Below are 288,358 nucleotides of genomic sequence, written 5' to 3'. Positions count from 1 at the left end.
GTTGGCCTCCATTCCTCCACCTCCCTCAGCTCACAGTTGTCAAATTTTGCCATTTCTATCTTTACAACATCTCTTGCCCAGACTTCTTCTCTCTAGTCACATAGCTACTCCCTGAGTTCCTCAGGCCTTCTTTACCTCTCCCCTAGAGTACTGCAACAGCTGCCTAATTATTTCCCTGCCTCAAGTCTCTCATCACTGCAGTTCATTCTCTTAAAGCTACTAAAATAATTTTTCGTAAGTGCAGGTGTGGCCATGTGATTGATTCCTCTACTCAGACGACTCCAGGGGCTTCCAATTGCTTCTAGGATAAAACACAAGCTCCTTCTGTTTAGCTTACAAAGTCCTTCATAACCTCACCCCAGTGTATTTTTCCAGCCTCGCTGTACATCATGCCCCCTCCCACCCTCTTTGGCCCAGCTCAGTTGGCCTTCTTTCTGCTCCTTGCACACACTATACCATTGCCTGCCTCAGTGCCTTTTTTCTGGCTTTCCCTCATGCCTGGAAATGTCCTTCCTTCTCCCCTCCACTCATTGATTCCCTCCTCCTTTGAGATGCAGCCCAAGTACCATCTTCTCCAGTCAAACTTTTCCTGTTCCCTCCAACTTTTAGTGCCTTGACTACTACCTTATACTTTAACTATATTGTAGTTATTCTCTTTCTATCTGTTCTGTATGTGACTATATATGAACTTGTTACTTCCCTCCAGAATGTAAGCTCCCTGAAAGTAGAAACTGTTTCAGTCATTATATTTATATGTCCAGTACTTAGTACAATACAGCCAGGCTGTGCAGCACATAGAGCGCTGGACTCATAATCAGAAAGACCTAAGTTCAAATCCAGCTTCTGACATTTTCTAGCTGAGTGATCTTGAGCAGGTCACTTAACCACTATTTGCCTCAGTTTCCTCATCTGTAAAATGGAGGTAATAATAGCATTTACCTCCCAGAGTTGTTGTGAGGATCAAATGAGATAATATTTATAAATCACTTTGCAAACTTTAAAGCTATGTAAATGCTAGCTTTATTTTTAAATACTATTTTATTTTTTTCCAATTACACATACAAATAATTCTTAACATTTTGTTTTTTTTAAGTTTTAAGTTCCAAATTTGATCCCTCCCTCACCTGTCCCTTCCTTGAGACAGTAAGCTGGGGCAGCTAGGTGCCAAAGTGGATACAGCACCAGCCCTGGAGTCAGTAGGACCCGAGTTCAAATCTGGCCTCAGACAGATAACATTTACTAGCTGTGTGACTCTGGGCAAGTCACTTAACCCAAATTGCCTTACAAAAAAAAAAAAGACAGACAATAAGCAATCTGATATTGGTTATACATGTGTAAACATGTAAAACATATTTCCATGTTAAATCATTTTGTGGAAGAAAACTTAAAAAAATAAAGAGAGAAAGAAAATGAAAAATAGTATGCTTCCAAATGTATTCAGATGCCATCAGTTCTTTCTCTAGAAGTTAAAGCATTTTTCATCATGAGTCCTTTGGGATTGTCTTGGGTCATTGTATTGCCAAGAATAGCTAAGTCATTCACAGTTATTCATCACATAGTGTTGCTGTTGCTGTGTACAGTGTTCTCCTAGTTCTGCTTACTTCACTTTGCATTAGTTCATGTAACTCTTTCCAGGTTTTTCTGATATAATCCTGCTCATCATTTCTTATAGCACAATAATATTCCATTAAAATCATATACCATAATTTGTTCATCCATTCCCCATTGATGGGTATCCCTTCAATTTCCAGTTCTTAGCTACCACAAAAAAATGCTAGCTATTATTATTGTTTACAAATACTTACCAATTTACTGTTTGAACACTGGGAAAACAATGAACACACTTAGTTGTATTTAAAAACGACCCCAAACCACATGATCACATCAATAGAAGCAGAAAAGGCCTTTGACAAAGTACAAAATTTGTTCATGCTAAAACACATATAGGTATAAATTTTTAATATGAGAAAAGTCTATATTTTGAGGATTAGAAGGTTTTCCTTCTTTTTCGTTCTTTCCATTTGTATTGTTGTAATCATTGTGTATACTGCTTTGTGAGTCCTTTGGCATTAGTTCATATAAGTCTTCACATACTTTTCTGAATGAATTCTTCATATTTTTTCTTATTTCCTTAGGTGAGGAAAATGTTTATTTTTAAATCTAAAGGCTAGCATCATTTGTAGTGGGTAAACATGCAAAAGACTTGAGTACATGCCCCCCCCCCCCTCTGTTTCATAGCTAGAGGACTAGGAGTGTCAGGCAACTGAGGTACCGGTTGGCTGATTGATGAACTGCTTCTCATTTCCCGCCCCCCCCCCACCCTTTTGAAAAAAATTCTTTGTTTCACAGCTTTCTCGGGATGGGAAAGGGGACATGTTTAGAAATCAAAGTAAATAAAAACAAAAGTTATTGCAGTGACCTCTCTAGGTTATTCTCCCAACTTGGACTTACTCTAGCTGATTGGATGCCCTACAAGGTAGCTGCTGCCTCAGGTTCTTGGGGGTACCCTAGGAGTAGCCATTCTTTGTTGCTTTTTGCTCATGGTGTTTGCCCTTTTTCTGACTAAATTTTAAAGTTGATCTCTACACAGGGGGCACTGTCCCATGCTTCTTATGCTGGGGGCTAGGGGCCTGGTTACTTTACTGGCTTTGTGTGCTGGGGCCTCAGGTGCTGGCAGCTGGAAGCTGTTGGGGTCTGGTAGCTTACCTGGTGCCAAGCTGGAGCTGGTGGTGGTGGGTGGTGTGTGCCGAGGCCAGGTGAGGTTTTTCTGCATTTCCCCAGGGTTACACTAAAGCTTGTGGGGTGGGGGCTGGGGGCTGGGGGTGGGGGTGGTTTAGCCACTGGATGTCACTTTCTCACTGGGGGCTGTGCTAGAGCATGGGTAGGTTCAGCTCTCAGTGGACACCTGTCTGCCGGTGTACATGGTGGTACTCCATGGTGGCGTCTGCTGGTTTCCCTTGCTGAGCCAAGGCGTGTGGGGATCCTGGTGTTGACGCTTGCCTGCTCCACCACACTAGGGCTCAGGATCTCCTGCTAGTTTGCTGAGGTGGGGCTTGCCACTGGCTTACTGGGACACCTCCCCTTCAGGCACAGCAAGAGGGACCTTTTCCGTTAATCCTCCTAGCCTCCCAAGATAAAAGACTGCTGCACCCCATCTTTCTACTGGCACTACTGTTTGAGGATTTTTCCTGGGGTGGTAATTTCTGGGTTTTTCAAAGTCAATAAGGGAGGGTGAAAGCAACTCACTGCTTACTTTGCCATCTTGGCTCCCAGAACATGGAGAGTATCCATTCTTTATACTACAATTCATAAGCCCCTATCAGTGTGCTTCTCCTTAACAGTCAGACAGTAAAAACAATGGGTTCTTTGTAAAGACATTTACTAAAATAGAATACTAAGTGAGCTCTCCCACAAAACCACAGAGGATCTGTGGAGAGGGAGGGCACAAACTTCAAGCACGATGGTGGGATACATATGTAGAGAACACACATAACTAAGGCAACTCTCACTTCTGGATAATCAGTGCCTCAATGTCCTGTCCATCCTCCTGGAGTCCTCACAAAGCACCTTCTTGAGTAAACTTTATCTGTTGGGTGAGTCACTCAGCTGGAGTCTCTGAGTTTGCTCCTCTCTGAAGCTCAGTTCTCAGTTATCAGAGCTGTCTCTCCCTCAGTCCATAGAGAGCTTTCTTCTTTGCTAACAGAGGTCATACTCCTTGAAACTCTCTGGCTTCAAGTGACTTCCTTAATGTATCTGCATCTTTCTGGAGAGTGTTCATCTCTGCTCTCTCTACTGTGCCTCAAACCCTCTTGAAATGACTCCCCAGCTGCTGAATGGGGTCTATCCTTTCAGATGAGTGGCTTCAATTTTAGTTGCCATGGCTGATGGGCAGTGGGGAGAGAAGAGAAACTCCCTTCCTCTCATTTCTGCCCTTTATTATAGGTACAGCAATCATACTCTAACAGCTGTTCCAAGCTCAAATTCTTGAACTGGTTTACAGTTGAATTGTCTCAGAGGCTTAATTATTTAAAACTCCCAGAGTTGTGGCCAACTCTTTTTTGTCCAATAGCCAGACTTCCTTTGATTCCATTAGAGAAAGATATTCAAATTTTGTAAAGGGATCATTGGGTGCTATCACTTTGTCACTACATTAAGACCTTATTGTCTGTGATTATATCCTGTAACTACATTAACTGAGCTTGTGGGGGGTAGGGGATAGGGGAAACCAAATCCTTCCTACCTTCCAGTTGTTATTGTTTAGTCATTTTCAGGTGTGACTCTTCATGACCCCATTTGGGGTTTTCTTGGCAAAGGTACTGGAATGATTTGCCATTTCCTTCTCTAGCTCATTTTACAGATGAGGAAACTGAGGCAAACAGGATTAAGTGACTTACCCAGGGTCACACAGCTAGTAAGTGTCTGAGGCCAGATTTGAACTCAGGAAGATTCATCTTTCTGACTCTAGTCCCAGCTCTCTATCCACTGTGCCACCTTGCTGCCCTTACAAGATCAGTTTTACATTTCTTTCTTTTTCTTTCTTTCCTTTCTTCCTGCTTTCTTTCTTTCTTTCATTTTGGATTGATAGGGTTGACCAGATTATGGAAGGCCTGGAAAGCTAGCCTGATTTAAGATATCCTGGGCTGGGCAGTGGGTACAGGGAGTGGGGGTGGCATTTTATGGGTTTTTGAGCAGTGGAATAATACTGTGACAACAGCATTTCAGAAAAATTATTCTACCTACAGTATGAATAATTGGATTATAAGGGAAACAGATCAGTGAGCCAGGACAAGAAAAATCTTGGCCTAGAGCAAGAGTTTTAAGAGGGTCCATGAACTTGGATTAGAAAAAAAGTTTTATCTTAATTTCAATACAATTGGTTTCCTTTGTAACTTTAATGTTTTTACGTCCTTAAAACCATTATTCTGAGGAGGAATCCATGTTGTTCATTGTTGTTGTTTGGTTACCTCTGACTCCAGTTGGGATTTTCTTGGCAAAGATACTGGAGTGGTTTTCTTCTCTAGTTCATTTTACAGATGAAGAAACTGAGGCAAACAGGGCTAAGTGACTTGCCCAGAGTCACACAACTGATAAGTGTCCGAGGCCAGATTTGAATTTCGGAAGGTGAGTCTTCCTGATTCCTAGACCAGTGTTCTATCTACTTGTACCATATAGCTTGCAGGAGTCAGGAGGACCCGAAGAGTCTATAAGCTTCACCAGATTGCCAAATGGATCCATGACACAAAAATGGTTATGACTACCTTGTCTAAAAAGATGAAGACCTTGACTAGATTAGTGGCAGTGGGAATAGAAAGGAAAGGACAGTGAGAGAAATATTAGGGAGAAGAAGAGTGCCCAGTAAAAGAGGGAATATGGTAATGGCGCATGGCTGCTATCTGACCTTCTGGGAGAGTGCTGGGAATGTAGTATGGTGGACACAAATCCCCACTGCAAACTTCTTGAATAAATCATTGAAAGGTTTTCTTTTCTACGTTTCCTTGGGCTCAATTGTCAGAGTTACAGTTTGGAGGATTGGGCCCAACATGTCCATGGAATAGTACATTGTACTTTCTCCCCTAACAAACACGATAATTTGAAAAAATACCCAACTTTGGGCCATCCTTTGCTTTTCTGATCTTCTGGCCCCTCAGCCATTTAGCCCTTTATTTACAATTCCTGCAGTTAGAAAACTCTCAATCATAAAAGCACCCCTTTTTTCTTACTGGACTTTTCTCCCCTCCTTCCCAGCCCTTCAAGGCCTGATTGTGAACCAGGAGTCATCTGTGCTAATGTTCAGTCTAGGGTAACCATCCCCTGAAATGGAGGCTGCCCGGCTCTCCTGCTTTCACTCACCTAAGCCTAGAAAACCAGGTGCTTCCAACATTAACTCTGCTCCCTGCTCGGCCCATGCTGGCACTTCTGACTTGTGGCTGCTGCTGTAGATTAGGAAAGGAGCCAAGAATGTTTTACGTCACTTTGATAATGAAATGCAGATTTTTCAACTAAAAGGAAAATATTTCTTTCTGCAGTCTGCATAGCGTGCTAAATAATGACACATTTAATTCATGCATTTATTCTTTTAAAAATTGTCGTTTATTTGAAACCTCATTGAACATCACAAAATTAAGCTCATTTTGTCACTATATATACTTAACTTTATTAATTTCAATGCATAAAATACTATAACATCTTGTTTTTTCATTTTATTTTATTTTTCAATAATGACTTGTCAATCCCTCCCTCTGGGCTGCTTAGTTAGTTTTAGGTTCTGCAGAACATCCAGCTTGATACTGTTCCTTGGTCTTTTGGGCTGGATAGGAATTGGCTCTGTGTTCCTTTTGCTTTTTGGTATTTGGTTCTGGGTATCAAGTGAGGATTAGGCAGCTGGTCTCTCTGGGCTCCTTGACTTTGAACTCTATTTCAGGGGCAATTTTTTGCCAGTTACAGATGGCTTTGTTCTTCCTGGTTCATTTTCAGCGACTTGGGCAAGCTTGGGCAAGAAATGGCCCCATTTTCCAGCATGACTTTGCCAATCTGGGAGCTATTTGCTTTGCTTTCTTCCTCCCTGGCAAACCAGCCCCCCACATCCCTTCTTAGAAGCTACTGCCTGCTTGACATGAAAAATGTATTTGAAAGATGAGCTTACTGGCTAATTAATTAGGAGGGGAAAAAATTCCCAGTTCCTTAGATATGAAATGATTAATTACATAGGCTTTAAGGCTGTCACACTTTCAGAACTGTATTTCTTTCATTTGAACTTTTTAGCAACTGGTTTTCTGCTTATGTTTGTGTTTTTTGCCTGTGCAAGGTTGATTTTCTAGGTGCCTGGTCCATTTCACAGCAAATGTCCCCAAACAATGTTTGCCCTATTTCATTAGTAAGGCTATGTCAATTAGGTGGCCCCAAATAAATTGCTTGTTCAGGTCTGCTCTCAACACAGCATTCATTTGTCTTTAGCTCATGCCATTGCTAGGGCCTGTTTTCCTTGAAATGAGTTTGGACACATCACCTGACTCCACAGTACCCACTATGTTGTGGCAAGTTTGTTGTGATACGACTGTTTGATGCTTTCCAAAAGCAAAGGGTGGATCCTGATGTCTGAGGTTTTTTCCTCCTGGGTTGCTGCTGGTTACGGCTTTTTAAAAGCGTGTTGTTTGGCCCAAGTCCTTAGACTTTCCCTAACTAGGTTGTTCATTTTTATATTGAAGATCTTAGAATTCCCTTTGTCCCCCACAGCATGCCCTCTCCCAGAAGACGAGTCCCACCAGCAGCCAACATGGCACCACTTAATGTACCTGCATTCAACTTGGCTGCTGCTAGAGCCCCTCTGCAGAGATTTCTCCCTCATCTCTTCTGGCTAGCTCTCTCCTCTGTGGGGAAGAAAGCACTTCTGCAGCCTAACACACTTCAGAGGATAACCCAGGTATTCTGGGCAGCCACTGTACTTTTTAATAATAATAGCTAGCATTTATATAGCTTTAAGCTTTGCAAACTGCTCTACATATATTATCTCATTTGATCCTCACAACAACTCCGGGAGGTAGCTACAATTATTATCCCCATTTACAGATGAGGAAACTGAGACAATGGTTAAGTGACCTGCCCAGTGTCACACAGCCAAATTAGTGTCTGAGGAAGGATTTGAACCCAGGCCTCCAGGGTCCAAGTCCAGCAGTCTACCCATCATAGCACCTAGCTTTTGGGGGCTGGCATTTCATCTGGAGCAGAGATTACCTACTTCCCTGGGCCAGAGCCCAGACCTCCAGTCATAGCCTTATTGCTTATCTCAAATTAAGATTACCCAAATTATTCTGGCTTTCATTGAACGGCCAATGATAGACCCAGTCCAAGCCTCTGCGGCTCATTATTTAGGTTTCCACAGCTTAGAATGAATATAAATAGCAACTGTTTTCTGTTCTGGCCCAAAACTCTGAGGGCTTCCCCTGCCAGATGGATATCTTTGGGATAATCAATTAGGCCACCCTTTGTCAGAGTTCCTACCTAGCCCTTAAGTCATTGAATGGGTGTGGCCTCAGACAAATAGATCTGGGAAAGATCTTAATTTAGAAATGCCAAGATGACCCACTGTAACCTGGGCCATAGCCAGTCATCTTGACTTTTGCCTTGCCACTGGACACAGATGACTTTGCCTCACTCAAATCCGAGTCACATGCAGTGATATCCCTGGTCTTCTTCAAGGATGAACAAGAAGATTATCTCAGATTAAGAACCAGTCCTTGGTCTAAGGGGATGGGACATTGAACCCTATCATTCTCACTGCAGTGCCCACCTATTCTGGCTTCAAGCATGTGCTCCGGACCAGGTTTAATCCTGGGACAACGTGAAGAACCCTCTTGTCTCTCTCTTTGGCTTGTTAGACATCCCCACCTAGCTGCCTCAGAGGACAGCGCTGGGCTTGGAATAAGGAAAACAAGTTCAAATCCACTTACTGGCTCTGTGTGACTCTGGGTAATTCATTTACCTTCTGTTTGCCTCAGTTTCCTCAACTGTAAAATGGAGATAATAGCACTGACTTGCCAGGATTGTTATGAGGATCAAATAAGATAATATTTGTAAGGTGTTTATTAAATGTTTGCTCCCTTCTTTAATTTGTGGTTTATTGTCTAGGGTCTCCTGGGTATGTATGCAAAATGAATCAGGCATAGAACAGTTATTTATTTCCTACATGTAAAAGGAATAGGATTCTTTTCTTAAAAAATGAGAAAAAGAGGATGTCAGGAGTCTTTATAGGTCCAACATGTAGTTAGAAATTAAAATACTTAGTAAATTCTGGAAATTTTTAAAAATAAATATAGAGGTTTGGATTTTTCTCCTGTAACAAACAGCAGTGTTAGTAAAGAAATTAGAGAGTTTTTTGGCCTCTCAGGAAGAGGACTGGATCTTCTTGCTTCTCTTTTGTTCCTCCCTTCTTCCCTGCCAAGCGCAGGGCCTTCTTTCTCCTACCCCTCTGTCTTCCTTAATTATATCCAAATTACCTCCCCAGGCTTACCTCATAACATTCCTGCCACATAGTAGGCACTAAATGCTTGTTGATGACTTATAAACATTCCCCACTGAGGTGCCATTTCCTAAATCACAACTCTGAGTTTCCTAAACTTGCTCAGTGTTCTCCTATTTCTGCAGTTTTGCTCCTGAGGGTCCCTCTTCCCCCCAGCCCCCATGCCCGGAATTGTGGGCTTTCTCTCCCCCACCCCAAGACACACTCATCTCTTCCAGTCTACTCTACCTTTAAGGCCCTGCTCAAATGTCACCTTTTTCATGTATGCTTCCCTGATCTGACAACCATAAGTATTATCTTCCTTTTGCGGACTCTCATGGCACTTTTTGGGGTATGCATCTTACTCATTCGCATACTACATGAAATCATGTACTTGTCTTATTTCTTTTACTAGATCGTAATGATCTTCAGGGCAGGGACCATATATTAATCATTGCCATATCCCTTTCAGCAGCTTGAAAGAATATGTTTATTTGTAGGATTTAATTATTTTAAGTACCTTGTTCTTAATTTTAAAAGCAGAGGAGTTATTTTATATTTTTTAAAACATTGATTTAATATGCTTTTTAAGTTTATGTAGACCTTAATAGAAAAAAGGGGTCCTTATTCCTGGTCTATGCTGAAGACAAAGCCTCTCAGTTTCAAAGGATGGTATACAAGCTTTTAGCCACCCACATTTCCATTTGGGCCCATAGCTTCAGCTTTTCCTCAGTACTGTGCTATCTGCCTTGAGGGGTTCGGTGAGTATCAAGGAGCAGACCCACAGACTGAATTGACCTCTTTTGCTGAAGCCTCCTTCATCCTAACATGACAAGGTATTGGTGTTATCTGCACCAGGTCTAACATCCAGGAGTGCAGGCAGTTACTAAGGAATCACAGCTTCTGACACCCAACAAAACATTTACTCTTCCCAGTGACATCATGTCAAAAAGAATGCTGGCTAGTTAAATTACAACTGGCTGCACATGTGGAAGTTCATGGAAAGTCATTCAATGACAACAATATTTGCACTCAGTATAAAAATAGGCCCAGCAGGTCTTTAGTCTTTCTTGTTGATCTAAAGATATACTATGTACAACATCCTTCCTTCTGCCTCATTTAGCTTGGCCTCACCCCCTGGAGTTTGTAGAATAAATGACACTTTTACAAGTCACCTGAAATCAATTGTTAGTCCTTATGAACAGAATCGCTTCTTCATTGCAAAGCTAGCAGCCACACTCCTCTAACCCATCAGCCTCTCAGCTTACTTGGCTAAGCAGCAGGCTTTCCCTCTGCAGGAAGTCCCAGGCCCGGAAGGAAATTTAGCTGGTTGTGTGACTTATGTTGCTGTTACTGGGATCAGAATACATTGCTAGCCTTCACTTTTCACAAGGTTCACACAGCACAGGAGGATTGTGAGTCCTGTAATCACTTTCAGACAAACAGGCAAGCCCCCTCCCTAGACTGGAGGCCTTAGGGTTCTTAGCCTTCCGTTGCTAGTACTGCCTGACCTATCCAAATCCTATCCTACTTCCATCGATGGGAGTTATGAGTCCCATCAGTCAGTCAACAAACATTTATTAGGCACTTAGTATTTTCCTGACACTATGCTAAGCACAGGAGATACAAAGAGAGGCAAGAATAGTCTTAGTCCTGAAGAAGTGGACAGTCTGATGGGAGAGATAATATGTAAATAAATAAGTACATACAAATTATGTGCAGAGTAGATGGAAGATAATCGCAAAGGGGGAAGCATTAGCATTTGTTTGTATGGCTGAAAAGGCTATAAAACTCTCATCTGAATGAAACTCTTACATAAATCCAATCTCGTTAATCTTCTAAAAAGGAATAATTCTCCATTGTTTCAGAAATAATTTTTCTCTAATGAGAGTAAACAGTATGGGAATTATCATTGCATGTGTTATTAGATCTGTTCGAAAGAGCAATTAAAATAAACAACAAGCAGGGTGAGTTTTAAAATCTGAGAGATTTGATGCAATCACTCTGTCTTTTTAAACACCTGATCCCTCCATTCCATTCTCTGCCTCCAGCAGTGAGCTGGGTGCCAGGAAATGCAAGGCATCACTGGGATGTACCACAGCAAATGTTGCTGAGGGCACGTGCCAGAGGATAGCATCTTGGCTAAATGAAATGAGAAAGAGGATCCTCAGGGCTGACCCACCCAGTGGACCAGCAGATCCCTAAAGGAAAAGCACTCCTCGTTCCTAAAATCAGCAGCAAGACTGACCATCGGGGCCAGTGGGAAAAGCTGGCAGGTTAGTTAGGGGTCTGACACTGCCTGGAAACCTGAGAACCCGTGGGGGCTGCAGAGGTTAAGTGGCTTCTCCCCCAGATCAGGGGTTCCTAACCTTTTTGGTGTCATAGATCCCTATGGTAGTCAGGAGAAAACCCTTCTCAGAAATGTTTTTAAATGCCTAAAACAAAATACATAGGATCACAAAAGAAACCAATTATATTGAAATACAGTTATCAAAATATTGGAAAATAATTCACAGACCCTTGGGTGAGAAAGAAATCCTGTATTAGAATTATTTTAATGTGGTGTCAGAGCCACTGAGAATTCATACTGGAAAAACACTTTTCATGTCTTGTCCAGAGCTCAATAGGTGCTGAAGGCAAAGAGAAAGTTGTTTATGGATTCTGGAAGTTTTTAGAAGGCTTTTTTCCCCCCTCAACAATACACAATCCTTAAATACAGTTGCTTCCTGCTTTAGTCACGAAGCTAAATAATTTATTTTGACTAAACAGATAATTTGGTTTGGGGTTATTTAGCTTTTAAATGTGTTCAAAAGAGTCCTGAGGTAATATGTGCCTTTTTAAAAAATGGTGGTAAAAAGTAAACATAGAAAAAAAATCATCACAAAAAAAGAAAACACGTCTAGAAATGATTACTCCATAAACAAAACATGAGCGCACACAGCAATTTCATGTTCTCTCTCCACCCACTCAGCTGCTCTTAATGATTCAAGAACAGAGCAGCTTGGGCAGATTTACAGGGTTTGAGTTACTGACATCTGTGCTGAAATAATGCTATGTATGTTCACAAAGCAGTTGCTCTTGCTTAGGGGGGAAAAATTAACCCACCTTAATTTGATTTTTGCATTTACCTTAGTTACAACAGAAACAAATGCAAAGATTCATTAATCTCAAGTATCAGATTATCAAGGCATATTTTATTTGCTAGAGTGAAAACCACTACCTATGCTGCAGTTTGGAATTACGAGAATTGCAAAGGTTACACGTACAAGTGTGAATATAGATGTAGCTTTTTTTTTTCATTCGGCAGTTGGAGAACTGAGCTTCACAAACTTGCTCTAGGTTATTTAGCTTGTCGGCTACTGAACCATTTGGGGCTCCATGGAGGGGGCAGCATTTTCCTATGTGTGGAGGTGAGGGGAGCTTTCAGAACCAACCTCTTGATCAGAGCTCTAACAAGGGCATGCAGCTGGGTGCCTCGTGGCAATGAAAGCACTCGTAATCTTCTAAGCAGTAGAAACAGCCCATTTCCCAGGTGAGGTCTAGCTCTGAATTTTGCACTTCTCCCTCCTCTCCAACTGTCACATGCTTGTGTGCTGTCAGCAACATGGTGTGTGAAGATTGTGGAGGTCACGGGTTCTTGGGGTATGGTGTCTTTGCTAGGTCCCGTGATGCTGGCCTGAGGGAACTGAGCACTGCAGATTTAGAAGGGAGGAGCTGACACTCTCACACACTCCCCCAACTATCAAACTCTCCTCCTTCTCTCCCCAGAGTACTAACATTTGCATGCCCCTGGGCACCTGTATCTCTCTTTGATAAGCTCGGGGCTCTCTGCCAAAGCAGAAAGGTACTGGTAGCAGCTGTTTGTAGCAGTATTGCCAACCCAGATGAGAAGACACCATTCCTCACCGACGCTGATTGTGTGTGATTATGCATTCACATAAATCTATCCAAGCAGGATGGAACCTCCTGAGGTTTCAGGTCTCATCCCAACTGGAATATGTGTTGAGAAGTGATGGAAGGGGAAGGTTTTCACTCATCTTAGATTGTCATTACTGCCAGAAACACAATCCTGTTCTCCCAAGGCCTCCCTGAAGAGTTCATTTAAGGGCATGTTTAGTGTTGCTTTCCCTGAGTGTAATTTGTGCTGTCCCTGGGACAAAAATTTCTAGCTATGGCTTCAGTACTGATATTCTGATTTGGATTTTTGAGTTCCTGGGCTGTATCCCTGACATTGTGCAGATTTCCTGTGTGGTTTAAATTTAAACAAATCATATGTTCTCTTTCCCTCTCTTCAAGTGAGATGAACCTTCCACTTCTTCATTTCTCAGACATGTGGGGTCCAAAATTATCCACTCTACAAGAAAAACCAGTCAGGGCAGAGCTTTGAACCATTAACCATTTATTAAAGGGACCAGACCCCTTCAATGAATGAGACCTCAGATCTCCCTCATGATCCAAGATGGCCCCTTTCCCCAGGGCCTAACTTTTATAGACCTTGATTTCCAGACACTTAGAAGAGGCAAAATAAAATGCAGAGTTCCACTGGATGGAAGACCTTGATCTTGACCCTTCCTGGAGGTCCAGAAATGATGCATCAGCATTAGTGGGCAAGGTATCAGTCATCTTGGATAAGTGGTCATAAGATGTGCTTCGTGATGGGCTTGACGCTTGTCATAGGCAAGAGATAGTGATCAGGAGGTACAAAAATAAATCAGGGGACTTTCCATATCATGTCAAGACTTACCACCCACTCTGGGTCTGGTCAGCAGCATTCCTGGGGTTAGGCAAGTGAACTTTATAACTAGTAGTTTAAAGTTTGGGACCTAATATAAGAAAGAATCTACCTAACCTTATCTACTATATTCCTATATCTAAGATAGTAAGATATGTATTAATACATGGAATTCCTATACTCATGTTAGTTAACTAGATGACTAAATGTGTATTACCAGATTAGTATATCACCAATAATTGCTAACAATCATTACTCCTATGAAATCATACAGAACTAATTAATGCTGATTAGAGGAATCTAATTAAAATCATCTTTGTCAGACTATAACCTTTTCCCCTTACTGCATCGCCTGTCTCCATACTCATCTCTTTCTGGGACTTGAATAATTATAGTTAGTCCCCATTTCTATGCTGGTGATCTCATTCCACGAAATGCTTCTCTTTTTCACATTTCAGCTTCTTGTGTGTGCCATATTTAGATAATTGATCCTGAATGCTGATTACTACTTCTGTCACACTGCCCTATTCCTATCAGTCCTGTCACGGCTCCTCATTCCTTTACATCATGGCTTTCTGGAAAATAGAGGAGGGAGGTGGTGGAGGCTCTCCCAGAAGAGAAAAAAAAAAGGCACCCACAGTGGAGGCGGAAGAGCACCAAAGGTAAATTTTCCTATTTAGCTAGCCTGGCCAGTGAGTGTCAAGATAAAATCACCTACCATAGGTTGCTGATTCCAGTTATGTACCTTTTCCCTTTTTTTCCTTTCTAAAATTTAATTTTTCAACTATTTTCACTCCCTTCTACCTACCCCTGTTGGGGGAAAACCAACTCCTTGAAACAAATATGCATAGTCAAGAAAAACAAATTCCCACATCAGCCATGGAAAATACATCCATCCATCCCCACAAGCCACATTCTGCAGTCTGAGCTCATTATCCAGCAGGAACTTGGTAGCATGCTTTATCATCTGTCTTTTGGAATCATGGTTGGACATTTCTGCACCTTTCTCAGGTGTGATATACTTATGATGAGTAAGGACACAGCAGGACATCCTGAGAGGGGAATAGGCAGAGTTGAGACATCTGGCCATTCTCACATGCCCTTAATCAGCTCTGTGAACTAATACTGACAATAAGAAATTCAGACTTAACAAACACTGAAGTGCCTATCATGTGAAATAACAAAGACAAACAAGACAATCCTTGCCCTGAAGAAGCTCCTTCTCTCTTTGGTCACCAGTCATTAACCTTTCACACTTCCAATCCCAAATCTACAAAGGGGAGGAAGTAAGTGCTGATTGTCCTTTGGTTCTAAACCTGAAATCAACCTTCTCCTATGGAGCCTCAGGGTTCTTCAGCAAAGTCCCAGACCGTGTCATCTTCCTTCCTCCTTGATCTGTCCCACTACCATTCTTTTCATTCAATGTTCCTATTCTAGACTGATCTTCGGAGACTCCATGAAGGCTTCTAGGACTAAATGGAAATGAAGACAGTTCTCTTCCTTCTCCTTATGGAATGAATACCAGGGAGGAGATTCTACACTCTGTGCCATCATTAACAAGAACTCTTGTAAGTTTGCTGGTACATCTTTTCCCAGAATGTTAGTACAACTTTGTTTAGAAATATTCATCTTTGTTCTTTATTTCACCATTCTTCATGGGCTGGGGCTCTGGGTTGGTTTCTCCAAATTTATATAGCACTTCACATAATCATGTGCAAAGAAGTCTCTAGATAGTTTGTTGTAATGAAGAGAATTCTGGATTGGGAGCTGGAGATCTGGGTTTTAATCCAGGCTTCACCAAATACAGAGTGACTCTGGGTTAGTAACAAACCTCTGAGACTTAGTCTCCTTTGTAGAGTAAACATACTTATATTACCTACTTCACAAGCCACTTCGAACAATAAAGGACTACATCAGTTTGAACTACTATGTGAACACATTCCTTTCAGAGAGTTTAGAGTAAACTCTAAATCACAGTGCTATAAACCTGTTCTAGTAGAATGCTGGGACCTAAGCAGCACTTCATGGAAGAAATTAGCTCAGCCATTAATTTGGAACAATAGACTTTTGTCACAGACATGTTTTAACATCATGCAATGGAAAATGACTTAAGGGGGACACTCTGGTGGTAGCAACACAGAGGGGTAGGGTATAATCAGAGAGGCCATGGCATGATGGGACAGGGTTGCCTTGGTGTCCCCCCTGTAGGGCTCTCATCACTCCTAACTGATGTATAAGATGAGTGAGGTCTCATCCCCATCCTCTACTAGGACAGTAAGGAAGCCAGACTCCCTCACGTTCCTCCTCTTATTCTGGAACTGCCTCAGGCAGCTCACTTCCTGGAGCAATAGTGGAGCCAATGAGGCCTGAGTTTTCATGTGCAATAATGAGTTCAATCTGGTATGTTTGATATCTCACCTCTGATGCCACAGGCATTCCCTATGTTGGAGTAGAACACCTGTGGCAGATTTACAACCTTACTCTCCACCCCAAACCCTACTCTTATATTCAGGGATTTCAATATATTATACGTGGTGATATCCTCCAGAATACTCTGGCCTCCCAGTTCATTTGTCTCTTAAACTGCTATGAACTCCATCACCATACCACCTGAGCTATATACCGGAACAGTTATTGTCTGTCATGTCCATCACCCATAAGTGTTTGACCTCTATGATCTACAACTCTGAAATCCCCTTTTATGACCATTTGCTCCCATCATTCAGGCTCTGCCTCACTGCTCCTAAACCTATTTTCATTTTCACATGATCAGACTTGAGTCCTTCTACTCCTCTATGTTCACCAGTCTATCATCCCTGTTCTGGACTCCATGTTGGTCCTGTATTTATTCAATTCAATCATACACCTTTGAATCACTTGCCAAACTCCAATCCTGGGTTACCTCCACCATCTACTTTTCCCACTCCTACTCACATGTTACTGGCCATTCCTGGGGAGAATAAAGAAACCATACTTACTAGGTTTATTGGAAATTCACGTTACTTTACTTCACTTGGGCCCTCACTCTGCATGACAATCCTTTTAAGTTTCCTGACTGACTCTGTCATATAGTCCACAGGAACTATTCCAACACTTTTCTCGTCTTCTTTACAATCTTCTCTAGCTCTCACTGTCTCTGATGAAGAGGGGTGAAGTTTCTCCTTGTCAAAGCTAACTTTTTTACTTGTCCTCTTAAACACCTTCTCCACACAGCTGCCAAAATGATATACCAAAAGCACAGATCTGATCACATCACTCTCAGGAAACTTCAGTGGCTCATTGTTGCTTCAATAATAAAATAAAAACTTCCTGTTTGGCATTTATAGTCCTTTGAAACCTTGCTCTAGATTCCCCTTTCAGGCTTATTACACATTCATCCCTTTCATATACTGTGTTCCAGGCAACTAAACTAAACTCTAACTGAAGTAAGCCTCCATCTCCTGCCTCTGACTTTCCACAGGCTGGAACATCATCTCTCATCTCCTCTTTTTATAGTTTCTAGTTTCCTTCAACACTTAGCTCAAGTGCCTACACAAAGACTTTTCCTGACCCCCTCAGCTGCTGGTATCATCCCTCACTGAAGTTACCATGTATTTTGTTTTTTTGTTGTATCAGAACGCCAGTAATTGCCCACTGGCCCATCTCATAAAATGACCCTCAATATATGAAGCATTAAATAAAACACTAAATATTAGCCTGTCTACTCCACTTAGAGCACGCTTTACAATTAACCAACTGGCCCAGGAGAACTGAGTTAAATTGTAAATACAAGCCATGAACAAAATTGCAGACTTCTTATATGTTTTGCCACGGTGTCTCTTTATGAATTGATGACCACCTGTGCAGAAACTAAAACCTTGGGTTGTGGGGAAGTTTTGCACAGTTAAGCCAAGGCCATAAGAACAAGCTGTGATCTCTGAAAATAAGCATAATAAATCTGCAATCAGACACCAGGCTAAGTCAATTTTCTTGCCCCTTTTTGCTTTCAACCAAATGATAAAGATCAAAGAGTACAGACTTAGCCATGAGATAACAGATTAACCTTTGTTTCCATGTCACTACCCAGAATCTCAGGAAGTGGGGGTGGCTGGTGATCCGCTATTGACATGCCAGAAACAGAGCATTCTTATCTTAAAAAGCTAAGTACAAGCTCTCTTTGATGCTGCTGCCCCTCAAGTGGTCTGACGCAAACTTGAAAACTTACAGCATATCGTGTCTTCTGGGCTCCTGAGGGCCTGGTCAATTGTAAAGATTATTCTTCAACAAAGCTCACAAAGATATGTAGGCTCTTTTTCCTTTCCTACTACAGGCAGTTATTTACTATACACAAATCACTTATTTAGAGAGATTTGCTGCTAATGTCAGAAGTAATATGAAAAGGAGTGGCATATCACCTCTTCTTTCCAAATTCTCCCTACAAACCTATATTGGGTCCCCATGGAACATCATTTTCATGAGTGAAAGAATAATTTCTGAGGGCAGCTAGGTGGCACAGTGGATAGAGCTCCAGCCTTGGAGTCAGGAGGACCCAAGTTCAAATCTGACCTCAGAGACTTGACACTTAGTAGCTGTGTGACCCTGGGCAAGTCATTTAACCCCAACTGCCTTAGCAAAAAAAAAAATAGTTTTTGGAATATCATTGTGCTATAAGATAGGATGAGCTGGTTGATTTTAGAAAAACAATAAAAGACTTACAAGAAATAATGAAAAGTGAAATGATCAGGACCAAGAGAGCATTGTCTACACTAACAGTAATATTGTTCTAAGAATAACTGTGAATGACTAAGTCATTTTGAATATTACACTTTTTTTTTAAGGCAATTGGGGTTAAGTGACTTGCCCAGAGTCACACAGCTAGTAAATGTCAAGTGTTTGGTCTGAGGCTGGATTTGAACTCAGGTCCTCCTGACTTCAGGGCTGGTGCTTTATCCACTGTGCCACCTAGCTGCCCCTGAATATTACACTCAAATCAGCTACAAAGAACCTATGAAGGAAAGATGCGCACGCACACACACACACATATACACATAGAATGGTTTTACATATACTCACATACATTTTAATGGTGGCCTTCTCTAGTTCAGGATGGAGAGGGAAGGAGGGAGAAAAAGTACACAGCAGAGAAAAAAGTAAACTCAGAGGAAGCACTGAAAAGCAGGGTAGCTTTGAAAATGACGTGTAGTATTTATTACAAAATTAACTGTGAAATGGAGATTCATGGTTTCATACTGAATTCTTTTTGTGCTGTTCTGTGTACATGGAAATATTTTTGGTCCTTTTGTATTTAAGTTCAAAGTGAATAAAAATTTTTTTAAAAAGTTAAATTTTTTCATTTGTATTTCCATTGCCTACCAAAGCATAGGACATGGAGGCACTTAACAAATATTGAATTGAACTGAACTCTTCTGAATCTATTCCTCCCCTTCCAATTTTGTCATGAATAGAACAATGGATTTGAAGTCCAGAAAGCTCTGGATTCAAATTCTGCTTCAGACACTATCTGCCTGACGCAGGGCAAATCACTTGACTTTTCTGTGCCTGTTTCCTCAACTGCAAATTGAGTTGGACTCAATGGCCTCTAGGTTCCCTTCCAGCTCAAGATCTATGACCCTAAGAATTAAAGCTGTGCAAAAGAAGGATGGCTCCCAGAGGTCTGTCATCATTCAAAGTTCACTCAGAGAGGCTCAGACTACATCTAAGGGACCTTGTTGCACTTATTCCAATTCAGATATGGGTCAAACGAAACAGCCTTTGAGGTCCCATTTAGCTCCAAGAAATGTGGTCTGTAAAATGGGGACACTCCTGTACTACCTATAACCTGTCACAGGATAAGTATTTTGTCAACCTTAAAACATTACATAGAAATGTGCTATCATGACTAAAAATGTCTTAAACCTGTTTTTCTCACTTTACCTAGCATATTTTGCTGATTTCTTAATTGTTGAATTATTTCTTTCAGTTTGCACATTCTGCATTGTACACACTGCATATAAAACATTTTGCAGCTTGTTCTAATTTTAATAACGTTTCTTGAATGTTAAGTGTTTTAAGTGAGTTTAAATATTTTCACAAGCCTTTTATAATCTCCAGAGTTGAAATGTGATGTACTAAAATTGAGTTAAATCCATAAGCTTTACAGATATTATTTTGTTTTACAAATTATGGAAGGCCTGGCAAAACTGAAGCTGGCTTACAAACTATGTTGACATTCAACAAAGAAAAGGTCAGAGTAAGGAGCTGATGTCAGTATGTTCATACTGTTCTACAATAAAGCTGTCTCAAGAACTGCAAACCAAGCTGATATTTTCTATCAGTGAGAAGAGCTACTCAACACCTAAAAGTGTGTTAGGAAAACATCGCTTCAATAACGGTTTAATTACTCATTTCACGTTTTAAGATAAAGCTTGGAATCTCCTATAATACAGCCTTTCTAAGTCAGCTGAGACAATTTATTTTGTAAGTGTTCTTACTCTGCTGTATGTACAAACATATATAAAAGTCCTATGTGAAACTGCCTACTAATCTAGCTGCACATATCACCATTGTGTAGATTGTATCCCCTATGGTTCAGTTTTTAGCTTCTACTTTACAGTATTTTGAGGGCAAGTTTCTTGGCTTTTTTTTAATGCCTTCAGTAGGATGATGGGAAGGGTCCACAAACGAATCAAGAAGAATGGTAATACTGCAGTATGCCTAATTCTTTTGCACCATAACCCACCTTTAGGGTAGATACCACTCCTACTGTATGTACACACACATTCTGGCCCTGTCTCCTCTGTAACTGGTTTGTTCCATTTATTTTCATCAGATCCTCTTGGAATCTTTAGTGTGAGGACTTCAGAGCAGAGAAGTAATGGTGATCCTTTCATTCCTAAGAGCAAGATCTTACTCTGGATGGTGAAAAGGGAGCTGAGGGACACCTGGGGTGACTTACAGAATGCTTTCAAAGGTTGATATGTCCACCGCTCACGTTTCTGGCTCTTAACTGAAAACACTGAACACAGCCAGTGTGTAAAAGCTCCCTCAGCGCAGTGAAGAGGACCAGGCACTGTGTGAACAGAGGCTTCTTCACCTGGGCCTGGACACGCTTGCGTTTCTATCTGTATTCCCAGTGCTCTGCACACAGTAAATGCTTAATAAACGCTTCACTCATCTTTGCCTTTTAAATTCTACAATACATGACAGAGATGAGCAGTTTTTAAAAAGTCAACAAATCAGTTGTAAAAATTGGCCTTTTTTGAAATTCTGATGAAACTATCTTTGAAAATTGTTTCTTCCTAAATTCTACACAATTTAAATTACAAAGTCATTGTTATCCAAAACTGGCACAAAGTAGCCTGAGCAAAATTGGCAGCACATGGCATTCACACAGCAGTCAGCCAGTCTGATTTGGGGTTGGAATTGCCCAGAACTGAGTGGCATCTAAAGTGGCCTGAATCCCCGAGTAACTGCCAAGTCTCTATTTTACAGTGAGTTGTCTAACTTCAAACTAGGATCTGGGAAAGAACACAAGTGATCGATACAGTAAGAAAGACTTTGTCTTTAGGGCTGAGAATGACACAGATGAGAGAGTATTTGGCCAAGCACACTATACTTTGAGAAATGAGACAAAACCTCTGCATGATCAGCTAGTCATTCCGTGTGACATCCCAACCCACTCTCTAAGCCTGACAATTGTTCCCAAGATGCGGTAACACTTGCAGCCATTCTTGTTTCTTGTCTTTTGGGACCTAAAAAGTCAGATATAAATAACTTTCAGAAAACACCTGATGCTGGTAGGCAAACTCCATAGTCCTAAGAGGTTGTAAATGACCCAACCCGGCCGTTGTCCTTTTTCTGTCCAGGACTGTGGCAGGTACTCAATATTTGCTTGTCTGACAATATTTTACAGAGAAAGAAGTCTGGGCTAAATTATTGAGAACCCTTCTGATTTAAGATTTACCAAAGATGCCACCACCTTCTGCTGTATATTTCTTCAAGTTCTCATTCCCCTTTCTTGATAACTTCATTCAGCATCTTTTTGCTTCTCTTCCAGATTGTCCTTCATGTCAGTGTAGTCCCAATCTACTAGTCTCTCTTTTGTTTATTTGGAGAGTCTTGCCTCTGGGGATTCACGTTTTTCTATTTTGCTAATTATTTCTTATATGCAGGTCATAAATAGTGCCAATTGTTTCAGTCTTACTTCTCACACAATCCTGGTTTCTCCTTTGAATTACTTTGGAACATCCTGCTGTGATTTCAGATACTCTTGGGAACCCACAGGGTTCTGTGTTTCAACAGGTAAGTCAGTCACTCTACAAGTACTTATAAGCACCTACTATGTGCCAGGCAATGTCCTAACCTCTGGAGATACAAAGAAAAGGAAAAGAGTCTCTATTCTCAAGTAGCTTACATTCAAACTGAGGAAACAACATGTAAACAACTGTACAAATATGCACAATAAACTGGAGATAATCAACAGAGGAAAAGGTATCACAATGGTTTTTTTTAGAATATTTTAAATATACGTTTCTTTTTAAATTCAGAATTCTAGATTCCCCCCCTTCTGTACCACCTCTACCCACCAAGAAGGAAAACAATATATCAATTATACACGTGAAATTATGCAAAACACATTTCCATATTAGGTTTATCAGGGGAAAAAAGTGAGAAAATTATGCTTCAGTTTAAATTCAGAATTCATCAGTTCTCTCTCTGGAGGCGGAGAGCATTTTTTTTTTATCAGGCATGCTTTGGAACTGTCTTGGATTACTGTATTGATCAAAGTAGCTAAGACTTTCACAGCTGATCATCATTACAACACCGCTGTTACTGTGCATAACAATCTCCTGGTGTTTCTCACTTCACTTTACATCAGTTCATATGGGTCTTGCCATATTTTTTAGCGAAACCATTCTCCTCATCATTTCTCATAGCACAATAACAGTCTATCACAATCATGTGTCACAATTTGTTCAGCCATTCCCCAGCTGATGAGCATCTTGGAAGGCATTGCAATTAAGGGCAATCAGAAAAGGCTTCTTGTAGAGAATGGGATTTTGGCTAGGACTTGAAGTCAGGGAAGATGGGGGGAATGAAAAGGGAGAGCATTCCAGGGATGGGGGCCAGCTGGTCAAAATGTCTGGCTGAGGAGCATCAAGAACGCCAGAGTCACAGGAGCGCAGAGTATGTGAGTAAGGAGGGGGGCAGGCTACCGAGATCCTTGAACACCAACCAGAGTGTCTGGCATCTGATTCTGGAGGTGACAGGGGACCACCAGAGTTTACTGAATTGTGACAGTGACAAGCCAATTAGATGTGGTATTTAAGAGATTACACCAACTTTGGAGAAAGCAGTTTTAGCTGAATAATGAAATTAGAAGTCTGACTGTAGCTTCCTTTCCAATGAAAAGAAACGGAGGCAAGTGGTCTTCTCAAAAAATTTAGCCACAAGACAGGAAATATGAATATTTGATATTCTTTTCCTTGTAATATTTACTTTTGCAAACGACTTGGTATTTATCTTCCCTTCTAATTTTAGCACCTTAGCTGCTTGAGCACTAGGTTTTTGACTGAATTTTCTTGCTCTTAATATCTTTGGTGGTTTTAAGCTTTTTTCCTTATATTCCCATGCCACTCACTTTCTGGTTCTTTGCCCTTTGATGGTGAGTTTACCATTGAGGCTAGATCTCTTCCTATTCTAGAATTTCCCTTTCCACTGGCTTACTGCCCTAGTAGCTTCTGAGAATGGAACAGAGCCAGCTAGGTTCTAATTCTCTTTACTTCAGGCCCTGGGAAGCCGCCACACACAGGATCCCTGCCCCAGTTCCTCCTTTTCCACCAACCCTATCCCATTCTTTGGTTCTCTAGATGGGATGAGTCATGTCTGCCATATTACACAGGTTTGGTGGAGGATGGAGTATATTCTGGGCAGGTTCCCTAAATTATGGATTACTCCTGGGCAGAAGAGAAAAACATCGTTCTATAGCTCTCTTTTCTTGTCCTATGACTAGGAAAGAGTTGAGGTCTGTAGCTTGTTGCAACAAGCTGCTGGGGGAAGGGCAGGGGTAGTACGTGCTGGCAAAGATTGTAAAAAATTCCCTAAGTAGGTCCCAAAGTACAAGCTGGTAGGAGAAGGGTGATGAGTTAGGAGTTCTAAATTAGTATTCTCTAGTGTTAATTCATAAAGCAGTTACCTTGCTGGGCTTCTTGATTTCTTGTCTTGCGCTCTACCTCTCCGAAGCTTATTTCCTTTTGGTGATTTTTTGAGTTCAGTGGGGACTGGAGAAAATGTCCAGCCCTCCAACTCAGAATAAAAATAAATTAGTAACCGAAATTTACAAAGACAGCCACTATTCACTGGGAATGTAAAGCCACCATAATGATGGTAAATTTGTAATTTTAATATGGACAGTTATCCAAAGGAAATGGAAGTCTTGAAATTTATTGTGTAAACTCCAAGAGTCAGGGACCATGTCTTTGGGGGAGATTTTTATTTTCTCCAGCACCCATACCTTGCTCTTCATCTTTTGTTGTTTAGTCCTTCCGTTTGTATCTGACTCTGTGTGACCCCTTTTCAGGGTTTTCTTGGCAGAGGTACTGGAGTAGTTTGCCATTTTCTTCTCCACCTCAATTTACAGATAAGGAAACTGAGGCAAACAGGTTTGAGAGAGTCAGTCATTCAGGGTCACACAGTTACTAAGTGTCTGAGGCCAAATTTGAACTCTGGTCTTTCTTACTTCAGGCCTAGCACTTTATCCACTGAACCACCAAGTAAGTAAGCACTAAGTGAAAGCTAGCTGAATGAACAAAACTTAAAACTTTTTATAGGCTGAACAACATCATTAAAAAAACTGGAAGGTCAGAGGGTAATATGCTTCTTATTTCTGGTTTCCTGGGCCACTCCTCTCAACAAGAGGAAGAATAGGTCAAAGGAATCTTTTTGTTTTGAGGCCCTATTTCTCATTTACTTAACATTTACTAAATATCTGTGTACAATGAACTAGTGCAGGGGGTGGGGACTCTGGCTTCAAGGCCACATGTGGCCCTCTAGGTCTTCCACTGTGTCCCTTTGAGTCCAAGTTTTATAGAACAAATCCTTTTATTAAAGGGATTTGTTTTGTGAAGTTTGGATAAGTCCGAACCCAAGGACCTAAAAGGCCACATGTGGCCTCGAGGCAGCAGGTTCCCTACCCCTGAATTAGTGTAACAGTTAATAAAAAAAGCATTTTAGTGATTATTATTGGGAAAGCATTGCTGGTCAAGAACGCACCCCAAGCTGGAGAACATTTTAGAAAAATTAAGTCATCTGGCAGGGTCAAAATAGCGCCGCCGCGCCCCCCCCCGCCCCCGGCCCCCATCCTCTATGGGTTAAATGTCATATAGGGTCGGAGCTCAGGAACAAGGAAGCCAGGAAAATAAAGCCGACTGGCTCCAGTAACAGAGAAGCACTTTCAAAGAGAGCACATGATGTCTATATGGAACACAAGGCACGTTTCAGACCTTGAAGGACTCTGGGGTCAGTATGTCCTGAGTCAAACAATAAACAAGATTGGCCTCAAGGACAAATTCAAACATTGCAATAAAGTTTTCTCCACTACGGTACTATAGCTATAATGGTCTAGTTTAAAAGTCCTTGCCCTAAAGGAGCTTACATTTTTCTAAATATTAATACTAAAGAAGCAGCGGTGAAAACAGAACAGGCAGACCAGAAAATAGATACTACCTAGACAGAACTAACAGGACTCAACCTGGCAACTGTCTGGATATGTGAGTTACAGAACACGAAGAGCCCCTTCCTCTACCTTATTTTTCTGAATTCCTCACGCTTAGCTCAGTTCTTGACACACAGTAAGCGCTCAATAAATGCTTTTCCCATTCGTTCGCTCGTTCCTATTCTCAAGGCCTTCCATGAAGGCCCCCGTAGAAGCTCGGGTGAGATGGACATGAACCTGCAGGGTCCCCTAGAAGTGGGCAGGGCTGTGAAAGGGAACGCACCCTCCTGGTCAAAGGCTTCACCGGAGGGCCAAGCCCAGCCGCAGGTATCCTGGCAGACTCAGGAGCATCCGCTGCCGCAACGCGATTCCAAAACCCAGTACCGGAGCCACAGCGCACACATGCGCAGTAACTTCCCCGACCTCCCGGGGTAGTGTGCGTCTTCACTTCCGGGTCTCTGAGCCTTCTCTTAGAGCCGTCTTAGGAACGCCTAACTCGTGTTTCCGGCTTGGCCGGGCTCTGTTCGCCTTCGGTGTTTCATTCTATTCAGGCATTCGCTGCAGGCATCCCCGCCTCTCTGCGCCGGGTCCTGAAGCGCGGGGTCCTTTGGCGAACGCCCGCCCCCTTGGGTCTTTCCATGGCTCGGTCGCTGCGGGGATACCGGCTTCAGGAGGTCGGTTTGAGGGGGGAAATGTACTACAAGTTCAGCGGCTTCACCCAGAAGCTGGCTGGGTCCTGGGCCTCGGCCGCCTACAGCCCGCAGGTACGAGAGCGAACGCGCCAGTGCGAGAAGGGGAGAGCGGGCGGCAGTCTAGGCCTGGCTGCCCTTGGCGGAGCTTCTGCCGCCTTGTGTCCTCTAGCCGGCGGCGGTTTCCTTCCTCTTTGCCGGCTCCCTCACTGCCGACCTCCCGGGTCTTAGGGCCCAAGGTGACCTCCCGGACTACTCCTAAGAGCAAAAGTGACCCCTGAGATCGTCTGGCCTTATGAACTTGACCTTGCCAAGGTTTAGGTGCTAATCCCTTTTCCTTCCCCGTCGCCCACATTAGGAAAAACCGCCTTTTCCTTCCTTGACGCCTCCCCACCATCTTCTCCCACTGCCCAGGGAATTGGCAAATAGATGTTTGTTGAATTATATCGAAGTCAGCAAGCATTTATTAAGAGCCTACTCTGTGTCAGCCGCTGATAGACGTTGGGGATACAAAAGGGCGATAGACAGCCCCTGCCCTCAAGGAGCTCACAGTCTGTTGGGAGAAACGACATGCAAACAGCTCTGCGAACCAGGGATAGTAAGGATTATGTGGGCTGCTCGTAGAGGGAAGGCTTTAAGATGAAGGGAGATCGGGAAACGCTTCCCATCACCTCCAGGATCAATTATCAAATTTTCTGTTGTTCGGAGCCTTTCGTAATCTAGGCCTCTCCTACCTTTTTAGTCTTCTTATCCTCCCTATATTTCCGTAAGTACTTTGTGATCCAGTGCCTCTGGCCTCATTTCTATTACTTGTCTAGACACAAATCTCAAGTCTTCAGGCATTTTCACTGGCTGTACCTCCATATTTGGAATTCTCTTTCTCAAGCTGTTTCCTGGCTTCTCTGGTTTTAGGTTCACATTCTAGCTGAAATTCCACCTTCTATAAGAAGTCTTTCCCAATGCTTCTTAGTTCTAGTGCCTTCCCTCTTTTAATTATTTCCTACTTATCCTGTATAAAGGATATTGTAATATTTGTTTGTTGTCTTCCCTATTAGACTGTGAACTCCTTAAACTCAAGAACCATCTTTTCTTTATATCTCCAACACTCAGCCATATCTGGCACATAGTAGGCACTTAATAAGTTATTGACTGACTGATGAAGAGGCTGAGGTGAAGGGGGAGCATTTATTAATTTACTATGTGGGAGGCACTCTGCTAAGGACCAGGCATACAAAGAAAGGTGACTCTGTCATCCGACCCCCACCCCCAAATCACAGAATGGATTCCAAGCAGAGAAACAAGAGATGTAAGAACAGCTAGCAGGTCACTTTGGTTGGAACGTAAAGTGGGTGAAAAGCGGTAACATGGAAAAAATGCCTAGAAAGTTATTTGGTCCTTGCAGAATCACAACATTTCAGAATCTGAGAGCTCCAAAGTAGCCATAAATTCTTAAAATTAATTCTTCCTATAACCTACCTGATGTGTGGTCATCTAGGCTTTTTTTGAAAACCCATAGAGATTTACTACCTTCTGAAGTCTTCTAGTTCAGAATAGTGGTGTTAGAAGGTTTTTTTCTTATGTCAAGCCTAAATTTACTCCTTTGTGACTTCTACCTATTGCTCGAAATTCTGTCTGTTGGGGGCAAAGAAAACAAGTCTGATCCCTCTTCCACATGGCAGCCCTTTGAGTCCTATCATCTTATTTCTGGAAGCAATATCTAGAGAGATAGTCTGGCCTAGTGGACAGAGAGACTTGGCTTTAGAATGGACAAGACCTGGGTGCAAATCCTTTTTCTGATGTATACTGTCTTTGTGACCCTGGAAAAATTGTTTAATCTCTAGGTATCTCTCTAATGCTCTTAACAGCTATCCAAAACTGTAAGTTATAGAGCAGATGGCAAAGGAAGTTCTCTTATATAAGTGAAATTGCAGATCCAGGCTCCTCCCAGATTCCTCTTAATGTTTACTAACATGGCTTTCTTGGTTGCCATATTGCACTGTTGACTCATATTAAGCTTGTGGTCCACCGGAACCCCCAGATTGTTTAGAGACAAACTACTCATTAGTCATGGCTCCCCCATCTTGTGCTTGGGAAGTTTATTTTTTATTTTTTTAAATTTTTTGCTTTTTGGTGAGGCAGTCGGGGTTAAGTGACTTGCCCAAGGTCACATAACTAGTGAGTGTAGTGTGTCTGAGGGCAGATTTGAACTCGGGTCTTTCTGACTGCAAAGCCGGTGCTTTATCCACTGCGCCACCTAGCTGCCCAGGAAGGTTTTTTTTAACCCAATTGTAAGACTTTATATTTGTCTTTTAAATTTTATCTTACTAGATTTAACCCAGTGACCTAGTCAAGTCTTGACCTGTCAAGTTCTTTTTGGATCCTGGCATCTGGTATGCTAGCTATCTCTCCCACTTAGATCATCTTCCGATTTATAAGCTTGCCATGTTTGTCTTTATCCAAGTCATTAATAAAAATGTTTGACAGCACAGGGCCAACCCCTGGGGCACTCCACGGGAGACTTCATTTAATCCTTTTGGTCCAGAACTTGAATTAATTTTGAATCCACTTAACTATGCAATCATCTTGCCCACGGATCTTCCCATCTTTTTCATGAGAATTATCATGTGCTTTGCTAAAATTTGATCTAACAGTTTAGTAACTGTTAAAAAAAAAAAAGAAAAGAAATCAGGTTAAACTTGCACTCCCTGTTCTTGCTGAAGGTACTGGCTCTGTGATTTCCCCTTCCCTCTCTAGGTATTGCTAACATAGTCTTGATAATCCATTCTAGAATTTTTTTATGAGTTGAAATAAAGCTTACTGGCCTATAGTTTGCAGGCTCCATTTAAGTTTTTTTGAAAATTGGGATAGCATTTGCCCTTATTTAGTGTTGCATTATCCTTCCCATCCTCCATGACCTTTCATGGATCACTCTAAAGAGCTCCAGTCACACCTCTCATTTATCTACACCAGGTTACTGGAACTCTTCCCAGGTAGCTAGCCACGTACTGTGTTACTGTCTTATTCTCTTTTGTATCCTCTCTTAGTCGTGTTTGGTCTTTCCTTTCCAGGCCAAGGTCATACTCTGACAAAACAAACAAAGTGGGAACTGAACAGCTCTGCATTCTATCATCATTTATTGTGGTCTTCTCTCCACACACTACCTGGGGAAGAGAAGATGTCTTAGATTGTACTCCTTTTCTCCATATAGCTTTAAAAAAAGAAATTTCTTTTGATTTTCGCTTTTCATCTCCATCCTCAGCTCATTTTGAGCTTTAACATCCTGGTACTATTCTAGGGGACCATAACCCATTTTTTATACATGCTTGCTTCTCTGCCCTTGCTTCCATCTTTTGTATATTCTAAAAAATCTAAATTGCTTGCTGAGTACAGTGTAAATCCACATTGGTCTTTTCCTCTATCTCTGTTTTTCCTCATTAAAATTGTTTGCTATGGTATCTAGGTTGGTGAGATATATGTATGTATATATATGGACATACACACACACACACACATATATATATATATATATATATATATATACACACACACACACACACACACACACATATGAACAGGCAGACAGACAGATTTTTATCACTTTTCCTGAATTTGGAGTCTGAAAGACCTGGGTTTAAATCCTTCCTCAAAGATTTTTTAGTTGCACAACACCACTTAATCTTTCTGAGTCTCAGTTTTCTCATCTGTAAAATGGGGATAATAGTAATGCTACTTTAGAGGGTTGTTGTGAAGCTCAAGTGATGTAATGTATATAAAAAGTACTTAGCAAATCTTAAAGCGTTATATAAATGCCGGCTTTATTATTATTGTTGTTATTTCACTTTAAAGTCTTTTTGATTAGATTTGCAAGGCAATAGACAGGTACATTCTAACCAGTTATTAGGTGTCCTTCATCCCTAGGCTGTCGTTCTTATATTTTAAGTCATGTTCCCGAAATAGAAATCTCATTCTCAGACACTGTCTTCTTAATCAGCTGTTCGCTTCCCAAATGTGCCTTTCTTTTCTGCATCTTTTGCCTTCAGTCATCAGTGATGAAAACACCACCTGTGCCCACTAGGTTCCTTCTGGCAGTATTCTTTGTGCCCACATGAATTATCAGAAATAGGGAGTGGTTATCGTTTTAGCCAGGTCTTAGATGTATTCACCAGGATGAGAACAGTCCTTTCTGTTGGCCAGGAGCTGCCTCAGTAGCCCTTAGCAGGTAGACACCAACCACCACTATTCTTTTCTCCCTTTGACTTTTAATGTGTGATTTCTCATGTGAGCTGTAAGCACCTGCTCTCTCCTCAGATCTGAATTCAGTTCCCTATTCTTTTGAAAGAGCCTAAGTTATATTTTTGGGCTCCAAGTCCTTCATTCCCTTCCTCTTGTTGACATTCTTCCAGGTCAGTTGGAACTAGATTATAGAAGACCTTTAAATGCCAATTGGAAAAGTACTTGGTGATAAAGGCAGCAGGGAGCCAGCGAAGATTCTCGAGCAGAGTTGACATGGTCAGACCTGTATTGTAAAGGTATTTGGCAGCTGTGTGGAGGATGGCTTGCAAACTAGGAGACTGATCTGGAAGCTGTTAGAATGCAGGTGAAGGACAAAGGGCGGTGGCTGTGTGAATGGAGAGATGTGGAGGTGCAATTGGCAACTATGCATGTGTTGATTGAGGGAGAGGGAGAAGTCAAGCTTCAGTTTGAGGATGGGAACCTGGGTGACTGAAAAAATGGTGAGGCCTTCATCAGAAATAGGGAAATTTATTTTTTTCCAAGTAGAGATTTAAAAATATTTTTTCCAGTTACATGTAATAACAATTTTTAACATTCATTTTAAAACCCTTTGAGTTCTAAATTCTCTCGTCCCCATCCTCTCCCCCACCTTGAGAAGGCAAACAATTTGATATGGATTCTACACGTGCAGTCATGCAAAGCATCAGAAATAGGGAACTTTAGAGGAGAATGAGTTTGCTGGGAGAATATAAAGTTCCATTTTGAACAAGTTGAGTTTGAGATGCCAGGTGACAACCAGTTGGACATATCCGGCAGGCAGTTGTCTATAGGGGAGTGCAGTTCAGGAATGATAGATTTGGGATGATAACTGGCTCCAAGAGAGCTAATTGTAGAGAGATTATAGAGAGAAAAGAAGGCCTACAGCAGAGTTGTTGTGGAATTTTATTCCGTTAAGGAGAGAAACATGGACAATGATCCAGCAAAGGAGCCTGAGGAGCGATCAGACAGGCAGAACCAGCATGGAGACATCAGGAGAGGGGAGTTGACTGTGCCGCTTGCTTCAGAGGTCAGAGAAAATGGGGCCTGAGAAAAGGCTGAAGGTTGAACAGGTAAGAGATCGTTGGTGATCTTGAAGAGCAGTTTCCATTGAGTGGAATGGGTAGAGTCAGGTTGTAAAGGGATAGAGTGATTAGGAAAAGAAGCTTTAGTGCAGGTAGCCCTTTCTAGAAGTTTGTGAAAGGAGATATAGAATGGTGACTTGTAGGAAGGCAAAACTAAGATTTTTTTTTAAGGGTAGGGGGATGTTTGTAGTTGACAGGGGTAGAGCTAATAGATAAGGAGAGATTGAAAATGAGAAAGAGAATGCTGGGGTGGGGGGAAGGAGGGAGACAGAGGCAGAGGAGACATGCTCAAAATCTCAAGCAGAGGGATTGGCCTTGGAGTTCTCTTCATCAGATACCAAAGCAGAGAAGAAAATTGGGAATGACCTAGAAAGGTTTTGAGGTGTGTAAGATGCTTTCTTTCCTCATAGGATAAGTAAACTGCTAGGAGGTGTTAGGGGATGTAGTGTTGGGAAGGTATATTATGGAGGAAGCATTTTCAGTTCATTCAGTGAACATTAGCATCTAAAACATGCTTACCTTAGGTAATATTCTCTTGGTTGATCTAAGGTCTTCTTACCATGCTTTTTAAAAGTATGTACTCTACCTCTGTTAAGTTTCACTGTGTAAGCAATAAAACTAGTTAAACAGTAGAATTAGTTACCAACACTCCATTTTTCAGTTTCCTGAATCAGTTGCCAATTTACTGGTTTTATCATTTACCCAGGTGCCTGTGCTTGAAACTTTGTTGTTATCTTTGATTCTTTCCTGTCCCTATCCCCCCATCTTACCAGGTCCTGCCCATTTTGCTGCCCAAGGTCTCCTTTTCCTACTGCTGGCTGGGGAGACCAAGGGGGTCATTGTTCCTTGTCTCTACTATTGTAGGAGTTTCATGTTTGGTTTTCCCTCTCCTTCAACTGCTTTTTGCTCTAATCCAGGGGTTTTTAAACTGGGGTTTGTGAAATTATTTTTAAAATATTTTAGTAACCGTTTCAATACTCTTGGCTTCTTTTGTAATCCTTTTGTTTTATGCATTTAAAAACATGATTCTGAGAACTCATCCAGAGACTTAATCACACTTTCGCCAAAGAGTTCATGAAACACAAAACAAACAAAAAACCACATTGCTCTAATGTATCTTTCAGATAGCTGCAAATATCTGATTGTGTGACTTCTCCCTATTCCCTACCACGTAAAATCCAAATTCAGCCTGGCATCTATGGCTTATTATTATTTTTGGAGACAAGGGCACCTTCAAAATCAAACTTTTTATGCCAGTCAGCCTGTAAATCATGAGCTCGTTACAGATTCATGCTGTCTGACCTGAACGTGGTGCTCATGGCTGTACAGAGGTCCTTTTCATCTCTTTGACTGTCCTGTTATCTACAATAGCTATTCAAAACCTCTTTCCCCAAATCCTTGACTTCACTATTACTTTCAGTAGAATTCCGTGGCTCCTGGTTTACTGAAATTGAAGTCATCTGTCCTTGTTTGTCCTCCATACCTCAAAACCTCAGTCTTCATGCATCTGCTTTTCACTCATGTCAGAAAAAAGTGTCTTTTTACCAACCATGCTCTTTCTACTTGTGTCCAAGGTCCCATTTTTTTCTTTCTCCTGGGATCCTGCTCTATTTATAACATGCTCTCTCATTTTTAGTCTCTACAGACTCTTTTCTCTGCCTGTATACATATTCAGCTTTCTTTTAGTCTTAAATAGAAATCAAAAACCTTCCCTTGACCTTGCCATCCTCTCAAACTATATCTTTCTTCCCTTTGATTGTTAAATTTCTAGAAATTGTCTGCACTTACTCACATGCTGCTCACTACTTAATCCTTTACAACTTGTCTTTTGTTCCCACCATTCTAATAAACTGCCTTCTCTAAGGCCAGTCTTAATTTGCTGAATCCAGTGGCCTTTTCTCAGTTCTCATTTTCTTGTCTTTACTAGCATTCAGAATTCTCCTTGACTTCCTAATATTTTTTCATCTCTTGACTTCTGTGATGGTCCTAGTTTTCCTCTTGCCTGTTTACCTGTTCTGATTTAGCAATCAGGCAATCAACAAGTATTTTATTAAGCCTTCTATTATTATAAGCCAGGTCCTGGGCCAGATACTGTGGAAACAAGTACAGAGATAAAATAATCTGGAGGCAAGTGGCTTGCACAAGTACAAAGTGAATAAGTAGGAATAAATACATAGTTAAGTATAAGGTAGCTTGGGAGGGGGACAACAGTAGCAACTGAGATTAAGAAAGGCTTCATAGAGAAGATTGTGCTTCAGTTGTATGTTAAAGGAAGACAGGATCTCTGAGGTGGAGATGGGGAGAGAGTTCATTCCAGGCCATGGGAGATGGGGCAGTGCAAAAGCATGGAGGCAGGAGATATAATGTGCTGTATTTGAGGACCAGAAAGAATAAAGACCTCTTTGGCTGGATTACAGAGAGGGAGGGTGTGTGTGTGTGTGTGTGTGTGTGGTGTGTGTGTGTGTGTGTGTGTGTGTGATGTCCAATGAGACTGGAAAGAGATTAGGGCCATATTGTTTAGGGCTTTCAAAGCTAAATAGAGGAATTTATATTTTATTCTAGAGGTAATAGGAGGTCACCAGAATTGGTTGAGTAGAGAAGTTAAATGATCAGATCTGCACTTAAGGAAAATTACTTTGGAAGCAGCATGTAGGCTAGACTGGAGTGGTGAGAGAATTGACGCAGAGGGACCAATTAGGTGGCTGTAGGAATAATCCAGGTGAAAGATGATGAAGGCCTGAATTTAGGTTGTAGCTATGTGAATAGACAAGAGGGATCAGAAGAGAGAGGTGTGGTGAATGTACAGCAGTATTTGGCAGCTCTTTGGATATATGGGGTGAGGGAGAATGAGGAGGCCAGGATGATGCTGAGGTCACAAACCTGGAGACTGGCAGGACGGTAGTATCTTTCACAGAAATAAGGACATTGAGGAGAGGAGAGGGTTCCAGGAGAAGATTGGGTTCTGTTTTGGACATGTTGAGTTTAAGGTGTGTCTGGGACATCCATTTTGAAATGTCTAATAGGCAATTGCTGACGGACTCAAGTTTGAGGGAGACTGGTTGGATGGATATTGATACACGCATATGTCACCTGTATAGAGATGATAGTTAAACTCATAGGATCTTGATAGGTTACTAAGAAATAGAAGGAGAAGAAAACGGGATTTAGAATTAAGAAGGATGATGACTGAGAAAAGACCTTTAGATTGGGCAATTAAGAATTCGTTGATAACTTGAGTGGTAATGTAGGAAGGCAGATTTTAAAGGTTTGAGAAATGATTGAGTGAGAGAAGAGGAAGTAGAAGCAGTAAGTGTAGACGTGATCCTTCATTGATTCATCTTTTTCCCATCCTTGAGGACCAGTATTCTCTGTGACTCTATCCAGCTTTCTCTCTGCCTTTTCTCTTTGATGTCTTAATTTGTGTTTGTACAGATGGCTCCAAATCTATAGTTTCATTTTAACCTCTGAAGTGCAGTCCCACATTTCTATATGCCTATTTGATGTCTCTATCTTAAAGTTTCGTTGTACCCTCAACTTTAATGTCCTCCCACCCCTTCTTAAAACAAAACCTTTGCCCCTTTCTGCACCTTTTCTACATATGTTGATAATACCATCCCTGTAAACACTGAGGTTTAAAGGCTCAGAACTTTGAAAAAACATTGCTCTTACTTCCAAATCCTCTTGATTTTGCCTCTCCGATATCTTTTGCATCTCTTCATTCCTTTCCTTTTCCACTCATATTGTGGTAGTTTTGGCCCTCCTTATCCCTTTCCCACTGTAGAAGCCTCCCTACTGGTTGGTCTCCCTGTCTCCTGTGTTCAGTTCATCCTTCCCATAGTTGCCAGATGAACTTTCATAAGGCCATGGTACTCCTCTGCCCTCAAACCTTCAGTGGCTCCCTGTCATTTAGAGAATAAAATAAAAACCCCTTAGCTTATCAGGTTCTAATATACCTTTCTAGTTGTTGTTCAGTTGTTTTTCTGTCATATTTGACTCTTTGTGACCCCATTTGGGATTTTCTTGGCAAAGATACTGGAGTGCTTTGCCATTTCTTTCTCCAGCTCATTATACAGATGAGGAAACTGAGGCAGGCAGGGTTTAGCGACTTGCCTAGTAAGTGTCTGAGGTCACACACTCCTCTTCCTGACTCCAGGCCCAGCACTCCATGCACTGTGGTGCCACCCAGCTGCTCAGTCTTACTGGCTAGTCTTACTCATTTTATTTATCATCCACACACTTGCTCTGCCATCCAGAATGGATTACTAGTTATCTTAGATGTTCTTTGGTTCCCTACCTCCATGCATTTTCATAGGCCGTTTGCCATTCCCAGAATGTACACCTTTCATATTTCTACCTGTTGAAATATTTTCCTTCAAAGCTTAGCTCAGGAGATATCTTATCCAATGCAACCTCAATAACTTTCCCCTTACTTCTTTCCTGAAGCTAAAAAAAGATCTGTCCTCATATTTTTTTATACTACTTAATCTAAATTTCTCCTTGGCCCTTATCACAGCCTACTTTGGATTTTAATTATTTGTATACATGTCTTAAACTTCCAAGTTTATTGGAAGCTCCCTGAAGTCAGGGTCCATATTTTTTTATTCCAGAGCCTTCTAGTGCAGTGTCTTGCCCACAGTCAACACTTAATGAATGTTTAGATTAGATTGATGTGAATTACCTCTGAAAGAAACTTGACTTAGGACTTTTCATGGGGATTTGAGCAAGGCATTCCATGCCTAAGGAACTGACAGTGAGGAAAGACACAGGATAGAATTGGAATGAATTGCATTTGACTGGAAGAGGTTAGGATAAGAGACTTGAAAAGGAATGGAAGATAAATATGGGACAAGACTGTGGGCCAATGTTTTTGAGCTGGGGAATGGTGGTCAGAGCTTAACATGAGAAAGATTAATCTGGCATTGTGCAGGATGGGTTGGAAGAGGGAGGGCAGCAGGTGGGTTAGCAGAGAGATGTAATGAGGGCCTTTGGGTATGGTCATTCAGCCATTTCTGAAGGCAAGAGTTAGACAACTCACATCTTTTAAGGATATAATGAAACTATTGAATGCTTTGCTAAAAATTCAGATATGTACTGCCTATGGTGATTATTTCAGTTCATATAACTTTGTCAAAAAAATGTCTTGAGTTTCCATCTGACATGACTTGTCCTTAATGAATTGTACTGGATCACAGTGATCACTTCTTTTTTCTAAATACTCAAAATCCATCTGTTTAATATTCTGTTCTAGAAATTTGCCTGGATTCAACATCAGCCCATCGTTAGCATGATTTACTTTCTTGAAAATCAAGACATTTAGGGGCAGCGAGGTGGCGCAGTGGATAGGGCACTGGCCCTGGAGTCAGCAGGACCTGAGTTCAAATGTGCTCTCAGACCAGACACCTGACAGTTAGTAGCTCTGTGACCCTAGGCAGTTGCACACCAATTGCCTCGCAAAAAAAAAAAATCAAGACATGTATCTATTTGCCTGAAATCCTATAGCACATTAACTTCTGATCCTCAGATTGTAGATTTAGGGCTGGAAGAGTCTTCTGAAGCCATCTGGTTCAACCCTCATTTTACAGATGAGGATACCAAGGCCCAGGGAGCCCAAGTGACTTGCCCAAGGTCACACGGGCAGTAGGAGGGAAGACTGATCAGAGCCAGGTTTTCTGACTGCAGAGCCCCAGCCCTCTTCACTCTGTCAGGCAGCCACACTGAGAGCAGGTACAGCTGCAAGCGCTTTCAGGACCTGAGATGGCCAAGCCCATTCAAGCCAACCAGTGTCTGTTTATAGCACCACTCTTATTCCTACCTACTAATTCACCATTATAAGGGTTTTAGATACATTATCTCATCTCATGTGTTCATGCTCCATTAAGTGGATGCCATATTATTCCCACTTCATGGTTGGGTAAACCTAAGCTCATGGAGATGAAGGGACCTGCCCAGGTTCACATAGTAAGTTGCAGAGCAGGGATTCAAACTGGGTTCTCCTGATTCCCAGGCAAGCGTTCATTCTTAATCTTTAGTCAGATGCCATGTTAGCTTTGGCCTCAACATTCAAAAAAGTGTTTCATTATGTCCTTAAGAGATGCGAGCTGCCTAACTCTTGCCTTCAGAAGTGACTGAATGACCTACCCAAAGGCCCTTATTACATCTCTCTGCTAACCTGCCTGCTAACCTCTCTTCCAACCCATCCTGCACAATGCCAGATTAATCTTTCTCATGTTAAGCTCTGACCACCATTCCCAGCTTAAAAACGTTGGCCTACCATGTAAGGTCCCCCACAGTCTCGTCCCATATTTGTCTCCCATTCCTTTTCAAGTCTCTTATCCTAGCTTCTCCAGGCAAATGCAATTTATTCCGATTCTATCCTGTGTCTTTACTCACTGTCAGTTCCTTAGGCATGGAATGCCCCGCACCAGTCCCCCTGAAAGTCCTAATTTTATTTTTCTGGTGGACCTAGTTTTTTTTTTCTTTTTAAGGAAAAGTGTTAAGAAGTGGCAGCAAGAGGATAGTGGTTGGAAGGCTGTCCTTGAAGTCAGGAAGACCTAGATTCAAGTTTGGCCTTCAAAACCTACTCGCTAAATAACCTAACCATTTAGTGCCCCAAATAACTCTGTTAAGAATAAGTTACAGGGGTTTCCATTCTGGGAATTGCTTATAGTGATGAAATCTTAGGATTAGTCCTCCTTTGGAGGGAGAGAGGGTGTGAGGCCGGTGTTTGTCCTGAGAGAATGGGCAGAACTGCTTTGTAGAGTGTTTGAAGACCAGATGACAGACCTTTGGTGTTAGGAGAATGAGGGGAAAGGTTTGACGGATTATATGTGCCACCACCATTCCTGAGAGCAGAGCTTCTTAGAAGATTCATTTAAATGTCTACCCATACTTTCAACTAGACATTTATTTTTTCCTTTCTTATAGGGTTTAAAGCCTGTGGCATCCTCAGAAGCACCACCTATTATATTTGCCACACCAACGAAATTTGCTTCAGAAACAGCTCCATATGATTATGTTGGGAAAAACAAAGTTCCAGAGCTGCAGAGATTTTTTCAGGTGAGAATAGGAAAAGAAGCCTGTGAAATACTCGATTTCTTGTAACCTTTTAAGTAGAGGTTTTCTTCTCACAGTCTGAATCTGTCTCCTTTAATACTTATGCCACCTCCATCCCCATACATGAATTTCTAATAATATAAATTGCCTCACATTCCTTGAAACCTTTTTTTTTTTAATCTGCGGGCTTTATTTTCACTCTCTGGTAAAAGTGAAAACATTCGTGTTGTAGGTGGTTTCCATAGGATCAGAGGTTTTTAGTTGGATACAGGAGTTCTTGATTTGTCCAAATTAGGGGAGAGAAATAATCCAAAAGACATTTCTGTTTGGCTTTAAAGAAAAGGTTATGGCTTAAAAAAATTGCCAGCAGTTCCATGACATAATTTTTTTTAAAATTCGGCTGTTAAAATTCAGTCTTTCTCTATCCTCTGCCTTTAAGAGGATGAGGTTCATTGTGGTAAAATGAGAGGCCTCCAGCCAGATGCTGCTATTTATTATCCAGGTGGCTTTGGACCAGTCATTTCTCTGGGCCTTGGTTTCTTCATGTAAGTAAGGAAGTTGAATTAGATAACCTCTAAAGTCCATTTAAGATCTAGATGCTCTGAAATTTGCTGAAAGGCAGAAGGAAGTCAGATTGGAAATCAGATATTCCAGATATATCCACTCTAAGGAGTGGTTCTTCTATATGCATAATTAAAGCTTACTGCTAAGAAAAAAAGGGACACTTTGCACAGTGTCCCTTAATGATTGAAGAAATATTCATTACACCCAAACCTACCCCCCTTCCAAACTTCCTGCTCTCACTCAGCTCACATATATAATCATTTGCCACATCTAGTTAGTCTTTCTTCACATTTCTTATGTTTCCTCTCTATCCACACAGCTACCATCCCATTCCTGACCCTTATAACCTCTCCTTTGTACTGTCACGAGAGTATTTGAATTGTTCTGTCTACCTCAGGTCTCTCATCCAGTCCATCCTCCACGTGGCTACCGAAGTGCAGGCCTGCCCATGTTACTCCCTCACTTTCTCCCCACACTCAGTACACTCAGGTGTATCCCTGTTACCCCTTAGGGGCCCCTTGTTACCTCTAGCATCAGATGTATAGTCCTCTAGGATTTAAAGCTCTCAACAGTTCGATCTCTTTTTCTCTTTTTAGTTTCTTACATATTCCACCCCTCCATGAACTCCATGGTCCAGCATTACTGACTTACTTGCTATTCCTTCTGGATGGTGCTCTATCTTCCATGCCTAAGCCTTTGTACTGACCGTCTTTAATGCCTGACATGCTCTCCCTCCTGACTTTCATCTCCCTCAATCAGAAGTGACCTTTCCTGGTCCCCCAGGCTAGTGCCTGCCCCTCTCAGGTTACCTTCCACCTATTCTACACATCTTTTGTATGTACCTGTTTATGTACACATTTCCTCCTTCATTAGGATGAGAGCTCCCCAGTGCTTAGCTCAGTGCCTGGCACACGGGCACTGCCTGTTGATTGCCTGATCGATCGCTGTGGTTGACGCACATACGTGCCCTGATCTTGAGCTGAAGGAGACTTTAGAAATCACCTTGCCTAGCTCTCGTTTGATGGATAAGGAAACTGAGGCCCAGAGACATACGGGAAATTGCCCAACGTTGTACATTCAGCCTTGAAGGCGAGGCTTCCAGACTCCAAATCTGATACTGTTCCTATGACTCGTAGAATGATTTTGTTTGAAATGAGGCACCACCTATCACATGCTTTTTTACTTGATGAACAAGACTGAGAGGGTATTTTAATGAATTGAAGGCAGAAGGGAAGCATCTTGGAGAGGGTGGAACATAATGGACTAAAGCTGCTTTTGTAGATTTTCCCTTAATATACAGGGCTTTAAAAGCTTAATGGAAAAAGGACAATTGAGCACAAAATGGACCTGAACTCATTCACACTTAATCAGCCTATTGTATTCAGACTTTGGTCCTCCTGGGATCAGGATTGCATATTAAAGCAAACAGTATTTTGTTTTGCCTGGATTCTGATTTATTTAAATCTTTTGTTCTTTAGTGTCCTTTTCCTCATTAAACTTAGTCTATGATAAGTGCCTCAGAAATAAGGAACCTATAATATAAAAGATATGCATATGCCCAAATTTGGAGTGATTGCAGATTCAGAAACTAGCCATATTTACATGAAAATGTCTAGTATTTTGTGTTCAGAGGAATGAATTTTTGTTTTTTCTCCATTAATCATGCTGGTGGATTAGTTTTAGAGTCTCTTGACTTACATGTGCCTTCTCGGTGTTTGCTACTTGCATATGTTAACACATGCTGTTTTTTTTTCCTCCAAGAAATCTGATGGTTTACCTGTCCACTTGAAACACGGTCTGCCTGACCAAATGCTCTATCGGACCACGATGGCTTTGACACTGGGAGGGACCATCTACTGCCTGATAGCTCTCTACATGGCTTCACAACCCAAAAATAAATAAGATGGGATTCATAAGACTGATTGATTGATTAACAAGAGTTTTGGCATAAAACCCTTTGAATTTTCTATTTTCCTAATTGCCAGTGAATTTTCCTCACCTGTGTAAGTTTATGTTCTTGGTTGGTTTGTTTCTGAGAATAAGTAGATTATCAGAACATGTTGAAGAGTTAGCTATTATTTAAGCAGAGGTGATGAAGCCCTTCTAATTTGGCCTCCCTTATTTCTCCAGAGGTTGGCGGGCCAGCTCATCACTGTGATGAGGCCACCAGGGGGTTTTGGTTGTGCCTATCAGAGGCCCTGAGAGAGAGACTGCAAGTGGGGGAAGCTTTTCTGTAACCAGATGTGCTGGCTAAGAGAGAAGGGGATTCACTGAAGCTGCACCAGTGACAGGAAGTCCTTTAACTTCCTGGTGCCAAAAATCTGTTCTTTCTGACACCGCAAATTTCACTGGGAATTTAATTAGCTGTTAATTTGGGGAATTTTTCCATCTTGCAGTATGGTGTTAATAGAAATTATTTTCTGTTAACTCTCCGTATACCCATAACTTTGTCATATAATTTCAAAAGGGTTATATGCCTGATCTCTGACCTCTTTAAATATTCCAGAGATGAAGATTCTGTATTTATTCCACCATGGGAACAGAACAGCTCTTAATGAAAGTTTTGCACTTTGGACTGAACTGTTGTACAGTTAAATCCCTGCTGTCGCTTCTCCTTTACTCTTGTTAAATCCTGTAGCTTTAAGGTATAGTTTATTTTTGCTTGTGGAATAAATACATGAATGAGAAGTTTCAAGTTGAGTTTTTATTTTGAATTAAATGACCTTTTCAGTACATAATTTCATAATAGACATGTTTTGATTGCTGCAGTTGCTTTTTGTTCTAACATTTAATTCTGACAGCTTCCTCCGAGTTGAGGGTAGAGCTAACACGACAGTAATGATTAATTACCATACTGTCCTTTTGTAAGGAAGACAATAGCCTTTAAGTGATTTTTTCTTTCTCTAGAACATTTGGGGAGAATTCTCCTTGATTCTGTCAGTTGTGTAGAGGAATGGGAATCTTGTTCCCTCTAATACATAAGCTTTCGGTTGTGGCCTGTACGTCCTTACAGTCAAAGTCAAAAACTGAAAGCCCCCTCTCTTTTAAGGATAAAATAAATGTAGTAAATTTGTGGGGAGCTTTAGCACAGCTCTTTGTTCACAACATGAGAATAGGTTCCTTTCATACAGAATAGTTATCAACTATTGCATCAATAATCTTCATTCTTCTGTAGTTTTCAAATAAGTGTTTCTATTTATTTTTAACTTGACTTTTCTTCCCTGTCAAAATGCAGAAGTAATTTCTGGCTTTATGGTGGGGATTTTTATTACATCAAGATTATGTGTGTGTGTGTGTGTGTGTGTGTGTGTTATATATATAATTTATTTATTTGTTTGTTTGTTTGTTTGTTTATTTATTTTGGCAAGGCAGTTGGGATTAAGTGACTTGCCCAGGGTCACACACTTAGTAAGTGTCAAATGTCTGGTCTGAGACTGGATTTGAACTTGGGTCCCCCTAACTCCAGGGCCGGTGCTCTATTCACAAGCTGATATATCTTAAAGACACTCCAACTTGCCTAAAGAGATACATGGGACTTCCTCTGTGTAGCCCCATAGTCTCTGGGTAATAGCAGCACTGGACTACTTAGTGTGGTCCTCCTCCTCGACCTCAAACTTGGAGTGTTCAGTATATCCCACTTTCTTTTATAACTTACTCCTCATAAATTTGTCCAAACCTTTTTTGATGACATTGATTTTATTCCCTGTTGTTATTATGTGGTTTGTCCTTCGTTCTCAGAGGACTGTGACATCAGGGAGATGATGACAGGACTTGCAGTTGACTGATTTGAGGGAGGGAGGGCTGTGCTAAGTCACCAGCCTCGCTTTCTCCTCCAGAGTCATCTGGGTCCAGTGGCCAGATATTCATCAGGATGAGTAGAGGTGGCCCAGGATGCAGTGGGAGACCCTGGCCCTTTCAAGCCAAGGTCTTTCCAGGTTCTCACTTTGAGTGAGGCAATGAACAGGACTCTTTAAGAAGTGAGTCAAGGGATAGCCCCTTTAATAAAAAAAAAACAACAAACAACAGACTGGGAGGGGAAGACTGTCAAGGTTGCTGGCCAAAAGAGAAAGTTACTATTTACATTCACTGTGAGCAGGGAGGGCCCAAAAAAAAAATAACCATTAAGTGGTGCTTGAGCAGTACCTATTGTCCAATCAGTGGGAACCAGAGTGAATTGGGTTTAAGGCTTGGTCTTTGAGAGAGAAATCTAGCCAGCAAACCCCAAATTAACTAGTAACCAATTTACCTTTAATTTTGATGGCCCTGTCATACCTCTTTGCTTAAAGGATACCCAAAGTTGCTCATTAGCAGATTTGAAGTAGTGTTTCCTTTTGTTATAAACACTGAAATCTCTGAGGCTGCCTCTTTATGTTGAGAATGAATGGTAAACCAGTCAGTGATCAGTCTTTCCAAACTGAGAGATCCCAGTTTTTAGTTTGTCCTTCCAAAGCAGCAAACCGCACCTACATCAACCCTCCTCCAGCCCCTATCCTTTTGGTTGTTTTAGTTGCCCATCTCAAGATGGGCATGTCTGTCATAATATTGGTGAGCAGAACCACACAGAAAGTTTCAGGGAGAGCTGTACCACCAGCCTTTTATAAGGGTAGGATAGTGTCTTTCTATAGTACCCTTCTGGATGGTAGCAAGGCCAAACATTCCTGAAAGACATTGGACCTCAGCTGGACCTTACTAAGGAGGGTTGACTAAATGAAAAGATCCATTCTAGCTCTAAGAGTCTGTGTCCTTTGGTTTTACGGGTTTTTCCTTCACCAGGTATAGTTCTGCTATCATTATTCAACTCTGAAACCTGGAGCTTCCCATGGTTATCTTGCCAGAATTTGACTTTCCCTGAAATCTCTGTACTGCTTATCAGCTTTTCACAGAGCCATGAAGAGCTGACCGCTTGGTAGATAATGGCATGATGTTGGCATGTGGCTGAGAGACTGTTCCTTTGGATCAGGTCTCTTACAACATAGACACCTTTGGAAGCCCTAAAGGCACAAGAAAAGAAGACCTAAGAACAGTGTGCTAGCACTGCCTGACCCTTGTTTTTCAGAGCATGGATTAGAATAGCAGTGTGAAGAAGGTGGCCTTCAGAGGTGAAGAATCATTTGCACTCTCCCCCACTCAGCGGTATGCATATGCATAGCCCTGAATCTTAGGAATATTGGACTTGATGATGGCTCCAAGATGAGCAGGTGCTTATAGAGCACAGCTGGACGTGCTGAGGATGAACTGAGACCGCAGATGTTGCTCACTTGGTAGAACAGCATCTGGTCTCCAAGGGAGCTCCAGTAGGAATATGTCAGTAAAGAGAAAAAGGGAATCTGAGGATGCCAATCTGGCCAGCAGGTTTGTCCTGCAGGTTCTGACTGTTCTCAACTATGTGGACCATGGCTGGGGAAATGGGTCTTCTCAATAAAGAGCTCATGGAAATTCTGTTGTTTGATTGCAAGGTCTAAAACAGGCAGCTTTCCTAGGTCCAGAGACACCAGCCCCAACTTGGACTCTAACCCCGCCCCCGCCTCAGCTCCGTGTTTGTTTAACCTCGTTATTGACACAGGTTTGTTGTACTTCAGGGTCCTGAAGGGTACAGCCCAGGTTCCCGAGTCTGTTCAACAATTCCTGCCTCCTAGTCCCAAAATTGGCTAAACAGACCCTCATGTTTTGATAGCGATTTCCATTGTCCGTGTACCCCCACAGCAAGTGTGGCTCTGAGGCTGAAGGATTCCATGGGGATGTGGCTGGTGAGGTGAGGGCATGAGAAGTATTGTGTCCAAGGAGGTTGGGAGCAAGGGGAGGGAAAAGCCAAGGCAGAAGCTTGTTGTCTTGGTAACCAGGAAGATAGAATTATGTAATTAAAATCTGAACTTGGCTATAAACAAAACTCCAGGAAAATTAGAATTGAACTTGGACATTTTGAAATTTGAGTGTGAGGTAGCAGAGGAGGGGAGGGTTAGTTTTCAGTGGGTAGACACTCAAGGAAAAGGTGTTTTTTAGAAATGGTATATGCAATAATTAAGGAAGTGATCAGGAGCTAAAGAATAAAGAGCATCATATAACTGTAATTAACTAACCTTGACTGCTGTTACTGGCGGAAGCCACCTAGGAAGGCACATGGCAGAGAGGACATCACCTTCTCTGACCACTAAGCTAGGCTGAGAAGAGTGACGTGAAAAGGTTGAGTGGAAACAAGATGAGTGTTATGGCTGTAGAAGGCCTATGCACCTTTGGGCTTTGGTCTGTCAATCACTAAGGGAGCAAATCTCTGAGCTGAGCACTGTGGGAAGAGGAACCAGGAAGATGTCTTCCCCCATTGGATCAAGGGGTCAACAACCATCCATCTTTGCCCTTTGAGAGGCTCTGGGTTTGACCCCAGGGATCATGGTGAAAATCCAGATAGCCCAAGGGATGAGGAGGCAGGAAGTGTTCCGGAGTCAGGCAAGCAACAAACTCATCTGGACCCTTGCCTTTTGACGTCCCTGGTCTGCCTGCTATGTGGCCAAGATGTGAAACTTCACATTATGCAGTGGATTAATTTGAAAATGAAATTGCAGCTCAATGAGCTGATGTCAGCATCAGAGTTCACTAGTGTTTAATTAGAGTCACTCAGAGACTTATTTAATCTGCTCCTAGGAAATCATTCTGGCCAAATAATCAAAGAGAATAAAGGTTAGATTTGTATTCCTGGCAAGTTTGTATTGCATTCAGTGTCTCCAAAACATGAATTTCATTAACCTTTCATAGGAAGTCAAATTGCTTTTAATTGGTTGTCATGCTAATTAAAACTGAGTCATTAGGGGAAGTCCTGTTTTTATAGTCCTTTGTGTCTGCACTCATTCCCCCTGCCCCATCATTATATGCTCTTTGAGAATCAGTCATGTGGAGAAAGCCATATTTTATACTCTGAGCATGAATTTGTTGTATTCCTCCCCCCCCCCCCTCCAAGCCATTGCACATCCATTGAGGGTTTTAAAGAACAAAAACGGACTGGAATTGCAACTGAGGGATTTTAGTTAGACATGTTGCAACCAATGGTGCAAAGTCAGGGTTTGTTTTTTTTTTAATCTTTCTGCTTAATGTGCCTCGAGGCTACAGGTTCCCCACCCCTGCTCTAGAGAATGAACTGAAGAATGAAGGGTGGGCTGGCAACACTGGCGACTTATGGCGTGACCTTTTGAGGAAAGATACCAGAACTGGGGTAAGATCTAGGTTCCCTCTAATTTTTGGAGGCACTCTGTAATTAAAAGACACTTGGGCTTGATTCCTGGCTATGACCCTTACTATCTGGGTGACTTTGGACAAGCCAATTAACCTCTCTAGGCCTGGGTTTCTTAATTTACCCAATGGAAATGATTAGGACAGCAATGCCTACTTTATGGGATTATTGTGAACAAAGTGCTTTGTAAATGTTAGTGTGTCCTGAATGTGAACTATTATAGTCAGTGACTGATCTGTCAACATCAGGACAGCGTGGAGCTCTTATAGGAGAGTGGGGTATGTGTTCCTCTTTGAGTGGATATAGAGGCCCTGGTTCCTGTGAGCCTTGGGTATGTGACAGTCTTTGGAAGAGAGACCCTGATCCAGCACTTTATCAGAGGTGCTCTAAGCATTAGCAATGGCCAGATCAGATGGGAATTCTGAAACTCCGTAGACTTCTGAAAGGGTTTTGTGGCAACAGAGATTCCATAAAGCACCCCACAGATTAGAAAGCTATTTCTGTGAAGCAGTGACCAAGAGAGGGTGGTGCTACTAACTGGTCCCTTTTGTGCCGAGGGCTGCCTACAGTCTAAGTTTTCAGGACATATGACCCCTTTTTTGGTCCTAACCTTTGCTTAGGAACATACATCAGCATGTTCCCCCTTGTTAGCATTCTGCCTGCTCTAGTATTTCATTGAGTCAGTGGTCACACATCCAGCACAGATTGAGACCCATTCATACCTGCTTGTCCATTCAACTCTGCTGTCCCTTCAACTAGAGCCCCATCTCGGCTTAATTTTGAGGATCAAGGTGACCTAGACCTCATCCTAGCCTTAGAGTCTTTTCTCTCCTTAAAGGGGAAGCAAACTTCCCCCAAAGGTCACACTCTTGCTCTCAGGGTGGAGGATGATAGGGGCGTGGAGGGTAGGTATGTTAGGGTGTTTCCAACTTTCTAACAGACTCTATCATCTCACTTTCTTATAATGGACACTTTTGTAAGCCCCATTGTTGTTTGTGCTAATCCCTCTGCTTAGAATGCATCTACATTCTCCTTTCCTTCTGCCTTCCCAAAAAGCCCAGCTGCCGGAGCTAGGCCAAACTTACGTGGTTGGGGGTGTGGGGTGTCTCAGGCATAACCACTCCAGTGCATGCTTGAAATAGAATGGAGAACAGAGCTCAGGAGATGTGAAGGCCTGGGAGGTTAGGGTGCTCATCTGCTGAGAGGAAGGGCCAGATGGAGGTGCTGGGGAGCGTTCTAGGGGACTGAGTGAAAAGGAGGTTTGAGACTGAGAGAGAGTTGGTCAGGGGAGAATAAAAGGTTCTGGGAAGCCCTGAGAGACCGGTTGAGGTTGTTTTTCAGTCGTGTTAGGTCCGACTCTTTGTGACCTCATTTGGGGTTTTCTTGGCAAAGATGCTGGAGTGGTTTGCAATTTACTTCTCCATGGTTGAGGTCAGATGACATTGAATTTATAGGGGACCTAATCAGCAGAGATATATGACTTTTAATGGCTTCAGCAGCTGCAGGAAGGAACAGAGAAAGCCTATGGTGAAGGTGATCTAGGGTTAAGGAGGCAAAATCCTTTCAGAGTGCTTTATTTCTTTTTTTTTAAATAGTATTTTGTTTTTTCCAATTACATGTAAAGACAATTTCCAACATTTATTTTTTGAAAGATTTTGAGTACCAAATTTTTCTTCCTGTCTCCTTCCCCTTTTACCTCTTCAAGATGGCAAGCAATCTGATATGTTACACATGTGCAATCATGTAAAACATTTCCACATTAGTCATGTTATGAAAGAAGTATTTCTTTTCATAGTATTTGCTCCCCTTTTCTTTTATAGTTTTGTTATATTACTTCATTCTCATGGTTCCTCCCATTAATTCTAATTCTTCTTTACATCATGACTAATGGAAAAACACGCTTAATGTGAATGTGTAAGTAGAGCCTATATCAGATTGCAGGCCATCTTGGGGAGGGGGAGGAGAGGGAAATGGAGAAAATTTAAAACTCAAAATCTTATGGAAGTGAATGTTGAAAACTAAAAATAAATGCATTAGTTTTTTTTTAAGTGTTTCTTTTTTTTAAGATTTTTTTAATGAACAAAAATCTTTTTTCTCCTACCCACCACATCCTCCTCCTTCCCCATTGAAGAAAAAAAAAATCCTTGTAATCCTTGTACCTAATCTGCATAGTGAAAGAAAAAGATTCCTACATTGGGGATATTAAAAAATGTATGTCTCAATCTGCACCCTGAGTCCATCATCTCTCTGTCAGGAGGTAGGTAGCCAGAATTGTGACTGGTCGTTGCATTGATCGGATTTCTTCAGTTCATTCGCTCAGAATTCTTAAGGCAGCTAGAAGATGGAGTACTGGGCCTGTAGTTCAAATTTGGCCTCAGACACTTACTAGCAGTGTGACCCTGGCCAAGTCACTTAACCCTTGTTTGTCTCAGTTTCCTCATCTGTAAAATGGGGCTAATAGTAGCACCTACTTCCCAGGGTTTTTGTGAGAATCAAATGAGATAATTGTAAAGCATTTAGCAAGTGCCTGGCACATAGTAAGAACTATATAAATGATAGCTGTTACTGTTATTAAAGCACTTAGCCCAGTGCCTGCCTGACACACAGTAGGCACTTAAATGCTTGTTTCCTTCAGTCTTTCGAAGTTGTTTGCATTTATGATGATGTCATTATTTTATAAATTGTTCTGGTTCTGCTCACTTGACTCTGCAGCAGTATATGCAAGTCTTCCCAGGTTTCTTTGAAACCATCTCTTTCTTTTGTTTTGCAGTGCAAATAGCATTCCATTATATTCACATAGTACACTTTGTCCAGCCATTCCCCAATTGCTGGTCACCCCTTTGGTTTCCAATCTTTGCCACCACAAGAAGTGCTATAAATATTTTATGCATATGGGGCCTTCTTCCTCTTACCTCTTTGGGGTATAGGCCTAGTAGTGTTGTGCCTGGCAACCCTTAGGTTTCTCAAGAAGATTTAGCTCAGGCTTGCTCCCTAGGCCTTTTCAGATCCTTCCCAGCTGAATGTGTTCTCTCTTTCAGATTTTTTTTCTAGAGCACTTTGTGCCTCTCCTTTGTCCCCCCTCAAGCCCTACCTAGTATTATTCTTATTTGCATGTGCCATACCCTCCCCCCCTACTTAGGAAATAAATTTCTTAAGGGTAGGGACTTGTGTTTCTGTTGCTGTATTCTGAGCACCTAGCATAGTGTCTTGTACATAAGAGATATTTAGTAAATAGTGTGTTGATTGAATGAACTTCATGTCACCTATCCTCAAAGGCAGAGGTCCTAGACTCTTATCCATCTGACTGATTGTCAAAAGAGTAGGGAAAAGAGCAGCTCCTATAAATCCCTTAGTTTAAGCTTAATAATGTTTAATAAGAAATGTAATTAACTACTATAATTTAATTGTAAAACAAGCATCTCCTTCTGTCTAACACAAGGGGTTTCCATGGAAACCACTCCTGCTTTACCAGCTACTAATCATAGCTTTATTAAGGGAGCCATCTGCAGGCTTTCCTACCTTTACAAACAATCCTACTCATCCCCCTTGATGAGCTTTCCAGGGCAAACACCCCTGATTGCAGGGAGAGGCAGAGATCACGGCCTTAAGCTCCTTTAGCTCACGGCAAAGGAGAAGTAGGGCCTTCAAGCACCTCTCGTAGAACTGCTGTCCTGCCAAGCCATGGCAATAGTGTTCAAGGGCTCGGGCCATCACCTTTGTACTTTCCTCTTACCTAAAAGGCAGTTCTCTCCTTCCTCCCCAAAGTTGTGCCATTACCACTGGACCCTCCTCATATTCCACATCTGGTGGCTGTTATCTCTTGAGTGCCCAGAACATTCTACTTCCTTTCCCAGGGAGTTCAGTGACTGGCTTACTGTCTTTCTTTGTAACTCAGCTCTTGCCCTCAAACTTCCTGACTTCATCATATGTGTGTGTGTATATATGTATATATATATATATATATATATATATTTATCCTTTTTCACATACTTTTAACTTTCTAATTCCGTTCTCATGACCTATCCCTTGATTCCATCTCTGTTACATACAAGGTCATTCCTTTGATCTTGCTGTCACAAGTTTTCTGATTCCATGTTTATACATTCCAAAAATTCCTTCATCTGATCATAATCTTTTATTGTTCCATCATTGCCCATGTCTCGTCTTTAACCCTGTTCTTCTGCCTCATCATGACCCTCATTGCCTCCATGCCTCATTTCTTTCTCAGGCCATCACCTCTGCAGTGGCTATATTGTTCTCCTTTCCTATTTTGACCCCTCGGTGAAATAATTCAACTCCATATTATCTTCTCTTTTCAAATCCTTTGCCCCCTTCTCTTACCATTGTGCCTTGCCAAAATCCAACAATGGGATATTCCCACCATCCTCTCCCTTCATTCTTATTCATCTGCTTCTGAACAGAGCTGTTTGGATCCCACATTTATTTATATCATCTAATTTCAACTGAGCCCTCACTGCCCCAAAGCAACAATTCGCTCATTCTTAATCTATTCATTATTCCATTCTCCACAGAGGCTGTCCCAAACCTTCTTGTCTCTCCTAAAAACTTCCATGGAACCCCCTTCTTCGACCTTCAGCTGAGGACCTTGTCCTATATTTTACTGAAAAAATGAGTGCCATTCACCAAGAACTCCTTCTTTTCCCTCCTTCCTCATCTCATTTCCTCCTTCACTCCGTGGATGAAGAGGTGGTCCTTCATGCCAAGGCCAACTTATCTACCAGCACTATTGATTCCATTCTCTCCTTTTCTCTAACAAATTTGGCCCCACTTTGAACCTCATGCTCTCTTTTATGTTCAGTCTCTCTCTATGTACAGGCTCCTTCCCTGCTGCCTACAAACATACCCAAGGCTCCCCCATCCTTAAATAATTTCCACTGGGTCTAATCATCCCTGCTTGCTATCTTTTCATAGCTGTTGCTTCTTAGAACAAATTCTTAAGAAAGCAGTCTCTATAATGCCTCCTCTTCCTTTCCTCTCCCTTGCTTCTAAACCTTCTGTAGTTTGATTTCTAATCTCAACATTCAATAAAAATGGCCCTCTCCAAAGTTACCAGTGAGGCAGCCGGTGGCTCAGAGGGTAGAGCACTGGACTTGGAGTCAGGAAGACCTGAGTTCAAATCCAGTCTCAGATACTTCCTAGCTGTGTGACCCTGGGCAAGTCACTTAATCTCTGATTGCCTAACAAAAGGATTCACTAGAGAAGGAAATGACAAACCACTGTAATATCTTTGCCAAGAAAACCCCATGGATAGTTGGTCCACAGGGTCACAAAGAGCCAGACACAACTGATCTATCGACTAACGACAAAAACTTACCAGTGATCTCCTAAGTGCCCAGTTCAATGGTACCTCTGTCCTACTCTTTCTTGACTTCCCTGCAACATTTGACATTGTTGATCAGTGTAAAAACTACTTCTGAATACTCTTACTTCTAGGTTTTCATGACAGTGCTCTCTCCAGCTTTTCCCATCTGTCTGATGCTTCTCAGTTTCCTCTGCTGTTTTTTTTTTAATTGGCCGCACTCCCTACCCATGGATGTCACCCAAGGTTCTGTCATGAGTCCCTTTCTCTTTTTGCTCTATACTGTTTGACTTGGTGACTTCATCAGCTCCCTTAGGTTCAATTATCATCTTTATGCAGATGATTTCCCTGGTCTATGTGTCCAGCCCTACCCTCTTTTGTGAGCTCCAATCCCATAGCACTAATGGTCATTTGGACATCTTGAATTGGATGTCCTGTAGGCATCTAAAACTCAATATGTCCAAAACAGAGCTCACTACCTTTTCCCCAAACACTCCCCTCTTCCTAATTTGCCCATCCCTGTTGCGATATGACCTTCCTTATAACCACCTTTCTGTCATTGATGCCTTACTTGCACTTAGCCCACACATGCCATCTGTTCCCAAATCTTGTCATTTCTGTCTTTACCGCATCTCTTACAACTGTTTCCTCTCCACTCATACAGTTCCCTGCCTTGTTTGGGCCCTCATCACCCCCTTGTCTGAACAATTGCTGTAGCCTTCTGGTTGGTGTCCTTGACTCAAGTCTCTTAGCACTCCAATCTATTCTCCTCTTACCTACCAAAGTGATACGCAGGTCTGACCCACGTTAGTCTACTCAGTAAATCCCAGTGGCTTCCTATTACCTGTAGGATCAAATGTCAAGTTGTCTGGTTGGCTTTTAAAGCCCATCTCACAAACTGGCACCTTTCTACCTTTCCAGTCTTCTTACACGTTTCTCCCTTCCATACACTATACAGTCTAGCTACATTGGCTTCCTAGCGCTTCCTTGGGTACAGCACTCTATCGTCCATCTTTGTGCCTTTGTATGCCTGAAACTTTTTTCCTCCTTACTTCTGTCTCTTAGTTTGCCTGACTTCCATCTAGACTCTATTCAAATCCCTCATTTGGTAGGAGTCCTTTCCTGGTTCCTCCAATAGTGAATACCTTCTCTGAGACCACCTGTATATATATTTGGCATATCTGATTATTTATGTGTTTTCCCCCTATTGGACTGTAAGCTCCTTGAAGACAGGAAATGTTTTTGCCTTTCTTTGTATCCCCAGCACTTAGCACAATGTCTGGCATACAGTAAATACTTTTTTGACTGTCAGACTAGAGGACCGTCTTTGCAGACCATGACCTGGCTCTTGAGCCAGCCTAGTTTGCCTAATGTAGATCCTTCTGGGTCCTCTACTAGAGGGGATTGGCTGTCTGCATCTTTAAAAGTATTGCCTCCAAGACGTTCACTCCTTGCAATCCAGAGTAAGGTGCCCAGCTTGGATGCCATGAACTGAAATGGTTAGAGGAAAAGGGACGATTCTCCCCCTGCTTACTTCTCTTTTGCCTCCAGCTCCTAGAAATGACCCTGGTAGTTTTTGTGTCTGTTCTGCGTTATTTGTCCTCCTTTTCAGGTGCTGGAGGTGATCCTCATGGGACCTTGGAGCGAGGATTACAAGTGGGCTGGTGCAGCCAGCCAGATTACCCCCCCATGGAAGCTCTGAGAAGCCAGGGTGCCTGGCTTGGGATTTGGAACTGGGACTGTGTTCCAAGGGAATTGAGCTAGACTATAAATCTAATCTCCTTCCCCTTCCAGAGACTGATACCATTCCCAGGGGCAGGGCAATTATGCCTCCTTGGGGAAGTAAATTTGTATGTTTGTGATTATGCCTTCTGAAGTAAATATTCCTTTGTAGAAGATACATTGTCGGGTTTAAAGTTCAGTTGTGCCACTTAGTGGGTAGGTGGCAGTGGGCAAATCACTTAGCCTCCCTGCTGGACTTCGGTTGGTAAAATGAGGGTGTTGCACTAGCTTCCTGCTCCAAATCCTGTTGTGTCAAACTGAGGGAGAATGGGGCTTTATGTCTTAGTTACTTGGAGCTGGGAAATTCCCTGAACAACTTGATCCAGTGAGAAAAATTTTCATTGGAATCAAAAGGTTTCATTTTCCTCCCAATGAACTCCACGCTGTTAATGAGGAATTCTCCTTTTTAGCAGCTCCCTATCACCCTCTGAATCTGCTGGACACTTTTGGGGATCACTGGCAAGTTCAGACAGGAACACAGTGGTCAGCAGCAGCCCTGGCACTGAGGGAAATCTTGGCCCAGATCAAAATGAGTACATCTTCTAAATGTAAATTTGGAAGCCTATCGAATGTGATTGAAAATGATTTTGCTGGTGAAATGTTCAATTATCCATTAGCAGTCAACAGCTGGCAACACAAATTGATTTTTTTGCCTCTTAATCAGGGGCCCTGTGCTATGGAGGGAAGGGAAGGAACTTGCTTCTGTAATCTCATCTCTATAGAGCCTTCACAAAGACACCAGATAACGAACTAGTGAGTTATGAAGCAACTGGCCATACTTTCTTCATCTTAGCTCAGGGACGGGGAGCACTTGAACTGCAGCAGAGGCTAGGGGGCTTCAGACTGGAGGTTCTTGACCTTTTTTTGTGTCTTCACCCCTTTGGCAACAGTTTGGCAAAGTCTAAGGATCTCTTCTCAGAATAATGTTTTTTAATGCATAAAACAAAATCCATAGGATTACAAAGGAAACCAATTTTATTGAAATATTATTGTCAAAAAAATTTTCTTAAGTTCACAGAATCCAGATTAAGAACCGCTACTTTATATTAAAGATGTATAAGTCATTCACCAATAGATAAATGGTTAAAGGCTATGAATAGGCAATTTTCAAAGGAAGAAATCCAAGCTATCAACAATTACATGAAAAATGTTCTAAATCACTAATAAACAAATGCAAATTAAAACAACTTTGAGGCTGCACCTCACACCTATTTGACTGTAAAGATGACAAAAGGGACAATGACAAATGCTGGAAGGGCTATTGGAAAGAGCAATGAAATGGTCAACCTAACCCGGAAAGCAATTTGCATTTATGCCCAGAAAGTTACCAAACTGTGCATAGAATTTGACCCAGCTTCACCTCTACTGGGCCCATATTCCAAAAGAAATCAAAGAAAGAGGAAAAGGATTTATAAATACAAAAATATTTATAGCAGCTCTTTTCATGGTAGCCAAAAATTAGAAACTAAGGGAGGGAGTGTCTTCCTATTGAAGAATGGTTAAATGAATTGTAACATATGAACATAATGGAATATTATTATATCAAAAGAAATAATTAAAAGGACAACATCAGAGGAAACTGGGAAGATTTTTTGTGAACTGATGCAGAGAGAAACGAGCAGAACCACGTGAACAATTTATACAATGTGTATAACAACATTATTGAAAAAAAACTTTGAAAGACTTTAGACTTCTGATCAGTGGAATGATTTAAGTTAAAAAAATGCAGATGAAATAATTACTTACCTCCTGACCAAGAGGTGGTGAACTTAAAATGCAGAAAGAGACATACATTTTTGGACATGGCAAATGTAGGAACCTATTTTGCTAGACTATGCAGCTGTATATTGAGGATTTTATTTTCTAATTTTTAAAAATTTGTTCAGTGGGAGTGGCAAGTAGTGGAAGGAACAGGTTAATTAAAAAATATGAACTTTTTAAAAGGAAAAAAAAAAGAACCCTGGCTTTAGGCAGTACCTTGAGGCAGTTTCTTGTTGAAAGCTGAATATGAAATATTCTCTCAGCCTGAAATATTATCCTTATCTCAACTTCTTGAATTCCTACCTGTTTTTCAAAGCCTACTGAAAGGTCTCTTCCTACAGGAAGACTTTCCTGGTTCTCTCAGTTGGCAATGGCCTTTTCTGCCTTGGATCTCTAGTACTTCATTTGCATCTCATACTATAACTTGTATTAGTGCAGAACTTAGGTGTACCTGGAGTTAACACCTCAGGCCAGGTCTTCTCCCCCACCCCCCCCCCCCCCCCCCCCGCCCCGCAAAGATGCCTAAAGTTGTAAAGTCCATTCTATAGTGTTGACTAATTACTCCATCAAACAGCCAAGGCACACCTGGAGGAGAAATCCCAGAGTCACAAACCCACTATGGTGGTACAGTGGAAAGACCACTGGTTCTGAGTACTTAGCCTCCTTTTCATAAACTCTTTTGGTCTTATTTTCCATGAATTCATTAATGCTACTTAAACTTACTCAGATAATGTCATGTGCATTGTTTCTCTCATTCTTTGTAAGTCATTATATATGGGCAAATAGGACACACATGCTCATTCATTGGAAAATAGTAGCAATAAAAGCAATGTTGTCATCTTCATTACAGTGTTACAAGTGGGGAAAGTATGAAACACTGGTGAAACAACACTTAGTAATGTTAAGTCATGTCTGATTCTCCATGACCCCATTTAGGCTTTTTTTGGCAAAGATACTAGAGTGGTTTGCCATTTCCTTCTCCAGCTCATTTTACAGATGAGGAAACTGAGGCAAACAGGGTTAAATGACTTGTCTAGGGTCACACAGCTAGTAAGTGTCTGAGGCCAAATTTGAACTCAGGAACATGAGTCTTCCTGACCCTAGGCCCAGCACTGTGCATTATGGTGCTGTTAGAAATAGGCTTGACACCAAAAATTTAGTAACAAGAAAGTTTATTATAAAGAAAGTCCAGAGGATTTAGACGTTTCTGGCCAGATGTGGGCTCCACACCTCTTCAGGAGGGGTGGGCCCTGAGTGCAAGGGAAAGTGTGCTTTTATGTAGTTGAATTCGGGGCGAAACCTCCCCCAGGCCGGGATTGGTCCAACCCTTCCCAGGTTACACCTTTCCTTACATGTTTCCCCTTGATATGCTCAAGTATGTTCCCCCTCCCTTGGTCATACGTCCCATGACTCGCTAATGAGGTTCTAATTTTATGCGGGGTGTGTCAGATAATAGTAATGAAGTTCATTAAGCAGGCGCACTAGCATTTTTCAGGTGTCCTCAGGTTGACCCTAACTGGTCTGAGCTGGCTCGACCCTTATCTTGATTTTGGGGTCTTTTTGGAACAATCCACTTACTTCCCATTGGTCAAGCCCAGCCCACCTACAGTGTACCACCTCCTGGGACCTTTGTTCTTTAAATCTCTGCATTATTCTACCTGTGGAAACTTGAGCCCTTCTAACTCTTAACAATTCCCTCCTCTTCTTCTCAATAAGAATTATGTTTCCACACTTTTTGTTCCTGTTGTCTTTCCTCAAAGTGTTTTAACATTAGTTCAAATTCTTCATCAGAAGTAGAGGAATGATCATTAATTCTCTCAATCATCATCCTAACTCCACTTGATCCTGTTACCTGAATTCCCATAGCTGGTCCTATTGGGATACTTTTAGTTAGCGCTGTTTCTATTAATTTTTGCACTAGTCCTCCAATACAAGGGATGATGCAGCACCTTACTGCAGTTAAAACTCCAGCAGCTACGATTATGGATGCTGCTATTCCCTTCCATTTGCCAAACCAGGATTCTAACCATCACTTTCAGTGCCTTAGTGATGGTTCTACCTGGGACTGTGCTGCTGGGCAACATTTCATCAAGGGATTTTGGGGACTTAAAACAATATGAGAGAAGGAAGGAAAGAGTTGACCGACGCATTGACAAATTAAAAAGGGGGGGCAGTCCCCTTATTAAGTACAGATACAGAGACCCAAAACTAATGATAAATTGTCCATTTAAAGCTTCAGAAGTCTCTTCTCATACTGCTGTCCAACACTCTCGACATCATCCGGTGAAGTCTTCTTGTCTAAGTGCTGTTCAAACAGTGTCCGGCAGACGCTCCTCCTGCAGAGATCCTTCTTCTTGTATCCGCCCTCCTACAAGATTGATCTCAACACAATTTTAAATTACCTTGCCAATAACCAGGGCAAATAATGAAAATTAACTCAACCCCTATGTCTTCACCATTACAAGATCAAAATTGGAACTTTGTCCAGTTGTCATGTTCCAAGACATTCAAATTAAAAAAAAATTAGAACCTAGCCTTACATTCTGCATTACTACTCATTATTTCATTATTCATTCCTATTCATATTCCTCATCAGGAGGATGAGATTCCACTAAGGAATTAATAACACACTCCAATACATAGTAGTTAATTTAAAACCAGTACATATCAAATAACAAAACAACCCCAACTTCTAGTCATGTACAAATATCCTTAATTAAAGTAGATGCTTCTTTCAAGGCATTTGCAAGATAAGCCATAAGCTATTCCTCTTTTAACATTAATTGTAACAAACTGAGATAACTTTAACATTAACTAAATATTAACTAAGTAACAGAATAATATCCTTGTTCCACAATCTCCTGGCCTAATTATCCCCTAATGGTGGGGTAAGGGTACAAGTCAACCCCTGCCTCTTGCCCCAGAAAGAATGTGGCTCTCCTTTGTCTAAGGGCCCCAGCTCCCCATCTTCCTTTGAAAGCCCTGGCCCCACTTTTTGATCTTGTTCAGATGCCTTTCTAACCTCCTCCCTCCAGTTCCCTTCATTATCTGTTCCTATTGTCTATTCAATCTCTCAGACATTCCAATCAGAATTCTCTCCTAGACCCTTTTCCCAGCCCTTCCTCTGGTCACTCAAAGTTACTTTAGTGAATGTAAGATCCACCCTGATCCCTATATAAAATGAAGACTTTCTCATGACTGCTCCTCCTTATGGGGGTCATCTGGCCCATATGGTTTATCTCCAACAAACTTCTCCCCTGGCTGAAAGACCTGGGCTGAACTTCTTCAGGAGGTACCGTTGTGCTGTGACCTTAGAGTCCCAGCACCCCAAACCTCCAGACTTCATCATAACCATTATGAGAAATTAAAGGATCCTGACTTATACAGGAATATACTTAATTCTGAAATTCTAGGCCAAATAACTCAGTCTTTTTCATCTTACTATAATAACCTCAGATGCTCCCGCATCAATCTATTGCTTAATAGATTCAATATTTATGCTTACAAACTTATGAATATAGGAATTTGCCATGAAAGAACATAACTAAAGTAAGGGAACAATGCTTCCCTAGATTCATGTCAACTCCAGGCAGAAGTTATATAATGACCAACTGCATTGAGCCAGGTTTAAAGTCTGCCAGGTGTCAGTGGGGAAATTGAGTCAGGAGAATCCTACCTCAGCCATGCAGAAAAGTCGTTCTCCCGACCTTCCCATGAGAACACCTTCTTGCAGCTCATAGGTGCAGCTCACAAACCTCTTTGCAGGTTGCTGACGTCATGGGTCAGTAGCTCAATCAGTTTGTTGTTAACCATACCTGGATTTAGACTCAAAATAATATTTCATTAACAGATTCCAAGGTCTTAGATAGCAAATTCCCCTCATCAGAGTTTCAGGTGTGACTATAGTTCACATTAATTAGGGAACATCTCCAAAGTGAGTAGCTTGCATAACTTCCTACACATGTTGTGGTTCCTAATAACATCCTAAGTAAAATCAAATTTCCATTAAGATCATAAGTTGCTACTCCAAATAGATTTGCCTTTCTGTTTCTCAAGCTTATCTATCCCTAACCATCCTTAATCTGAAAGAATGAGACACTTTCAGGACTCGAATCTTATACATATAAGTTTAAATAGTAATTTTAGCTCTTTCTAGGCCATGGAATGAATTCAGATCAAAACAGTAAGATCTTTCCTACTTACAGCTTATATGCTTTAGTATTAATCACTAGCCTTAGATCTCTGACACTGCTCCCATTGAGACTGTTTCTCTAAAAGCACCCAGTTAAGTCCAATCCAAGGACGCAACAAACCCAGAAATGAAACTCTTAAGTTCATAAGAGATTTGAACATAATTTTCATCAACAATAAATTATTACTGCAACAAATTAGCTTGCAAATAGAAATTTAGTGGGCCCTCTAAAAGAATATCAAAGACTTCATCAAAACATCTTCTTCATAAAAGTATCTCCTTTTCTTGAAAACAGCTTACAATTTCCTAATTACCATTGTCAACCTGCACATTGGTTAAAGAGACCACAAGCTAGTGATAAGTGATATTCCACCCTGACTCAGGATGTCTGGGTTACTCAGTTTCATGGTCTCCAAATGTTTAACCTAAGCATGAGAAAGAAAATTTAAATAAGATAGGCAAATGTCAGATCCAGGACATCTGGGTCTCCTTTACCATCATCAAGGTAGTGTCTGGGTTAAAGGCGCCTCAGTGTTCATAAACATAAGAATGCTCTTGATCCGCATTCTTAGCTCACTCAGGAAGAAAAGATCAGTTCAGGGTTTTTTTGGTCCTTATTGGGGCTCAATTGATCTTAAATAATTATCACCGTAAAATTCCCAGTTACCTAATTTCTTTAGTCCAGAGGTGTCTGCAATGGGCCACTTAATCAGTAAGAGTTCCACCTCACAAAACTCCTGCACAGGATTGATAAGAATTACGAGATTTTACAAAATCTTTCTTTGCATAATTACATAGTTTCTTTAAAAATACTTCTACCAGTAATTCACTTAAACAGTAACTCCAAATAGCTTAGTTAACAATTTTAAACTTCATAAGTGAGAGCCAAATAATCCCAGCCAAAACTTTCCTTTAAACAGAGAAAACTTTTAAGTTCTCATTTCTCAAATTATAGTACTTAAAAAGGAAATGTTACAGAACAGGGTCATATAGAATACCCCAACAGCCTTTACCCATTCCTTTTTTTTTTCTTTTCTCTGAAGGCCCAATTCTTAATTTAACATTCTAGGTTATAAAATGAATTGCTCTTCCAACAACATAACTAATACAATTGCTTACCAGATTACATCACATAAGAAAATTCAGAAATATGTGAGCAGTATATTAAAAACTTGGACCAGACCCAATTAATTATTATAAAAACCTTTTCTCTCTTTCTGAACCCCTTCACCAGGTTCAACAGTCTCCTGGGGCCACTCCCATCCCACTAGACTGGCTTTTCTTTATTATCTATGGGGTCTGATAGCCTGGGCCACAACCAGATTCAACTTCAGTGGCCCATCCCCCAACAAACACAATAATTATCCTAAAGAAGGCCTGGTTTGAAAAACATATACGTGTATATATATATATATTTCTATTTTTCTAATTTCTGATTGAGGCCCTGATATGACAGAATACCTCATTAATTCCAAATACATATCAATAAGCTTTTCCACAATAAAATATGTTTGTAATTATTTCCACAATTGTAATAAACTTTGAAACGACCCATTATCAATTTAGATGGATGTTCTTCTAAGTCACTTTGTACAGAAAATCATTCATCTCATCATTAATATGTTGAGACTATAACTTTAAACCACCATGTATTTTTATAATAGTCAAGATTTTAAATGAAAATCTACTATCATAGTCTTAAAACCCAATATACCTCACTAGGTATTTAACAGTTTCAAATTATCTCAATTTCATCACTAAAGATAAAGAGACATCTCCACTCTTTATCACTAAAGACCCATTCCAGGCCAAGAGTTACTTTAACACCGTTTCTACCTCACAATGGTCCCTCAAATTTTACAATCTAAGAGTTTTAGAAATACAATTTTAGAAATACAGTAATAACCTAAACAATAAACTTTAGATAACATCAATTGAATTTCTAGATTATCACATATAGAAATTATCACTCTTATTACTCTTAGTACTTTTCACAATTACAATAAATAATAAATAGTGCCACTTCCAACATATGCCATTGTATTAAGCACTCTACAATCATCATTCATTTTCTTTTCCATAATAACCACTATGTTTTTCCTTTATAGAACAGTAAACTTAAATCCAATCAGATCCTAATTTATAATGGCTATATATGATAAACATTTAAAAACATTGTTTTAAATCCAAAACTCTTGGCCCTTTAAAAGGAAATATTCTCCACATGTTTATATATTCCCTTAAACAGACACGTGTAAATAATTCCTGCTTTAAACAATTATGTTCCTTTTTTCTTTCCTACTTCAATGTTAACTAGGCCTAATCAATTTTCTCCCCTTAGGCAGAAAGCTTCCAGAGTTCCAATAAGTAATTGAACAGCCCAGTTTATGTAACAATCTCCAATCACAATGATCTGCAAAATTTTCACTTCAATTCTACCCAAAGCAGAGTCAAACTTCCTCACATTTTAAAAACACCTTGAAGGCAGCCAGAATCAATATCCAAGGGTGGCTTACCTCAAAACAAATACGCACTCATCAAGGCTGGGACAGCTTTGGACTCAGAAGGAACATAAGAATTGCAAACCCAGAGAAAAACACTCTCCCAGCCTTTCCCCAAATAGCTTTTATAATGTTTAAAACCCTTATTTTTGTAATGTTAAACACATTACCCCTATACCAGACACATTGGTGGGAGGGATAAAGACAGCCATTCAAACTCTTAGCCTTGGGATCCCATTAAACCTGAATTCTAATCCTGGGCCCTTTTTCTTCTCTTGGCCCTAGCCATCTTGGGCTGCAAGCTCCTTATCAGTTAAAGGCTGCTTGCTGGCCTCCCACTAACTTCTGAGAGATTGTCTCCTTCTCTATTCTAATCCCAATCCCCCCCAAAAGCCTGAGGCAGGAGGCCCCCCCCACTGCTCCTCCTCCAATCCCAGACCCCAAAAGCCACCCCAAAATTTCTCCAGCAGACACAAAACATCAATAGACAGACAGACAGGGTGCGCACAATCCTATTTCTAACCTTGACCTGTCAAAACAAACTCATTTTGTCCTAGGGTCCCCTTTGAATAGGTTCTGAGGTTTTCTTCTCTCTTTTTTTTTTCTCCTTTTCTTTTCCTCTTACTTGACTTAAGAATATACCTGTTGCTGTTGGGGTTATAGCCCCTGGGCCACAGCAACCAGCATAACCTTTTTCTTCTTGAGAGGCCTCTCTCTTATCATTTACATACTAAAATTTTAGCAGTTGACAAATCCAATCCTCATCTGATCAAAATTTAGGCCCAAACACTGATGGTGCCAGGACAGGTTCCTTAGTTCACTCCTGGCAACAATATTTAATCATTTTCTTCCCTCTAGTCCTGGGAGCGTCCTCCCAACTTTCTAACATCCTTCCCAGAGGGCTATCAGAAGGAATGCCGTCCCTGGGGATTTCTCCCCCTCTTCCAGGTACCTTAGAATTTGCCCCTCCCATCTCCAAATCTGTTCCTAGCTCAAGGCTAACTGGTCAGATCCCCGGACCTTAGGAGTTTGAGACCAGCAAAGATTGTTTCTTACCTTTGCCCAATATATTGGCTCTTGTGGTCTGCCGGCAGCTTCCCCAATCCCCTGGACTTCTTCCACGTGGTCCAAGATCAGGAGTTCGGTTGGGAAAGGCTCAATTCACCGAGACCGCTGAAATACAGCGGGAGCGCTCTTCCCGGGATGTCTTACCTTGTCCCCTCCGAAGTCTAGATCGAGCCCCACGTTGGGTGCCAAATTGTTAGAAATAGGCTTGACACCAAAAATTTAGTATCAAGAAAATTTATTATAAAGAAAGTCCAGAGGATTTAGACGTTTCTGGCCAGAAGTGGCTCCACCCTCTTCAGGAGGGGTGGGCCCTGAGTGCAAGGGAAAGTGTGCTTTTATGCAGTTGAATTCGGGGCGAAACCTCCCCAGGCCGGGATTGGTCCAACCCTTCCCAGGTTACACCCTTCCTTACATGTTTCCCCTTGATATGCTCAAGTATGTTCCCCCTCCCTTGGTCATACGTCCCATGACTCGCTAATGAGGTTCTAATTTTATGCGGGGTGTGTCAGATAATGGTAATGAAGTTCATTAAGCAGGCGCACTAGCATTTTTCAGGTGTCCTCAGGTTGACCCTAACTGGTCTGAGCTGGCTCGACCCTTATCTTGATTTTGGGGTCTTTTTGGAACAATCCACTTACTTCCCATTGGTCAAGCCCAGCCCACCTACAGTGTACCACCTCCTGGGACCTTTGTTCTTTAAATCTCTGCATTATTCTACCTGTGGAAACTTAAGCCCTTCTAACTCCAACAGTGCTATCTAGCTGCCCTAGTAATGTATGATAGCTAATTAAAAATAAAAGACTCTCCATTTCACCTCAATGAAGAACAGATTTCCAGGTCCCCTGTTTGAGTAGTAGGATTCCTATTACTCAAAAGAATATAAGATCCTTGAGGGCAGGAACCAGGCCACTGTTTACCATCTCCAGCTTATCACATATATAGTAGACACTTAATAAGTGTTTTGAACTGAATTGAATTGAAGTGGTGTGAATTTGGGTACTTCATAAAATTCAGGCCCAGAGAGATAGCAGAAACAGGTGTTATGTTTTGGGGTTCTGACAACCTTGAAATGCAAGGGTAGAGGGAGTCTGCCTTGAAAGAATTTGACCACTCAAGCCCTCCTCTATCCAAGACTGGAAGGTATGCAAGCCTCCTCTCTCTATCCCTTTCTCACTCTGCAGTTGGGGTCACTCAACTGCACCTAGGAAGGCTTGGAGGTGTTTTTCAGGTTTGATGCTCTCAGGCTCCATTTGGGTCAGATGGTTATGGGGCTGTCTCTGACCTGGGCACACCTTCCACAGAATGGGGGTGCCCTCTCCGGAAGTGTATGCCCAATTCTCTCAGTTCTCTAGGATGCTAGAGAATTGGGAAAACTACAGGTGCCATTTTGGCTTCCTGAAGCTTACTAACCTTTACACCCCAGGATCCTCTTTCATGGAGGGACTCCCAGTCCCCATGCCTGTGATGGGTCAATCCTTTTCAATCTCTAAGAATTTGCCCTTGGGTTATCTTTTAAGGAATTGGAAAAAGTTTGGTTTCTCTTGAGACCTCAAAAAGAAATGGCTTGTGTTCTTTGGCAACACCACTTGGCCTCAATATTATCTGGAGGACCAAGAAACATGGCCCATTTTTGGGTCTTTGCAATACAATGCTTTCTTACAGTGAGATTTATAATTTGCTAAGAAGGGAAATGGAAGGAAATACCATACATAATGGCCTTCATGAAGCTCTCATAGGATCCCTTTCTCAGAAGAAAATTGTAAGATGCTCATACCTAGAGTCACCCCACAAAAGAGAAACGGGAGCCAATTCAATATCTTAGATGATCCCCTTCTTGTGGCCCCCAGGGCTTTGGCCCCTAGGTTATCTTCCCCGAGCCCCTTCTCCACCCATATGTTGGGGTTTGGGATGCTGGGAACCTTGAAATGTAAGGATACAGGGGATTTGCTTTGAAAGAATTTGACCACTCAAGCCTTCTAGTCAAAGCAGTGAGTTTTATTGTAACATCAGCATGGTGAGCAGATTCCTAGTAAATCTGCTGTTTGGTAGGGATAAGACTGATATTTAAATACAAGAAAAGACAGTGAGAAGATCTGGATGGGATTAAGGCGTGTAAATAGCCTGGGGTGGGCCAGGTGCAGGCAATGAAAGGAGTTAAGTGGTCAGAAAGCCACAGTGAAAGGGCAGTTAAAAGGATCTTTGAGTATCTGGGTAGACTGGGATGGACCAGATGCCTCAGGCGAAAAGCCAGTGTGAGAAAGTTCAGGGGCTGGGTTGCTTTCAGAGACATGATCTTTTCCTTTTAGGGGTCCAGGTCCCATAAATCTATCACAGGCACCCACAGTTACCAGGAAGGGAACCCTGGGCTCCAGGTTTCTAGTTTGCCAACTTTTAGCACTATTAGGACCACTCTGAAGGGAGAGAAATAACCAAGCAAATATCTATTAAGCACATACCTACCACCATATGTCACCAGGTACTCTGCTAAACACTGTGGATACAAACACAAAATAGTCCCTTACCTTAAGAAGCTTTTTTTCTACTAGGGTAGTGGTTCTCAAAGTGTAGTCCAGGGACCCCAAGAGTCCCTTTTCAGGGGCTCTGTGAGCTCATAACACCAAGACATTTTTATTTCCAATATGGTAAATATTGATAGAAATGCCACACAAAAAACCCTGTGTGTATATGGGGAGGCAGTTCTCAATGATTTTTAGAGTATGAAGGGGTCCTGAGACCAAAAAATTTGAGAATGCTATCCTAGGAGAATATAGCAGGTTTACTGCTAAGTAAGTACTACATATATACAAATAAATATTCAGTGATGGGGGTGGGGATGTTATCAACTAGGGGAATCAGGAAGGGACTTTTTAAGGCAGTGGCAGGTGAATGGAACTAGGGGGTCCGCAAGGTAAAGGTGAGAAGCCTACCAATCCAGGTATGAGGGACAGCTTGTACAAGACACAGAAACAGTAGATCAAATGTTACGGTTGTGGGAGTTGGAAGGTAGCTGGCTTGGTTACACAATTTATTCAAGACCAATTTGGGAAAAGATGAGGTCTATGGCATTTTTGTAGCTTTCTATTAAGGAAGTTAATTTCTTTCACTGCAGTCATTGTCTTATGGCACTTAGTTTCATCCTATCAATGAGAATGGGTGGTGAAATTAAACTGTTAAGAGTCCAGATCTGGCTTTTGAGCAGATTTCTCTTAATTCCACTGAACTGTTTATTCATCAGCACCTACAATTATCCATATTCATCTCCGTCAGTGGATGGCTCCCTGGGAAAATCTATTATTTGGTCCAAGTGATTATGTTCTGGAAAAGGAAGAACCAAGCCGTGCAGCTGATGGCAGGGCTCCCCAGCAACTAGGCTCAGGTTTTCTATGGATTGGTTGGGGAAGGGACTTCATGAAGGAGTGAACATAGGCAGAACAAAGCACTTGGCCTATAATGGCAAGTTGGGAAGGCTTTTTATACCTGATTGTCACAGGGTTGATGGAATGAAAATTGCCCAGTGCTTTGGCAATAAAGGGAGGCTGACGTGCACATTGAAGATGCCTCATGTGATCAGATTTAGTTTTGCTTCAACAGAGCATACAAAACCTAAACTACAATTATACTGTGTAACATAAGGTAACTCTCAACAGTTAAGTAAAATAGTGTGGGTATTTTTGTAAGGATTCATGTCACCTGACCCTTTAGTAATTGACCATTTGTTAAAAGAAAGAGAAGGACTTTAATTCATTAGTAACAACATTGTCCATTGGTTTTAACTTGGCTTTTGTCATTTAAAATTGTATAAGTCAGTTATGTCCTTTCCCTATTGCCTTTTCTCTTTTGCACTCTCTAGTCTGCATTATTTCATAGGATTCCCTCAATTCTTTACAGCTGTCATTCCTTATGGGCAAGTCCCTTAACTTTTCCATGCTCCAAGTCAGTGGTGACAAACTCAAATAGGGAGGGTGGACTAATCCATATATAAGGATCCATATGGTTGCATATTAACCTAGTTTAAAAATGTAATATTATCTATGTTGTATTGTATTCTTATTGTCTATCTTATTTTGATAAATATTTCATAATTACATTTTAATCTAGTTTGAGCTACACTTGAAAGTGTTATGGGCTGGCTGCTAAGGTCTCAGTTTGACTGAGGCAATGTCCATTTAGTGATTATGGTTAGGTAAGAACTGAGGCAAAGAGTGGCCTCTTTTACCTAGTCCAAAAAAAAAAAAGGAGGGGAAGGCCCTCAGGGTTTCTGGCCAAAACAGAAACAATCGCTATTCACATGGCTCTGAGCCATGTTAGATTATTGGAGTTATGTATTGGAGATGCCTAATCTTACTCTGCTCTTACTCTGCCTAGACTGATTTGGTTAGTGCATCAGTTCCTAGTAGTCATTATCTAAAAACAAGGCCCAGTTCCAGCATTTTTCTTTCCTCAAAGTGTTTAGTCCCTGGCTCAAACTCTTTCCACCCACCCATAACTCCTGCCCTCATACAGGGGACTTCAGCATATGTAATGATGCTCCCTTAAATACCTTTAACTTCAATCTACTCAATTCTCGTGACCTATTCCACTCCACCCCAAGTACACACAGCGATGGATTTCCATTGATGTTGCTAGCATTGCTAGCGCCCCACAAGTGCTCTACTTCTGTATTTGTGAACTCTGAAATCTCTTTCTTGGCCCACAATCTTTTATCTTTCTGTCTTTCCCTATGTTTTGCTTCCCCTGTTTTTCATCCTCACTGTAACTTCCAATCCCTGCATCCCTAAATTCTCTCCTGGGCCATCACTCCTGTCCTATAGCCAATCATGCCTTGTCCAACCCCAATCTTGGATTGATCTCACCATCTACTTTGCTCCTTATTCTGTGCAACTAAACTGAGGAGAAAATCATGAAACTATGCTGAGCAGGTCCACTACAAAGTTGTTACATAATCTTAACTGGGCCTAAAGACTTCAGGGAGGAAATCCTTTTAATGGACTTCCCATCCCACTCACTGTGGATGTTCGGACCATTCTTATCTCTCAACACCCTCCCCCAACTCCCACATCTGAGGGACCTTCCCCTTATCCTGTGTCAAACTTTACTGAAAAAAACTGAGGACATTTGTGGAGAGTTCCATCTTCTTCTTTCATCTCACATGGGTCAGACATCTGCTACTATCTTTTTTACCACTATCTCACAAGGAGAGGTGACCCTTCTCCTTGCCAAGGCAAACTCAACATTCATTCTCAATCTCACTCCCTCCGACAGTGTTTCCTCTGTCATCTCCCCTCTCACTAATCTCCAGTCTCTTCCTAGATACTGGCTCCTTCCTTGCTCCCTCCTTCTCCCCCCATCCTTAGAAAAAGCTCTTGATCTGACCATTGCTGGTTGCTATTGACCTATATCATTCCTTTCCTTTTGGGGTAAACTCCTTGTATAGAATGGCAGGCCTAGTTAGGACAATTTGGGTTCTAATTTGGCCTTAGACACTGTGTGACTCTGGGCAAATTCTTAATTCTGTTTGCCTTGGTTTCCTCATTGGCAAAATGAGGAGGAAATGGCAAACTACTCCAGTGTCCTTGCCAAGAAAAACTCCAAATTGGGTCACAAAGACTGAAAAATGTTGAAAATTTGTCCATAGTTAGTGTCACTACTTCCTTTCCTCTCTTGCATCTAGACTCTCTGAAATCTCATTATTCAATTGAAACTGCTCTCTCTACAGCTGCCAAATGTAATGGCCTTATCTCAAGCATCATCACTCTTGACCTATTTGCAGTATTTGACAGTGTTCATCACCCTCTACTAGATTTCACTCCTTTGTAAGATTTTTGTGACACTGCTTTCTTCTGTGTAATCTTTCCTTTACTGGATCTTCAGGTTATGCCCAGTAACAGTTATGTTAAAGGTCTGTCCTGGCTTCTCTTTTCTTCTCCCTGTATAATCTCTCACTTGGTGATCTCATCAGTTCTCACAGGTTGAAATAATATCTCTCTGCAAATAATTCCCATATCTATCCATCATCCAGCCCTAGTCTCTCTCCTGAGCTTCAGTCTCAAATCACCAATAGCTTTTCAGGTATCTTGAAATGGATGTCCCACAGGCATCTCAAACTCAACATGTCTAAAACAGAACTTGTTACCTTTGCACTAAAACTATAGCCTCTTCCAAACTTTATCACGACTGTTGTGGGCACCACCATTCTCAGTCACCCAAGATTGCAACTTCTGTGTTTCACGCCTCACTCTCTCACCCACCATATTCAAAGTGCTGTCAAGTCTTACCATTTCAATCTTCCTATCATCTCTAATGTAAGTCTCCTCTCCATTCACAGTCACCACACTGCTGCAGGTCCTCATGACCTAAAGTCTGGATGTTGCAGCAGCCTTCTAATTGTTCTTTCAGCCTCAAATTTCCTGTTGATCAATTCGAGGCATCAAGGCCACATGTGGCCCTTTGACAGAATCTAAACCTGTAAGGTCTGTGAAGTCTGGATTCAAAGGGCCACACTTGAGGACTTAAGAGGGCTGCATGTGGCCTTGGGGCTGTAGGTTCCCCACCCTGATCTAGCTGATCCTCTGACTGCCAATGTAATTCTTCTAAAGTGAAAGTCTGGTCATTTCACTCTTCTACTCAATAAACTTCTGTGGCTCCCTATAAAAAACTGTTGGATTTTGGAGGCCCTTCACAATTTAGACCTGTCTACCTTTCTTTGTCTTTTTATACTTGTCTCCATGGACTCTAATCCAACTGCAGTGTGTTACTTGCTATTTCTTGTACATAATACCCCATCTTCCAATTCATTGCCTTTCCATTCATGACTGTAATTAATGCTCTTCTTCCTCACCCCTATCTCCTAGCTTCCTTAGACTGAATCAAGACTCAGGTCAAATGTCATCTTCTGCAAGAGGCCCTTCCTGCTCCCTCTCACTGTGAGTGACTTTCTTTTGAAGTTCTTCCATTTATGCTGCATATACACACATGCATATGCATATCTTGTACACAAAATTACTTGTGTATTATTTGCCCGCCCGTCAGAATATGACCCTACTTGATTGTGTGTATCTTTTGTAATTTGGGGGGACTTTTCTTTGCATCCTCAGTGGTTAGTACAGTGTCTAGTTCCTAGTTAGTACCTGATAAATGATTATTGACTTTTTTCCTCTACAAAATGCCACTGTTCTTAGCAGTAGCAGCAGCAGTAACTAGCTGCTTAAAATTTTTCTGGCATGACAGTTTCTAACTAATATTGACATTTGAGGAAAAGTTAATATCCTTATATAGTCAAAGGCAACACATTATTTTGATTATTTTATTTATCTTCAAAAATTTCTGCCATGAGACAGGAATGCATGATAGAAATGGCTCAAACATCTTCACATGAAACACTCTGATTCAGATTTCATTCACAAGTTTTCTAAAAAACATCTACAGTTTCATAATCCCACCCATTTTCATCCATTATCACAGATTTCATTACCCATTAAACAGTAGTTGCCAGCAATTGAAAGTTGTAAGCTTTCTGCATATTAGTAGTGTTTTCTGAACTACCACACAAGAATATCACAATTATTATAGTTTTCATCATACATGGCAACCCCACAAGGTGACAGATGCTTCCAAATGAATCTCCCCGTTTACCATGAGAGCTCTGCACCCCACAAGCTTTATGATATGCTTTTCCTTTTCTTAGTACTACTCACTTATCTTACAGTATGTTCCTTGCAGGGAATTGTATCACATGCTGACCTGAGATAGTTTTTAACCATCATTACTAATTGGCAAATGTCTGAGTCCAATACTGGTGCTCTCTGATAACTATGTACAGAACATGTTAGAAAACATATGGGTTGCTTGGACTCTCTATCTCTTCTTTTGAAGAGAACTACTTTGAGGTTTTCTTGAACAGATGTAAACAAAAGGAGATACACATATACACACACAAACATATGTATATCTGTTGATACAGAGTATTTCAATGTGTTTACCTACATATATATATAGAGATCTATGCAGATACACAGAATAAGTGCCTGTGTTCACACTCATACACACTGTCACATACAGCACATGTGTATGTGTTCATGTATGCAGGTATGCATGTATGTTGTAAATGTCCTTTTGGAGGCCACTGGAGTTTTTATATTACCAAATGATGACTAAATACCTGATCTGCAGCATTACTCCTGAGAAGATACTAGAAGGGAATGACAGTTTTGATGCACTTTGGAATGGCACAATCACGTAAACGCTTGAACATTTAAGACTTCTTAACGCATCCAAAGTTTTTAAACATGATCCTACTAAAAAATATCTGAACAATGCAGCAAGTAAAAAACAACACAAAGATTTTATATAATCAAAGTATAAACAAATACATAGGAAATGCATACTTGTCAGTAAATTTTTTAAAAGTAGGAAACATATGTAGGGAAAACATAGGTGTATGACAAAACTTAAAAAAAGAAACAAAAATTTTCAAATGTATAACAATAAATGCCATGATATCCCATAAATGGCAGAAAGCTTATCACATCTCTGAACAGAGGAAATCACCATCTATGGCAAATCTGAATATCTGTCTTACACCAAAATCATGACTGTTGATAAGGCCAGTAAGAAGAATTTGCAATTTACTGATGCTTAGTTTCACTCTAAGAAGTTATAATTGTAAAAAAAAGAATCCTAAGCACCAATTAAATAATTTAAAATTTACTGCATATTTTTTCCTAGCTAAGTTTAGCTAGGGAACTATCAAAGTTTAGTTTTACAGGTAGGTCCAAAGTCCTTCCTATTCATATGAATGCCAACCTTTATAGTCTGTAAAACTGTTTAGGTCAATAGAAGAATCCATCGTTTTTGATAACCACTGAATTTGATCATTATGTAGATTAACCCAATTTATTAATTTTATTAGGCATTACTTTATATTTAAGTAGATAGGTGCAGGGAATGATATGTCCATTCCTTGCTATAACTTTCCTTAGAAAAAAGCAGAAGGCAAATATATCTGGAACCTATTGGTAGTGTAAGAAAAATTGCATATTTGTTAATCAAGAAGGCAGTGCTACTTGCACAAGGCATTACTGTAATCGCCCCCAATTTCTAATCCCTTTTTCTTCCATATAATGGGATGGAGTTGGAGGAAAGGACAGCTCAATGAAGAGCTCACTTTCTGTTTTTTTCTTGCTACACTTGAAACAACAGCACATTATATATTTATGGATACATTTAACAGTGCTTTTGGTTTTTTTGGAAGTTCCTGCAGAAAACACTTTCAGATAATAAGGTGATTTATTTCAGATCATAATAATTGCCATCCCCCCCCTCCCCCAGTATTTACATTGCGCCACTTCCACACATAGCAATATCTGAAACAATGAATGCTTCAGTCTTCTCCTACTACTAACTTTGGCCAGTTCTCAACAAACACCAAACTGAAGGTCAGCTCCATCCGGGAGATAAAAGCTTCTACTGAAGAAAGCAGACCACATGGAAACCAACATTTGGAGTAATGTAATTCTCCATTACTCCCCTTCCTGCTAGCTCAACTTTCTCCTTGTTGCAAAACATACATCAGATGGGAAAAAGAAATAATCTGAAGCTCAAGTATTAAGAAGCTGGTGAATTCTGCTGGTCCTCAGGAATAGGTGACTCATTCTGCTCTTCCCTGGTCTCATTGGAAGGCTCTTCACAACTAGGCTCAGCCAGGTATTCACTGCTGCCTTCACTCTGCTCCTCACTGTGTTCTTCAGCCTGTTCCAGGTCATTCTCAAGGGGTGTTGAAGAATCACTCATTCTTTCATTTTCAGCAGCATCACTGAAGGGCTGGGAGGAGGGAGGTGGTGTGGAAGTATTTGGTTGTAGGACATTCTCATTGGTAGAAATGGGTGCTTTGGTTATAGCGATATCTACTGGAGTCTCATTCTGAGGCAAAGATAACTTCTCCACAACTCTCCACTGAATGATACTCATGTCTTTTCCACCAGTTGAAATTAAGTGGCTGTCATTATGAGTAAAGCTGACATTAGTAACATGGCTGCTGTGGCCATTATACTTGTGACTTGGTGCCTATTTGAAATAAATAAGAGAAAAAACTAAGCCAGTTTTTAATGTCTGCTTACTGTGACAATGACTAAGAGAAGGAACCTAGCTTATGTAAAATAACAACTCCCATCACAATCACCACTCATCAGATCTGAGAGAAAAAAAAGCTAGTGAGACATCAAACCTCTTTTCTGATAACTGGGCAGGATGGGAGAAAAGTTGGAGGGAATGATGGTAACGTCCATTATTTCAGTCTCAAAAAAAAAATGCCCAAGGGACTGTCTTATTTGAATAACAGCTTATAAACTCCCATGGGCAGTAATAATAGTTATGATTATATATGACAAAGCATAATAGGCTCCTCAGTCTTCAAGAATTTTCTAATAACTGTATACCTTCTTTCTTTCTTTCTTTTTTTCTTGGCAATTGAGGTTAAGTGACTTGCCCAGGGTCACACACAGCTAGTAAGTGTCAAGTGTTTGGTCTGAGGCCACATTTGAACTCAGGTCCTCCTGACTTCAGGGCTGGTGCTCTATCTACTGCGCTGCCTTAATGACTGTATTCTTAAGAAATCTGAGAGGTTTAAAAATCGCCAAAATAAATCAAGCCAAGCCAAAAAATTTGCTAAATCCCTGATTGCTAAGAGGCTTCTGCAGAAACCTAAAAAGAGGAAATCCTAGTTGCTTCTTTTGCTGCCTACTCTCTGAGGATGCCCTTATTTTTCAGGCAACAAGAAGGGAAGGAAGGAAGGAAGAAGGAAAAAGGGCATCCTTTTGTGGTTGTCTAAAGGAAGAGCCAGGTAAAGCTGGTGTCTCTTTCAGTATCCAAGTGGAACGGAGGACAATAAGGAACTAGTTCCCCAAGTGGCCTTCCCATCACTAGAAATGTAGTCTTTAAAAAAAAATATGTAAATAATACTTTATTTTTTCCAATTAAATGTAAAGACAATTGTCAACATTCATTTTTTATAAGATTCTGAGTTCCAAATTTTTTCCCTTCCTCCCTCCCCAAGACGGCAAGTAATCTAATATAGATTATACAGGTGCAATATAGAAATGTACTTGAACAAGTAGCCCAGTTGCCTCTTCTAAGACTTGCTTACACAGAAACTGAACTTACCTTTGGCTTGGAACAAGGATACTGAAAAAGATGGACCTTGCAAAAGTCATCAGCAACTGCTATCACTTTTCGGTTATGGGATCTCACTAGAGCATTGATATCTGTTCCATCTGATCCTTCTGGCCACACTCCTTACAACATGGAAACGTACATACAGAAATGTTAGTGTCAACAATATACCATTAAGTATTACTTTGTGATATGCTCTAATGCTTCAAGATTCTGTGACTATGTAATTACTCATTGACTGATGCAGACTGTAGCTTTCTACAATTGGTAGTCTTTGGGAACTTTGTGGCTAAAAATTTATTATGCTATATGATATGAAGGAATTTTAAATGTATTTAAACTGGTCCTCAGGCAATAGAGTATGGTCTCTACTCTAAATCTTCCCACCTCTATAGGATCTGCTGGAATTCAGGCTTGTTAAGCACACAATTAGAGAACTCAAGGTGACCTTCCTGCCACCATAAGACACTGGAGTAGGCTTTTATTGGAGGATCATATAAATATATAACATATATTTCTTATTTTGGCTTTGAATATAAAATGAGAATTAAACAAATGACTAAATCTAAACATCTAGCTGATAAGAAAATTTCTGAAGAATATGGGTTGGCAGCCAAATATTAAATTACATAAAAAAGAATAATCAAAATAGAACTACTTTGGGAAGGCCGGGGGAGAGTCGGCCAGCCAGCCTGTCTGGTATTTCTGAATTTGGAGCTAGAAGATAAAGGTTCAAATCAGTTCTGCCACTTATTTAACATGTGACTTTGGACAAGTCCCTTAATTCAAGACAATACACATTTACCAATCATCGGCTATAGTACTGTAGTTATTGCACTGTGTGATGGTGATATAAAGAGAAAAATGAAACAGTCCCTGCTCTCAAGAAATTTATATTTTCCTAAGACAAACAACATATGCAGAGAAAAAAGGAAATCTATTAAAAAAAGTACAAAGTAATTTCAGGCTTGGAGAAGAATTAACTGGGAGAATCAGGAAAGGTCTTTTCTTCTTTAGAAGGTGGAATATGAGTGAGCCTTGAAAGGACCTAATGTTTAGTATTACTAGGCATAAGGATCAGCTTGTGCAAAAGCATAGGTAGAAGACAGAATGTTGTGAAGCAGGAGCATCAAATAGGCCAATATAGCTACAATGTAAAATGTATGAGGGGAGCAATATGTAATCAGCCTAGAATGACAACTTGGAACCAGACTGTTAAGGGCCAACTAGAAGAGAATCATACTTTGCCCTGAACCAATAGGAAACCGCGGAAGCTTTTTGAACAGGGGAACACTATTTTATTTAGCAGTATTCATTTGATAGCTGAGTGAAAAGTCAGTCAGAGAGACTGGATGTAAGGAGATGATTTAGGAGGTTGTTTCCATAATGGCCATAAAGGCCTGAATCAGGGTGGTCATCGTAAGAGTGGATAAAAATGTGGAGGTGGAACTGGCAAAATGCAGCAAATGATGAGATTAGAGCTGGCAGTGAGAATGAGGGGTTAGGAGTAACTGACTTGAAGAATGGTAGTGCCTTTAAAAAGATAGGGAAATCAGGTAGATGGGCAAAGATGCTAAATTTGGGATTTCTATGGGTCACCCAGGTGTGGGGTCTATTTACTAGTCTAGCAGGCAACTGGAGATATGGGACTGAATATGCACACAATTCTGGGAGTCATGTGCACAGAAATAAATAGCTGAAGCCCTGGGAGCTGATGAGCTGTGTATGGGGTGGTAGTGAGAGAAGAGAGGAGTTAAGGATAACTTCTACGTTTTAAATCTGGGTAACCTGAAGAATGATGGTACTCCTGAAGAAAAAAGGGAGCTAGGAAGAAGGGTAGGGGAAAAAACAGAGGAGGAGTGAGCCAGGAGACTGAACAATAGGGACAGAGAGGGAATGACTAAATAAGCTCCCAAAGGAGACAATAGAAGTAAGGACACTTTTTCATCAGAGACTGAAACATAGGAAAGAATGGGTAATGATACTGAGGAGACTTGAAGTTTAGAATTAGTGATAAGAGGGAGTATGGAGGGGGTGGTGTGGTACAGACGGTTTGAGGAGAAAAAAGGTTTAGAGGATACTGTGGGGAGTTTGATAGTCACTTATGGAAGAGTAAAAATATTGATTTGCAGAAGTGAGGCAGAATCACAGAATCCTAGCTCTAGAGCTGCAAGGGACCACAGAGGCTACGGCATGGCATAAATCTGCAGAATAATGAAGTGACATCCTCTAGGGGTGTTAACACAAAATCAGGAGTAGGAAGATGATGGGAATAATCCAGCATTGGTTTAAAATTTTTTTAAAAGAAGTATTAACATTTTAATTTATGTTTTGATATTTTAAAATAATTTTTAAAAATAAATGAGCTGAGATAAGACAAGAATATAAAAGATTCAAGGTCGGTAAACCAGTCAGCTACAGGGTCAAGAGGGAGGAAAGGGAGAGGGAGTAATGAGAGCCTGGAGAAATAGGAAGGTATGGAATAGATAGTTGAAGGACCGAGAATATGGTTAGGAAATATGAGGCACAGGGAAAGATGGAGGGAAAAGATGTTATGTATAGTCAGACAGGAATTTCACTTATTGACTGTGGAGGTAGATCACATGTATTTTTTGTAGGTGCACACATGTGTTCTGGGTGATGAGATTAATGGTTGAAAAATCCTGGGTGTGGCACAAATGGAATTAAGATGCAAAGAGTGAGAACTGAAGAAGTTGATGGACTAAGAAGGAAATCTGAGGGCACAGCAATATGTAAACGGAAGTGCCCAAGCACAAAGGTAGGGTATAGGATAAAGGAGACTGAGCAGCAGGTACTGAATTCCTCAAGGAAGAATGACCTACTAGGATCTGGACAGGGTGATATATAGGCAGAATATAAACTTGACAGCATGGACCATTCTACTTTTTTTTTTTAAATCCTCATCATCTAGCATAATGCTTGGCTTTTTTTGGTGGTGGGGGGAAGGGTCAGAGGAAGAAATTTGAACCTGAGATGCCCTCTACCAATGAAGATCAATAAATGTTCTACAATTTATAGTCAGAGAATGGCTCAACGCACTGAGGTTGTGACTTGTCTAGGGTTACACAACTGCTGTGTACCAGTGAGGGGAACTTCAGCCTAGACCTTTTTGATCTCAATCTATGATGCCAAAGTTGTCTATTAAATTTTTTTTAAAATTTGAACTTCACAAAGACCAAATAAAGTGGACACACACACACACACACACACACACACACACACAGAAAAAGAGGATTAAAAAATAAGTTTTTATTGATGTTTTTTGTTTTTTACATAACCACAATTTTCCTAAGTATCCCTTCCTCCCAGACAACCATCCTATAAGAACAAATAACATTTTTTAAAGACAAAAAAGGAAAAAAAATTGCACAACTTATATATACATATATATATAAATAAAAGTCTGCAAATAAGTGCCACATCCACTTGTGGACCTCCATCCTCTATAGAGAGGTAAATGTCATCTCACTCTCTTCTTTGGAACCATGTTTATTTTAAAAATTTTGCAACATTCATTTTTTATTAACTCTGGTCATTCTGTTTATACTGCTGTATGCGTATTGTTGTTCTTCACTCTGCCTTAGTTCATATAGATTTTCCCACGCTTCTTTGTATTAATCACATTCATACTCATGGAACAGTAAGATTCCATTACATTCTTGTTTAGCCACTCCACAACTGATGGGCATCTACTCTGTTTCCAATTCTTTGATATCACAAAAAGTGCAGCAATAAATATTATGGTATACATGGGGACATTTAGACTGTATGGGTAAAAGTGTATGGGAGCATTTTAGTAATTTTATTTGCATTTCAAACTGCTTTCCAAAATGCAATGATTCACAACTCCACCAATGAAGCACTAGTGTGCCTCTCTAGCCCCCTCTCAAACCTGTCCCCAATTCTCATCTTTTGCCATCTTTGCAAGTGAAAAAGAAGATTTTTTTAAAATGAAAATGCAGGTCTCTATTATGTACCATTTGCTTTTCTTTTAACATATATAATAAACTCAACATGTAACTTTCAAATTTGGTCTGGTCTGTGATTCTTTTTGGCCTTTCTGTTCTCTGCACTCAGAAATGCTTTACTGACCCCCTCTTTTCTTTCTCATTCTTTTTTTTTCCTTGACTTCCCTATCCCTAATTGCTCTTTTCTTTTCCCTCCCTTCCCCCACTGGAAAAAGAAAAGAAAAGAAAAACAAAGCCCTTGTAATAAAAATGCATAATCAAGCAAAACAAGGTCATACACTACGCATGTCATTCTGCATCTTGAATCTATTACCTGTCAGGAGGTGGGAGGAGGCATGCTTGATCATATCTTCTGAGATGCCTTTACAATGTTGGTGTCATTGTCTAAATTATTCTCCTTGTCCTAACTGCTTTATTCTGCATCAGTTCATACAAGTCTTCCCAGCTTTCTCTGCAACCTTCCCTTTCTTTTCTTATAATCCAATAACATCCCATTACATTCATACAACATAATTTGTTCAGCCATTCCAAAATTGCCAGGCATCCCTCAGTTCCTACTTCTTATGCATAACAAAAGAAGGGGCTATATTTTTGTAGCTATGGGTCCATATCTTCTTTTTCTGATCTTTCTGAAGTATGGGCTTAGTAGTAGTGCTATCTCTGAATCAAAGGACACACACAGTTTAGTGACTTTTGGGATGCAGTTCTAAATTTGTTTCCAGATTGGCTGAGTCAATTCTTGCCTCCACCAATAGTGCAATAATATGCCCGTTTTCCCACCCCAGGTTAAATCTTTATTGCAGCTAAATAGTAGCATGAGAGGAAGAAGTCTAATATGAAAGATGTTTTGTTTACAACAGAACAGGAGTTCATAAGCTATAAAGGAAGGGGAAGACAATGAAACCATTCTTGTTCTATATTACATGATTCTAAATCTGGATGTCATCAAAGTTGAAAAAACTACACATAAAATCATAAACAGTAACCAGTAGGTGGTGCTAACAGATTGCTTTTAAATCCTTAGATTCTCTGAAGTTCTGCTTAAGACCTGGTTAAGAGAACACCTGAAATTTCTTAAATAAAGTATCACTCTATCAGCTCCTCCCACTCAAAATTTTCTTAAGTTCAGCTGTTGTGCTCTATGACTTTGGAACAAGCATTTCTAATGTCTCTAGGAAGATGACAGTTGAAGTGAGTAACAGATCAGTGAGGCCATGAAGAAGGTAGTAATTGAGTGCAAAAATATATTTCTCAACATCTTTCAATTTTTAATTCCTTTGAAGAGATTTCTTGGTGCAAGATTTGCAGGCTTCATGAAGAAAAGAAATAACCATCTTCACTCCATTTGGGTTTTCTCTCTGAGTACCCAGAAGGAAGTGATGCCCCACCAGCTTTGCTACTGAGCAGAATGGAATGAATAAAAAGCTAGAGAAGTATGGAGGATTGCCCAGAACAGATCATATCAGATTTTGCACTGGCTGTGCCAGGTACCACGACTGAAGTCAGTGCCAGTATTTTAGCTCTCCTTTCTTTTCCCTCAGCTCAGTTGAGTCACAAAACTTGATACCTCCTTCCCTTTTTCTTTTCTCTTCCTCTGGGCTGAAGGAAATTAAGGGGAAAGGGGAGTCAATCCTCCTGCAGGAAACTATGAAGTTTGTTGTTTGAAAGCTCTTTATAGTTTGTTTGCATTTAATAGTTACTCTGCTGTTTCAATAAATCAACTGGCCATTAAAAAAAGCAAATGAATGAAGTAATCTGTGAACGAGTGGAAATTCCAAATGCAGGAAACTGGGGCTCTGCATGGAAACGAGAGGATTTCCTTTTTTGGGCTCCTGTACTTTATCTTCCACCTTCAACTTCACTGGCTAGAGAGCCCTGGGGGTCTTGGTGTCCTCCCTAAGAGTTCCCCATATCTAGCCTGACTCAGATCTATCTACCTTGCGGCTCCCTGGCCATCTTCATGCCAAGCCACTGAACAACTCCTCCCCCCCCCCGACTATTCCACTTCTAGCACTCTGATTTCCTTTGTGACTGCCCTCCTTTGGACTTCTCCAGCACGCCCCTGGAACCTTTTCATCCTGCAGTATCACATTAGCCCCGGTACTCATATCTCATCAGAGCCTTTGGCCCCTTAGGCTTCTTCAGTTGGAGGGTGCAGTGGAGAGCTTCTTCTAGAATCTTCATTTGAGGAGGGTATGTAGGCAAGCCCTCTGTTTCTTACCTAGCTGCAAATCTTTGAACTTCTCCAGTTTGGCCCTGTGTTGGGTACCTCTCCTCCCTAACACTTTTTAGTTTCCTTTCGTATGTTGCCTTTCCCCATTAGACTGTAAGCTCCCTAAGGGCAGGGAGCAGTTTTCTTCTTTTGTACTTTTATCCCCAGGGCTTAGCACAGTGCCTGGTACATAGCTGGCATTAATAAATGTTTATTGACTGACTAGCTCTGGGAATTTTAATCACATCAACATTACTATTCCCGGAAAGACTGCCCTATGATTCCACATATCACCCTTGTGACCTGTCTGACCAAAACAGCCCTCACGGGTCCTTATTCTCCTACAGGTGTTAGAATATAAGTTCCATTTGTTTCCCAAATGCTTAGGACAGTGAGTGGCACATAATCAGTGCTGCATAAATGCCTATTCATTCATTCTTCCAAGGGTGAGGGAATAAGGGTTATTAAAGTGTAGTGGGGTGCCATCTGGTGAGCAGGGAAGGAGACTGAAGCCTTGGAAAAAGCCTTGCACTCTGATGTAGCTCACATGGAGATGGTGGTCAAAGGGCAGGGTCACCTGGTGGCCAAATTATACACCACCACCTAGCTGTTTCTATTCATTTTGTTGGCACTACGCTGCTTGTTAGAATGAAGATGAATAATGTATAATGATGCTTTAAAAAGTAGATTGGAGGAAAAAAATTAGCTCTGAAGGGCCTTAAATGCCAAACCAGGGAATTTATATTTGATACTGGAGATAACAGGGAGTCATATGGCCTCAATCAATGTCATCAGGACATTGGAAGAGATAAGAAAGGACTAGAGAAGGAATATATACACGGTTTTTAAAAAAAAATCAGAACTGCAGAATATTACACTGGGAGGGACAACAGGTGCCAGCTTTATAATCCATACCTGAACAAGAGCCCTTGCAAAAACACAATGAACAAGTAGTCTTTGTTTACAGAACTCTGGTGATGAAGGTACGTACTATAGCTTAAGGGACCTTTCCACCTCTAGAGAGTAGTTAGAAGTGCTCTTTTTGGAAATTTTCCTCATGTTAAGCCAAAATCTGTCTCTCTGAAACTTCTACTCACTACTCCTCATTCTGCTCTCTAGAACCAAATGGAACAAGTGTAATCTCTCTCAACGTAAATGCCCTTCTACTACACTTCAAGATTAGTATTTACAACCTTCCCAAACTGTCCTTTTCCACACCAAACATCACTAACTCCTGGCATACAGTAAGGGCCTAATAAATGTATATTGACTTACTGAATGAAATGATTTTGATGCTATTTACCATCCTGGTCCTCCTGAACACTTTCCAGTTTATTAATGTCTTTCCTAAAATGTGATGCCCAGAACTGAATATAATACTCAAGATGTAGTCAGGCCAGGGCAAAGTACAGAAGGACCACTGCTTCCCTAGTAATGTAGCCTAAAATTGCATTTAGCTTTTATGGCTGCATTTCATATAGATGACTCATAATGAACTTGCAATCCATTAAGAATCCCAAGATTTTTTTTTTCAGATAATTCAGGAGGCATTTACAAAATTAAGTGCAAAAACTGAGCTAGGCTCTGAGTGGACCAAGGAAAAAGGAAAATCTGTTCCTGCTCTCAGAGAACTTACATTCTATCGACATATGTATGCTTATGTCTAACAGTCTCTAAACAGAAACATAATACATGATTGAGGAGGAAGAGAAAATAACTAGGGAGATCAAAAAGATGGAACAATGAAGGAAGCCAAGGATTCTGAGGGGCAGAGATGACAGAAGGCATTTTAAATATGGCGGACAGTCTGTGCAAAGATTTGGCTAGGAGACAGAGTTCCTTACTTATGAACAAGTAAGTCAGTTTGGCCAAAATGTAGACAGCATGGAGGGGTATAATGTAAGTAAAGCTGGAGCCATATTGTTAAGGGTTTTATGTATTTCATTCTAGAAGCAATAGGGTTCTTGTGCTGTAGGAAAATAATTCTGGCAGCTGCATGGAGGATGGATAGGAGACACTGGCAGTCTGAAGACTGCTGCAGTAGTTCATTTGAGGAGTAATGAGAGACTGAACGACGGTTGTGGCTGAGTAGAGAGAAAAAGGATGGATATGAAAAATGTTGTAGTGGAAGAATCAACAAGACTTAGCAAGATATAGGAGGTGAAGGAAAGGGAAAAGTTGAGGATGATGCTAAATTTCCAAATGTGGGTGACTGAATAATGAAGGTTTCCACCACAGAAATAGGAAAGTTTGGAAGAGAGACTGGGTTTAGGGAGAAGGAGCTGAGTTCTTTTCAGACACATTGGCCCCAAGTTGCCTACAGGGCACCCAGTTGGACATATCCAATGGGCAGTTGGAGATATGAGACTAGAGCTCACAGACAACAATACAGTTGGATGTATAGAACTGGGAATCATTTAGATTAAGAGATGATGAATGAATCTATCTAACCTGACAAGATCACTAATAAAGAAGAGACTCTGTTCTTGGCTACACTTGATTAGGAAATGGAACATGAATAATGATCCAGAAAAGGAGACTGAGAAAGACTAGTCAGATAGGTAGAAATGATGAGAGCTAAAAGGTCATGAAAATCCAGGGAGAAGAAGTATTTGGAGGACACCAATCAGACAAATCCATATACACCTCCCCCATCTTATATTTGTAAAGTCTACTTTTTGAACTCAAGTCTGAGACATATAACCCTTTAAAATTTTATTAACCTAGGTTTGGCCTATCAAAATCAAAATCATTTCAGATCTTGATTCTGGCACCCAATAGGTTAACAAAAATTTTTAACAACAACAACAACAACAACAACAACAACAACAACAACAAAACAACTGAGGGGTCAAGGAGTTGGAGGTCATGATGTGTACAAAGTAGAGGTTTCTGAGTGATGGAAGTGAGGGCAGAACCTGGAGGTGGCAATGGAGAGCAAGGAATATTCCAACTTTTCCACCTCAACAGTCACCTGAGGGGAATGAATAAAGGTGCAGCTGGTACTTGAAAGAGTGGCCAGGGAGAATGTGTTGTTGTGGAGACAGCTGGTGGAGGTGAGAGGAAGCCAGGTTTCAGTGATAGCTAGAAGATGGAAGCAGTGGGAGAGGAAAAGATTTAGGATGGAAGAAAGTTTGTTGACATTCCAGAGGGCACAGTGGAAGAGCTGGGTGTTGTCTGGTTGGAAATTTGGTGTGGTAGAGTTGAGGGGAATGGGAACGAGTAACTGGGTGGTGGGAGGAAAGCAATGGAGTTTGGATAACCTACAGGGTTCAGAACCACTGGGATATGTAGGGTATGACCAGGTGTGAGAAGTTCAACATTTATCTCCTGAAGGATAAAATTATCATCATGGCAAGGTCAAAAATTAATTACTGTGCTTTTGAGGGAAAGTGCTTCACTAGGTATTTAGATAATTTAAATGTTACAATATATCTGCTATATCATGAATTTGTACCAGGTTCCCAAATTCCTCATCTGTTTTTTCTTCTTGTCCAAGTATACTCTGTGCACAGTACCACTTCTTTTTCAGTCTTATACCTTACCTTTTTCCTTTCACATTTATTGGGGAAAACAGTGTGCTGCAATCCACAGGGAACAAATATACCATTCTTTTAATCCTATTTCATCTAGTTACCATGAAGTTCAGCTACTAACTTCTAGCATTAATACTGACAGCATAAATGTACTCATGCATGTTTTTCATTCTACAAAACTTAGCTATGTGATATATATATTTTTTCCTTTTTGAAAGGGCTCATTACATAAGGTAAAATGTTTCTTACCAAAGACTTGGAAGCCTAGTACACAAGTGTAAGTTGTCCAGTCAATGTCTTTACAGTCAGAACGATTTCGGATCAGTTTGCAGCCACTTGGAATGTCCCCTTTAAATAGAGAAACAGAAAATCTTGATGGAAATTTGCTGCTTATAACTGTAATTCACACACTCAACATTAAAATATATTTAAAAAGAAAAGCAAAGAAAGTGCAGGGAATATTTATTTTTACTTGGTTTTTACAAAACTGTATACTATTTCCTATTGAGGATATTTTCTTTCTCTTCATTCCCATCAACCAAATCACAAACTTCCATCCATTATACTCTTCTCTAGCCCCAGAAGGAAATGTTAAATCCACAAGCGCTCAGAACAGCATTGTTGGTTCAAAGGTGCATAGGATGTATTAGTTTTTGGTGGTAAGCAAACATTTTACATCACAATTCTAATTTCATTTAATCTGTTAATTACCATTCCTAGAAGACAAATCCTATCCCATATTGTGTGTATGTGTGTTTGTATGTGTATATATATGTATACACACTACAAATTCCATATATACTTACAATATAGTATCTCATAGTCTCCTGAGTTGGACATTATATATTTGTTGTCTGGGGACCAGTCAAGGTGTGTAATATAGCTGGAATGTCCCTAAGGAATAACAGAAGAGTCAACAGAAAGTATTATTAACTCAGAATAATATTTTAAGCATTAACTCTTGAATATTCCCCTACCGTATCCTAGATGTTAGGATCTTTGCTAAGATACAAAGCTGCCAAAATGAAGTAGGTCTGAGGTATTTTTCACACTACCTAGCAACCTCCTCCAAAAGATTCAGGGCTTCAAAATAGTCTGATGTACTGGGAGAAGTGGCTCTGGTATGGGGTAAAGAAACAGTCTATAAGCTAATTAACTGGTCACAAAAGTGATTATGAAACCCAACAAATCCCTTGCCAACTGCCAACCAGCTGCCATACAAAAGGCAGGCAGGAAAGCCAGCTTAGCTGAAGTAGCAAGGTACCCTGAGGAAGAGAGATGGATGGCAGGATGGTCCAGGCAAGTCAAACTACCACCACCATCATCACTATATCTCCCTCCTCAGATCCTGAGGAAACAGCTCAGGACCTGAACTCAACAATCTTGGGAATAGCACTGTTCCCCAAACCACCAGACCTGCTTCCAGTCCAGGACTTACAGTCATCACTGAGGGGAGAAGCCCATTTTCCTCAACTTCACCAACATGTGCTGACCAACTGCTACCAACAGGCAAATAAGCACAGGAGCCTATGAGAATGGTAGCATCTTCTCCACTCTCCTCTTTGGTTAGTCTGAAAATTCCTAGTGCTGACTGACCAGTTTACAATTTGACCTGAGGTAGATCTTCCCCTGCTGCTATCTGTTCTTTCAAGTGTAAATCTTTACCTTCCTCTTCTGTCTTCTGTAAAATTCACCTGTATGGGTTCTGCTGATGTAATTAAGCCAGGGGTGGGGAACTTGCAGCCTCAAGGCCACATGGGGTCCTCTAGGTCCTCAAGTGCAGCCCTTTGACTGAATCCAAACTTCACAGAACAAACTGGCCTTGAGGCTGCAGAGTCTTTATCCCTGAACTAAGCCCTATATAAGGCTGCTGAAACTGATGCTCAGGCCCACTGTTTTTCTGTATACTGTTGTTCTATGGTCAGCATATAATAAACTAGTCACTAAAATGTTATCATGTGTTGATAAATATAATTGGCAGCAGTACTATCAATGAATCTTTAGACAATTTTAATGTCAGAAACATGGAAACACTTAAAAGAACTAAAGCAATGTAAAGAGTAAGCAGAACTGGGGCAGCTAGGTGACCCTGGGGTCAGGAGGACCTGGGTTCAAATCTGACCTCAGACATATGACACTAAATAGCTGTGTGACCCTGGGCAAGTCACTTAACCCCGATTGCCCTCCTCCCTGCCCCAAGGAAGCAGAACTAGGAAAATAAGTACACAAAAAAGTCTACAGTAGTGTACATGTAAATTACACAAAAAATGAAACTGAATGCTACATAATGATTGATAATCAAGTTAAGCCCCAGAGAAAAGACAGAAAAAAAAGTAGTGCATTGCCTTCTTTGTCCTTACCCGACACCCCCAAAGAAGTGGATAGGTGTAAACAACTGCATATAGAGTCAGAGTTGGTTGATTTGTTAGTTTTGCTTCACTACTTTTTTTTTAAAATTCTTTGTTATAAAGGATGGCTTGGTGGGTAGGAGAGAAGAGAGACATTTGGAAGTTAAAATGATATAAAACAGAAGTTATATATAAAAACGTAAAAAAGAGAAAAGGTATATTCAAATTTTCCTGTGTAGGTAACTTTTGGGAAGAAGTCTGATTTTTCTTGAATTTCAGCATGTCATATTCCAGTTCTATTAATTTTTGCTGTGGATGAGAAATCCTATACAATCTTGATGCCTGATCAAAGGATATATTACATGTAAAGAGCTCTGCCAATCTTAAAGTTCTACAATATGAATTACTCCTTTTTTTTGTATGTGACACCGCTTCTTATATGCTTACAAAACCAACTCTTTTTTGCTGAAAGTCTGGAGTTAGATCACAATGTTTGGGTGAATCTTATCTAAGATTTACCTTTGTTGGCAACATGTGGATTCTGTTCCTTGATTTCATATTTCCAGAAGACTTTCTTGTATGATTTCTAGAAATATGGCAACTACTTTTCCTTCACTTTTTAAAAAGACCAGCGATTCTATTTATTCCCCTAAGTTTTTATGTTAATTATCATACCACATTCTTCAACATATGCACCAACAGAGACAACTCTGTTCAATGACCCTCTGATTAATGTCAGGTGAGGTAAACAAAAGGAAGATAGGTTTCCCAAATGTATTCAACACTGTCATGGAGTATATATCCCTGTCTGTCTCTGTCTCTGTCTCTCTCTCTCTATACATATATATAGATAGATAGATATCTATCTATCTATCTATCTATCTATATATATCTATGTCATGGACAGAGTCCAAATGGAAGAGAGATTTCCTATAAACAGTGAAGCAATCCAGATATTCTCATTTGAGGATGACACCGTATGGGTCACAATAAATCCCAGAATATTAAAGGACCTTATCAACTAGAACTCTGATTACTCAAAGAGATACAATAATTTAATACAGGAAAAAAACAAATGAGTAAAAATAATTGTTTATTGTTTAAAACTCTGTCACGCAGACAGATGACCAGTTCATCCATTTAATTAGTTCATCAGTCTTGGAAAGACTGGAAAGACATTGCAGATGGACAAGGAACAAACAGGAGAGCAGGGTTGCACAGAATTTATCAAACTGCACAGTTTTTTTACTAATCCTACACTGTTCCCCAAAACAGAAACACATTTTTTAAAACACCAACATTTTCCTGGGGGAAACTGTATGTTTTTGAATCTTGGCACACAATTTGAAAAGAATTAAAGCACGGATGACTCAAGGCCAATTTAGAGACAGAGATGTGGTGGGAGTAAGTGGGGTGCAATTTACTTGAAAAAATGACTTACGAGAAGTGGCACAGGGTTTATTTGTAATCTAGTAAATGTATGTTCAGAAATCTCAGGTAGACTGGACAGGTTATAAGAGTAAAGGATAACCCAAGCTGATAGCCCATTATATATAAATTATTCTCCTGCTTCTGCTCCTTTCAAATTATTTCAGTTACTCTGAATTATTCCGGTCAGTTAATAAGCATTTATTAAATGCCTACTATGTGCCAGGCACTGCACTAAACACTGGGGATACCAAAAAAGGCAAAAGCAAATAGTTCCTACCCTCAAGGAGTTCACTGTCTAATGGTGAAGAAAACATATAAACAACTACGTACAAATTACATCCAGGATAAGTTGGGATAGTCTTAGAGAAAAGGCATTAAGATTAGGGAGGACTGGGAAAAGCTTATAGACAGAATTTTAGCTGAGACTCGAAGGAAGCCTGGGAAGCCAGGAGGAAGAAGCAGAAAGGGAGAGAACTCCAGGTATGGGAACATTCAGTTAAAATGTATGGAGTTGAAAGATGAAGTGTATTGTAAGGGTAAAACCAAGGAAGCCAGAGTCATCAGACTGTAGAGTGCCTAGAGGCAAGTAAGGTATAAGAAGGTTGTAAAGCTACGGAAGGTCCACGTTATGAAGAGTTTTGAAAGTCAGAGATTTTATATTTGATCTTGGAGGTAACAGCAAGTCATTGGAGTTTAGGAAAATTACTTTGATAGCTGAGTGGAGGATGCATTGGTGTGCAGAGATATTTGTGGCAAGGAGTAGAGTCAGCAGGCTACTGCAATAGCTCAGGTGTGAGTTGAGGAGGGCCTGCACCAGGGTGATGACAGTGTTAGACAGGAAGACTCAAACACGACAGATGTTAAAAGGGTACAATTGGGAGGCCTTTATATTTATATATAATTTGTTGAGCAGATGATCAATTGACAGAGCCCGTTTAATTTCTAGTTTTAAAAAATTGTTCCTCCCCATTTTAATGTTTCTGTGAAAGTGAAACTTGTTTTGCTTTCAACTATTCCCATCTCTGTATTATCATTTTGCTTAAAATCCCTACTCCGTCTCTTTTCCTGTTGAAATCGATGTATTTCAATACGTGTGTGTGTGTGCGCACGCGCATGTGCGCACGCTCCTGTGCATATGTGCATGTGCTCGGCTATCTCTGTTCAACCTTCCTTTAATTCAGTTTACAATGAGATTCATCTGATGCTTGATCCTTCCAAACTTTCCCTCATGTTTGTATACTCTTATTTTAGTGCACCACAGTTGTGATAAATAATAAGTTTTCCTTCTTTTTTCTCTTACACTATACCTGCTATTGCTCCCTTTTCTTCTTGTAAACCATCAGAACAGAACCAATTCATTTTAGGTATTTGGTTTGTTTTATTTAACTCCCTTAATTCTCTTTGAAGACATTAAGGTTCTGAAGGGACACTTGTTTCTTCTTCCTCTATTAGAATGTTAGCACTTCATTATCATCTAGCTCCTTCTAATTGATCAAACAAATTTATCTTTCTAGGTTTCTCTTAACTCTTCTGTTTGCATTTCAAAATCTCTACTCCTCTCTGGTCTTTTTTTTTTTTTTAAACTGGAATGCTTCCAAGTTCTCTATTCAACTAAGATGCATTTTCCCCTGTAGGATTATACTTGGCTTTGCAGGGTGAGTTATTCTTGGTTGTAAGCTTTATCTTTTGCCTTCTGAAATATTGTATTCCAAGATCTTCTCTCATGAAAAGTAGAAGCTGCTAGGTTTTGTGTGATTCTGACCATGGTTCCTGGGTATTCAAATTCTTTCTTTTTGGCTGATTATGGTAGTTTATCTTTGACTTAGAAGCTCTGGACTGGTTATGACATTCCTGGGACTTTTTTGGGTTTCTTTCAGGAGATGATCAATGGATTACTTCTATTTTCACTTTGCTTTTTGAGTCAATAGTTTTGTCTAGTTTTCATTAATGAGTCCTTAAAACATAGTGTCCTCCAAACTCCTTAAAATCATGGTTTTCAGGGAGTCTTATAATTCTCAAATTATTTCTCCTTGACCTGTTTTCCAGGTTATTTGTTTTTGATAGCAGACATATTACATCTTTTTTTCTCTCTAATCTTTTAATTTATTGTCTCACTGAGTCATTAATTTTTACTTTGTATTTCCTAATTTTGAAGAGTGTCTTATGTGGATAAGGTTTACTATTTTCTCTTCTAAGCTACTTATTCTTTCTCTAATCCTTTCTTCTAATTCTTTATTTTACTTAAAAATTTTCTTGCTTCATTTCTTTCAAGTATCTATCTAGTCTTTGGAGAAGAACATTTTCCCTCCTTTGAGTCCCTGCCTGTAATTGCTGTACTGTAGTGTTATTCTTTCTTTCTAGGCAGGATTTTTTTTTTGTATTTCTGGATCTATAATTCTTTGTAGTGGTTGCTATCTTATATCTACTCATCCCTCCAGTCTTAGATCCTGAATTGGAGCTTTATGCCAAGGCTAGGCTCTCTTCGCTGCAGAACTTATTAAGAGGGTATTCACCTCACAGTAGCTTTTAATTCTTTTCTAGGCTATATTTAGCTGACTGATTAGAAGCTGGAAGGGGAAGCAAAAAAGAAGCCTCAGAAAGCAGTGAAACGTGATGGTGGACAGCAAGCAAAGAAAGAAAACCTGTTTAAAAACCATCTACCTTTCTGACCATATAGTATGAGGAAAAAACTATCTGAGCTGTACACTTCAATAATAACCCTTCAGGACTGCCCTACATCACAGCAAAGTACTATGATAACTATGCATAATGAAGATCCTGAATCATTCTGTTTACTTACATAGGAAGTATATAATACAACAAATATTTCTAGTAAAATGGTCGCCAGGGGTTGGCATGGGAGGGTTTTACTGATTTTAAATGAAGGATCTGAAATAATGGGTACATGGTAAATCACTAAATTTAGAGATGACGTTTACTATTCTAAGTAGTGGAAGGACAAATGGATGAGGATAAACTAAGATTTCTGAGTGTTATGGGAGTGGAAAGAAAAGCAGCAGATGACTTCCAAGTTTTGAAACCGGGTAGCTGTCATGTATCAAAACAAATAGTGAAGTTGGGAAGAGAGACAAGTTGTTTTGCTTTGGGGCCGGGGGTGGGGTGAGGTGTGAAAGGGAAAAGAAGACTAGTAGGAGATAAAGAATTCAGTTTTGGACATTTTGAGTTTGCAGTGCTGGAAAAAATTTAGGTGGAAAAATGTGGTAGGCACTGAAAATTTTGAATGGGAGCTTAGAGAGGTAATAACTGAAGTTAGGGGAGTACATAATACAGCCCAGAAAAGAACATAGAAAAGAGAAAGGAGCTTAGGACAAAGGTCTGCAGGATACTGATAATTAAGGGGTAAGAAAATGATTTAGTGAAGGTAGGAAGATAATCATGAGAGAGGAGTTTCATGGAAACCAAGTGAAGAGAGAGAGCACACAGAAGGAGGTAGTGGTTATAAGGCAGTCAAACAGTGTGGAAAGATCCAGAAGAATGCAGCCTACAAAAAGGCATAGGGGACCTTGGTTTTTCCAAGGCTGTTTTAGAAGAATAATAGCACTTTCATAGTTATGATCTTAATGATAATTAATTTTACTGTTTTTGAATCCACAGTCTATTAAGTCAATAATGATTTTCTAAATTGCTTTTGAACTAATAAAAAACCAAAACAAAACACAACTGCTGCTTAAATCCTAAATTACATTTCCATTTCCACTGGTAGATTTTGTCCAAAAGTTTGGAGATGGTATGGTTTCCAAAAATAGGCATTAATATGTGAGTATACAGCAGGTCTTTTAGACTTATGTCCAAGTTTACAAATAGAATTCTGCATTAGTCATGACACATAAGAACCAACATCACATAAACCCAAGTTTATTTTATTCCTGCTCCTTAAAAAGTAGATATTTGACTTAAAAAAAACCCCATCAAATTATTTTTGATAGCAATTGCTGATATAGGATTAGTAATTCAACCCCTTAAACTATAGCTCACAAACTCATTTTTCACCTGCCCTTCAATGCCAAAATATTTTCTTTTGTACACTGATAACCCTAGCTTATATGAGAACCTCATTGTGTTTGAAATTCATTTAAATCTTAAGAGCTGACTATATCTGAGGTGCAAAGACAATCTACATCCTGTCCTTACAGAGCTTATATTCTCTTAGGGAAAACACCTACATACATAAATATGAGGAAAAACAGTATTGCCTCTTAATAGGATAATTCTGACACAAGTTATTTGGATGTTAGGGAAGGGATATAATTGGTATTTTTTTTGCTTCCTTTTTTCTATTTTATTACTCTGAACATTAAAAACACAATCCAAAATTTATAATTTCCACATACATTGCGGAATAGGTGATGATAGTATATGAAATTGTGAATCTCTATGAAACTGGTACTATAGCATGAAAACAATTAATAGTCATTCCCTACTCTATTGTCTAATGTCAAAGAGAGCTATGGGAATATTCAAAGCTAAAAACACAAGTGTTAAAATCTCATGTGTATATACATATATATTTCCTTTCTAAAGTAAACATGGATATAGATATATAACTCTAAGGTAATCTCAGAATTTATTATTATGGATTGATATCTAAAGCTATGCTAAATATTCAACGATAATTATCTTTAAAAGTTGTATTAACAAAACATCTACATTTTTTAGTAAAATTTAAACACTTGTTCCGATGTGTATAGACTACCTTCACATTTTAAAAAATTCATATACTATGCAACTTACAGCGCATTTTCCGTATCTGCTATATTTTCTTCCACTTTCTGAGACTACATAGAGGTAAATAAAGTTGTCATGGGATCCTACGGCAAGGAAGGTGCCATCTATAATGAAAGATGAAAAGATTTTCACAAAGTAAACACACTGCCAATTTCATTTAGTCCTTATTTCAATGATCTTATGTACAATGATATGTTTTCAATTCAATTTAACAAACATTTACGTGCTTACCCAGGGGTAAGCCCTGAGATCCTCAACCCTCCTCACTTCTGCCTCTTGCAATCTCATTTTTCTTTTGAGACTCAGCTTCCTCTAAAAGAGCCTTTTCTGGTCTCTTCCGGCTCTCGTTACCTTGTATCTGCTTTCTATTTGTTTGGATAGGGATATATTTGTATCCATACACCTCTATTAGAATATAAGTTCCTTCAGGGCAAGCACTGTTTCACCTCTCTTTTTGTATGTCCAGTGCCAGGCACCTAGCAGGAGGTTCACAAGTGTCTGATTCAAAATTTGGAAAAAAAAAATCCCTGCCCTTGTTGGAGTACCACATAACTGGTAGTGCTAGAGCTTGGCTCTGAAGGAGGAAAATAAGTGAAATAAGTGAAGATACAGGGTGACTTTTTTTCCAGGCATGGAAGATGGTGAGTGCAAAGATATTGAAGAAAAGAGCAAAAGGGGAAATCAGGGAACAGTGAATTGTCCAGTGTGGCTGGATTACTGAATGGAAGAAGAGTAGTACCATAAAATAATGCTGGAAAGGCTGTTCAGATCTGAACTGTGGATGGCTCTGAATGCCAGGGTAAAGAGTTTGAATTTTATTCAATAGGCAATGAGGAATTATTGAATGTTTGTCAACAGAGGAGTGACGAGGAAGATTATTCCCACAGTGGTGTGGGACTGGGCACAAGAAACAATTATCATCTAGAGGATAAAGGACAAGGCTCTATTCTAGGATCACAGCAGTGAATAGAAAGGAGAAAAAAGGAAGTAAGAAAGATTCAAGAGGTAAAAACAGTGGGACCTGATTATCTGGGGGATAGGCAGCAAGACAGGTGAGTGCTAAAAGATGGAAGGTTAAAAAATGACTTGGAGGTTTTAAGTCTGGGTGACTGAGAGAAATAGGAAAGTCAGTGGGAAGAGCTGGTTGTCTAGAAATGATTTCTGCTTTGAATTCAAGTAGACATGTCCAGTAGGCATTTGGAAATGTAGAAATGCACATGGGGACAGGCAGAGTCTAGAGATAAGGAATCAGGAGTCATTAGGAAAGAGGTAATAACAATGCTGAAAGCCACAGCAGGGGATGTGTTTTCTTAAGAGACAGAGTAGATACAGAGAGGATTGAGAGGACAGCCTTGGAAGAGTTTGCTGTTGTTCAATTGTTTCACAGTTGTCTGACTCTTCATGACCCCATGTGGGTTTTTTTTGGCAAAGATACTGCAGCAGTGGTTTGCCATTTCCTTTTTCAGTTGATTTTACAGATGTGAAACTGAGGCAAACAGGGTTAAATGACTTCCCCAGGGTCATACAGCTAAGTAAATGTCTGGGGCCAGATTTGAATTCAGGAAGATGAGTCTTCCTGACTTCAGGCTTGGCACTTCATCACTCTGCCACCTCACTGCCCTTTGGAAGACTTAAGAGAATGAAAAGGAAAGGGGAAACCAGCAGAATAGAGAGGAGAAACAGATAAGATAAAAAACCAAAACATGGAAGCTAAGAACATTTTAAGAAAAAGGTCGAGTCAATGATGACAAATACCATTGAAAGGTTAAGGAATGCAAGGAGTGAGAGGTAACTTCAGAAAGAACAATTTCAGCAGAAGAGTGGGAAAGGAAATGATATTCCAAGATCAATACACACAAAGAAGAACATAGACTAGTTTCCTTGAAAGTTTAAGGGTAAAGGAGAAGAGGGTTTTGAGGGGCTGGCAGGTCCACAGGAAATTTTGTGGAGGATACTATGTTTGCAAGCCATGGAAAGGTATCAGCATGAAAGAAGACACTGAATGTGAAAGAGAAAACTGGGTAGGGGGAATGACTGATGGAGTAAAGGAAAGGTGGGGTGATCAAAGACATTGGTAGAGAGGGCTGGCTTTAGTAAGATGAAAGGTCACCTTAAGCTTTGTGAATAGAGAAGTAGGTGAGGATGGGAGAAGATAGGGGTTTTTTTTTTTGATTAGATATTGGGGTTAAGTGACTTGCCCAGGGTCACACAGCTAGTAAGTGTTTGGTCGAAGGACGGATTTGAACTCCGGTCCTCCTGACTTCAGGGCCGGTGCTCTATCCACTGTGTCACCTAGCTGACCCTGGGAGAAGATACGTTTTAAGGTAAGATATGAGAGATAGGAAGTCTTATTAAATCTTATCAATTCTGAATGTTACTTAACAGGGTCTACTAAATTATTTTTCATTTATTACCAACCAAGCAGGCTCTTAAACAAAAAAACAGTCATTTGGATTAATGCATAATAATTGCCCAGAGTTATAATACCACTGATTGCTGTAAGAGCAGCATGGAAAAAAAATATTTCTAGAAGTAAACACCAAAAATAAACACACTGAATGTTATCTGTGCCAGGATCATAATACAATTATTTTGTTTATGCTACTGTGTCTTTTTTTTTTTGGGGGGGGGTATCTAACTGTGAGTACTTACTAGGTATCCAACAAAGCTTATTGAATGTTTTGGTTTAAACAAACTATATCTGTATTACTTCTTTAACTATACTTAAAAAAGCAAAAATCGGGGGACAACTAGATGGTGCAGTGGATAGAGCACCGGCTCTGGAGTCAGAAGGACCTGAGTTCAAACCTGGCCTCAGACACATAACATTCACTAGCTGTGTGAGTCTGGGCAACTCACTTAACCTCAACTGCCTCACCAAAAAAGAACAAAAATCAATTAAAAACAAAATTAAAAAAGCAAAAAAGTGCAATTTCTTTGGCATATTGTAATGGGAATTCTTTGCAATCCCAACACTTGAGGCAAACTTTTACTCTTTCATTATACAGCACTGATAGCCAGTTAGGGGGAATAATTAAAGAAAGCCCTAGACTACTAGCTAGTTAGATAATTAGGGGAGAGAATGAGTCCTCAATATAAGAAAATGAAACTCATTTTAGGCAGGTGAACTGGGAGTGAAAAGGAATTACAGATTTTTGAGGAAGTATAATTATTACCTTAAATACATGGTTACTTTAAACTAGCCTAATTAAATTTAGGATATGCTTGTAATGACTAAGAATTTTATGTAATTAAGAATTCTTATTAATGTAATGATCAACCACAGTTCTAGGGTAAAGATGAAATATGCTATCTGCTACCCACCTCATGATAGAAAGGTGAAAGACTTAGGGGGCAGAATAACACATTTTTTTTTTTGGACATGGCTGATGCAAAATTTGTTTTGAATGACTATACATATCTTCAATGGGTTTTGTTTTTCTTTAGTTCTCATTAGGGAAGAAGGGGTATGTATGGGTAGGCACAAAGAAGGCAAATTTTTGCTGACTGAAAAAATAAAATATGATTAAAAAAAGAATTATATGTATTTAGCAAGTCAATAATTTCTACTATAGAACTTTCTAAGCTGTTTAATGGGACTTGAAAATCTGTTAAAAATTTTAAAATATTCCTTTTACACTCTCATTTTTAACACTATACTTCTCATCTATACCTTATCTACAAAATGAGATTTTGTTAAACAGATGTTAATCAACAGCCTTGTACTTATTCAAATTTCCAATTAGTGGCAAATCAGATTTTAACTGTATTTTGCTTACATGTACAAATGCAGTTATACCTGTTGGTTCTAAATATGTGTCTGATTTTAAACCTAGAATGTTACTTAGCTTTAAGTGAACTCTTTGAAGTTACCTGGAACAAAACTCAATCTGGTTTGAGGGGGAAACACATGCAATGTTTAATAGCTCCAGGGAGTATAGGAAAGTAGTCAACTTTATTTTAAAGTTAAGACTATTCAATCATAGAAATAAGTTTAATGCCATAATGCATGTCAAATATGCCTTACCTTTTGAGTATCGCATCACTGAGAGCTGCTCATTACCATCTGTATGGATTGAAACTAGATCTCTGGTTTCTGCATCCAGGACAAACCACCTGTTAAGAAATGAGAGTCCAATAATTATTTAAATTATAAAGATTCAAAAGAGAAAAATTACTCTTGATAAATTTACAGTTGAGTTCAGAAGATATAGTACACAAGAAACAATTAGAAAACAAGTGCTATACTGCAAGATACAGAAAATAAACATTATAGAAATATTTAAGAGAATAGAAAGATGCGAGTCCTGAACCATTCAGGGAAGGCTTCCTGGGAGGGGTGAGACTTGACCTGGACTTTGATGGTATTTGGAAAAGTAGAACAGAGGGGGAAGGAGGAAAATCTCAGGTAGGGAAAAATATGAATGAAGGGCAAAAATTCAGATATGAACATGGCATGCTTATAGGCAGGACTGGTCTTAATGTATTAGCAATGAAGGTGGCCACCCATGTAGTATGATTTCAGAAAGATCCCTAACTACCTTCTGACCAATGCTTCCTCAACGTACTCACTGATGCTTAAAATTTCCTTAAAACAATAAAATCATTTCATTTCACCACAAGAAGTATATCTTAAAATGCAAATAAACCTTTGGGAAAAATGATATCACATCATGGAGTGGCAAGAGCAAAAGACTGAAAAGGACATGAATTCTAATTTTAAGCTCTGCCACTAACTAGCAGTGTGTGATTTTAGGCAAATCATAACCTCTTTTGATCCTGTGACTTAAATTCACAGTGCAGTATAAAGCACAAGTTATCAGAACTTTTCCCAAAAGCTCATTTTGTAGGGGGAGAACATTAGTTATTTAAAGAAACATCAAGAAAAGGGAAAAATGGTACAGAAAGAGGAAGCTCTGGGGGGGGAGGGAGAGACAATCTTAGTCTACTTCACAATTTTTGACAACTGCTAACCCTTCATGGGGTACAGCAAAGAAGCCAACTTGACTCTAGTAAAGTAGTGTGAGATTAAGGGTAGAAAGGGCCTTGAAAGTCTGACAGAACATAGATTTGATACAGATTTGAATATATAGAATACAGATTTGATTCAGCAGACACTATCAGGTTAGTAAATTGTTGAACAAGAGAGTAACATGATGAAACTGTCCTTTGAAGAAAATTTTAAACTGGTGGCAATATGTATAAAGTACTGGCAGGGGAATGATGGAGGCAGGGAGACTAGTATGGAAAAAATCACTATTTTTATTTCATGTGGACAGATGGGGCAATCAGGAAAGAAAATGTTATTTTTAACCATTCAGAATAACAACAACATAGTAATATAGTCATATAACCTTTCAAGTCCCTTTAATATCTAAAATTCTGTGTGATTCTACCTGTAAAAACAAAAATACATTGTTTATGCAATGAAGCACAATTGTTCCCATTAATTTCTAAGTCTTAAAAAGCAATGAAAGCTATGAAGAAAGCTCAGTTTTGTAATACTAAGTAGTCATGAAGACTCCCTCTAACCACGGAATAACTAAAAATGAATTTCAGTGATTCGTAAGCTATGTATTCAAACTCACAAAATCACAGCATACTGAAGGTAAAGGGACCCAGAAGACATCTAATTCAGATAATATCAGACAAAGTTTCCCCTTTACAATTACTTCCCAAGTAGTCATCTAACCTCTGCATAAAGACCTCAGGGACGTGGGCCTGAGACAGTTTTGATTGTTAGGGAATTTCCTTATATTTAGCCTAAAGCTGCCTTTTTCCAGCTTCTACTGTTCCCAATTCTGCCTTCTGATCAAGTCCAATCCTTCTTTTATATGACAATCTTTCAGATGCTTTGAGACAGCCCTCATGTCCCACTTAGGTTTCTCTTCTCCAGCCTAACCATTCCTTCCATTTCTTAGCTAAACTCCTACAATTGTTGCCTCTCCTTTAAATCATTTCTCAACCCTTTATATGTCTTCTGACTTTATCATTCAATCAAAATTGCTTTCTCCAAAGTTACCAATGATCTCTTAATCAACAAACTTGATGGTCTTTCCTCAATCTCCATTTTTTTTACCTGAACCTTTCTCCCTAGATCTCCTCTCTTTTCTGGGTTTTTATACAATACTCTGTCCTGTCAGTAAGTCAACAATCACTTACTGTGAATACAAGAAAGGCAAAAAAAAAAAAAAGTCATCCCAGGGCTTAAGTTCTACTAGGGAAGACAGGAGAGGTGAATTAACTGTGTATACAGATAAATACAGTGTAAATGGAAGTTAATATCAGAGGAAAAGCCCTAGCAAGAATTGTTAATTAGTTTGCCCAGGGTCATATAACCAGTATGTGTGAGTGGTATTCCAATTATCTAGTCAGATTAGAATTTACTCTGAAATAAACATTAATTTGAAGTGAAGTTTTTTGTTTTTGCCGTTAGTCATTGATTCTTTCACTCAATAAGCATTTATTAAGTGCCAATTTCCCAGGCATTGTACATGCTGAGGATACATGGAAAGGCAAAAGACAGTCCCTGTTCTTCAAGAAATTTATGCAGAAAAGCAGAATTCAGCTTGATGTAAGAGAAAACTTCTTAAAAGTTAGTGCTCTCCAAAACTGGGATGAGTTTCCTAAGAGGAAGGAAATTTCTTCTTTCAAAGGATCTTTAAATAAAGGTTGAATGATCCTGTTGAGTATGCTGTGGAGGAGAGTTCCTGTTTAGGTAACAGTAGAATGAGATGGCCTCTGAATTTCCCCCAAACTTTGAGACCCTGTTATTTTGTGAAACTGCAAATGAATTTTGTTAAAAAGCACAAACTTATTATTGATACAAAAAACCTAAAAAAGAGAAAAAGTATACAAATTAAGTTTGGCTGTACAAAAGTACTGAAGTTTTTATGTTAACTGCTTATGGGTTGTGGGACGGGTGGGCAGGAGATGTGTTTGGACCAAATGATTTTTAAGGCTCTCTCCAGCTATAAAATCCTCATTTTATTTTGAAGTAAAATAACAATTAGGAGAATCATTACATATCTAATTTTCTGTACACTCAATTTGATTAAAATACTAAATTTTATTTAACGTATACTTTATTTTTCAGTGTGTTGTTTGTATGGTCTAATCCTATATTCTTATAACATGGTCACCTGATCATAATTTAAAAAATAAAGGAATACTTTAAAGGTTAGATTAGGCTGGCTGTTGTAGCTATGTTTTACTTTTCTTCCTTCTCCTCCCTCCCCACACCTCTATCTTGGTTGCCACCTTGACGAGAGATTGTACCCTGGAGGATTAACCCTTTGAGGTCCAGAACTCCCATCCCAGGCCTCCTGAAGTCTCCACTGGTGAATGCCTCACTTTTGGCTCACTATATTAAGTCAGCTGCTCTAGCCATGCTTTACTTTCCTCCTCTGCCCTCTTCTTGTTGCCACACATATCCTCCCCTGTTTTCCAGTTCTAGAAATAATATAATCAAATAAATACCCTGACTGCTACTTGGTTGTATCAATCTACTCTCCTACGGCTCCTCTCATCTTCCCTGTAACTTGTCCTTCCTAGGCACCATTCTCCTGATGTGTTGTTCCCACCATTAGGGGGCAGGCAGGTTTTACGTGACCTAGCCAAAATAACAGCTCAGGGAGCTTGCTACATGCTTGAATTCTTGAAAAACGAACAACTCTTCTGAATTGAATAGAAAACAGGCTTCCCAAATCCTACAAAAAGGTCTGATGTGAATATAAGGACATAAATGTTACTTTGAGCTGAAGTCTTACCAAAACCTACCACTGATAAGCAGATGTGATAAATACAGGAGAATAAATTCTTTCAAGTTATTATTCCAAGAAGTTTAATTCTAAGTCCTTTGTTTCAGAACTACTCACAAAAATCTAGGTGCCACAGTGGATAGTGCTGGGCCTGGAATCAGGAAGACCTGAGTTCAAATACAGCCTCAGACACTTAATATAGATGTATGACCCTGGGCAAATCACTTCGCCCTTTTTGCCTCAGTTTCCTCATCTGTCAAATGAAATGGAAAAGGAAATGGCAAACCAGTCCAACATCTTTGCCAAAAGAAACCCAAATGGGGTTACAAAGAGTTGGAGACAACTAAAATGATTGACCAACAATAAGTAATTTATTTAGAAAAGAATTTGAGAATTTAGACCAGAGGTTGGGAATCTGCAGCAGGTTCCCTACCCAATTTAGACCATATTTTAGAATCTTAATGGTGTCAACAATTTATACGCAATCACCTCAGACAGAAAAGACTCTTCTGATATTAAGTTATCAATGGTTGAAAGTTTTCTTTGAGAGCTTTAGGAATGGTTAAGGAAAATGGTTTGTCTGACTTACTTAAACTAGAAATAGAATTCAACATTTATGAGTGAATTTTGATATTATTGTATAAGTGTACACACAATTGATAATCAAAGTATTACTTTTGCAAATATTTTATCTGAGCCCTCTTTTTAAAAAAATCAAAACAAGCAAAAAATTCCATCAAGATTCTTTATGTTTTGGTCTCTCTGGTATGTAGATGGGTTACATCATAGTAAGTGAATACACAAAGGACTGGTTTGAGGAAACACCCAGTGTAAGAAATCAGGAACTCCCTCCATCTGAGGCACATCAGGTTAAATGACTTTTCCAAAGTCTTATATCCAATAAGTATCAGAGGAAGGATGAGAACCCAGACTTTCCTTTCTTTTATTATTATTTTTTTTTTTGCTTTTAGGCAATTGGGGTTAAGTGACTTGCCCAGGGTCACACAGCTAGTAAGTGTCAAGTGTTTGGTCTGAGGCCACATTTGAACTCAGGTCCTCCTGACTGCAGGGCCGATGCTCTATCCACCGTGCCACCTAGCTGCCCCTAACCCAGACTTTCTTGACTCCTAAACTAGGATCCTATTTTTTTATATTACTTAAAAAAACCCCATGAAAATTCTTAGAAATAGACAAAATGTTTGTAACTGTGCACTAAATGATCAATATTCATTAACTTAATGGCATAAAAGTTTATAGAGAAACAGATAATACGTGAACGAATGGCTATTCTTGCTGACTGCTATCCTGAAATGAATCCATGTAGCACCTAAAAAGAGCATGAAGGCTACAAGAGTCAGAAAAAGCATACACTTTGGTGTGTGATTGTAGTCTTCTTTTTGTTTAATCACTAAACTTAACCTAGTGTTTCAACTCTATTACCCAAGTAAGAAATGATAAGGAAGGAAAACTTTCTGCTACTTTGCATGTCAAGAGAAGTTTGTATATATATGATTTTTGTATTAAAAAACCAATCGGGTTCCCAGAGCACATCAATGTGCCATAGTGCCTTAGATAAGGAAACATTTCCTTAAAGGCAGAAACTTCTCTAGATCAAAACGAAGCCTTTCAGAAAAACATTCTAAGTAAGAGTTAAAGCACACCCCCCTTTCAAGGCTATACAGTCCACAAAGACCCTACCTGCCTGAATGCGTTCCTATGGCCACAACTGTGCCACTTGGATGGAAGTCTGCACAGTGTCCTGGTTCCTAGAAGAAAGACATACAGCTGTTGTGGATTTCACCAGAAAATCTCCAAGGACATATAGAAGTAGTGGAAATTACATACTTCAATATGGGTTAGGAGGTCTCACAAAGACATTAAATTCCAAAGAACTTTATCATAGCCATGGTAGACGAAGGATGGAAATGAAATGGAAAAGAATGCTAAGACTGGAAATGGGTAGGAACAGAAAAGAAAAGTACAGACCAAAAGGGCTTGGGAAAACAGGACTGGGGTTGGGGCTGGTGGAGTGCAGAGGGTATACCAAGACTGTCTAAACTGGGTGAAGGCAAAATATAGCCCTCAAACCTCCTATCCAGAGAGCAGCAGGCAAGTTTTTGACCAAAATAGAGTAGTGCTAGGGTCTCAAATAAGATGAACTCTCAATATCTTAACAAGACTGATATGATCACTGTATTGCCATTTTTACCATTGACAATGAGGATAAATGGAGCTTTTACTCTTTAATTTATTTCTTTTTATATACTTGAATCTTTCTTTATATTCCTCCACCCTTCTCCAAAGTTTTGAATTCTCAAGTTTTTCTCCTTCTTTGATGCCTTAGATTCTTTTCCTGTAGGGCTTACAATCCTAGGAATGAATGCTGGCTCACTCACATCCAAAAGTCTGGTCCACTCCAGTCTGTGCTCCACCGAGTTCCACATGCACACCTGCCTGTCCTGAGCACAGGTCAATAATAAGTCTTTGAAGGGATGTGTAGCAAGACCCCAAAGTTCATCTGTGTGACCCTGAAAATGAAATACAATAAAGGCTATGAAAAATAAAAGGGTCTGAAATCATGGCAAAAAGAATAGGAGGAAACAGTACATCCCAGCTACCCCCAAAACTGCTCCAACAACAACTGAAGAATTCCAGATCAAGAAGTAATTGAGAAGTGAAATGAAACAAAAAGCTATTTTGAGTCATCTTTACAGTCTAAGATCACAAGTTCTACCTACAGACAAGGGACTAGGGGAGGAACTGTGGAACAGGGGTGGACTGGGATCATGGACTCACTTTCCGGGGTTAAGCTGGACCAGCAACACAGGGAAACCCCTAGGGAGGAGGAGCAAGGACTTGGTATCAGAGCCCTGAATGTAGTATTACAATGAACAGATCTTAAAACTTTAGTGCCCTGCCCAGGACAATGGGGCCAGCATCAGAGACCTAGCCCTTTGAATTCTCAGGTAGACAGCAACACTGAGTTGCCCAGATTGTATCACTGGAATGATTGGTAAACAAGAACAATAAAAGATAACAAGCTACTGACCTATTATTATGAGGCCAAGGATAAACAAGACACAAACTCACAAGAGGAGAATAGCTCTAAAACATCGAATGATCAAAGCCTCAAAGAAAAACAAAGGCTGTTCAAAAAGATCAGTTAGAATTCCTAGAAGAAATAATGCAAATTAAAAAAAGTATATTGCAAATGAAGGCACAGCTAGGTGGTGTAATGGATACAGCGCTGGCTCTGGAGTGAGGAAGACCTGAGTTCAAACACGGCCTCAGACACTTAATAGCTGTGTGACCCTGGGCAAGTCACTTAACTCTGACAGCCTCCCCCCTCCCAAAAAAAAAGCATACTGCTGAAATGAGAATAATAGAGGAAAGAATTAAAGAAAAAAAAAGTTACAGAAGAAAAAGTTTGGCATAAGAGGTGAGGTATAAAACCCTTACCCAAGAAAAAAGATCCCTTGAGAGTTAAAACAGAAGGTATTAATTCCATGACCAAAACAAAAAAAAAATTAAAATAGTAAAAAAATTGAAAAAAAAAAGTAGGGTATTTTATATAAGAAACAAATGACTTGGAAAACAGGTCAATGACAGAAAATTTAAGAATCGGAGTTCCGCTTCCAGGAGCCAAGATAGAGGAGTGAAAAGGCAGTCGCTCTCACTCTCCCCTATCAACCTCTGAAAACCCAGAAAATATCACCCCAGAAAAAAAAAAAACCAAACCCTGGAACACCTGAACTAGAAGAAAGACAAGGAGCAGCAGTGCAGTAACCCAGCAAATGGGTCTCTCAGTGCCTCAGCAAAAACAAGGGGCCCCAGGCGGATTAAGTACCCTGCGGCATTCATCTGAAAGGAGGTGAAGAAAACAACCTAAAGGCTTCCTAAAGCCCTGGCCTTGCTGATTCCAACCCAACACCAGGTGAGCTTGAGGAGCCCTGAAGCCTCCAATTGTGAAGAGATCCTGAAGCCCAGGTGGTAGAGCATGCACAACACCTGGACCTCTGAGTGCCTCAGTGAGGGCGGGGGAAGCTGTGGAAACCAGCTCAGAAAACCACCAGGAGGCTCGGCAATCTACCGTAAAGGAATCTCCCAGTGCATTAGCAGAAACGGGGGAGACAACACTGCAGGGGGCCCCAGGCAGATAAACATCCTGCAGCAGCCATCTAAAAGGTGTGGAAGAAAGCTAAAGGAAAGGAAAAGCAGGCAACTTAGAAATGCCTGAAAGTTCCAGCCTTGCTGATTCCAGCCCAACAAGGTAAGCTGCCAGAAACCTACAGCCTCCAATTCCCAGCATAAGAGGCCCCAGAATGCAAAGCCAGGGACCAAGACCTAGGCTCCCAACACAAGAAGCTTGGGTCAATACCCTCTGTTCCCCAGCAGGAGAGCTTGATCTCTTTAAAGGCCAGGGAATAAAGAAACACCATGAGTAAAAAGAAACATACCACAGATTCATATTATGAGAAGAGTGAAGATCAAGACAGAAATTCTGAAGAGGACAACATTGTCAACAAACCCACATCTGCAACAACAAAAGGGAATATGAACTGGTCTGAAGCCCAAAAAGCCTTCTTAGAAGAGCTCAAGAAGGATTTTAATAGTCAAATGAGAGAGGTAAAAGAGTCCTTCAAAAATACAATTGGCCAGTTGGAAAAAAAATACACTGAAGAAAACAAGTCCCTAAAAAACACAATTGGCCAATTGAAGAAGGAAGGACAAAAACTAACAGAAGAGTATGCTGAAGGAAACAAGTGCCTGAAAAACACAATTGGCCAGTTGAAGAAGGAAGTACAAAAGCTAACAGAAGAAAACAATCTGTTAAGAACTAGAATTGGACAAATGGAAACTAATGACTCTATGAGAGAGCAAGAATCAGTCAAACAGAAACAAGAAAAATGAAAAAAATCGATGAAAATGTAAAATACCTCATCAGTAAAACAACCGACCTGGAAAATCGACTCAGGAGAGACAACCTTAAAATTATTGGACTACCTGAAAATCATGATGAAAAAAAGAGCCTGGACAGTATCTTTCAGGAAATCATAAAGGAAAACTGCCCAGAAGTCCTAGAACCAGAAGGGAAAATAACCATAGAAAGGAAATTTAAGAATCACTGGATTACCTGAAAGCCAGGATCTATTAAAAAAAAAAGAGCCTAGACAAATTTCAATAAATCATTAAAGAAAACTGCTCAGATCTCTTAGAACCAGAGGGCAAAGAAAAAAGAAAGAATCTACTGGTCACCTTTTAAAAGGAATTTCAAAATGAAAATTCTTAGAATGCCGCTACTAAAATCCACAGATTCTAAGTCAAAGTAATCAACCAGAAATGAAGAATTCAAGTATCAAGTCAGAATCACACATGATTTAGCAGTCACTATTATAAAGTAACAGAGAGTTTGGAATATGATATTCCAAGAAGTCAAAGTCCATAGTATTACAACTGAGAATAACTTATGGAGCAAAAGTGAGTAAAGTTCTATATGGGAAAAAATGGAACTTGAATGAAATAGAGGACTTCCAAACACTCCTGATGGAAACAGGGCTACATAGACACCAAAGTTTAAACGTCTATACAAATGAAAAAGGGATGGGAAGGGCCAGTCCTCACTTGAATCTCATTCTCATCTGAACTATCCAAAGAACATAGCTACAAAAACACCATGTATAAAGACGATGACACAGAAATATATTCAACTAAATAGAGAAACAGGAAGAAACAGAGATATTAAGTGGGACGGTAGACCTAGGGAGGCCTTAGTCATAAGCAAAATAAATCCTAAATTCACAGGACTTCAGAGGACTGTGGTGGGGACTGTGAACAGAGGTTTGAAAGGAAATATGGTTAAAAACCTGTGACTAGGGCTTGGATATGGGGAAAAGAAGAGGGGGCAGGAGGTTGGAAGCTATTTTATCAAGCAAAGAACCTTGGGGCTGAGTACAGGCTTGATCCACAGCACTATTCTTCTATATAAAGAGAAAAAAGGGAGAAAAGAGAGGAAAAAAGTAAAGGAGATTATGATGGAGAGAAATACCTAACATTAAAAAGCTTTTACACAAAAAGTTGATGCATCTAAGATTAGAAGGGAAATAATTAACAGGAAGAAAAAAAATCTTCGCAGTGAGTTTATCTAATAGAGGTCTTAATTCCAAGAAAACAGAAGAAACTGATGAAAAATTGTAAGAATAAGAGCCATTCCCCAATTGATACATGGTCAAAGGATATGAATAGGCAGTTCTCAAGTAAAGAAATCTAAATTATTCCTAGCCATATGAAAAAATGCTCCAAATCACTAATAGAAAAATACAAATTAACTATGCATATGCTTTGACCCAGCAAGACCATCACTAGTATTCTACTCCAAGCAGATAAAAGAGGAAAAGGTTTTATGTGCATAAATATATTTACAACAGCTCTTTTTGTGGTGGCAAAGAACTGGTGAAAAAGGAAGTGCTTACCCACCAATTAGGATTGGCTGAATGAATTATGGTATATGACTATAAGAAATGGAGAGGTAATTACAGAGAAACTAGAAAGACATATCAGGATTAATCCAGAGTGAATGTAATTTATACTGTAAAAATGAACAGTTTTAAAAGACTTAAAAAGTTGACCAACATAATGATAAATCAAGACCAATGAGGAAGAATGCTGTCTACTTCCTGAAAGAGAAGTGATGGACTCATATGCAGAATGAGACATATGTACAATTTTGGACATGGACATGACAGTTATGAAAATTTGCTTTTGCTTATTTATTATAAGGTGGTTTTTTTTGGTGGGAAGTGGGGGGGAAGGAGTATGAGAAGACAAAAACAAGAACTTGACAACTGGAAAAAAAATTTTTATTAAAAAACCCACATAAACGTTAGGGGTAAAAAAAGAGTCTCATGAGAATTTTTATTTGATGCTTAAAAAAAAAAAGGCTTACCTGTACTTCTATTTGAAAACCATCATTAAACGTTCCTCGTAGAATAAAATTTCTCGATGTGCCAACCAAAAATTGATCTGCCTTTCCTTCTGCAACTGCCCGGATTGCTCCATACTGTTCAGGAACCTAAAAAAATATATTTCTGTGAAGTCATTTTGTACATTCTAATACACAGTAATGACTATCTTTGAAGGTTACATTTGTAGCACATAATTTCAGTTTTTTTTTGGTGGAAGGGCATCAACTATTGATCAATAAAAAGGTAGCATGGTATCTCAAGAAACTTATTTGACTTGGAGCCATGAAAAGGCCTGTATTCAAATCTCATCTTGGACACTTACTAGCCATGTGGCCTTGTACAAGTCTCTTCACTTTTCTGGTGTTCAGTTTCTTCATCTCTATGTGCGAATAGTGATACATCTAATACCTAACTCACTTACAGGATCACTGAGATGAAGTGAATCAAGGGTAAGTTACTATTAATAAGGCTCTTTAGGTAAACAACCCTTTCCGGTATACTAAATGTTATACCTAAACAACTGATTTCCTACTTTATAGTTGGTCCAAAGATGATTCTAATAGTATGAAAATAGGTATCACTGAAGAAAAGAATATCAAAACTTAAGGGTTAGGACAAAGAGCAAAAGTTCAAATGGTATTAACTGGGTGCTCCTTTGGCTACAAAGGAATTGTACTTTCACTGGAAAGGTAAATATTAGGGGAAATGGAATTGTTTGATTGGCCCAAAGCTGTGATAATGTAACTGTTAACCAATTTGTATCTATCTGGAAACAAAACCCAGGAGATCACTATAGCTCTACTTTTCAGACAATCTTCTATTTCAAAAGTCACCTACTTGGATAAAAATGAAATTTATAAAACATAAATACCTTCATAGAAGGCAATGTTTCAAGCATCAAGTGTACAGAGATAAAAGAAAAACTATAGGCTTTTGCCTTCATGAGTCTTCTAATTTATCAGAGATTACGTAACACCAATCTTGAAGAGAGAAATCAATTTTAGCTTTGAGAGAGAAGAAACCAGGAAAACCTCAAGAAAGTGGTAGAAACTGAGCTGAAGTTTGCAGAAGGAAAGATTTTAAAATATGGAAGGACTGCACCCAGGCATGGAGGTGGGGGGAGAACAGGAATCATACAAATGCATGGAACCAAGAAAATGCATTATTTAACTGATACTTTGTGTAAATGAAAAAGGAAACTCAGTGTCTTTCTTTTCTCACTTAAATTACCAAAAACAATGAATCCTAATTAAAAGCAATTTTAGAATTTGACATCATTAAAAAAGTGCAGCTTTATAAATCTCTTTTACTTTGAGAATGTATTATATCTTTTTTTTTTTGGATGAGATAATACTGCATTTACAGGAAGCGGGCAGCTAAGTGATGCAGTGGGATGAGTGCTGGGCCTGGAGTCAGGAAGATCTGAGTTCAAAACCAGGCTCTGATACTTACTAGCTGTGTGACCCTGGGCAAGTCACTACACCTCTGTTTGCCTCATTTTCCTCATCTGTAAAATGGGGATAATAATAGCTCCTACCTCCCAGAATTGTTGTGAGGATCAAATGAGATAACATTTATAAAGCACTTACTACAGTGCCTGGCACATAGTAGGCAACAAACAAATGTTTACTTATTCTCTCATTCTCCCTGAAGAGAACCTGTGGTATTCTGGAGCTTGCTGCAATCCATACAATGTCATCTGTAGACAGGCACATCTTAGGGAACCTTACTATCTACACAGAATCTCTCTTACATTTTAATTTTGCACAGGACATCATCCAAGACAGTGGTGGATATGACTGGTATATATGTGTACACATGTACACACACACACGTTTTATGCCCTACTTGATATTAATCATCAGAGGTTCGCCAAAACAAAAAGTTATTTTTGTAGCTGTATTTTATTTAAGCAATTTTGCATGATCTTCACCTGTGCGTGGGCAGTAGCTTGAAGGAAAGCCTTTAAGGCTACATTTTACTTTGTACAGTAAAATGCCTTTTTTGGGGGAAGGAGTAACTGAATAGTAAACACAAAGGTGGCGTGTATTAATTTTAACTTTCAGTCAGTTGTATGACTGAAGAGATGGTCTGCTGTAGAAAACAATTTGGAAAAGCTTGCTTGTTCTGACCTCATATTCTCACAGAGGTCAAAATGTGAAAAAAAATCTGGTTATTTGAGCTCTTGTTTACATTTCAGATCAACTAGAGATTTCTGGATGTAAAAGCAAAGATCCCATGGAAAATGGACTATTCTAGTATCCCCTTTATTCTCTTGTACTCTGCAATCTATATTAAATCTAGCTTACAATTACAGATATTGAAATATCTCCTAGAGAAACTATTAAATCAAATTCACTTAATTTAGTTAAATAATAGCAGCTCACATACTTCTAGTACTTCAAATTGATACAATATTTTCCGCAAAACTATTCTGGGAGTTAGGTTATATTATATTATCCATTCTGTAAAAAATGACTCTGGAGTTCAGAAAGGTTGATGTGTTTTGCCCAAGGCCCCAATAACTGGCTGAGCTGCAGCAGATTCATGTCTGACTACAAATCCAGGGCCCTGTCTACTATATCATATTGCTTCAAGACCTGGGGCATTAAGAAAATCAGTTTAAAGTTTTGTGTCTAAACTATAGTACCTTAGAAAATCACAGGATGACAATTTTGGCATCTGATAATAAATGCTTATTGGCTGATGGATGTATAGGACAAATCTTCCCGACAGCATTCATTTTTAAGAACAAAGGGCTTTCCTATTTGCTAACACCTTTGTTCTAGGAAAGGTGATTATAAATGATAAAATCATTATTTTGACATGTGCTTCCCACGTTTAGAGTGAATGAGGGTGAGAGGAAAAAAAAAAAGAAGGAAGGAAGGGAGGGAAGGCGAGCACAGAAGGCAAGCCAAGTATCAAAATAGTATGCAAGTGCTAATCTTTACCTGTGTTGTTGTTGTTCAGTCATTTCAGTTGTGTCTGACTCTTTGTGACCCATTTGGGGTTTTCTTGACAAAGATACTGGAGTGGTTTGCCATTTCCTTCCCAGCTCATTTTACAGATGAGGAAACTGAGGCAAAGAGGGTTAAGTGATTTGTCCAGGGTCACACAGCTAGAAATTGTTTAAGGCCAGATTTGAACTTGGGAAGATGAGTCTTCCTGACTCCAGCTTGGGTGCTCTCTGCCTACCACTTAGCTGCCCCATCTTTACGTGTAACAGGCTATTTCAGAGTTTGAGAAGGGCCAATATTTTTATATGTAGGATCAAAGTCTCCCCTCTTACCTCTATTTCTCTTTCAGGATTTAGGTCATGATCCCACAAAATTACTTTTCTGTCTTTCCCTCCTCCAGTTAGTAGCATCCCATTCCTCATTTGACAAAGCGTGAAGACACTGCCATCATGAGCTTTGATTTGTTTGACTATTTGATATACACCTAAGATGGAGAGGAAGAAATAACATTGGCTATTCCATTTTTCATCAAAGTCTTTAGAATTACTGAGCAAAATTAGGAACAGAAACATGCAGAACAACAAATCAGGATACTGAGATGATTCAACAAATCAGAAAAACAAAATTATAGAGAGGATATTAAGGATATATTCTAAATTTATTGTAGAAATCTGAGCATTAAAATTAATAAGTGCTAAATACCTAAAATAGTTAAGAATGTATTACCCCTGCCCTTCTATTTCAACATGTTTTAAAAACTGTTTGCCACCTTAATAATCTCACTCTGCCTCTGGGTGCTTAGACTTTGGTAGGTGAGCTTTTGCTTTATGTTGTGTAGAACAAGGTCTCAAAGGTACTTCCCGATTGTCTCAAACCATGTGGATATAATCTCCCGCCCCCCCCCCCCGCTATTTTCTAGCTCCTTTTTTATTTTTATATTTATTTTTTATAGCTCCTTTTTTATGCGTTGTTGTACCCATCAGAATGCAAGCTTCTTGTGGGCAAGAATTATCTTGCTATCTTTTATTTGTGTACTCAGCACTTAGCATAGTGCCTGTTAAACCATATGTTTCTAATGCTTGATCACTGATTTGATTAATTCTTTCATTTAAATTACTGAGACAAATTACCTTCAATGTCAAGCTAATATAATAAGCAAAATGAGATCTGGTACAAAATAATGTAGGTTCAATCCCACGAGTTCTCTACTACATCTATTTATATGTCCTAACGGCTCCTAGGAAGAGTGATTTTCTGTTCTATTCTTTACAATGAGTAATCATTAACAAAAAATAGTTTTAATGGTCCCTATCTACTTACTCTTTAAAATAAAAATATTAAATTGTGGGTTGTTTGCTTTGCAAAAGGTGATGAATGAATTTTTAAAAGAGCATTTACTAAGAACTTACTACATGAAAAGCTCTATGCTAATCCCTGGAGATACACAGAGAGAAACAAGACAATCTCTGCTCTTGAGGAACTCATATTCTAATGGGGAAGACAACACATATGGAAGGTCACAGTTTCAAATCAGATGGAAAAGTCTCATGGTCCTTAGGGTACAATATCAAAGCAGATGGCACTACTTATTCTTTAACGGCATTTCCACTGATAAAACCTATCAGTTTTTGATGCTGAAGTTTCCAATGTGATGAAGAGTTGAGTTCTCCACAGCCCTACTTTTTTGCTGCCAAGAAGCAATTATCCTTCCTTATGTCCTCAAAATCCCTATCACCCCCAAATTAGGAACTATTTAACTTCTGAAACCTGACTAGAGAGCTTAAAGGAAGAAAGGAGGGGGAATGAAGTCATGCATATCAGGTCCTTTCCCTTCCTTACTAGATTAGGAAAAGTTCTTTGGGGATGGCTAGGTGGTGCTATAGATAGAGCACTAGCCCTGGAGTCAGGAGGACCTAAGTTCAAAAACAGCTTCAGACACTTACTAGCTGTATGACTCTGGGCAAATCGTGTAACCCTGATTGCTTCCCCACTTTAAAAAAAGAATAGGAAAAAGAAAAAGAAAAGGAAAAAAAGTTCTTCACACTTAAGTTAGAGAGAAGCTAGATATTAGCTACTTAACTTCCACTTCTCAAAGCCTTAGAGAAAATAATTTCTAGCAATGTGTACCAACCAAAACAAAAAACAAAAAACAAACCCCAATAAAAACTCCATGTGTTTGTAATCTTTGGTATTTATGCCATAGTAAGCCCAACACTTTCTCCACTCTGCCACACATTCCTTCCTTGCATGTCCCTATCTAGCAAAGTGCTAAGCACACAGCACACGCTCAATAAAAGTTTAACTATCCTTGGGTGAACCATCTTAAACTTTTCAAAGTGCTTTGATATATAATGACTATAAAGTAACCACAAAATTGATTTTTTTTTGTAGTCAACAAACAGTAAACACAGCAGGACTATTAAAGCAGCAAGACTTTCCCAAAAACCACACAGAAGTCTATTTTTTGTCACTGTTTTTAAGTTATACTTCCTATCCTTCCTATAATCTCCTTATAATAACAGATACTGCCTTTTAAAAAAAAATATAAACAAACCAGAGAGGGAAACTTGAGTACAGAGAAGTTAAATGCCTTGTGGAAGTTTGGGTACCTGGTTTGTGGGAGGTGAAACAAGTCTTCTGATTCCAGGACTAATGCTCTTACCATTATAAGGCTCATATGTGACATAGGATTTATAGCACTAATACAGTGCTAGAGAGTAGATTTTTAATAATAGGGTTTAATCCAAGTAGGATGATAGGCTTTCCATTTCTCTATAAATGCTGGAAAGTTTAAAGGTTGTAACAAGCCTTTTGGGGATGCAAAATGTGACTTTTTTTTTTGAGAAACAATTAGGGTTAAGTGACTTGCCCAGGGTCACGTAGCTACTATGTATCTGAGGCCACATTTGAAGTCAGGTCTTCCTAACCCCAGGGCCAGTGCTGTATCCACTATGCCACCTAGCTTCCTTATGACCCTCTTTTCTAAGTTCATAGAAAGGAACAGAACTGTAATTCTTAGATTTTGATGTGTGTGTATGTGATCAGTTCAGGGAAAAAACCTTTCCTGCCCATTGGTTTGTAGGGCTTTGAAGGTAGAACACTTTTCTGGGCAATTATATCTTGCAGAATTAAAGGAAGAAAATCAAAAGGAGGCAGAATTGAGAGAGGTAGTGTGGCACAGTAGAAGAACATCAGACAGGGAGTTCAAAGACTAGGGGTTTAGTTCCAGCTCTCACATTAACTAGCCAAGTGACCTGAAGCTAGAAGTCACTTTTCTGTGGGCCTTGTTTTTTTTTTTCATCTTTTAAAGGAGTGAGTTGGGGGCAGCTAGGTGGTGCAGTGGATAGAACACCTTCCCTGGAGGCAGGAGGACCTGAATTCAATCTAGCCTCAGACCAAACATGTGCCACTTACTAGCTGTGTGACCCTGGTCAAGTCACTTAACCCCAATTGCCTAAAATAAAAAAAACAAAGAAAAAGGAGTGAGTTGTATTCAATGCAGGACTAAGCTAATTTCTAGTTCTGATAGTTAATGATTATTGAATACATTTTCTACAGAAAAAGTAGGAGAGAAGATCCTGCCAATCAGTTAAAAAAAATTTTAGGACTGCTTAACAGTATCCTAAAAAATTTAGCTACAAACACAAGAGTTTCTTTGTCTAATTTACAAATATGGTCCAACAAGATAATGCATCTACAATTATTTCATTGGTGGCTATAACTGGACAGGAAGAAAGGAAGAGATTTGCCCAAATCCAAAGAAGAGAGTAGATATCTAACAAGTTATCTATTCAGAACATTAATCTCATTAGCTGACTTCAGCACATATCACCTGAAAATACTTTAGACATTATAACAATACATAACTGTGTTCTCTTCTATATAGTCAGCTACAAGTTTCAATATACATTTAACAATGCAAAGGGCTTGTTTTGCTATTCTTGATCACATAGCTATAAAGAAGACAGAAAGTAGACAACTTCTGTTAAGGAGTTAATATATTACTATAAAAATCAAGATAATTTATGTTAAACAATCACAAAATGTAAAGGCATAGTTTACTGATTTCCACCAAAATCTTCCAGAGCCTCTACTCTCCTAAATACAGGCTTACAATACAACTGTCCTACATATTTTGACAGCAAAAAGACTTCTTAGGTACTTATGGCCTAATATGGCAGACTTTTATATGCTAATGTCAGACTTAAAGTTGGCTAAACATCAACAGACTTCATACAATCTTACATTCCAGTGGATTTTTTCCAATAAATTTCCTAAATGATCTAACAATATAATTAAAAGAATCTTTATACTTCAAGTTTAAACTCAAATCTGTGGTAAGTTTCCTTTCAGATAGTATTTATACATAAAACTGATTAACAAATGAGTTTTTTTTGGCTATAGCCAAATGATTTTTTGCAGGGCTCTATTACTGGCATATTAGTTTAAACCAAATAATGTGTAAAGTGATCGCCAAGAAAAATTATGATGCTTGAATTTAAGTTACTGTGCCTTCTGGCTTAACTGCACCAATTTGTGGAAGCTTAACTGAAATATACCCTCTTTTTATTTAGCTGAATATTTAACTCAAATAAAAGTTTCCATAAAACATAAGCTAACCCTGACTGTCAAATAAAATGTATTTTCAGGACTTCTTTGTAATGCTTATGTGGCTGAGAGGATGACTTATATTTCTGCCACATTTGGCCATCATGCTTAGACATCAGATTTATACTGGTGTTTCCGTAGTCTAACACTTCCCAAATTAATTCATCCTTGGAATACTTTTGAGTTTGAAATATATTAACGGAATATATTAGTGCTGGACCAGAGATACAAAATAACACAAATTGTGGAAACTCTGGAACAAAATCAGATTAAGTCTCTTTTCATACTGAAAAACTGCAGCACATAATGATACATAATATTATTTCAACATAGTCGCATGGAATTCCTATTCACATTGTGTGTAAAGCTCAACTGAATATAATAGATACAAAGGTGAAGGAGATTTTCTGAAAAGTAGCCAGGATGTTTAAGGCTCTTAGATGCGAGGTTGCTAGTGTAGACAAGAGTGTTGGACCTGGAATCAGTAAGACCTGGATTCAAATATAGTCTTAGACACTTACTGGTGGTGTGACCCTGGGGAAGTCACTTAACCTCTGTCTGCCTCAGTTTCTTAATCTGCTAAAAGGTGATAATTATAGCACTTACCTCCCAGGGATTGTTGTGAGGACAAAATGAGATAATATTTGTAATGCAAATGGTTGCAAACCTTAAAATGTTATATAAATGACATTCTTATTTGACACTATTATTAATTCTGTAGCTTATGTGTGATCCACTTTCACTTTAACTCCTTGCAACAGGCTTCTTGTCCAACCATTCTATTGAAACTGCTTTCTCAAAAGTCACCTAAGTGACCTTCTAATCTCTAAATACAATAGTTCTTTTCAATCCTCATCCTTTTTTGACCTCTCTGCAGCATTTGATATTTTTTAACATCTCCTTTCGGATACTCTATCCTTTTGCTTCTATGATATCATACTCCTAACTCTTTAACCAGCCCTTCCCTGTCTCTATCTTTTTCCTGGATGACCTTGGTGTCTTCAATGTCTGACCAAGCTCAAAGGCCTTCCCAGCACCTGCTTCCACCACCACCTTCATGGCCCATTGGAACAAACTGCTCTTGCCCACCCATTTGGTAGGGGTAGACAGCCCCCAAAATCACTGATAAGTCTGAGGCTCATCAGTTACCCTCAATCTGGTTTAGCCCGTCTACCAAGATGGTTTTACCAGGGTGTGCCTGATGCGCATGCTTAAGTGTTTGGAAGGTTCCAAAAGAAAGTGTGAGAAAGAAGAGGTATAGGATGCATACCAAGATGAAGGTCTTACAGAGCCATCTGCTGAAGCTTCATTGTTGTATGCCTGTTAAACCTAGACAGTCTACAAATGCCATGCCAGAAAACTGAACTGCTTCCATTTGAACTGTCTCAGGCAGATTCTAAAGATTACCTGGCAAAATAAGGTACCAGACACTGAGGGCCATTCTTGAGCTTAACTGCCAAACATTCAAACTCTACTTCAGAGAGTGCAACTCCAATGGGCTGGCTATGCAGCATGAATGTCAAACACACATTTATCTAAAAAAAGACCATTTTATGGAGTAGGGAGCCAAGATGGTGGAGAAAAGGCAGGGACTTGCTTGGGATCTCCCAAATTCCCCTCCAAACAACTTAAAATAATGCCTCAAAGTGAACTGTAGAACAGCAGAACCCGCAAAAAGGCAGGGTGAAACAATTTTCCAGCCCAAGACAACTTAGAAAGATTGCAGGAAAGGTCTTTCTCACTCCAATAAAGGGGGGTGGTGGTGGTGTTGAGCACAGCCCAGTGAAGGAGGCATCCAGGTAAGCCAGAAAGAGGCCCTTAGTCCTAGCATAGGCCGGCAACTGAGGCCCTGTGGCTTCTGGCACAGTAGGCCAGCACCACAGCTGGACATCTGTCAGGCTTCTAGACCCTGGCACAGCAGTCCAGTGGCCAGGCATGGAGACTCCAATGTAGAAGGTGAATGGCTGGGCCTGGAAACCCCATGCAAAAGGTCAATGGCTAGGCCATTGGCCCCCTGCAAGAAGCTTGGGACAGTGTTCTCCAGGAGCAGAGTTCAACTTTAAAAGTCAAGAAATAGGCTGACAAATGAGTAACAAACAAAACTTCTGACCACAGAAAGCTATTACGGCAACAGGGAAGATCTAAACACAAACTTCAAAGAGGACAACAATGTCAAAATGCTGACAAGTGAAGCCTCAAAGCAAAATGTGAATTGGTCTCAGGCCCAAAAAGAACTCTTAGAAGAATTTAAAAAGGATATGTTTTAAAAATCAAATAAGAGAGACAGAAGAAAAACTGGGAAAAGAAGTGAGGGTGATGCAAGAGAATCATGAAAGGAGAGTCAATACCTTGGTAAAGGAAGCACAAAAAAAATGGAAAAAGGTGTACAAAGGTGTACAAAAACCCACTGAAGAAAAAAATCTCCTTTTTTTCTCTTTTTTTCCTTTTGGCTAGGCCATGGGGTTAAGTGACTTGCCCAGGGTCACACAGCTAGTAAGTGTTATGTGTCTGAGGCCGGATTTGAACTCAGGTCCTCTTGAATCCAGGGCCAGTGCTCTTTCCACTGCACCACTTTGCTGCCCCAAGAAAACAACTCCTTAAAAAGTAGAATTGGCTAAATGGAAAAGGAGGTACAAAAGCTAGCTAAAGAAAATAACTCCTTAACAATCAGAACAGCAAGTGGAAAGCAGAAGCTAATGAAATATCAAGAATTAATCAAACATAAATGGTCAAAAGATATGAACAGGCTGTTCTCAGATGAAGAAATTAAAGCCACCTAGAACCATATGAAAAAATGCTCTAAATCACTATTGATTACAGAAATGCAAATCAAAACAACTCTGAGGTACCATATCATACCTATCAGATTGGCCAAGATGACAAAACAAGAAAATGATAAATGCTGGAGATGTGGGAAAAATGGAACACTAATGCACTGTTGGTGGAGTTGTGAAATTCAACCATTCTGGAGAGCAATTTGGAACTATGCCCAAAGGGCTATAAAAATGTGTATACCCTTTGACCCAGCAACAGCACTTCTAGGGCTATATCCCAGAGAGATCATACAAATGGGAAAAGGACCCACCTGTACAAAAATATTTATAGCAGCTCTTTTTGTGGTGGCAAAGAATTGGAAATTGGGGAACGGCTGAACAAGTTGTGGTATATGAATGTAACAGAATACTATGTGCTATAAGAAATGATGAACAGGCTGACTTCAGAAAACCCTGGGAAGACTTGTATGGTCTGATGCTGAGTGAAGTGAACAGAACCAGGAGAATGTTGTACACAATAACAGGCATATTGTGTGATGACTAATATTGATAAACTTAATCCTTCTTAGCAATACAAGGATCTAAGACGTGTCCAAAGGCCTCATGATAGAAAATGCTATCCACAAAGAAGAAAGAACTATGGAGTTTGAATGCAGACTGAAGCATACTATTTGCTATTTTTTTTTCTTCTGTTGTGTTTTGTTTTCCTCTTTCTGGTGGTTCCTCCTATTGGTTCTAATTCTTACTTACAACATCTCTAATGTGAAAATATGTTTAGTAGGAATATATATGTATAGCCTATATCAGATTGTGTGCTGTCCTGGGGAGGGAGGTGGAGAAAAATTTAAAACTCAAAAGCTTATGGAAGTGACTGTTGATAATTCAAAACTAATTTTTAAAAAATCAAACAAAAACAAAAGAATAGAACAAAAGAAAATTGAAATATCTTATTGGAAAAACAACTGACCTGGAATATAGAACCAGGAGAGATCATTTAAGAATTACTGGACTACCTGAAAGCCATGATCCAAAAAGTCTGGACATCATATTTGAAGAAGTCAAGAAGCCCTAATATCCTAGAACCAGTGAGTAAAAAGAAACTGAAAGAATCCACCAATCATCTCCTGAAAGAGATCCCAAAATGAAAACTCTCAGGAACATTTCTAGCCAAATTCCAGGGCCCCCAGGTCAAGGAGAAAATATTGCAAGCAGCCAGAAAAAAGAAATTCAAATATCATGGAGCCACAGCCAGGATTACACAGGATCAAGCAGTTTCTTCATTAAAGGACTGGAGGACTTGGAATAGGATATTCCAGAAGGCAAAGGAGCTAGGATTACAACCAAGAATCACCTACCTAATGAAACTGAGCATAATCCTTCAGGGGGAAAAATGGCCATTCAATGAAACCAACGACTTTCAAGCATTCCTAATAGAGACCAGAGCTAAATAGAAAATTTGATTTTCAAATATAAGACTCAAGAAAAGCATAAAAAGATAAACAGGAAAAAGAAAACATAGGAGATGATTCAATAAAGGTTATATTGTTTACATCCCTACATGAGAAGATATTTGTAACTCTTTAAGAACTATATTACAAGGGGCAGCTAGGTGGTGCAGTGGATAGAGCACTGGCCCTGAAGTCAGGAGACTGAGTTCAAATCTGGCCTCAGACCAAACACTTGACACTAGCTGTATGACCCTGGGCAAGTCACTTAACCCTGATTGCCTTTAAAAAAAAAAAACCAAAACCAAAAACCACCACTACCAACAACAACCCCAAAAAACTCAACTATATTACAATTGGGACGGTTAGAAGGTATATACATAGACAAAGGGTGTGGGTATAAGTTGACATTGATGAGATGTTATATTAAAAAAAAAAAAAAACAAAATTAAGGAGTAAGGAACAGGAATGCACTGGGAGAAAAAGGAAGGGACAGGTAGCATGGGGTAAATTATCTCACATGAAGAGGCACAAAAGATCTATTATAGCAAAGGAAACATAGGGGGAGGTGAGTATTGCTCAATCCTTATTCTCATTGGAAATGGCACAAAGAAGGAATAACGTACACACTTAGTTGGATATAGAAATCTGTCTTACCCTATAGGGAAGTAGGAAGACAAAAAGACAAGAGAAGGCTGGGGGGGGGGGGTGGGAGTGGGGAAGAGGCTGATAGAAGGGAGGGTGGATTTGGGGAGGTGGTAGTAGTCAGAAGCAAAACACTTTTGAGAAGAGAGAGATGGAATAGGATAAACAGGGGAAAAATAAGATAGAGAGAAATACACAGTAATCATAACTGTGAAAAAATTTTTATAGCAAGTTTCTCTGACAAAGGCTTCATTTTTCAAATGTATAGAGAAATGAGTCAAATTCATAAAAAATAACATCCATTCCCCCAAATGATGAGTGGTCAAAGGATATGAACAGGCAGTTTTCAGACTACCTATATAGTCATACGAAAAAAGCACTGTCAATCATTATTGAGAAATGCAAATTAAAACAACTCTGATGTTCCACCCCACACTTATCAGATTGGCTAACATGACAGAAAAGAAAAAGGATAAATGTTGGAAGGGATGTGGGAAAACTGACATAATGGTACACTGTTAGCGGAGTTGTGAACTGGTTCAACCATTCTGGAAAACAATTTGGAACTACACTCAAAGAGCTATAAAAACCATGAACACCCTTTGACTCAATAATAACACTAGTAGGTCTGTTATCCCAAAGAGATAAAAAACAAAAAGGAAAAGAAACTATATGTACATAAATATTTATAGTATCTCTTTTTGTGGTGGCAAAGAATTGGAAATTGAAGGGATGCCCATCAATTGGGGAATGGCTGAACAAGTTGTGGTATATGATTGTGATGGAATGCTATTGTACTATAAGAAATGAGTAGGACTAATTCAAAGTTAAATGAGCAGAACCAGGAGAAGAACATTGTACATTGTAACAGCACAGATCAACTGTGGATGACTTAGCAATTCTCAGCAATTCAATGATCCAAGATAATTCTGAAGGACTTATGAAAAACGCTATCAATTTCCAGACAAAGAACTGATGGAGTCTTGATGCAGATCGGAGCAGACTTTTTAAAAATGTATTTTTCTTTGTCTGTGTTCTCTTTCACAACATGACTAATATGGAAATATGTTTTGCATGACTGTACATGTATAATCTTTATCAAATTGTTTGCCTTCTCAATAAAGGTGAAGAAAAGGGAAGGAAAGAATTTGGAATTCAAAATTTTAAAAAATGAATGTTAAAAGTTGTTTTCACAAAATTAAAATATTAAATAAATGTAAAATAAGAGTTATAAATATTTTATATAACCTTAAAGTTTGTTTTGCTCAAGACAAATCCCTTCCTTAATTTAGTCTCCCTCTCATCTCTCTTTCTTCCCTTTCCCTCCGGTTTCCTTGCTAAGTAAAATGTATTTCTATACCCAGATGTGTGTGTACATTTTTCCTTCTTTTGCCCAGTTCAGATGAGAATGAGGTTCAGACATATTCCACTGCCCCCACCCCCTTCCTTATTGTGTGTATAGATTTCTACTAGTCTACAGACTATGTGAGAAAATTTTCCTTAACATTACTTTCCTTTTCCACCTTGTAACCCCAGTTGTGTATTCCTCTTCCTTTCCCTTTCCATTCTTCTTTCAAGATCATCAAGACATAACAGTAACACTCCCAGGCTCTTTCTCTAATTAGACTCCCTCTCTGACTCCTGATGGTTCAGAAGGGACTCATTTATTATCTCCTAATATTGGAATGTAAGTGATTCATCCTTGTTTAGTCCCTTATGAGAGTTCATTCATGCTTATATCTTTTTATGCTTCTCTTAACTACTATGTTTGCACTTCAGAATTTCTATGACGCTCTAGTCTTTTCATCAGAAATGTTTGGAAGGCATTTCAATAATGGTCCATTTTTTCCCCTCTAGAGTTATACTCAAATATTGTTAGATAAGTTATTCTTGGTTGGAAGCCTGTGGCTACTTGGTGTTTGAATTCTTTCTTTTTTGCTGCTTGCTGCATTTTTCTTATCTTGAAGCTCTGGATTTTGGCTATGACATTCCTAGGAGTTTTTATGGGTTTCTTTCAGAAAGTGACTAGTGGATTCTTCATATTTCTACCTTGCCCTCTGATTCTAAGAGACCTGGGTATTTTCTTAATTTATGAAATGTCATCTCTAGGCTCTTTTTTTGGTCATGGCTTTAGTCCAAAGATTCTTTTTGCTTTTTGCTGAGGCAACTGGGGTTAAAGTGACTTGCCCAGGGTCACACAGCTAGTAAAAGTGTCAAGTGTCTGAGGATACATTTGAACTCAGGTCCTTCTGACTCCAAAGCCGGAGCTCTATCACTGCACCACCACCTAGCTGCCCCTCCAGCCAAAGATTCTTAAATTCTCTCTCTGCTTTGTTTTACAGGTCAGGTGTTTTTACTAGAAGATACCTCACATTTTTTGTTTTCAGTCCTTCGATTTTAAAACTTTTTGTTATCTTGTGGAGTCATTAGTTTCTATCCCATTCTGATTTCCAAGGAGTTTGTTGCTTCTGCAGTTTTGTACTTCTTGTGCCAAACTGTTAATTCCCTTTCCAATTCTTTCTTCCATAGCTCTCATTTCTTTCCCGATTTTTTCCTCTTGTGCTCTCATTTCATTTAACTCTTAAAATCCAGGGCAACATCTGATAACTGCAAGTTCCTTTTCTAGTTCTGGGTCTGAGCACATTTGACTACTGCTAGAGTTGGCCACTACCAAAAGTTGGAAAGCACTGCTGGTTCAGAAAAATAGGACTATACGCTTCCTTTTGGTCTGGGATTTCTGACATGGTAAATCCTCTGTAGGCTTCAGACTGGGTGAGAAACTGGAACTAAGATCCTGTTCCTCTTCTGGGGTCTGAGCCACAAAGCTGCTACTTGCTTTGAACTTACTCCTTGCTCAGTAAACAGGGGGTAGGACCCCATCTACTCCTTACCTAGGACTGCTACTCCTATGCACACACCTGGGAGGTCTCGTCCTTTGTCAGCCCTAGATCTGTGACCTGAACCTGGATAATGACCGACAAAACTTCCATTGGACACCTGTTATTCTTGCATTCTGGGTTTAGGCTTCTGTGTGACAGAACTCAGATCCAGTGTTACTGAGGTGCACAGTCTCTCCTTGTTCTGGATTCTACAAAGACTATTCTGTTTTAGTGAAAACTCTGAAATATAAGTCAGAAAAGAAAACCATTTTACTCCTTCCAACAACCAAAATTATTCATACTCATATAGTATTTTTATCCCCATCTTATAAGGGAGGAAGCTGAAGCTCAGGGGGAAGTTAGTGACTTGCCCATGGTCATATGATTACTAAATGTTCACAGCTCACATATGAAACCATGTCTCCCCCAACTCCAAGGCCTATGTACTTTTCACTAAATATACAATATCTTTCAAGTATAGGCAGGCCTCAACTTTCATACTGTAGGTCCCCCAGGCAATATTTTTACATAAGTTGCTTCTATGGGAAAATACATTTTGAATTACAAGCACTGGGGAGCCACAATGGCAGAGTAAAAGCAGTGACTTAATTTAGCTCTCCCCCAAACCCCTCCAAATATCCATCAAAAAAATGGCTCTAAACAAATTCTAATGCAGCAGAACCCCCAAAAGATAGAATGAAACAAACTTCCAGCCCAAGACAACCTGGATGGTTGACTGAAAAGGTCTGCTGCACTGGGAGGGGAGAGGAGTGCAGTTCAGCATGGGCATGCAGGCAAAACAGGCCTCAGTGAACCTGGAGCAGCCCTCAGAGGACTGAATCATGGGCAGCTGTGGTGGTTTCCAGACTTCTCAACCCATAAACACCAAAGACAGCTTAGAAGGTCAGTAGGAAAAGTCTATGACTGTGGTGAGAGAGAAGGTCGGTCCCAGCCCTAGTCCCCGACTGCAGCCCTGGGGCGGAGGCTGCTTCCAGAGCTTCAGGCCCACAGACTGAGGGGGAATCAAGTGGCTGATCAGAGGACGATTGCACGGATCTCTTTGCTGGTGCTGAGGCAGGATTCTCTTGCTTTGCCTGTGCTTGGATCTGGGTCACAGTTCTGGGTGGTGGTCCTGGGGCGAGGAGGAATGCTGGTATGGTGGAGCTTGTAGTGGTGGTGAAGAGTGAATCCTCCTCACAGTTCCATGGCAGAAAAGAGTGCCTGTGGTCACTCACAGACTAGAGCATAGGCCAGGAAAGGAGTAAACACCTCACCCTTGATCATACCACCTTGGAAGAACTGAAAATTTACAGGTCCCTAGGAGTATCTCTGAAAACAGCCGCACAAAATCCCTGAATTACAAGCACTGTTTTCCAGAATGATCAAGTTCCCAGAAAACCCAACAAAATTATTCACTATCTGTTTACAACATACTTTTCAAGGCCCATTTCACATTATTTCCCTTAAAGTACCAGATAAAATAGGCTACTATTTCATCAGATTCTATAAGTATCTACTATCCTATGCATGCATAAATGTTCTCTTATAAACTCAATTTCTCATGTACCCCTTTCAGAATTTCTTTAAAGATCATTCAGGTACCAACTTTTACTTAAGTTTTCCTTTCCCAATGTGTTCTTTCCCTCAAGAATATTGTCTGGCTCTCTCCTTTGCCCTTGTATCACACTTATCTGTGTATGTATTCAATTTTCCCTACTAGAATGTAAATTTCTTGATGGCAGAAATGATTTCATTTTTGTATTTCCATCCCTGACACTTAAAAGCATAATACCTTACACACAATAGGCACTTTGTAACTATTCAATGAATTGAATCATTTAGAATAATATTTCTGTGACCAATGTGTCCAGAATTCCAACATGGAATGTCAGAAACACATCCTCTCTGCTCTCAAACTGCAAGGGGACTGGAGATTTGCCTAGTTCCAAACCAGTCCAGGATAATCTCCCCCTCTTTTGTAAGTGCTTTTGTAGCCATACTCTTTATCATTCCTGAAACATTCATTATGTTGCTTTGTACTAGTTAACTTTTCACATGTGTCTTATTTCCTCAGCTATATTTTAAATTCCTTGGGGACTGTCTTAATAATACTAGCTGACATTTATGTAAAATTTTAAGGTTTACAAAATGTTTTACACACATTATCTCATTTTACAAATGAGTGCAATGAAGTTGAGGGATGTCAAGTGATTTGTCCATGGTCACTCATCTAGTGTCAGTGTTGGTACTAGTATTAGGTTGACCTCATGCTTTTTTTTTTAAACACTGATCACTGCATTTAAATCAGAGCTATGTGCAAAGCAAGCCATCAAATATTTGTGGCATGGCATTAATCATATTTACAAAAAAATATATTTCTTAGGAAAGCCAACAGTTGTTAGGGAATCCTCAAAGAAAAAATAACACTCTGTCTTGGAGTTTCTTCTTATACTGTACTGTTGCATCTTCATCTCATATAATCAAGATAAGAACACAAGAAATGAAGGAGCAATCAGACAATATAAAAGAAATAAGCAATAATTATGACAGAAGAGCACACTCTACCTTTAGGTCCTTTCCCAGGTGTGGGTTCTACAGTAGTTTTGTTCCATATAAGAATGATTCCACCTGAGTCTCCTGTAAGAACATCTCCATTCCCCAAGAAAGCTAAGCACTGAACAAATTTGGGTTTTTCATATTTCTGCAATGAAACAATAAAAGAATTTTGAAAATTTCCTATATTGCATAATATATCTGCATATTTTATCTAATTCAATGTATTATGTTTTCATTTTCTAAATTAAATTAATAATATTCTGTTCCTTACTCCAAAAATTCCTTGTTTTCTTGTTAGTGAATTCCCATTCCAGGTCCAAAAAAAGATATGAGATTTGCCACATGTTATTATTGTATTTGCATCTGTTGGATGGAATTCTACAGCCAGAACAACTTCATTTGTAGTCTGTGGAAACAAAATGACAAAACTATAAAAGATGTATACCCTCTGGTCATGAATTTAATAATTCTATCTACTATTTAGAATCTAAAACTGTGAAAGTTCAAGAAAAAGACATTTTTCTATATCAAAGTGCAGATTATTTTTTCTTTTGGTGCGAAATGAAGAATAAGATGTTTAAGATAGAGTTTAAATACTGCTACTTGGTTATTAATTTCTCTAAAGAGATTTCTAAAGACTATGTAAAAGAATACGTAAAACCATAATATCAGTATCTTTTCTACTCATAAAAATCAGAAAAATAAAACTCTCAATTGCAAGAATAACATGGTTATTGCTTTTTAAAGTTACCATTATTTTCACAAGACTAATGAGAGATTCAGGGCCTTCTTTGGTGTGAGGTTTTTGCTGACTTCTGATCTAAAGACTAACACACACACACCACACACACACACACACACTCACTCTCCTATCACTTTACTAGGCTTCAAAGGGCTGGGAGTGGCAGCTATGAAGGTAGTATTGATCCATTTGTTTCTGTAAATTAGAAAAAAAAACGGCATGTAGCTCTACTTGTTAAAACTAAACAAAACAAAACAAAAAAAACCCAAAACAAACCAAACAACTCAGGGCACAGAATAATGAGAAAAAGTTGAACAGTTTTATTAGAGTTGGAAGTTGGAATCTGTGATAGAGTCAAAACTGGAACAAAGAGTCCCTCTGCCTGTTAGCATCTTGAACCATGTTCTTTTTTTGAGTTAACAGTAATGAGTTTCAATGGGAACTGAAGTATTTAGTCTATTTTTCATAAGTTCATAGAAAGAAAATGAACAAGGACAAAAATATAAATGAAATGTTATGCTATAATAGAGCCAGAATGGATACTACACTAATTTTGCTGGCAATCTGATTGTGTGCTATATATCACTGCTTCAGAGAGAAACTGTTTTGACATTTGCATTACATTTATAATTAACTTCATTGTAAAGGCTATTAATAGTTCAACTGAACTCTATACATTGAACAAATGTCAGATTTAAAAAATTCTGCTCTAATATTAGTTTATTTAATTGCTTAAATAGAGCTATGATCTTATAAACTCTGAAGCTCTATACCATAAGACTGCAATCCATCCACTGCTGCTGATCTTGTGTGACTCTTACCATGTCTTCTCATAGGCAGGCTACAAAAGAGTCTACCACACTGCTTAAAGCCTTCTTTTCTTTCTTCTGACATTATGAGGGCACTAGTAAAGCACTGGCTGTCCACCTATCATCCCTCATCAGCCCACCTTCTCTTCTTTGATGAAATCTTTTACTCATGGTGTTCTACAAGTTCTATTCACACTTGCCTTTACAATGGTCTCTGTAATATGTATTCCTATTTCTTTGTCAAACACAGCATTCTATATCTTATTGCCAAACAGCAACAATAGTAGAATGTTATGAAAAAGATAGACCTTTACTTCCATGGGAAGCTTAGAGTCATACAAGGAGCTTTACAATTTCCTGAAGCCTAGAATATTAAGGCAGAACTAAATAAAATTAATTTATGGGGTTACAGATTTAGAGCTGGAAGGGACCTCAGAGGCAAAGCATCCCTCAAAAAAATCTAAGGAACAAAGAAGCAAAGTGACCTGAGGTCACATAGGGAGTAAGTGGCAGAGCCAGAATTGACATCAGGTCCTCTGATTCTAAATGCAGACCTACTGGGCCAAGTCACTGCTTCAATTTAGTAAACTTACTTATATCTTATACAAGGATTAAAAAACCAACTATATTAAGTGTGGGGTTGAGAAGACATACATAGCTGGAGTACTTCATGGGAACAAGACTTTGGTTTTAGAGTGGATTACAAGTTCAACACGAGTCACTGTGATGTGGCAGATAAAAGAGCTAATATAACCTTTGGTTTGGGCAGTACTCTGGAGTTTTAGAGGTTGCCAGTTTGACACCTCTGCTGCAGGAGGACAGTGGTTGGACTAAGTGGCTTCTGAAGTCACTTCCAACTCATATATTTTGTGATAGGCAAATCACTTAACTTGAGTACCTAAAGTACAGAAAGTAATACTGATAACACCTATCTCACTGGGTTGTTGCAAGTAAACTATTTCATATATCTTAAAGTATTACATAAGCACGAACTATTACTCTTAGTTCAAATATGAATACTTTTGTAAATAATAGAGCCAGACTTGAACCTGGGTTCTTCTGACACCTAATCCAGTGCTTTGCAAAATGTATTATGTTAGTTTTCAGATTTAAAATGAAACATAAAATGAACAGCAGAAGAACTGCTGAAGGTGGGAGATAAGAATATGTGACCAAGTAAATTAAGTTACATTTGGGAAAAGTTTCATTCAACAAGATTTGTGGTTTTTCCCTCAGCTCTTTTGTGAGAAAATTAACGTTTTTATATTTGCTTTACAGTGGATAATTCTATCGTCAAATGTATGAGAACTGCTGCATGTCCAGGTGGGGAAGAGTGTAAAGCTACAGCTCCTGCCTTGACGGTAGCTCAAAAAAGTTTTTCTTGCATCTGTATCTTCAGGAAATCATAGATCTAAAGGCAGAACAATCTTGGATCTTTGATTTTGTTCTGGGCATTTTCCTGTTAAATGCTGGTGATTTTGCACCCTGAATTGGATTTAGTGTAAGCCCCATTTGGTGACTTTTGAATAAACTTATTGACCTAACCAATAACCTTCTTTTCTCCACACCTCTTCCCCTCCAAAGTTGAACCCTTCCTGACAACTGATAGCTCCCTCACCATTACCCATTCTCAGGCAGGGCCAGGAAGGGGCCTTAATTTTATAAAAATGAAGATGGCCTCCTCTGCTTAATATTTTATGTACTTCAAACTGATAAAAACTATAATCCTAGATTTCCCAAAGTTCAAAATGTAAAACATCTAAAAATGAGTTAAAAGAGGTATTTCTATTACTGTTATATAAAATTTATCAAACAAGATAATTTTATTAGAAAAGTTACATAGAATACATTTCTGTATTCCTATATTATCAATGTGACTTTACAGCTGTAAAAGGAACGTAAAAAATAAGCATTACATTTCCCCTTCATTTCTTCAAAATTCCTGAAAACTTTATATTTCTAATAAAAAATGGGATCCTTTGCAAAGGCAAACAAATCACGAACTCTAAAATCCAGTCTGAATCTATTTCTCCTCAAAATGGAAATTTTGGCTTATAAGTCCCTAAGGGAGGGGACATAGTTTTTGTTTCCTTTTTTTTATGGTATTTCCCCTGTGATTATCACACTACTACGCACATCGCAAATACTCAACAAAAGAAAAAGAGGGTGAAGTTGTCTCAAACTAATTCAATGATGACTGAAAACTAATGTGCAAAGTTCTGAGCTGACAGAACCAATAATGAGCCCACAGATTTTTTCCTCAAAATGATACCTAGATTCAGTTCCTTTGTTGCTTGATACAATTAGAACACAGATCTACCAAATGCCCACCTCTTGTTCAACATTTCCTCCCTCTACCAGCACTTGCAAAAGGACTAGACCCTCTGACTTCCACCAAATTTTCATCTTGATGGTTGACTACTTGTGGTACAGACTGTTAAAATCAATTATCTTTGCTACAGGACCCATTTGGTGTCTCTTCAAATGGAAAACTGACTCAAGGTACACGTACCACTCCTTAATTTCATAGTTTCTTATTTGTTATTTGATCGTGTAGGGATATTCTGTACAAGTTTCTTTCTATTACATGTGAGTTGACTACAGGTGTCTGCTTGTCTGTCTTTATTGCGAAACGACCTAATGTATACAACGCTCTGAGTAGCACTGCAGAGGTGAACATTTCTGGCCTGATTTTCAAGGATAAGACATCATTTGTCATCGATGTGCAGAAATGGTTAAAATGAATTCAGCCTGTTTTGCAACTTCTGGTCCATGCTGTTATCCTGCTGAATTTAGTAACCAAGATAAACATAGTCTAATACTGTGCTAATACTGAGCAGACACAAAATGGTCCAACGCTTCCTCATTTTTGACCCAAACTAGAGCAAAATGTCTTCAGTTATAGCCAAACAATATAGCCCAAGGGAAAGCAAAAGTTATGAGATTGATGACTCAGCATCTAAAACAAGAGCTACGCAATTACAAATACTCATCTAATATATCCTCCTCCCTACCCCACCCCTGGATGTGTTAGTGAAAATGAAGTAGGGCCAAGTTGTAATTTGGAGGGGGTCTGTAAAATGAAATAATCTTTAATATGAGCTTTTAAGTTAGCGTTTAAATTAGGTTTTAATTTTAAAAGTTTAAAAATACACACCGACAAAACATATTTTAAAAAACCTGTCTCTGATTAAACCTTAAGCCAAGTCTTTCATCTATTTTGACTAAGAATTGTGTGTGAATGCAATTTCTTCTTTTTCAAAAAAAAGTCAATAAAGGTAGGCACATTACCAGTATGAAGAGAAGATTGTTTCGAATACATAGAATCAAAGTTTACACATCCCAATAAAGCTTTTCCTCATGATCTAATACTCAGTATATCATTTAACCTGAAAGACAGCTAGAAGAGATAATTTACAGCCAGCTTTATTTTTAAAGCTTGTTGTTTTTCCCAGGCTTTAATTTACTTTGGTGGTTAAGTATGATCAAAACTTCCATGTCTTCCAAAAGACACCCCATTCCCAAAAGCAAGAAGAGAAAAACACAAAATAAAATCAATTTTCAAAATTGCAGTCTGTCATTCTGAAACTTACAGGAATGGGACATATATGAAGCAGAGATAGCGTCTGAAGAAGACCACGAGAACAATATTCAAAAGCACTGAAAATGTCTTAGGCATGTTTCAGTTACACTGTTAATTCTGAATACCTTTGAAAACTTGAGGGAATGAAAGGCTGTTTCTGCCTCAAATGCAGAGTGAACAATGTAATTTCATTTAGGACCTTCTTATTGTATTGATCTGAACAAAGGCTATACATTCTCCCCCTCCAAAACTGGCTTATTTTGAATGGAAAAATGCATGGCAATATAGCTGTGATGTCTTATACCTGTAATCCCTGCTGCTGGGGAAGGCTGAGGCTAGTGGATCAGACCTCAAATTCTGAGCTGCAGTGGGTTAAGCCAATTGGGCATCCACACTGTTGGCATTAATATGGTGAGCCTGTGGGAGAAGGAAGCCAACGGGTTGCCTAATGAGGGAAGAACCAGCTGAGGTTGGAAATGGCGCAGGTCAAAACTCCTACACCCATCAAAGTAGCCCCTGTGCTTCTAGCCTGGGTGAGATAAAAAGGCCTAATCTTTAGAAAGAAAAAAAAATGTTGCCCAAAAAATACATCTCCATTTTGAATGGAAAAAATGTAAAAAACCTTTTGCTGTGAGTTTATTTTAATATAACTGCATAATCCTTTCCATTTAAAGATATCTCATTTTATGGATATGGCCTCAATTCATACTATGTCCTAAATATATGAATCCATCCTTTTCCAAGCACTGGGATACAACACTTTAACATGGAAGCCTTAACCTACTCTTTTCTGATCTGATTTTCTTTCCCTAGACAACCTGGTAGCCTTCTGCTCCTGGTGGCTCATCATACTAGCATCAGACAGGATTAGCTTTAGCCTTCCTGTAGCTCAGAAATCTGAACTCAAGCAATTCATTAGCTTCAGTCTCTGCTAGTAGTAAGGATTACTGGTGGTTTGCCACCATGCCAGGCTATACTACATCTTGTTGTGAATTTCTAGTTTGACTTTATTCTTTCTGCCTTTGGTTTTTTAAAAACTAACTGAACTCTATACCCAGTTCCTGGTATCTGTGTGCTGTTTGGTGTTCCTGACTTTCACATGAGCTAGAACTCCTTCCTCAGGGAGTTCAACTCAAACTAAAAATGTCACATACCTAAAATCAAAATCCCTTTCAGACTGAAGACATTTATCTGAAGAGGTAAGTTCTATTTCCAGCTCTGCCACTAACTAGTCATATGATCTTGAACAAGCAACTTAACCTAGTCTGTATCACTATTTTCTTATCCATAAAATGAGTTTGGACTACATTCACTCATTAAAATTCATTTAACAAATTGTTATAAGAGTGCCCACTATTGTTCAGAGGGCACTGTGTCAGGTATTGGGTGAGTTACAAAGTTTAGATAAGACATGGTCCCTATTTAGTTTGCAGTCTACTGGGGGTTAAGACAACAACACAGATAATTATAATAACCAATACACGAGAATTATATACTAAAGTGCTATGTGAGGGCCAATGGAAGATGTTTACCAACTAGAGAAATTCTAGAAGATAGTCTTTGTAATGTGCTTTAAATGATGTGTTAGGAATTCAAAAGGAAGAGGATTGGGAAGGACACATCAGATAGAAACAGCATGTGCAAAAGCATGGTGTTAGTAAAATGCAGAAAGTAGTCTAATTTGGCTGGAATGTAGTATGTAGAGGTGAATAATATGAAAAGGCTGAAATGTGAGATGGAACCAGGCTGTAAAGTATCTTAAATGACAAGGAAGTCTGAAATTTATTTGGTAAGCAACAGGGAATAACCACTGAAGATGTCTGAGCAGATATGAAAAGGTAATTGCTAAGATCATGTCTAACTTTAACATTCTGAGAGCTGTTATAACTTCTGAAAAGAGAACAGGGCCAAGAATAGTATCTTTTGTACCTTCACATTTATTTTATTTGCTTTAACACTTTAGTAGCATATTTTTGTTATATAATTGATAGCAGTTTAAATCCTTGTGGCTAATCCTAATCTTGCATAATTGAAGTGCAGATATCAAGGGAATATTATAATGAATTAGTATTGCGTAATTTAGCACAAAGAGTCACATTCTTGGCATTTATAGGGTAGGTAACATGGCTAAAATATAATGATTCCATCTAAGCAAGAAAGGAGTTTATGATGACAGGCTTAATTTTTAATAGATTCAGTTTACCTTGATTTCTGCTCTTTTTGATTTTTTCTGCCAGTCCCACACAGTCAGCATGTGGTCATTGGAGTCATCAACTACACATAAATGAACACCTGAATCCTATTTTAAAGAAAAGCCAATAAAAGTTCTTTATTACAAGATGTAATAATCATTAAATATACATTATTAAGGTCCAACAATTGTTCCTTATGCCATACAACCATATCAAGCACAACTGTGAAAAGCTTAAGACAAGTAATAGGCTATAATTTCTTTTAAACTAATTAAAAATGCATTCTGTAAAATACAACTAGATTGAACAAACATGTATTAAGTGCTTACTCTATGCACGGCACTGAGCTAGGCTTCTGGGAATACAATGTCGAAAAGTGAGCATTTTTATACACAAAGAGCTTAAGGTCAAATGTTATGGGAAGGGCACACAAGAGATAGGAAGAGAAAGGGATGACATCTATATAAATAAGTATGATATACGATAGACTGTTATAGGCAAAGGAGAGCTAAGTAAACAAGTAAGAAAAGTATCCCAAGGGAGAAGAGAGATATTTCTTACTTGGATGCAGGGATGTACTCAATCCAGGTAGTCTAGCTTGGTTAGAATGTAGGAAATATATGAAGGACAACAGTATGAGACAACAAAGGGGATGTAGGATGAGGCCAGAATATGAAGGGCCTTGAATGCCAGCATCAAGAATTTAAATTTGGATCAGAGAAATGATATGATCATAGTGGAAGACTACAGTTAATGAAATGGAGAGGAGATAGACAGCAGGTGGTAGTTGTGAGAATAGAGGAAAGGACAGACAAAGAAATTGCATTGGTCAAAATAACAAGATTTAGCAGCTGAGTAGATATGGAGGGACAGACAGGGCAGATGGCAGTACTATCAACAAAAAGACAGATGTTAGCAAGAAGTGCAGGGGTTTAGTGGGAAAAGATGAGCTCAGTTTTATAAATGCGGAGTTTGAGGTTTCACAATTATGTCTACTGGAAACTAGAAAAAATGAATATAGTACCTATTCGTGGTGTTAAATTTCTGAAGAAAATTATCATAGTTGTTATTGTTTAACGTTTTTTAGCTTTACATTTTTGTGAGGCTGCTTTCCTTTAGGAATCATCTAACTCTAGATTGTTCAGTTTGAAAATAATACAATTTGTAGATTTTCCAGTTTCTTTGAATTCTCCTATTCATTCTTCCTGTGTCTATCTTTATATAATTTATCTCCCCTGTTAGCATCTTTCAGAGGGTTGATGGAAGACGGAAAAGAAAATCAATAACACACTATTTGCTAGCAATTTGGCTAAGGGCTCTGACAAAGGAAAATGAAATTTGTGAAATTCAATTATTACAGATAAACTAAGAGTAGGCAACTCTAATCAAAATGCATTAAATTCCATTCTCCTAATTTTACTCACACCATTTCCATTTCCTTAATGAAAATTTCGTAGTTTAGGAAGTAGTGCTGATAGAAGATGATCTGATCTGCTGTTCCAGGTATTTACTTGGCAAACACTTATTATGCAATTACTAAGTGGTAGGTACAGTATTAGGTATGGGAGCTATAAATGTAAAGAATAAAAAAGGTAGAGCAGATCCTCCATATCTCCAGAGAGTGCATTCTCAAGGCCCCTTGAATGGAGAAATGGTAGAATACTTTACTGATAATATGAAGTCATAGTGTCTCTCCTCCTAACCAATGTATGAGTAGAGACTAGATAGAGATAAACATAATTGAACTAGAGAATCTGTAACTAGAAAAGCATACGTTGGGAATGTTGTAATGAAATAAGGAAAACTGAAGTATTGAGCCTTCCAAACTACTGCAATTTTAATTCATGTTTTAGCAACATGGCAGCAGCAATCTGGGGTCCAAGGGAAAGATGAAAGCAGGCAAAATTTATCTTTGTTCCCCCCTTCTCTTTTCTGAATCTTTCAGAAAAACCCATGTCTTTGCCTTCTCTCCCCATCTGCCAGATATCATTCTATTCTAGTCATTCTAGTTAGTCCCTCCCTGCTTCAAAATTCTCTTCCCTCATACCTCTACTACGAAAAATTGTAATATCCTGAATATGATTGATCTGATTAAAGTCTGAGAGGCTACACAGGAAGTGTAATATATAGAGAGTCTAGGAGTCAGCAAGATCACTGTTCAAGTCCCACTTCTGACCCACACTGGTTCTGTGACCCTGGGCATACCACTCAACCTCTCCATGTCCCAGGAAGCTTTAGATAGTTAAAAAAAATAATACCTTTAAGTGGCAGAGAAGAAGCTGATCTGCACAGGCAGAAAGAGTTAACTCCCTGGATTTCCCTACTCCAAAAATTTCATAAATTCAGTTAAAGAAAAAAGATGTGTATAGAGGAAATATTAGCATTTTAAAAGAGGTATTCAATAAAATGGCTGGAATTTTTAATAAATGGAACTTGTCTGCCTAACTTAGGTAACTGGCTGTTTAGAGTTCAATGCATTTTCCTAAAGAAATAATGTTATACATGGCAGCTCAGTTTCTAGGTCAGTTTATAAAAGCAAAAATGGGAAAGGATTACCATTACATCCCCTAGACGTCCAGGTTCTCACCTGACCTGCCAATGAATGCTGGTCCTTGCCGTCCATCTTTCCTGTTTACTTTGCACCTACTTGTTAAAAGTTACTGTGAAGGGACTGGTGATATAAAGATGAAAAGGAAACAATTTCTTGCCCTCAAATCTATATTCTACTTGTAGGGAGAGGCTACAACAGGTACACAAATAAGTAGCCCATAAATTGAATTGAAATTTCTACATAAAGGTGAGCCATGAGAAGATGTTCCTGTCTTGAATCTGACCCCAGAGGGTTTATTTAAGGACTTCAAAGGGGATTTCACTTAGAAAAGACACTTAAGATAGTTTTATACTGGGATTTTGGTGTACACATAATCTGAAAACTTTTACTAGCTTAAGGAATACATAGCATTTATTTTTCAACTTTCTTTAGACCAACTAATGTGACTTTGATTTCACATTAATCCTTTACAATTTTTTAAAAAGACAAAATCATAAAAGTCTTACTCACTGCTTTTGAAAAATCCAGACAACCCACTCCACGTTCAAAAGTTCCAAGCCCAATAACTTGCAGTGTGGCCAGACTGACTGAGTCCCAAACTCTGACGTGGGGCTGTAGAGGCTACAAAAGGAAAGTGACAAGCATAAGAAAGATGGCTAAAATAGCCAAGGAAAACCCAACAGTTACTTAGATTAATATAAAGACCACAATAATAGTCCCACAAAAACAATTTAACTGGGGATGAATTAGAAGGAAAAAATAGGATATAAATTATTTAACCAATCAATCAACAAGCATTTATTAAGTGCCTGCTGCAGAAACATTAGGCACCATATTAGGCACTGGGGATATAAAGATAAAGATGTAAGAAGTCTCTTTCTTTAAGAAGCTTAATGCTACCAAGGCACACGTACATAAAAAAGCATATACCCAATATATATATAAGACAAAAAACAAATTACGTCTGAGGGGAGATCAGGAAAAAAACAGGTAGAATACAGTGCTTAAACTGGGTCATAAGGAAACAAGAAATTTTAGAAGTGGAATTGAGAAGAGCACTGGGAGACTAGAGATGGAGAAAAAGAAAGAAGGCCAATTTAGCTGGACAGTAGAATGTAGGGAACGGAGTAACGTATAATAACACTGGGAAAGTAGGCTGGGGTCAGGGATATCCTTCATTCATATTTTCTTCTAGAGCAAAAGGGGAGCCACTGGAGTTTTCTGAGATGGGAAGTATGCAAAAACGGTGCTCCAAAGACCTAAAAATACACATTATTATATATAGAATTTTCTCCTTATATCATGGAATTGAAGCTACTGTGTTTCTTTCCTACAAAAGTCTCATTAGGTTTCATTACAGTGTTGAACAAATAAACCCACAGAATTCCAAGGTTGGAAGGGAACTCAGAGGCCCTCTAGTCCAATCAATATAAGAATATCTGCTAATTACACCTGAAAAGTAGCTATCAAAACTTTGGCTGAAGAACTCCATTAGGAAGCTGCTACCTTCTGAAGCAGCCTAGTACATTCTGGGGGAATTCTAATGGTTAGGAAGTTTTTATTCTTATAACAAGCCTAAATCTGCATCTTCTGCCCAATATTTCTGGTGATACCCTTTCGGACCCAGGAGACCAAGTCAATTACTTGAAGAGCACTGCCATGAACCCCCAAAGTCTTGTCTCCTCTTGGATAAAGTTCCTCTCCTCTGACCAATTTTCATATGGTATAAACTAGAGGCCCTTCATCCTGGTTACCCTCCTTAGTATTCTCTTCACCTTATTAATGTCATTACTGAATGTGGTTCTTAGAACTGAACACAAACACAATATTCCTGCTGTGGTCTTAATAGGGGAGAATAAAAAATGGGATTATAATCTTCTTATTCCTAGCTGCCATTCCCCTCTTAATGCAGCTCACTGCACCAAGTGGCACATTTTAAAGGATTTCTAACGTAGGTTCTTAAATGATATCTTCGATTATGTTTTATGACAGGGGAAGCTAGGTGACACAATGAACTGGCCCTGGAGTCAGGAGGACCTGAGTTCAAATCCAGCCTCAGACACTTATTAGCTATATGGCTCTAGGCAAGTTACTTAACCCTAAATGCCTCCAAAACAGAAAGTTTTAAAACTAAAATGATAATTTCTTGTTTAAGGTAAATTACAAAGACCACCCCCATGTGCCAGTTTTCCTGGGTAAGCATGCAAGTTACCACTTCAATAAGGGAATAAGTTCTTAGGTCAGAACACTGAAATAAATGTTCAGGTCTTATTGTTATCTTAAATTGAACAATCATTTGGAAAAGAATAATTATGATGAAAAATGAAATGCATCATTCTTTAAAATAGTCTTTTTTTTCATCATTGTTCTGCTTATGCTATAAAACTTTTAGTAATCATTTAAAGGAAATAAAATAACTAGTGAACTATTTCAAAAGTTAAAAATACAACTAATTTGGGGCAGCTAGGTGGCGCAGTGGATAAAGCACTGGCCCTGGAGTCAGGAGGACCCGGTTCAAATCTGCCCTCAGACACTCGACACTAGCTGTGTGCCCCTAAGCATGTCACTTAACCCCAACTGCCTCACCACAAAACAAAAAAAATCAAAAATACAACTAATTCTAGCTTAGCTGAGAATTCCAATTAGGTCAAAGTATTTAAACTGAACCACTTACCCTTCCATCTTTATCCACTCCAGCTATCTGTCCAGTTGCAATCCTCATTTTGTCAGGATGTACAGCAAGGCTAAAACAAAATAAACAAAAAACCCAACCAAAAAAATCACATTAATAATAACATTAGCCAGAGGTAGCATTCCAAACAACCAAAGTCGACTTTTGTATCAACATCTTTCAAACAGATGTTTTTCAATTTTGGTAATTATCTGTTCAGACAATTATCTTATTTTCAACATTAAAAATGATTAGCATAATATTAACATCTTGCACATATCAAGTGTTCAATAAATGTTTAGTTGAAAGGAAAAAAACCTCTTTCTTTATCTGCTTTTTTACCCTATGAAAACCAAAACAATGTAAATATGTCACATCAGAATCCTCTTCTACAGTTCTTAAGTTTATACCAATGCTATGTATCAAATGAACACAGTGAAACGCCTCTTGAAAAGAAAGCTTTGTAAAACTCTTTCAAGAAACTAATGTCTGTAATGCTTTAAATATCATATACAGTCACTGAGAAAAACTTGATAACGCAAAGCTATCATTACGACTTGTGTAACGTTGCACCAACTAACATTGTCTCACGATAACATCTTGCCGAACTCCACCCTGACATCATGAAAGCTTGATGTGACATCTATCCTCCAGCCAGTTAACAGAGACCAACTTCACCTCCCTCTGCTAGTACCCTTCCACACTACATACCTTTCCTCATCCCTCCATCTGCCTAGGAACATATCTCTCTCATAGTTCTTAGTGCATAAACTGCCCCCTGTAAAGCAATTTCACACAAAGCTGTACTTTTATGGAACAAATTAACAACATTAGGTGGGCTTTGCGCCAAGAGATAAAGATATAATGACTAGAATGGGAAGTGAATATAGGACTAGAGTAGATAAATTTTTAATGAATATTCAATAACTTGGAGTATTAAAGTATGATAAGATTCAGGAAAATAGACCAATATTGCATTGCCATTTAATTTTATAAACCTGGTGAGTAAAAGTGGTGACTCAAATATAGGCAACATACCTAGAATGAGATCTCTTTAAAAAGAAATACAGTATATGTAAATATATGCGTGGATATACTGGAAAAATAGGCAAAATCATATATAAAAAACTCATTTGGTGGGAAATTTTTTAATGTTTTAATAAAGACTTTTCATTTATTTTATCATCTCTCTCCACCTATGGCACTTTAATTTTCATTCCTTTAGTATAACTGTGATTATATACTAAAATTCAGGTCTCATATAATTCAGATTTGATGAAATAATTTGGTTTGTATACATTTATGGACACAGAAGAGGATCTCAAATGTGTGCATTTTACCCCTGTTTGGGCAGCTTGTTACTTGCCATATTCTACATTACCCCTCCTTAAAAAGAATATACTAAATTTTCAAACTACATACAGTGACATTTTAATAAAAACATGTTAACTAACAACTACATCTAGATGATTGTTCAGAAGTCTGCCATTAGTGTCAGCAAAGCTGGTATGATAGATTACAAAGAAGGGGTGGACAAGTTAGACCCATTTATGTAGGGACTACTTTTATTTTTATTTCTTTTGCTGATACTCTTTTTTCTTTGGAATTCTGTAGTTCCAGTCATCAAAATTCCATAAGAATTTTCTACATTTCCCTTATGAGTCCTGACCTTGTTTGGAGAGAATAATCTTCAAACTTCAAAAACAGAATACAAAAACCCCACTATTTAAGAAGAGGCAACAGTCAAGAAATACCAACCATTTTACACAGTCTGTGTGACTCAGGTAATGTCTCTGGGTTCTTTCCTCATAATTAAACAAAACTACTACTGAAGCTATGAAATATACTATTTCCCCGGTAGGAAGAAGGTAAACATTAGCTCGACAATCTTTTCCCCGATAGCCATATCTTAAAAAAGAAAAAAGTCAAGGTTTTTAATAGTTGTAATTGTGAAACATTATTGTTCTTCCCTTACAAGTACTTCTAAGCCCATCTATGATTCATTTTGATTGTGTGGTAATTTTTAGAATTAACATGTTCTCTTCATGCAGTGAATGGTCCAGGAGATCTAGGCTCTATTCTCTGCTTTGTTCCTCACTCACGTGACACTGGACTAGCATTTTAACCCCTTTGGTCTGCTTGTTCCCCATCTATAAAATAAGGAGGATGGACTAAATGATTTCCAAGTTTCCTTTCAGTACTAAAAATCTGTGATCTGTTTGTACATACGAACGTTAACAATTTCAGAGTTAAGAAGGTATCTGTAGAGTAAGGGCACACTAAGGGATATATGCTTTAAAAAACGTAGACTGTGCCATCCAACAGATGAAATTAGGTTTACTTTATCAATAGTAAGAGGATATATTCTTGTTCTTGCCAAAACGTGCCAAGGCTCTGGGTAACGAAAACAGCTGGCTTTCCTTTGGCTTCTCCAGGGAGAACTGTGAGCATTAAACATCTCCAATGTGAGCTCAGGAATGCTCAGCTTTGAGCAGTTTAAGGAAGTACCTTCCTGCTTCTGACATGGGAAGGAAAAATAAGCTTCTGGGAAGATTCTTCACACCTTGGTGCTCAGAAGCAACAAATGTGGAAGGAAAGAAATCAAATATACTAGCTTTAAGTGGATTGGATAGGTAGTATACGCAATCTCAGTTTCTACCATGATACTTGGGAAGCACTGAGACTGTATTTAAATTGTTGCTTAAGAGAAACTGGGTTTCATGAACTAGGGAATGTAACAACAAAAGAGCTGATATTTCACATATGGTAAAGATAACAGAAAAGTTACAAACTATTTTACAATAAAAAAGAAGTAAATGATACCAGCAAGTGAAAAATGTAGTTGAGATCAATGTACTTTGGCACAAATTTTTCAGAACTACAGTGTGAAGCGATATTAATTTTAATGGATTTAAGTGATTTCTAACAAAAATTTTCATCAGCTGATATCTAAGTAGCATTTTAAAGTTTATAAAGAAATGTACATGTATTATCTCATTTAAGTCTCAACCTAGTGAAATAGGCATTTTAGGCACTATCTTTATTTTGCAGATGAGGAAACTGAGGCTTAGAGCAGTTAAATGACTTGCTTAAGGTCACAAATCTAGTTAAGTGTCACAATGGGAATCTGAATCCAGTTGTTCTGACTCCAAATTCAGTGCTCTTTCTGTTTAGGGGTTCTCAAATTATCCCCAGGCTTGTAGCTGGTGAGCTAAGAATAATTTTTTACATTTTTAAAATGATGTTTTATTGTATTAAAATGATAAAAAAACAGGCTGGGTTAGATTTGGCCCTCAGGCTGTTGCTTGTCCATTCCTGCAATACACCATCCAGCCTCTAAGAAGAATTTGCTTTTGTTTTTGTCTTTTAAAGGAAAGTAAACAAATTTGCTGCATAGTAACATAGTAGGATACGCCCACTCCAGTTTAAGCTTCTCAGGAGGCAGTTCAGTTCGGATGTCATCATAGCTGTTGACATCAGAAGGAATAAACATTGTGATTGGCCGACCTCTCATGAACATTTTGATATATTCTCCTTCTGTTGAAAAAAGAAAAGGCAAAAATGAAATCAAAAACATGTGCCAAACAATCAGCTCAAATGGAAAACCTGAACTGCTAATGCTGAGAGATAATACAGAACAAAGACAGCCATTTTAAAATTTGCCTTTTCTTCATTAAATATAAATTAATGATGCAGAGAACATAGTTAAGATTAAAAGGTAGAAACCACTGTAAAACATAAGAAAAGTATTTCTTTTATGAAAATGTAAGGAAAGTGTTTAAATTAATCACAATGATAAGGAAAGACTAAAAAGAAATTACAAAGTAAAAACAATTCATGACTTTTAAAAAAAGGGGAAACCTCAGAACATATGGATACTATAGGGGAAAAAGCAGAACTTCAGGAGCTAAAATAAAGTAACAACTCAAGCTAAAAATCAGATACCAAAGGGATTCTTGGGAAAAAATTTAGCTCCATTGGTTTAAAGAATGCTAACTTTCTGGGGTCAGTTCCATACCCAAAGTACCTAATCCAGAAGTTCTTAAAGTACAGTTGAGGACTCTTGGGGGTCTCAGATCCTTTCATGGGGTCTGCAAAGGCAAAACTATCATCATAATAATATTAAGATGTTATTTGCCTATTAAAATGTTCCTCTGTTTTCCAACTATGTATCTGTGTGAAGCCAGATTTCCTTCATATACTTCAACCAAAACAACATATTACAACAGACTGAATGCAGAAGATTAAAAAAAAAATCCAGCTGTTTTCTATCAAGCCAGGCATTAAAGAGATTTGCAAAAATATGTGAAATAATGCCACTCACTAATTTTTTTCACTTTGGTAAGTGTTAACATGCAGTGTGTTTGTTATTGTTATTTTAAAATGAATTCATATATTTAAAATGTCTTTTAATTTCTAATATGGTAAATACTAATAGACATAACCCACATGAACAAAAGCTCTTTGGATCCTCAATAATTTTTCCGAGTGTGAAGAGGTCCTAAGACCAAAATGTTTAAGAGCTGATGACCAATTATGTTTGGCACTGGTAACAGAGAAAAACAAAACAAAACACAATTCCTTTCCTCAAGGAGTTTACTCTATTGAAAAAATTACATATTAATATATATACATATAAATATATACAGTATATAGTATGTGTATGTATATGTATATATGAAGGGGGGAAGAGGGATAATGAGGGTAGTGTTAGCACCTAGGAGATCAAAAAGTCTCATGCAGGAGAGTGCAATTGAGCTGAATTTTGAAAGAATCTAGGGATTTTAGGATACAGAGGTGAGGAAGGAGTGCATTCTAGGCATGGAGCCTATACAATGGGAAAACTGAGATGGAATGCTGTGTGTGAAGTTGGAAACTGTTTCCAACGCCAAACATAAGTTTGCATTTTATCACAGGAGCAATAGGAAACCACTGGATCTTGCAGAATAAGGGAGGGATATGGTTAGACTTATGCTTTAAGAATATCACTTTGGCAGTAGTGTAGAGGATGGATTGGAGAAGGAAGAAACTTGAGTCAGGCAGTCCAATTAGGAATCTGTTGCCACATTCCAGGCAAAAGATCAGGCCTGAACTAACGTGGTAGCTATATAAATGGAGAGGATAATACAGATGTGAGAAATGTTGTAGGTACAGAACTGACAAGATTTGGTGAATGAAGAGACATGTGATGAAGGAGAGCGAGGAGTCAAGGATGACTCCTTGTTTTCAAGGACACTAGTATTCTGGACAGAAATAGAGAAGTTTAGAAGATGGACGGGGGACTTGGGGTAAGCAAGAGATAGTGTGGTCTATTTTGGAGATATCAAACTTAAGATGCCTATGGGATAACTAATTGGAAACGTTCAATAGGCCGTTGGGTATGTAGGACTGAATTCCTGGGGACAAACTGGCATTAGTGTTGCTACTTAAGGGCTTTATAACTGAAGTGTTATGCTACCACATTAGCAAGGACCTGATTAACCCATTCCTAACCATTGTCACATAACAGAGAAAAAGTTAGAAGGAAATGGATACCATAAGCATAAGCTCTGGAAAAAGAGGGGCTGAAATGGGAACATCTGGGAAATCAACAGACAGCATCAGAGTGGTGAAAACTGGGTGAGGGTAGGGAGGAGTGGTTGAGAAAGATAAGTGAGGAGAATATGAAGACATTTATTCTACTCCTCAAATTTTTTATGTTTTACTAAAATTGCTAAGTTACTACCAATAATCAATAATTTATATGTTCATGCATTGGCACTGGAAGTAAAGAATAAATATGGGGGTGGGGATAAACATTAAGAACTCCAAATTATTTCCAACAATTAATCAATAAGCAATAAATGTCTATAATGTCTTAGGATTTGTTCTAGACACCAAATACAAAGACAAAAACGCATCAGTCTGTTTTCAAGGAGCTTACGTTCTAACAGAGAAGACACGTATAAATATGTAAAAATAAGTACGAGGTAGTTTTGGGGGAAAGGCACTAGCAGCTGGGGGGAAGGTGTGTGTGTGTGTGTGTGTGCGTGCACGCGTGCGTGCTAAGAATCAGTAAAGACTCAATGGAGAAAACTGTGTTTGTTATAGTATGAAAAGTTCTAAGTTATTTTTATTACTGCTTCTCACAGGGTCTTTGGCTCTAGGATTAGATCTAATAACAGGCTAAGGACCTCCTACACCACTGTTTTAAACCATGTTCTGTCTTTATTACTTCTGAAGCCAAGAGTGGGTTCTGTTTCCTGCTGCTTTTTCATACAATTGGACTTTGATGTTAGTTAAATGTTTACCAGCCATATTGATTACCTCTATTCCCTTTCATATCCCTGCCTCTTTTGCCAGAAAAAGTTTTATAACTAAATTTTTCCTCCTTTGAGAGAACTGTTCAGAGTCTAGCAAAAGTCCTTAAAGACTTTAGGAGCAAACACTTTTTGAGACTTCTTTTCAAGCTACAAATATTAAAACCTTCTCTTGTCTTTTTCTCCAGTGAAAGACTAGATGATAGGATCCCATTCTTTAAAAAAACCATTTTTTCAAACCAAGGTACAAGAAATAGCACCTACCCCTACTTAAAGAGAAACCAGTCAAGTACAACTTAGTAGTAATGGAAACACCATATACTCAAGCCTACCTCCTTTAAGATAGAGGTAGTTTTGCTTAAGAATGAAAGGCTAAGAATACAACACAGACACATCAGAGTACAACACTTATTTAGAATTCCACCCCTCCCTTCCCCCCAACCCATATCTTATTTATTTCAAATCTTGCTCAAAAAAGCCATTTCTTTGAAGAAGGTTCCCTTGGTTATCCCCATGCCCTCCACTGACACTCCTATCCATGATTCCTTAGCACATATATGTGTGCATAAGATAAAACACATACATATATACCCAACACACATGTAGTTGGGGGTTTAGGGCTTATGTCTTCTTGTTATCTTATACTTAATAAGTATGTGGCTAGGTAATGTCCTTTTATGCTTGTTTCATATGAGTACGTATTCGGACCCCAGCTAGACTTTATCCTCTCTGACTCCAGAAGCTTTTGTCCTCATCTTAGAATTTCTCTTAAGAACTTTCATTTTGTCTGGATCAATTGATCAATCAATCTACCTATAACAACCCCTACTTTGATAAAGAAATAAACTGGTTGCTCTGGAAAGGGGTTAAGTTGAAAGCAATAATTGAAAGGGGACAAAACAAAACCTCAGAAGTAGGTCACTATAGAAAAATTTGGGGAGCTAGGTCCATCAGGGACTTCTTATGTTGATGGCAGGAATGCAGGACAAAGGTTGTTAGCTCACTCCCCTCCCTCCCCAGTGTTTACACTAGTGCTTATCAAAGCTTTAAAGTGATCTGCATTGTCCTAGCACTAGGGGCCTGATAGGAGTTGGGAATTAAAAAGAGAAACGAAAAATGATTTACTTATGCATTTATTTCTAACTTCATTTCCAGACTCAGTGGCGGTTATAGACTGCGTGGAGGGCACAGGGTACACACAGATAATATTCCAAGGGAGAGAAGAGTAAAAGGAATTTATTCTCTCACACAACTAGGAAGGAGGAATGGGAATCTTTCTGTGACTGGGGATGAACAGGCAACATCTTGCTAGCTACCTCAATAACCCTTTTCTGTTTCAGGTGGATACAGTATAAAAATGCTAACCTGTGAAGTCATCTCTTGACAACTGGGATCACAAGTAATGAGCTGAAAGGAGTCTTAGTGGTCATGTAGTCCAATCCCTACATTTTAGAGATCAGGAAACTAAATGTGAGAGAGGTGGAGTGCCTTGGTAAAGGCAACAGAAAGAGGCCTAGAAGGAAGGTGCCTATCTGTATATCCCCTGATCAGAAAAGGAAGAGATGGAAAATAATGAACAACAGAAATAAGAGGAGATGTATAGGTCTCCAAGATGCAGGACATCCCTTAGGGAAGTGGAAAAGAAAGGGAAAGAAAAGTGAAACAGACAGGTATGACAAATTCTGTTATAATAAACTTTAAGAGACAACCTCAGTTTTTCGTTCTAACAAATACAATTTTACAGCAGTATCAAAGAGGCAGAAAAGTGTGGTGAAAATAGTTGGCACTTACAGGGCTGAATCTGGGAGTCACTGGACTGGAATTAAAAAAACCACTCTGAGGCAAGTCATTTAGCCTCCTTGGGACTCAATTTGCTCATCTGTAAAATGGGAGAGTTGCCTCTTCCAGCTCCAGATGAATAATCCTACCATCCTCTGGGTGAGTTGGACTAGCTAGAATCTTAAGTCCAATGGCTGGGTTTCTGTTACACAAAGGTATTTGACATGATGAAATCTGAGCTGTAGCATGAACTGAAATGAGATTATGGTCACTCCAGAGTCTTTCACTTTGTAAGTGACCTCAAAAAGCACTGTTGTGTAACCTGTTCTAAGAAATCAAGTTATACCAAGCTTTGGCTTGCATACATACATATAAGAATGAATTTCTTAGGCTATGGGTTACCTAAGGTGGCAATGAGATAAATGAGGTCTACATCTAAAATATTAACTAAAGAGATGAATAACATTGTAATAACAAAAAAAAAATTCTGATGAGTCCCAGTAGGTGAATTTTTTTTAAGGCAATGTTTGATAAATTCCAGCATGACACATAACTTGGATAGTCCACTTGAGTCTGTTATAATGGAATGTGACTATTCTAATTCTTCTGTCAGCTTCATAACCCCTTATTTCTTTGCAGATACTCACATCATGGATTTAGAGCCAAAAGAGAATTCAAAAGTCAATACTAGTCCAAACTGCTTATTTTATAGATTAGGACAGGGGCTGTGAGAGGTTAAGTGGCTTGCCCATGGTGCTCAGCGGGAAAGCCTGGCACAATTTCCATTGTCATTCAATCACCATAGCCTTGGTTAATGAGACTTTTTTTAGGTTGCTGTTCCTTTGGGTTTTGTTTACAGGTTATCTGTAACTCTCCTTTCTATGGAATTACTCAATGCTGTCTGAAAAAGCTTCAACAACATAAATACTCATGAATCTAAGATCATAATTTAGTATAAGGAGAAGTGTCTTCAGTCACTTCCTCCCCTCCCCTCCTGGGATGTTAAGTGAAAATTATTTTCTGTGTAAACTATTTTAAGATAAATACATAAGAATTATCTTAGATTAAACGAATTTTGTCCGCAGCATTTACAATTCTAAATTCACAAGGCATACTACCCCCCACCCCCAATGTAATTTAATACAGGGAGGAAAGTTGTTAGCCCAATTCAAAACTATTTTAAATACATATGTAAAAATTACTGAGTTGGAAGGGTTAACTATTTTCTTAAGCTAAAAAAAATCAAAAGACAGAAATTTGAGATACGATCTTTAACACACTTTTTTTTTTAGCATATTACAGACTAGTTATACAAACAGCACAGAAAAAAAGAGAAACATTATGAACAGAAATAAGATAGAGCGTGCACACGTACATGCTTCCAACTTGGACCTACATGCTTCAATTAAATTTGCAAAGTAACTCAGGTAGAAATACTTACTGAAGTACAAAACTTACTTAAGCTGCCAAAAAGAATGAACATTATACATTCCAGAATTTATAGACAGTCTACTATCTTTTGGTGAGAACAAGCCAGAAATAACCAATAACCACAGGGTATGCAATTTGTTAACACAAAAAAAGAGGAAGAAGTATTTTGCTTTATATCATCAGTTCTTGCTTCTCAAGAGATCGGCAGTTATCTATCATAAAGCTGGCAAGACAGGCCAAGACAAGAGGTCCTGATAGACAGGAAGTCTATTAATCTTTTAAATGGCTTTTTGAGGCATTTTTTAAAGGAAAAAAATGCAAGCTGAAATCTTCTGGACCTTGTGGTTCTTCTCCAATGCCCTAAGAAGAAATTTCAAATTCCAAATCACTCTCAAAGTGAATTCAAACGATACCATTAAGAGTACTATTTCTACAACCAAGGAAGAAGAGGTCAGGTAACGTACATGGAAAGCCAAATAAAAGATTCAGAAAATAATTAATTTAGAAAGCAACCAGTAGAATAGCTTATTCTTACCTTGGCTGTTTTTTTCACGAGTTGACATTTTTGCTGGTTATGAAACACAAATAACATATCTTTAAGCTATTTTAAAAAACAAATCAAAAAATCTTCCCTTTTATGACAATTACAAGTTATAACCAAATACTTAAATAAATAATATTTTACTTTTTTTTTTAGAAGGTGTTGGCTGTTATTCAGATTCTGAAAGTTTTTAACAAAGTACTGAACGTGATTTCAACATTTTTATTCAAATTGTTAATAAATCCAAACAAATTTATTCTTAAAAACCTTCCATAAATCAACCTAATTTCAGAAAGGGTGTTTTTATTTACCTTGATTGATGACAACATCTTTATGCCTAAAAAAGGAATATAAAAGTACATAATAAATTTACTAAAATATTAAAATTTCACATTTTTTCATAAACATCATGGAGTACAAGTATTACAAGAGGTTAAGAAATAAAACATCTAAGCAATTTATAGGATAGAATGCAAATATTATTTAAATCTGAACACAGGAAGTTTAAATGAAAACTGTATAATTACAGAGTTTTAAGTGAATGAAAGACTTTAATATTGGGTTGATTTAATATATACTGAAATGTAATTATATAAAGTTTCCTATTTGCTACAACAAAATGTACAAGTAGTTTTCCCTCAATGAAATAACATCAGACTTTATAACAGATGAATACTGAGGCAATAATGCAAGAGAAACATTTAACAGCAAGAGCAAACTTTTAATTTGCCTGGAGACAGGCACATCTCTAAATTTGTTCTATGAGTACAATAAGATATGATAAACATATAGAAAATGAAAAAATATAACAGAGTTATAGGCACTAAATCTGTAAATAAAAAAGTAAGATATTGGTAGAACAAAGGCAATGCCAAGTACAGATATATCCCTAATTTTCTAGACAAAATGAGAAACAAGTAGCTTTCCATTTCTGTTGCTACATACAGAGAATCACAGAATTTGAGGGTCTCAGAGGAGAGTGGCCATCTAGTACAACCCATACTCAAAAGAAGATTACAGGATTATGTATCTAGAGCCTAAGACACCTTCCTGTCTAACCCCTTAACTTGATAGGGGCTCAGAAAGATCAAGCAACTTGCTCAAAGTCATATGGATTTAAGAGTCACCAGTGGTAGCTGAAACCAGGTTCTTTGACTGCATGTCTGCTGCTTTTCCCACTGAATCAACCTGCTATAATGTAACAAACAAGTAATAATCCAGACTACTTAAAGACATCCAAAGCCAGAGAAAGCCATTACTTCCCCAAAGCATTCCACTCCATTTTGGGACAGCTATTTGTCTGGAAGTTTTTCATGACATCAAGCTTAAATTTGCTTCTTTGCCATTTCTACTCATTGTTCCTGGTTCTGCTCTCTGGGATCAAATGGTACGAGTTCCCCCTAAAATGTCATAACTAAATATATTAAGACAAAGTATACAGTGGAAATAGTAACTTCTATTCTATCAACGCAACCTAAATTTGTAATTATATTTATCTCTCCTATGTCACACTGTTGATTCATATCAAGCATACAGCCCACTAAAAACTTTTCCACATGAAAAATGTTCTCCCTAGTATGTTTCCATCCTGTGGTTGGGCATAAAGAAGTCAGCTGCTTAAAGACACGACTTTACATTTATCCCTCTTAGATTTCATCCTATAGGATTTGTGCCATCACTCCAGACTTGGCTGTCATTTATATATTAATCAACACATTTTAGGTGTCATAATCCAACCAGTTCTAAATCTAACTACTATCATCTAGTTTATTTCTCCATCTTGCTAATAATAAGGAAAATGTGAGGAAACCTTTTCAAATATTTTATTTTACTCTTGGTTTGGTGCAGTAGATAGCGTGCTGGGCCTGGAGTCAGGAAGATTCATCTTCCCAAGTTCAAATCTGGCCTCAGACACTTACTAGCTGTGTGACCCTGGGCAAATCATTTAACCCTGTTTGCTTCAGTTTCCTCATCTGTCAAATTAGCTGGAGAAGGAAATAGCAAATCTTGGCCAAGAAAACCTTAAATGGGGTCATGAAGAGTTGGATATGACTGAAAAACAATATTAGGTTTGGGGAGGGGAAGAGTAGTAGCCACGGTAACAAAAATTCGCAGATTTAGAGCTGTTTAACTGCATGAAACTACAGAGTCATATTCTGTAATTATTCGAATATACCAGTCAGGCCTATTGCCTCTATCTCCTCTACCTCAGTCTCACAGAACGAAGTAGCTTTACTCCTTATCAAAGCTCTTCCACTTATTTTGAATCTCTCCCTCTCTACTGGCTCATTTCTTACTGCCTACAAATATGCCCTTGTCTCCCCTTTCCAGAAAAAACCCCTCACTGGATCCTTTTATCCCCGCTAACTATACTCCTCTATCTCTTCTGCCCTTTGTAGTTAAACTTCTCAAAAAGGTAGATTACAATAGGTGTCTCCATTTTCTCTCCTCTCGCTCTCTTCTTAACTCCTTATAATCTGGTTTCTGACTTTATTATTCCACCGAAACTACTCTCTCCAAAGTTACTAATAGTCCCTTAGTTGCCAAATCTAATGGCCTTTTCTCAATCCTCATTATTCTTGACTTCTCTGCAGCCTTTCACATTGTTAATCACCTTTTTCTCCTAGATACTCTCTTTTCTTTAAGTTTTCAGGACACCATTCTCTCCTGTTCTCCTCCTAATCTACACGCATGTCCTCACTAAGTGTCCCAAAGATTTTCTTTTTGGGCCTTCTCTTCTCTTTCTATACTACTTTACTTGGTGATCCCATCAGCTCCCATGGATTTCATTACCATCTCTACCCTTATGATTCTCAAAACTACCCATTCTGCCCCTTTCTGGTGACCTCCAATCTCACATCTCCAACTGCCTCTAAAACATGTTAAACTCAACATGCCTAAAACCGTAATCATACTCTTCTCCCTCAAAGCCTTCAACACTTTTAACTTCTTTATTACAGCTGAGGAAAGCCCTCAGGGCATAACCTAGGAGTCATTCTTTATTCCTTACTATCTTTGACTCCCCATATCCAATCTGTTGGTCAAGACCTGTTGATTTCACCTTTGCAATATCTCTTGAACATACCATACCCCCTTTTCTCCTCTGACATTGCCACCACTCTGAACTACTGCAGTAGCCTGCTGGTGGGTCTGTCTCAACCATCTACCCACTTTCATTTGGCCACTAAAGTGATTTTCTGAAAGCACAGATCTGACCATATCACCCCCACCCCCATTCAATAAATTCCAGAGCCTCCCTATTTCCTCCAGGATCAAATAGAAAATGCTCCATTTGGCATTCAAAGCTCTTTATAACGCAGCCCCTTCCTACCTTTTCAGTCTTCTTATAACTAACTCCTTGAAACAGATTCTTCCATCCAGTGTCACTGACCTCCTGCCTAGAACACTGTTACTCCTCAATTCAACCTGCTGACTTTCCCTGGTTTCCTTTAAAAAATAACTAAACTCCTATCTTCTACAGGAAGCCTTTCCCCATCCCCTCTTAATTCTAGCACCTCTTTTGATTATTTCCTACTCATCCTATATATAACTTGTTTATACATATTTGTTTACATGCTGTCACCTCTATTAGATTGTGGGTTAAGGACAGGGACTGTCCTTTGCCTCTTTTTTTATATCCCCAGTTACATATTCTTAGGGCTGAATCCATTAATCTGATCCATTAACTGGAATGGCATTGATCCAGTACTGATCCATTAACCAACATTCCTTGGGTATGGTTTTTCACCTGCATCCAAGTTAGCTAATGCCCCCACCCCCCACATTTAGCCCACATCTCTACTTTCTTCAAAGCTGGAAAAGAGGGAAAGTTCTACTAATGTTGTTTGTGTAATACTGTATGTGCAGTGGCAACTCAGCATATTTCAATCTTCCACAAATCCATAACCACCCTGGTCTGAGACATTCTCTTCCACCTACCCATTGTTTCTCATGCTGTCATTCCTCTCCATGCTTTCCCATCAACCCTTCATAGAGCACCTGGACAGGGCTACTGGAGGCCTGATGATTCTTGGTTACTAGGGCCACCCTACAAGATGGCTTTTTTGAATTAGACTTGTGGTTTTCTTAACATAGGGAACTTCTAGTAAAGAACTCCCTTCCCCAATCCAGCTTGGTCTGCTATTTATCACCTTGAAGGATTGGCTGCCTGGGAAAAGTGAGAAGCTAGGTGATTTGCCCAGGTCTTCCTGACACTGAAACCAGCTCTCTTCACCCTACCTGCCAGTTCACTCAAAATAAGCTCATCACACTTGAATGTAATGTAAGGCTTTGACCTATATGTAAAGGATAGACGCCTGAAGTATTTAAACAGTATACTTTGTATCTCAAGATGCCAATCCAACCCCCAGCACCTCAGTTTGTGCCAAGGCGCTGTTAAGCAGGAGACCTTGTGAGGATTTGGCTCCAGCTACAAACTGTGTGACCTGAGGAAAGTCATTTCATGTCTCTGAGCACCACTTGCCTCATGAGGCAAATTAGATGGAAAGATCTCTCCTATCCTTCCAGCTTTGTGATATAAAATCCAACATGTTAAAAAACGATTAGCTTTCAGAGTGTTCATTTAGAAAGATTTTCATTTAAAACAAAAAATTTTATGGAAGACAATGCAATACTTACTTGTCTACATTTTTAATAATTTTTGATATTAATTTTGGTGTTACAGCTGGCTGCAATAGTTTGTGATGACCATCATCCGAATTCTCCCATGTACTAAGTGATTTTTCAGCTGTAGGTAGTCGTTTTATGCTTTAAGAAATTAAAAATTGTTTTCAGTTAAATTGTTGAGGAACAATGATACAATAGCTTAAAGAGCAGAGCACAAAAGCAGGGATAAAATTTCCTTAAAGCTGATCCAGAAAACAGAAATAAGGATTAGTTGGAAAGTTATGACTGGATGAGTATAGTTAAACAAGGCAAGTGCAAAAATGTTTACATTCTATTATGATTTTGAAGATTTCCTAAGGACACCATTAATATTCTGTTGAAGAATCATACATTTGACCGAGCAGAGGAATAGGGACTTAAGCTGTGATTTCATTGGTAAAGGCAATTCTCAGGTGAGGAAACCACTTAGATCAGTACAGGTTGGTAACTACTCTGCAGCCTGCACTCTCAGAGAATTGCCCTGAGCACTGAGAGTTTAAGTGACTTGCCCAGGATCACAGACGTAATATACATCAGAGAAAAGACTAGAACCCAGTTCTTCCTTGCTTCAAGGCCAACCTTCTACCCTTATGCCATCAGTAGCTCCAACACACATGATATGTTACCCCCTACCCCGGGGAGAATTTTAACATAGAAAGCAATAAATTTTGCAGAAGTAGCTCCAAATATGTATATATGTACATACACACACACACACAAATATTTATATTTCATATAATTTGTGAATATATTAAAACTGCCTTTTAATAATCAGTGGATTGTTAGGCAGTCACTTCCTATTAAAACAGCTTTATTTCAACTCATAAACAACAGCTGTGGGTGAAGTTTCCAAAATACAAACCACTATACCAAGCAGTACAGCACATTTACCATATAGGTTATGTTACAGGAAATTATATTCATTGTCTGAATTTAACAAAAAAAATTATAACAACTTGTTTTGTATATAGGATGTTATAACTAAAAAAACTTCTTTTTTTTCAAAGTGGCCTGGAAGTGACATTTAGCAAACAGTCTCAGTTACAAATTTGCAATTGCATTGCTAACAGCCTGCAACTCATCCAGTCTTAAATACTTCTCGCAACAGCACATTTCAACAACGAGAGAAAAGCTAGTATGCTTTCCATGAGACCTTTAGAAGCTGAAAAAGAGTTGGGGACAAAGAGTGTTAAATCAAATCAGAAAACTGTCAAGGTTCTAAAAAGCAACTTCTTCCCTTGTACATCACAATGTCTACTCATCACCTTTGTGGATAACACTCCAGAAGCTCTTTCTATGAGATTAAGGGCAGGACAATGACACACTGCCAAGACGGCCTAAGAATCTGTGTGACACAAAGACAGAGCATTTGGTAAGGAGTAAGCATGCATCAGGGAAGTGAAAGAAAGGTGTTGTGTTCTTCCAAGCTTTCTATTAAAATAGTGGTTTTAGGCAAGACACATTTTAGTAATCAAATAAAAAAGGACACAAGATATTTTGGAAACGTTTGTGGTGTTACCTTATTAAAACCCTAGCCAGTTTTAAGAATTACTTTACATATCTCTAAGCCTTCTCAAGCACATGTATATTTATACTGAATAAAAGCTAATAATATCTCTCCTTCAAAAAAAAATACAAATTTTGAAAATATCTGTCTTTTTAGTAATGAAATTGAACCAAGTGCCCACCTGCCTACATGGTTGTTCTCAGCATGAAACTTGAAAGAAGTCAGTCAACATGCACTTGGCATGCAGATTTAATTCCTGATTTTCTCCCTACCTCACATAAGTGTTAATTTTATAGATGTATATATAAAGAAGTCCTCAAGCAAATCTTCAGAAAAGAGTGAGAGAGAACAAGTGAAATGGATCAACTTCGGCAACCAAGCAAGAACTTAGAGAGCATCCCCCGACAGAACGCTAAGGTGCGAAGGGGAATTTGTTTAAAAAAAGCACCTGAAAGTTGTAATGATACCAAATTATGTGGAGGGTTATACACGGTAATTTTCTATCTATGACATTAAAATGTCATAAACATTGGCATATTGTACAATTTAAATGCAAGAAGATTCTGGCTTTGATTTTAGAGAATATTATATTGTCTTTATCAAATTAAATATTAAGAAACCATAAAATTTTAGACTACAAAAAAAAAGGTATAGCATAAATCTTTATACCCTCATACTGTTGCTATAACAAAAGGTACAGCAAGAGAAAGGGAAAAGCCAAGTTCTTCTTTGAAATCTGTAGGTTGTCAACCTTTTCGCACGACACTGAATTTAGGTATCATTACAACTATTCCCTATCTCTGTATTGGGGTCAGTGAAAACCTTTTGGTGGGAGGAGAGCTCTTGCTTTCTTGAGTTTGTCTGTGTGTTTGGAGAGGCTGTGAAGAGGGCTGGGGAGAAGGTGATGCTCGAATGTGTGGACTTTGATCGTTAGAATGAGAATCCTCTTTTTTTTCTTTCTGTCCTTGTGGTTTTTCTTTCTTTTTTTCTGTACTGCTGTAAAATAAAGTATAATATGCAACAAGTATTTAAGTAAATAAGCAGGGAACTTCACTAACAATTGAAAGAAAATACATGAATATTACATAAGACAAAACCCTCAAGCATGCACATAAATGATTGCCTTACTTTCATCCAATAATGTTTTTCTAAATGCTAAGTTAGCCACTTATTCCCACAATAGTCTCAAACAGAGTTACAGTTATTATCACCCAAGAGTCATAATTAATAATCCTTAGAAAGGAATGGCTATCTGGGTACAGATACCCTGGTATATTACTAAGTGTGCATTGTCCTGACCCTTGTCACACATGCACAAAGGAAGGATGGGGCAAACTGAGAGCTTATACAAAGTGACTGAAAAAAGGGGCTGCAGGTCTACCGTCTTCTGGGGCATCTGAGGCTATCTATCCCTTCTTAAAAAGATGCTGTGAAATTAAGCTATCAGATGTGAAAATCTAGTAAAAATGTTCACAGATATATGACAAATATCAACTATTACTTTTCATTACGGTATTTATTTAATGCTTACATTGCCATTCTGACCATTACAGTCATTTGCTAAGTCTTGTAATTTCAGTCTCTGCAACATCTCTTGCATCTGTTTTTTTAAGACCTTTGAAATTCATATACATTTTTATATTAGATTAGCCTTCTGCTAGCTTATCATGTTCTAAGCTTATTGAAAGGTATGACATAACCTACAGTTCTACACTTCAAATTCTAGCTAAACTTCAAAATTCTAAAAATGAATTAAAAACCCACCTTTCCAAAAAAAAATCCCACCTTTCCATTTTGATTTTAAACTTTTTCTGATTATAATTGCCTTAGTTCCATGGTTTCATAACTTTTCTGACTACTCACCCCATCAGTAAAAAAAACCCAACAAAAACATTTGAGCATGTACTCCCAATATGTGAATATTTATAAGTTATGTAACATACCACTATATTATTATGCACATTATAAAACTTATACAAACACAGAAATTTAAAAAGTATTAAAGGTAAAATACTTGATCCTATTGAAGTTTATTGAGTGGTAAGAGTGACATGGCCAGATCCATGCTTTAAATCATTCTGACACCTGTGTGGAGGATGGATTGAGAGGGAAAAAATGCTTGAGGCAAGGAGACCAATTAGTAGACTATGTCAACAGTCTAGGTGAGAGGGCTGCAACTATGGTGATGGGTCCGTGAGTAGAGAGAAGGAAACAGATGCAACAGATATTGCAGAGACTGAAATTACAAGACTTAGCAAATGATTGTATATGTGGGGTGAGGGTAAGTGAGGAATCAAAGATGACACTGAGGATATGAACTTGGTTGACTGGAAGGATGGTGATGTCTTTCTTGGAAAAGGATAGTTATGGAGGTAAAAATAATGTAATGAGATTAGTGATATGCCTGCTCATCCTGTGGATTTACTGTGTCCCTCTCAAAACGAAAAAGGAGGAGGCAGGACTCTTACTTGTCATGGAATAGAAGTATATATTGAGATTTCCCAATGGTATCTGCTCTGATGCTACTGCAGGTGCCTGAGGAAGAGGATATGTTGCAACTGCCCTGAGGCACCAATAGCCAGCTAAATCAATCAACTAGCATTTATTAAGGTCCTACTATATGCTAAGCACCATGCTAAGCGTTAGAGATTGAAAGGTAAAAAACAGTCTTGTCACAGAGCTCAAAAATCTAATGGGAGAAACAATGTGCAACTATGTACAAGTGAAATAGATACAGGATAAATCTGGGGTAGTTTCAGAGGGAAGCTGCTAGGACTAAGGAGATTTAAAGGAAGCCAGTGAAGTCTGGGGATGAGGAGGAAGAGCATTCCAGGAAGAGAGCAAATGTCTGTGAAAATGCCTGGAGTCAGGAGAGGGAGTGTCTTGTGTAAGGAATGAGAAGTCCAGTGTTCCCGTTTCTCAGAATATGAGGAGAGTAAGACGTAAAAAGAATGAAAGGTTGGAGGGCCTTTAAAAATGAAACAGAAGAGTTCATATGTGACCCTGGAGGTAACAAAGAGCCAGTGGAATTTACTGATTAGGGAAGTGATATGGTCAAACCTGCACCACATCACACCTGCATTATTGCAACTATCTGGGGTGGGTCTACCTGCTTCAAGTCCCTCCCCACTGCAGTCCATCCTCCTCCATTCAGCCATCAAAGTGCTGCTCTGACTAGGTCACTCCCATACCAAAAAACCTCTAGCTGCATGTATCACTTCCAGGATCAGATACAAAATTGCACTGGTAATCAGTTCTTAGCACAGGAAAAGTTTTATTTACCAGAATGCCTAAATAAAGCCTATTGCAGTTAAATGAATTTTCCACTTAATGGACTGTTAATAAAAAAAAAAAGAAATTTTGTTTCAAAATTTGTTATTAAAAATATAAAATGCATTAGTTCAACTTTTTAAGACTTAAAATGCTCAAGGCAAAAACATAACTGAATCTCTCTTGGACAACAATGCATCTTGTAGAACCTTGGTCTCATTATGAATAGCAATGATCGCTATAATTTAATGTAAACGGTAAAAGACTGGTTTCAGTCTGGACTGACTTAACCTAGAAATGTGTTTTTTTAAGTGAATCAGAAAATTTTCTGATATGAAAGCTTGTCTTAAATATCTTTTTTACTTAGAAGTGGTACTCAATAAATTTGATTTGTTAGAGATTCTAATTAAGTTGGATCAAGGTTAATTAAACTTTTACTATATTAAAATTCAGTAATTCTTGGAAACACAAAAATAGAAAATTCTTCAATTGCAGGAGCTTAGCAGACTAAACACAAGACATTAAATTCTACTTTACTATATAGCCCTATGCTTTTGCTTTATCAGTTTTCCTGATAATTAAAATAAGTAAAGTTTTTCAGACACAATAACTTCCTAATGTTATACTGAATCTACCTTCTCTGGTCTGATCTGTTTGGCAAAGAAACTGAAACTATATTGAAAATAAGACATGGACATTAAAGTAATCTATTTTGTCTCCAAAGTAGTACAGTTCACCAATATCAGAAAGCTAAAATATTTTCTATTTCTTCAGCTTCTTCTTCAATAACTGTTCTGCAGCAAGCAGATGTAAGGGCATATATTGATTCGATAATGTCATGATATCACTGGCTAGGAACTACACAGATGGGAAAAATCCTGTAAACAACATTACCAGAATAATAAATGAAGGCAAATATAAAAATTAAATAAAAATAATCAGCAGAATGTTAAAGATTAAAAACTATGGAAACAGTTACATTTTCAGAATATTTTGAAAGTATAATTTTCTCCCCAAACACAGCATTTATTTTGCAATCCCAGCCAAAGATCCAGTAATTTTAATACTTCTTTCCTACCTCATGAAAATGTCCCAGATTTTATTTCTATGGAAAATATAATAATGTAATCATATTATAGTTGATGTATTAGAAAAAAATCACTGAAATTATACATTAATGACAGATGGTTAGTCAAATTTTTTAAGAAAAAGAAAACAAGGAATTAGGTTGTTTGGTTCTTTTAGTTAGAACCAAATGCTTCCCTATTCTTCATTAATTCAGCATAGTTACAAAATGAGTAAACATTTAGAAATCAAGTGTTTAAAAGAATATTTCATTTGGAATCCACTATTAATTTCCAGAAATAGCCTGTGATTTAAAGCTGACATCTGTACAGTTTGTGACACTGGTAGCTCATTTTTGACAGATACCTTTTAGCAGCAGATGAAAAGGTTTCTTTTCTTGATATTGATATCGGGCTGGCATGGTTTGTTTTTCTGCTTCTACCACTGCCATTGCTTACACAGGAAATAGAAAGGGCTGGCGGACCTAAAAAAGATTTAAGGAAAGCACTGTATCAAACTTTTAAAATATCTGTCATCAGAAAAGGGGTTATTAAACCTGGAAAGACTTGTATGGTCTGATGCTGAGTGAAGTGAGCAGAACCAGGAGAATGTTGTACATAGTAACAGCCACATTGTGCAATGACTAACATTGATAGACTTAATCCTTCTCAGCAATAAAAGGATCTAAGACATCGCCAAAGGCCTCATGATGGAAAATGCTATCCACAAAGAAGAAAGAACTATGGAGTATGAATGTAGATCAAGGCATACTATTTGCTATTTTTTTCTTCTGTTGTGTTTTGTTTCCTCTTTCTGGTGGTTCCTCCTTATTGGTTCTAATTCTTACTTACAACACCACTAATGTGAAAATATGTTTAATAGGAATGTATATGTATAGCCTATATCAGATTGTGTGCTGTCTTGGGGAGGGAGGTAGGTGGGAAGGGAGGGAGAGGAAAAATTTAAAACTCAAAAGCTTATGGTAGTGATTGTTGATAATTAAAAATTAATTAAAAAAAGAAAAGGGTTATTAAAAATAAAAGTCTACTGAAACATACAGATTTCCTTCTGATGTTTAGCATATACTGAATTATTATTAAAATTTCACCAAGTGAAAGAACTGGGGTTATTTAATCTCGAGAAGAATGGGGGAAAGGAGGAGTACTAAAGTATTTGAAAGGCTGTCATATGTAGGAGGAATTGGATTTCCACTGCCATTTTTTTTGGTTTGTTTTCAGAGGCAAATTTAGGCTTGCTATAAGGGAAATGAAGCTTGTCAAAGGGATGCCTTAGGAGACAATGGGTTCTTTCTTCATTGGAGATCCTTAAGTAGAAGATGCATGACCATTTGTCATGTGTGTTGTGGTGGAAATTCTTCAGGTATGGGTTGGACTAGATGGCCAATAAGATCCTTTCTAATCCTGAAATTCTGTGATTTGGTTCTAATCAAAATGGCTATTTAGAGATTACTTTAAACAAAACAAAAAACAACCAGAATACCACATGCCCTTTGTATTTTAAGGAAATCTCTATCTAGTTTTCTTTTTTACTTCAGCTTAAACTAATGCCCCAATAGAAAAAAAATCATCTGCAAAAGACTTCAGTAACTTATAAGTCAAATATGATAGATATTATAGAAAAAGAATTAAAGTATTAGAGAAAACATTATAAAATTAAATTAGCTTTGGGGTTAGTTTTGGTTCTCTTCCTCTTTTTTGTTCACTTCCAACCCATCAGCAAGACTTTTTGATTTCTTATCCCCGTCTTTCAGAACTACCCTTTCTCCTACCTTAGTCCAGAATCCAAACACTTCATGCTTAGATTCCTCCAAGTTTCCTTGCCTTGTTCTCACCTACATACAACTGTTAAAATAAATCTTCCTTAAACAAAAAGTAAAGAATTTCAGAGCTAGAAGAGACTCTGACATGCCATCTAATCCAAATACTTAAGAATGAATTCTTATTACAATACACCTGACAGGTGGCGATCTAAATTGTGCTTAGATTTTCGACGAAGGGTAACCTACCACTTCCTGAGCCAGCCCATTCCACTATTAGGTAGTTCTAATAAAGAAAGTTTTCCCTTACATAAAGTAATTTTCCATTGATTCTGGCTGTTCTCCTGTGAATGTTCTCTAATTTATCAATGCCCTTACTAAACTGTGGTGCTCAGAATGGAACGTAATAATCCAGATATGGTCAGACCAAGGTAGAGTACAGAGGGACTTCCTTGGCCCTAGAAACTATATAGTTTAAGACTGCATTAGTTTCTTTGGCTGCCAGATCACACTGTTGACTCATATGGAACAAATGATACAACTAAAGTTCCCAGATTTACTTCAAATAGGTGTCTTACTTGTTTATGTAGTTGATTTTTAAAAACCTAAATGTAAGACTTTAAATTCCTATTAAATTTCATCATACAGATCCAGCTGAATGTTCTAGCTTCTTAAGACCTTTTTGATCTTTGTGTTAGCATACCTAGAATGATTCTTACAGCCTTATGCTACTTTTATACGTATCCTGTTATCTGGCCTTGCTTATTTACATTTTCTGTACCTACTTTTTGAAAATCTAAGTTCTTCATGAATCAACATTGTTCTTTTCAGACAAATTCTGTTTTTCTTCCTCATCAGAATCGTTTTCGTCTGAAATTTTATACTTGACAACTTGACATCCTTCCTGGGCTCACTTCTTGTAACAAAACTAATATTTACCAAAATTTCCCTAATGTAGCTTCTTTCCCCCTACTCACAACAAGGGAAGGCCTAGGACCCACTTCCATAATCCTAGGGGTGTTTTCCCTAAAAAGATTCATAGCTCTCCCTGGAGTGGGTCCCTAAGCTTTTGTATATGTGACTTCCTGGTCATCCAAGGGCATAAAAAGCTCTAGCATAGGCAGCTGGAATCCCTCAGTCTTTGTGGATTTTTGAAGGTGCATTGAGTAAACATATTCTCCTCTGATGACCAGATGCTTTTCCATAAGGAGAAAAGGAGGACTGCAACTAAAAAAGCTAAATGCCACTGTACTGTCATTACATTTCTGTATTAGGGCAAACTAAACTTCCTTTTGTTAACTTTCAGTGACTTGCGAGTGCCTCCTATTATTCCAACATGAAACCTGAACCAAGAGTACTGGCATTACAGTTGTTTCAACACTTCCCCTAGGGAATTTTAGTCCCTGACATCCTACTTTAACCTTCCTCTTGAAACCTCCCTTCCCCAAATCTAAAATAGGTTAAGCTATCCCCAGCTTTCCTGTCCTCTATCACAAAATAGAAGATGGAATTTTCATCTCTCTCCAATAGTCATCATTTCCACTTTATCAACCAGTCCTTGTTGGTGAACCTGACTGAAAACACTTCCCCTTCTTGATTACTCTATCATTTAAAGGATGAAACCATCATTAAAGCAAGCCAAGAAATTAACATCTGCTATACTGATGACAAAATCAACTTCTGTTTCTTTCCTCCATTACTCTTCATCTAAATTTTCTACATCATGCTTTTCTCCCACCAAACTCCTGGATATTCTCATGTGACTATAACCTTCTTTATATACAATGCTACCCAACCTGTGTTACTTATGAATAAAGGATAGCAAATTCTACTCCTATTCCTTTAATTCTATAGTCCATATAAGCCCATAGATCAGTCATTAGTCTCTCCCCAAATCTTGTGCATGCCAAGGTGGTCAAATTTGCTGCTGGACCTCTAGTTCATCTTCTTGGTTGCCTACATAGCATGCATTTGTGTATAGTCACATGGGGCTAGGGGCTTTACTATTGTCTCTTTTCTTAGAGCGAACCTTATGAATATCTAGGTGATCCAAATGCCAGTCTTCTTACACTGAAGCAATTTTTCTATTTTACCTAGCTTGGTAGATATACCAAGGCATTTTTTCCTTACCTCTTCCCTTGTGTCCCACTTCCATTCTAGTTTAAAGACCCTTTCATTAGATACCTAAGAGAGCAAACACATTTTTACTAGGCTTTGTTAGGTATATTACATCCCTGGACAGGAACCTCTTATTCCTATATTTCACATTGAGACTTATTAAGTCCAAATATACTTTTTACACCAACTCAATCCTTTCCTAGCTCTTTACTTCCCAAATCAGTTTTTCTCTTTTGAAATGATGAGCAGTAAGGAATCAACCATGTCCTTAAGAGCCTCAATTTTTCAAATAAGTCTTCTAATCTTTGGCAATGCTTTCTAGGCTCCCTCTGGCAATACAATGTGTATCTAGGTACATCGGCATAACTGGGCAGTAGTCATCAGGTTTGCCAAATATTGGGAGGTTCTCAAACTGTTATATGCATACATATACATATTACCCTCCCTCCCACCCCTGGAAGACATATTTATCTACCTATTTCTCTATTACATAAATAGGATGAAAACTATTCAAGGAATGCATCTACACTTGAGATCATCAGGGACAGTGTATGTGTATGCACGTAACCCCCCTCCCCTCCCCTCTGGGAAAGACAACAGATCTCTGCATTGTCAGGCTAACAATGAGCTGCCTCAGTACCTCTCTCAAGAAGCAATCACCAAACACTAATACTCTTCCCTTCTTCCGCTGATTTTTACCATGTGATGTTTCACTAGAGAACATCTGTGGATCTACTTTACCATTCCTTGGAGGAAAAGTAGCTGCTTCCTCCTCTGAGCATCCTCCTCCAGGTAGAGTCTCAGATTTTTGGTTTTTTAAGCTCTGAAATGTAGAGTGACCCTTCTTCCTTTCCTCCTTTGTCCTATTACTCTACTCCTATTCCTTTCATTCTCTGCAATGAAATTTTTTTTCTTATTTCTTCTCCTTTTTATGAGGATGGGAATTTAGTAACACATAATTGTCCCTGATAATTTGAAGTAGAGAAGCATTCCTTGAGTGGTTTTTCATCCTATTAGATACTATACTCAAGAATATTTCTAGGCTCTCTATTTTCTATTGTACCATGTTCAAACCTGTCATCATGGCATTAGAGGTTCGATAGTTCACTAGCTTAACACTCACTTTTCTACTTCAGGTCTGCTAATCTATTTTTCTCTCGTATCAGTAAATTCTTCCCTTTGTATTTATACCATGTCTTTTGCCCGAAATGATCTTGTCACTATATCTAATTTATCTCAGCTTTTAAAGACTAGAATCAATAGTTATATATTACAGAAACATGTACTCCATTCACTCTAAGCCTCTGTTTCTCTTCATGTCAAAACCTTGTGACACCATCTACTCTTTTCTCCTTTCCCTGTACTCTTTGATAATGAAGTAGCTTTTCTTCCTGTTAGGGCCAGTTCCTCGGTGTTCCCTGGATCCCATACCCTCTAATCTTCTCCAACAGACTGCTTCCACAATCAACACCCTCCCATCCCTAATCTTTACCCAATCAACTAGCTCCTTCCCTGATGCCTTCAAACATGCCCAAATCTCTCCCACCCTTAAAAAACAAACAAAAAAACCCCACCTTTCACTAAATGGTAATTGTAGTAAGAGCCAAGTGATATTATCCATATCTCCATATACTCAGTAATCTTATATTTAACTACTGAGAAACATGTCAAATCTCACTTTTTACCTCTGCTTAACTATAGTATGTGCTGTCATTTCTCAAGTGCCTTTTGTAATACTTCCTCTCTTAGGCTTGCTAGCTATTTCCTGGTTCAAGTGCTTGGCTTCCATCTTCAGGAGAACAGTTTGATTCTTTTAAGTTTATATGATAGTGTAACACTAATTTGTCTACACACACACACACACACACACACACACACACACACACACACACACATAGAGCCTTTGGACAAGATTCTCAAATTACATTCATTTGGTCACCCCCAATGGGTCCTAATGGGTTTTCCAGGCACCAGCTGTGATACAATCTGTCTTCCTGGCAGTCGACAACAGCCAAAAGTGCTTTAGCCCTCTCCACAATACAGGTAATTTTATTTGGCATGACTAAAATTTCAACTAGTAGTATGAGCATATGGTACTAATGTTTTACTGCCATCAAAAAGGAAGCATTTTTTATTGGAGAAGATAATTTTTAAAAATTATATGGCTAACAATTTAAAAATTACTTAGGAAACCAACTACCCAGTCAAGTGGTCTAACATCACTTCAGGAGAAACTTATAACCCAAATAATAAAAATAACAATAGCTAACATTTATAAAGCACTTACTAGGTGCCAGGCACCATGCTAAGCCCTTTACTACTATTATCTCATTTGATCCTCACAACAACACCAGGAGGTAGGTGCTATTATTATCATCTCCATTTTACGGATGAGGAAACCAAGGCAAACAGAGGTCAAATGACTTGCCCAGGGTCAGGCAGCAGGAAATGTCTGAGGCTAGTTTTAAACTCAGGTTTTCCTGACTTCAGGCCCAGCACTCTATCCATTATGCCACCTAGCTTTTAAGTTGCCAGCACACTGAAAGACATAGCACGTAACTTAAATGAGAAAAGGAAGTAATTGTTTAAGATTGTTTCTGATTTTTTAATCAGTAGAATGATGTTACTATAAGATGACAGAACCTTATAATCCCAATATTGCATAGCTGATCACACGCATTTAGAGAGATCTAAGGTCAAATCATGTTGCACACAATAACTGCCTAGTAAAAGCCTGACATAATAGTTGGCTTGTGCCTTAACACCAAAATCATAAAGGGTTATTTTAAAAGTACTGCCACTGAAATTTACAAATAAGGACATTATAACTATAAAGAAAATAGCATAAAAACTCTTTTGGTATATTTTTATTTTAAATCCTTTATATCAGATATGTCAAATTCTCCCACTCCTCCCCAAACTCCCAAGTGTGTCAGAACCAGATTAAAATATAATTAGGAAATGTTTAATCAATTATACATTAAAACATAGATAATGTGAATTTGTGGTTTCTTAAGTGAATATAAAACCTGCAGACATTTGCTTCTATGAGTTTGACACCACTGCTTTGCGTGATTATTGAAATGTAAATAACTCACAAGAGGGGAACTAGAACAATACAAATTACTATTTACCTGGATTCAAAAGTTCACATTAGATTAAAATATAGCAAAAGAAGCTTTTACTTCTTATTCTTAGTTGGACAAAAAAATTCTACAAATAATTCCTTAATTTTAAAGTGTTTTGCGAAGTTCCATAATTAAAACTTAATATATTAGTATTATGTTTACAATGCTTATTCCAAATATTTGTAACACAAATATATTGTCTAATGTCATTCTCAATACTTAGTCTATTTTTAAACTTACAAACAAATGCCAAGAGCTGACAGTCATTAAACATTTTTTCTTGTCACTTCCTATAATGGTCTATATACAGACAAGTTCCATGATAATGGAGTCTAGGGTTGCCAATGATAACATTAACGGAACTCTGCACATGATTACAAGAATTACTTTTGAAATTCCAATATCAATTCAGGAAAGCTATCTCAGAGGGGTACATTTTTTCTTCCAACAGAAAATGTCACCATTGAATACTCTGATGGATCTGTGATTTCAGCTGGAATACCCCTTGTAATGATATAGGTAGCAATTTAGCTATGCCTTTTCACATTGTGACTTCTGTCCATATTCTCTCCTCAACCTGCCACTGAAAGTCCACCTAATGTGCTGGGGACCTTCTTATAGCTCCTTTGACACTATGTAGATACCAATGTAACATGTGGGCTTTTTAGCCTCACTCTTGCCACATGACCAGCCCATTTTCTTTTCTAGACAATGAATCGCCTATCTTAATTCATAATTTTTGAATTCATTTCTATAATCTTTTACTAATCCATTTTAAAGATAAAATGGTCAAAGCATTAGTTTCAAGTAAATAGAGGGACTTAAATGTGTCAGTGAAAGAACTCACAAGCAACATCAGGCCACTATTCTCGCATAATATCATGTTACATGAATTGGAGTAAATGAAAGCTTTCAAAACATAGGATTAATTTTTAAATGATATTTAACATTTCAAAAATATTAAATGTCTATAATGTACAAGACACTAATGTAGGCATTAAAGATGAAAAGACAAAAATAAGTTCTTGTACTGTTTACATTTTGGTGAAGAGATCTAACAGATAAATACAAGGTAACTGGGAGGAGGAACAGAGTACTAACATCTAAGGGGAACAGGAAAAGTTCTGTGTAGGACATAGCCCTTGACCTGAGCATCGATTGATGGATATCAATTATCACCAAAATATTATCTCACGTCTGCCCCTTTTCTCCATTTACACAGCCATCACCCTAGTTCAAGCAAGTTATTGCTTATTTCTCATATCAGCAGTTTTCTAACTTTTTGGTCTTAAGACCCCTTTATATTCTTAAAAATTACTGATGATCCCAAAGAACTTTTGTTTAGGTGGATTACATCAAGTGGTGTGCTGGTAAATGTTTAACAACTGGCTCTCAGGAGGTGTTGGAGGAGAGAGTACACACACTTTTATGTTTAATCTACACTATTAACATTTTCTCTTTAAGTCTAGACAGTCAACAGAACAATAAATCAAACCCTGATCTGTGGCATTTCTAAGGTGGTGAAGGTGGTGATTTCTATACCAATTCTTAAAGTGTAAATGCTCACACTGAAAAATGACAATTGGCTTTCACAAGCCAGTTCAAGCTAGAGCCAGCATGCCTTTGGTTATGTCTATCAACATTTACAGTATTAGAAATGAAAACATATTAATGTTATCATGAAAACAGTTTTCACCTCAAAGATTCTCTGAAAATGAGTTCCCAGACAATTTGAGAGCCACTGTCCTGACTACTGTCACAACCTCATAATTGGTCTGCCTTCTTCAAGTCTCTCCTGTGTCTACAACCCATCTACCATATGGCTGTCAAACTGATATTCCAAAAACACAGGTCTGATCAAATCATTCTCCAACTCAAAAGGCTCCAGGGACTTCTTCCAGCCTCCAAGACAAAAACACAAACTCCTTTGTCTGGTTTTTCAAGTCCTTTGCAGTCTGATTCCAGGTTTACCGAAGATTACTCTCCTGAGTACCTTCCTATGTTCCAGATACATTGTTCTACTTGTTATTCCCATACATGACATTCCATTTCCTACCTCTCATTTGCTCAGGCTATCTCCCATTCCTAGAATGCACACTCCCTCTTCACCTTTGGAAATGATCTACTCTGTAATAGTTTTGTATTTTTGTATTTTAATTTTCTGTGTATGTGTTGTTTTCTTCCAGTAGGACAAGATCCTTGACAGCAGAGACTGTCTCATTTTTTCCTTTGTTAAGTATCACAGGGAAATGAATAAATGGAAATTAAGGGGAAGGAAGGGAGGGAGGAAGGAGAGGGAGTGAGAGAAGGAAGGAAATGAGCATTTATTAAGTACCTGCTGTGTGCCAGGCACCACAATAAGTATTTGACATATTATTTCACCTACCCTCAAAACAATTCTGGGAGGTAGGTGCTATTATTTTCTTCATTTTATAGTTGAGGAAATTGAGGTAGACAGAGGTCAAGTGACTTGCCCAGGGTCACAGCTTGTAAGTGTTGGAGGCTAGATTTGAATTCAGGTCTTCCTGACTCTAGGCCCAGTGCTTTAGCTACCACATCAACTAGATGTCAGACAGAAAAGAGGAGGTAATACACTGCCAGGTTGAAGGATGCCTTTTACAAATACATGAAAGCAGGAAAGGAACACTGATTTCAGTAAGCAGGTAGCAATCCAGTTTTGCTGGAACAGAATTCATAAAGAACAGTGCGAAATAAGTCTGGAAAGGTAGGTAGCAGCCAAATGATGGAGGTCCTTAAATATTTGTCTGAGTAGGTTTAGGAGTGACATGGTCAGGCCTATACCTTAACGGATGATTATTTTACAAATGTGCAAAGAAAACACTGAAGGGAAGAAGAGAAAGGAAGAAGCAGGGAGACCAGTTAAGAGGCAATGAGAACAGTGCGGGAAAGACATAATAAAAGTGTGAGCTTAGCTGGTGGCCACATGAGTGGAGACAAAGGTGAGAGACATTGTGGAAGGAGAATTCAGAAGGTTTTGTGTCTACAGTCCAGGAAAGAAATTAGATCTAATCTACAGATCTGAGAGTCATATGGACAGACATGGACTTGTTACCCACATTAGGAGTTTTGCCTGTCATGGTGGGAAGAGTGCTGAATTTTAAGCCCAGGACTCAGGCTCAAATTCCAGCTCTCCTACTTTTTATTTTTGGGCCCATCATTGAATCTCTCTGGGCCTTAGTTTTCTCATCTTGTGAAATGAGTTAAGTTGGAATAGATGATCTGAAGTTCTGTCCATCTATAACCTTATAATAGCTATTTGCCCATTTCTCTCACTGTCGATAAGGTCAAAACAACCTCTTTTCCTAGTCAGATATGCCTGTGATGATGTCTTATGTTGCTGTCTGAGGATGGTATACAACAGGTTCTGAAAGGGCTTGGAAGATCTGCTTCTTGTACCACCAATCTTGTCAGACTAGATTGTTCAAAAAATCTTTGTCATAAATTGATTCACCACCGAGTATCACAAATTTTGAACTGGTAATAAGATTCAGCATATTTATATAGCTCTTTGTCATAAATTGATTCACCACCGAGTATCACAAATTTTGAACTGGTAATAAGATTCAGCATATTTATATAGCTCTTAATGCATAAAACCTAGAATAAGTTTTAAGATTAAAAAAAAACCCAAACAACAACAAACCTCAAAATTAGCTTTTACTGATAACTGACCTAAGAGGGAATATATTTTACACGTACAATTCTAATGACAGAAATAGTATTGAGAGGAAACTAGAATACAATGAAAAATGAAATATTCCTACTATTTAATTACCTTTACTTGAGGCTGTTTTTTTCACAGATACCACATTATCTTCAGAGATTGTAAGACGCCTTAACACATCAGCCAAAGCTGCCTTCAGAACTGTGATTTCATCTTCTTGTTGCTGAACTCGCAACTCAAGGGCAGAGAGACGATCCTGGACATCAGAAGTACTTGTAGCAGAGATACTATCATCTATTAAAAATTAAGACAAAATAAGGTATCTTCAAAATAATTTCCATAAGACTAAATCTAAATAGAAATCATGAGAAAAACACAGCACATAAATTGATTTTTGAAAATACGAAGACTAGTAAAACCTTAACTCTTTCATGGATTGATTCTATTCAATTTGTTCCAGTTTAGATTTATTTCATAACTTGATAAATAATACATCTTAATATAACAACAAATTTCCCTGACCAAACTTTCCCTAGGATGATTACTGAATAATATGCAGTATAGATATCTATATATTATTTCTGCTTCATCTCCAGAACATATAATGGAAATTGTTTTCAGAAAATGTGAAATCTGGAAAGACAGTAAACTTTCCAAAGCATTTGGCCACAGTAAATTATTTTCTCAGCTATTACCATCCTTATATATGAAACTATACTGTGAGATGATTTGTGGGTCGCTTTGTCTACTTCTACTCTGAATGAACCATAACCCTATTTATATAGCTCTTACGAACCCACAGCCATTGGCCAGGAAGCCCAGTATTACACAAACTGCTTGCGTGATCACCTTCTCCCCTCAGCATTCCCAATGCAAATCACATATACACATGCCTCTTCCCTCCCTCCCTTTTTATAAGTGTGCACACGTGTGTATATAATTTAATTAATGCTATGTTCAAATATAGTTTTGAATCATTGAAAGTTGAAGTTGGAAGAGTCTTAAGGGTTACTTTGTACAATCTTCTAAGTTAATGAAAAGGAAACTGAAGCTTAGAGAAGTTATATGACTTTTCTAAGGTCATACACTACTAAGCGGTGCTGCCATTGGCAGAGCTTTCTGAGTATTAGTCTAGCGCTTTTCTAACCATATCAGTTACAAAACAGGAAAAAAAAACTGTTCCTAAAATCTTATAGGTCAAGCTAGTAAAATTATTATGACTGCCTATATTTTATTTAGATAATCTGTATTTAAAGAAAGTAATAATAGCTAATCGCATGTATGACTGCCTTGAAACTTATAAAATATCCTTTTTTGTACTATTGCCTCCCCCAGGGAGGATTTTATAATTTCTAAATATGCTTAACATTGCATTATGTCAGCAATAAAAAGAAAATGAATGCATTCCTTTATGCTTCCATAAAGCTTAAATATAAGATAAAAATTATTAATTGTTCAGAGTCTATTAAAAGTAGAATTTAAGGGGCAGCTAGGTGGCGCAGTGGATAGAGCACTGGCCCTGGATTCAGGAGGACCTGAGTTCAAATCCAGCCTTACTAACTGTGTGGCTCCAGGTAAGTCACTCAACCCCAACTGCCTTGCAAAAAAAAAAAAAAGTGGAATTTAATACCTCCACTAACATTCTACTGATGGTGATGTGTAAAGAAATTCTTTGCAAACTCATTTGAGCCTCACTATACTCCAGTAAGGTAAACACTATTAGTTATTGTCACCACTTTACAGATGAAGAAACTGAGGTTTGGAGAGGTTAACTGACTGGCCTATGGTCACACATCTAGTAAATGTCAGAGGTGGAATTTGAATGTAGGTTTTCTTTAAGTTTGAACCCTCTCCACTACTCCACACCGAACAGTTGGAAGGAACTGTTGGCATCAGTATGAAGAATGGAATGGGATCAGGAAGATGACTACGAGGGTACCACAATAATCACAAAGCAAAGTAAAAAGGGCCTGAAATAGCAGAGTGGAAGTGGAAACAGAAAGATGGCTGAAGTTTAGAGAGAAGTCATCAATCAACAAATATTTAAGGTCCTCCTATGTGCTAGATGCTAGGGATAAAACTTTAAAAATTCCTGCCCAATAACATTATAAAAATCAATTATTCTGAAAGACTAAAGAACTCTGATCAACCATGATACCAAAGGATGGATGATGAAGAATGCTACCCACCTCCTGACAAAGAAATGATGAGCTAAATATGCAGAATAAGAGAGATATTTCTGGACATGGCCAATATCAGATTTTTTTTTCTTGAACATGCATTTGTTTCAAGGGAACAGTTTTATTTTTTTATGGGGAGGAGAAAAAAAATTAGAATTTTTAAAAGTTAATGAAAAAAAAAAGTCCCTTCCCTCAAAGGGCTTACATTCTATAGGGGGAGACAATATGGAAACACAAAAGTATACTTATACTTCTATGTATACATAAAATATACATATAAACATACCGTTATCCCTTCCACATCATGGTTTTGATATATTGTTGGTCAGCACAAATAATTAAGTGGGATTTTTTGAGAGTTTTGCAGAAGCCACAGATTACATACAAAGGCTGGCAGATGGCACAGAAAAAGTTTTAAAACTCAGAAATGAATATAGGTATAGTATCAACATCTTTTATCTTTTAATATCATAAATATACACAATTTCTTTTTTAAAGTTAAAATATGGTCAAGCACTCAGCCCAAAACTTACAATAAGGCACTGTAAACACCCCATAAAAGAAAAAGAAAAAATTCAGACTTCTCTGGTATGAAAGGAAAGCCAAAAAATTTTACATGGATGTCCCAGATCACAATGGTGCTGTGTCCCCAACCCTGGCAATGTGGAAAGAATAACCATGTATTTAAATACACCTCTTTATTGTACCTGTGATTTCACTGGTACAGGAAACTCCCAATAGAAAACTCTACCTACTAACACAGATCAGAATTTTTCCAGCAATTTACAATCTAAGGGAGTTGGGTGGACATATAAGGCTAAATGATTTGCCACAAATTCAACCTATGCCAGAGGTTATGGATATTCAGGGAGGACTAGCACCTCTGGTATGAGGGCTTGCAAGCCCTTTTCAGGGCTGGCTAGTCATCCACCTTCGGTGTTCACCTTCACCCAACTCTCACCTGAGGCTCTAAAAAGCTGCAGCATGCACACCCTAGTAAAATGTCTCAGGAACAAGCTAAACCAGCTTGAGGTTAACTAACATGCCTCAAACCTGTTGCTGATAGGGGAATGTCTACCCAAAACATGTGAAAACTTTCCCCAAGTAGAATGGGAGGATGAGAACAATTTGTTCCAATGGCCACGAAAGCACCTGAAGCAGGCTCTGTGGAGCTCTCAGAACTGTGGTCAGGCATTGCAGACACCAAAGACATCCACTGCATCCTGGGCCATCACCAGTCATCTTGATTTTTGTCCTGCTACTGGACTTCAATGACTCAGGAAGAGAGAGTGAAGCTTACAACTCTGCTTAATTCTTAAATCCACCTCAGGCACATGTCAAGATATCACTTGTGACGTCACTGGTTGTCTTGGAAAACAAAGGATGAACAACTAGAACACCGACAAGTCTTTCTGGCTCCAGTACAGCTTTCTACCAACTACACTATACTTCTCCCTACTCCTAATCATTTTTCCCCTGTGCTTGTGTTTCACATATACACCCCCCCCCCCAATATATAGAGAGGAAGTGGAATCTCTTTTTTGATGAACAGGAGTAAGGCAAATTGGGCTAAAATCTAAATCAGAATGTGTGAAGAGAAGTGATAAGGCTGGACAGGTAAGCTTGTTCAAGTTGTAAAGAGCTTTAAATGCCAAAGAAAAGAGTTAGTATTCAATCTTAAAAGTAACATGGTCTATAAAGTATACACAAGGCAGTAACATGGTCATTACTGTGATTGGGACAGATGAGACAGTAACTGATAACAGAAAGAAGTTTAATTCTTTTCTTTTTTTTCCTATTTTCTCTGCAAAGGATAATGACCTCTAAATTGGAAAGGACAGAATGAAAATAACTAACATTGAGTTAATACCCGAAACATTTAAAGAGATAGTAAAAATCACCTAGATGCCCCCGATAAATTCAAGTCACTCTGCCCAGATGAGCCACAGCCCCAGGAACTGAAAGAAACAGCAAATATTACTGCTGAGCCAGTGTCTATGATATTTGAAAGATCATGGAAAACGGGAGAGGTGCCCACAAGATTGGAGAAGGACAAATATCCAATTTTCAAAACTGGGACAAGAACAGTCTACAAACTATAGGCCAGTGAACTTGACTTTGATTCCTGGGGAAATTTTCAAAGTGTCATTAAAGAGATGGTTCACCAACAACTAGAAAAGGAATGGTGATTACATAATTCCCTTGGCTTTATCAAGAACATGTCATGCCAAACTAACCTCATTTCGATTTTTGACAGGATTACTGAACTACAAGATGAGGGAAGCAGTGTTGATATAGCATACCTAGATTTTAGCAGCTTTTCATACTATTTTTGTGAGGAAGGTGGAGAAATATGGATTGGATGATAATATAATCAGATGGATTGAGCACTGATTGGCTGGATGGCTGGAATGAGAAAGTAATAGCCCTGTCCTGTTTAATATTTTTATTAATGATTTAGGTGACATATAGCTTATCAAATTTGAAGATGAGACCACACCAAGAGGAAGTGCCAGGACTGAAAAGATAAGAAAGAGCACTAGGCTAAATCTAAGAAGATGAAATTCAATAGGGACAAGTATAAAGTCTTGTATTCAGGTACCAAAAAAATCAATTTTATAAGTACAAAACGGGGCATGGATGGGTAGATTACTTGGTTCTTTTTTAAGTCATGGCCTTCAGGTGACTTTTATTGTCTCTTTGATCTCTTTTCCAGATCAGTTTTTTTCCCCCACTATGAGATATTTCACATTTTCATCTATTCCCCCCCTCCTCAATTTTTGGACTTTAAATATTTCTTGATGCCTGATGAAGTATTTTACTTCTGTCTGATCAATTTTAACGGGGGGGAGGTGTGGGGAGGAAGAGGACTTTGTCCATAAACAACAGGCTAAGTGGAGGTTTTGGCAGGCACCCAGGGGTGATCAAACTATACACTATTTGGTTTCTAGGGCTATAATCTCTCCAAAGAGGCAACTTTCTTTAGAAGTTTTGAAAAGCAGTTTCTTGCACACTGCCAGGCCCTGTTTGCTACTGAACAGATAATGTGGCATGTCATATTATCATCCTTCTTCTAGGTTTGCTTATTATGAGTTGAGTGATACGAGATGGTTCCTCTAGCAAAATGGGTAGGGTAAAAGAGGCCTCTATTATTTAATGGAAATAGTAGATTCAAAATCATTCTCACCAGGTTCCATTGGGTGTCAGGGCCTCTCATGAACAAGTTGTAAACTATGTTAGAAGCTGATGCTTCTAGTACCAGCCCCGACATCCTGCCCCCTCTATTAGCCCAGCGAGCCTTCATCTAGTAGGACCTGACTCCAGAAGAATGCCATTTTGCCTGATTCACCAGTGGCTCTATGATAAGAGAAACGTGTGCAACTGGACATCAGCAGTAATTAATCCAGTAATGGTGGATACCCTGAGGGATGGAGATTCTATAGCAAGGCTAGAGTGTGATAGAGCCTTCAGGGATGTTTTGGATAAGATCTTCATCTATCCTGGATTCATGGCCAGTGGTTATGGGTCCAACCAAGTGGTCTGGAGCCTGGAGAAGGTAGGACCAACCAATCAAAGGCTCTCTCTTTTAGCTTGAGGACTAACAGAGGAATTTTACCAATGTCTTTGATGGAAGATGAAACTAAAAAGGTATTTAGCTGGAAAAAAGGGGATACCCTAGCTGACTTGGTAGTAATGCTGAGTTCCCAGATGAAGATGATAGAGTCTTTACTCTAGCTCCCATGGAAGCTGGCAATCCTTCAACAGAGGTATATAAAAAGGCAGAGATTTGGTATTACTGTTTGGTTCTCTCAACTCTTCTCCCCATGCAACTGGGGGCAGAGGTGGGAGAGGTGTGTGTGTGTGCGCGCACGCGTGCCACTGGTGGGCCAGGGAACAATGAAGGGATGCGGATATAGAGAAAGTTTCAGTATTGACAATGGCACCTGAGAAGTTAATGAACTCTCAGCTTCCTTATTACAGCTGTACTCTGTAAATGAAGAATAGTGGCTGTACCAGAAGCGTCATCATCTGTGCTATGGCCCTGACATTTCTGGTGCTGCTCCTGCTCATTTTCACCACTTTACATGTGGGAGACACACTATGAACTGCAAAGATTTGGCAGTACCAAAACATGGACCAGATCATTAGGGTCTGGAAATTAGTCTTTCTGAAGGGAGAAGGAGGCAAGACCTAGGATTTCTGATCTTCATTCTCTATGTTCAGTATCCCTTTTGGAAGAATATTATATTGTTGTCATTTCTGTTTTCGTTTTTCTTTTACTTGGACTAAGTTCCTTTCCCCATACTGCCTACAACAGGCTTCTTTCTTGTGACTGATGAGAATGTGATCTCATCATCTTTTGATCTGGAGACTGACTTGTCTAGTAATGGCCCTAAAGCCATTAAAGCTACATAAGGTCCTCTAGAACAAAGGCTCAAATACCAGGCCACTGGTTCTAGCTACTCCTAGGTGGCTTCCCCAGATTAAAATGTAATTGAGAAATACTTAACAAAATAAATAAAAGTACAATAAAACACAGAAAATGCTAATTTGTAGTGTTCTAAGACAATCTGTGGCCTGCAGAGATCCTTATGTATGGTTTAGTGGCCCATTTCTATTTGAGTTTGATACTCCCGCTCTAGATGACCTTTATTACCTTGCCACCAAGGTGTGAGAGGCAGTGGGAACATTATCTGCTTTAGTTTTCCCTTAAAAGGTACTGAAATGTTGGTTGTGATACCTCACCATTAGTCCCTGTTTGCTGATCTCATAAGTTCAAAAGTTCTGAGCTACTGAAGGAATAACTTAATAGCTGCTGTAGCATAAATGTGAACCCTCAGGAAAGGAAGGCTACTGGGCTGCCTAAGGAGAGACAAACTGGCCCTCTAGTAGGTTGGCCAATAAGCCAATGAGCACTGGGATCAGATCTGTGAGAAGTCAATGTATTTATTCCCAGTCTGAGAAAGGGAGAACTAGCCTCAAAAATAAATACAAAGCAAAAGATATTGCAACCATAAATCTTGGGCCAGTGCATAGCTTCTTGGTGGCTTATGTACAAAAGTACATGGGGAAGAAGGGCTTGACAGGCATGTCAACAGGGCCAACACAAAGGCAAAAAAACTAAGTGAATTAATCTCGTGTCCCTGTACAATATCCTTTCAAAGTTATGGTGAAGTAAACCTCCTTTTGTTAACTGTAAGATGGTCTGATGGTCTACAAGTGTCTCATTTCATTTCAATTCTAAACCTGAAGCAATGAAATCGGTCTGAATCAGGCTACAACATAAAGAAACAGAAAACCTATACATGCGACTTAACACTGGCTGTTTAGGACACTGCTAAAGGACACGAAGGTGCAGACTTACTTTTGGTGGAAAAGCACTGTAACTACACAAAACCAAGGGAAATAAAAAGTTAGAAACTAAAAAGGCAAAGGAGAAGGTGACAAATGTGGTTTGCAATTTTTCTACTTATAATGAATATATAAACAGTGACTGATTTCTACCTTTATAATATCTCTCACATGTCTCCTCTCTGGACACTGCAAGACCTCACACCAGGGCTGTTACAACTGCCTGCTGGTTGTTCTACCTGCCTCAAGTTCTTCCCCACTCTAATACCTCCTCCACTCAGCTGTCAAACTGATCTTCCTAAAGCACAAGTTTGACCATGTCTTCCTCTATTCAATAAATTCCAATAGCTCCCTGTCACCGCCAATAAAAAAATATAAAATCTTGTTTTGCTCTTCCCTTTATAATCTGGCCCCTTCTTACATTTTCTGTCTTCTTACATCTTTCCTCTTCTTACTCAGTGACTTAGTGACACTGGCCTCCTTGCCACTCCTTGAACAAGATTTCACACCTCCTGACTCCTGAGCATCCTCACCAGCTTGTCTCTCATGCCCAGAATGCTCTCTCTTTATCTCAACCTCTTACCTTCTCTGGCTCTCATCTTCTGCAAGATGCCTTTTCTAGTCTTTTTTTTTTCTCCTTACTCTCTCTCATCTCCTATACCCAAACACTGGTCAAGTCCTGTCATTTACACCTTCATGCCATCTTTTCTATATGCCCCCTTCTCTCTTCTGTTTCCTAGTCCTTCTTAATCTCAGATTTTCTTCAATTTATCCTATGTATCTTGTTTGTATACAGTTCCTTGCATCTTGTCTTCCCCATCAGATTACGGGCTCCTTAAGAGAAGAAACTGGTTTTAACTTTTCTTTGTACCCCTGAAACTTAGCACAACATCTAACCTGTAGTAGGGACTTAAAAAATGCCAGGTGACTAAGTGAAAAAAAATGATGTTTTTAAGTTTCTGTCTACCAGGCTATATTTGAATTAAATGAAACACAAAGCCAGAAAGTTTTGGGGCTAAAAAAAGAAGACACTTCTAATGGAAACATTTCTATAGCAATTTTTCTATTAAGCACATGAAACCTATGCACTATTAAATGTATGGACAACAAAATATGTAATCTTAGTGAATCAGGTAAGCACCTTAGTTCTTTGTATTTATATTAAGAATTAAACTCAACCTAGTTCTAAAAAATTAAAATCCATTTCATCTAGACCAAAAGCCAACAATTTCCAATTAAATCAAAGTTTTAATTAACTTACGTGCATAATAAACATAACTTAAAAATAATATATATATATTTCTATTTAAAGGACTTAGAAAACTGTAGTGTTGTTTGTGAATGGTTCTTTAAAGTCCAATTGTGTCTTTAAAATCAAAGGATATGGGGGGCAGCTAGGTGGTGCAGTGGATAGAGCTCTGGCTTTGGAGTAACACTAGCAGTGTGACTCTGGCCAAGTCACTTAACCCCGATTACTTCACCAAAAAAAAGCAAAAATTTTTTTAAAAAGTCAGGATATGAATAAACAATTCTCAAAAAAAAATCGCAGACTATTAAGAATCATTTAAAAATGTTCCAAATTGCTTAATAAGAGAAACAAAAACCAGAACAACTCTGAGGTTTCATGTTACACCCAGTAAAATAGCAAAGACAATAGTGGTTGGAAACTGTCAGTGTAGTAAGGGCTAAAAAAAAGATCATAATACTGCTGATGGAGATGTGAACTGAAGCAATCATTCTCTAAAAAACAGGTAGGGGGGCTGAGCCAAGATGGCAGAGTGAAAGCAGTGACTTGATTGAGCGCTCCCCCAAACCCCTCCAAATACCTGTAAAACATGGCTCTAAACAAATTCTAAAGCAGCAGAACCCACAAAAAGACAGAGTGAAGCAAATTTCCAGCCCAAGACAACCTGGATGACTGATCAGAAAAGTATATCGCGCCGGGCGGGGAAGAGAGCACAATTTGGCGTGGGTGCGCATGCCGCAGTGAACCAGACCTCAGAGGACTGAATCGTGGGCAGCTGTCCTGGTTTCCAGACTTCTCAAACCACGAACGCCAAAGACAACTTAGGTCAGTGGAAAAAGTCTGTTTCTGCAGTGCTGAGAGAGAAGCATGGGGTCTCAGCTCCATTCCCTAAGCGCAGCCCAGGGTAGGGGCTGCCTCCTGAGCTTCCAGCCCACAGACTGAGGGGGAATCCAGTGGCTGATCAGAGGGGGATTGCAGGGATCTCTTTGCCAGTGCTGAGGCAGGAATCTCTTGCTTTGCCCGTGCTTCGATCTGAGTCACAGTTCTGAGTGGCAGTCCTGGCATGGTGGAGCTTGTAGTGGCTGTGGTCAGGAAACCCTTCTCACAGTTCCAGGACAGAAGGGAGTGCTTGTGGTCACTCACAGACCAGAGCACAGGCCAGGAAAGGAGTAAACACCTCACCCCTTATCTTACCACCTTGGAAGAATTGAAAATTTACAGGTCCCTACAAGTATCTCTGAAAACAGCTGTATAAACCCCTGACGCTTGGGGCTGCACATTCTCCACACTAGAAGCAGACTCTTATTTTAATAAAGAGTCTAAAACTCAAGTAACTGGCTGGGATCATGAGCAGGCAATGCAAAAAGAGTCAGACTATATTATCTTACTTTGGTGACAAAGAAGATCAAAACATACAACCAAAAGAAGACAACAAAATCAGAGCTCCTACATCCAAAGCCTCCAAGAAAAATATGAATCAGTCCCAGGCCTTGGAAGAGATCAAAAAGGATTTTAAGAAGCAAATAAGAGAAGCAGAGGAAAAACTGGGAAGAGAAATGACGGTGATGCAAGAAAATCATGAAAAACAAGTCAACAGCTTGCTAAAGGAGACCCCCAAAAAACTGAAGAGTATAACACCTTAAAAAATAGCCTAACCCAAATGGAAAAAGAGGTCCAAAAAGCCAATGAAGAGAAGAATGCCCTAAAAAGCAAAACTGGCCAAATGGAAAAGGAAGTCCAAAAGATTACTGAAGAAAACACTTCCTTAAAAATTAGGATAGAGCAATTGGAGGCTAGGGCCTTTAAGAGAAATCAAGACACTGTAAAACAAATCCAAAAGAATGAAAAATTAGAAAACAATGTGAAATATCTCACTGGAAAAACAAATGACCTCGAAAATAGATCCAGGAGAGAGAGTTTAAAAATTATTGGACTATCTGAAAGCCACAATCAAAAAAGGAGCCTAGACATCATCTTTCAAGAAATTATCAAGGAAAACTACCCTGATATTTTAGAACCAGAAGGCAAAATAGAAATTGAAAGAATCCACCGATATCCTCCTGAAAGACATCCCTGAAGGAAAACTCCTAGGAATATTGTAGCCAAATTCCAGAGTTCCCAGGTCAAGAAGAAAATATTACAAGCTGGTAGAAAGAAACAATTCAAGTATTGTGGAAACACAATCAGGATAACACAAGATTTAGCAGCTTCTACATTAAAGGACAGCAGGGCATGGAATACAAGACTCAAGTGGAACATCTGAAGAGGTAAACAGGAAAGAGAAATCATAAGAGACTTATTAAGGTTGAACTGTTTACATTCCTGCATGGAAAGATGACATTTATAACTCATGAGACCTTTGTCAGTATTAGGGTAGTTGGAGGGAAAAAATTATATGTATGGACAGATAGACAGATAGACAGATAGATAGATAGATAGATAGATAGATAGATAGATAGATAGATAGATAGACAGATAGATAGAGGGCACAGGGTGAGTTGAAGATGAAGGGGTCATATCTGGAGAATAAAATTAAGGTATGAGAGAGGATTATACTAGGAGAAGAAGAAAGGGAAAGGTAGAATGGGGTAAATTATCTCACAAAAAAACAGAAAAGAAAGGGCTCTTACAGTGGAGGGGAAACGGGGAAGGTGAGAGGGAATGAGTGAATCTTATTCTCATCAGATTTGGCTTAAGGAGGGAATAACATACACATTCAATTGGGTATGGAAATCTGACTTACCCTATAGGAAAATAGGGGGAGAAGGGGACAAGACAGCAAGGGGATGATAGAAAGGAGGGCATACTGGGAAAGGGGTAATCAGAAGCAAATACTTCTAAGGAGGGGCATGGTCAAAAAAAAAAAGAATAGAATAAATGGGGGGGCAGAATAGGATTAAGGTAAATAGAGTTAGTTTTTCACAACATGTCTACTATGGAAGTGTTTTGCATAACTGCACATGTATAACCTATACTGAGTTGCTTGCTTTTTCAATGAGGGTGGGTGGGGAGGGAGGAAGGGAGAAAATTTGGAACCCAAAGTTTTAAAAATACATGTTTAAAAAAATGTTTTCACATGCAACTGGGAAATAAGAAATACAGGAAATGGGGTGCAGAAGTCTATCCTGCCCTACAGGAAAATAGAAGGGGAAGGGGATAAGAGAGTGGGGGGAGAGATAGAAGAAAGGGCAGACTAGGGGAAGGGGTATTCAAAATGCATGCCATCTTGGGGTGGGGGGAGGGGCAAGATGGGGTGAAAATTTGGAACTCAAAATCTTGTGGAAGTAAATGTTGAAAACTAAAAATAAATTTATATATTTTTTTTAAAAAGCAGGTATTCATTCTTAACCTGGAACCTGTGAGCTTTTTTTTTTAAAATTCAATATTATGGTGATTGTATTACATTATAATTGGTTTCCTTGGTAATCCTATATATTTTGTAAATTTAAAAACCTTATTCTGAGAAGAGGCTCACAGGTTACCAGACTGTCAAAAGGTCTATGATACAAAAAAGGTTTAAGAACCTCCCTTCTAGAGCAATCTGGAATCTGGACTAAATTGTTATAAAGCAACTAAAATGTATATACCTTCTGACTCATCAATACCACTGCAAGGCATATCTCCCAAGGATTTCAAAGACAGACAACAAACACCAAAATACTTAAACTACAAATTAAAGCAATTTCAAGATTCTACCTCATAACCATAAGATTGGAAAAGATGACAAGAGAGGAAAATGACAAATAGCACACTAATGCACTTTTGGTGGAGTTCTGAATTGTCTATTTTGAGAAGCAATTTGGAACTATAGCTCCAAAGTCACCAAACTGTCCATACCCTTTAATCCAGTGATATCACTACTGTTCTATAACCTGAAGAGAACAAAGAAGGGAAAAGGATTCCTATGTACAAAAATATCTGAATAAGGCAAAAAATTGCAAGTGGGTTCCTATTGGGAAATAGTTTAACAAATCATGGTATACAAGTGTAACGGGATACCATTTCTCCATGAGAGAAATGGTAAAATGGGTATTTTCAATGGAAACTGGGAATATATGTTGACATATATGAATAGAGTACAATGAACAAACCAGGAGAACAATTTATAACAATGATATAACGAAAAATGAATTTCAAAGACTTAAGAACTCTGACAATGCAATGATAAACCATGATTAGAAGACTAAAAATGAAACAAGATAAGAGGATTCAGAAGGAAGAATGGGACATGCATTTTTGGACATGGTCAATGAAGGAATTTGTTTCCTTTCTATATTTTTTATGAAGATAAGTTCCTTGAGGGTAGGGACTGTCTCTTACTTATAGTTAGCCCAGAGCCTGACACATAAGTGATTAATAAATCCTTTAACTTATGAGGGTTTTCCTTTTTGTTGTTGTTCAATTTTAGGGGAGGGAGGAAGAAAAAATAAATGTTAGTTAACTGGACAACAACAAAAAAAAGGCCTAGGAAGAAAACTCCATGAAGCCTCAAGGCTGAAGCAAACTACTAGAGAAAAAACAGTAACTTTATATCAGCATTTTTTCCTGGTGAAGAATTGGAAACAAAGTACTAGAAGGGTTATTCTTTAGAAGTGGAGTTAGATTTATGTTGCTAGGGCACAGAGATCAGAACAAGGGCCAAATGTGGGTACAAATTATGAGAATATATAAATATATACATATACACATATACACATATACATACGTACAAATATATACATAGTAGAGACATTAGTGAAAGAAACAGTCTTCCACTAAAATTTTTGGATGTCAGATTTTTCTGCTTAAAGCTCAGTTACGATTTTTTTTAAAGTGAACCCTTTATTAGTGAATCTCACCCCCCCATCAGTATATTCTGAGAAAAAAAAAAGAAGTCATTCACATTTAAGGTACAATGACAGTGCTAGATACTTCAGCTCAGGGAGACTAGTCTACTTCAAAAGGTAGCTTCAAGTAAAAGCCAGGCGATCATTTGTCACGTACATTGTAGGAGAAAAGAAAATTGAGCTAGTAGATAGCCTTTTAGGCCTCTTCCAACCCTGAGATTCTATAATTCTGAATCAGGTTGGGCAACTGAAGCCAGGCAGAATAATGCAGTGGATATAGATCTATAGAGTCAGAATACTAGGTTAAGTCCCAACTTGGCCACTGAAGCTGGATGTATGATTACAGACAATTCATTTTCAAGTCAAATTAATAAGCATTTATTAAGTGCTTCTGAGCACCATGCTAAGTGCTGGGATACAAAGAAAGGGATGAGGGGAGGAAAAGAAAAGGAAAAAAAAGTCCTTATCAAGGAGTTAACAGTCTACATGCAAACAACTACTTACAAATAAAATATATATGTATAGGATAAACTGGAGATCATCTACAGAGGGAAGGCACTAACATTTGCTGTTGTTCAGTTGTTTCATGTCTGACTTTTTGTGACTCCATTTAGGGTTTTCTTGGCAAAGATACTTGAGCGATTTGTCAGCTCATTTTACAGATGGGGAAACTGAGGCAAACAGGGATAAGTGACTTGCCCAGTGTTACACAGCTAGTAAGTGTCCAAGGCTGGGTTTGAACTCCAAGCCCAGCATACTACCTATTGCCATTTAGCTCCCCTTACTAACATTAAGAGGGACCAGAAAAAGTTTCTTGTAGAAGGTGGAATTTTAACTGGGATTTGAAGTGATCCAGAGAAGCCAGATGGCATAGATGCGACAGAAGAGAATGCTAAGCATGAAGGACAGCCAGTGAAAATTCATAGTGTGGAGTTAGTGTTTTGTGCCAGGAACAGCAAAGAGGCCAATGTCACTGGGTTGCAGACTATGAGAAGGTAAATATGGTATGACAAGACTGGAAAGGTAGGAGGGGGAAGGTTAAGAGGCTAAAGGTTAAGAAGGTTTAGAAGCTAAACAGGATTTTATATTTGATCCTGGTTGGAGCTGACAGGGAACCACTAGAGTTTATTGAATAAGGGTGGTGACATGGTTAGACCTATGCTTTAGGAAGGTCCATTTGACAACTAGGTGAAGGATGGAATGGAGTGAGAAAGAACTTGAGGCAGACAGACCCACGAGAAGGCTATTAAAATAAGTGTCTGTACAAAGATGGTAGCAATGTCAAAGGAGAGGAGAAATACAAGAGATGTTATGAAATTAGAATACACAGGACATGGCAATACGTTGTCTATGGAGGGTGGAAAAGTCTGTAGAGTTGAGGATGATATCTAGATTGTGAGCTTGTCTAAATAGGAGGATGGTGGTTCCTTCCACAGTAATAAGGAAGTTAGGAAAAAAGGGAGGGCTTGGAGGTTAAGATAATGATAGTTCTGTCTATGGAACACACAGTTCAAGATGTCCAATAGACAGGTGGAGATGTGAGTCTGGAGGTTAGGGCTAGATGAACAGAACTAAGAATTATCAACATATATATGATTATTGAATCCATGTGTACTAACAAAATCACCAAGAAAAATAGTATGGAAGGAGGGGCACAGAATACAGCCCTGGGAGGAACTTATGGTTAGCAGGTACAACTTGGATAAAAACCCAACAAAGCAGTCAGGTAGAAGAACCAGGGAGGAGTAATATGAGGGAAACTTAGAAAGAAGAGAGTATCAAGGAAACAAAGGTGATCAACAATGTCAAAAGCTATGGCAGTGAGGTCAAGGAGGATAAGGATTGAGAAAAGTCCTCTGGCTATTAAGGGATCATTTGTAACTTTGAAGAAAAATAGTTTCATTGATTGTTGAGGTCAGAAGACAGACTGCAAAGTTAAAAGAGAGAGGAAAGGAAGCGTAGGTACCTATATACTACATATATTTTTATCTGTTTACGTGCTTTACTTCCCAAGTAATTTCCTTCACTAGGCAGCTACAAAACCAAAGGGCCTGGAGTCAAGAAGATCTAAGCTTGAATCCCGCTTCAAATACATACTAATTGTAATTCTAAGCAAGTTACTTAAATTCTCTTATCAGTTTCCTCATTAGTAAAATGAAGGTAATAATAGTACCTATTACAAAGAGTTACTGTGAGGTTCAAATAAGACAACATATGTAAAGCAGTTTGCAAACTTTAATGTTCTATATAAATGCTAGCTATTATTATTACTACTAATAATTCATTAAGCATTTACTAAATTCCTACAATGTGTAGTCATTAGGAATACAAAGACAGAATAGTCTCTCAAAGAGTTTTTAATCTTCTGGGTAGGGGGTAGTTAGGGGTTGGTAAGTTGCAATAAAGGTGGTGATAGAAAATATATACAAACTAAATACAAATTAATTATGGGTTAGGAGAGCACTAACAACTAGGGGGATCAGGAAGGTGGTTTTTGAGGTAAGCTTTGAAGTGAACTATAGATTCCAAGAAGTAGATAGAGGTGGAGAGGGAATATATTCCAAGCGTGGAGGCCAACTTTAGCTGCCACCAGACACCACTCTCCACCCTTTTCTCATTGTTGAGTTCTTCCCAAAATCTCCATTTTGGGGAAGGGCCCCAGATCAGCCAATCCTCATTCTCCAAACTTAGTGATAACGCCTCTGCAGGGCAGCTCCCTCCCTTTCCCCTTTTCAGATCCTCTTTTATGTTTTAATTTTCTCCATAATAACATAAGTTCCTTAAGGGGTGTTCAGTTGTTTTCAGTTATGTCTGACTCTTTGTGATCCCATTTGGGATTTTCTTGGCACAGATACTGGAGTGGTTTGCTATATCCATCTCCAGTGCATTTTACAGATGACAAACTGAGGCAGAGTTAAGTGACTTGTCCAGGGTCACAAAACTAGGAAGTGACTAAGGCTAGATTTGAACTCACGAAGATGAGTCTTTCTGGGCTCCCTGGATGCCCCAACTTGAGGGTAGGAATTATCTTACTTTTTGAATAGATTTGTATCCTTAGTTCTCAGGACAGTATCTGGCACATAGTTAAGTGCTTAACAAATGCCTGTTCAGTGACCAGACGTACAAAGGCATAGCAAGGAGGGCAAAGTCAAATGGTGGAATGAGAAGAAGCAACTGAGTCTAGTTCACGACTACCCCTTATCCACAATGACCTAGAAAATACATTTGTCAGAATTGTGATTAAGAAAGCTGAGAAAAAGTCAAAATGAGTCATTTTTTTCCCAGGGAAACACAGAGATCTGTAGACATTGGGGACAGGGTCTGGCCAGGAGCATGAACAGCATGCAGGGAACATTCTAACACAAAGGGACAGAAAACAAGGGCAGGAAGGAAGCACTGGAGCAGAAATATGACGTGGCAGCTCTGTAGCCCAACCAGTTCTAGGTCACAGAAGAAGGGCAGAGAGAAAGGGTCAACAACGGTTGGCCCTAGCTGTACAACAAAATAAGGAACAAGTTTGAGAAATATAACTACGTGGCTCTGATCCCAGGAGGAGAATGGTGACTCAGCTGTAGACTTCAAACCAATTTCTAAGCCTGCAATGGAGTAACTAGAGCAGGGGTCCCAGACTAGAGGAGAGTCGGCAGTTCAGTTATTCTGAACCTACAGAGATAACTGACTGAATCCAAGAGCAGTCTAGTGAAATTCTCAACCAAGCATAAAACAAGAAACCCAAACCTAGTTTAGGAACTCATAGAGCTCAGACAAGAAGGCAGTGAATAGACCTCACACCCCTTTGCGTGCACTGAAAGCTTGAAGGCCCTGCTGTGAAAGCAGCAGAAGAACATAAAGACAGAATCTCAGGTCAGACATTCTCCCCAGAAGTGTGCAGATCCCAGAATTAATATAAAATCCAAAGTCAAGAAGGAGGCTAGAAGAATAGCATAAAAAAAAAAAGAACCCCACCATAAAGAGCTACTGTGGTGATAGGGAAGCTCAAGACACAAACATGGAAAAAGAGAAATGACTTGAAAACATCTATAAACAAAGCTTCCAGGGCGAAAGCTTGGATACAGTTCTAATAAGACTTTCAAGAAGAGTTTAAAAATTATTTTAAAAATCAAATGAAAGCTATGGAAGGGAGTAAAAAAAAAAGAATCTACAGCTTGGAAAAAGAGGAACAAAACCTAACTGGAGAAAATAACTTTTCAGAATTGGTCAAGTAGAAACTAGTAACTCCATGACAGATCAAAAATTAACAAAACAGTCAAAAGTTTGAAAAAAAAAAAGAAAATGCAAACTCTCACAGGAAAAATAAAACTGGCTTGGAAAACAGGTCAAGGAAATATAATCTGAGAATCACTGGACTATCTGAAAGCCATGAAAAGAGCCCAGACATAATTTTTTAAGAAATCAAAAACTACCCAAATATCTTAGAAAAAGAGGTCAAAGAAACTGCTCATTGCCTCTTGAAACAAACAAACAAACAAACAAACAAACCCAAAATGAAAATTCCCAGGAATATTATAATCCAAATCTAGGCTACCAGGTCAAGGAAAAAATGCTGCAAGCAGCCAGAAAAAAGAAAAAAAATTCAAGTACTGAGGAGGTACAGTCAGGATCATACAAGATTTGGTAGCCACTACTTCAAAGAAACAGAGGGCTTGGAATATGATATTTCAGAGGGCAAAAGAACCAGGCATACAGACAAGAATAACCTACCCAACAGAGCTAAGTGTAAGTTTAGAGGGGAAAAAAATAGACGCTTAATGAAATAGAGAACTTTCAAGAATTCCTGATGAGATCAGTGCTGAATTGGAAATCTGACATACAGACATAAGAATCAAGAAACACATAAAAAGGTAAATGCGAATGAGAAATCATAAGGCAGTAAACAAAGTTAAATTGTTTACATTCCTATGTGGGAAGATGATGCATCCAACACCTCAGAACTTTCACCATCATCAGGGGTCATAGAGGGAGTCTAACAAGATTGAAGGCCTGGGTGTGATTTTACTGTGTATGTTTCGATGATATCCAAAAATGACTAGAAGATTAGAGAAGAGGAGTGTGCTAGGAGAGGAGAAAGGAGAGGAAGAATGGAGAAAATTATGCCAAATAAATGGGGTATTCAAGGAGTTTATACAATAGAAAGAAGAGAGGGAGGGAATGAGTGACTTTACTCTCACTCTCATCTGAACTAGTTAGACAGAAAGATACACACAGACACACACACTTGAGAAAAACAGTGATACACAGACACAATTTGGAATAACAGTGGGAATAACAGGAGGGAAAAGGGGGAATAAGGAGGATAGATTATGGGAAGTAATAGAAGTAAAACAGAATAGATAGGGCAGGGAAAAAAGATGAGGAAAAGAGAAGGGGATAAAAAGAACAGAATGGAGGTAAATATATAGTTAGCAATCATAACTGTGTATGTAAATGTGGTGAATTCATCCATAAAATGGAAGAGGATAGCAGAATGGATTAGAAACCAGAATCCAACAGCATGCTGTTTATAAGAAACACACCTGAAACACAAAGATACACACAGAGTTAAGATAAAAGGGCTAGAACAGAATCTATTACACGTTAGATGAAGTACAAAAGGCAAGAGTAGCAATCATAATCAGGCAAAGCAAAAACAAAAAAGCATTTTATACTGCCTGTAGTTATTTTAAATGAAATCTCTCCTTTTCTTCCTGCTGGATCTTGTTGGTAATGTGCAGAAATGATAATGATTTGTGTGGGTTCTTTAAACCCTGCAACTGTCTACTTTGCTCTCCCTATTTAAGGATTAAAAACTTTGGATATATAAATGGGCAGCTGGGTGGCACAGTGAACAGGGTGCTGGGCTTGAAGTAAGGAAGACTCATCTTCCTCAGTTCAAATCTGGGCTCAGACACTTCCTAGTTCTGTTGACCCTGGGCAAGCGACTTAACCCTATCTGCATCAGTCCCTCACTTGTAAAATGAGTTGGAGAAGGAAATGGCAAACCACTCCAGTATCTTTGCCAAGAAAATCCTAAATGGGGTTACAAAGAGGAAGATGTGACTGAACAACCACAACAAAATTGTTTTGAGTAAACTATTATATTGTCCTTCAAAAATGATAGCTTTATTTTCTCTTTGCCAATGTTTATTCCTTTAATCTCTCTCTCTCTCTCCTTACTCCTATGGCTACCATTTCTAGTAAAATACTCAATAGTCATGATGATATTGAACATCCTTGTTCAACTCCTGATGTTATCGGAAAGCCTTCTAACGTGTCTCCAATGCAAATAACATTAGCTCTTGGTTTTAGCTAGACACTACTTATCTTAAACTCAATTTATTCCTATACTTTCCCATGTTTTTAACACGAAATGGTGGTGTGCTTTTTCTGCTTCTGTTGAAATAATTATGATTTTTAAAATTCATATAGTCAATTATATTTATAGTTTTCAATATTAAACCAGTCCTGCATCCTGATAAATATCCAGCCTGCTTGTGGTATATGACCTTTGTGATACACTGCTCTGATCTCCTTAACTAGTATTTTATTTTAGATTCTTGCAGCAAAGGGAAGTTGGTTTATAATTTTCTTTCTCTGTTTTGACCTTCTGGTTTAGGTATAAAGAACATATTTGTGTCATAGGAGGAATTTGTTGGGTCCTTCTTAACCTATTTTTTCAAACTGTTTATACAGTCTTGGAATGAATTTTTCTTTTTTAAAAAAAATTTCATTTTCCTTCAGTTCCATGTAAAGACAATTTTGAGTACCAAATTTTCTCTCTTCCTCTCTCAGCTCTAACCTCCTTGATATAGTGTCATTTTGTGAAAGAAAGACACAGACTCAAAGGGGAAAAAAAACCATGAAAAAAAAAGTAAAAATGGTATGCTTTGCTCTTTAGTCAGAGTCCATCAGTTCTTTCTCTGGAGGTGGATACCATTTTCATGAAACTTTTAGAATTGTCTTAGATCACTGTATTGCTGAGAAAAGCTAAGCTATTCACAGTTGATCACTGTACAGTAGTGTTGTTACTGTGTACAATGTTCTCCTGGTTCTGCTCACTTTAGTTTGTATCAGTTCATATAAGTCTTTCCATGTTTTTCTGAAAGCATCCTGTTCATCATTTCTTATGGCACAATTATACGTGTGTGTGTGTGTGTGTGTGTGTGTGTGTGTGTGTGTGTGTGTATCTCACAACTTGTTCAACCATTCTTCAATTGATGGGTATCCCCTCAATTTCCAATTCTTTGCCACCAGAAAAAGAGCTGCTATAAATATTTTTGTACAAATAGGTCTTCCCCCCTTCCCCTTTCTGCCTGCCAAGACACACCCAGAAACTACAGGAACACATTTGAAAACATTCTTTACACGAATAAAAGCAGATTTACATAACTGGAGAACTATTAATTGCTCATGGGTGGACTAAGCTAATAAAATAAAAATGACAACATTACCTAAATTAATTTACTTATTCAGTGCCTGCCACAACTACTAAACCACTAAAGGATTACTTAATAGCACAAGAAAAAATAACAAAATCCATTTGGAGAAACAGTCAAGAATATCAAAGGAATTGGTGACAAACAATGGGAAGGAAATGGATTAGGCACACAATATACAGAAGCAAATGGGCATAGTAAGATGGAGTTTGATAAATCCCTAAATCCCAGCTATTGGGGCTAGAACTCACTATTTGACAGAAACTATTGGTAAAACTGGGAAGCATACCGGCAGAGACTAGGTATAGAGCAACATCACAAATGGTATACCAGGATAAACTCCAAATTTAGACATAAAGAATGACATCAAAAGCAAATTAGAAGGCTTAGAAAAAATTATCTGTTATATCTATATACAGAGAAAGAGTTCATGTCCAAGCAAGAGATAGAAAAATTCATGGGAGGTAACTGGACAATTTTTATTACAAAAGATTAAAAAAAATTCATGGGAGGTAACTGGACAATTTTTATTACAAAAGATTAAAAAAATTGTATATATAAAACCAATGAAGCTAAAATTGGTAGAGAAGGAAGGTACTGGGAAAAATATTTGAGGCAAGTTTCTCTGATAAAGGTATCATTTCTAGGAAGAGCCATTCTCCAATTGATAAGTGGTCAAAGAATACGAATAGTGGGTTTTTCAGAGGAAGAAATCCAAGTTACAGATCTAAGTTATGGTAAAATGTTCTAAATAACTACTAATTACACAAATACAAATGAAAACAATTCAGAAGTACCACCTCATACCCATTAGATTGGTTGAGGTGACAATAAAGGAAAATGACACATGTTAGATGGACTGTTGGAAAACTGGTACTTCAACACACTGCTGGTGGAGTTGTGAACTGGCCAACCATTCTGGAAAGCAATCTGGAAAAAAGCTATTAAACTGTGCATACTCTTTGACACAATGATACCGATTCTAGGTCTATATCTCAAAGAAATCAAAGACAGAAGAAAAAGGTCAATGATCACAAAAACATTTATAGTATCTCTTTTTGTAACGGCCTATCAGCTAGGGAATGGCTGGACAAATTATGGCATATCAATCAATTAATAATATACAACAATCTAATGTTGCTGTTTAGTCAATTAGTCACGTCCAATTCTATGACCTCATTTGTGACTCATTTTCTTGGCAAAGATAATGGAGCAGTTTGCCATTTCCTTCTCCAACTCATCTTACAGATGAGGAAACTAAGGCAAACAGGGTTAAATGACTTTTCCAGGGTCACACAGGTAGTAAGTGTCTGAGGCTAGATTTAAACTCAGATCCTCCCGACTCCAGGGTTAACACTCCATCCACTGTGCCGCCTAGCTGCCCCACAATTTAATGGGGGAGACAAAATACACACACAGACACAGACACACGTTACGTACAGGATAAATAGGCTTTGTGTAGAAGATAGGATTTTAGTTGGGAATTAAAGGAATCCAGGGAAATGAACAGGTGAATCTGAGGAGGGACAGCATTCCAGGTATGGAAGAAGGGCCAGAGAAAATGCCCAGAACCAAGAGATGGAATGTCTTTTTCCAGGAACAGCAGGAAGACCAATGTCAGTATATCAAAGAGCATGTGGTCAGGAGTAAGGTATAAGAAAACAGGCAAGGTTAAGAGGAGGCTAAGTTATGAAAGGCTTTGAATGCCAAACAAAGCATTCTGTATTTGATCTTGGAGGTGACAGAGAGCCACTGGAGTTTACTGAAGTTTACTGACGAGTGACATGGTCAGACTTTTCAATTTAGGAAAACAATTTTAGTGGCTAAATGGAAGATGGATTGAAGTGGGAAGAGATTTAACACAGGCAGACCCACTAGCAAGCTACTGCAATAATTCAAGTGCAAGGTAATAAGGGCCTGCAGAGAGGTGGCAGTGTCAGAGAAGAGAAAGGAACATATTCAAAAAAGAGTGCAAAGGTGAAACTGAAAGACTTTGGCAACAGATTGGATATGGGGGATGAGACAGTGAGAAGCTGAGGATGACTGTTAGGCTGTAAGTCTAAGGACTTGGGAGGATGGCCCTCAACAGAGATAGGGTAGGTGATGGGGGAGGGGAGGCTTTATGAATAAATATAATGAATTCCATTTGAGACATGTTGAGTTTTCAGGACACCAATGTCTCCTGGTAAATGGGAAGAGCAGTAATCACAAAACAATTGAAAATGAATGTTGCAAAATTTCAAAGAACAAGCATTGCTCCCAAAGAAGAGATATGAGAAGACAACTCTATTTTAGAAAGGTAGGAGTTCCACAGGTATGAAATACTATATATTTTCTTTTTTTTTTTTTGATATACTGATTGTTTTTTATCTTATTCTTTTTTCTCAAAATTTTCTGTTTTGCTTGGTTCTCTCAAGATATGGTTCTCTCAAAAGGTGAGTGGATGAATATAGTAAGACCTTGAAGCAATGCAAAACAAAAGATATCAACATAATTTTTTTTAAAAGATAAGGAGTCAACTACATTGGTAATACTGAGTACACTTCTTGATACTACATTTTTAGGAAGGACACTGATAAAGCTAGACAACGTCTAGGGAACAGGTAGTCTTCGATATCATGCCATGTGGAATGTAGTAGAAAGATTGGGAATGTTTAGGGGGTGAAGAGGATACTTACTAGGGGTCATGATGGACATTTTCAAATACCTGAAAGGCTGCCCCAGGGAATATATTAGATGAGATTTATTCTGCTTGGCTCTAGAAAAAAAAATCTGGGAGTAATTGATGGAAGCTGCAAAGGGGCAAATTTAGAGTTAATGTGAGGCAAGGCTATACAAAAGTTGAATGGGTTACTCTGGAAGATACTGGGTTCCCCCCTTACCGGAGATGTTCAAATGGAGATTTTTGATAAAAGTAGATGAAAATCTGGCTCAAGCTTGAATTAGACCAAATCAGGGATTCTTAACCTGCAGTCCAAGTACCACTAAGGGGTCCCATGGAGAGATTTAAGGACCTCCAAGAATTTTCAAAAAAATTTTGATAACTACATTTCAATATAACTAGTTTTTTTTTTATTTTCAACATATTTTACTTTGTGCATTTAAAAATATTATTCTCAGAAGAGGCATACAGGATTCATTAACACTGCCAGAGGGTTCCATGATACACAAAAAAGGTAAAGAAACTCTGGTCTGGAATCAATAAATATTGTGCTAGCCATAGAAGATACAAAGACAAAAGTGAAACAGTCTCTGCTCTCAAGGGGCTTACATTTTATTGAGGGAGGAGACAAGTACACAGTATAAATAATGTGAAATTGTGTTCAATATGTATTAAAGTACGCAAATTAAGAAAACATTGTTCAGAAACTGTTTTCAAGTTTGTTTTTTGGAATTCAGAGTATATTTTCTGTCTTCATAAAAGCTAGATTGACCATATCTTAAATTATTTTGACAAAAGTATAATATGGTATTAGTTCCTCGAGGGCAGAGACTCTTTTTGCTTGAATTCATTCCTTGGGGATAGAGCGCCAGCCCTGGAGTCAGGAGGACCTAAGCTTAAATCTGACCTCAGACACTTACTAGCTGTGCGACCCTGGGCAAGTCACTTAACCCCAACTGCCTAAAAAAAGTAAAATAAAATAAAAATAAATAAATAAATAAATAAAACTTGTTCCTCCAATATTTAGCAATCTCTGGCACACAGCAGGCACTGGTAACTGCTTTTTGAATGAATGAAACTGCTTAACGTTTCTGGGCCTGGGTAAAGCACATATAAAATAATTATAAGGTAATTTTCTGGAGAAAGGTATATGTAAAGTCAGGGGATGGGGAACCTGCGGCCTTGACACCACACAAGGCCGCAGGTTCCCCATCCCTGGTATAAGTAGCTGAGGAGGAGCAGAAATCAGAAACTAGTGATATAAATAGTTGTACTTGAACTAAGCTTTGAAGCAAATTATGTCAAGAGAAAATGTATAATAGACACAAAAGAGAGTCTGTGCAAAGGCATACGGAAAGTATGTGGAGTGTTTTGTGTGAGGAAGAGAAAGGTCAGTTTGGCTGGACCAAAGAGTGCACTGAAGGGGTGTAGCAAATAAGGCTGGGAATACAGCTTACAACAAAGTCGTGAAGGGTTTTAATTGTCAAGATGAGTTTTATTATGGAACCACTGTAGTTTACAATGTATGAGAGTGACATAGTCAAACTTGTACTTTAAGAAAATCCCTCTGGCTGTTGTGTGAAGGACAGATTAGAGAGAGGCAAGAGAACCAATTAGAAGGCCTAAAGCCAGAGATGATGAAGGGTGGCCGCCCTAAGTAAATGGAAGGCTGTGGATATGAGAGATATGGAGGTAAAATTGAGTACAGACTGGATATATGCAGTGAGGGAGAGTGGTTGCAAACCTAGAAGGATGAATGCTTGGCAATGCCCTCAACAGAAAAATAGAAGTTTGGAGAAAGGGCAGGTTTTGGCAGAAAGACAACAAGTTCTGTTTTGGACATGGTGAATTTGGGATACCCTGAGGACATTCAGGTTGAATGGACTCCAAGGTCTCCTCCAACTCTGAGATTCTGTCATCTAATCCAATTTCCTTACTGTACTCATGAGGTTACTATATTCATGGGATCAGGAAGGTAACATCTTACATGTTACCACTTTCTCTCTTACAATATACTAGTATTTCTTTATATGTACATTTTATAGACACTTAGAATCTTAGAGGTAAATAAAGACTTTTATCATGTTCATATCACCTAAACCACCCACTAGAAAAGAATAACTGACCAATGAAACATAAGCATGGTTAGTAACTTTGTATTTCTCCCTGTACACTGTTAAAATTGTGTGTTGTATGTGCGCGTGTGTGTATGTGTATGTGTGTGTATGTAAACACCAACACATCATCCTGATTCTTCGGTTTTCACTGATTGTTTTGTCATCAGTGGCTATAACCAGAACAGAACATGAGACACTATGTGAATTAGGGATTTCAATAAATATTTAGTTTTAATAAATTTAATAAATGTTTAGTTTTTTAACCAAAAAAATTAATTTCTATTTAGGAATTATTTTTAAATGTTTTAAAACTCTGTTCTTTGACACCTGATGTACTCTCCAACCTCAAGTACTTCACATAATCTCAGGAGGAATAGAGCTTTCCTAAGCCAAAGTTATTTCAGTTTATTTTTTAAAAAACAACAACAAATATGTCACTGCAAAGTTGTTTCGTGTTCTGAGGGCTAGAGTGAGAGAACGTAATGGTATCACAAAAATCAATCCCAAAGTAAAAGGCTATGTAAAGTAATTCTGAAAGGTTGAGAATTAGTGTTCTACTGACATATTTGTACTTGCAAGTAGTTTTGAAAATAAAATCAATCACAATAGCAACAACTAGCATTTACACATAATGCTTTAAGATTTGCAGTGTTGTATATATGGTACCTCATTTTTGTTTTCAAAACTGTAAGGTAAATAAGTTAATTCCAAACACAGTTTACTATCTTTGAATGAAGTTCTATAAATTATTCTTCATTTCCAAAGATAAACATAGCTAGAAATGGGAATACCAAAGAGGAAGACAGGAAGAGAGCAAAGGTAGCAGTGGTTTATACTCTATAGTATGCTCTCACCACCATGACACCTGCATTTCTTTAGAAGCACACAGTGCAAAGCCAGAAGTACCTTTAATTTGCTCCTCTTTAACCATGTTTCTAACCATTGTTTAGAGTAGCAAAGACAAGAAAAGAATTCACAGTGAGAAAAAGAAGAATGAACAAAAAATTAACTTTACTCTGAGGTACTTTTTCTAAATATAAAACACTTCTAGGCCATTAAATTATTTAGGTTCAGGTAGGAGGAGAGAGATAGGAATGGGAAATTTCACAGTAGGCATGAGGTAAAATACCTCCTTTTTGGTCTAAATCTCATAAGCGCTTAAAGAAACAAATTGATCTAGTTCTCATCTACATGACAGGCTAGCGAAAGTTCCTAAACTTTCTCAGAACCTTCAGTGTCTCAGTAATTTTTTTTACAGCACCCTCTAGGCCAAAACTAATACCTAACAGTTCTGTTTAAGTAATTAGGTTTAAACAGCTTAATATGCATTTATGTCTTAACAACTTATTAGCCTTTTGAAAAAATAATACACAAAAACTGAAAGAAAAAGATAACATTTTTATTTCATTCTTAAATAACCATGATTACTTGATAACGGGATGTGTACACCTATTGGTCACTGCACGATTTTTCAAATCTTTCAATTAGATTGGACACCGCCCTGATCTCCTGCTGCACAATGATTTTTGTATGGTACCTGCTTTTTATCATAGCCACAATGCCGAAAATAAGCTGTGAAAAGATAAAGCATCACAAACCCATAAGTAGAGAAGTTACTGGAATAACCAAAAGCATGAGTAAACAAAACCACATTTTAACCATTTGAGAACTAGAAGGGAATGTAGCACAATTTAACGTTGCAACTGTGAATTACATTAAACTAGTAATCTGCGTGGCTGTGTTTCCCTTGAAAATTTAAAATATTCTGGTGCACCCTTATGAGTTCTCTGTGGCACTTCCATGGTACCATAGTAGTGGGGAACCCTGCGGTCAATGTGCATTGCAAAACATAATTATGTAATGGAAATGGGACTCATGAGTATATCTGATCAAAGAATGCACAAACAGCCATAGTCTTTAATTAAATGGGGTTTAAAATTTGATATAGTAAATAGAAAATGCAGAAATCAGGTATACCAACTGTTTTAATAAGACTAGTTTGGGTTCCAAGAAAACTGTTTTCACTAGATTTCTTGCAGGATAAAAATTATATAATGACCTTTAAAAACTTAATAGTAATTGTATAGTAAATGTTTTCATTCATCATATTCTCAAAAAGTTGGGTTTTTTTGTAAATCTGTCTAGCCACTACATAAAAATGGAACCAAAATTACAATTTCATAAAAATATACATTTTCAGCACTAACTTTAGAGACACCATAAATGTCCAAAGAATTAAATGACAAAAGATCTGTTTCAACTGGTATTGCTGTAAAAAATTTACAAATTTTCATCAAAGAGATTCTGACTTGTCATTATAGATCAGCAAATTTACACTGAAGGTACTGAGTTCAGCCACATTATTACACAGTGTTCTATTTGTAAACATTACCTAAATCTATTTTTAAAGATAAGACAGAAATGGTTTATAAATTATTACACCTTAGAAGAATGAAATTTCATAACTGAAAGCATTTAGAATTCTGAAATAGCTAATTTATCACAGAAAACCAAATATAGATATGAATCTTATAATCAAAGGATTTCACATATTTATACATTTAAATTAGTGATTAATACAAAGTTGTCTATTTGTACAATAAATTATTTCTATTTATCTAATGTAACACCTACATTTAGGTTTTCTTAACGAAGTTCTCTCTAGTCAGTTTAACAGTTAAAGTTAAGAAAATGTTTCTTAACATATTGCAATTTGATGACTAAAAGTGCCCTTTGATTGAAAAAATACTTGTAAATAATAATCATTAGAGTCAGAAAATCAATTATGCCCTTTGACATAAAGAATTTTTTTGTAAAGAGTCATAAAAATTTACATGCAAACACAATTTAAAAAGAAAAAGGAAAATTGAGGAAACCAATTTTGCAATCATACTAGATGCTTTCTACAATTACTATACCCTGTAGAATTTTTTTAAACCACTTCTAACCACCAGTACCCCTTTAATTAAGGTGGCTGCCATAAAGCCTTAATGTAAAGATTAAAACATTTAGCTAATGCAATTTTAGTAAAGTCTCTTAGACTTCTTAAAAAACAAAAGCTCCAAGTTCAGTTAGGTGGTTCTGATTATTTAAATGATTTAGATTTCAATTTAAAAACTACTGTGAAAATTTTTCCTTCTACATTATGATTTAAGTTACTTTCATTCTGTTCTGTAGTTTTATGCAGTTGTATTTAATTGTTAGAAAGACCTTTCTTTTTAGTTCTTTAAACCAATCTCTAATAAACTAGTATAACTCCTTGGCAAGCACGTATCTTTGTTTAAAAAGAGGGTTCAGAGTTAACTGAAATTAGAGTCTTTAAAAAAAAGTAGGTAAATATTTATACTACTTATGGACATACATGTGTTTGAAAAAGATCTGATCAAGAGAAAATTCATTCTTTTAATCTTCTACATCAGACTCTTTTTGTCATGAATGGTAAAATTTGTGAGGCCCCACTTGAATTCCCAGGAAAGAAGAAAGATACATTACCAGTGCAGAAGTTCATAAGTGTAGAAGTATCACATAGTGAATCGAGACTAGGCAAGCTGTCTTCCATTCTTGCCACCTACATTACAAGCACTATAAACCAGTTCTTGTCTACGTTCCCTGCTGCCTTCCCAGAGTTTCAGAACAAATCCCAGCTCTCTAAATCTGACGGCATACTTGGAATTCTGAGGAAATCCTCCCAATCCAGATGGCCCACCACAAAGCACTTCTGTATTGGCACAAATAAAAACTGCTCAAGATATTTCTTCTCCAACCGCTTTGCTTGTTCAGTTGCAGAAAACTGTTGTTTTTTTTCTCATTTATAAAAGGAGACAAAGGGAAGGAGGTAAAATGAGATCCAGAAAGCGCAAGCAGAGAGCACGAAAGCAAAAGGGGGTGGGATACAGACAAAAATTTAGGCTGCTTTGGGGCGTGGCTAAACTTCAGGCAGCAGAAATACTTGAATTAATGTATCACATGCATTCACTACAATATGTGCTAGCCCCAAAGTACAATTTAAAAAAAATCTTCTATTAGTCACAGTTAAAAATCTGCCCTAACCCAAAGAACTGTTTATCTTTTAAAACATAAACCAAATATAAAATCATCAGTTTATATAGTGAAGTTTGAAACCCAGTCCCAGAATTTCTTCCTAACAGTCAAAAGAACAGTCCTTCTTAAAAAATAAAAGTCATTTCCTGTTCGGCTTTTTAAAAAATGTACAAAATGTGATTTGCTTCCATTTAAAGAAAATTAGAGTATAATTAGATTTTTCTTAAATCAGTGGAAAATGTCTATGTTTCAAGATTTCAATACTGAAAGTTATTTTGGCAGATATATTACATTCATTTTACTGAAATAAAAATGGATGTAACCAAGAGTAAAAAGTCCACAGCCATTCTTCTTAAATTATTGATTCTCAAACTACTTGTAGAAATTAAAAAATGAATGAATATACACTTACATAATTTGTAATCTGAAAAAAATAATTTCCAACATTATAATTCTGAATTCAAATTATAATATGGTCATATTTTGTTTCTTACAAAATCTCAAAGCCCAGGTGAACTAATAAGAATGATAAACACTCACTGTTTTTGGTAGTTACTACTAAAGCCAACTGGAAGAATGAATTTATGATGCTAAATCTCAAAACAAAAATATTCATAATAAGACATTATGTACTTTATCTTTGGCATACATATCATTAGGATACTTTCAAATTTTATGTAAATACTTGATAAGAGCAAATTTAATGCCTCCCAAATTAAATAAACATAGAAACAAAATGATTTATGTACCATACAACAAAAGGGAAGTTCTACTTAAAGAATTGTTTTGTTCTGTCAAGAATCAAGACTAAATCCAAGTAACAGATAATCTACCTGGCCAGATGACAAGCTGGAAAAAAGCTAGCCAACAGGAAAGTCAATCAAAAGCCACAGAGAAGTAAAGAGATCACAAGTATAATTTCAAAGATAGATAAACAATATCTATAGATTTTTGGCTCAGAATTAAATATGTGCCTTTTGCAATTATGACAACTAATCAATTTTCAAAGAGTAATTACTGAAGGTTTTATAGCTGAAGACAGACTTGGAGTAAGTATTCCTTTCTGAACCTTTTTTGTGTCACGTACCCCTATGGCAGCCTGGTGAAATTTATGGATTCCTTCTCAACCTTTTTAAATGTATAAAATAAAATATGTAGGATTACACAGGAAATGAATTATACTGAAATAGTTATAAAAAATATTTTAAGAAAACAAACAACTTCACTAACCCCCTTAAATGTATACATGGACCCTTTCGGGGTCCCAAAGTTAAGAACCCCTCCCCTAGAAAATTACATAGCCTCCAAAATACATAAATTGTTTTACTCCCTACCAAATATTCACTTGTAAATTTGAATATGAATACTATCACTTTGCAACCCAACAAGTCAGGGGGGACTTTAGGTTCTTAATACTGACCTTAAGAAAATACTACTATCATTCTTAGATTATACAATCACAATAACAAAAACTTATTGGATAGAAATCCATAAAATGCAGGGCATTACAAAGAAAATGAAGAAAAAGTGAGAACAAAGTTGATTTTTTAAAAAATCACTTTTATATACAAAATATGTGCTTAGATTTTCTAAGAAAATATCTATCACTGCTTTCAAAATATATTAAGCATTTTGAAGGCTAAATAAAAGATCCAATTTAAATGTCCTTCTCCCAAACTTTTATATATAAACAAAAGATTTCCAAGTTCATTTATTTTAAGTAATATCTAACTTTAAAAACTGCAGCATCACAACTGGATTTTGGAGTTTATCATAATAAGATTTAACCTGTACAATGGATAATTCCTTTTCAGACTTAGATCATGGGATCACAAGGGCTGGAGAGAATCATCCAGAACAATCCCTCATTTTCTGTATGAGGCAAATGAGATCCAGTAGACGAAGTGAGTTGCTCAATGCCACAAAGGCAATTAACAGGAAAGATGAAACTTAAACTCATGTCTTCTTATTCCAGAGCCAATCCTCTTCCACTTGAACCACTCCAGTTCCACTAAAATTAAAGGAATTGCCTAGGTTTTAAAATATTCTGTAACCGTTTTACCTTTTTCTTCCAATAACCATTTTTGGTCTTTTCCTCTGGTATTTAGTATCTCCACCAAACATTTAATAAAAGAAGTGAGCCTGGGCTTTAAAATTTGGTTTTAGGGGCAGCTAGGTGGTGCAGTGGATACAGCACTGGCCCTGAAGTAAGGGGGACCTGAGTTCAAACTCGGCCTCAGACCAACCACTTGATACTTAGTAGCCGTGTGGCCTTGGGCAAGTCACTTAACCCCAATTGCCTTAAAAAAAAATTGGTTTTAAATCCAAACTCTGTGCCCTGGTGACACATTATCGAAACTGGACACAACCCAAACTGGTCCAGAAACCTACCTCCACAAAACAAAAGTGACAAAGTGCATGTCTTACAATCATATACACATATCACACTATGGAAAGACAGCACCTTTATTTACCTTTTCTAGCTTCCTGGTGGCCTACTCCCTAGTTTACCAAGAAGACTTAGGCCATCGGATGTGAACTTATGTAGTTTCTTTTTCTTTCTAGTTTAAAAATCTCTGTAACTTCACCCAATACTCTCCTACAGAAGAGATGCTCCTTGCTAGCACTCTCTTCTGTGCTCCTCAGCACAACCTCTTCCAAGAACTTTTCACATCAGCTCTGGTCCAATCAAGCTCTTCACACTAACATTCTCTCTTTCCATCCTATCGCTGCCAAATTCATTGAAAGAATAGTCAATACTCCACTCTACTCTGACTTACTTACTCCTCGGCCACTCCTAATTTGGTTCTCTCCTATGACCACCCTCTAGAAAACAAACTATTCTCTTAAGAGTCATCAATGTCCTCTTACTCAGCAAATCCAATGGCCTTTTTTTCCATTTTCCTTGGTCTCTTTGTAGCATCTGAGATTGCTCACCAACTCACTGAAACTCCCTTCCGTTGCTAAAGTGACAGAACACTATCTTAGTTTTACTTCCTCTAAATTTTCCTTTCCTCTAAGATAGTCTTCCTAAGTCTTCTTTCCTCATCTCCATTGCCACTGCTTAAATTATCACCACTATGTTGATGCCCAAAGTCTTCAGTCCACAATTCTCTCTGGAGTCCCAATCTTCCATTTTAACTGCCAAGACTTCCTGCACCTCAAAGTCAACACATCTAAAATGAAATCATTTTTTCTTCCTCCAACCAGCCTCTATTTCTGTTAACAGTACAGGCTCAAAACTTCAGTCATCATTAACTTCTTTACCAACCCATCATCATCCTGTTGATTTCTCCTCCATGTCCCTCATACCCATTCCTTCCTTTCCATTCTACCGCCATCACCCAGTTCAAGTCTTCATCATCTCATATAAACTACTATATTATCTTCTTTTCTCCTTATATCTTTCAATTCTAATCCAGTCTAAACGATATCGTCTAGTGGGCAGGGAGCTGAATTTTAGAATCAGGAAGAAGTGAGTATGAATCTAGCATCCTGTACTAGGTATATGACAATAGGCATGTCATGTAACCTCTCAGTCTCAATTTCTACATATGTATAATTGAGGAAGTATCTGTTGTACTAGCTCACAGGCTAAACGTGGGGCTCAAGTGAAATGATAAATGTAAAGCATTCTGTAAGAGGTCCATTATGCTACTTCCCTACTCAAAAGTTTGGAATAAAATATCAAATAGTAAAGTGTATGTATTTGCATATATGTTTATCTATCTACAGACAAATAGACCTATAGTGGGAAGGGACTTTAGAAGGCATCACAGGTCCAGTCAAGAAAGAACCAAGGAACTGTAAGCGCTTTGAGGATAAGGACTATACCATTTTTGTCTTTGTATCCTTAGCACTGAACATCATACCTGCCATATGGTTAAGTGCTTAACAAATGCTTGTTGAATGAATGATTTTATTTCTTGAGTAAGATTTTGTTTTCTATTCTAAATTTACATTACCTTCTTTTCTGAATATATCTCTTTCCTTTTCCTAGTCTAACCTTATTTTACAAATGAGGAAACTGAGGCTCACAGGAGTCAAGCAATGGATTAAGGTCACACAGGCTCTAACTACTAAGTAGGCATCTTCAGCATAGGATCCTATTTATCATCTAGACAAAAAGGGAAAAGTAGGGCTAGGAATGAGAAAGAAGATCCTCTCCAGGTTTCCCAAGGTCCCCTTATCCTAAATCTCCAGCTCATAAAGAGGATGAGGGTGTAAACTGAGGCAACAAATAAAGTGAATTTCCAGACAGTACAACAGAACGTAGAGAAACAGCATTGCCCAGAGGAGAGAGGTGACCTCAAAGTCGGGAAGGTGTATATGCCTGCTACTTTGGCCTGGACAAACAACTTAACCTCTCAATACTTTAGACAAATCTAAGAGCTGATGTGTAATTGTATTGGTAGAGGAAGTTTCCTCACTAGGAGTTCTCTACACTAATAAAATCACAGGTCCAGTCAAAAAACAAATGTTAATTAGCTGAGGACAGGGATTGTACATTTTTGTCTTTGTAACTTAGCACTTATTATAGTGCCTGGCATCAAGTAATGCTTAATAAATGCTTGTTGGATGAATGTTTGTATTTCTTGAATAAAGTTTGTTTTCTTATTCTAAATTTCAACAGAAAGGAAGTTGGAGTGTTTATTCAAGGGAAAAAAACTGCTTGTTCACTGAAAAGAAAATTAGGAGTTGCTTTTTATTTTTATCTACTCTTTAAAATTTTTTCCTATTGATCAGTGGTTCTTGGTAGATAAAACATTCTCTTCCCTCAATTTTATACTAAAATAATCCAACAGTATAAGTTTATCAAATTTCTGATATTATTCCTGAAATAGAAGTCTCATTTATAACCCAAAACCAAAATTTGCTATCTTGTTTTTACATAACAATCACTATCATTTATATAGTACTTACTATGTTCTAGAAAGGCAGGTAGGTGCCACAGTGGATAAGAGTGCTGGGCCTGAAGTCAGGAAGACTCCCTCATTTCCTGAGGTCAAATCTGGCCTTAATACTTATAGCTGTGTGACCCTGGGCAAGTCACTTAACTCTGTTGGCCTCAGTTCCTCATCTGTAAAATGAGCTGGAGAAAAAAATGGCAAAGTACTTCAGTATCTCTGCCAAGAAAATCCCAAATGGAGTCACAGAGGGTTGGACATGACTGAAAAACAACCCAACAACATGTGCCTAGTACTGTGCTAAGAGTTTTAAATTTATTATCTCATTTGAATCTCACAGCAAAATTGGTAGGTGAGTTACAGAGGAAGAAACTAAGGCAAACAGAGGTTAAGTGACCTGTCCAGGGCCATACAGCTAGTCAGTGTTGGAGGCAGGATGTGAACTCAGGTCTTAATGATTTCAGGCTCAGAATCCCACCCATTGCGCCACCTAGCTGTCTATATCACCTTCATTTGTGACTAGTCTTTCACTTCCCTGTCCAGTAAACCATCCCTTATAACAAACAATTCAAAAGAGTAAAAAAGAATCATTTCACCAAAATCAACTAACAGCCAAATCTGACTGTATTTGTAATGTCCTATACTTACAGTTCTCCCCATTTCTGCAATGAAATGAAAGTGCATTTTAACTAATTTTCTCTAGAGGCCAGGTTCACTGGTCTGTAATTAAAAAAACATTCAGTTTCTCTTTTTGTTCTATTTGTATTACTGTAGTCTTTGTTTATGTTTTTTCCCTGGTTATGCTTACTTCATTTTTTATCATATCATCTCAATCTTCCCACAGTAATATTCCATTACATTTATGTTTAAGAAATATCCATATGATAGGTATACTTTGCTTCCAGTCATTTCCTACCAACTATATCTATACAAAAATATAGATACATATTGCCAGCAAAAGGATCTCTGGGACAAAGGATTTAGACATGAGTCTCATCAGTGCCAGAAAAAAAAAGTTCCTTATTAGCAGGGCAATGAGAAAGAGGTACCTAGGTACCTTCTCTACACAAACATAAAAGACACAGCTAACACAAAATGCATAGCATGAGAATTACAATTTACTAGATGTTGGAAACCATGTTTACTAGATGATAAACTAAAATTTTGGTAAGAAAGTCTCAAATCTTCATGTAGGGTATTAAAATAAGAATTATTTTTCTCTATTCAGACTGTAAAATAAAATTAAATGCCTCCCAATGATGAGCAGAATGTGCGATAAAAATTCATATACATAAATATTCCTTCTTTCCAAAGTCCGTCCCCCCAAGGGCTTGGTTACAATCACCATCTCTCAGATGCATCTGAATGCAGCCCTATGATATAAATGGGATGAAAAGAGAATGCATACCAAGTATGCATAGAGGGGAGTGATGGAGCTCTAAGTTCTGACAAAGTCGAATGTAGTCCATTTTGACTGTAATGTAGAATTCATGATAGGGAATAGTGTAAGATAAGGCTAGAAAAGTAGGTAAAATAGGGAATGCCATAAACGGTTTTTGAATGAAGGGAATGAGGTGGTAAACAAATATTTCAGAAATATGAAGAAAGCATTTTAAAATTTCCCTAGTCTGAAGTCTTTGCACTAACCTGAGAGAGAAACCCCATCAGTCTTTAACTCTGAACTCTGAAATAGTATCTTGTACTCCCTTCTTTAGCCTTCGTTAGGTAAGGCCAAGAAAGACTTCCCTCAAATAAGTAGGCTAGTGACCAGATATGGGAAAGGGGTCTTTGACTCTTCTACCTAAGAGTAGTGGTCTCTTTCTCCCTCCCCTCAAGAGAACAGGCACTAATGATCCACCTTAGTGGAGGAAGAAGTTTCAGTTAAGGGAAGTGGCCAAAGAAGAGTTGAATGGTTTTAGGAAAACGATTCTCCAAAAGAGTGCAAAAAATTTAGTGACTATCATTCTGCTTCATGAAGCAAACTTACCTAAATTCTGGCCAGCCCGTACGATCTTAACAGTAAAGTATATTCCTTGTTCAAAAATGCTATGAATTAGAACTTAAAAATAACTTTTATTAGAGAGCTATCCAATGGAAGGAGAAGACTTTGTCAGTTTGGACATTTCTCTCTCTAAGCTGAAAAATGCCTAGGTTTATAATAATCCAAAATTATATTTTAAAAAAAGGTGGGGTTTTTTTTGGCAGGTTTGTGCCTAAACTCAAGAGTACAGATTTTTTTTTCCCTTGACAATGGTCAGACCTATGTCTTGGAAAGATTATTTTGGCAGCTATGTCAAGAATGGATTAGAGATGGGAGAGACTAGAAACAGAGAGAACAGGTATCAATAGTTACTTTTTATCAATTTAAGGGCATTAGTTGTGATCTGTGTACGTGGCAATGTATGAAAATGCTGCCATCTCTCAAACTATTATATAAAATAGCAGTCATCAAAACCATTTGGTATTAGCTAAAAATGGAGATGCAGATCAACAAAACAGATTAGACAAGGGAGAAACAGAAAAAAATGGAACTCAACCCAGTGTTCCATAAATCCCAAAACATAAAATACTCAGGAAAGAATTCTCTATTTGATAAAAACTTCTGGAAATCAGTAGGCTTAGACCAACATGTCATATTCAACAATAGATTCAAAATTTACATGACCTTAAAATTAAAGATCATGCTATAAAAAATTAGAAGAGAAGATCATATACCTTTCATTGCAATGAGTAGGAGTCACATTCTTTTTAGTTTTAAGTGTTTTGTTGATGTTATTTTTACATTACCATAATTTCCCCACAATCCCTCTTTGTCCTCTCTGAGAGCTGTATCATAACATTTTTTAAAGAAAGAAAAGAGAAAAAAGTCAGCATAACTGGACAATATGTTGAAAAAGTCTGAAAATGTGTACAATGAACCTTTCCCACTTTTGCAAAGGGGTGTGAGGGTGTCTTCTCATCTCCATTCTTTGTGGCTGTTCTTTCCATTTACATTTTTGTAGAAAAGAAACAAGCATTTATTTAGTGCCCTCTGTGTGTAGGCACTGTGCTGAGTACTGTACAGATATTATCTCATTTGATTTTCTAATCATTTTATATATTGTTTTCTTGGTTTTGCTTACTTCACTCTGCATCAGACTCATGTAGATCTTTCCATGCTTCTCTGCATTCATCATATTGATCATTTCTCATAGTACAGTACTATCCCATTAAATTAATGTACCACACTTTGTTTAGCCATTCCCAAGTGATAGGCATCTAGTCTGTAATTCTTTACTCTGACAAAAAGTGCAAAAAATAAAAATTTTGATGAGTACAGAGACAGTCTTCTTATTCATGACCTCCTTGGTGTATAAGCCAAGTACCAGAATCTCTGAATCAAAGAGTACAACATTTTAGTCACTTTATTTACATAACTCCAAAATGATTGTACTAATTCATGGCTTCACTAACAACTGGCTGGTGTGTCTATCTTCCCGTAACGTCTCTAACACTAACTACTCCCATCTTTTGTTATCTTTCAATTTTGTCATCTTGCATTTTGCAAGGTGTAAGGTAAAATCTCAGTGTTGTTTTGATTTATATTTCTTTTATTATTAGTGATTTGAATCATTTTTTCATGTTGTTATTACTTCACAATTCTGCCTTTGAGAACTGTTTCTTCATATCCTCTGACTACTGAATTATAGCTTTTGGTTTTACATATATTCTAATTGTTTCTATATTTTGGATACAAACCCTTATCAGAAGTCTGATTGTTATGAAGATTTTTTCCCCTCATCACTGCATCTCTTCTTATCCTATGTGCATTAATTTTGTTGTGCAGTAGCTTTTAGTTTCGTGTAATCAAAGTTATAAACTGTATCTTTCATAATTGCCACTAATCTGTGTTTGGTTAAGAATATATCTCCTCGGGGGCAGCTAAGTGGCGCAGTGGATAGAGCTCCGGCCTTGAAGTCAGGAGGACCTGAGTTCAAATCCGGTCTCAGACACACAACACATGCTAGCTGTGTGACCCTTAACCCCAATTGCCTAGCAAAAAGCAAAAAAAAAAATATAAATATAAATATAAATACACACACACACACACACACACACATCTCATAGCCATGAGGAAGATATGATCTGCTTTTCTTTTAATATTTTTGTATTATAACCTTTACTCTTAAGGTTACATATCCGCTTAGAACATATATTAGAATATGAAATATACCCTTAACCACACAAAGGACAGAGACAATCACAAGGGATAAAATGCTTTTGATTATATAAAATGGAAAACCTTCTGTACAAACAAAATTAATGCATTTAGGATAAGAAGGGAAATGGTTAAATCTGAAAATCTTTATCAAATTTCTCAGATGAGGGTTTGGTATACAAGATATATATGGTCAATAGCTATATGACTTTGGGTTATATATCTAGATATATGTACTTGTTTATCTAGATATTATGTATTTATATACCTAGATCTATATCCAAAAGCCATTCTCTAATAGTAGTTAAAGAATATGAACAAAGTTTCCAAAAGGAGAAATAAAAACTATTAAACAATGTTCCCAATCATTAATGGAAGAAACGTACATTACGACAACTGTGAGGTTTCAAATCACACTCAGAAAAAAAGGCAGATGACAAAAGATGGGAATAGTTAATGTTGGAGGGGCTGTGGAAAGATAGGCACGTTAGTACATCTGTGAATCAGTATAAACATATTGTAATATAATTTGGAATTATGCAAAAAAAAGTGCCTAAAATGTCCCTACGCTTTGACCCAGAGATCTCACTGGTAGGTGTAGATCCTAAGGAAGTCCTCAAATACACTAAAATATTTACTCACTTCAAAGAACTAGAAGCAAAGTAGGTATGTCTACTGATTGGTGAAGAGCTAAACAAATGATGGTATATGAATGTAATGGAGTATTGCTGTGCTGTAAGAAATTAATATGATGAATATGAAGGAAGGAAACAAATATTTATTAAGGGCTTATTAAAGGGTCAGACACTATGCTAAGCACTGGATATACAAATATAAGCAAAAACAAACCAAAACAAGCAAAATTAAACAAAACAACAACAAAAACAGTCCCTGACCTCATGCAAAGCACAACAGAGAGAACACTGGGGAGTCAGAAAAACTACAATTCAAATCTGGCCTCAAACACTTCAGAGCTGTGGGACACTTAAGCTCTGTCTGCCTCAGTTTCCTCAAATATAAAATATAACAACAGCATCTACCTCCCAAGTTTTGTTGTAAGCACCAAATGAGATATTAGCAAAATGCATATAGTGGGCATTGATAAATGTTTGTTTCCTTCTTCGAACTTACATTCCAATGGGAGAAGATAATACAAAAATGGGAACTGAAAAGTGGACGGGAAGGAATGGGAGAGAGGAAGTCAGTACAGTGACATGGTTGTGAAATCCAGAAGTCAGGAAAAGGGGTGGGAGAAGAATAAAGGTTGGCTTGGGAGACAGCAGCAAGAGGCTTGGTTTTAAAGTCTAGAAGACAGTAAGAAAGCCAGAAGGGAATACAGAGAAGCATAAAAAGACTTACATGAACTGATGCAGAGTAAAATAAGCAAAGTCGAGAAAACAATATCTATAATGGCTACAACAATGTAAATAGAAAGAAACACCACTAAATAACTGAAAGTGAATACTTAAGACTTACAAAGAACAAGAATGGCCTCAAAGAAGAAGGCATCTCCCTCTATCTCCTCTGAAGAGATGAGAAGTACAGAGATATGGAGCACTGCATATATTTTTCAGGCTTTTTCAATATACTGATTACTTTTGCTAAATCCTGCCCCACCCTGCCTACCCTCTTCCCCTTTGGTTAGTGGTTCTTGGATCTCTTATGTGGCTACTTACCAAAACTTCATGTAAAACAATAAAATTTAAACATGGAACATTTGTCCATTAAATGATGTAGCATTAAAATTAACATTTTTCCACATACCAGTGGAAAGGTTAATAGCTGAAACAAAATAATTCTTTATTAATAATAGAATATCTTTAACATGTAGGCTATCCTTCAAGGACTGTTACAGACACTAATCCTGTTAGAGAATAACAAACATAAGTGAAGCAAGATACTTCTATTTAAAAAAAAAGGCCTTTTTATTAGGTCTCTTTTGTGAGGAAACCCATATAGCACAAGTAAAGAAAGAACAACTAAGCACAGATTGTTAATAAGTGAACCGCTACTGAGCTAGGAAGGGAGAAAAGCCTGTCAAACTTGCATGAAAAGTTATCTATTTTATGCTTGAGTGATCTGCAATTTCATCTCTCTAACAGTGCAGATGGCAATCCATTCATGGTTCTAAGTAGCTAATGTTTACATTCTCCTATAACTGTCCCACAGGAGATCCATCAGACATGATGGACAATTTTTTTTCTTACGTCACAGTAATTAGCCCATTTTCTTTTTCTGCTCCTGTGCTTCTCTGACGCATACTAGTTATGTGACCCTGAGGAGGTCACACATCTTCTCAGAGCTCTAGGCAAATTTCTAAGACTCTAAGCTGCAGAGGTCCTGATTTATATTAGTAGAGGGAGGCTCCTCATCCAGGAGTTCCCTATACCAATGAAAGTACAGGTACAGTCTTTATGCTTCCATTTCTCTAAAGAGATCTTTTACTTTCCATTCTTCCAAGTTCCTTAGTTGTTAATGTTACAGCCTAATTACGCCCACCATGCACGTCTATGTTTCCCTCTGTGCAATAACTATTTTTAATTCTTTAGAAAGTGTAGGATTATATGACTTGTAATCCACACACCATTATCAACAGAATACTGATTAAAAAGATGGGTCTTTGTTTCAGGGAGAAAGTTGAGGTTCACTCCAGGAATAGTTCAAATTCTTAATAGCAATCCAGCCCTTTCTCTTCTTCCTGATTAATTATGAGCCAAACTCATTAATTTGAATGGTTGGTCATTTACACCCAGAGAAAAATCTGGGCAGTAGAAAGTCTTCATCCACTTGGTTCTTCCTGAGCAGATGATTAATCTGAATTCTTATAGACCTCTTGGACATTTCACTACTGCAGCAAACAACTTTGGAAAGCATATATCTCCTAGTTCTATGCCTTGCCTACTGAAGGTTATATCTTTCAAGGGCTCTTGAAGGAGTGCAAAGTATGAATGGTGAATACTTTGCTTTGAAAATATGGCATTTTGCTCTACTTAATCAAGCTTTTAAATAATCAAGCAAAAAGAGTGCGATCTTAAAATCCCTATTGCTGTCAATTGTGTGATGGTAAAGATGCAGTCTAGTGTGGGATATGACTTATGAAAGCCTTCCTTTTTCTTATTAATACCCTCATTGAAGAAGTCCTTGATGAATATGAATAGGATTCTGAAACATTTTTTATATATATAGCCTGGTAGACATTCTCCAAGTCCCTTTTTTTTTCCAATAGTAGTTAGGTCTGAGATTTTTGTCCACATCTTTGATATCTTCCCCTCCTTTAGACTGCTTCTGAATCAGTCCCTCAATTACCTCCTGAGTCTTCTGTAGCAGCTATCTCCTCTACACACACATTTGGTCTAATCCATTATTCCTTTTCCTGTCTTTGTTCTCCTTAGTACCATTTCTATTTCTTCTATATGAAAATATAAGACTATGATGCTGAGTCCAAATGTGGTGCTTCTAAAGTAATTAGGGGGGAAAAACTGGTTTACAAAAATCTTTACAAATCTTTTCCACCTTTTTCTGTTTTTTCAGTCTTCCATTTTCATCCTGAAATGCCCTCAGGGTAACCTTTAGTCAAATCTCTCACTAAACTCTCTTTAAAATGATTTTATTCTTTATGGTTTCTGTTTTATGAGGTGACAGTGCTTATAACAAAGCCATCATGCTTCTCCATAAGATTTTACAAATGGACTTAGAATAAAAACTGGTGTTGCCAGTGGCTACAATAATTCTCTGCTTATGAAAGTCAACCGCTTCCTGATTATGGTGTTTTTCAGGCTCATTTAGTCTCCTTGTTATGACAATTTATGAGGCAGCTGATGGCACAGTGGATAGAAACCCTGAATTCAAATCCAGCCTTAGACACTCACTGTGTGACCCTGAGCAAGTCACTTAACTTCTGTTTGTCCCAGTTTCTTCAACTGCAAAATGAGGATAATAATAACAACTACATCACAAGGTTATTATGAGGATCAAATGAGATGATATTTGCAGATGAGCATACTGCTTGGCACAGAGTAAGTGGTCATACAAATGATTATTTCCCTTCCCTTGGTGAATTTCTATATGGAATTACTGTAATTGGTGTCCATATACCATTTTTTATTATACATGATGTTTCAGGTTGGAGTATTCAGGTAGAAGTTGTTTAAATACATATCATGTCTTTTTAAATTTATTTTTTCTTCTAGTCTTGTACTAATTTTTATTTTTTGTCTTTTGTTCTTGATCATCTTTACTTGTCAATGAAAAAAAATAAAGTAAATTTAATTAATAGTAAAAGTTTTTTTTTTTAATTCCATATGACAGCCTACAGAAGGCAAGGTAGTCCATCTGAAAGTATGATGGATTTGGAGACGGTGAACCTAGGAAGGTTGACTGGAGACAGCTAGTAAAGGTTTTTAAATGCCAAATTGAGGAGTCTGTATTTCAACCTAGAGGCAATAGGGAACCACTAAAACTTTTTAAGCAGGGGAATGAAGGTCAGGTGGAAGAAAGGTTGCTTCTTCTAGGCCACAGAGGGCAGAATTAGGGAGCAAAGGTTGGAAGTTACAAAGAGGCAGATTTTGGAAGTGAGAGAAATGATTATTAAATAACTAATTATTGGGGAAATCCAGGGTTTTTTTCCCTTCCTATTTCCTCATTCTCTACTAGGCCAAATCAGCATCTAAAGGACATTGCTGATAATAAGATTATATTAACTTTCTCCTCAATCTTGTTCAGACCCCACATAAGTGGAAGTCCATCGTATTCTACTTAGGCTTGGGTGCTGGGTAGATCCTTTGTCTAGACTGCTGGGGGCTGGAGGTGGTCTGAGAGTAAAAGGGACATAAACCTAAGTCCTGTCTGACAGCCCTTCATTAGATTAGGTCCACCTCTCACTATAATATTCATTCTTTCATTAATTGTTAATTAATCAGAGCTGATTGCTGCCCCTGGGGAACACCCACTCTTCCAAGTGCTTTAAGTGTCAAGAAGCCGTTTGAGAGGACTACTGACCCCTTTTATTATCTGTTAGCAAAATTAATAAAATGATTAGTCTACTCAGTAATTATGTCTCTAACTTTTTATATGTCACAGAAGGAAAAATCTCCTAACGATTAAAGTAATCTCAAAGTGGAATATGTTATTTCTAGAGTTAACAGATTTCCTTTCAAAGTTTTTAAGCACAGGCAAGGTGATCACTTCTCAGGTATGTAGAGGAGAAAATACTTTCAGGGAAGAGTTGGATTAGAAGGCTTCTAAGGTATATAATATGATACCACAATGCAAATAAGAAAAACAAATAAGAATTTTTAAAAATCTGAGAAGATATTTATGAAGTAATACAGGGGGGAAAAATCCATAAAGATGAAATACATACTTGACTGCAACCAGGAGCAAAAAAAGTGAAAAAGAATGGCCAAAGTATCTTGACGATGACTTAGAATGGTTAAAAGAGCTGATATATGATACATATTACAATTAATTTAAATGCAAATAATTACTAAGCAAGTTTGAATGGCTATACTGATGCTGAATATTGAGTTTTTTAACTAACAATTTAAATAATTAAACATTTAATTTAGATTTTTTTTTTAATGTGAGCAAACTCCCCTCCACCACCCACAAAACCAACCCAGGAGTTTTAGTGGCTTGCAAGTTCAACAAGAATTACTTACATAACCATGTAAGAGACAACAGGAAAAACATGGTATGCAGGGGAGAGTACTGGCCTTGGAGAAAACAAGCTTAGTTTAAAGTTCTGGCTCTCACATTTACTACTTGTACAATTCTAGTCAAATCAGTTCACCTCACTGATCTCAGTTTTCCCATCTGTAAAATAAAGATAATACTAGTACTGCCTATCTCACAGAGTTGTTCATACACTGTAAAGTGCTATAAAAATGAGAGTTTTAAATTAATGCGTACACCACTCGTAGGAATACTCCTTTTCGTATCTGCAAGAAACAAATTTAGAATAATAAAGTAAAAACATTACTCTACACAAAGCACTGTCAACTTATGAAAATTGTTAGCAAAGATCTGTTTCTATTTGGTGGAATGCTTTTAAAAAAATCTATAGTAGACAAATTAGACTTGCTCTCTCAATAAACGGACCCGATAAAAAGAAAGAGATGTGCCTACTATGCAAAATGGGCCTATTTGCATTATCATCTTGTATAAATTTTATCTCATATATACCATATATGAATAAACACACATATATGTGTTTATATGAACAACAACAAAAACTCCATAACTTCAGTTCATCACCTTATATCCAGTGTTTGATCTTAGCTACACTGTTTTCTGAATAAAGGAAATAGAACAAATTGCTAACATATAAAGGCACAAAGGGCTAAAGATCTACTGTACACGTAAAGATCTTTCGGTACAGCAAATAATTGCTCAACAGGTGCTAAGCTTGTTTAGTTTACATTAAATACAGGAAAGAAACAGTATAAATACAGGAAGGAAATAACACCCCCCCCAAAAAAAAACCCAAGTGACAAATATTGGTCACTTCTGAGTTGGCAAATGTATCATTCCTTTGAGCAATCCTTAAATACTGCTAAAAATCCTTGAACAGAGCAAAGAAAACTTTAGGAATTCAAGGCTGCTCAAAAAGCATAAAATATAAACTTGCCAAAACCATTTCCAGGATGTTAAAACAATCTACTGACCTCCTAAGGATGTTGTAAGAAAAGCATTATGTAAATGTGAGCTATTATAAGACATCCTGTTTGAGTAAGAACAGACTAAAAAGTCTACAAACTGATTGCTCAGTGTACAAGTGATCATTTAGAACTTAACCCAGATTCAGATTACATATAAATAAACAGTAAAAATTTTTATACTTTGTTAATTACTTTAATAGTGATTCAGGGAAAATGGTAAGCGGCAAAGCTCTACAACAGACATGACATATAATGTTATAATACAACATGTAGGGACTTGCCTCTCATAGTGTAAACCCACTTCTTCCTCCTTCTAGTCAAAAAGCAAAATATCACAAGTCAAATTAATTACTATGTTAAATGCCATTAAAATCTGCCAAATAACTAGTCTTGCTATCATTATCCCTGGAAATTCAATTTTAAAAATAAAGTATTCAATGTAGAGCCAATAGTGATTTAGAGTCAGAAGAACTGGGTTTGAATCTTAGTTTAGTTATATAGGTAGCTGGGGAACTCTGGACTCCAACTTCTCCTTGAGGGACAGTTCTGTTAGCTAATTTAAAAGCAGCATAGGATAGTAGTTCTGTCACTTACTGTGTGACCTCAAGCAAGTCACTTAATCTTCATAAGCCTTTTCCCTCATCAGCTTGATGGAAGGGGAAGGGGAGGAGGGAAGACAGGAAGGGTATAGATCAACAGTGGGGAACCTGTGGCCTTGAGGCCACATGTGGCCTTTTAGGTCATTGGGTGAGGCCTTTTGACTGAGTCCAAGTTACAAGAACAAATCCTTTATTAAGTGGATTTGTTCTGTGAAGTTTGGACTTATTTAGTCAAAGGGCAGCACCTGAGGACCTAGAGGATGAAGGTTCCCCACCCTGGTATAAATTAAATGGGTTCAGAGATTTCTTCTAAAGTTATGATCCTAAGATCTCTAAAAATCCTTGGAGCAGTTGAAAGAATGATGGTTTTGGCCTCAGAGGACCTGGGTTCAAAGCCCAGTTCTGTAACTTACTACTTGTTGGAAGTTGTCTGCAACAACTTCCTTAACTACTCTGGGACTCAGTTTCCTCATCTCTAAAATAATGTGGTTGGAAATCTGACCTAACAGGTCTCGTTCAGCTACAAATCTATGATTGTAAGGTGGTGTAATTCACTTACTAAGCCCCTTCTCTGTTTAAGGCATGACTATCGAAAATGTACTTCCTAGTCTTCTATATAGATTTTCTAACTGTTCTAAGAAAAAAATATTTGGTGAATCTGGAATCAAAAGAACACAGCATCAGTGTCAGATAAACCCCCAAACTTCCAACTACTGGGTAACAATGTTATTCCACAAAAACTGTTTGGAAAGCTAGAAAGCAATCTAGCAGAGAAGTTAGCTACAAACCAACATCTCATGCTACATACCAAAGCTTCAAGTGGACACACGATTTAGATACAAAAGGTCACAACATTATTAAATTTACAGCAGTAAGGAAGAAAATATCTTTCACAACTATGGGTAGGGGAAGAATTTATGAACAAAGTATAAGAATTAATGAACAAAGAATAAGAATTCATGAACAAAGGATAGAGAGGATTGCAATAGATTTTGATTACATAAAATTGAAAAGTTTTTGCATAAACAAAATCAGTGCATTTAAAATTAGAAGAGAAACTGTTAACTGATAAAGGCCTGGTGTTATATTTGTATATGTGTATATACACACATATGTATGTATATATACACACATAACTCAAAGTAGGACTTCTAAATTCTATCATATTCCTTTGGATATCAGCAACTGCAGAGCTGATTCTCTCCATTCTTTCCCTAGTTATCAAATTACCTGGGTAGTACAATCTTTCCAACTAAGCTACGAAAAATAAAAGTTTTTGGATTTTATGTTGCAGTTCACATTTAAAACTTGTACCTGCCCTTACTCAAGTATTTTGTGTTCTTGAGTTCACTGAGCATTGATCTTCTATGTTTGTTGCTGGGTCAGCTAGGGTGGTGAAGTAGACAGAATATTGGATTTGGAGTCAGAAAGATCTTGAACTCAAATCTGGCCTTGCACTCTAGTTGTGTGACCCTGGGCAAGTCAATTAACCTTTGTCTGCCTCTATTTTCTCATCTGTAAAATGAAGACAAAAATAGCACCTACCCCTAGAGTTGCTGTGAGGAAATATGTGTAAAAGTGCTTTGCAAACCTTAAAGTGCTATATAAATGTTAGCTATTATTTTTATTGTTTATTGATTTACTTCTTTATTTTTAACCAAATGGTTTTATTATTATTGTTTTATAATTTGAATCTGGGTAATTCTATGTCTTCTATGTAGCTACTTTCCTTCATTTCATTCTTTCATAACAATCACATTTTTTTAAAAAAAAGTAATTTGGGGTGCCAAGTAAAACTATGATTATAGGATTATGGTTCCATAATTATAATACTGCAACACAGAATTAATTAATTAGACCAGGGGTGGGGAAACTTCAGCCTCGAGGCCACAGGTTCCCCACCCCTGAATTAAGACCATACAGTAACAGCTTCAAATTGTATTACAAAGGTTGGAGATTAAATCCATCTATCCAGTTCTCCAAAAATAGCTATGTTGTCTTCTTTCATTTCTCCCAATACCATGTTCTAATACAGACAAGGAGATTACTTCACTGAAACTACAAGCATGCTTTTTTCATACCTCTTTAAATATTATTCAATCCTATGATCTTATGAAAATGTGATACAAAGTAGTATAGCTAAATTTTATATGATCCTAGGCTTAAGAGTTGTAAAATATCTTTGAGATAATCTAGACCATACTCTCCATTTTACAGATGAAGAAATTGAGGCACAGGGAAATTAAGTGACTCGACCAAAGTCACATATGATTTTGGCTTCAAATCCAATGTTCTTTCATCATACAGAAGAAAGGTAGGGGAGCAGCTAGGTGGCACAGTGGATAGAGCATGGGCCCTGGAGTCAGGAGGACCTGAGTTCAGCTCTGACCTCAGACACATAACACTCACTAGCTGTGTGACTCTGAGCAAGTCACTTAACCCCAACTGCCTCACCAAAAAAAAAAAAGATAGAGAGAGAGAAGAAGAAAGGGAGGAAAGGAAGGAAAAAGAAGAAAGTAAAGAAGGAAAGAAAAATTTGTTAGTACTTAATATTAAGTATTATTATGTGCCATGGACTGTAACAAGCACAATACAAATATTATCTCATTTGATCCCTATAACAACCTTGGGAGGTAGGTACTATTATTATCCCTATTTTAGAGTTGTGGAAATGAGGGCAGAGAGAAGTTGAATGACTTGACCAAGATCATACAGTTACTAAGTGTCTGAGGCCAAATTTGAACTCATCTCTTCTTGATGGCAATTCCAGCACTCTATCCACTATGATACTTAGCAAAATAATAACAAAATTCATTTGAAGGAATAAAAGACCTTGGATCTCTTTCTCCCCCATAACCGAGCGGAAATTTGAAATAGTTCATTATAAACTTATAATCAATGCAGCTAATTAAATGTGGTTTGCAGTTATATGATTAAGAAGGGATTTCTACAGTAAACTGGTTATGGAAGCAGAATTATGTTTTCATGAAATAGATAATTTTCAAAAGTGTCACCTAAACAAAAAAATTTAACTTTTAAAATGTTTTACTAATGTTCTTTTTTATTCATCTACTCCTACCTACCAGTTTACTTTTCCCAAGCAAAAGCCCTCCCATATAACAAACATGTATAGCCAGGCAAACAAATCAAGATATTGGATGTCTCTTAGAATACACACACACACACACACACACACACACACACACACACAAAATGTCTATATATAAATGAAAAATAAATTCCTTTGCATTCATATGCCACAATTTGTTCAGACATTCCTCAGCTGATGGGCACCTATTTTTTGTACCTATTCCTTACTAAAATAAAAAGAGCTGCAATAAATATTCTTGTACATGTCTTCCCTCCGTCTCTTACTTCCTTGGGGTACATGCCCAATAGTAGTAGCCCTGTAAAAAAGACATGGGCAGAAGGATAGGTACAGTTCAGTGACCTTTTGGGTATTACTCCAGAATGCTTTTCTGAATGTCCAAACTTGTTTATACCTCTTCACCACTGGTGCACTAATGTAACTGTCCTCCTATAATTAATAATTGCTACTTTCCATTTTTCTCATTTTTGCCCATCTGAGAGGTATAAGGTAAGAACCTCAAAACTGACTGAATCTTCATTTAAATGCTTATCATTAGAGTTGGATATTTTTAAAATATACTTGTTGATGGCCTGCACTTCATTTGAGAACTATCTTTTCATATGCTTTGACCATTTATCTGTTGTGGAATGGCTTTTCTTATATATTTTACATCAGTATCTCTTAGATATTAAACTATTACCAGAGAAATTTGCTTAAGATATTTTCCAAATTAGTTGTTTCCCTTTTATTTTAATTGCATTTATTTTTTTAAATTACATTAAAAAATCTTAAGCAAAATCAAAAAATATAGGAATCAAAGAGTAATGGTGCTTCCAGTTCTCATATTATATTGTCAAGCAATAATCATCAAAAACTATCTAGTTCTGATTAAAAATGAGAAAATTAGATCAATGAAATTTTTTTCCAATGAACAAAATTTCCCTCCTACTTCTCTCCCTTAAGAAAAAAAGGAAAAAAAAATTCTTATAACAAATATGGATGGCCAAACAAAACACTGCTACATTGGCCATGTTTGATAAATACATACATCTGCATTCTGATTCTATCACCTCTCTATCAGGACAAGGGGTAACATACTTCATAATGGGTCCTCCGTAATCATTACTGAGCAATGAATGCACTGATCACAGTTCTTAAATCTAAGGTATTTATCTTTATAATGTTGGTTTTATCGTATAAATTGTTCTCTAGGTTCTACTCTCATTTCACTCTACATCAGTTTTCTCAGGATTCTCTGAAACTATTCCTTTCATAATTTCTTATGGTGTATTAGTATTCCATTATATCCACATGCCATAATTTGTATAGCCATTTTCTAATTGATAGAAATTCCCTAGTTTCCAATTCTTTGCCACCACAAAAAAAGCTGCTTATAACATTTTTGTACATATGAGTCCTTTTCTTCTTTCTTTGATCTCTTTGGGGTCTAGTAGTGGTATTGAAAGGTCAAAGGGTATGGGAAAAAACTGTCATTACAGCTCTCTTTATCCTGTTACTATTTTGTTTGACATTTAGGGATTTTAAAAAAAAGGCTTTTAAAAAATCTCTAGCTTTAAATATTCTCATTTCTTTTGTACACTTATTCATTCATATGTTCATAGCTTAAAAAAAGACTTCTACTGGGCTAAAATAGTAGTGGCTGTCGGCAACCCAGTGAGTGATCCCTCTGAGGGACCGGGCAGCCTGGGTAGCCTTCAGTCTTAACCAGGACATGCTTCCCAGACCGTACCCCAAACTATGGAAGCGCATGCCTCTGCTGGAAAGAAATACCATATATATGAGCCCTACCCCTGACCAGGGCTCTAGGTATGGCATATATCTCAAGCTTTCCAACTGTTCCCAGCATGAAAGAGATACATGTTATAATTGGGACCATTCAGAATTGAGGCTGAAAGGGATGAACTGACACACTATGAAATATGTGTATAGGTATATATACATACACATATATACCTACACACACACACACACAGAACCATATGGGCAGATCCCCTACACCTATGCCCTGGAATAGCAAATGTAAGTTATCTCTGGCTTCATCAGCTCCATGCTGTTCATGTACCCATACTACCAGCCACTGGCTCCAAAGTCATATCCTTATAACAACGTGTACCTGGAGCAAGGAGGTGACCCTGAATGTGTAATACACTATGAAATCTGGGTCACTGTTTCCTGCTAACCAAGGCTACAGGATTTTGAAGATTTAATCTTCAATAAATACCTAATAAAACTAAAAACAATCCCAAAACACTTCTCTGCCTCAGATGCTTTCCCTAAATAATGAGATGGTGAATCCTTCCTGATTTCATTATATCTAAAATTGAAACTCATCTCTTTACTCGCTACCTAACAGAAAGAATAAACTTTAGTTGTCTGCCTCTATACAACACAAAATGTATGTGCTCACTTGATTCCGGGCAAATAAGATAAACAAACATCTGAATTTACATAAGAGAAATTACTTGTAAAATGTTTGATTTACAAAAGAATTTATATTGGGGCTTTTAAAAAATAGTATGCTGCCTGTTATACTTAAAGAATGATTTTATGTACCGCAAATTTTCATAAACATGCAAAAAGCTAATTCTTTGTATTTAATGGGTTGCATCTGGTTGCATTACTGTTTCCTCCATTAAATCAAAAAGAACAGCAGACTGTGGCCTTTGTGCCTACAGCATTTTTGTAAGACAATTGGCACTTACCAGCCCATTCTTAAAGCATTCTGGTAAATCCTGTATTAAGAAGGTTAGTTAGATGTTAATCTAAATAATTAGATGTTAATCTAATACAACCAAGATGGGAAAAAACTCCAACTTCTAATCTTTGGGCTGTCCTGGACCAAAAAAAACTGGTGAATTAGACCAGCGGACTCATGACTTGACTCCAAAGGGGCTCTGGACTGATTGATCCCAAGGGTGGGTGATCCTAAAAACCTGAAAGATGGGTTATATCCCATATTCCTGTAATAACCAGACTTGAGACCTGTCTCCAATAAAACTATATCTATACCTATCTCCTAATATTCTCTGACTCGGCCCCCTCCCTTCTCTGCGCATAATACCTCCAAAAGGTTCTATTCTGGGCCCTCATTTTTTCTCCTTCTATACTATATTCATTTGGCAATCTCAACAGGAAACATGGTTTTGATTTGCATATCTAACGTCAACAACTAGGTGGTGCAGCTAGAGCACCAGATCTGAAAAGAGGCAGATCCAAGTTCAAATTCTTCCTCAGGCACTTACTTTCCCCCCTCCTCCCATTACATTATAAGCTCCTTGAGGGCAGAGACTATATTTTACCTCTTTTTCTATCTCTAGCACTCAGCACAGTGCCTAGCACATGGCAGAAGCTTTAACTGATTTGACTGGTGAATTATCTCTATTCAGTCCTTAACTTTTCCCTAACCTGCATACTGACATTTCCAACTGCCTATGAGACATCTTGAACTGGAGGTCTATCCCAAACTGAGCTGTTATCTTTCCCTCCAAACCCTCCCCTCTTTCTACCTTCTCTATCACTATCACAGGGGCACCACGATCCTCCCAGTTATTCAGGCTCAAAATCCAGGGGTCATCCTAGACTCCTCTCTCTCACACTCCACGTATCCAAACAACTGTCAAGTTCTGCCTTTTATCTTGGTAATCTCTGTCACACATTCTCCTTCCTCTGCACCTTCCTACCCTATCCCAACTACCCTTCAGTCAGCTGTCAAACTGATCTTCCTAAAATGAGAGAGTTTGACCATACATATCCCCCTCCTCCATTCAGTAAATTACAGGGGCTCCATGTTACCTCCAGAATCAAACTTAAAATCCTATTTGACTTTCAAAGCCCTTTATAAACCAGCCTCCTCTTCTCTTACCTTTCCAGACTTCTTAAACTTAACTCCCCTCCTCATACTCTGTGATCACTCATAACCTGGCTTCCTTGTCGTTCCAGCACATAACACTTCATTTCCCCACTCTGAGGATTTTCACTGACTGTCCCTAAAGGCTGGAATGTTCTCCCTCCTTATCTCTACCTCATAGCTTCTCTGGCTTCCTTCAAGTCTCAGCTAAAGTCCTAACTTCTTTAAGAAGCCTTTGCTAGTTCTCACTAATCTTGAAGCCTTTCCTCTGAGTTTACTCCCAGTGTATCCTGTTATTTATCTTGTGTGTACAAAGTTGTTTGCACAAAGTTGTTTGCATGCTGTCTTCTCATTAGATTGTGAGATCCCTAGGGGAGAGAAGGGACTGGTTTTTTTTAAACTTCCTTGTAGGCCCAGTCCTTACATAGTATCTGTCATATAACAGACATTTAATAAATGCTAGTTGATTAAGATTTTCTCAAAATCCAAGCTGAATGAAATTTTGTAGGAAATTGGAGATTAGAAATTTGTGGTTCTTTTTAAGCAAAGTTCTATTTTATATATCACTGCAGCTCCTCAGAAGAGGGAATAATCAAATATTACAACCAAATAATAACTAAGACCACCTTCTAACAAAAAAAGTGAATCATTTTTCAGTCAAAATCTTCAGCTAGACTAAGGCTAAACAAACTTTAGCTAACAAGCTAAAAAAATTGTTAAACTAAATTTGTACAGCATATCAACCAGAACATTTAACAAAGACAAATAAGTTATAAAAACAGGTCTGTATATTGCAGCATACCCTACAAGAAGTAGTTAATGGAGTACAGGGCTGCTCATAGAATTCAGTTATTGAGAAATAATTAACTTTACCACTACCAGGTGCAATAAAGATACCAAAAATTAAAAAAATTTTTTTTTTAAATCCAATGACTCAATGCTTCATTTCCTCTCAGGCTTCCTGTAGTAAATCTGTAGTGCTACAATAAAGCTTCTTGGAAAATGAGTCATCTTGAACCAAATATAATCAACGAGATAATGATTAACCAAAATCTGGCACAAATCTTACAGGGTAATACAAGACAAATCTACATCTTTAAAGATAACTCATGCTTTAATATTGATACCTCAAAAATTGGTGCCAGTTTTTTAGTTAACATTACATGTAGCATCCCCAAACCTTTAAAATTTTATGCTTAAAATGCTGATGATTACTATCACTGCCACTGCTCCCCCTTCATACCCACCTAATATTCAATATACTTAAAGAAAACTAAACACCTATCTGTATATCTTCTATTGGCATTTTCAGACTTTTCCCAATGTTCACCATTATTATTTTCAAAAGGAACAAAATTGGGTATATTCTTGCCATAGGATGATACATATCCTGATATTCAATATGTTGTCTTTTTATAGTGGATCTCAGTGAAAGGGACATTACTGAGCATCAACTGGGCACATACTTTGAGCCTTCTCTTCAGTAGCAGGGAAGGACTTTCACTGAGGTCTTGAGAATAATAGTACACAGTTTCTATAAAATGGCTAACTACAGTTAGGAGTGTGCTCTTAGTGTTCTTACTAAGTTAACTAACTGGGAAGATACAAAAAGTCACTAGAAATCCCTTGTGAAATTTGGATAACTTGATTCCAGGTTAGTCAGTCACTTTGTGGCCCTTAGGATAGGTTTGTAACAGGCTATTTTTGGACTCAGTAGCTAATAACAACAGCAATTCACAATCATATCACGTTTTAAATTTTATGAGGCACTCTCCTCATCACCTTTGTTGTTGGGACAGCTCTAGAGGCAGAGAAGAGCAAAAACCAGACAGCTAAGAAGGAAACTAATGACAGGGACCCTTTTGAATTGCTTCCATATCCAAACTTCAAAATCTCAGATCCCATCTCAAACACTTGGGCTACGTTTTACAGGTGGCAGAGATAGTGAGAAGCTGAGGATGACTTGTAGGCTGTGAGCCTGAGGGACTAGGAGGATGATGTTGCCCTTCATACTAATATGGAAAGTAGGAAGTGGGGAGAGTTTAGAAGGAAAAGATGAGTTTTGTTTTGGACATGTTGAGTATAAACTGTTTACTCCAGATCCAGTTCAAGATTTCTGAAAGGGGCTGGAGACAGGGCAAGGCAGATAGATTTGAGAGCTGTCAGCACACATTAATTCCACGAGAACTTACGAAATGACAAAGGGAAGTAATATGGAAGGGGAAGAAAAGAGAGCCTAGAACAAAAAGAAGCTATGGAACACCTATAGAAGGCATGATTTGGATGAGGATCCAGCAAAGGAAACTGAGCAGGGGTTAAATATGCATAAGGGGAACAAAGAGAAAGTGATGTCCAGAAAACCTAGAGAGAATAACAACAACTAACATTTATATAGCATTTAGTATGTGCAAAGCGTTGTGCTAAACGTTTTACAAGTATTATCTCATTTGATCCTCACAACAACCCTGGGAAGTAGGAGCTATTATCATTCCCATTTTACAGATGAGAAAACTGAGGTAAAGAGAGCTTAAGTGACTTGCCCAGGGTCACACAGCCAGTAAGTGTTTAAGTCTGGATTTGAATTCAGGTTTTCTTGACTCCAGACCCAGTGCTCTATCTGTCCACTGTGCCACCAAGGAGGCGAGGGTAATCAACAGTCAAAGGCCACAGAAAGGTCAAGGAGAATAAGGATTGAGAAAAGGCCATTGTATTTGGCAACTAAGAGGTCACTGGAAACTATGGAAAGGGCAGTTTACATACACTGCCTAGCTGCCTCAAAAGATAGGAATAGTCAGTGTTAGAAAGGCTATGAAAGACAACCACTTTTACACCACTGAAAAGGTCAGAAGCTGGTTTGTAAGGTGTTAAGAAATGTAAAAGGAGAGAAAGCAGAAGCACCTACTGCAGACAAGACTTTTCCAGGAGTTTAGCTACAAAGGGCAGAAGAGACATAGGATGATAGTGGAGATGGAAGGATCAAGTGAGGGTGTTTTCAGGATGGTGGAGACATAAGCATATCTGTAGGTACTAGGGAACAAACCATTAGACAGGGAGATATTAAAACTAAGTGACTGAGTGGGGATGACAGAGAGGGCAATCTGCTAGAGGACACAGGATGGAATGGGATAGCCTGAGCAGGCAGAAGAGTTAGCCTTGGTAAGGAGTAAGGCTACTTCAACATGTGAGACAAGGGTGTGGGGAGATAAATGGCAGAAGGCATCTCTCATCCTCAGTTCTAAATAGATTCTAACAGGTGTTTATAGGTATTCTCTTTATACTCCCCCTCAGTTAGAAGCCCTGTCCTATTCCTAGCAAACTCCCACTTCTTAATTCCCAGGCTCAAGTGTCATCTAAAGCACTTAATAATTGCCATTTTATAGATACACCTCTATCTAAATTCCCATCTCCATCCAGTTATTCCTACCCCTTTCTGCCCTCCTCTTCCACTGTACTCTCTGGGAGCCTTGCTGTACGGTTAAATTTCCCAAAAATCCTACTGGGGTTCAGATACCTGGATCTTGAGAAGAGACCTGCCTCTAGATCAAAGGCTATGGACATTTTAGTCACTTCCTTAGAATAGTTCCAAGTTGTTTTCCAGGATAGACAGTCCAATTTCAGTAGTGGAAAAGTGGCTGTCTTTCCATAGCCTTTCTAACACTGACTATTCCTATATTTTGAGGCAGCTAAGCAGTGTATATAAAGTGCTAGGCTGGGGGACAGGAAGAGCTGAGTGGAAATATGACCTCAGACACTTACTAGCTGTGTTACCCTGGGCAAGGCACTTAATCTGTTTGCCTAATTTTCTTCAACTGTAAAATGGGGGTAACAAAAAAAGGGGGGGTAACAATAGCAACTACCTAAATAGGATTGTTGTGAGGATCAATGAGATAAATGTTTGTAAAAAGCACTTAGTACAGTGTCTGGCACACAGCAGGCACTCTATAAATGTTAGCTATTATTCTTATAAGTACTTATTCCCTTCCCCCATTCCCTTATTCCTCTGCCAGTATCAGAGGAGGCCTTTCTCCTTGCTGAAGCTGGTTCTTCTATTAATGTTCTGGAATCACTTCTTTCTATTTTGGGGGAATTTTGTCCCTTCATTCACTCATCTTCAAGCTCTTTCCTCTTTGCCTACCAATACACTAAAGCATCTCCCAAAACAACAAGAAGTGACTAAAGCCTTAAAAAAGGCTTTACACTTTGGGGCAGCTAGGTGGCGCAGTGGATAGAGCACCAGCCCCGAATTCAGGAGGGCCTGGGTTCAAATGTGACCTCAGACACATAACTTACTAGCTGTGTGACCCTGGGCAAGTCACTTAACCCCACTGCCTAGCCCCCCCCACAACAGAGTAAAATAAAAAAAGGCTTTACTTGGCCTTCCCCTCAAATTTCTGTCTTACATCTTTCCTCTCTATTGCTAAACTTGTTTTTGCTTCTTCCTTACCACTCAATTATTTTTCAACCCCTTGCATTCTGACCCCACTATTGTACTGAAAATGCTCTCTAAGGTTAGCAACAATAGCTTAACTGCTAAATCTGATGGTCTTTTTAAAAAATCCTAATTCTCCTTGACTTTTACTCATCTTTCCTCCAACTGGCAACTATGCCCTCCCTCCTCCTCAACATTTTTATACCTCCTCTTTAGCCTATATGATATTGTTCTCCTCCCAGGTTTTCTACCTTCAAATCCTCATGCTCGGTCTCCTTTCCATAGCCTTTCTGAGCCATCTCTCATGCTCTAAGTGAAAGTATTCTCCCAAAGCCTGACCTGGATGCTATAAACAAACAAACATATGTATGTGTATACACACACACACACACACACACACACACCCCACCTTGATCTCATTAACTCTTTTGTTTTCAATTATATTCTCTATGAAGATTTCTCCCAAATTTAAATATTCAGCCAAAATCTCTCTTGAACTGTAGTCCAGTCATCTCCAACTGCTGAGTGGACAGCTCCATCTGGCTGTCCCCTCAGCACATTAAAATTGTGTTAAAAAATGACATTTGCCTTCTGACATCCATCCTATCTCCAAATTTCTCTATTGGGAAAACAGTGGTGTCCTCAATCATCCAGGTGCAAAAACTCATCCATCTTTGTCTCTTTCCTCTCCCCTTCATGTCCCACTATCCCCTCGACCCCCAAATATCTAATTAGCTGCCGAGTCTTGTAGATTTTGTCTGCTAAGCATTTCTTATGTTCAAATGAGATAATATTTGTAACACACTTAGGCACTGTGCCTGAAATATAGTAGGTGCTATATAAATGGTTATTCCCTTCTCTCCCTTTCTTTTCACCTCTATGTTCTTCTCTCCACTCACACAATCACCATTTTAGTTCAGGCCCTTATTACCTCTCCTTTGGACTATTGTAAGAGCCTCCTAATTGACATCTATCTCCCCCTCCCCAACCCTTCTCTCTCCTGTCCATCTTCCACACAGTGGCGCCCCCCCCCAAAATCTCCCTAAGACACAAGTCTGAGTGTCCCCCCCCAAAAACTGTTCCCTGGTCAAAAATCGTATTGGCTCCATTCTGCCTTTAGGATAAAATATAACCCTATCTGGCACTTAAAGCCCTTCACAATCTGACTCCAATCTATTTCTCCAGACTTATTTCATACTGTTGTCTTTCATTTACTCTATATCGCAGCCAAACTGGAATAACAGTTGCTCCCCAAACTCAGAATTCCATCTCTCCTACCTTCTGTATTCAATGATTATATCTCATATCTGCAATGTCCTCTGTTCTCCCTCCCAGAATCTTGATCTTCAAGACTCAGCCCAAGAGCCCCTTCTTCCTTTTTAACCTTTGTAAAGCCTTCCAGCTATTCATATTCTTATGTTCTGGAGATATTTCCACTCAGTAAACGTAAGCTTCTTGACGGCAAGAATTATTTCTTTTGTCTTTACTTCTTTAAGAGTTGAGCACAGTGACTTACCAAGACCCTTCATAACCTGATCTCCCCACTTTCCCAGTCTTCATATACTTCACACCCTACCCACATACTCAGTGATCCAGCGACACTGGATCTACTAATTCCATCAACTAAATATCCATCTCCTGACTATGGCCATTGTCACTGACTAATGCCCTGGACACACTCTGGAATGCTCTCCTTCTTTATCTCCATCTCCTAGTTTCCCTGACTTTCTTCAAGTCAGCTAAAATCCCACCTCCTATAGGAAACCCTCTCCAATTCTCTTCAGTTCTAATGCCTTCCCTCTGTTGATTATTTCTGACGTATCCTGCACACGGGCAGCTAGGTAGCATAGTGGATAGAGGGGAGTGTCTGGCCTGCAGTCAGGAAGACTCATCTTCATGATTCAAATCTGGTCTCAGAAACTTGCTAGATATGTGACCTTGGGCAAGTAACTGAACCCTTGCCTCAGTTTCCTCATCTGTCAAATGAGCTAGAAAAGGAAATGGCAAACTACTCCAGTATCTTTGCCAAGAAAATCTCAAATGGGGCCATGAAGAATCAGACATGATAATGACTGAACAATAAAAATAATAGTCCTGTACATTGTTTGTACATGGTTGTTTGCATGGTTCAATACACTGTGAGCTCTGTGAAGGCAAGGACTGTCTTTTACCTTTCTTCGTATCCCCAATGCTTAGCACATCATGTGGCCCATAGTAGGTGCTTGATAAATGTTTACTGACTGAAATAAAAGTATATTTCCTATCATATTTTTTAAAAATAAATTTTGGAGGAAAAAAGAGTGGATCTAACAGGTGAAAATGGGATGAGGCATGTTAGTTGACACTGGCAAGCCTGGAATGACTGCTACTATTGCCACCACTTCTAAGAACCCTACGTGACCTGGCACTGAATCGGTGGTCAGTATTAAGAGGTCTACAAATGATCTCCATCTATATAATCTAGCTGTTTGTGTTACCATAATGGCAAAAGATGATTAAAGCCATCTGGGAAATCTGTTCTTCTCTCTTCCTTCCTCCCCCAACCCTAGCCACCCAGTCCCCTATCAGGAATAGCAAGTGGAGCCCCTTTTCCCCTCTTGGCTTGACACTTAGCCCTCACATCCCCAGAAGAGAACTCAAATTCTCACTCTTCTTGGATCCTCAAGCTCACTCTCTTCTTCCCAATTGTGGTGAGCCAGTCCCCTCCAGAGACCCCATCCTGAAGAGTAGATATGGCTCCTGACAGCATTTGGATGGGCTAGGATTCATCAAATATAATCATTCTAATAAGATGAAGGATCATCAAGCCAGCTTGCAAAAGCACCGGGAGAGGATTATTAAATTTTCAGTACGAATAAAATTTTTTTGACATTGCATAATAAAACAAGGATAATAATAGCACCCACCTCACAGGGTGTTGTTGTGAGGATCAAATGAGATAATAACTGTAAAGCACTAAGCACACAGTAGGCACTATATAAATGCTTATTCTTTTCACCCCTTCCCTAAGCCTCTTCCTTCTCACATTGATCATCCTCTTTGGAATCATCACTCATAAACCTAAATTAAAGGTGTACCATTTGTGCAAGACGATATGTTGTGCCCAAGCCACACACACACTCTCTCTCTCCTCCCCTGCCACTGCATACTGAGTTCCTCCAGGCCTTACCAACGATTAGCCATTATGCTATGTCACTCAGATCCCCAGGTATTACCACACAACCCAGCTGATATACCCCTAAGGATTTCTGGGTCTTGCCACCTACCTCACTGCTGTCCTAACATCTTTCAAAATTTTCCACCTATGCTGAAGTTGAATTGCTTCCAGATATATTGGATACTCCTCTAATTAGAGTGAGTTCTTTAAGAGCAGGAATTATTTCAATTTCCTACCTGTTTCCCCAGTGCTTGGCAACAGTAGGTGTTAAATAAATGCCTATTCATTTATTCAGGCTAATTTACAAAACACTAGCAGCAATGAGTTAGATTGAGAGTTGGCAATGAGGGACTGGGCCAAAGGAGAGAGCTATCAAGTAGCAATAAAGTTTCCTGTTTCAGACAAAAAATATGAAGGCATGAAAGAAATTAATACAAAAATTAAAGGCTCCCATGCGATTTGGGTTTTCTGGGGGCCTGGACTTATAATTTCATCAGGGAATAAACACCTAGAAAGTAAACTCTCTCTACCATTGCAGAGCAGCATTACAGAATGGCTTGGAGCAGTGAAAGGTTATGGGACTTGTCCAGGGTCATACAGCCAATGTGTGCAAGAGACAGGACCTGAATCTCTTTGAAACCAACTCTATGCCCTTTTATGCCATAATGCCTCTCAGGATATGGTATAACCTTAAAAAATAAAAAAAAAAAGGTTAACTGAACTTCAGTGGATCTATAATCTTGCTTCTTTAAGGTTCTCCTCTGTATAGACTGAAAAATCACTTACACTTTCTTATAGGAGACTCATTTAATATACTCTAGGTCTTTTTAGATTTCACAAGTACCAGTGCAAGTATTCGGGCTGTTCATCTGTTTTTTATTTCACATACACTTTCTACACAACTGGCCCTTACATATTTCCTTGACAATATCACTCTAGATTAAAAATACACTGGAGCCTATCTATGCCCATCATGCATCAACTTCATTGCTTTTAGTTCACCTACAACTAATCCTTCAGAGATTGTGGTTATTTCAAGATTCACAACCATTCAGTATCACTGGAAAACTAGTAGTATTATAAAGATGGATTTGTGTGAGAGGCAGCAGCTTGGGGTCACTAAAATCACTGTGAAATTTCTCAAATACAACTCAGTGTGCTCTTTTCCTCCTACTAATCTATAGGACTAGTTCATTGTCCACATGTAGTGTCTGCTACAGACACATGGTACTGATATTATAATGCAATGGACTGACCATCTGATTGCATGTCATCACCTGGACAATAGGCATTTTTCATCTGTTTGTTTTTCCTATGTGGTTAACCAATCTCTTAAATTATTATGAAACTCACTGAGGATGCCCTGTCGTATTCCAGGCTTGATGCAATTAGCATCAAGATGACTCTAGATGGATCCTGAAGATCTCATCTGGATCTTAAACAATACATCCTTCATTCTAGTGGCAGATACTCTTAGAAAACATGCTTCATTCAAGAGGAACATTGAACAATTACCTCTATCACTGTCCTTCTCAAGGATAAGAGATTCCTTATAGGAAGAAAGCATTTCAAAGAAGATTTTCTTTTACTGAGTAAAAAAATTTTTTGATAGTAAAAAAAATATATACTGTACTATAGAGAAAGCATTTTTGACTGAAATTAATGAAATCAAAGATTTGGAGGTCTAGAAAAGAGCTTAAATTTACTTAATTTCAACCTTCTCATTTTACAGATAATGAAGAGAACCACTGAGACAAAATGATTTCAATTCCATAGACATTAAGAGCCTACTATGTGTCAGGCATTGTGCAAAGCCCTGGGATACAAATAAGAAAAAGAGAGATGGTTCTTGCCCTGGAAAGGCTTATAATCTAACAGGGGAAGACAACAAGCAAAAGGAAGCTGTAAAGGAGAAGGGTGGCGTAGCCGGCAGGAACCACCTGGTAAGGGCATGGTGTGCTGTAAAGTTAAAGCCACGCAGATGTCCTGATGGAAAATGGAGTTACTTGGAAAGTTGTGAGCACTCTATAAAGGCAGGCTTTGGGAGGACTAATGCTCCATTCTCTAGTCCTCCACATAGAGAGGAGAGGCAACTGAGAGTAACTTGATAAAGTGTTGGGTTTTAAAGCCTCAGTCAATCTGTATGATGATGAAACTTGCCAAAGGTCACACAGAGAGCAAGCAACAGAAGTAGGATCTTAATTCGAATTCTGACTCCAAATCCACTGCTTTCCTCACTATCTCTCGCTGAATGCTAACATTCTCAACGCTTGTCCCACCCTTGTCAATACTTCCATTGTACCATTAGGAATTTTTACATATCTTACAACAGCACTACTACTTTCCTTCTCTCTTTTTTTCTGGTGAGGCAATGGGGGTTAAGTGACTTGCCCAGAGTCACACAGCTAGTGAGTGTTAGGTGTCTGAGGTCGGATTTGAACTCAGGTTCTCCTGACTCCAGGGCTGTGCTCTATCCACTTCACCATCTAGCTGCCCCTGCACTACTACTTTCTTGACTAACATGAGTAGACTCTCCACTGATAACAGATATACCTTTAAATCTCTTTCCAAAGGTGTCCTTTCTACTTGTCACTATCCAGTGAATGGAGTTGACACAGCTCTTGCTCTCCACTGCTTCCATCCACTTCACTGAAGCCTTTACCCTGAAGATGGTGCTTGAGCATCTTGAGAGAAACTAGGAATTTTAAGAGGTAGCAGTGAAAGGGGGAGTACATTCCAGGAAGGGAACAGCCACTGCACTGAAAGGCACAGAGAAATACAAAATGGAGCACTGTGAATAAAGAATAAGAAGACCAGACTGACTGGACCACAGAATGCATAAAGAAATACAATGGTAAAAAGGCTAGAAAGATTGCTCTTGACTGCCAGGTGTCTTTTTTTGAAAAGGAAGTTAAATATTGGAGTGATTACAGTGGTTTCTGGGTTCTTTTGATCCCTATATTGTGCTGATTCTTGTACATGAGTCAAGCTCATGTAATAAGGCAAAGTAAATGTTAAAGACCAAACAGGACTTGAATTAAGAAAGATGACAAGACACATCCAGCCTACCCCTTCCACCCCCTTTCAGGGAGATGGGAGGTCTACAGGTGTTGTTACACAGTGTACATGTTTTTGGATTTTTTAGCATATCAATCAATTGTGCTGACTTTTTTCCCCCCTCTCTAAAAAGTACTATTTTACCACATGAGATGGCTCTCTGAGATAACTATGGTGATGTACAAAACAGAAAATATCAACCAAAATTTTTTTAAAAGAGATAATAAGGCTGAAAAGGTAAGTTAGAGTTGGGTTGTGAAGGGTTTCAAATGCCAAATATATGCATTTGGATTTGACCTTAAATGTACTGGGGAGTCACTAAAGTTTACTGAGCAGAGGATACACATTGGTCAGGTCTGTGCTTAAAGAAAATCACTTTGACAGCTGAGAGATTCATTAAAACACTGGGAAAGAAAGGAAGCAATGAAAAATCCCAGATCTTGGTGAAGATAAAGAATATGCTTAGTAGGTACAGAGACCAGGGATAGATGCATGATCAGATCAAGTAATTTCAAGTGGAACAACTGTGAGTAAAAGCCAAGTGCATGTCCACATCCCTGCATTACAGGGGTAGGGGGAGAAAAAGGTCTTAAGCAGACTTAAGCAGACTGAGATACAGGGAGGTCAGTGTGTTTGAAGTAACATGTATTGTGAAGTCCCCTGGTATAAGGGCACTGATAAAAAATGACAAATATGAAGAACACAAAAAAGCGGTTCAAAATTTGTATCAACAATTCAGGAATATACGTATTAACAATAATATAAACTAAAAGAATAAAACAAAACTCAAAGCTTTTCAGTTCTGACTAAACTTTGGAAACTAGTCTCCTGCTTTTTTTTTAGCGAGGGGAGAAGATGCTATTCTATTTCAAACTAGGTTCTGGCCCCTGAGGTTAGGGGAGAAGGCACCACTCCATGAAGCCCCCTGTCTTTGTGGTCAGGGGAGAGTGCTCCATTCCATCAGGCCTTCAAGTCTCCTGGTAAGAGAGAAACAATATTCCATTAAACACCAGACTCATCCCTTCCAGGGAATATGAAAAAAGGCTATTCAATCAAGTCTATAGACTTGTCTCTGACCTAGAGGAAGGGGAGGAAAACTTTTAGCTGTAAGTTCTGGTTCCCTTGCTTAACTGCCTCATTGCCTTAAAGGATTCTACCTGGAAGGTCAAAAGCACACAAAATCTAAATTAACTCTTTCCTCAATCATTATCAATCCCCTCTTCCCCCAAAACACTCCCCCTTCCTAGATTTTCAACATACATTCACTTTTTCCCAAAGTCAGATCCCTTACTCTCATATCCCTCAACCTAGCCCCTTCAAATGTCCTACTCTAAAGCTACCCACCCCACTTCTTTCATTGTGATCTCAAGAATACCTGCTTCAAAGTCAACAAACTTACACTTAAATTTCCTTTCCCAAAGCAACTTCTGGGTCTCAATGATACCTGGCACCCTCTCTCTGGCCACCTTTCCAGCAATAGCTGCGCTTTCACTCATTAGCTGAAACAGGGAACTTGAAACACTCCTTTGCTCTCCACTGCCACTTTCAGGTTCTCCCTCTACTACCAACATTACTCAGTAACCTCTCCACCTTTGAGGTTCATTCAATCTCTAACTACCACTCAATCAAAATTCTGGCAGCTGTTGTCTACCAATCTCCTGATCATTCCCCTTCTTTCCTCAATAAGTTTAGTGCCTAGATCACAATCTTCATCACCTCGCTAATTCTTGCCCTCATACTGGGGGGACTTCAACCTACATACTAAAACTCCTTTGAGCACCTTAACCTCACAATTCCTCAACTTGCTCATTTCACAAGACCTAGTCCTCCACCCCACCTCAGCCATACACAGAGATGGTCATACCCTTGAATTTGTTATCTATCACAAATGCTCCATTCACTTCCATGTTCATTAACTCTGAAATTCCATTATCTGATCACAATCTATGGCCATTCCACCTCACTCTCTCGCTAGCAACACCAAACCAGAGGTTTTTGTTGTTTGTTGTTGTTGTTTTTTGGTCTACATCTAGTCCTCTAATCTGTTATTCTCAGACCATCACCCTTGCAGTAGTAGCTACACTCTCCTCTTTACACCCTTTTGATCCCTTGGTGAGTAAGTTCAAGCCTAAAATGTCGTCTTCTTGAGTCCTCTGCCACCTTATCATACCATATGCTACTATATCATATCACTCACCAATCTAGCCCTGTCAAATATCAGAAACTCCTGTGTGTTTCCTTGGTCCTACACATACACTGCTGAATGAAGCTGGAGAAAAATCACAAAATCTTACTGACTGGGTCCACTACATATTTATGTAATATAACCTGGACTGGGCCTCCCTGCTACAAAACAATCTTTTTATCCCTCCCTAATTAACTCACTATAGCAGCTCTTTCAATTTTTTTCATCCCTTGTCAAACTTCCCGTATCCCACCCTACTCTTCTTTCAGCTGAGAATGCTGCCTCATATTTTACTGAAAAAACTGAGGTCATTCACCAACCACTGCCTCTTTTCTCCTCCTCTTCATCTCAAATCACCCAAATGCCTTCTATCATTATCTCCTCCTTTACCCTTGTTTTACATTAAGAAGATGTGGCCATTCTTGCCAAGACAAATCCTACATGCACAAACTACATGCACAAATGAACCTATTCCATCCCTCTTATCCAGCATTTTGCCCCGCTATCATCGCCAATCTCTCTAATCTTCAGTCTCTCCCTATCTACTGACTGCTTTCTAACTGCCTACAAACAAACTGCCCCCATCTCCAAAAAAGCCTCACTTGATCTGTCCATCGCTATTAACTATCATTTCATATCTCTCTTGCCTTTTGTGGTTTAACTTCTCAAGAAGTCCATCTACAACAGATACCTCCACTTCCTTTCCTCTCACTCTTTTGAACTCTCCAATATCTGGCTTCTGACCTCCTAATTCAACCAAAACTTCTCTCTTTTAAGTTACTAAAAACTGGATGGCTAGATGGCACAGTGGATGGAGTGCTGGCCCTGGAGTCAGAAAGACTCAGCTTTCTGAGTTCAAATCTGGCCTCAGACACTTAGTATGTGACCCTGGGCAAGTCACCTACCCCTGTTTGCTTCTGTTTCCTCATCTGTAATATGAGATGGAGAAGGAAATGGCAAACTACTACAGTATCTCTGTCAAGAAATATCAAACGCGATTACAAAGAGTCAGACATGACTGAAAAATAATTTAACAACAAAACTCTAGTCTAAATTACAATAAAATTAGATTTTTCACTGTCCCCTCAACTTGTCTTTTCTCTATCTTTACTCAAGTTATTCCTAATACCTGTAATGCCCTATTCTCTAGTACTGTTTATGGAAATATTCATCATCTTTCAAGATATAGCTCAAATGCCACCTCTATGAAAACTTCCCCAAACTTTTGCCCTTTGGGCAAAAATGTTCCCGTACTTCTGAATTCATGGTACTTTGTTTCTACCTATTATGTACTTATATTTCACATCATAATAGTTCTCTTCTACACTATAAGTTATGGGCCAATTCCATTATTCTTTTTATACTAAGAGTATCTAGCACTTTTGTTACTGTTGTTCAGTCATGTTCAACTCTTCATGACCCCATTTCCGGTTTTCTTGGCCAAGATATTGGAGTGGTTTGCCATTTCCTTCTCCAGCACATTTTACAGATGAGGAACTGAAAAAAGCAAACAAGGTTAAATGACTTGTCCAGGGTCACACAGCTAGTTAAACTTTTGAGGCTGGATTTGCACGCAGGTCTTCCTGGCTCCAGGCCCAGCATAGTGTTTAGCACAGTACCTTTCTAACAGTGGTTTTAGAATGTTTGCTGAATAAATGAGTGAAGAACAAATCCTCATAGTAGTCTGAGGTTATCATATAGCAGTGGTGTCAAACTCAAAAAGAAAAGGATCCCTTAGGCCATATATTGATTTAGAAAACTACAGATTAGTTATTCTGTTAACTACTTCTAAATTACATTTCAATCTGGTTCAGCCTGACTCAGAGTTTTGGGCCCCACAGTCATGAATTTTGTCATAAAACATCTGACTGCAAGAATGGACCAAACTAAAACAAATATGAGCTATAGGTTCAATTTCACCTGAAATGTTACTAAAGGCCCCACACTTTATATACATATGTAATATGAATGTTATATAATTCAGAACAGTGGAAATCTCTTCAGTGCAACTTCTTGCTACTGTTGCCATTAACAAGCATTATGATGTATTATACCAGCCTTCCCCTATGTGTTGCAATTTAATTCACAAACTGGATACACTTTTATGAGTATGTACATTATAATTTATGGATAAGAATCTGCCCTTAAAAAGGCAAGTAATCAACCAATGAATATTTATTAAAATATCTATAAGTCTGTTAATCCATCAGTTTCCCCAAATTAGCAAAAGAGAGCCAAGTTAAACCACAACGATCAAGTATTTGAGCTTCCACCATGTACATGGCACTGCAGACACCAAAAACATAAAAACACATTCCTGTATCTTGTGTTACCCTGATTAATGGTTAAATTGCATGGTTCAGACTAAAAGCTGTAGAAGAATATAGTAATATGCTGGAGAAATGGTTACAGATAGAAAAAAGAAAGATACTTAAAAGTCACAAAAGAATATTAAACTATACAATGGTTCCTGAACTTTTCTACCTACAACCTTTAAAAAGATATCATATACATCCCCCCAGCAACATTCTGTCACCCTTCTCTAATATACCTCCCTCTAAAAAATAACTCCTAAATAGCCACTCAAAATCACCTTTATAGGTGCTACACTAAGCAGCCAACTGAAGTTGGGTAGCTCAACCTACTTTTGACCACCAGAGTAGGTGTTAAAGGCCGGAAGGGAAAAAGGTCAGGCAGTGATCTCATCCCATTCATGTAACCCACAGTTTACTGCCATTACCACCCCCAAACAGTTGTCTGGAATTCTCTAAACTCTTATGTACAGAATATCCTTGGAACTCTTGCATAATTAATAGGTATCCTTACTGCAGTTTAATAAATACTGACCTATAAAAACCATGGAGAAGAGCAAATAAGGTTAAAAATATATTACCAAAAGCCCCCAAAATTTTATAGCTAAAAACCATCATAATGACAAAAATATACATAAGCAAGAACAATGTATATATATTATCCTTGTAGAATAACAAAAAAAAATGCAAGCATTATCTCAGATCATCTATATTAAGAGAAAAAACATGTGCATTGTGGGAGAAAGGGATGAAAGAAGATATTCATATTCTTCCATAAGAGGGAAAAAAAGGGACCAATGAGAATACAAGCACAATTAAAAGTATTACCAAAATAATACAATCTCAAATATGAAGGATAAAAAAAAGAATTTGGAAGAGATTAAAAATATTGACTAATCTGTACTCTATATTTGATCTTATATACAGTAATAATGAAGTAACCCTAGCTAGCATAATGTTTTATCAATGCAAATCAGCACCATAGTACAATCTTAGAGAGTAGTCTGAAGTGCTGAGACATTAAGGCACTTGGCCACGACCATTCCGTATGTGTCAAAGAAGGAACCCAGGTCTTCCAACTCAGGCCACATTCTATATCCATTATGCCATTCTACTTCTCACACATAAATATATGCAATATAAATACAAGGTAATGGGGTGGGAGTGGGGTTTTGGCAAGGAAAAGAAGGAAAGGATTCATGTTGGAGGTGACTCTGGAGTTCAACTTTGAAGGAAACTAGGGATTCTAGATGGAAGTGAGCAGGCATTACATTCCTGGCATGGGGAGGAGGAATGAGGGAAACATAATTTATGCAAAGGCACAGAGATAGGAGATGGAATGTGGTGTGAGAAACAGCAAGGAAAGTATGGCTGGGCCATAGAGTTTTCGAAGGAATAAGGTATAGTAAGGGCTGGAAACATAGATTGGAGTCAAGTTGTAAAAGATTTTAAATAACAGAGGTGTCTATATTTGATTTTAAATGTAACAGGAACATCACTGGAATGTGTTAATCCTCGAAGTGGAAGAGCCAAACCTGTGCTTTAGGAATATCACTTGATAGCAGAGACTAGGCTTATATCACTGCCACAGCACACAGGCCTTGCTGGTAGTGGGCACTTAATGTTTGTTGTTGTTTAATTAAATTGACAATGCAGAAAACACAGCATTTATAGAACAGAACTGACCTCACAAGGTTGAATAATTCAGGCTTACATTCTGATAGCTACTAGGTAAATTCAATTGCCCAGAATTTCAGAGATGCAAAGGACACTACAATTTCCTTACTAAGGAAGTGATTTAGGATTGCAGAGTAATTCCAGTTTTATTCAATCTACTTTGCAGTCTTAGATGAGGGTGAAAGCATCCAGAAACTGGTATAAAATAATTTTTGGTTCTTAGAAGAGTAATAGCTATAATTTATATAGCCCTTTAAGGTTTACACAAGGCCTTACACAATTATCTATATTCACAGCAATCTTATGAGGGAAACTGAACAAAACAAAAGTTGAGTGACTTAACCAGACAGTGTCTGAGGAGAGAAGTGAACTAAGATCTCTCTAATTCCAAGTCCAACACTCAATGAGCAGCCTAGCTACATACATCGTTGGATATTGTGAAATGTAGTACTGGAACAGCTGTGTGTCAACAATTATTCTCTAGTAGTCTGCTTGACAACAAATTTGGGCAATTTCATTAACAACACGAAACATACAACTGAAATTTTATACCAACCATACAACTGAAATTTTATACCAACCACACAAGGGAAAATGGATGAACTAGAAATTGGCCACAGGTGAAAAGAAATCAATCAATAAGGATTTAAGTGCTTACTACATGCAAGGAATTGTGCTTATGCAAATTGTGTAAGATATGCAAATACAAAGAATTAAAAATCCCTATTCTCAAGGAAGAAATTAAAAAACGCCAAAGATGTCTGCTACTTGAATTTTGTACAGTTCAAATACGAAAGAAATGCTACCAATCAACAAGCATTTATTAAGCACTTATGTCCTGCTAGGTACATAGTAAGTACACTTAGGCACATATTATAAGTTGCTTTTTTAATAGTGGTGTTAGCCTTGTACTGATTACTTACAATATGTTTTAGATCCTGTTGTGATCAATGCAAAAAATCTAAAGGAGAAGTATTTGGTTATGTGTAGAGGGAGGCTAACTGGCCTACAGAGGGATTAATCACATAATATCGACATTAAGCAGCATGTACTAAACAAATGAGCTAAGCAGAAACACTTCACTCACATTTGTTAAAATTATATTCATAATTATACATGCATGAATATAAGTGGCACCTAGAAAAAGGCAAATTTTACTTTTCCTAGTATATCACCTTGATCATAAATTTATTTTGCTATATAAAATTATATCTGGATTCAATACTACATAGTCTTATAAGCATATAAATAGGGCCATTTATATACACAAAACAAATCCACACTAATTAAGAATCTTTCTAAAGGCCAAACAAAAATGAGTACTGAGTACCAAGAAGTGCCAAGAAGCACTTCGACTTTAGCTCTAAAGATAGAACAAACCTCTGAGATGCCATTTAGTTGAACTCCCTCATTTTATTCAAAGAAATTAATGCATATACTTTACCTGTATTGTAATCAGGATTTCCTTTTTTCAAAATAAGGGGGAAAATACCCCATTCACTGATCAAGAGAAATCAGTTGCACTACCTTTAAGAACATATTACCATAGAAACCAATTCTGTCATTTTGGGATCAGAGAGATAATGGCCACAATAATCCAAAGAGAGTGAAATCTTCTGACAAACAAGAAACAATAAGAAAGGCCTATAAACAACAAAAAATAAACATCACAAAGGCTAAGTATTAAACACACATCATCAATAAGTCCTTCACTCTCAGTTTATTTATGCAACAAGATGGGGGAGGAGGGGCATAAAAACTAAACAGCAGACAAACTCAAAAAGCTACGTAGTGAAAGGAAGACTATATCCTATCTACTTCCATCTGGGAGGTTTCTTTCAGGAAGTCAATGGTGGATTCTTTCTATTTTCACTTTGCTCACTGGTCCTAACAGACCTGGGAGTATCCATTCATGACTCCTGAAATGTGGCATTCAGACTTTTTTTGGTCATGATTTTCAGGTAGCTCAATGACTCTTAGGTAGTAAGTCAAATTATATCAAATGCAATAAAATCAAACCTGAATTTAAACACCTGTGTATAGAGAACCACAGCATCTCTGTGGGATACAAAGGAAAACCCTAGCCCACCAGAAGAACTTCTAATCTGAAAAGAGAGTATGAATATGTAATAAATAATAAAAGAATAAAGGTCATTTATATCAAATGCTAAGAGATATTTTCATTACTACAAGACTTCAGACAAGAGAGAGCAATACATACAGAAGCAGCCAGGGAAAGTTTCACAAAAGCAGGGTAAGCTATGCCTTGAAGAATATGTAAGATTTAGATAGGTGGAAAGATATTCCTGAGGAGAGGGAATAGTAGCCCATTATTTAAAAGGAATCATATAGTGAATTCTCTCTCTTGTGGCATGTTAAATTTCCTTTCCTTTCCGGACATAATCTATAAACTGATAATACAGAAATATTGTAAAATATACTCAATTAGTTTACATAATCAGAAATTTTCCTAAGCTTAATAGCTAGACCATAAGCTCCAAGAGGTCAAGGACTAGATTCTCTACCTTTGTATTCCCAGTGCTTAACATGATTCTCAGTACATAACAGGTACTCAATGATTCAATGAGCATCTACTATTAGGATGCAAATGACAGGAAGCAAAAAGTGCAAAAGACAGTTCTCTGGCGCAGCATTCCCCGTGGGGCCTCCCCTCCCCTAATAAAGGGACCGACAACCCAGCAGGGGAATGAAGATGCTAACAGATAACTACAATGTGTCAGAAGTGATAAATGCCGGAAAGAACTGTCCAAATTCGTAAAGCAGAGGGACTTCATGAAGGAAAGAATATGGGTAGTTTTTCAAGAGGTAGATATGGGAGTTTGAAGACAGGAACAGAGGTATTTTAGTATAAACAAACAGTATATCTATTATGATGGACAGCCAGGTGGTAAAGTGGATGGAGTGCTGGGCCTAGAGTCAGGAAGACTCACCTTCCCGAGTTCAAATATGACCTCAGACACTTCCTAACTGCGGGACCCTGGGCAAATTACTTAATCCTTTTTGCCTCAGTTTCCTCATCTGTAAAATGAGAGAGAGATAGAAATGGCAAACCACTTCAGTATCTTTGTCAAGAAAACCCCAAATGGGGTCATAAAGAGTTGTTCATGAAAGAACAAACAAAACATGTCTATTATGATCACTACTGAAGCTGACACAATAAACTTTACATGAATTACTTCACAAGACAGTTCATGTGGTACAATTGAAGGGGGCTGAATTTGGAATCACAGGAACCAATTTCACATCCCGATTCTGCCACTTACTTGGACGAGACATTTAAGATATGTGGACTTAAGTTTTCCCACTTAAAAACTGAGGGACTGGTAAATGATCTACAAGATCCTGTGACTGACCCTCAACAATGTTTTGAGACAGATACAATAATTATTATCCACATTTTACAGGGAAATGTCCCCAAAACAGAACAATCAGGTGAATGGCAAACCTAGGTTACTTGAAGTATAAAGGTCCCAAAGGAGACAGGGAGGAGAGGAAGTGGGATGGAGGTGGGAAAAGAGTGAAATGGGCCAGGGCAGAGATGGCTTTAAATTTCAAGTTCCTCTTCTGGGCAGCAAGGAAAAGTTGCTGAAGGCTTTTAAGCAGGGGAGTGATATGGTCAGCAGCTCAAGTGCTTTAGGAAAATTAATTCGACTGTGACATATGCAAATTGAAAGATATTAATATTTCAAGTGGGGAGACCAATTGGGAACATATTAGGTTAGGTTGTCTAGGCTTGGAGTCACAAAGACTCAGAACAGGATGGTGACAATGGATCTGAAAAGGGACAGACAAGAGTTTTCAATATAAAGAATTAACAGTGATTTAGAGCATTTTTTCATATGAGTATAGATGTTTTTATTTCTTCATCTGAGAACTGCCTGTTCATATCCTTTGACCATTTATCAATTGGGGAATGACTTGTACTCTTATAAATTTGACTTAATTCTCCACATATTTTAGAAATGAGGCCCTTATCAGAAACACTGGTTGTAAAAATTCTTTCCCTGTTTTCTACTTCCCTTCTAATCTTGGTTGCATTGGCTTTGTTTGTGCAAAAACTTTTCAATTTAATGTAATCAAAATTACCCATTTTGCATTTTGTAATGTTCTCTATCTCCTATTTAGTCATGAATTCTTCTGTTCTCCATAAATCTGACAGGTAAACTATTCCTTGCTCTCCCAGTTTGCTTATAGCATCAGCTTTTATATCCAAATCATGAATTCATTTTGACTTTATTTTGGAATGTGGTATGAGATTTTGGTCTTTGCCTAGTTTCTGCTATACTCTTTTCTAGTTTTCCCAGCAGTGCTCTAAATCACCACTAATTAGAGAAATGCAAATCAAAACAACTCTGAAGTACCACATCACTTATCAGATTGGCCAACGTGACAAAACAGGAAAATGATAAATGTTGGAGAAGACGTGGGAAAGTTGGAACACTAATGCATTGTTGGTGGAGTTCTGAAGTGATCCAACAATTTTGGAGAGCAATTTGGAACTATGCCCAAAGGGCTATAAAAATGCACATATCCTTTGACCCAGCAAGAGTACTGCTAGGGCTATATACCAAAGAGATCATACAAATGGGTAAAGGACCCATGTACAAAATTATTTATAGCAGCTCTTTTTGTGGTGGCAAAGAATTGGAAATTGAGAAGATGCCCATCAATTGGGGAATGGCTAAACAAGTTGTGGTATATGAATGTAATGGAATACTGTTGTGCTATAAGAAATGACGAGCAGGCAGACTTCAGAAAAACCTGGAAAGACTTGTATGGTTTGATGCTGAGTGAAGTGAGCAGAACCAGAACATTGTACACAATAACAGCCACATTGTTCAATGACTAAAGTTGATAGGCTTAGCCCTTCTAAGCAGTGCAAGGATCTAAGACATCTCTAAAGGCCTCATGATGGAAAATGCTATCCACATCCAAAGAAAGAACTATGGAGTATGAGTGCAGATTAAAGCATACTATTTACTATTTTTTTTTCTTCTGTTGTGTTTTCTTTCTGCTTTCTGATGGTTCCTCCTTTTGGTTCTAATTCTGACTTACAACATGACTAATGTGAAAATATGTTTAATAGGAATGTATATATATAGCGTATATCAGATTACATGCCATCCTGGGGAGGGAGGGGGAGAAAAATTTAAAACTCAAAAGCTTATGGAAGTGACTGTTGATAAAATAAATAAAAAAAGAATTAACAGGATTTGACAATGGGGGAGGGAGGAGGTTTGGAGGGTTGAAAGAAAGAAATAAAAAAAATTAAAGGGAGAAAGTCAAAAGATAATATGGTGGGGTTTGTTTGTTGGGTTTTTTTTGGGGGGGAGGGTTGTCTAGTTAACTAAGGTACCATTAACAGAGAGTCAAGGGAAGAAAAAGTTGTCAGGAAAAGAGGAGTTAGGGTTTACTTATATTATGTCTGAGATGCCAAGGGATATCTGGACTGAGATTTTAACAGAAAATATAGAACCCATATATAGAATATGCGCTATAGAATAGAGGTTGGTACTAGTAACAGTTGTCTTCATAGAGAAGATAACTGATGTGATGAACAGATAATGACGATTTTTTGGTTCTTAGTTGTGATTTACCAGAGTCTAGGGTTCTTAGTTGTGATTTACCAGAATCTAGTTCGTCTAAAAAAAAAATTTATAGGTAAAGTGAGAGGACTGAACCAATAATTTCTACTTTAGCTCTACAAGTTTCTATGGCTATCAATAATGTTCAAAAATACACGGTCTTCAAAACTTACATCAGTATTATACTCCCCTCCCCTACCCAAATAATAAGCTTTAGCCTGGATACAAAATAAACCCAATCTACTTTTTTGGGTCTGATGAGGAGAGCAGACAAGCTGTGATTTGGCTGATACGGGGAACTTCAATGAAGTTTCCTCTTTCAATGCAAACTCGCACCCATTCTGCAATTTAAAATATCAGAGAGTTGGAGAGGAAGCAGGAATTGTTCAGAGAAGCGCCTTTATGGAGATTTACAGTCGCCTCTCTTATGAGATATATTGAACTTAGGTTATGGTAATTAATATACATAAAACATATTCTAAATGTTTGTACTTTTTCAATTCTGATAACTTCACACAAGCTTGACAATTAGCATCTAGGATTAAACTAGTTAAGTTTCTTGAGGGCAGGAACCACATCCATACTTCTTTTTGTTTCCCCAAGGTGACATATTAGAATACTGAACAAACAGTACACAGTCTGCATACTTCACTGATTTATTGTTAAAAAGCAGCTGGGATACTTTGTGAAAAGATCTTTTTTGCTAATGAATTTTAAGAGGTAACACTATTCATCAGGTTACTCTAAGGAAATAAATCGTCTAAATAACTCTATTACAGAATCCCTGAATTCAAAGGGCCCATAGATATCACCTAGTCTAATCTATACCTGATTAATTACTCTTTATCACATAATGAACAAGTGGTCATATCAGCCTAGTACTTCTTCTACTTGAAAGCTTTCCCAATACTTGAAAATAGTTATGCCATTCCAAGTCTTCATGAAGCTAAACATTCCCAATTCTTTCAAATGACCATAATAATGGCATGATATCCTCATCTTTAACCATCCTGGTTAAAGGATAAAATAAACATTGATTGATTGTATAGGGGGATCAACAATAAACATAAAACCTCCAGTTTATCAATTTCCTTACTAAAATGTAGCACAAGGAACTGAATACAATACTCTAGATATAATTTGATCAGAGCAGATCCCATATCCTGGATACCACACTTTTCTTAATGCAGCCTAAGATTTTTTGATGCTATTACTCCCCCACCCAGGCAATCAGGGTTAAGTGACTTGCCCAGGGTCACACAGCTAGTAAGTGTCAAGTGTCTAAGGCTGCATTTGAACTCAGGCCCTCTTGATTCCAGGGCCAGTGTACTATCCACTACGCCACCTAGCGCCCCAATTATTCTTTTGAATAAACTCTGCCAAGTTTGTAGTCACTCAAACCCTCATAACTTTTTTTCAAAATAAAAAATAAATAAACGAACAAACATGTATTAAGCCATTACCATTTACCAGGCATTGTGCTAAGTGTTAAGGATACAAAGAAAGATTACCCCCCCCAAAAAAAAAGAAAAAGAAAAAAAATCAGCCCCTGCCTTTAAGATAACTTGCTTACTTCAAGTCTGGCCTCAGAGATTTACAAACTATGTGACCTATACAAGTCACTTAATCTGCCTGCCTGTTTCCTCAATGTAAAATGTGGCTAATAGTAATATCTGTCTCACAAAGCTGTTGTGAGGACAAAATAATATTTGTAAAACTGCTCAGCACAGTGCCTGGCACATAGCAGGCCCTTAATAAATGTTTATTCCCTAACTTCCTCTTAACGGGGGAGACTAGGTGATACAGTGGATAAAACACTGGGCCTGGAGTCAGGAAGACTGAGTTCAAATCTGGCTTCGGACACTTACTACCTGTGTCACACCCTGGGCAAGTCACTTAACCCTCTTTGCCTCAGTTTCCTCTTCTATAAGATGAGCTGGAGAAGCAAACAGCAAACGATTACAGTATCTTTAAAACACCAAATGGGGTCACAAAGAGATGGACAAGACACAAATAAGTAGGTTCATACTAGATATAAACCTTAGAGAGGAAGACTTAATTGGCTGGGGAGATGGGGGAAGGCCTCCGGCCAAAGGCGGTGTTTAAGCTGAATCCTGAAAGAAACCATGGATGTCAAGAGGCAGAGGCGAGCATACATTTTGGGTATGGAGAAACAGCCTAGGCAAAAGTACAGAGAGAATGAACTACCTACCATTAAGTTATGCTCCCCCATTCTGTATTTGTAAAAGTAGCTTTTCCATGGAAATGGAATTAAATTTTACCATTTTAGACTTGACCACCATTATAACTTGTTGAGGTTTTTTTGAAGCCTCTCAGTTTTGTGTCATCTGCAAATCTGATAAACACTCCCTTTCTTTTCCAGGTTACTGATAAAAATGTTAATATTAAAAATATTAAGCACACATATCCTTGGAGCATTCTGCTAGAAAGAAAATTCCATCCAAGATGACGGTGATCAATGACTCAGAGTTCAGCTATTGAACCAGATTTGAACCAGCATAATCTCACTATTACCTAACCCACAAAAGTGGTGACAGAGTTGGTCACATGCTTTACTAAAACTCTAGGCAAATGATATCTAAAAGCACTCCTAAAGTACTAGTATAGTGGAAGGAAGGAAGGAAAAGGGAAGGGAAAGAAAAGGGAAGCGAGAGGAAGTCATTTGAAAAAAAAAAATTAGGTTGCTTTCTGAGTTAGTTCCCTGTGCAGTTCCAGCAGTCTCTTTGGAAAGCTTCTTTTCCCCATGGTCATTATTTCTCTTTGTGCTTTCAGAATTTCCTAGAGATTCTTCACAGCTTCCCATCTTCCTAGGCTGAATTCTGTAGAATTTTAATCTATTGTATTTATCCTCTCTTTGAACCTTTCAAAATGTAAAAGTGTAGGGGACATAGACTAAACAGGGCTTTCCTCTTTCTCTTATCACAAATTCTAGGATACAGCAGTCACTTCCTACTCGAGGTTTCTATCATTTCCTCCTCATACTGAGATTATAAGTAGGACATTTTTATGTAAAACATTCAGGCATTTCTATAAATACAGAAAACATTACATGTGTATTTTTAGATAGATTAGGACTTAAGAGTAGTAGAATATTTATTTCTTTAAGTCTTTCAAGGTACACGGAAAAATACTTTAAAGGAAAACTTGAGTTTTCTAATACCATGATGCCAATTACTATAAATGTATTAATTTAATAAATTCAAGTACATTTCTACTTATTCAATTACAAATATGCAGTCATATAAATAACCATTTTTCTTGTAGTTACTAACTTCATTTCATTTATCATGAAAGAACTCCAAAATAAATTCAGAAATGAGCTTAATATAGTGATTTTAAAAACATTTTAGAAAAACATTAAAAACTTTTTGAACTTAAATTTTTTTTAATCTTTCAAGAAATTTTAACCTCACAAAAACTGATGTGCATGCTTTACCTGAAGTGCAAGCACTGAATAAGAATAATTTGGGGGCAAATTCCAAAGACTCATCTTAAAACCTTTATTATGATTGAGATTCTCTAAATACATGCAACTCCTAGACTTTTAAGTGTAATTCCTTTGAGACTAGAAGGTTATTTTTTGTCTTTTTTACATAACATGCATAAGGTTGGTAGAGGTTTAGAAGAGAAGATAGCAAGAAACTTAGTAAGGGTATTGGGGAGGGGTTAATGAAGATACCACTTAAGTTTCTTTAAAAAAAAAAGACATTTCTAAAGGGTAGCTCTTCTTTAAAAAACACAACACTATAAATTAATGAACTCAACATCATTACAACTAAGGCAAATCCCAGCACACAAGCAGCTGCCAACCAGCCTGCCTTCAGCTTTGCAAAGCTAAAAAGCATTAGGATGTGCTTTTATGAAGCAGAAGTAATGACAAAGAAGCAGGTAATGTTACTACTGAAAATGTTAATCACTTCACAATCCTCTATTGTTGCAGAAAACTTAATACAAATTCTCGATGTAGTTAAAAATCACAGGTTATACATATTAATAGAGGTGTGACCCCACTTAAGAAAATTCAACTGAAAAAATTCTGAACTTTCAAAAAAAAATAAGAGGCAATTACAATCACAAGCAGATTCCTACATCACCAACTGATTTACCAAAAGATTCTGTTAAATAGTGAGCCTCCTTAGGACTTTAAAAATCACATTTTAAATTCTTATTTGGTTCAAATACTGTAAAAAAAATCTTCTAGAGTTTAAGTGCTTATCTTCAAGTAAAATCCACAAAATACTGGCTATTTAGACCAATGAGAGAGCACTAGGCCTGGATATTAGGAAGACCAGAGTTCAAATACGGCCTCTGAGACTTAGTAGCTATTGTGACACTGGGCAAGTCACTTAACCCTGTTTGCCTCAATTTCTCATCTGTAAAATGAGCTGGAAAAGAATATGGCAAAACGCTCCAATATCTTTGCCAGGAAAACCCCAAATGGGGTCTCAAAGAGTCAGAAAAGACAAACAACAGAACAACAAAAATTCCAAGCCCTAAATTAATGGATTATACGCAAAACAACAAATAATTAATTTGCCAGTGTGTAAGCAAGGCTCCTCAGTAAAATATTCTATACCATCATCATCCTCTTTCCCCAACCTTACACGCCCCTTAAGGTTTCAATTAGGATTGGGGCCTAGGTTTACTCTTACTAGAGAGACAGAACAAACAGCTCCTGCTGGGAAGTATCTTCCTCAAGAGCAGCTCCAGAAACACTGCCAGGAACCATTTCCTTCCCTCTCTACTGTCATCAACTCCTCTCCTTAAGAAGCAAGCATCTAAGTCACTTTCCTCCTCCTAAGTCCACTATCTCTGAAGGAAAAAAGTTCATTCACATACAACACAAAAAATAGAATTAAAAAATAAGAAAAATCCAAGTGCAACAAATGACATTAATGCACTTTAAAAAGTTGAATCCCCACACAAATTTCTGTATAACTTTTAAATCCTTTTTACTATTTCAACACCTATTCTCAAGTGTTGAGAAACATCTCTCCACAACATTATCTTTGCTAACTCTATGCAACTACAATTTCTAGTGGAGTTAACTTAAGATTGAGCCTAGTGTAGTAGAAAGAGTGTAGCTTCAACCAGAAGACCCTAGGTTCAAATTTTGGCCCCAGCACATGCTGCTATTACCTGTGTGACTACAAACAAATCACTTAGCTTCCCTAAGCTTTAGTTTCATCACCTGTAAAACGGGAAAGTTGGTTGGACTAAAGGACCTCCACATTCTAAAGCTACAAGCCTATGACTTCAGAAACAGAGGCAATGAATGCCTCTGAAAAAAGCAGTCTCAAAGGTGATCCTACATGATCACATGTAGGACTTCCACATGATCTCTATCATTCCTCCAGGCTTGGAAGCTGTAAAACAGCTGTCCAGAGAACAGTTGAATGCCCACAATCATCTCAAAAGCACTCAAGCTGCATTTTGGTCTGGCACACATACCTACTTCAGATCTCACTACTGTTTTATGAATAAAGAGGGCAGACCTGCCATCCAAAATATCAACTGGAAAGAAATCAATGTAAGATCTTTGTATAGTTGATGCCTCTCTAGATAGCATAAAGATAGAATAATCCCAATATATGTGAAACTGGGTTAAAGAATGTGCCACAGGGTGCCTTTATCAATGGTAGCCTGAAAAGCTTTATTCTCTAAGATTCTCTTCAGCACCACTCCAATCTACTCCACATAAACTACTATAATTGTTCCCAGTGAAGGCAATATGATTACTGGGCTTTGATTATTTCGTGATAAACAACACTTTAATGTACCGAACTGACTTTAATGTTTTCCCTTAAAACCATGCTAAACCATACTAGTCTCAAAGTATGTGGACAGATGAAAGTGTGGCTTTTGACTGTGCCTTGTACAGTCAACCAACTAGGGTTTTACAAATCAAAAACAGGGGAAGGAAAAATCTAAAGATGAGTGCCCTCCACAGAAAATACTCAGCCTCTGGTCCCCAAACCTCAAAATGCAAATCCAGCAGCAGGCATCACATAACTGCAGCATCAGCTAGAGCCCAGTAACTGATCTCAAATGTTATGATGGAGGGAGAAACAATCTTTACAGTAACCAGATTCCACTGGCCTCACAGAATAGTAATTCCAGACACAGATCAGAGTGCCCTGGAGTACCAGCCTGGAGTTCTGACTCCTTTAGGCAACAACAGAATTCACTCTCGTCTTCTTCATTCATTTAAAACAGAAGTAGGGAAACAAGGTTCTCAACTCTCTCCGACCCCCTCTTTCCCCAATACTTTTCTTCTTTCCCCTTTGCATAAAAAGGGGAGGAAGCCAAAAAAGAAGAGATTCCTTTCCTCCTTTTAAAAAGAGCCCCCTTGGCGTACAAGATTTTTGGCAGGACTGCTCCTCCCCACACATACTTGCAAGGCCAGAAGGACACTTCTGCTTTCCCTCTGGCTCTAAGGAGGGTTCTCCCCTCCGCCCCTCCATAGAACAAGCTCGAGACTGCTACAATCTGCAAGTGATGCCTCTCACCTGGTACCTGCACCGCACTTTCCTACACTCCACTCCTCTCCTTCCCTCCTTCCAGGGGGTGGGGACTGGGAGTATGGGGGGAGGGTCAAGGGCCTGCAGGAAAACCAAAGGTGTTTTCACTCGAAGGGGGGCGGAGGGAGGTCCTTGCTTTGAAAGAGGAGGGGGAGAGCAGCCACTCTCCCGGACGAAAACAGCGGCCACCTCTAGGGGAGACTGCGGACGGGGCGATGGGTGTGGGGGGGGTTGGGCTGAGGGAGGGGGTTCCGGGGTCACCCTCCGGGCAGAGCGGAGGAGCTGGAATTCCCCCTCCCCCCAGGAGAGGAAAGAAGACGAGGCGAGGGGAGGAGGGGTTTCCCTCCCCGGTGGGCAGGGGGTGAGGGTCCGCCTCAGTCCCTGGCCGCACTCACCGAGGCTACCGGCGAAACCGTCCATCTTGCGGCCAAGGCGCAGGGATCGGGGCTCCGCGGGGCGGGCACTTCATTCAGCGGGGTAGGCGGCGTGCGCGCCCCGGCTGAGCCTGCCCCACTCGCTCGAGTCCTGCCGGACTGGGCTGGGCCGGGCCGGGCCGGGCTGGGGCGGGTCCGGCTAGGCTCGCGTCGCTCGTCTCTGCCACTCAGTCTGTCCGTCTGCCCGCCCGTCTGTCGGTTCGGCCCGTCAGAAGCGTTGTGACCGACAGCTCCACTAGTGCCCAGCCCCAGCAAGAATGGGAAGCTTCACTGCCCCGCGCTCCTCCCGGCCTCCCTTTCAGGCAGAGGCGCGCGCCCCGCCCCCCGCGCCTCACGTGCCGCCGCCGCCGTCTCTCCCCTCCCCCATCCCTCTACCCCCACTGCCATGTCCAGCTTCCGACTCCGCCCCCCGGCTCTGACGGATCAGAGGAGGAGGGCCAGGATAGGCCAGATCGCCTCCCCCCACCCCCCCTTAACCGTCCCCTTACGACTCTACGGACCAACCGCCAGACGAATTGATGCGCCGGCGCACTGTGATCTCTTGCGCCCCTAGCCGGCGGGAATAGTGCAGCCTCTGCTCCCGACGCCGCCTGAGTAGGTTTTTAAAACAATCTCCGTGAGGCGGTGAGGTGGTTTTTCGGGAAAGAGAGAGAGAAACTTGTTCCGTCCACGGACGCGAAACTTCTCTAGGGAGCTAAGCCTGAGGAGGCGGCGTGAGCCAGCGGGAAACCGAGCTTCCTCTCTCCTGGCATCATTTTTCTTTACCTTAAAAAAAATGGAGGGGGTTCCTCTGGGCCCTGCTACCTTGTGATCTTGGGCAAGTTTCTCAATTTATCTCAGCCTTAGTTTCCTCATAAGGAAACATGTATGGTCATAAGGGCTTTCTTGGGTTTTTTAACTTTATTTTGAGCTTAACACCAAAATAAAACACTTTTCATGCAAAATGTTATACAAAAGGGATAATATATGAAATTGAATCTCTTACAAATCAACATATTACTTCAAAATTGTCCTGCTAGTTTGTTCTTGCTTTTGAACTGTTCTCTGTACCACCTTTTACAATGTTTTAATGACCTTTTTCTTTTTTCGGATGTCAGCATTGCTTTTCAAAGTACCTTCACCCAATTAAAAACAGAAAAACAATTCAACTCTTGTAAAAGATAAGCACAATTAAAACTTGTTCACAGTGTTCAGAAATGTATTGTCTCATTCTACACCTTAAATCTCTCAGCTCTCTTACAGGAAGGTGGGTAGCATACTTCATCTTAGGTCCTGTGGAATATGGTTGGTCATTGCTTTAATCAGCATTCTTAAGTCTTTCTGTTGTTTTTATGTTTTTATTTACAATGTTGTCATTTGTATAAATGGTTTTTCTGACTCTGTTTGGTTTGCTCTATATCACTTCATACTTCTCAGGATTCTATGAAATCCTGTCTTTCATCATTTCTTATGGAATAATCATACATTCAGCAGCAGAGCCAAGACGGCAGAGTGAAAGCAGCAGAACCCACAAAAAGAGAGAGTGCAGCAAATTTCCAGCCCAAGAGAACCTGGATGGTTGATCAGATAGGTATATTGTGCTGGGCGGAGAGAGGAGCTAAGCACGATGTGGGCAAGCAGGCTGGAGCAGGCCTCAGAGGACTGAATCTCGGGCAGCTGTGGTGGCTTCCAGACTTCTCAACACATGAACACCAAAGACAACAGAAGGTTAGTGGGAAAAGTCTGTTTCTGTCATGCTGAGAGTGGAGCAAGGGGTCTCAGCTCCAGTTCCCTGAGAGCACAGAGTGTGGACCCTGGGGACCTTGACTGGCCTCCTGAGCTTCCAGCCCACAGACTGAGGGGGAATCCATTGGCTGATCAGAGGTGAATTGCAGGGATCTCCTTGCTGGTGCTGAGGCAGGAATTCTTGCTTTGTCCATGCTTGGATCTGGGTCACAGTTCTGAGCGGCGGTCCTGGGACAAGGAGGAGCGCTGGCTTGGTGGAGCTTGTAGTGGCTGTACAGAGAAAACCCTCCTCACAGTTCCAGGACAGAAAGGAGTGCTTGTGGTCACTCAGACGAGAGCACAGGCCAAGAAAGGAGTAAACACCTTGCCCCTTATCATACCACCTTGGAAGAACTGAAAATTTACAGGTCCCTACAAGTATCTCTGAAAACAGCTGGACAAACCCCTGAAGCTTGGGACAGTACATGCTCCACATTGGAAGCAGACTCTTAACAAAGAGTTTAAAACTCAAGTAATTGGCCGGGATCATGAGCAAGCAGCGCAAAAAGAGTCAGACTATATTATCTTACTTTGGTGACAAAGAAGGTCAAAACATACAACCAGAAGAAGACAACAAAGTCAAAGCTCCTACATCCAAAGCCTCCAAGAAAAATATAAATCAATTCCAGGCCTTGGAAGAGGGATTTTGAAAAGCAAGTAAGAGAAGTAGAGGAAAAACTGGGAAGAGAAATGAAAGTGATGCAAGAAAATCATGAAAAACAAGTTGACAGCTTGCTAAAGGAGACCCAAAAAAATACTGAAGAAAATAACACCTTAAAAAATAGCCTAACCCAAATGGAAAAAGAGGTCCGAAAAGCCAATGAGAAGAATGCCCTAAAAAGAAAAATTAGCCAAATGAATAAGGAAGTCCAAAAGCTTACTGAAGAAAATTCTTCCTTAAAAAATAGAATAGAGCAATTGGAAGATAGTGACTTTATGAGAAATCAAGACACTATAAAACAAATCCAAAAGAATGAAAAATAGAAAAATGTGAAATATCTCATTGGAAAAACAACTGACCTGGAAAATAGATCCAGGAGAGAAATTTAAAAATTATTGGACTATCTGAAAGCCATGATCAAAAAAGAGCCTAGACATCATCTTTCAAGAAATTATCAAGGAAAACTGCCCTGATATTTAGAACCAGAGGGCAAAATAGAAATTGAAAGAATCCACAACCCTCCTGAAAGAGATCCCCAAAGGGAAAACTCCCAGGAATATTGTAGCCAAATTCCAGAGTTCCCAGGTCAAGGAGAAAATATTACAAGCTGCCAGAAAGAAACAATTCAAGTATGGTGGAAACACAATCAGGATAACACCAGATTTAGCAGCTTCTACATTAAAGGACCAGAGGGCATGGACTTAACATTCCGGAGGGCAAAGGAGATAGGATTACAACCAAGAATCACCTACCCAGCAAAACTGAGTATAATCCTTCAGGGGGAAAAATGGTCATTCAGTGAAATAGAGGACTTTCAAGCATTCTTAATGAAAAGACCAGAGCTGAATAGAAAATTTGGCTTTCAAATACAAGACTCAAGTGGAATATGAAGAGGTAAACAGGAAAGAGAAGTCGTAAGGGACTTATTAAGGTTGAACTGTTTATGTTCCTGCATGGAAATACGATATTTATAACTCATGAGACCTTTGTCAGTGTTAGGGTAGTTGGAGGGGAAAAGTTATATGTATGCACAGATAGATAGGTAGATAGATACATAGATAGATAGATACATAGAGGGCACAAGGTGAGTTGAAGTGTAAGGGGTCATATCTGGAGAATGAAATTAAGGGGTGAGAGAGGATTATAGTAGAAGAAGAAAGGGAGAGGTAGAATGGGGTATAGTACAAAAAAAAACAAAAGAAAAGGCTCTTAAAGTGGAGGGAAAATAGGGGAAGGTGAGAGAGAATGAGTGAATCTTATTCTCATCAGATTTGGCTTAAGGAGGGAATAACATACACATTCAATTGGGTATGGAAATCTGTCTTACCCTACAGGAAAATGGGGAGAGAAGGGGACAAGAGAGCAGGTGGATGATAGAGAGGAGGGCAGATTGGGAAAGGGGATAATCAGAAGCAAATACTTCTGAGGAGATACAGGGTCAAAAGAAAGAATAAATGGGGGGCCAAGATAGGATTAAGGGAAATATAGTTTTTCATAACATGTCTACTATGGAAGTGTTTTCATAACTGCACATGTATAACCTATATTGAGTTTCTTGCCTTTTCAATGAGGGTGGGTGGTGAGGGAGGAAGGGAGAAAATTTTGAACCCAAAGTTTTAAATACACGTTTAAAAAAAAATATTTACACATGCAACTGGGAAATAAGAAAAACAGGAAATGGGGTACAGAAATCTATCCTGCCCTACAGGAAAATAGAAGGGGTATGGGATAAGAGAAGGGGGGAAGAGATAGAAGAGAGGGCAGACTAGGGGAAGGGGTATTCAGAATGCATGCCATCTTGGGGTGGGGGAAGGGCGAGATGGGGTGAAAATTTGGAACTCAAAATCTCGTGGAAGTAAATGTTGAAAATAAAAATAAATAAATTTACATTTAAAAAATCATGCATTCATATGCCACAATATGTTTTAGCCATTGCCCAGTTGACGGATTTTTTTGTTCCTGGTGGTTGGCACAATGCATTGCTCATAGTAGATGCTTAATAAATGTTTGTTGAATTGAATGAAGGGAAATAATATAGGGAACAATAAGTTTAGAAAAATAGGTTAGAGCAAGATTATGAAGAGATTTAAATGTTAATCTAAGGAGTTTGTAGTTTAATCTTAGAGGCATTAAGGAACTACTAAGAATTTTGATCTGGGGAGGGACATAATCAAACCTGTGCATTAGGAAGATTTTTTTTTGACACTTCCAGACATTCCATGCCATGCTGCTTTCACTCCGAGTATCACCTCTACTTCCTCCCCAGTGGTAACCTGGAGTCTGCCCCTGGTTCTCTCAGTTCTCCTAGAGTCAGTTCTTACTTTATCTTATCAGTTTTTACATTGGAGGCTTGGGCTTCCATGGTACTTTCCCTGAGTGTTCCACTCTTGGTAAAGCACCTATCCTCCCTGCCCCACTTCTCAGCTCCCCTTTAATGAGTTCTTCCTCCTTTAAAATTTAAGCTTTTTGAGAGTAGGCACTGTCTTGGTCGTTGAATTTGTATCACCAGTACCTAATGTATGTAGTGCCTGGAATATGGTAAGCACTTAATAAATGCTTTATCAATGTGTGGAGAATGGAAAGAGGAGAGCCCAAAAGTGGAGGATCAATTGGGGAATGCTTTTTTAATGGTCCAGGGAGAAGGTGTTGATTGCTTGAACTAGATTAGTGTTCATATGAAGAGGAGAGGATAAACGCAAAAGATGTTGTGGAATTCAAAAAGACTTGGTAACTGATTGGATATGGGAGTTGAAGGAAAAGGAAATGTCAAGAACTGAGTTTATGAACATTCCATGACTTCCCTTGACAGAAAGAGGGAGGTTTTTTGGTTGGTATTAGTATTAATTTTTAAATTAATTTGGGTAGTATTGTCATTAATCTTAATGTTTTTAAGTGGCCTTACATGCTTTTTTTTGGTGGGTTTTTTTCTTTAGGCCTAGAGTCATACAGCTAGTAAGTGTCAAGTGTTTTACATGCTTTTCAATAAAAAAGATTGTGCAGGCCTGGTCATTTGCAAATAAGAGGGAATAAGTATTTATGTAGTGCCTATTATGTGCCAGGTACTGTGCTAAGCATTTCTACAAATATTATCTCATTTGATCTTCATAACAACTCTGTGAGGTAAATGATACTGTTATCCTCACTTTACAGTTGAAGAAACAGAGGCAAAGAGATGGTAACTGACTTGTCCAGAGTCACACAAGCTAGTAAGTGAGGTCGAATTTGAACTCAGGTCTTCCTGACTCCAGGCCCAGTGCTCTATCTGCTAGCTACTTATATAGGTACATTTCAGCAACTGGATTGTAAAATTGTACTTGCTTAATGTACAGAATGCAGAATAAAATTTGGTTAACCAACTGAAGTTTGTAGAATCTATGAGTTCCCCTAAGCCATCTTCCTTGTTTTCTCCCAAAAGAACTTTTAAAGGAGTTATCTTTTCCTTGTAAGCTTTGTAATATGATAATAAGTAATAATAATACGTAATAAGCTTTCTAAGTCTTTGTAATATGATTAAGGCCTTAATGGCACACCAGCTAACCATGTTCCACTTGAATTTAAGCCTTTTGAGAAAGATGTCTCCTTAAAAAAGAATTTTGAAAATCAAACAATAAATTATTTCTATAGCAAATATGTAACAGATTAAAAACTGCCAATTATTGTTTCAACATGGTTTAAATTAGGCACAAGAATACTTGGAAGCTATACTTTTCCTTAATATTGCTCCACTAATTAAGTAGTTTCATTTAAATCTCTGAAAATGAAATAGTCACTTGCATCTAAGCAAACTATGTTAAAATACAAATTTATAAAACAAATGCAATGACTTTTTTTGTACTTCATTTTTTCCCCAGTTACATGTAAAAAACAATTTTTAACATTCATTTTTAAAACTTTGAGTTCCAAATTCTCTCCCTTCCCCCCTCCATTGAGAAGACAAGCAATTCAATATAGGCTATACATGTGTAGTCATGCAAAGCACTTCATAACAACTCTGTGAGGCGGTCATGTTGTGAAAGACTAACTATATTTCCCTCCCTCCTATCCTTATTTATTCTGTTCTCTCCTTTCATCCTGTCCCTCCTCAAGTGTTTACTTCTGATTACCGCTTCCCCTAATCTGCCCTCCCTTCTATCACCCCCTCTTCTGTTGTCCCCTTCCCCTCTGCTTTCCTATAGGGTAAGATAGATTTCTATACCCAATTGAGTGTGTATGTTATTCGCTCTTTAAGCCAATTCTGATGAGAGTAAGGGTCACTCATTCCCTCTCACTTCCTTCCCTGTTCCCCTCCACTGTAAAAGCTTTTTCTTGCCTCTTTAATTCCACCTCTTCCTTTCTCTTTCTCCCAGTACATTCATCTCTCACCCCTTAATTTTATTTTTTAGATATCATCCCTTCATATTCAACTCACCTGTACCCTCTGTCTATATATACTCCTTCTAGCCACCCTAATAATGAGAAAGGTCTTATGAGTTACAAATATCTTTCCATATAGGAATGTAAACGATTTAACTTTAATAAGTCCCTTTCTGTTTCCTGTTTACCTTTTATTATTAATTTATTTTTGGTTTTCAACATTCACTTCCATAAGATTTTGAGTTCCAAATTTTCTCACCATCATGTCACTCCCCCCACCGCCCCAAGATGGCATGCATTCTGCATACCTCTTCCCCTAATCTGCCCTCCCTTCTCTTATCCCCTTTCCCTTCTATTTTCCTGTAGGGCAGGATAGATTTCTATACCCCATTGCCTGTATATCTTATTTCCCAGTTGCATGTGAAAACATTTTTAACATTTGTTTTTAATACTTTGGGTTCCAAATTTTCTCCCTTCCTCCTTCCTCACCCACCTTCATCGAGAAGGCAAGCAACTTGATACAGGTTATACATGGGTAGTCATGCAACACTTCCATAGTAGTCATGTTGTGGAAAACTAACTATATTTCCCTTCATCCTATCCTGCCACCCATTTATTCTATTCTCTCTTTTGACTCTGTCCATCCTCAGAAGTTTTTGCTTCTGATTACCACCTCCCCCAATCTGCCCTCCCTTCTATCATCCCCCTGATCTCTTATCCCCTTCCCCCCTATTTTCCTGTAGAGTAAGATAGATTTCCATACCCAATTGAGTGTGTATGGTATTCTCTCCTTAAGCCAAATCCAATGAAAATAAGATTCACTCATTCCCTCTCACCTTCCCCCACTTTCCATCCACTGCAAAAGCCTTTTTCTTGTCTGTTTTATGTGAGATAATTTACCCCATTCTACCTCTCCCTTTTTCCTTCTCCCAGTATAATCCTTTCTCACTCCTTAATTTTATTCTCCAGATATCACCCCTTCATCTTCAACTCTGTGCCATCTATCTATCTATCTATCTATCTATCTATCTATCTATCTATCTATCTATCTATCTATCTATCTACACATATAATTTTTCCCTCCAACTACCCTAATACTGACAAAGGTATCATGAGTTGCAAATGTCATCTTTCTATGTAGGAATGTAAAAAGTTCAACCTTAATAAGTCCCTTATGATTTCTCTTTCCTGTTTACCTCTTCATGCTTCTCTTGAGTCTTGTATTTGAAAGTCAAATTTTCTATTCAGCTCTGGTCTTTTCATCAAGAATGCTTGAAAGTCCCCTATTTCACTGAATGACCATTTTTTCCCCTGAAGGATTATACTCAGTTTTGCTGGGTAGGTGATTCTTGGCTGTAATCCTATTTCCTTTGACCTCCAAAATATTATATTCCAAGCCCTCTGGTCCCTTAATGTAGAAGCTGCTAAATCTTGAGTTATCCTGATTGTGTTTCCACGATACTTGAATTGTTTCTTTCTGTCTGTTTGCAATATTTTCTTCTTGATGTGGGAACTCTGGAATTTGGCTACAATATTCCTAGGAGTTTTCCTTTGAGGATCTCTTTCAGGAGGTGAATGGTGGATTCTTTCCATTTCTATTTTACCCTCTGGTTCGAGAATATCAGAGTAGTTTTCCTTGATAATTTCTTGAAAGATGATGTCTAAGCTCTTTTTTTGATCATGGCTTTCAGATAGTCCAATAATTTTAAAACAATCTCTCCTGGCTCTATTTTCCAGGTCAGTTGTTTTTTCAATGAGATATTTCACATTGTCTTCTATTTTTTCATTCTTTTGGTTTTGTTTTACAATGTCTTGCTTTCTCTTAAAGTCACTAGCTTCCAATTGCTCCATTCCAATTTCTAAGGAAGTATTTTCTTCAGTGAGCTTTTGGATTTCCTTTTCCATCTGACCAATTCTGCTTTTTAAGGCATTCTTCTCATTGGCTTTTTGGACCTCTTTTTCCATTTGGGTTAGGCTATTTTTTAAGGTGTTATTTTCTTCAGTATTTTTGGAGTAAGCTGTTGACTCATTTTTCATGATTTTCTTGCATCACTCTCATTTCTCTTCCCAATTTTTCCTCTACTTCTCTTACTTGATTTTCAAAATCCTTTTTGAGCTCTTCCATAGCCTGAGACCAATTCATATTTTTCTTGGAGGCTTTGACTCTGTTGTCTTCTCCCAATTGTATGTTTTGATCTTCCTTGTCACTAAAGTAACTTTCTATAGTCAGTGTTTTTTCAATTGTTTGCTCATTTTCCCAGCCAATTACTTGACTTTTAAACTTTTTGTTAAGGTAGGGCTCTGCTTCCAGCGTGGAGGGCAAACTTTCCCAAGCTTCATGGTTTTTGTGCAGCTGTTTTCAGAGATACTTCTAGAGACCTGTAAGTTTTTAGTTTATCCAAGGTGGTATGATCTGAGGAGAGGTGGTCACTCCTCTCCTGGCCTGTGCTCTGGTCTGTGAGTGACCACAAGCACTCTTTTCTGCCTTTGAACTGTGAGGAGGGTTCTCTCTCCAATACCACCACAAGCTCTGCTATGCTCATACTCTTCCACCCAGGACTGTCACCCAGGATTTCAACCCAGATTGAAGTATGGGCAAAGTAACAGAGTCCTGCCTCAGCGCTAGCAAAGAGACCCCTGCAATCTCCTTCTGACGTTTTGTTTGATCCCCTTACCATCTGTGGGTTGAGAGCTCCAGAAGCAGCTGCTACTGGTGCCGGTGATGATTCAGTCACTCCCAAGGCCTGCTTCTGGTTTGCTGGCGGCTGGGGCTGTGTTGGGGCCAGGACTAGACGGCACTCCTCTCTCACCCAGGCCCAATAGACCTTTCCTAGTGACTTTCCAAGTTGTGTTTGGTGTTCAGCAGTGCCCGGTCTGTGCTGGCCCAGCCCACGCTGGACTGCAATCCTTTCTTAGCCTGGTGCAACAGACCTTTCCTATAGACCTTCCAGGTTGTCTTGTGCTGTAAATTTGTTTCACTCTGTCTTTTGTGGGTTCTGCTGCTCTAGAAGTTGTTTAGGGTCATTTTAAAAAAGTATTTGGAGGAGTTTGGGGGAGAGCTCAGGCAAATTCTTGCCTTAACTCCACCATCTTGGCTCCACCCAACTTGGTTTTTCTAAAGAATTTTCTACTTTGATAAAAGATTTACTATAGGGTTCATTGGACTCCCCAATGCCCTTAAAATATGATTCAATTTATAGACATTGGATTTCTGTATTACTTTTAAGGAATGCATCTTTTGCATAAAACTAAAGTAGCAATTCAGATTAGCACATTGCCCACAGAATCTTCAATGCGGGTGGTCACTTTCCCAAACCCATATATTGAAGGTGGAGTTTCACTCTCCCTGATCCTTTGACATAATATCTGAAGCCAGAAATGGGGAAAAATTATGATCCCTGCATTGATTACTTCATCCTGCTAGTCTCTAGATATATGACCTTGAGAAAAACACAATGAAATACTTCTTTGTGCTCCACTTTGCCTTCTCTCAGATACTTTTTACATAAGTGTTAAATGAATTTTTTCAAATGCTTTCTGATCCATGACTGCAAAGCTATTTTCTTTCATTGCTTTCATATGATTGTCTGAACCAATGACTATTTTCATGAAACTTACTGCAGATTTTATGAACTTACTAAAATCCATATAAACACAGATATGAGAGAGAGAAAAAGTCCACTGTGAAGTGGTAATTCTTAAATGTTTTGTTTCAGCTTTTAAATGTAGAAACACATGATGTCTGAAGAGAAAAGAGGGAACCTTTATTTTTATATGAAGCTTAATATAAGCAATATATGTAAGAGCTCCAGAATCTGTGAGATATTAAAACACATTGTTCCAGGTGCACACCATAAAGATGCTGAGATTTATACCTTTAAAATACAGCATGGTTACATGTTGATTTACCAAAATACAAACTTTAAGATTTGGCTTAAAAATATCACATTTACAGAATTACTCCGTGAAGAGTTTTTATATAATTGTTACAAACCCAGAACTTTCCCAAGACTTAGTGACCTCAAAAATAATCCATTCCTTGGTGAAGATATTAAAGATTTTTTTTTGTTGTTTATTTCCATCAGGTACCTAGGACTTCAGTAGTCAGATGCATGGTCATTTTGGAACTAGCTGCACTGATTATTACTGCACTCTATTCTAAACCCTTACAGCTCTTTAAATCTGTGAACTTTTGAAGTTCTATGATTATGAAGCAATTTCAAACAGAAAACTTGAATCCAAAATTGAGTTAGGACTATGGTATTTTGTGGCACATATCACACAAATTTGTGAGGTGAGACATCACCCACACACAAGCTGTGGTAAGATAGCATGCCAACTAGTACACAAGAGTAAGGAAGCATTCTTGTGGAAGAACTTTAGTTACTCATCAGTAGTAGAAGGCATATGTAACTAAAGCTTCTCATTGCCTTAGAATGCCCTGTTCCCTGTGTACGCAGCAAAATTGCTAGTCACAGTCATGAAGTATTTTGTACATGGGTAAGGAATTAATACCAAAAGTAATGCCTGAGCAAGTGAAGAAATGTGGCCAACACTACTTCTGGTTCCAACTTTGCCTGTATAACGCTGGAAGAGTCCAGTTCTCTGATCTTTAGATTAGAATTGAGACTCACTTAGGAAGAGCTTCTTAATACTCCCATTGAGTTGTGTCTCTTCGTTTTGGAATGTACCTGGGGCAGGATTGGGAGAGATTCAGCCCTTCACATTATGAAGTATATTTATAGTTTTTTACAAAGCACTTTCCTCAAAACAAGCCCATGAGATAGGTAATGCAACTTTATTGTAAAGAGAAAGACTGGAAGGGTTATGACTTGTCCATGGTCACACAGCTAGTAAGCATCAGAGCTAGGACTCAGAACAAGGTCTTCACCTATTCTGTGTATATCTTATAGGTTCATAGTTGCTTACGCTTTCTCTCCTGCGTTAGAATGTGAGTTACTTGAAGGCAGGGTTCACATTTTCGCCTTTCTTTGTATCTCTAGGGCTTAATATATGGTAAGTGCTTAAGAAATGCTTATTAATTGACTGACTCCAAGTCTAGTGGTCTCTCTGCTGTATTACACTACATCTGAAGGAGTATAACTTCACTTAAGAGAAAAACTAGCTTTAACTATGGCTACTATGGTTGACACCGACTTAGACGTAGGGCTGGGCTACAGGTAAGAATAAAACTTTAAAGACTATGATTGAAGAGCTTCATCTTTATAACTGGACAACTTGTTGATTTTGTAGACTGTTTTGTTTTACTATTCACAGACCCTCTTGGCAGTTCTTTTCTAAGAACTGCTTAGAATAATGCTTAGAATAAAATTATGGAATTACAAAGTCAACCAATTATATTGAAATAAAGATATGATTTTTTTCCATCCAATTTCAGAGACCCCTCTCCCCTGAAACAGATTGGATCCCAGGTTAAGAACCCGAGCCCTGGGGTTTTCTGATCTCCATCCACCTGAACCAGTGGAAAAAGTCAAATTCCTTTAGGGATCAGTTGAAATATGGTTTCATTGTAAGAGGGAAAGAAAAACTCTAAGGGAAGGGGCTTTGAGTTTCAGTGACACAAGCTGTTCCTAGTTCTCTGGGTTCATTTCTTCACAAAGGATTTATCTTTAGATATCCCTCCAGGGAATGAATTGCTTCAGCCTTTAAAGCTAGGTAGAAAGAGAGAATTGGGAAGAAATTCCCATAACTGTTAGCTGTAGGGCCTTCCCTTTGAGGAACATAGACCATAGCTTATAATCAGAGTATGGGAAAGAAAAGCATGTCAGAGGACAAAGTCTTTTGAATGTGGATAATCGCACATCTGCTTAGTGAGAATTGTGATGTTAAATAAACATCCTCCCAAGATGGAAAGGTATAGAGCAATTTATCTACATAAGTGGTATGGGGCTTAAGGAAGTTAAAGGTGAGAGGGGCCCAAAGGATTTCCTGACAGGGCAGGATTTCCTGTTTCTACCATGGGAGTCCCTAGGGCTGCCTCTTTTTCTCCTCTAATTCATTACAATGTAGATAATTTACTTTGAATCACAGCTGAAGCCCAGTATGTAGCTGGTTATCTGCACTGACAAGACCTACTTTTAACATGTCACAGCGGGAAAAGGAAAAAGTTTAAGCCAAAACTTAAGCATCAGGATAGGTGAAAAACAAGTCTTAAGTGTGTTTTTCCCCTACAATAACATCATGTCCTAGCCATCAAAATGAGTTCATATGAAGAAAAAAACCCCCCAATTTCCTGAATATTAAATGTGTAATTAGCTTTTCTACCAGAATCTAAATCATCATTAAAATAAGATAATTTTTGCTATTCCAGAATACCCCTCATATAAAAAGTCATTTTTCCCTTTCACAAACCATGCAAAAATTTTTATAATTATTATTAATTTTCATGAGGGCAGATTTCTGCTTTCATAAAGAAGAAAAGGTTAAGCTTATAGTATTATTTTCTTGTTTCCACTCATCTTCCAAGTGAAGAGACATATTCCTTCTCACTTTATGTCAGGAATCGATCTGCTTCAGTCTGGCAATAATCCAAAAGAAATACCTGCACATTTGAGAAAAAGTAGGCCTGTAATAGATATTTCTTATTCCCAAGGTGGATAGATTATGTGAAGGAATCTTTCTTTCACCGGCAGGCATTTAATAAAGAGAGTTTCTGAAACCGACAGTTTTATATATACGTAATGTTGACTGATCAACCGTGACAAACTCATGCTGCAGGAGACAGGAAGAGGAAAAGTGATTTGTATGAATTCTGCACTACCCAATTGGATATCCAGTATTCTGTAATTTGGCACAATGCAAACATGTTTGTTTATTTTAAAGATGGCTGTTGGCCTGTTATGTAAGTTTGCTCCATAAGCCAGCATGGCACACAGAAACAATACTAGGCCTAGAACAATGGGGTCTCAAAGTATTTCTGTTTTACTGAGTTGATATTATATTTGTACTATTGCTATCAGACCTAAATCATAGATTTTTTCAGTTTGAATAGCTGCTGTTATGAGTTAAATGTCCTTAGTGTGTCAAATTTATATCTCCTGAATTTATAGAAATCTAAATAAATGAGGTTCTGCTTATGATTAATTGAAATATATGTCACAAAAGGTTTAGGTATACACTGAAGTCTAAGGCCCCCTGGATTAATGGGCTTTCCCTGAGTTTCAGAGCTGGCTGTCCCAGGGTAGAAAGGGAATGTATCTATGTATGCATGAACTGAGCCATGGACCAGTGCCTCTAAGGAATTTTAGAACCACAGACTGTACTGTGGCATGTCCTATGCCATATGAATTATATTTTCACTACTGTCTTCTGTGATTAAGGGCAGCTTTCCAAAAGTGAATACAACCAAGCCAGTTTTTCAATCATTTGTGGAATCCTAGCAAAAACTATGTCATGTTTATTCCAAAACTATAGAAACACCAAAGATATGCTCAATAAATACTGTTCATAGCTTATATTGTGAGTTAGGCTGTATGCTTTACTGAATATAGAATTAAAATATTTATGTAAATAATTTAAATTATTGCACAACAGTAGAAAACTACACAATTACTGTTATTGTAGAAATATTATAGATTGAAGGGCTTTTTGTTGCAGCTCCAAATAATCATTTGAGTTTCATTTTTTTGTCACTTGACTAGTTAATGTGTATCATCATTGCAAGAAAGCCTGCAAAGCACTTGATTAACTCAACACTGAATAACTATGAATTTGCTAAATTTTCATTTTTTCCCATTTCACATATGACCTCTTAAATGAATTCAAAAGACAAAGTGCAACTCCACATAATTTAAAAGGATTTTTTATGGCAAAAAGCCTTTCAGCCAAACAGTGGCACAGCATTTATTAAGCACCTACTATGTTCCAGGCACTATGGTAGGTAGTGGGAATACACAGAAACTTGAAACATTTTTTCCCAGCCCTCAAGGAATTTAAATTCAACTGAGGGTGGGGATAGGGGAGGATATTTATGAGTGTGAGTGTGTGTGTGAGACAGGAGTTTCAGGTATAGACTATCATTTGGGGGGACTATCATTTCAATTGAACTTTGAAGGGATCCAAAGACTGTCATCAGACCATATAGGTATGACCTAAATAACATCCCTTATGAATACGAAGTGGAAAAGATGAATGGGTTTAAGGGATTAGATCTGGTAGATAGAGTGCTTGAAGAACTATGGATCAAGATTCACAGTATTGTATGGGAGGCAGCAATGAAAACATTCCAAAGACAAAGAAGAGCAAGAAAGCAAAATGGCTCTCTGATGAGGCTTTACAAATAGCTGAAGAAAGAAGAAAAGCAAAGGAGAAAGGGAAAGATATACCCATCTGGATGCAGAATTCCAGAGAATAGCAAGGAGAGACAATAAATTTTTCTTAAGCAATGCAAGAAATAGAAGAAAACAAAAGAAAGGGAAAGAGAAGAGATCTCTTGAAGAAGATTAGAGATATCAAGGGAATGTTTCATGCAAAAATGGGCATGATAAAAGATAAAAATGGTAGGGATTTAACAGAAGCAGAAGAGGTTAAGAAGAAGTGGAAAGAATATGCAAAAGAACTATACAAGAAAGATCTTAACATCACTAATAACCAGGATGGTGTGGGTACTTGTCTAGGGCCAGACATCCTAGAGAAAGAAGTCAAGTGGGCCTCAGGAAGTATTGCTAACAATAAAACTGGTGGACATGATGGAATTCCAGCTGAGCTTTTTTAAATCCTAAAAGATGATGCTGTAGACATATTTCACTCTCTACAACAGCAAATCTGGAAAATTCGACAGAAGTCCCTGGAATGGAAAAGATCAGTTTTACATTCTAATCCTAAAGAAGAGTAATGCCAAGGAATGCTCAAATTACCAAAAAAATTGCACTCATTTCATATACCAGCAAGGTTATGCTTGAGATTCTGCAAAGTAGGCTTCAATAACATGTGAACTAAGAACTACCAGAAGAGCAGGCTGGTTTTCAAAGAGGCAGAGGAGCTAGAGACCAAATTGTCAACATTTGCTGAATTATGGAGAAAGCAAGAGAATTCCAGAAAAACATGTACTTCTGCGTCATTGACTACACTAAAGCCTTTGACTGTGTGGATCACAAGAAAATGCAGCAAGTTCTCAAAGAGATGGGAGTACCAGCTCATCTTACTTGTCTCCCAAGGAATTTGTATTTGGGCCAAGAAGCAACAGTTAGAACCAAACATGGAATAACTGATTGGTTTAAGAATGGAAAAGAAGTATGACAAGGCTGTATGCTGTTAACATATTTATTTAACTTCTATGCAGAATACATCATATGAAATGCCAGACTAGACAAATCAAAAGCCAGAATTAAGGTTGCCAGGAGAAATATCAACAATCTCAGATATACAGATAATACCATTCTGATGGCAGAAAGTGAAGAAGAATTAAGAAGCCTTTTAGTGAGGGTGAAAGACGAGAGTGTAAAAGCTGGCTTGAAGCTTAACATTAATAAAAAAAAACATAGCCGGGGGGCGTGGTTTGCAGCTAGCTGGTAGAACACTGGGCCTGGAGCCAGGAGGATCTGAGTTCAAATCCAGCCTCAGACACTTGCTAAGTATGTGAACCTCGGCAAGTAACATAACCTTGACTGTCTCCAAAAACTAAGATTTTGGCAACTGGTTCTATCCTTCCTGACAAATAGAGGTAGAAGAATTGGAAGCAATGTCAAATTGTATATTCTTGGGCTCAAAGATCACTGCAGATAACAACTGCAGCCATGAAATTAAAAGACACTTACTCCTTGGAAGGAAAGTTATGGCAAATCTGGACAGCATACTACTAAAAAGCAGAGACATTACCTTGCTTACAAAGGTCCATATAGTCAAAGCGAGAGTTTTTTAGTAGCAATGTATGGCTATGAGAATTGAACTACAAGGAAAGTTGAGTGCCACAGAATCAATTCTTTCAAACTGTGATGCTGGAGAAAACTTTTGAGAATCCTTTAGACAGCAAGAAGATCAAATCAGTCAATGCTTAAAAGAAATTAATTCAAACTCTTCACTGGAAGGTCAAATAGTGAAGCTTAAGCTTAAATACTTTGGCCTCATTATGAGAAGACAGGACTCATTGGAAAAGACTCTGATACTGGGAAAGATTGAAGGCAAAAGGAAAAGGGGGCAGCAGAGAATGAGATGAACATACAGTATCATGGAAACAATGAACACAAACTTGGACAGACTTTGAGAAATAGTGGAGGGTAGAAGGGCCAGGTGTGTTATGGTTCATGGGGTCATGAAGAGTTGGACATTATTGAACTGAACAAAAATAACAAGGATTCTTAAAACAGTGAAGAGAATGTATTTTAGGGATGGGGAGGGTTTGTGCATATTAATAGGAATGTTCTTACTACCTACTCCCATACTCTGCCATCCAGTGACACTGGCCTCTTTGCTATTCCTCAGACATGACACTGCTGGTATTTCATTGGCTGTTCCCCGTAGCTGAAATAGTCTTCCTCCTCCTTTCTGCCTCCTCACTTCCTTCAAGTCCTAGCTAAAGTCCCATCTTCTATGAGAAGACTTTCTTGACCCCTTTTAATGCTAATACCTTCCCTCTATTATCTCCAATTTATTATATCTATATATCTATATATCTATATATCTATATATCTATATATCTATATATATCTACATGTATATGCATACACACATAGATCTTGTTTTTATGTGGTTGTTTGCATGTTGTCTTCCTCATTAGACTCTGAGCTCCTAGAAAGTAGGTACTGTCTTTTGCCTTTCTTTGTATCCCTGGCACTTAGCACAATGCCAGGCATGTAGTTGGAACTTAGTAAATGCTTATTGACTAGCTGAACAATACTGCTGCTGGGTCCAGGGGATGCTGGGACACTTCAGCCTCTTCCTTTCCAATGGGGGGGAACCTCTACTCTGTTTGTGTGTGTGTGTGTGTGTGTGTGTGTGTGTGTGTGCGTGTGTGTGTGTGTGTGTGTGTGTGTGTGCAATTGGGGTAAGTGACTTGCCCAGGGTTACACAGCTAGTAAGTGTCCAGTGTTTGGTCTGAGAGCAGATTTGAACTCAGGTCCTCCTGACTTCAGGACCAGTGCTCTATCCACTGCACCACCTAGCTGCCCCTGGGAACCTCTACTCTGAACCCATACAAGTGAACCAGACCAAATTCAGTCCTGGGAAGCCTAACCACTTAAAAGAAGTGCCAGTCTATCCTTCTAAAACAATTTGGGTTGTTACAAACATCCCAGAGCCCCAGGGATTAAGCTTTTCTCCCTGCTGGTGGCATCCTATCAAATGCAGAAATTTCCCCAGTTAGTTCCAACTAATGAGCCCAAGATTTCCAACCTACTGGGCTCACAAGTTTGCCTTAAAGACTGGACAAGTCCATCAGGAGGTCGCAGTTCAGACATCTGTACTCAGGAAAGGAAACAAAGCAGAGAAGGTAGTCAACAGCCCAGGCTCAAACTCACTGAGGTCACCATGCTGCTAAGGTAGAATGAGGGTCGTCCCTTTACCCTTTCCTCTTGAAATAGGCTTGAATAATCGCAACAGGATCTGTACCCTAGAAGAGAAGAAAGAAGAAGTTAGGTTACTCTTTTTTAAAGATTTACAGAAAGGGGCATAAAAAATAAAAATATAAGTGTGCTCAAGTTCACACTTTCATTACTGAACCTATATTTTGATCCAAGACAATTCCAAAATACTTGTGATGGAAAATGCTAACCACATCCAGAGAAAGAACTTTGGAGTCTGAATGCAGATTGAAGCATACTATTTTCACTTTTTTTTTGGTTTTTGTTCTTTTCTTTCTCATGATTTTTCCCTTTTGTTCTGATTCTTCTTTCACAACCTGACTAATGCAAAAATCTGTTTAAGATTGCTTGCTGTTTTGGTGAGGGGGAAGGGAAAGAAGGGAGGGAGAAAAATTTGGAACTCAAAATTTTACAAAAATGAATGTTGAAAAATTTCTTTGCATGAAAAGAGAAAGTTAATAAATAAATAAACATAAAGATTCGCAGAGTCATTGGCTCTTCCTGTTCATTGATCAACAAGCAGACTGCTTTATCATCTCCAAGATCTTATAAATCTTTCAGCACTGTCACATATGATCCTGGAGTCCCTAGAAATTTCCACAGGAATTCTGGTACACACTCCCTAGGATGGCCCCTATAGGAATACTTCCACACATGATTACTGGGATGAAACCACCAATTCAATTCCTGCAATATAATATTTAAGGAATGACAAGTAGACCAGATCGACTGGACATAAAATCCGTGTGTAAAAAGCCAGAAGAGGTAGGCTGGAACCAGATTGTGAAGGCTTTAAATGCCAAACAGCAGAGTTTGTATTTCATCCTAGAGACAAGAAGTGGTCCCTGGAGCTTTTCAGGAAGGGTAATAAATAACATGGGCACATGTCTAGACTTCAGGCAAGGAGACCAAGTAGGAGACTTTGGTGTAGTCCAGGAGAGACATAATGAAGTCCTGAATTGGGATGGTGCCTATGTGGATGGAGAAGAGAAAAATATGAGAAATGTGTGAAAGTAGAATTGGTAAGACTAGGCAACTGATTAGATAGAGAAAGTTTTATCTAGTGGATAGAGCACTGGATTCAATCGGAGTCAGGAACAAAACAGTCAGAAATGCAACTCTGAGGTTGCAGACATGTTTGACTTAAAGGATGGTAATGCCCTCAACAAGAACGGGGACTTGGGAAGAGGGGAAAGTTTTGGGAGAAAGACAATGACCTGTATTTTGGACATGTTGAGTTTGAGATGCCATTTTCTACTTGATCATACTCAATATTTGGAGTGACTCTCCTCTTGAAAACCTGAAACCATTTCTTACTACTCTAACATGGTAAGTAGTTGAGAAAAAAAGATCTTGGTGGGTTTTTTTTCCAATTCCTTTGGTTCATGAAAAAACAAAGCTTCTGTTGCATAGGCATTTAATAACATAGGATGTGAAATCCCTAATGGTTTTTTTTGCCTTTGCTCATTTTCCTTGTACAAAATATTCAGAAACCACAACAATCTCCATGAAGAAAAAAATTCTTTAGCAGGAATATAATGTGTATGTTGGTCAGTATTTATATTCCATACTTCTTTCAAATTGGAACAACTTAAGTTTGAAAATACAGACTTTCCTGGAAGACATTTGAAGCTATTTATCATTTTATAATTTGTGGCTTAAATCTGAGCCACGAACCAAGCAATAAGATTGGTTTGAGGCACTTTTGAACTTCATTTTTAAAAATCCTGAGGCTAGAAGACAACTTCAAGTTTTCTATCCAACAAAATATTGGGGGGTTACCAGAAGAGGAAAAAGGGGGTTTCATTTTAGCTGGGTATTTCTTCCATTGCTATTTGTTTAAGACTTTGAGAAAATCAGGCTTTTGTTTTTGTCTTTAAATCCCCAGGAACTAGTCTAGTGCAGGATTTATAGTAGGGGCTTCTCATAGATTTACTGCTTACCTGCTCAACTGATAGGTGGAACTATGAGACCAGTGTATTTTACAGTTTTAAAGACACACCCTTTTCTATTTTGTAAATGGAAGCATATGAGTCTTATGTGCCTAGGCCGTGTGAATGGAATATTGAGAGTAAGAGAAAAGATCAATGGAAGGGAAGTGGAGGGTGAGGGAGAGGTGCTGAAGACAAATTGTAATTTAAATCTTCAAAGGGCATACTTTGCCTGTCTCTCTTGTTAGTGAAGAACTATCTAATGCCCAGGAATGAACACATTTACAGTTATCCCTTCCATCTTGTGACTTTCCCCATCATGGTTTCAATATATTATGGGTCAGTGTAAGAAATTAAATGGGAATTTTTTGGGAATTTTGCAGTAGCTGCAGACAACAGGCGAGGGCCAGTAGATAACACAGAAAAAGTTTAGAAACTCAGAAATGCATAAAATATATGTATAGTATTGTATAATATCAGCATGTGTTTTTTTTAATACCATAATAATTCAGACTTCTTCTCTGGTATGAAGGGAGGGCCAAAAAAAATTTTACACAGATTTTCCAGATTGCATGTGGCACCAGGCCCCTAACTCCTGCGATGTGGAAGGGATATTCTTAAAACAATACAGGCTACAGTAAGTGATACTCTCACCTTCCTTTTTCTGGATCCTCTGCTCCTCTGAAAGCACCCTGAGAATGCAGATCATGCCTAGCTTTCCTCTCTTCCTCTATCATAAATTTAAAGACAGAGTAGTCACTCTTCACTCACCTTATTCTCCCCTCAAATTTACATCATTTCTACATCTGTAGCCAGGTGCCCCTTATCGGTTGGAATTAGGTCCAGAACAGCAACATCACTTCCCCTCATCACTTCCTTCACCCATTCAATAATGGAGTTATCTTTTATTTATTCATTCATCCATATATTTATTTTTCAGTTTTAACCATTAACTTTTATAAGATTCTGAGTTCCAAAATTTTCTGCCTCCTTCCCCTCTGTCCTCCTCAAGATGACATGCAATCTGGTATAGGCTGTACATGTACAATCATATTAAACAACTTATTTCCTCATTAGTCATGTTGTGAAAGAAGAATCAAAACAAAAGGGAAAAACCACGAGAAAGCAAAAAAAAAAGAGAAAATAGTATGCTTTAATCTGCATTCAGACTCCATAATTGTTTCTTTGGATGTGGATAGCATTTTCTATAATGAGTCTCTTGGAATTGTCTTAGGTCATTGTATTGCTGAGAAGAGCTAAGTCTATCAAAGTTGGTCATCACACAGTGAGTGGAGTTATCCTTAAGACCAGTCAAGAATTACCAGCTGCCCTGCTTTTGACACAAAGAGAGTTCCCACTGATGTTAACTCAGGAGCAATCCAGTGACTGTCTTAAGCGCTTGATATGCAAAGCACTATGCTTGACCAGGGCGGTATGAAAACAAAAATGAAAAATAGCCCTTGCTTCAAGGAGCTTTCATTCTAATCAAATGTCCAAGTAGTTGAAATTCCCAGTGACTACCACATCCTGCCTCAGTGCCAGATTTGTGATCTGATTCCTCATCTATTTACAGAAATACAAGTGGTGCTTATTCTAGTCCCATCACTGTCTCTTAATTTCTCTATTCATCATATCATTACCCAGATGTTCTGAACCATGTTTCTTTCTCTTCCCCTACCCCCTCCAGTTTCTGGATTTCTTCTCCTGAGTATATTTTCATATGCAATACTACTTAACTTCTCCTTATGTCTATACTGTTCTTTGTGGGTAAGGCATTTAAGGCAGTTTTGCAAAGTGGATTAGGATGTTGGGCTTTGTGTCAGGAAGACTTTAATTGAAATCCTGCCTATAACACCAACTCCAGACAATTCTCTAATACTATAAATTGCCTCTTTGTGCAGATGGAGGAAATTTCCACACTGAGATTTCCCTACATAGGTGGAATCACAAGTCTAGACCAAAATAAAAAATAAGGTATATTCTATAGTCCTATTCTAGTGATGAATAACATTCCAAAATCACAGCAATTAATATGAAGTTCAATTTGTTTTCCTGTATTAGGACCCCTAATTTACTTTGTTACTTATATTTAGTGTATTTGAAAATAATAATAGTTAACATTTAAATAATGCTTACTATATGTAAGGCACTATGCTAAGTACTTTACAATGCTTATTTCCTTTGATCTTTACAATAACTCTGTTGTGAGCAATAGCAGGTGTAAGTATCATCCTCATTTTACAGATGAGGAAACAGGTTAAGTGATTTGCCCTCGGACACACAGCTAATAAGTGTGAAACTGGATTTGAACTCAGGTCTTCCTGACTCCTGACTCCAGGCCCAGTGTTCTGTCCAGTGCACCATCTAGCTGCACCTGTGAAATCATGGATTTTGTTGATGGTTTTCGTCTTGGATATTGACTCCTGTCAGTGGCCATTTCCATTAAGGATTTCCTTCTGCCATTCCTACCATTTTCTATGACATTAGCTTATCACACACACACACATACACATATGTGTAAAATATACATATATCTGTATACTTTTTTTTGTTTGTTTTTTGGCGAGGCAATTGGGGTTAGGTAACTTGCCCAGGGTCACGTAGCTAGTAAGTATCAAGTATCTGAGGCCAAATTTGAACTCAGATCCTTCTGACTCCAGAGCCAGTGCTCTATCCACTGTGCCACCTAGCTGCCACTATCTGTATACTTACTTAGACAGTTTTCTCCCTCCTTCTACCCTTTTAGTTTAAAGGTCTTTTGATCAGTTTTATATTTCTCCATGCAAATATATTACCTATCTTCTTTAAGTATATTTCTGTTCCTGGCCAAGACCCATTATTGGTATATTTAAAGCTGTGGTCTAGCAATACAATCCATTCTCAAATACAACTTTTAAGCATTTGTTCACTTCCCAAATCCACCTGTCTTTTCTGATGTACCTACTTTCATTTGGCAAGTGGGATTAAAGCTCCACTATGGTCTGCAGCTTCTTGCATAGGATTTTCTAATTCCTAACAATACTTTCTAGGTTCCTCTTGGCAGGATGATTTGTCCCCACATGAATCAGCAGGAGTGTGGGCAGTGGCTGTCTGGTCTGTCAAGTCTGAGAAGGCTTTCAATTATGTCCTGTATTTATGCCCTGGGAAGACAGCAGGTCTCTCCATCGTTTGTGACTGAATGACAAATCCCCTCCTTGGCACCGCTAATCAGCTACCATGTGGGCTTTTCTTCTTCTGACCATTATGGGATCACCTCTCTTCTGATCACTCCCACAGACCCATAGCTTATTTCTTCAAAGCACAAAAACTCCTTCCTCCTCAGAGTGTCAATAGAAAGAGCCCCATGACCCAAGAGTTCAATAGTTTTTCCTCTTTCCTTCATTCTCCATTTCATGTTCTTCCATTTTCTAACTTAACACAGGCCAGGATTTCCCCTTTGCCTTTAGAGAGCCTTTTTTTTTCTTTTTAGGCAATTGGGGTTAAGTGACTTGTCCAGGGTCACACAGCTAGTAAGTGTCAAGTGTTTGGTCTGAGACCAGATTTGAACTCAGGCCCTCCTGACTTCAGGGGCGGTGCTCTGTCAACTGTGCCACCTAGCTGCCCCAAGACCCTTTTTCTTTATATTCTCTTGAAGCAGTTCTTTAGTCATTCCAAGGGACTCTAATTTCCCAGACAACCTGAAGAATGCCTGTTCACTGAACTAGGAGCTTGGTTTCAGGGGATCCTGAACTAAGCTTTCTTTATCTATAGAGGGGCTTCTGTACTTTTATGTGATACCATGTGACTTTGTTCAACTATCTTTGATCAGCAGTGGACAGATTTCTGCCCAACTGTAGCCCCAGGGGAAACCCAAGGACAGATTTTACGAATCTGTGTTTGTTTAATTGAATTTATAAACTCTTTGTGGAAGTTTTTATTATCCCACCTTGGGGTATGAGCCGTCTATTAGGGAAAGAGTGTCTCCACAGAAACCTGGGCAGCTTCCCAAGGTGGAGCATTGGTTTTGCAGTAGACTGGCAGCCTGTGGGCTGATGGGCGTAGGCAGCAGGAAGGCTTCCTTAATCATGTTGGGGCACCTAAGAAGCCGTTGATTTCTCTCCTTAGAATGATTCAGGGCATCAGATTTAAGTTGATAGTTTATTTCTCATCTCTGTTTTCATTGCCCTGCCTTCTCTCCCACCCCAGAAAAGTCCTCTTATTTGCATTTTCCACATCTTTTTTCCTCTGGAGTTCCATCATTGAAACTTGTCCTCAGGAAAGCCAGCAAAGGGAACAAAAGCATCTGTCTCTGATTGCCCGTTGTTGCTGGTATTCAAAGGACTAACTTCTCACTCCCCAGTTTCAGTATTGAAATAGCTAGAGCACACTCACTGAGCCAGAACAGTTGCTGCAAAATGCACGTATTAAAACCAAGTTGGACAGCACAAACTGAATCAGAAGAATAAAAATCTGAAACCCTGTCTCTGTCTACCCTCAGGCAGCATGAAGGGTGTTAACTCTGAACAGCCTTGGACTATTAAAGTTGGATTTAAAGACAGGCTTGGGATATAAGTAACTCATAAATCCTGCTTTAATAGCTAATGGCAGATAAAGATTTCTGTAGCTGCTTTTATGTTTTTGTTTAAGATGGTAGTTACAGGTCTAAGGACACCAGCCTTCTCAGTGTGTTCTAGCTTGATCCCTGCCAGCCCCAGTTCCTGACCTTAGAAAGAATGTGACTGTGAAATGTAGCCTATATATTTTCTGGAAACAAGTCCAAGCCCAGAACTAGTTAATATACTGTTTAAATCAATTGTTTTTCTAGTTCCTATCTTATGCTCAGCGCTGTGTTTGGGTTGATGGAGGCACAGAATCAATTATTCAATCAGCAAGCATTCATTAAGAAGATGGCTTTTGTCCTCATGCATAGTTATAGGAATATACAATGTTAGAGATAGAAGGAACAACAATAATAACTGTATAAAGTGCTTTAAAAATTGCAAAGCACTCTACCTTATGTCTTCTCATTTGAGACTCACAATAGCTCTATAAGGCAGGTACTATTATCCATGAGGAAACTGAATCAGAGAGAGGTTAATTGACTTGTTCATGGTCACAGAGCTATAAAGAGTCATAACAGATTTGAACTGAGGTTGCCCATGACCTCAAGTCTAGCACTCAGTCCACCTTGCTACAGTCTTAAAGATCATCTAATCCAATCTCTGTTTTATAAATGAAGAAACTGAGGACCAGTGAAGTTAAATGATTTGCTTGAGCTCACACAGGTTCTGGCAGAACGATGTCTAGAACTCAGGTCTAGAAAGCAGTTATTCTAATGTCTAATTAGGAATGTAAGACTAATACTCCTGAAATCATTAAAGAACAATATGGAAGAGCACAGGAGACAGCTCTGTATCTATAATCCCACTAAAACTAAGGTAAAGTGGAAAGAACACTTAGACCACTGGTCCTATTTCTAGATGAGCCCTCATAGCCATCATCTGGAGAGGCAACTCCTGCGGAGAAAAGCCACCCCCCCCAAAATGCCAACCAACTGCCACCCACAGGACAGGCAAGCTAGCCAAATTGAAGAAACAAGGCACCCTGGGAGAAAGACAGGAGGGCAACATGTGCCAGGCAAGTCAAATCACCACTGCCACCTTGACCACCAACTCTCCTCTGACTGATGAAGACAGCCCAGGACCCTAAAGCCAAGAGCCATAAGTGCTTCCTGTCCAGTACCCTCAGCTGTCATCCTGGGAAGCAATCCCTGTGGAGATACAGTCCTGTAACTGTTCTTGCTGGTGCTAAAGTCATAGCTACTGGAGACCCCAAATAGAAAGATGTTGCCACCAAAGTCCTTGGCATCATCAAATGATTCAACATCAAGAACTGGTATAATTGTATCAGTGGAAATGATTGAAGTGGAGGCATTACTATCAGCTTTTCAGATGCATCTTAAAGATCAGGAGACTCTTCCATTTGACTTGCTGATGAAACCTTCCATATGGATGGTCTTTCTGCATTAGAATGTGAGCTCCTTGACAGCAGGAACTGTCTTGTTTGTTGTTGTTCATCCTTGTTCTGGAAGAGGACCAATCAATGACATCACAAGGGTGATGTCTCAACTTGCAAGTGAATTGGATTTAAGGGAGGCAGAGCCGAGTAAAGTCATCAGCCTCAATCTCTTCTCCAGAGTCATTGGTGTCCAGTGGCAAGACATAAAAGTGAAGATGACTGGTGATGGCCCAGGATGCAGTAGGGACTATCTTACTCTTCTGTTTCTATCCCCAAAACTTAGCATAGTGCTTTGCACATAGGAAGCACTTGACAAATGCTTCATTCATTCATTCAAAATCAAGTCCTGCCTTGGTCAGTTGCTTGACCTTAGGATAATCATTTAACCTCTAGGCCTCAGTGTCCTCATCTGTAAAATGTGGTTTTGGACTACATGGTCTCCAAGGCCCCTTCTAACTCCAATATCTTATAATTCTAGATGCTAAATTACATAGTACCAACTTTAAGAACTAAAGAAGTTGAAACAAAAGAGGTCAATTAAAAATGGAATAGTCAGGGAAGGTTCTATAAAGGCAATGGACCTTGAACTAGTCCTTGAAAGCTTGGAGAAAGCTAAGGAGTTCACTGGCCTGTTTGTGAGCCTTGTATAGACCTCCAGGTGACAATAGAACATATGCTTCTGTTGGCCTTTTCTCTGAAAGAAAGGAGCAACAGTAGCTGCTGAGCCCCTGGAGAAGGACCCAGTGATTTTGTGTGGGGCAGCAAGATCTTCCTGCAACAAAATTTTGAACTGGACAGAGCATCATCCTCCCTTCAGATACCCACCTGTGGCTACACAGGAATCATCATCAGGCTTGGCATAGTCCTGTGCTCTTGATGCATTGACAATTTTCTTTATCCCATTCGTTGATGGTCTTGCCCTCTCCTTCATGGCAATGAGTTGTGATGAGTTTTAATCAGACAGACCAATTTCTGATAACATGTTAGCTACTGCCCATGATTCCATTTAGGTAATGCATTTTTTTTGGGTAATGCATTTTTGAAATTCAGTTAAATGCACCTATCTCCAGAAGGTGCCCAAAGAATGAGTCAAAAGTTGGGAATGTGAAGCACCATTATAAGAAGGGAGGTGGAGGGACTGGCATATCTGCGGGCAGAGGACATAGCAGATGGTCCTCATTTTATACCGCAAAGGGTGTTGCCTCCCATAAAGGGCTGGGCTTATGACTACCTCAAACCCTAAGAGTTAAAAGCCTGCATTCAGGTGCTCTAGTTGCCAATGGCCAAATGAAAGTATTAGAAATTTTGAAAGTCAAGCACATTTCCACTTGGTAAAAATTTGCAGAAGAAAAAAGACTCCTCTAGATTTAGAAGTCCTATAGAGGCCACAGGGCCCAGGGTACGATCTTCACTCCTGGTTCTGTATGTGGTTTGGAACATTTTTAGTAATAGGGAGCCTGACCTCTAATGAGAAGAGCCTAATCTCCCTGTTCTCATATTCTTTGGCTTCCTAAATCCCAATCCCAAAGCTCTGGGGGCTGCGTCTAGGGTTTCCATGAAAAAAGGAGAGTAAAAAGGTATTCATTGTACAATATAAATCAGGTATGGGACAGGTAATTCATTCTCATTCACAAAGAAATGCTAAACAAAATATTCACTGCTTGTATTAACAGGGTAACAAAACAAGATTTAGCAATTGAATATAATTGCTGTTATAATCTGCTGGGAGGCTGATACTTAAACCTAATCAGAACATAAAACAGTTTATATTACTATTAACTAAGCATTTTACATTTCACCTTAGCTCTACACTGTGTGGCCAACTCTTGGTATATGTCTGTTCATAAAATTGGTGGGCTATCCTCTTGTGGGTGATTGTCCTTGCCGTAAGCGCTGGAGTAGTTATTGGGATCTTCTCTCCTGTCACTATTCATCTCCCCCCAGGACTCCCATCCACGGTGTCCTCCCCTCCCCCCAATCTCTTAAACTCACAAGATTGCATTTAAGCCTGAACACATCAATCTCAAATACTCATTCACCTAAAGTCAGAAAGGAACAAACACAAAAGACAAAGACTAACCCTAAGGTGATTGATTGCTTTTACAAATCTGCTAAGTCTTCAATTTTTTCAGCCCTGCAGCCAATAAAGGAACTTTTTGTCATCTCAAAACGTATGGACCTTTTAACCCTGAGTCACAAAGTTCCTATGTGGTCAATCACAACTAGGAATGACAAATTTAAGCATGTTCCATGGCATGGCCCTTAGAGGCCAACTCAAACCTCAATATATTCCTTTTTGAACAAAACAGGAGACTCGACAGCCTCAGTAGCTGCCACAGCTCATGTACCTTACCAGCCCACTTCCCCCCCCCTTCCAGTTCTAGAATTATGAGCAAGTAAACTTTCCCATCGTCAATAATAATAATACTAATAGTAACAATAACGTTAATACTGTTACTAATAGCTAGTATTTATAGTACTTTAAAGTTTGTAGAACACATTATGTAAACTCATTTGATTCTTATAATAACTCTGGGAGGTGGATGCTATTATTATCCTTCTTTTACAGATGAAGATACAAGAGAGAGAGGTAAGGTGGCAGTATATATCTTAGACAAGATTTCAACTCCTAGCTCCAAGTCCTACACTCTATTACTTAATCATCTCCTAGAAAAATCATCTCAATCTATATTCCTATGTTCCTGCATACCATGCCTGTATGTTTCTTGACTGAGGTGCTCCTCTTGGGCCACTACTCCCCTATATGTGTTGTCTTCCCCTATTAAAATGTAAGCTCCCTGAAGGCAGGGATTGTCTGCTGAAGTTCATTTTTAAAACTCCCAGCTCAGAGTTTATACCTCTTCTTCTCCAAGTAAGAGGAGTTCATATGGTCTTCTGGCACCATGATTACTCTGAGTCTATGCTCTGGAGTCTGGTCACACTTTGCTTTTGCATTTGTATTTTTAGCACTTAGTACAGTGTTTGGCACATAGTAAGCGTTTAATAAATTCTTATTCATTCATTCAGTCATTCAAATGAATGGTCATGGAATGCCTATCATGTGCCTTGTATTATGCCAGGCCATTTTCTTAGAGATGCCCTAACTTACAAAGAAATTTCTCTAGAGTAAAAGTTGCTTTCTCTTGTATATATTTGACTAACGAAAGCAGACATCATCATTGTAGTCCAGACCACTTACATGTCACTGGCTCACTGGTGTTGGCAGAGGTGTGAGTCATTGACATCACCAGAAGGAGTCTGAGCAAGAGAAACTCTCTCCTCAGCCCTTGGATGGCTTAAAGCCGAGGATGTCAGTTCTGATGCCATCAGCACATGCCTGACGCTAACAAGTAGGTCAGTGTAGAAACGCCCCGGCCTTGACAGGGAGGTGTAGGCTGCTGGCAGGAAGCCGCTTCTGCTGAATTAAAACCATCAGAGCTGATCAAAGGAAGTACCCAGCAGGCTGGCGGTTGGGCCAGATCTTAATCTCAGTCCTCTCTGCCTCACACATCACTGCACATGAGTCATGCTGAGCACAGCAGACATGCTGTTTGGATTAGGCATTTACAGGCACAGTTTGCCAAAGTTGCCTTTGACAGCATTTTGCTGTACAAAGCCCTCCTGGAAGTGAGCAGCGAGGGTAATGTGTGTTACGTGTAACTGCCGATGTGCATGGAAGACACTCTTTGCCTTCCCAGACACCTGGGACCAAAGGCTCTCCTGTATAGTTATGATCTCCACTGTTTAAGGCCCATTAGGTAATCACGAGGCTTGATTAATGACATTAGGAATAAACTCCTAGCTCACCAGCGCCCTATAGCAAAGGGAAAGCACTTTTGCCCCTCTCTTGCCATCTTTCCCATTAAGATGGACTATTAGGAGACACACTGACTGCCCACCTTACATGCTTTACACGGAACAAGTCAGTTTGTGTCAAAAGCAGTGTGGACCAATTCTATTTAACTAGCACTTATTGAGCAACTACTTAATAAGCACCTCCAGGTGCTTACTTTCCACTTGGAAGCAACATATACACAGTAAGTATGAAGTAAATATAAAGCAATTTCTGGGATTTGTGGAGTGTGCGTGTGTGTGTGTGTGTGTGTGTGTGTGTGTGTGTGTGTGTAGGGAAACGGAGGAAAGGGTACTAATAACCAGGTGTATCAGAAAAGGCTATGCCATGAAAGCAGCAGAGACTCCAAGAAACAGAGCCAAAGAAGAGACAGGATAAAGAAGAGAGAAGTGAGAAAACATGGATCCTTCACTAAGAGCCAAGCTGGAAATCAGGGCCTCCCTCTGTCTCAATCAACCAATCTACAAACATTTATTAAGTGCCTACTAGGCACCAAGTGTTTTGCCAGGCACTGGGAGCAATACCTAGTCAGGGTGGTGCCATTAGATAATCTTCAGTGAAAAGGATTTCATAACAGCTACTTTGTTACAGGTGGGAATTTCCCTCAAGAACCAGAATGCTACAAGAATAATAACAAATGTGGCTAGAAATAGCTTTTATCCTGGACTTTTTATCTAGTTTTATTTTACCTGTCTATTTATTACTTGCTAAATGCACAGGGCCAGAACCAGATATGGATTTCTGGCTGTTGGTGTTTAGCAGTGGCAGTAGAAATAACCGTGGAGCTTTTTTGGTCTGTCTTGGGAAACAGCATCAAAAGCCCTTTGTTAGCTGATTCTGCCAAGTTTTGCTTCTGTTCAGGGTAACTTGGGAAGAAGCTGCTCTTTGTATTTTGTAAGCCAAGGAAGCTTGGCTTGTAGTCCCTGTTAGGATTCATTTTCAAGCATTTTAGACTTAGATTTAAAAAAACCTTCTAAAGGGAAAGCATCAGTCTCTGTTATGTTCAAGATAAATATTACCATTTGTTTTCGATACCACCAAAGACCCTGGACCAGTGATGGTTATCAAGCTTCCTGTTACTTCAGTAATTATGAATGAAGTATTATTTTCCAGGTTTTTAAGGGTTCTTTCCTGATAACTATAATTCCCATGGGGATTCTTGACAAAAGGAGCAGATATATTATTTGCCCACAAAATTTCTTTCTCCTCTTCTCCCAATTGTTTACTTCTCATAAGTGATTTTTGCTTTAAAATGGAGTCAGGAGAGGGATAGGAAAGGCATATGAGAACATTTAGGCCCTTATCTTCCTTGATTTAATTTTTTTTTTGATTCTAGACTGGATCATAGAATCATAGATTCAATCCTAAAAGTAACCTCTGAGGTCTTGTACAAATCTCCTTATTTTGCAGATAAGAAAACCAAGGTCCAAGGAGATTATGACTTGCCCAAGGTCACACAGATAATATGAGATGATATGGTACAGTGGAAAGAACACCTGCCTCAAAACTCTTAGATTTGGAGGACATGGGTTCAAATTCTACCTTTGATACTAACTACTTCTGTGACCTTGGGCAAATCATCTAGCCTCCATGGGTCTCAATTTCTTCATCTATAAAATGAGGAGGGTGGATTACGTAGCGTGGGGTTCAACTTGATCTGTTCCTTGTGACATTTGAACCCAAGTCTTCTGGGTACCCAATATGGAAACTGGTAAATCCTTGGTGTGGAAACTCTCTTCAGTGATATAGAGTAGCAATTCATCTATAATTTATATTCTAGGAGAGTTGTCTAGGTCACTGAGAGGTTGTGATTTACCCATGATCACAGAGCTTGTATGGGTAATAGATAGTTCTTGAACTCAGGTTATTCTGACTCCAAGGTTGGCCCTCAATAGCCCCTATGCCACATTTCTTTTCTTTTCCTTGCATTCTTAATCCATCTTTGAAATTTTCATTCCTATTTACTTAAGAAAAGTGAGTCATCCAGCAGTCAGTGACAAAGTTCAATTATATTAAACAAGCATTTATTAAGTAAATAACATCTTTAACGGCTCTAGTATTGTTTGATTTCGTGATTTGTAAGTAGTACAAATCATCGTTATAGAACATGTGACATCTATTGATTCCTCTTTTTCTTTTAACAAAACTTTCTTTTGATGTTTCATGGTCAGCATGACACAGGTAAAAGTTGGTGCCAGTCTCACAGGTTGTCCAGTAGAAACATTTCCTCTAGTTTCTGGGTCGGGCTAGAGCCAAAAGAACTCAGACATCTCCCAAAGTAACCTGACCCTTTTGTGCCATAGACGTCCCTGGCACAAGGTTTACAGGTAGAATTTTGTGATATCTATGGAAAATGGAAGAGTATGTTGTGGCTCCAGTCTTCCAAGAAGCTAGCTGTTTGAATGAAGAAGGAAGTGGCTAGGCAGGAAAGGAATGGGGAATTAAATTAAATTAAATTAAAATGATGAGGGAAGTGCAGAGAATAAGAGTTGGAGTCAAGTAAGTCAGTAAAGGATATGGGCATCATCTCGTTCACTGTTGAGAGCTAAATTTGCTTGTCTAGGGTTCTGTGGTCTGAGGGACACTCATATACTGCTCTGCCTACCAGTACTTTGTAATCATTGACATCTGTATTAGTGATAGGGACCAAATCAGGAATAAATCAAAGATGACTGCAGGGTTTTGAGACTAATCCTGGGAGGTCAGGTCATAGACCAGAAATTTCATCTGAATGACCATGTGTGCTCTCCCCTCTCTCCCTCTCCCTCTCCCTCTCCCTCTCCCTCTCCCTTCCCCCCCCCCACCTACCTCTCCGCTCTCTCAGCTATTAAAAAAAATTAAAACAAAACTACCAGTTATATCTTTCTAAAGTTATACCTGTGCAGATATAAACTAGTTTGGAAAAATTCAGGTCACCTAAATGATTTACATCCAGGAGCTATGGACTTCAGTTTGGGGGGAAAGGGGTGTAGAATAAGTACCAAATAAACCTAAAGTCCAACATGAAGATTTTACAAGATTATTCTCTGATTTTTTCTCACGAGTGATTGCAGGATCATAGGATTGGGGGCTGGAAAAGATTTTTGAGATCATTCAATCCAATCCCTTCATTTTACAAATATGGAATAAAGAGGCCTGGAGTGAATCCCCTTCTTCCCCTAACACATACAACACACATATGGACCACACATATGGACCTTGAGAGGCAGGGGTCAATTGTATTCTTTTATCCCCCTAAATGTCTTTGCAGGGTGAAAAATGTTACTTCAGCATTATTTTGTAGGGCATACTGTGTGTTTCCTTCCTGACACTGTAATTTTAAGTAATGGGTGTGAGGTAGGAAAAAAAAATCCAATAGAATTCTGAGAAGCAAGCAATGGATTTTTAATCTCCCTGAATATCCAGGGGGGATGGAAGAGAAAAGAGTCAGGTTCTAACAAGTCTCTCATTTTATGATTGCTTCTGGACTTCAGGTATTTTATAGCTGCTGCTTGTTTGGTTAAGTTGTTTTCTATACAAGTAAAAACCAAAGGCAATGGTCTAGAGGGTCTAGAGGGTTTCTTTCTCCTTGAGAGACTGAGGCTTTCATAGGATCTAGAGCTGGAAGTGACCTTTGATGTCATCTAGTACAGCCTCCTTTTCCTACAGTTAAGGAAACCGAGAGCCCAGGAGGTGAAATAACTTGCCCAGTGTCACACAGGTAGTAAATGGTGGAACTTGGATTTGGACTCAGGTCAGGCTTTTTCTACCTCCAGGAGGCCTCAATCAGAAAGGCCACTCTGCTCCAATTTGCTGTCTGATTTAACCTCTGACTCAGCATGATAGTCACTGGGAGTAAATGCTCGTTTATGGTGCTTCTCTCTTAAGAATTTATTTCACAGTGGTAGACTTTGGTCACCTTCTGCTGCCAGAGAGAGAAAAGTTCAATGAGATATTATTGCCACAGCATTTGACAGTCAAGATGGCAGGATTTCCAAAGAATGCAAAAATGTTTAAGTAATAATAATGGACTTTCCTGTGTCTGAATGTGGAAGCTGCTCAACCCACTCTGCATACTCAAGGTGGCTTCTAGGAAGAGGTTTGAGAAGGACCATCTTAAAAATGTTGCTTGACTTAGTTTTTATGGTTCTCTTACTCACGTTGAAAAGTCCCTTTTGACAACTCAAGCAATCGGTTCAGGACACCTGGGCATTTAACTTAGTTAATATCCTGAATATGAAACATGGAGAGATCTATGCATTGCAGTGTGGAATAGCTCAGATCAGTTTAAGTTCCTATCCTTTCATTGCCATTGTGAGGGGATTATGTTGCTGAAATTTCCTGTGGGGACAAGGAACACTTAGTCTTGAGCCAGTTTGTGGGGAGTGATCGGGGGTTCTTACTCAGCATAGGACTTCCTCCTCTTTCCTACTCTAAAGCTTCTGGGAGGCGACGCGGGGGGTGCCTTTCCTCTCAACCTTCACAGTGGGAGTGGAACAGTTTCTTTCCCAGTGACAGACACTTAGTACCTCTGAATCAAGAGTCTCTCTGAGAAATGAATAAAGCTCCTTCCTGGTTCACTGACTTGCCCCTGTTCCTGGAGAACTCAACATAATAAAGAGAGATTGTGGCAAAGGCATTGTAACCAGACCTAGCTCTTGCTTGGTGTTCAAACATCATATTGTCATTTTCTTTCCCAGAAGTGGTTCAGTAACCTAATGTTTGATCTTAAAAGATCGGGATCAACTGGCTTTAGTTTATTTTATGGCTTTGTTTCATGGCTTTTCAGGACTTATCCAGAGTGCTCATCATTAAAAATGTATGAGAGGTTTTGTTTCTCTTGCCGAAAATAGTGAGATACAGAACAGCACGGCAGCATGGGGACTTGTTTGTCTTGAATCATTATTTCAGATGAAATAGAAATGTAAAGAGTTGAAAATGAAGGGGTCAGTTAAAGAATATCTTAGGGCTCCAGGCTACTTTAGTAACCTCCTGCCAGCTCTTCATGCCAGTATACTCTTTGAGATATATGTGATCTTCTGCAGGTCACGGCCATGACTGCCCATGCTGTACAACTCCTGTCCATCTTCTCCCATGAGTTTACTACAGGGGGTCTACTCAGTGTAGACCTTCTATTCTACTAATTTATGTTTAAGATTGCTTTCTTACGCATCTTGATTTATGAATACATTCTTCCCCTCTCCTGCCCCTGATAACAAAGAAAAAAGAAAGAGGAAAAAAATCAGTTTGGCAAAAACAACCAATACATCTGTCACGTCCGACAAGTCAATGTTCCACACCTATATTCTTCCACCTCTGCAAAGAAGAAAGGGAGGTCCATTTTTTCAACTCTCCTCTAAGGCCAAGCCTAGTCAAACTGAACACAGCATTCAATTTCTTTTTTTTCTTTCTGTTTTCATTGTTGTACTTGTATATGCTATTTCCTGATTCTGTTTAATTTTCAGTTCACATAAATCTTGCCCTGCTTTTCTCTTCATATTTGTCACTTCTTGTAGCACAGTAATATTCCATCCCATTTGTGAGAGTGTGGCCAATAAAGTAAATAATATTCCATCCCATCTAAGTAAATGACTACATGCTACCCTAACCAGGTAAGAACTTTTTTGGGTTGGATTAAATCAATCAAAAGCATTCTAATTAAGGAAGAAAAGGCCTGGGTCAATTTAGATATCTCTGACCAAGCTTCTGAGTGAATTCGAATGATGTTCCACTGGAAGAATGTTCCAACTGGCTGAGGAATCTTGATCGTGATCTACGGGTCATCTATAAAATCAAGCTAGATCAGAACTGAAGTTCTTTGAGAGATTCAAATTCTACTGCACAGCAACCAAGGGGAGGCAAGGAGAGAGTGCTTCAGTTAACCCCTCTGGTAAGTCACTTGCAGGGAGGAGAGCACTTTGACCTTGGCCTTGGTCTTCTTCACTCCTACCCCCACTTCATCCTTGACCAAAGGAGGACCTTGCATGTTTTGAAGAGTCTGAAAGATTTTGGACCTCTCATTTTCCCATCAGCATTCTAACATCTTTCCCCCAGGAGAGTAGCAGCTGGCAACAGTGTATGCATTGGGAGCCAAGGACAGACTGGATGCAGATGCATGGCTCCACAAAAGAAACTCAGCTACATCGTGCCTAAGAGAAACTTCGGAGAGCACCCTCTTCAAAGTAGAAAAGGACTTTCAGCAACAAGGAGTTGAGTTTAGCCAACTTTCCTCTGGACTCTGTATGTACTGGTGGGAAACTATGTCATAGACTTGGGGAAATGTTTATGCCCACTGTACCAACTATATCACTTTAGTAAAGACCCTTTGTAAAAGCTAATTGAGATTGGACTAAATTGATTCTCAACTCAATAATTGAGGCAGGGAATATACCAGTGGGGACTTATGAACTATATTATTAGAAATCTGCTCCCCCCCAGTACCTCCCCCCAAGTCCTAAATGATGTAAAAGCTACATCCTGGGGAACTGACTTGTGAATGGGAGTTGGGATAGTCATCTGAGAGGATGAGCTACACTTCCATGTACCACAATTGGTTCAGTTATCTCCCAATCAACAGATATCTACCTTATTTCCAATTCCTCGCTACTAGAAAAAAATGCTCCTATTAATATTTTAGTGTATTGTGACCTTTCTGTTGTTGACTTCCTTGGGCTGTATGCCTAGCAATGAGATCTTTGCATCAAACAGCATGGACATTTCAGTGACTTGCATTTCTATCGTTAGTGGTTTTGAGCAATTTTTCACACAATGCCTTATTTTCTTCTGATACCATGAGGATACCAGTTGTTTCTATGAACTGTCAATCAGTAATTCATTGCTCTCACCGTGTGACCAATTCATTTTATTTTCAATCACCTATTACTTTGACTACATCCTTTATTCTAGTTCTTTGTAATTCATTAAGTGCTATATGTTGCAGCCTTTGTAACCCTCTG

The 288,358-nt window shown here is 38.6% G+C and overlaps 2 protein-coding genes and 1 long non-coding RNA gene across 8 annotated transcripts; 2 read left to right on the top strand and 1 right to left on the bottom strand.

Moving 5' to 3' along the window:
* Positions 1-26,028: 26,028 nt before the first annotated feature.
* Positions 26,029-41,767, top strand: COX7A2L (cytochrome c oxidase subunit 7A2 like). Its single transcript, XM_021001315.2, has 3 exons — positions 26,029-26,183; positions 38,387-38,518; positions 40,841-41,767. Exons 1-3 carry the CDS (start codon positions 26,058-26,060, stop codon positions 40,979-40,981), a joined length of 399 nt encoding a protein of 132 aa, XP_020856974.1. The 5' UTR covers positions 26,029-26,057; the 3' UTR covers positions 40,982-41,767.
* A 28,444-nt stretch (positions 41,768-70,211) lies between these two features.
* Positions 70,212-251,640, bottom strand: EML4 (EMAP like 4). Of its 6 annotated transcripts, none has more exons than XM_021001221.2 (24): positions 251,289-251,640; positions 168,861-169,043; positions 158,408-158,525; positions 154,529-154,702; positions 152,173-152,301; positions 147,846-147,871; positions 147,529-147,561; positions 140,898-141,021; positions 139,243-139,392; positions 137,488-137,557; positions 135,324-135,434; positions 132,274-132,369; positions 125,208-125,342; positions 124,946-125,081; positions 110,362-110,513; positions 107,054-107,179; positions 102,507-102,638; positions 101,809-101,876; positions 96,378-96,466; positions 92,357-92,454; positions 84,632-84,719; positions 84,075-84,173; positions 74,080-74,210; positions 70,212-72,984 (listed from the first exon to the last, which is right to left on the bottom strand). In XM_021001221.2, the coding sequence occupies exons 1-24, from the start codon at positions 251,311-251,313 to the stop codon at positions 72,526-72,528; spliced, it is 2,952 nt and encodes a 983-aa protein (XP_020856880.1). In that variant the 5' UTR covers positions 251,314-251,640; the 3' UTR covers positions 70,212-72,525. The 6 variants fall into 6 exon arrangements, with proteins under 6 accessions (XP_020856880.1, XP_020856878.1, XP_020856881.1 ...); XM_021001219.2 differs by lacking the exon at positions 251,289-251,640 and adding an exon at positions 198,058-198,418; XM_021001222.2 differs by lacking the exons at positions 154,529-154,702; positions 251,289-251,640 and adding an exon at positions 198,058-198,421.
* On the top strand, positions 172,468-172,897 carry LOC110218477 (uncharacterized). Its single transcript, XR_002327305.2, has 2 exons — positions 172,468-172,546; positions 172,742-172,897. It is a non-coding gene; the product is annotated as an uncharacterized LOC110218477 (long non-coding RNA).
* Positions 251,641-288,358: the final 36,718 nt, after the last annotated feature.

The sequence above is a fragment of the Phascolarctos cinereus genome, unplaced genomic scaffold, assembly GCF_003287225.1.
Source record: "Phascolarctos cinereus isolate Bilbo 61053 unplaced genomic scaffold, phaCin_HiC Scaffold_2;HRSCAF=192, whole genome shotgun sequence".
NCBI classification, from domain to species: domain Eukaryota; kingdom Metazoa; phylum Chordata; class Mammalia; order Diprotodontia; family Phascolarctidae; genus Phascolarctos; species Phascolarctos cinereus.
Note: the sequence above shows the minus strand (reverse complement) of the source record. Positions and strands in the feature narration are given on the sequence as shown.

Excerpts from the sequence above, each read along its gene's own strand:
- COX7A2L (XM_021001315.2), top strand. The coding sequence starts at position 26,058 with ATGGCTCGGTCGCTGCGGGGATACCGGCTTCAGGAGGTCGGTTTGAGG. Across the intron at positions 26,184-38,386 it reads CGGCCGCCTACAGCCCGCAG|GGTTTAAAGCCTGTGGCATC; the intron begins GTACGAGAGCGA and ends CCTTTCTTATAG. Across the intron at positions 38,519-40,840 it reads AGCTGCAGAGATTTTTTCAG|AAATCTGATGGTTTACCTGT; the intron begins GTGAGAATAGGA and ends TTTTCCTCCAAG.
- EML4 (XM_021001219.2), bottom strand. The coding sequence starts at position 198,124 with ATGGAAGACAGCTTGCCTAGTCTCGATTCACTATGTGATACTTCTACA. Across the intron at positions 152,302-154,528 it reads AGCTCTCCTCCCACCAAAAG|CATAAAACGACTACCTACAG; the intron begins GTTTTCACTGAC and ends AATTTCTTAAAG. Across the intron at positions 92,455-96,377 it reads AGTGATGCGATACTCAAAAG|ATGGCACCTTCCTTGCCGTA; the intron begins GTAAGGCATATT and ends CTTTCATTATAG.